The sequence below is a fragment of the Strix uralensis genome, chromosome 2 (assembly GCF_047716275.1).
Source record: "Strix uralensis isolate ZFMK-TIS-50842 chromosome 2, bStrUra1, whole genome shotgun sequence".
In the NCBI taxonomy this organism is placed as follows: domain Eukaryota; kingdom Metazoa; phylum Chordata; class Aves; order Strigiformes; family Strigidae; genus Strix; species Strix uralensis.
In genome coordinates this window covers 138,293,069-138,541,402 of record NC_133973.1, presented here as the reverse complement: position 1 = coordinate 138,541,402, position 248,334 = coordinate 138,293,069, and the positions used below count along the sequence as shown (strand labels likewise).

The 248,334-nt window shown below is 53.7% G+C and overlaps 6 protein-coding genes, 1 long non-coding RNA gene and 1 pseudogene across 41 annotated transcripts; 4 read left to right on the top strand and 4 right to left on the bottom strand.

The window, feature by feature from the left end:
• Window positions 1-5,099: 5,099 nt before the first annotated feature.
• RRM1 (ribonucleotide reductase catalytic subunit M1) lies at window positions 5,100-24,790 on the bottom strand. Of its 2 annotated transcripts, none has more exons than XM_074860673.1 (19): window positions 24,427-24,790; window positions 23,337-23,425; window positions 21,444-21,621; window positions 20,850-20,950; window positions 20,125-20,184; window positions 18,801-18,840; window positions 17,747-17,909; window positions 17,018-17,159; window positions 16,310-16,393; window positions 15,587-15,748; window positions 14,921-15,000; window positions 13,873-14,074; window positions 12,009-12,158; window positions 10,921-11,142; window positions 10,435-10,511; window positions 9,492-9,627; window positions 7,623-7,718; window positions 6,637-6,825; window positions 5,100-6,326 (listed from the first exon to the last, which is right to left on the bottom strand). In XM_074860673.1, the coding sequence occupies exons 1-19, from the start codon at window positions 24,443-24,445 to the stop codon at window positions 6,138-6,140; spliced, it is 2,379 nt and encodes a 792-aa protein (XP_074716774.1). In that variant the 5' UTR covers window positions 24,446-24,790; the 3' UTR covers window positions 5,100-6,137. The 2 variants fall into 2 exon arrangements, with proteins under 2 accessions (XP_074716774.1, XP_074716775.1); XM_074860674.1 differs by lacking the exon at window positions 24,427-24,790 and adding an exon at window positions 22,284-22,404.
• Window positions 24,791-37,474: 12,684 nt separating this feature from the next.
• LOC141940305 (neuronal acetylcholine receptor subunit alpha-10-like) lies at window positions 37,475-38,555 on the top strand (annotated as a pseudogene).
• A 6,046-nt stretch (window positions 38,556-44,601) lies between these two features.
• On the bottom strand, window positions 44,602-151,646 carry STIM1 (stromal interaction molecule 1). 15 transcript variants are annotated; one of them, XM_074860660.1, is made up of 14 exons: window positions 151,591-151,646; window positions 150,865-151,130; window positions 110,189-110,322; window positions 99,035-99,149; window positions 93,799-93,910; window positions 90,792-90,907; window positions 74,265-74,442; window positions 67,789-67,966; window positions 62,707-62,874; window positions 61,543-61,643; window positions 60,851-61,086; window positions 58,167-58,247; window positions 54,754-55,153; window positions 44,602-47,382 (listed from the first exon to the last, which is right to left on the bottom strand). In XM_074860660.1, exons 2-14 carry the CDS (start codon window positions 150,971-150,973, stop codon window positions 46,833-46,835), a joined length of 2,478 nt encoding a protein of 825 aa, XP_074716761.1. In that variant the 5' UTR covers window positions 150,974-151,130; window positions 151,591-151,646; the 3' UTR covers window positions 44,602-46,832. The 15 variants fall into 15 exon arrangements, 12 of the variants coding, with proteins under 12 accessions (XP_074716761.1, XP_074716765.1, XP_074716763.1 ...); XM_074860664.1 differs by having other exon boundaries at window positions 55,087-55,153; XM_074860662.1 differs by having other exon boundaries at window positions 110,189-110,319.
• LOC141939935 (uncharacterized) lies at window positions 68,407-73,249 on the bottom strand. Its single transcript, XR_012627801.1, has 2 exons — window positions 71,688-73,249; window positions 68,407-71,550 (listed from the first exon to the last, which is right to left on the bottom strand). It is a non-coding gene; the product is annotated as an uncharacterized LOC141939935 (long non-coding RNA).
• Window positions 151,647-153,944: 2,298 nt separating the features above from the next.
• Window positions 153,945-162,604, top strand: RHOG (ras homolog family member G). The gene is made up of 2 exons (XM_074860657.1): window positions 153,945-153,993; window positions 161,275-162,604. The coding sequence occupies exon 2, from the start codon at window positions 161,340-161,342 to the stop codon at window positions 161,913-161,915; it is 576 nt and encodes a 191-aa protein (XP_074716758.1). The 5' UTR covers window positions 153,945-153,993; window positions 161,275-161,339; the 3' UTR covers window positions 161,916-162,604.
• Window positions 162,605-164,231: 1,627 nt separating this feature from the next.
• On the bottom strand, window positions 164,232-182,459 carry PGAP2 (post-GPI attachment to proteins 2). Of its 17 annotated transcripts, none has more exons than XM_074860651.1 (6): window positions 181,184-181,636; window positions 179,866-180,040; window positions 177,331-177,601; window positions 173,666-173,760; window positions 165,878-165,986; window positions 165,366-165,774 (listed from the first exon to the last, which is right to left on the bottom strand). In XM_074860651.1, the coding sequence occupies exons 1-6, from the start codon at window positions 181,504-181,506 to the stop codon at window positions 165,644-165,646; spliced, it is 1,104 nt and encodes a 367-aa protein (XP_074716752.1). In that variant the 5' UTR covers window positions 181,507-181,636; the 3' UTR covers window positions 165,366-165,643. The 17 variants fall into 17 exon arrangements, with proteins under 17 accessions (XP_074716750.1, XP_074716747.1, XP_074716754.1 ...); XM_074860644.1 differs by having other exon boundaries at window positions 173,654-173,760; window positions 181,184-181,632; XM_074860655.1 differs by having other exon boundaries at window positions 177,331-177,583; window positions 181,184-181,623.
• Window positions 182,460-182,743: 284 nt separating this feature from the next.
• Window positions 182,744-226,856, top strand: NUP98 (nucleoporin 98 and 96 precursor). 4 transcript variants are annotated; one of them, XM_074860636.1, is made up of 34 exons: window positions 182,753-182,904; window positions 183,779-183,904; window positions 186,416-186,519; window positions 187,269-187,370; window positions 187,577-187,756; window positions 188,503-188,642; window positions 189,733-189,840; window positions 190,480-190,663; window positions 192,010-192,170; window positions 192,961-193,098; window positions 193,680-193,767; window positions 196,387-196,479; window positions 196,892-197,032; window positions 199,102-199,235; window positions 201,538-201,725; window positions 202,934-203,050; window positions 204,535-204,839; window positions 205,989-206,102; window positions 206,837-206,975; window positions 207,248-207,425; window positions 207,764-207,928; window positions 212,168-212,344; window positions 213,739-213,892; window positions 215,209-215,626; window positions 216,993-217,222; window positions 217,528-217,797; window positions 218,391-218,548; window positions 218,736-218,879; window positions 221,031-221,173; window positions 221,716-221,937; window positions 222,848-223,089; window positions 223,862-224,016; window positions 224,500-224,611; window positions 225,560-226,856. In XM_074860636.1, exons 3-34 carry the CDS (start codon window positions 186,447-186,449, stop codon window positions 225,757-225,759), a joined length of 5,373 nt encoding a protein of 1,790 aa, XP_074716737.1. In that variant the 5' UTR covers window positions 182,753-182,904; window positions 183,779-183,904; window positions 186,416-186,446; the 3' UTR covers window positions 225,760-226,856. The 4 variants fall into 4 exon arrangements, with proteins under 4 accessions (XP_074716735.1, XP_074716739.1, XP_074716737.1 ...); XM_074860635.1 differs by having other exon boundaries at window positions 183,779-183,908; XM_074860634.1 differs by lacking the exon at window positions 183,779-183,904 and having other exon boundaries at window positions 182,744-182,904.
• Window positions 226,857-229,566: 2,710 nt separating this feature from the next.
• Window positions 229,567-231,349, top strand: LOC141940304 (neuronal acetylcholine receptor subunit alpha-10-like). Its single transcript, XM_074861094.1, has 3 exons — window positions 229,567-229,847; window positions 230,141-230,673; window positions 230,819-231,349. Exons 2-3 carry the CDS (start codon window positions 230,166-230,168, stop codon window positions 231,301-231,303), a joined length of 993 nt encoding a protein of 330 aa, XP_074717195.1. The 5' UTR covers window positions 229,567-229,847; window positions 230,141-230,165; the 3' UTR covers window positions 231,304-231,349.
• The last annotated feature ends 16,985 nt before the right edge of the window (window positions 231,350-248,334 follow it).

Sequence of the window (248,334 nt, the reverse complement as noted above, 5' to 3'; positions counted from 1 at the left end):
GCAGCTGGTGGTCATGCTTGCCCACCACCCTCCCCGGCTTTATTTTTTCCTCAGTTCCCACAGATTTTTGCTGCCTCCGTGCTTCTTGAACAACCATCCAGCTTCTGGGGCAGAACCCTCACCTCTTATCAGGCCTTTCACCCAAACATTTGGTTTCACTCAGCCCAGTTTTCCCTGCTTTGAGCTTATCTAAGGAGTTTGTCAATACAGCCCCAAGGGAGGCGGGGGGGGAGCACCCTTCAATACTCTCCCACTTCCTTGGGTGACATTCCTGAGACTAATCACAAAGGCCACACAGCTGGGCCTTGAGGTTTTTGTTTGAGGCATTACCAGCTCTACCCTCTGGGACTATTATCCGCAGACTATCGATTATTTCCTTGACACGGCAGCCAGCGTCTGCCGAGACAGCCACAAAGAGCCCCCAAAGAAAGGGTGCTGCGCCCGCGGGTGCTGCTCCTCCCCTTCCCCCAGGTATCTCTCACTGAAGTCTCACAAAAGCTGCTCCATCACTTTATTCCGGCGAAACCCAGGCGTTCGCTGTCCAACCACCGCACGGCATCGCTCCGCTGCGGGACGAGGGGGGAAGCAACAGAGAGCAGGAGCTGAGCAAATATTAAACAGAAATAGCTGCACTATTTGCAGGCATTATTTTATGCTTGTTACTGAGTTTGACTTCGATGCTGGTGGAAAAAAAAAGAATCCGAGGCAATGCAGGAACGCCAGGGAATCGGCATCCTCCCCAGCATAAATGCCTCATTTTTTTATGGAGCACAAATGAGTTCTGGGCAGAGACGGGGCGAGTCTCCGAGTACTCCCCTGTATTTGTCATCTGGTGTTTCTCAACAGCGTCTACAAAAAGTTCAGAGGACGCTTTCTACAGCAAGAAAGCGATACATTAAAAATTGTAACTTTTAAAATAGGGAAATAGATAGGAAAGAGCCTTGGGGGAAAAACAAGCTCCTTGTTTTCCTGCTGCATTGCGGCTGCAGAGTGAAGTTGCACTTTACTGCTGTAAATTAAGAAGCATTAGCTCAAATACATGCAGAGGCACAAAGAAAAGGAAAAAAAGTCAGAGTTTTCCAGCTGAGAGAGGCTCAGCATCAGGGCTTACAGCCTTCCCGAGCTGAGCCCAAAACAGCCCAAGTGATGGAGCAAAACCTGGGGCCAAAAACCAGCTGAGGAGGCTGTGCCTGGCCCAGGGGCAGGGCGGGATTCGAGGGACCCTGACAGTGGGACAGAGCCCAAAACCCCCAGCGTGAGGTTCAGCAAACCCCAGGGAAGCCCCAGGCTGCGGGGGGGAGCAGCAGAGTGTGGTGGCAAGGTGAGAAGCACCTGGGTACGGCGTGGAGGGGGGGGAGGAAAGGAAGGAGCTGGGCTTGGGGCAGACTGCAACCCCGATAGTGCCGGTACCGGAAAAGCCCGTCTAATTGCAAAGCTCAATTAACAGCAGCATCACGCATGGGACACGGGCATCACTGCTCAGCTCCGCTTGGTGCCGAGGAGTACCAGAGCCCCAGACCACAGGGTCTGGGCACTGCGGACCCCGACAGACAGAAACAGGAAGAATCCGTACGAACCCCATCAATAGGAAATAATGACACATGGAAAGAAGAGACTGGGTTTGTTTTCTGGAATAAACAGGGAGCTGGAAGGGGTGCACACCCCGCTGCGTCAGGAGGTAACAGGCTTTTCTAAAGAGTAGGGGTTTGTTTCTCTCCATGACTACCAAAGGATGAGGAGCTTAGTTAGCAGCATCGCTAATTCACCCGGAATTAGAATCACAGAATCATTCAGGTTGGAAAAGCCCCTCGGATCATCGAGTCCAACCCTCAGCCTGACTCTACAAAGTTCTCCCCTACCCCACATCCCCCCACAGCTCATCCAAACGGCCCTTAAACACACCCAGGGATGGGGACTCCACCCCCTCCCTGGGCAGCCTATTCCACTCTCTGACCACTCTTGCTGGGAAACATTTGTTCCTCATGCCCAGTCTGAACCTCCCCTGTTGCAGTTTAAAGCCGTTCCCTCTTGTTCTGTCACTAATTCCCTGGGAGAAGAGACCAGCACCAACCTCTCTACAACGTCCTTTCAGGGAGCTGTAGAGAGTGATGAGGTCTCCCCTCACCTTCTCCTCCTCACACTGAACAGTCCCAGCTCCTTCAATCTCTCCTCACAGGATTTATTCTCCAGGCCCTTCCCCAGCCTCGTTGCCCTCCTCTGCCCTCGCTCCAGCCCCTCGAGATCTCTCTCGGATTGAGGTGCCAAAACTGGACACAACCCTCCAGGTGTGGCCTCACCAGTGCAGAGCACAGGGGGACTATCACCTCCTGCTTCCGCTGGTCACACTATTTCTAATCCAAGCCAGGATGCCGTTGGCTTTCTTGGCCACCCGGGCACACTGGGCTCATGTTCAGAGGGAATTCTGTTCCAATTAGGGAACTCTGAGCGAGAGCAATGAAACCCCTGAAGCGAGGAAGCCAGGGAACATGCTGGACCGTGGGCTCTGAGGAGGGGGGTGAAACGAGCAGCTCAGAAACCACCCGGAACCTGGGTCCTGGCTCTGCACAGACATTCCTGCAGCCACACCGCTGCGGTTCAGCAGCGAGCACCTCCCCGGACACTCACAGCAAATACCGCGGAGGTGGCAGGTCTTGGCGTTAACGCTCACCCAGACGCGATGAAGTTCAAGCCTACACCTCCCCTGGATGGCGTCCCGCACATGGGGATGGGCTAACTCCCCACCGTGGCTACATGAAGATCGGGTTCACGCCAGCCCCAGGGAGAATGCGCCCAGCTTCGTGCTGCTGCTGGGGATGCAGCTGGGAGCTGGCAGAGCCAGGAGCCCAGCCCAGGCCGCCGCTGGCCTCACTCACGTGAATTTTAACCTTCTAACCCCTCAGCAGCCAGAGGCACACTCCTCTTCCAGGCTGCCTGCCCAGACATGGGCCAAAGCCAGCATCGATCCCTGCCTTGTGGCTTTCAGATTTGAGAGCAACAGGGCGGGGAGCATGGGCTGGCTGGAGAGGATCCTGGCGGGAAGGGTCTCGGCCTGTCTGCCTGCTCAGATCCCCCACGGGCAGCACGTTACCCCCATGAACCCACCAGCTTCCCTCCTCCTGCCCCTGCTCCAGGAACCACGCATTTCTATCCCCCTTTTTTTATTTTTTTTTTCTTCTCTGTAGCTCCGAGCTATTTCCTAGAGAGCAGCAGCACCTTGCTGCCAAGCAGGGAGATGTTCAAGAGGGAAAGAGCCGGCGTAGCCTTGCCTTAGCCCATCCACAACAGAGGTAACAGGACCCCATTTCAGAACAGGAACAGAGCCAAACTGACCCCACGATGCCAGCGGGGGACTAGGGACGCTGCAACAGGAGCGGCTGGTCGGCCTTGAAAGAAGTAACAGTTTGTCAGAAGAGCAGAGGCAGCAGGAGAGAGCCCAAAGGCTGAGCAAGCAGGAGCTGGGGAGGGGGCTAAGAAGGAATTGTGTATAGGGGAGAGATGGCGGCTCCCGGGGCCTCCCCCGCTCCAAAAGGAGCCTTGGCAGGAAGGAGCCAGGGAGAAGGACTTGGGGGGGTTGGGGGGTGGAAAACTGTCTGTGAGCCAGCAACATGCGCTGGCAGCCCAGAAAGCCACCCGTGTGCTGGGCTGCACCCAGAGCAGTGTGGGCAGCAGGGCGAGGGGGGGATTCTCCCCTCTGCTCCGCTCTCGGGAGACCCCCCTGCAGTGCTGGGTCCAGCTCTGGGGGCACCAACAGCAGAAGGACATGGACCTGCTCGAGCGGGGCCAGAGGAGGCCACAGAGATGCTCGGGGGGCTGGAGCACCCCCCTGTGAGGACAGGCTGAGAGAGTTGGGGGGTTCAGCTGGAGAAGAGAAGGCTCCGGGGAGACCTTAGAGTGGCCTCCCAGGACTGAAAGGGGCTACAGGAAAGGGGGGAGGGACTCGTCATCAGGGGGGAGAGATAGGATGAGGGGGAACGGGTTTAAACTAAAAAAGGGGAGATTTAGATCAGATCTAAGGAAGAAATTCTTCCCTGTGAGGGTGGTGAGGCCCTGGCACAGGTTGCCCAGAGAAGCTGTGGCTGCCCCCTCCCTGGAAGGGTTCAAGGCCAGGTTGGATGGGGGGCTTTGGGCAACCTGGGCTAGTGGAAGGTGGCCCTGCCCAGGGCAGGGGGGTGGCACTGGATGGGCTTTGAGGTCCCTCCCAACCCAAACCCTCCCGTGGTTTCATGATCTGTGCTCTGCAGTCCAGGCAGTGAAGGGTGAGCACCAGGTGGGTGGGAGCAGGGCAGAGGAAAGGGCCCGGCACTGAATTTCTGCAGCAAACAAGGGAGGACAGACACACACAAGCATCGTAACTTCACTAAACCCACCTGTGAGGGTCTAACAGCAGCTCCTCAGCATCTCTGCCCCGAGCCCACACCTTTCCATGCACCTGTCAACAGCCTAACACAGTCCTTTTCAGTCCTCATGAACTCTCTGCCCAATCCCACAGGAGAGGCGAGGACGTTCTGCAAGAGGGATTCTGCTTCCCCAGCAGCCCTGCTCCAGCCCTTGCAGCTTGCCAACTTTCCAAAACTCCCTCAGAAGAGGACTTTTGTAGCCCAAAGGCCCTGTCCCCTCAATCTTCTTGGTGAAAGCTGCCAGGAGCAGTGATTAGACACGGCAATCTTAACTTGGAAGACACCTCCCCAGGTAGCTGCAGCGGCACCTTGTAAGAGCAACCAGAAGCAGAAGAAACAGGGCAAGTGCTGGATGTAAAATCAAGACACAAGAGTTCCAGCCTTACCCAGATTTGCCCTGTGAACACAGCAAACCTTTGCACACTACTGAAACACAGCCTTGGCATTACTTCAGCCCCTTCCACGTGTTTTGCTTAACCCCAGACCTTCAAAACGACACAACAGCAGCCCCCCTGCTGAGTTAAGCATGGTTGCCCCAGCACACAGAGGTTTTCTGCTTATGTGCCTCATTTTACACGACACAAACCAGCAGATGGTTCTCTGGAAGGAACTGTGCACTGGGCTCGCAAACAAGGCCCCAGCCTCCAGCTGCTTCAATTCACTTTTAATCAAAAAAAAGTGTTCCCAAAGTACCACCACTCATTCCTTCAACATTCCACATTTTATTGAGTTTGGCTGGATTGAAGGGTTAGTTGTATGGTACATGAGTTCAATAAATATTTAAGAACTGGATGATGGAGCCCCATCACATTTGAGCAAGGAGTTAAGAACATAGAACAGTAAAAATGTATTTTTAAAAGATCAAATATCTAGCTGGGGTGGATAAATGCAACTCTTGGGGGAAAAAAAAAGATGGTGTGTGCACTTCAGGTGGCTTTCCGGCCAAGGACAGCATGGAAGCCCATTACCAGAAAACTGACTGATAAATTAGAGCAGGTTTTTAGTACAGAATAAAATGCACTGCAGCATTTCCTGGTCTGAACTGAGAAGGAATATTTACCAAGGCTCTGCCCTGCCAGGCTGGGTGGAGAAGATGAACTCTCCAGGTAACAATGCACCTGCCATCAGTCTGCTCCCTTAAAAAGCTTTTTGGAAAGGGAGGAGGAGGGGACACAGTAGCAGTGGTGGGAGAAGGGTCTCGCTGGCAGATGTGTGCAGACTCCAGCTTCCCAAGCTTAACAGAAATTGCTCCTTTGCTGTGACAGGCAGCCCAGCGAGTGCACCACACACTTAGCCGAGGGATGATTTCCTGATGTCTTATCACAGCAAAGGAAAAGATACTAGTCAGGTCTGCTTCTTTCTCTGAAGACACGAGTAACAGTCGTTATTAAATGAAAAGAATTCCCTGAAGTCCCCAGACAGAGCTCTAAGGTAAGTGGCATTAGCACTGACCCTCTCTGCTCAGAAGTCCTGCCTACAGGGTTCAACGTAAGACCATTCAAGAGCACTTAAGTTTTCCAGAAGCCCAGCTACTAAAGCGATATACAAACTTGTTATGCACCCTACCATACCTGTGCACCAGCCCCAGCCGGCCGGGGAAGCTACAACCCCCACTGTGCTCCCCCCTGCTGCCGCAGTCCCAGCAAACCTCTACGTCCCAGAGTTAGACCGGGTGCTTCTATCTTCGGAGGACTCCAGCCGGGGTGGGGGAGGCTTTGCCGGCGCTGCGGGGGGGATGCGTTAGGAGCCGCACATCATACACTCCTCCCGGTTCTCCAGGGAGCACACCATGGCTGCTTTGTTCCTCTCCTTCTCTTCCTCTTCCTTGGAGGCTTTCTCCCGCTCCCGGAGCTTCTCTTTGTTCAGGGTGAACTGGATGGGGTTGGCAGCTGGTTTTGTCCTTAGGTAGTACATGCCGGTCTTCAGACCCTGCAGAGCAGAAGCACGAGCGTTAAGAGCCACGGGCTGGGCAAGCGGCACAGCCAAAGCGAGCCACCAAGGCCACCCCCTCCACTGCACTGGCTGCACGCTCGTGTCTAGTAGCCAGGATTAACGGAGCAATGCTACCCACATCCGCAGCTTTAGCGCTCCAGAGAGGCGTTCCCCTAGTAACAGCAGGTTTTTGGAAGGAAACAGCCCTTTCCCCTTCCAAGAACGGGTGAGACCAACTTGTCAGGCCAGAAGGGAGCAGCCCCGTTGGCTCTGTGCTCTGAACGAGCCCCCGGCCCCGCGCACAGACCTGCTTCCAGCCGTAGAAGTGCATGCTGGTGAGTTTGCCGTAGTTGGGCTCAGCAATGTGGATGTTGAGAGACTGGCTCTGGTCGATGAAAGCGCCTCTGTCTGCTGCCATCCTGAGGATGGTTTTCTGGGAGATCTCCCACACTGTCTTGTAGAGCTGCTTCAGGTCATCGGGAATCTCGGGTATGTTCTGAAAGGCACAGGGAAAGTTTTGCTGTGCAGCGTAACCACTGACTGCCCAAATGTTGATATTTATAAAATCAAATGCTTCACCAACTGCTAAGACTTCAGCAATCCTGACAAGGACTAAGGCTTTTTGCAGCTGAACTCTGTCACTGAATCCAAGCATCTGAAAGCACCCAAGCACAAAGAAACCTGCTGAAACAGGACAGCTCCTTCAGGGGAATCTGAGAGAAAAAGCTGTTTGCAAACAGACCGTTACTGCTTCGCCCTAAAGAGTTGTGAGGTCTTACAAAAAGCAGTCCAGCAGCTAGTACCCCTTCGAGCTTCATGACGAGGGGGATGCGCTTTGCTAGTGTGCATGATGCCACGCGCAAGAGTTGCAGCAGCATTTCGAACTCCACAGTTTAAAGGATTCGTCCCACACTGACTCTTCCACATGTAACTGCTGGATCTGGATGTCATACACTCAGCCCGCCCCAGGCCGACTCCCCACTACAAAACTACCCCTTGATAATCTTCATGATAAATGAGAACCCAAGCAATTTGCAGAACCTGCCTGAAGTAAAGCAGCCTGACTCGGTATTTGTTCCCGCAATAATTAGCAGCACATTTCCACTGGGCTTCTCTGTCACATGGAAAGCTCCAGCAGGAGCAAATCACTGCCAAGATCAAACACGTGCCCCCACACTTCTAAGGGAAACGCCTCACGTCGCAGCTCTTCCTCCCCAGGCCAGCTGAGTCCCTCCCACACAGGGGAGCCCCCCAGGAACCCCTGTGCCGTTCTCCCGGCTTTCTCACGCGTACCTGGATAGAGCCGTTGTGGGCGATGATTTGGTTTTTCATCTCCTCGTTCCACAGGCTCCTCTCTGTGAGATCTTTCAGCAGGTGGGGATTCACAACCTGTAAGGGTCAAAGGCCAAAGAATGAAAGCACTGTCCATACTCTGCTGAGCCAGGCGCCCTGCTCAAGGCAGACACAGCATCCTAGAGGAGGCAAATCCACCCCAAGGGGCACAGGTTTTGAAATGGTTAAAGACGACCCTGCACAGCACTGACACGCTCTCACCCTTCAGTCAGAAATGACCAGGCTGGGCATGAGCTTAAACCAACCCAACGGGGCACGTGTGAGATGCTGCTGGCCCCTGCAGACAACAGAGGGCTGGGCTGACGCCAGCCTGGGCCCGAACGAGCAGGACAGGAACGGCCGAATTCCTGGGCGTTACAAGTGAGAACGGGGAGTGTGTGGAACTCCCCTGCGTGAGGAATGCCAGAAGATGTGAAAGGGAGAGAGCGTGGCTTACCAGGGCCACTCACCACCACCTGAATTACTAAACATGGGTGTAAACAATCATCGAGATTGGGGTCAAAAGGGAAAGAACAAAATAGGTGCAGGCTGTTTATTTGGGAAGAAAAAACCAGCGAAGTTTTGCTTGCTGGGACTGGGGGTACCTGTCCAGCAGCCCTACACAGAGGAGCAGGTAATAACCCTGTTGTTCTGACCCCACCACACATGCCTGATCTGACCCCGCGGTCGGGGGAAATGGAGTGCTTTCCCCATTTATTTATGAGTCACTACAGTATTACTAGGACAAAATTTATCTTCCCTTCTCACGCACTCCACAGAAACCAAATCTGGTCAAAGAAACAGCGATCACATCCATATGTCAGTGACTTACTAACACATCTCCTGAACACTGAGGGCTTGTATCCAAATAAACAGTTTCCATTTAATGACTATTTTCTCTAATGTAAAAGATGCTCTTCAGTTGTAAAACTTTTTTTAAAAATACATTGGTAACAACTTGCGTATCTACAAACCATTATGCAGCGTTAATGTTCTATGTCCAAGACAAAAAATAAAACCTGTCAAAAATAAGAACAATCATTTCAGTGGTTTAAGCTTTAGCTGTAAAGGAGTGGATCATCAAAATCACTTTGGATAATCTTAGAAAAAAGGAAGCTGAAAACAAATGACAGCTCATGGATGCAAAAAGTGTTTACGGTTCCATCAAAGATTTCAGAGAATTAATAAACTGACACTTTGGCCTTAACTCAAGAACCATAACTCTTGAAATTTCTTACGTTTCTCTTTTTTATGTGCTTTTCCCTAAGGCAGCTATTCCCCTCGCCTCAGAGGGCTCTGCTAACTCCAGCCTCCAGAACTCAAATTGTTTCATACTCTTTCCTAAACCCCTCTGCATCTGAGCAGCTTTTACATGACCTCCTCCCATCTCTTAGCACTTCACACACAGCTGTTTCCTCAGGACTGGGCGGAGCAGCACCATGCTCTTCATCTTCCCTCAGTAATTTCCCTATTCCTCACTCATTTAACAGTTATTCCTGCAGGTCAGCCTACCTTATTTTCTTTCCCCCTTTTTGCCCTGTTGAGAAAAAAGTGTGTGTGTGGGGGGAAGTGATAGAGCAACTTGGTGTGTAGCTGGCATTTAGCCAAGGTCAAACCACCACAAGGCCTCATGAAGGTTTTTTTCCAGACAAAAGCAGCACTTCTTCACAGTTTTGCATATTCCAGGGTAGGTGTTCCCCTCGGCACTTCCGGCCTCCGACATAAACACCTGAGCGAACCGAGTGTGGGGCCTCCACCTTCTTTCTTAGCAGTGAGAGTCATCAAAGAGGTGAAAACAGAAAAATTCTTTCCCACAGCTGCCTCGCTTACCTGAAACTCTCCCGAGAGGACTCTGCGTGTGTAGATGTTACTGGTGTAGGGCTCAATGGATTCGTTGTTGCCCAGGATCTGAGCTGTAGAAGCAGTTGGCATGGGAGAAAGGAGAAGGCTGTTTCTGACCCCGTATCTAGTGACAACAGTCATGAGTTAGAAAGCTTCAACCAAATGAGATGAGACAGAAGACCCAAGACTGCAGACGGTATAAACTGTGCTAAAGAGCCGAGAGGGCCCGTACAAGGAACGCTCAGCTCACGCGCTCAGAAATCCCACCTCCTCAGGGTCACCTGCAAACCCTCAGATTACCCGCAGTAAAAAAAGGGAAGCTCCGCTAAACTTGTAACGTGGGTCAACACGGAAGCATAAATCAAGTCTTTGCTGGTTTTATCTTTAATCAGAGGCTTTCCCAAATTCTCCAGCCATAAGAAAGGGTGCAAATCTGTCAGGCACTCCACAGCACTTGGGCAAAACCAGAACGAGCAGCCCGTGAAGAGCCTGAGGCCCCTCCATACACAGACAGCAGACAGATTTACTAAATTTAAAAATCAAACCCACACAAATTGAGCAAGTTCATTACTGGCACTTCACGTTTTAACGATTCCTGCCTTCAGGATGTTCAAGGCTCCGCTGCTCTTCCCTGTCAGTGCCCGGCTGACTCTGCCTCACTCATCACTACATTTGTGTAACAGGAACACAAACCGTTCTGCTGATGCATCCAAGGTGAAATAAGAGCTGGAGTCAGGGGGGTGGCTGCCCTCTGGCTTGTAAGAAGAAAAAGGAAAGCAAGCCATCCGCAAAACACTCTTAAAGAAAGATTTACTGGGGTGGGGGGGGAAACACATAGGGCCATTTTTCACACTCATGCCGTATCTTTTTAGTCACTCAGAACACACCGAGTGTATTTCGCATCTAATACAAACCGTGCAAGACTACTCACTTAGCAATCTTCTCCTTTAAAGCCTTCCAGTCCCAAAGCTCAGACGGGGTGACATTCCACATGTCGTACTGGAGAACCTGAAGAACACAGGCGTAGTCCAAATTAGACAGGGAGCTCTTTTCTCCGCATTTTATAGATCACATTGCAAATCGACCTGTTATTCCTGTTGACTGTTCTCTACAAATTCAGCCTCAGCAAAGCTCCCGCATCATGATCTCACAAATCTTTTAACTGCGCTAAAGGGGACAGCCAGCACAGGCCAGTCTTGCTTTTCTTCTGTTACTCCCTGCACCTCAGTTTAACTTATGCTTTTCTTACTGTGCTTAAGAAGCCAAATGATGGAGGAAAACTCCAGCACCATTTGTGCTGCAGCAACACCATCAGCCTGAGGTGTTCCAGTCACACCTCTCCTTCTGTAGCAAGGACCAGGCACAGTTGCACCGTCTGCTCCCCGCAGCGCTGGCACAGGACAGCTCCTGTACTTACTCCTTTGCTGACCGGAGACCCCTCATAGGTTTCGTACGGCCCCTGCTCCTTGGCGAGTTCACAGCTGGCTTCCAGAGCACCGTAATAAATGGTCTCAAAGATCTGCTGGTTCAAGCGCTGGGCCTCGGGACTTTCAAAGGGGTATCGCATCAGGATGAAAGCGTCCGCCAGGCCCTGCACGCCAATGCCGATGGGACGGTGGCGCCTGTTGGAGCGTTCAGCCTGCATTCAAGCAGAGAATAATCACCTTTAGCAGAACTACATCGAATCAAAATAAATAAGGTTGGAAAGGACCCCTGCGAGGAATTTCCATCCGTACCACTGGGCCAACCACTGTGCTGCAACTACCCCCCCTTCCAATTCTGCCACCTTCCCCACCGTTTGCTGCTCGGTGGGGCAGGGATTCTGTGATTTGAGGACCCAGATGAAGTTAGTTAGAAGCAATCACTGATTGTAATTGCTCAACCTGACACACAGAGGGAGCCATGATTTAGAAATGAACACTAAGCATCATCTTAAAAAGAAAAAAAAAAAAAAAAGACCAGGCCTGTGAAGACATTTAAAAACTCACGCATTCAAATTGTGCATGCTAGAAAAATCTGATCCTCATCAGCTTTGGGTTCACACTTTGGGCATGTGCTCATTTCCTCCTCCAGCACCCAGCTCCGCTGCTTCCCTTTCTGTGTTCTCGCAATGCAACAAACCCTGCTGCCATTCCTCCTCAGCAACCACCAACCCCCCTCCTGCTTTCCCTCCGGAAAGCAGTCCACGCACCCTCCCCAAAACGCCTAAAACCAACAAGCATGAGTGACTCTTCCCTGGAATGTCTCCAGGATCCTTCTCTCTGTCCCACTTGCCACTCTGTTCCTAGTGCTGTTCTGTGCTTTGTGGAAATCCTCACGCAGGAAAAAATTCCAGCTGCGGAGCCATCTCCAGGGGAGGCTTTTTCTACAACTGCTTCACCAAGGAACCGTTCTGGGTTGAGGTTCAAGAAGCCCCTAACAACGAGTCACATCTGCAAACAGGTAGTTAAGGGAACTCCCAACTCTCTCAGCGTGCCCACAGCCCCACACCAACGCGGCGCTCACCTCTGGCACGGGGTAGTAGTTGATATCAATGATTTTGTTCAGGTTTCGGACAATAACTTTGGTGACTTCGGCTAGCTTCTTGAAATCGTAGGTGTGCTCTGGAGTGACGTACATGTTCAGGGCTATAGAAGCCAAATTACAAACCGCAACCTGTGGGGGAAACACAGGGAAAGCAGGCACGCCAGGACAGCCCAGCCAAACCCCCCCAGCCTCAGCGCCACAGCACGCTCTCTGTCCAAACTATATGGAAACCAAGGATCAAGCAACCTGCAAGGCTGGAAAAACGCATTTGTCATTGCTATGCCATGAGCTAATTGACAAGCAGCTGAACAGGAGCCAGCAGTGTGCCCAGGTGGCCAAGAAAGCCAACGGCATCCTGGCTTGGATTAGAAATAGTGTGACCAGCAGAAGCAGGGAGGTGATAGTCCCCCTGTGCTCTGCACTGGTGAGGCCACACCTGGAGGGTTGTGTCCAGTTTTGGGCACCTCAATCCGAGAGAGATCTCGAGGGGCTGGAGCGAGTGCAGAGGAGGGCAACGAGGCTGGGGAAGGGCCTGGAGAATAAATCCTGTGAGGAGAGATTGAAGGAGCTGGGACTGTTCAGTGTGAGGAGGAGAAGGTGAGGGGAGACCTCATCACTCTCTACAGCTCCCTGAAAGGACGTTGTAGAGAGGTTGGTGCTGGTCTCTTCTCCCAGGGAATTAGTGACAGAACAAGAGGGAACGGCTTTAAACTGCAACAGGGGAGGTTCAGACTGGGCATGAGGAACAAATGTTTCCCAGCAAGAGTGGTCAGAGAGTGGAACAGGCTGCCCAGGGAGGGGGTGGAGTCCCCATCCCTGGGTGTGTTTAAGGGCCGTTTGGATGAGCTGTGGGGGGATGTGGGGTAGGGGAGAACTTTGTAGAGTCGGGCTGAGGGTTGGACTCGATGATCCCGAGGGGCTTTTCCAACCTGAATGATTCTGTGATTCTGACCTGTCAAAAGGGTAACAACAGTTCAAAAAGCTTCAGTAGAAATCAGTATTACCACAAAAAATTCAGTTCTCTGGCCCGGTCAATCCTATTGCCTGCAAGCCACCCTTACATAAACTAAGCCTAACTGTTTCTTGTGTTGCCAGAACCAGCAGCTGATCTCAAGGAGATCCAGGCTGTATTAGGGCATTTTCTTGGTCATTTTTTAACACTAGCATTATTTCCAACCCCAGGAGAATTGAAAGAAGTCAGCTAAGATTTCTTGTGTGGCGCAGGCAGGTAGGCTGGCTCTCCACCTCTTCGAGGCTACGCAGGATTTTACGAACATGCCAAAGCATGTGAGCTAAAGAACAACTGGCTCAGGCAGCACGAACAGATATGTTCAGTTACAACAGCCTCAGGAGCTTTCCCGCACTAGAAATCCCCCCTGCTCTGCTGGCACTAACTCATTTCTATGTCCTTCCTTCACCTTTGTTGGCAATGCTGCGTCCCAAACATCGCACAACCTTGGAGCAGCAAGATTAGGGTAGTACATGGGGAACTCAGAGGGAATTGTTACTGAGATGTAAGTCTGGGGGTAAGAGAGGTATGGTTTTACTAAATCATTTGCCGAAGAGACGCTTACGTCAGCTACCAGCCAGGCAAAGAGCTCGTTTCTCCCTCAGGCTCTCAGAGGTTCGCTTTGAGGGGTATCTTGTTTTATACCAAACCCTCCACAGGAGTTGGAAGGGTTGGGAAAACCCACATACAGAGTCAGTGGACTCGGGTCAAAACATCCCCAGAATTTTCTTGGCTCCCCATTCCCTTCCCCAGCCAGTCAGGCACATTCTAGAAGGCTGTCAGAGGAGCAGTCACAGCTTTCCTAAATGCTGCGGGTTCCTATTCTCCACCTACCTCATCTTTGCTGGTGTACTCCACTATTTCTGTGCACAGGTTGCTGCATTTGATGGTCCCCAAGTTCTGCTGGTTGCTCTTCCGGTTGCAAGAGTCCTTGTAGAGCATGTAGGGTGTGCCAGTCTCCGTCTGAGACTCAATGATAGCGTACCAGAGCTGCTGGGCCTTCACCACTCTGCGGACGCGGCCTTGCTTCTCGTAACTGCAACAGAGCACACGCTGCTTAGGAATTCCCAGGGAAAGACAAGCATTTTTAACACTTTTTTTAACCTTTTTTTACCTCATGGCCCTCTACAACTCCCTGAAAGGAGGGTGCAGAGAGGGGGGATGAGTCTCTTGAGCCAAGGAACCAGCGGCAGGCCAAGAGGGAATGGCCTCAAGCTGCGCCAGGGCAGGGTCAGACTGGCTCTTAGGAAGGATTTCTTTGCAGAAGGGGTTGTTGGGCGTTGGAATGGGCTGCCCAGGGCAGGGGGGGAGTCCCCATCCCTGGAGGGGTTGAAGAGTCGGGCTGACCCAGCGCTGAGGGATCTGGTGGAGTTGGGAACGGTCAGGGTGAGGTTCATGGTTGGACTGGAGGAGCTTCAAGGGCTTTTCCAACCAGATGATTCTGGGATTCTGTGAACACAACATCAGGTTCCCGGGCAGGCAAGACCCTGTTCACTTCTGACCTGTGTGAACTCTGAACTAGCCAGGAGAGGCTTAACAGCAGGGTATCAAGACTGTCCTTGTCCAAAGGAAATAGAAATCTTTCCCTACAAGATCCTACACAATCTGTTCAGAACAAACCCATTGACCACTTTAAGCAGGGGATCACTTCAGAATTTCCCCTCTAACAAGCTAAAACAATCATTCCTACATACTTCTGTCTTGAGCAGGTCCCAGCTTGAAGCAGACATCCCCATCTTTGCCCTCTTACCAGTCTGATAACAGAACTCACTGACCACTGACCAGCCAACACCACAAACCTGTGCTTTGGCACCGGGATATCACACAAGGGCAGTTCTGGGAGTGGGTGACCACTCCTTAAAAGCCTGTTCACTTTTCTTACCTCTCATACAGTTTCTCAAATTCCTCTCCCCAGACCTCATCTAGGCCAGGACACTCATTTGGACACATTAGGGACCAGTCCTGTAAGAAAGAAAAAATATTCACAGAAAATCTTCAGGCACCCTGTTAATTAAAGGCATTCAACTCCATCAGCAGATCCTGCTGTGAACAGGAACATGTCAACTACAATTTCCATCCCGAAAAACCAGGAACCAACTCTGCCAGCAGCCATGGGGAAGGTGTTTGTCAGACTAGCCAGATTTATTTAAAAATTAATTATATGAATATTTATGACCAAACTGCAGCCCTGAAATGACTGGCTCTCAAGATATAACCCATCTGAAAGCAAATACAAGCAGTCCTATGAAGATCAATTTACTGAGAAGATTTTGATGCTTTAAGGAAACTCCAGAGCAAAAGTTTAGCATTAACAGCACAAGCACAAAAGTCATGGGCTGCAATATTAAGCACTGAAGCAACATATCCCACTGGAGTGCTCCAACTCCACTCTCTGCCTGCACAGCCTGGCTCTCAAAGAAGGTGCAGCAGCTCCTTCAGGCAGTTCCTTCACTGACAGGACAGCTCTGCAGCCCTTCACCAACTCCTCCCAGCACTGGGCCCTGGTTCTCCACTCACACCCTTCTTCTGCACCAATCAAGCTTCCTACCTGGTTGGTTTCAACTCGCTTCATGAAGAGATCAGGAATCCAGAGGGCAAAGAAAAGGTCTCTGGCTCGCTGCTCTTCTTTCCCAGTGTTCTTCTTTAAGTCAAGAAACTCAAAGATGTCCAAATGCCACGGCTCCAGGTAGATGGCAAAAGCCCCGGGTCTCTGAAACATAAAACATAGCCAAGATCAGAACAAACCACCCTTGAAAACAAGATCTCCTGCACTGCTCCCGAGTGCACACAATTATCTCGTTACGGCTATTCAATATGCTTTTTTGCATTATTCTTGCTCTCGGTTACTGGAACCGGGCCATGTTACTAGTTCCGGATTGTCAATAAACATGATTTAGTACCAAAATTATATTTCCTCTGTGTAAACAGGAGCCTGACAAATCTCTGATTTACTTATTGTGTCACTGAGCTCTGGACTATGTGAAGATAAAGGATCCAGAAGCTTCCTACAGTCTTATACCTTAATTCACTATAGGGCATTCAAGGAGCGACTAATAACCAGGGCCAGAGGCTGCTCTAATGTGCATGTCCCGCAGCAGCCTGAAGACATGACCTGATGCACAGTGAAAGGGGAACACCAGGATATCAGCCAGACGGGGGGAAAATGCCTTATTTTAATCATGTGTCACTGGGTCAGTCTTTCAGAGATGTGGAACCTCTCCCTCTGACCCGGGGTCCCCTTCGTGACCCCCATTTAACAGAAAGCCAGTACCTTGTTTCCGCCTTGATCCACGTAACGGGCAGTGTTGTTGTAGACCCTCAGCATCGGAACAAGCCCATTGGAATTTCCGTTTGTCTGCAGAGGCACAGGAAAACCATCAATACTGAAAAGCAACCGCCTGGAGAGATGGGCCTACATTTGCCTTATGCCTGCAGAACTCCTGTGCTGAAGCAGGAGGAACCCACCACCCCAAACAGTTACTTGGTAGCCCCGTCCCCCTCTGGGTTTTTTTTAAATAGACAAAAATGTATCTATCAGCTACGGGTCCCCGAGTTACCTCCTAACTTTTCCTCTGTGTTATGTGACCCACAGGCTTGCAGAGGTTATAAACACTGTGACAAGAAAAGCAAACGCACCCCCACAGCGATCCTGAGCAGTCAGACACCCAAAGAGGGAAAGGGCTCCCGCAGGAGTCTCTGAGCACGTTCCCAGGCTGCTAACCTAACCAAGTTGGAATTGTCTCATCAAACAGTGGAGTAAGATCCTCTTTTTGGAAGAACGTCTATTAAGAAGCCAAAACACCACGGGAAACCAAGCTTTTTGCCTTAGAGGCTACTGAGAAGGGAAGGACTACTGAGCTAGGCTGACTGCTGTCTCGAACTGAGTCGGTAGAAGCCGCATTGATTTGGCAACTGAAATACAGACATTTCCTGAAGTCAGGAGGTTAACCTCTGCTGGGAACACCAGCTGCACTCTCACCCCAGCAATGTAGCTGCCCGTGGCTCGGATACAGCTCACAGCAAGGCCAATCCCACCAGCAGACTTGGAGATCAGCGCACACTGCTTGAGAGTGTCGTAGATGCCCTCAATGCTGTCATCCTTCATGCACAGCAGGAAACAGCTAAAGAAAGCAAATAGCTTTAGCATACAAAGAGTAAACCAAAAAAAAAGTCAAGAAGTATTTCACCAGGGCTGCAGAAAAACAAGGCTAAACACTGACTCTTTAACATGCTACACAAAGCAAATAAATGAAGCAAAACCAGAGCTTGCAAAGTGGAATAAAGGATACTTTTGGAAAACATCACCAGCAATAGTTGTATTACTGTTACCTGGGTTAGCAAAGCAAAACGTTTTTTACATCCTATCAGTTACGCTTGCTACTTGTAGCATGTTTTAGGAAACAATTACCAGGATTCATTTTGTAATCCACAGGAGACCACACACATAAGTAACTTCTAAATAAAATTCAGCCATGTAAACACTTCCATTAGCTTCAGAAGCTTACAGAAACCTGGGTATTCTTCCACCAAGACTACACTAGGTACCAGGTTAAATTTGACAGCAGTTTCTCAAAACTTCCTAAACCAATCACAGAAATACAGCTACTACTTTTAGAAGTTGTGAAAGCATCTCATTTGAACAGACCCGATCTCCAAAACTTTATCTTCATCCAGTTCTGCACTGAGTGAACTTGAAAGCCAAAGGTACCTGGAGAGCTGAGGCCGGTTGGTGCCTGCATTGAAGAGTGTGGGGGAGGCGTGGGTAAACCACCTCTCAGAGAGCAGATTGTAGGTTTCAATGGCAGCATCGATGTCGTCTTTGTGGATCCCCACCGACACTCTCATCAGCATGTGCTGAGGACGCTCAGCAACTAAACGTGAAAAGCAAAGGAGAGAAGAGAATGTCAGTATGACACGACTGGCACAGACGGACATAGGGGTCGGAGCAGCGAGCTACAAACAACGTGCAAACTGAGAGCCACAGAATAATTCAGGTTGGAAGGAACTTCAAGAGGTCTCCAGTCCAATCTCCCGCTCAAAGAAGAGTCAGCTAAGAGAATCACACCAGTTTGCTCAGGACTTTATCCAGTCAGGTTTTGAAAAAACTCCAGGACGGGGACTGCAAAACCCCTCTCAACAACCTGCTCCAGCACTCGACTGTCTCAGGGGGGGGGGGGAAAAAACCCAAACCCACCTGTATGGACCACTAAAATCCAGTTAAACATCCAATCCAGGTCTATTATTTTACAACGAAGCTCTCACCCTTCGGGTGTCCAAGGATTGTCATGCTAAGGGCCTGCAGTAACTGGCCCTGGCAGCAGAGCAGCTCTTTCAACTTAACTCTATTAAAAAGTGCTTAGCACTGGGGAACAAGTTATCAGCTGTACAGGAACTTCTTCATCTCCTAAATCCCAAAGAGGCAGCTTTCAAAGTACTGGGGCACTCGGGCAGGTGAAGCACAATTGTCAGGTCACACTGCTGTTACCCGGATGCCCACGTAAACTCGTTACAGCGCTGCTCTTCAACGAGCACACTGCTGCCACCAAAACAATGCCAGACCCTTAGCCTACAAAAAGAAGCTGTGCATGCCCAGAGAACACCTACTGCAAAGGTTTTGCTAGTTTTTTAAACCAGTACACAGTGCTTTCACTGGAGTGCTTCATGGAAAGCTAGGGGGTAGCCACTTTGCCCCCTCAACGCCTGCTCTGAGCTACGGTCTTGGCTTTTAAGTAATACCTTAGGTTGATACAGACAGTTCGTACCTTTTGAGTTGATTTTCAGCAAGTAGGAGCGTTCTAGAGTCTTTAAAAAAAAAGAGAATGCAGTTTAGTAGACATGCAGATTTCAGTTTTTTTAAAAAATCAGCTCTGAATTCAAGCATCTTCATGCTCCTCATCCCAGGCTTTGGTAGAAGCCCCAACCCTGCACTCCACTCCTCCTCTCAGTAATGGCCCCGGGTATTAGGTGACTAATGACTATAAAAACCAGAAATCCACTGTAAGATTCCCACACTGAGGACTCTACGCTTTGCACTACGGAGCGGTGGCGGAGCCAGCAGCCGCAAGGTTCAGCGCTGCCTCTCAGCCCCCGGTGAGTTACGGCTAGAAGCCAAGGGAGTGCTTGTTCCCCACAACCCCACCCCTCCTTAAAAAATTGCCAGTTTTACCAGGAAAACGCTTTCCAGACAACCTGCATCACAGGCTGCCGTGCTGGGTGTTGAACGCACAAATGACAGACGGGGCAAGATGCCTTTTAAGCTTGTGCCCGATGGTTTGCAGCAGTAATTACAGGAGGGGATGTCAGGAATTGCACATTTATACGCATATAGAAACACCCCCTCCCTTCATGGTCCCCTCTTTCCATCCTGGCCTATTTCTGCAGCTGCTCTGCTCTTTACACACTAGTTGTTTCCTCACTGCAGACTCCTTCCCCCAGACCAGAAGGCGCCGTATCAGGTGTGCCGATACTCCAGAGCCCCCCAGATCTCTCCGAGATTCACAAGAACCATCAGAAGCACCCAGTGCTGTGGAACAGTGAAATTCTCTCCAGCTCGCCCCTCCGGGGACCCCACTGCGTCACACCTGAAAACAACCCAGCAAAGAACAGCACGGGCAGCAGGACCAGATGGTGGGGGCTCAGGAGACGGGACTGGTTGTGGGGGAGATGTTCCAGCAGCACGGAAGACGGCAAACGCGTGGGATGACACACTGAGAACAACTGTTACACGAAACCAGGGGGAAAACCAAAACTGCCTTTTTTGGTTTATTAAGAATCAGATTTGTTTCCTTGAGGAATGGCACAAGCTGGGAAGCTTTCAGCAACATGCAGTGCTGTCCGCTGCAAAACAGTTAGAGCCCAACAGCTAAAATACTGTAGTAGCCACGGGTACACAACGAAGCCAAGAAGAAAGTACATAATTCAGCCAGCCAACAGCTTTATGCAGGTACCCTTAGTGCTTCACAAACCCTCTGATGTCCCACCTACTCCAGTGCCCTCCTTGCCTAAAGCTAGGTGACTCTGCAGGTATTCCCATCCTTCCCAAAAGAACAACATCAAAACAGCAGTCTTCATTATCATGCTTTTTACCTTAAAACCAAAATAGTTGTAGGAGAAGTCTCTGTCATAGATAATGGCAGAATTCAGGCGCTGAGAGGAAATAATAGAGAGAAAAATTTACATTTACAATCAGCTTTTTCTTGCCTCACCTTAAGGTATAACAGTGCCATCATTGTTTGCCATTTCTGGCCTCAAAGCTCCAGTGAAACAGATAGCAGGATCAGAGGACTAAAGTAGGGAGGAGCGCTTAGCTTGAAACAAGAAATGCACAGTTTTAACATTTTTTTTTTTTCCACGTACAATGCACAATTGCTGGCTACATTTTACTGAAGTCTAATCAGATGCTAAGAAACACAAGATAGAATCAAAATACAAATGTGACTTTCCCGTAAGAACACAGACCTGGAGCAACTTGAAATCAGAAACCAAACCTCACCTCTCCCTTCTGTGCACACAAAACAGATTGCTACATCAAAAGGTACTTTTTCGCCAATTAATTAGTGCTGCTGATCACGACTATGAGGACATCCAGGAAAATAGATTCTGTTACAGAAACAACCTTACATGAAGGAAATTCCTGCATCCTCTCTTTTAAACTCTCCAGAACAGAGCAGTTATCACCTGCACTGGTTTCTGCATTGGCTTTTTGTCCTAAAACTAATATGGCTTGCCTAAAAGTAAGAAAAACTAATTATCTGGACTAGTTTGCTGAATTTTTAAAACTTATAAGTGGAAAAAAAAAAAAAGTTACGTACATCTTTGTTGGCCAAAACTATGTCTAGAGTTTCTTTGGAGATCATTGGCGAGTGCTTCCCATTGTGAGGGTTTACGTAGTTGTAGAGATCATCCATCACATCTGCAACAGAAAGGTGTTCAGACAGGACATCCACAGACCCGCACACGCATCATCAGCCCTTTGTTTCCAAGGATTTCACAGGCAGGACTGCTCAGCCTCTGAAATAACCCCCTCCAGCTCTACAAACGTACAACTTCTCTTCTACCTGCTCAGTACTATTACTAGTCTGTTAACCTTAAAAATGCACTTCTCTTACAGCGTTTCTGAACAGAATTTATAAGACATAATAGATGGGAAAGAAACTGGGTGCAACCTAATTTCAGTCAGTTCCATTTTTCATCAGTCTATTTATACAGATACTTTTCACAAACCAGGCAATTCAATTTTTCTTGTGACATGCCTAAAACTCACGGTTTTCATCTCCATGGCATTTTTAGTTAGCCTGGGTACTTAGTAACTTCTGCTTAAGAAAGAGATTTCCATATTTATATCCTCTAAAACTCCTACTCCCTTTCTGACTAACTGCTACTCAGGTGCCCCCAGAGAGACTCACCACTGAACACTTTCTTCGTTTCTTTGTGCAGGTTGGACACGGCAATCCTCGCTGCCAGGATAGCGTAGTCAGGGTGCTTGGTGGTCAGGGTCGCGGCCGTCTCGGCTGCCAGCGTGTCCAGTTCCACCGTCGTGACACCACTGTACAGCCCCTGAATCACTTTCATGGTGATCTGGGCCTGAACAAGGAAAATTCTGGAGGTTAGCTACCTGTTGTCAGGGAAAAGAAAATCTGGTGTTTTGGCCATTTAAGACGTAAGATATGCTTCACTATAAACAGTACCATCCGCTCTGTTTGAATAGAAAAGCAAATTAAAATGCCAAACCCTCTTGGTGAAGTACTGACTCCTAAAATTTTAAATACTGGGGCAGAAGGGAGAGCGAAGAAAGCAGAAACCGTCAATCTGGAATCACTGGCAGTTTCTTCTCTGCAGACACTTTCCTAAAGTAGCAGCCAAGTTCATAGGGAGAAAAGGCAGATTAAAACAGCACTCGCTTGGAAGTTTTGAAACTCCAAAGGAAGCTTGTCTGTATAAATGCCCGATGGGACATGGAAGTGCTACACTTAAAATTATTTCATGACAAGAGAAAAAAATCCCCAACCCTGGAAGGGCTTTTGCTTCATGGTTTAACCTAATCTTCACCTGACGGCTGGGACCTTTCATGGGAGAAGACTTGCATCTACCATCTCTAAAGTATTTTCTGCTTTCCTCTCAAGCTGATCACTACAAGAAAGGGCATATTCTGCACTGGAGAGGTCCGATCTAATGTGGTAACTCCCAAATACACTGGAAGTGCCCACAGTCTCACAAAACCAGGACATGCAATTTTCAAACCTTACTCTCTGAAAGTAAGCATGTCAGGTTAAGGATTTTTAGTACTGGCTTGTGAAGCATCTGGCACAAGAAGGTCCAAGTCCAAAAGCAGAAACTCCATTCCAGGAAGAGAGATGTCACACGCTACTGCAGAATAAATAAGAATGCAGTGCTTCATGTAAGATTTGCTTCATTATTGAGACAGCGTTAAGAGACAGGAAGAGCAGGAATCTTGCTTTTGTCCTAATCATCATCACCCTGTGTGACTGAGATCAAGCCAGTACACTTTGTGTTTCAGTAACCAAGTCACCAATGCTCCTCCTGCTCTCTAGCTATGGCTGAAGAGCACTACTCTGGGATGGAATGAACGTCAAATAATTTACAGGTGCAATTTAAGACAGAAAATCAGATCATTAGATCTTTGAGACGGGAAGAGCCTAAGTTGGCAACACCAAATGAACAGACTGGGTCTGCACATCTGCACAGAAATCTCAGAGAGATCAACGGATCCACGAGGGAGTCATCCTCAGCACAGGCTGTGGACGGAGAAGCTTACAAGAGTGGGATCAACAGGCACTCAAAATCCTACGCAGCTCGAAAAAACAAAGTAGGGATAATATAACGACAGGGGGGTTCTGTCGGACAGAAAGGGCACCTTGCTTTATTAAGAGAGGTTCAAGAGCTCCTCTCCACATAGCATTGCTCAAGCTTTGCAGATTGAAATTGAGAGCGATCTGCCAAACCCAAAATATACAAATTGGAGCAACAAACGGCTCTTCTTTTAAGCACAAGAAGCTCAATCGCTTCAGCAGTGTTTTCAGGTAAAAGTAATTTACAATAGATTGATTTTTCCCCCACCGCAGTCTCCGACTCTGTATCTGTGAAGCACAAAACCTCAGGACCCCACTAGAAGCAGCTCGTTACGAATGCATTTGCAAGAGCTCCTGCACAGGCCGCCATGCTTGGCTTTGGCCAAGGCGAGTAACCGGGTACCACCGGCTCATCGTCGCTGGCTTTCAGCGGAGATCAAAACAAGGGGCAGGGACCAGGACAGCAGGAAAAAGGACAAAAAGACTCACGGGATCAACAAAGTCGGCGTTGAGCCCGTAGCAGAGCTTCTGGATGCGTGACGTGATCTTGTCAAACATGACACGCTCTTGGCGTCCATCTGGGGGGGAAGAGGTGACTGTCACAACAGCTCCCGTTACCATAAAGAAGCAGTTCAGCACAGTATCCTCCCACCCCCACCTCGCGCAAGGAGCCAGCCCTCTTTTGGGGCAACTTGGGGCGGGAATCACCAAAGACAACCTGTTCAGGCCCAAAAAGAGAGGCTATCCCTCCACCCCGGCACGTTCCTGCTGCAGACGATCTACTACACGTGGGATCCCTCCCTCTGAGGCGCAGGTCTTGGTACAGTGAAGAAAACTGGGGAGCCCACACCCCTTCAAGGGGGGCACGAGCACCCACTACAGGGCCAGGAAATTCCCACTCTGCTACACCTAAAACTTTGCATAAACCCAGTTCTCAGGACGACCACTGCAGAGATGGGGAACTCAGCTGAGGGCCACGCACCCCCCCCAGAAGGCTGGGGGTCCCTGCTCTGGCCAAGCACTCAAGGTGTGGGGACTAAGTCCAAAGCTCATTGCCATTGGGGGGGCAGGGGGGGTCTCATCCATCACTCTTGATGTCATGGGGGGAGCTCACTCACTCCAGGGACCCCCCCCACAGTGCAGACAGGGTGCGATCCCCTCACACTCGGTGCCATGTAAGCTGCCCCCAAAGCAGAGGGGATCCCATGCTTCCACATAAAGCAGAGGGGGTCCTGTCCACCCACACTCAGTGCCATGAGAGGGGTCCCCCCAAAGCAGAGGGGATCCCATCCTTCCACATAAAGCAGGGGGGGTCCCGTCCCACCACACTCAGTACCATGAGAGGGGACACTCCCCCAACCAAAGCAGAGGGGGTCCCGTCCCCTCACACCAGGTGCCATGAGAGGGCCCACACACACACACACAAAGCAGAGGGACTGACCCCATCCCCCCACACTCGGTACCATGAGAAGGGACGCCCCCCCCACCCCCCCCTTTCCCCCGAGGAGAGAGGCGGCCCCGTGCCCTCCCCCGCGGTGCCGAGGGAAGCCCCGTGCGGCGGCGGAGAGCCCTCCCTCACCCCGCTTGACGACGTGCATGGCGGCGGTCGGCGTCCCGGCGCGCGGGTCTCTCAACGGCTGCTCAGCGCCAAGCGCGGTCTAAGCGCTTCCCGCTCCCGCCAACTGCGCTGACCCCGCGGCGCCGCCGTAGCGCTCCACCCCTCCGGCGGAGGCTGCGGGCGACATCTTGCCTCCGGGCACTGCCGCCTTCTTTGCCCTCTTCCCCCACCGCCACAACTTCAGCGCTGCCTTTCACCGTTAGCGGAGACTCGCCCCTTCCTCCATCCCCACCCTTCCCTCCTTCTCCTCCCGGGAAACACCACCCCGCCAGGGAAGACCACGCCGCTTGCCCGCTTCCAAGATGGCGGCTGCCCGGGAAGGAGGCGGTGGGACGGAAAAGGGCGGGTCAGGCCGGCGCCAGGGCGCGCCGTACGGAGCCCGCGAAGGGACAAAACGCCCCCGTCCCGCGAGAAGCAGGAGAACAATGGCAATTCCAGTCGTACTAAAGCGAGACCCAGACATAAAACTTGATGCGATCCTCCAAACGAGAGGCGGCCCCACGGCTCCCTTTCTGCCCTTGCCCCACACAGAATGCCAGGCCCCTGGGGCAGAGGCCCGTACAGGCATGGCAGTCTGTGCACCAACATGGCGCCCAGCCCAGGCCCTGCTGTGAGGGGGCTGGGGCAGGGGATGGGAGGGGAGCTGGCACCCCGTGAAGTGAAAGGCCCCCAGGGGACACAGAACCCCTGGAGGGCTCTGAAGGCCAGGACCGGGGGACACTGAGGGTGCCCCAGCTGAGGGTGACATGATGGGCACACGTCCTGCCACAAAGACCTTCTGGGATCTCAAACGAGCCCATGATTGCCATTAAAACATCAGGACAGACGGGAGGGTGAGACCCATCCCTGCCCACGTAGGCAACCACCGTCTCCTTCTGCAGTGCTTGTTCCTCACAGAGGCAGGGAAAAGTCTGGGACTCCAGACAGGGCTCACAGGCAGCGGCACTCAAAGCACCGCTGGCATTTAGGCGCATAATCCAACCCTAAACATCAGTAGTTCCTCTGCTAACCTGCTCTGAATGTCTTGGAAACCAGCAGCCGACCAGCAGCTGTGGCACTTGTGAGTCTGAAATGGCGTGATAATATCTTGTGTTTATCATTTACAGCATCTTCCTTTTCTGCACAGAGCCTGTGAAGTGCCTCTCCCCGCCACCCAGGAGCACCCTACCCGCAGGGGACGATGCTGAGCAGCTTCATACCACGAGGCCTCACCTCTGCGAGTGGGAAACGGGAAGCTGAGGTGAATACAGCACCGCAACGGAAACTTCAGGTTTTGCACTGTGAGCCTATAATCATCCAACGTACCGTTCAGCTGAGGCTAATCCTGTGAGTCTCAGAAAGAGATCCCATGCGCTTTGGTGGCACGAAGTGGCCGGAAATTCAGTTATTTATTTCTTCTGAACAGACCGCTGTCACTTCCCACATGAGGGTGTTGATTCCCTTCAGACTCTAAGCAAAAATGGCAATTACTGATTCCTCAGCACTAAGGTTGGCTTTGAAGGTGCCCAGCACACCGACAGATCAGCCTGACCCCGCTCAGCTTGAGCGAGCCAAGCAGGAGCACAGCACGGAGCCTGGCAGCCCAAAGAGCCCTCGTCTCAAAGATGTGACACAGGGAATTTTTGGAACTCATCAGGAAATGGGAATAAATTCGGGGTTGTTTCTCTGTTTTATTGGAAAAAAACTTACAGGAGGAAAAAACATGGTGTTTTGATCCATTTGAAGCCTGAGCTGTGCTCGTGGATCTTTGCCCTCAAGTTCTACTTTGTGTTTTATTTACTCTTTTTTGAAAAAACAGTAGTAGGTGGGCAGTTGTTTCATTTCATGAGAATCTGCCTGTATGTCATGGATTAAACTGCTTCAGAGGAAAACCAGCCTCCTCCCCTCCAGCACGGCTGTGGTGAGATCAGACTGACCAAGATAAACCCAACTCCTGAGAGAGGTGAGTTTTGGAAGGAAATGTAGCAACAGAACCCAAACTTCTTGAGGCTGCACAATACTTTACCTCCACCCAGCTCTGAGACAGCTGTGGCTGGAGTGGACCCTCTGTGCTAACAGGTTCTTGTTGTTACTCCTGCGCTGATTTCCACAGTGAAATTTCCTCTGTCTGAACAGGCTGCTTCATTCACACTGTCAGAGCCACAGGCACGTGCAGCTGGCACCTCAGCTGGGTCTTTCTCAGCTAGGAAACAAGCGCTGAGACAGGACAGCACTCAAAACCCAACCAAGGTTGCTTCAGTACCTTATATTCACGCAATGTGAAGCCACAAAGCAGGTCTGATCCTGCCATGGATCAAGGGGACAGACACACCAAGGAAAGCGTGGCTCCCCGCTCTCACCCACACGCTTCTGTCTTACCTGGTAGGAAGGGAGCTGGGAGCCTGCGTGTGAGTCCACCGCCCTGGTGTGCTCTGCAGGGAACCCAGGACTGGACCAGAGATTTGCTGCAGAGATTTGCATCTTATCTCAATCCAGAGCTGACACGCTATGTGATGTCTGGGTGCTGACCCCTCTTCTGGACTAAAAGGTCCAACCTTCCTTTCAGCAGGCAACAGAGTTCAGGCCTCTCTTTCAAAGCAGCCATTGATGAAGCTGATGATTATGTATCTGACCACGTAGCTGGTAAAGCTGGGCAAGTCTTGAGTTCACATCTTCCCTTTGGAGGAGGGATTCACACTTGTGCTCCCCATCACCCAAGGAGCACTGTCCCTGGCAGGCTGCAAGTGTCCTCAGGAAGGAGGCTCTCTCCAGTTCTCCTGATGAAGATCTCCTGGTTTTCCCAGTCCTGCTGGTGTGTGCTGTGTGCTTTTGTACTGGTCTGGGCCCTGAGAGAAGACATCCTGAAGATCCTGACGGTGCTGTGGTGCCAGGCTGCCCAGCTGGCAGCACTCCTGCTGTGAGTGGAGAGCTGTCAGGCTTGAGGAACATTTCTGGCCAAAGCAGAGGAAACCATGAGGGTGAGGTGGAGGCCCTGAGCCATGGGCTGAGCTGCACAGAAGTATTTTAACCCTGCCAGGGACAAAGACCTGGGCTGCTCTGTGACTCTGGCTCTGAGGCCCCTAGGCTACAGGGAAAGTTGTGAGCATCTTAGGTATCTTGGGCATTTCTTACTGGATCCAGTCTGTGAGGAGAAAATACAGATGGAAGAGTCTAATCCTTGGCCTCCTGGTTGTTTTGTGCCTCGTAGCACACTGTGCTAATTCCCCAGCTCTGATTGCTGGTCTCTCAGTTGCCCTGGGGCAACTGTTCGCAAAGCTGTACCATAACTATTTGCATAGCTGTGCCAAAACAAGACCACCAAAATTACCCAAGTTAAAAAGACCTCTTCCATTTCCCTCCTTCGGGTGGAATTACAGTTAATTCCTTGACCCAGAAACATCTGTGGAAATGCTGTTCACTTGAAGAGGCTGTTTGATTTTGACTGTCTCTCTTGCAAGGTCCAGGGCTTTGCACTGCTCCAGGAGTACAGCCGGGCTCTGACAGATGGCGTGAGATGAAGACAACCGCAGTCACCAAGCAGAATGACTCTTTCTTCCTTTGGTTTCCTCCCATGATGAGCTTCCTTTTTGTTTCTGACTTAGATTCGATTGCAGTCACCCCACAAAGACTTCATGCGGTCTTTCAGAGGGGGTCACCAGCTTAGTGGGTCACTGGACAATTCACAACCCATTCCCACCCTGCAAAAGTGTTCTGGGTTGAACAGAGTTGACTCGGCTGAACCTGCATTTGAAATCTCTCCCTTTCTCCACTCTCCCTGCTGCGGTGGTGGGGGATAGTCCTGGTTCAAGGGGTATTTCCTTCCGAGGAACCTGTTCCGTTCAGAGGTTGGAAGCAGCTGGCTCCAGGTGCGGCGTGATGGCCATGGCCAAAGAGTGGCAAGGCCAGTGCCTCAGCCATGAAAAACACGCACGTTAATACTGAGAGCCAGGGAGGAGCTGGTGTGCCGCAGAGGACCGGGGATCTAGCCCAGCATCCCCTGGAAGACACAGAGGAAGGGAGGCGGAAGCGCTATCAAGAGCAGAAGATGACTCAGCGGCTGGATCGGGGGAACTGTGGGAGAAATACTGACTCTTTCACGGAGAGATCACAGCTTTAAGTCGAGCTCTTTCAGCAGCTGCTACTACTGCTGACGCTGAGCCTGTGCGAAGGCGGCAGCAGTCTGTCTCCCAGAAAACCCGCACCACTATTTCTGCTCCTTATTTGGCTGCCTGGTTTTCCCAGCAAACGGGCCAGGAGAGCACAGACACTAACTGGGAAAACAGGGTGACAGTAACGGGGGTTTTAGGGGATGCAGTCATCAAAGATAACCTGGAGAGGGAGATGGAGCCATTCCTGAAACTGCTCCCCCCTTCCACCTGGATGCTGTTCAGCCTGGGGGGGACAGAGGACCCCTCTGTGTCCCTTTGTACCATTCCCCCCCTCATGCCTTCATGCCCACTGGCCTTCAGCACCGGGTGGGAGCCTGACACCTTCTTCTGCCTCCTCGCAGTGAGTCCTAGTTGTAGTGGGAGCAGCACTGGGGATGTCTGGATTCTGTAGGGACCGGTGTCTCTTGGGCACCCACGTGCCAAGGCCTTTGGGGCTCAGCCTGGCTCGGTTCCTCTTGCAGCCCCTCTGCCACAGAGCAGTGCCCTCTCTCCATCTCCAAACTGGGGGACACCTCCTTCCAGTTTACCCCATGGCTGCAGATTGGTGGAGCTGCTGGGATTCTGCAGGGTGCACAAAGCAGCCGGAGCCCCGTGTCCGCTTGGGCGCGGGGCAGGTCTCCCACCCATCTGGAGGGCTCGGGGGAGGCTGTGCCCAGCGAGGCTGGCTCTCCCCTCGAGGGCACGTGGGGCTGATGCTGTTCAGAGGCCAGAGCATCTCTGTAAAGGGCCAAAAGGGACCCCGCTGCCCACCCAACAGCTCAGGCTGCAGGTTGCTGCTGGGGCAAATTTCCTCCTGGTGGACAGAGGGTGTGGGACAGTCAGGCCAAGGTGGGGGGTCACAGCTCCCGGGTAACCCCAGCCAGCATGGGGTACGTGAATGGGGGGATGATGGGGCTGCTTGGTCTGGCCTGGGGGGCTACGAGTTGCCCTCGGGGCTTCAGCCGACTGGTCCCGTTGCAGTGCAAGATGTGGGGACATGGGACAGGACAGGGCTGGTCACAGTGACAGCGCTGGGTGCTCTGGGCTGAGACTGGCCAGACTGGAGCCCTTGCGTCCCCCGTGGTGAGCAGGGAGCGAGCAGTGGAGCCGGGACGCTTGCACAGCCCCGCCGAAGGCTGCCCAGCACCCCTTGTCCTCGGCCCCATCCTCGTTCTCCTTCCTGAGACCCCCCTGGTCGCGTCTGTCAGCGTTTGGGGTGGGGAAGGTGGAGGGGAGCGGGGCCTGCACAGCTCCAATACCTATAAAACCTGACTGGAAGTGGGTGGGGGTGATTGATAACTGCAGTAATTGCCTGGCGGGCCCCGTGGCTGGGACATGGGTGCTGCGGGTGCATGTACAAGGCAGCCCCGTGGGAGAAGGGCAAGAGCAGCACCCTGGGCCAGGAGATTTGATCATCCTGTGGCAGGTTTACTGCGGTCCCTGGTAGCATTTTAACTCCCCATCCACCCTCGCTCACCTCCCCAGGGAAGTGCTGCACATTTATCACCTCCTGCGTTCAAAGCAGCGGGGAGGCAGGTGGCACGGCCCCGTTTTGTAAGCAGTTACAACCACCTTTCCATTGCTGTGGGTGATGGGGGATGAGGACACTGGTAGTGGGAAGCCCTGGGAGGTGTGGGGATGGCAGCCGCTGCCAGGGGCACAGGGCACTCCTGGCACAGCCTGGCAGGCTCAGCAGGACTCACTAGGTCTTGCACAAAAGCAGACATCCCGGTGTCCCAGGGCTGCATGTGGCCATGAAACTGCCCCTCAAAACATCTCGGGGACCCTGTGGCATTGCCCTGGGAGAGCCACCCTCAGCCAGGCCAGTGCTCCGGCTGCTCCGCAGCCCTGGGAGGAAGGGCTGGAGCTGGGAAACAGGCTGGATTTCAGGATTTCTGCAGCCCCTGGAGACCGTAGAGATGGAGGAGCATCTCTCCTGGTTTGGTGGGGGTTTGCAGGTCACTGTCCTGGTGGCCCTCCCTGTTGTTTAGGAAGGGCGGTGTGAGTTGAGGAAAAGGATGCCAGGCAGGACAAGGAAACACTGGTGCAGCCTCCTCGAGCCTGGGCAGGGCCACTGCACCCCAGAGGGTATTTTTGTTTAATTCAAAACTGGCTCCTTTTCTAAAACAAACCCTCACGCTCCAGTGAGAGCGAAGCCTGGGCAGTCCAGCCTTTGGCTTGTGCTGCGCGGGGGATCAGGTCTGATCTCCTCAGCTTTGTGGTGTGTGAATCATAATGCTGCTTCGTCACTGAGCGACGCTGCCCTGCTGTGACCCCCGGGCTGGGGGAAACTGAGTCACAGCAGCGCTGGGCTTGTCGGAGGCAGGGCTGGGGTGAGGCCCCGCAGGCTGCGCGCGCCTGGGCTGAGAACAACCGTTTGCCTCTGTTGTGACACTGATGCTAAAAGAAATTCCCCAGGTGACAACATCCCTACTAGACCCTCCAGCCAGGGGCACCCCTCTCTCTCTTGCTGATCCTCCTCTCTCCAGTCCGACCGTGCTGGGGAGGGTGGGATCTGTCCTGGGGGGCCCTGGGGAATGCTGCGGCCCTGGTGGCAGAGGGGACCCCAGGGAAGGACTGTGTGGCTGGGGCAGCCTCTGCGGGGGGGTTAGGGGGTCCCTCCATCCTCCCCAGGGCAACAGGGCCTGTGCCCCAGGAGGCTGGTGCTGGTGGGAAGGATTGCAGCCCCACACCCTGCCGGGAGCTGGCAGGTCCCTGTGGCAATGCCAGCCAGGCCCTGGCAGCAGAGCATCTCTCCCGCAGCCTCTCCGGGGCCCTGCCGAGCCGCTGGCCGCTGCGGCTGCTGTTTGATAACAAACGAGGCCCAAGATCCCCGTTCCCTCTCCCCATCACGCTCACCCCCCTTCAGCAGGCAGGGCCGGGGTGCAGGATCTGGGGCTGGCAAGAGGGGCAAGCCCCCATCGCACTGCTGGCCCTCCCCCCGACTGTGCCAAGCGATGGCCTGCATGGCCCTCACAGCACCATGTGTCCCCTCGCCATGAGCATCCCCCGGCCCTGAGCATCCTCCAGCCCTGAGGATCCCCCGGCCCTCATAACTGTGTCTGGCACCCATTGTGACTGTCCAGTTCGTGGGGTTTTAGGACCTGCTTTATAAGCCCATTGGTGCGTTCCACAATCCTATTCGCTTGGGGATAGGATGGAATATGGAAAATCCACTGGATTCCTTCATCCCGAGCCCACTCTTGAACCACCTTAAAGTGACGACCATTGTCTGATTGGATCGATCTGGGCTTAGGCAAGCAGCTAAAACAGCGTTTTAACCCCCTCACCGTATTTTCTGCAGTTGCTTGAGATACAGCTTCTGCTTGGGTTAGGCCCAACGCTATTTCCACCCCCACCAATACAGAGCGTTTTCCCTCAGAGAGCCAGAAAGGGCCAATATAATCCACCTGCCAGGCGTCCCATAGTCCCTGGTTGTCCCTTAGGTGTAGGGGTTGGTCCTTAAGAGGGTGGTGCTCTCCCAGCCGAGTACGACATAGACCACACACTGAAATAAGGGTATTGCACAATTCCGGACCATCCCCTGCTTATTGCCTCTTTTACATCCGTGGTTGTTAAGATCTGGTGGGCTTGTTCCTGTACGGTTGCATCAGTTCAGCTATGACCGGTGCTGCAGCTGTTAGAGGACCAGTATTGGCATTTCATCATCAAGAGTCAGTGGTTAGTTAGGGCAAATAAATAAAACCATTAGATTTACGGACTGGCCACACTGGGGAGTTATAGGGTGAGTGAGTTGGGATAATTATCCCTTGTTCCTGCAGCTCTGCTATGACCGGAGTGATCCCCCCCCAGCACCTAACGGTAAGGCGTAAGGTTTCACATGCACAATTTTAGAAGGAGGAAGCGCAGGCGCTTGCTGTAAAAGTCTTACAGAGGCAGTTGGGGACCCAAATTTCCATTCCCTTCCTTTTGAATCCACCCAGGCTTGTCCCTTCAATAGGTCAAGTCCCAGGACATTTGTGGGGAAATTTCCCAGGATCATAACAGCCTCTCTTGCACCAGGCAACCAGCATTTTACCCGAGCAGTTGCCTGTGGCTTAGAGTCCCCAAAACCATCTGTAACCCAGATCTACTTTTTGTCAGCAATTGTGCCATTGTGCTTGGCAACATCAGCTCGGAGTGCTGAGAACTGAGCCCCCCTATCTACTAGAAATGTAACTGGAGTTTTAAGGGGGCCAAGGGGAAAGGTGATCAACAAGTCTCCGTTACAATTTTCTGCAAGCCTCCTTAAGTGCACCCCCCCGCCACCCCCCCCGCCACCCCTGGCTCACTTACTGGGGACAGGGTGTCTGGTTTCCCGACCCTAAATCAATCAAGTCCTCTTCAGGGGCAGTTGGTGTTTGAGAAGCAATTACCACCATCCTGCCAGGTTTCAGTTCTGTCCCTCCCGTCTCCCGAAAGGTCTGCTCGGTTGAGGGGGGCACCTGCCTTTCGTCTTTCCGGGCTCGAATGAGCTTTTCTAAAACTGTAGTAGGCATATTGTCCATTAACTCTCGGGGAATCCCCAGTCCAATTCCCTCAACCCACAAGAGGTCTCTCTTTGCCCTTAATACTCGCGGAGAGGAAGGAGACGGATCTTCCTGCTGTTCCTCTCTGCCTACCGAGGGCTTAGGTTTACCCCTTCCCCCGCTAAGGCTCATTCTCTGGATGTAATTTATTAAGTCTTGAGCTTACTGGGTCCTCCCCCTGCCTGTCTCCCCCCTCGTGGGACTAATACATCCCGCAAACGATCTTGTAGTTCTAACGCATCTAATTTCAAAGAGGCCAGCAAGCCCCGAATCAGGGGAGTCATTTGATGAGGATTAGCAATTAACAGCACCCGGGAAGGCTGCTGCGGAACCAAACGCCTGGCATGCGTTAATTGGAGACAAGCAGCCTTCTGCAGACTTTCAGTCAAATGATTTATGGTTGGGGTCTCAATACATACTGGATCCCCCCCTTTCCAAGGGGTCCAGACCCCCAGCCCAATAAGCAGCCCGTTGAGTTAATGACCACGGCTCTGTCTGGTCATTAGTAATTAAAAAAACCCCTGACCCCCAGTACCCCCGGGCCTCATCTGCTGATAACAAGATTCGGTCGCCACCAGTCAGATACCCTCCACACGTACTCGGTCCTGGTTTCCTGAGCTCCTCGGGTGTATTTCTCCCGAATTTTTGGAAGCTCCGTCACTGAAAACGGTGTCTTCGAATGGTGACCTGCGGAGCTTCTCCACCCTGACCATCGGTGGTCTCTGTTTTAATTAATGGTTTTAAATTTGCCCCCTCGTTTTCAGGGTGAAAAATTTCTTGGCTTATCTCTAACTCCTTTGTTGGATATGAGGGTCTGGCTGCTGATTTTGCCAGACTCGTAACTCCCTGTTCACTCTCCAGAACAGAGCCGAGATCTGTCCGGTTGCGGATTTCTTGTTTTTTCTCCTCTAATTCAGACCGTAAGATTTTTTTTTGGTCCAAGACACCCGACAGAGCCGTGTGGAGTCACTGATTGGTGTTATGCTCAGCAGCTAACTGGCTTTGCAAAAATTCAATTTGCTTCTGCAAGTGTTTAGCTTTTTGTTCATGAACATTACGTTCCTTGGCCAAATGATCCTGGAGAAATTGTGCCTGATCTTGCAAGGATTTGATAAATTCCTCTTCTAATTCTCTGCGAAAATGTTCCTCTTTTTGGGCTGCAGTCAGTGCTGCCCCTAATACAGCGCACACCGTAGCTTTTCCTTTGCCTGGTTGTGACCCTTGCCCCTCCTCAAGCAGACAGATACAGCTTGCCACTGCTTCTGCATTATGCCAATTATCATGGGCCCAGACCATTACTGGAGGAGTAGGACAAGCCTCGTACTCCTGCAGTTTCTCAAAAATAGGGGAGCAGTCAAGCACCGACATTTCCCGGCCGCTCATGGCTGCCACTGCTTGAACCTCTCCTGGCTTAGAGCTGAGAGGTCACTTCCAGGTTCTCCCTGTCCGAGTTTGTTGGATGGAGAATTGGTATTTCTTAAGACAAGCCTCAAAGTCCAGCTATTTATGAACTTCCCACAATGTGCTAATTGGACACATGATAATTGGCTAAGTATATAATGAGATGTGGCAGGCAATACAGTGTGCCCTGCACTGCTTCATGGAAGCGAAGGAAAAGGGGGACAGGGGAAGGGGGGAGATGGAGAGAATAGAGGGAATGGGGTGGGGTTCACGGGTCTGGGCTTCTGCGCTGATCCCACCAGGGGTTCCAGGAGGCAGCCGTCTTCTTCGCTTGCAGCCGTCCTCTTTCCTTCACTGCACTCTCCAGCCCCCCCTTTCTTCCCCCCCCTTGATTTATACCCACTGCCCTTGGGTCCGTCCCCTAGGCCGACCCACATCCCTACGTATCCCATGTACGGGAGGGGTCAGGTGTTTCCTGGGGTGATGTAATTAGCATGATCATGTTAGCCCTCGTTAGCATATTGAGGGTGTTAACTTTAACATGCATGTGGGGGATAACGAAGCAAAGGGCATTCACCGGACAGATGCCCCTTGAAATCTGGCCAGGTGCCCCAGAGCAGAGCCGTCCTGTCTCCACAGGGCTCCCTCCTCCGGCTGCACCCTGTGTTACTGGGGCAGCCTCATCAGCTTCCACCTCCCACCATCCACCCTGGGCCCGTAGTTTTGTTACTTGCGAGTGTTTGAGGCACTCCTCAGCTCGAACGGCCTCCACCCCCCCTGCTCTCTTTCATCGCTTTCTCAGGCTGTTTTTCTCAGCTCGTGGTTCTCACAGAGCTGTTGTCACAAGTCATGAGCTTCAACAAGGCCAAGTGCCAGGTCCTGCACTTGGCACACAACAACCCCCTGCATGGCTACAGGCTTGGGGAGGGGTGGCTGGAGCTGTCTGGAAGAGAAGGGTCTGGGGGTTCTCACTGACAAGCAGCTGAACAGGAGCCAGCAGTGTGCCCAGGTGGCCAAGAAAGCCAACGGCATCCTGGCTTGGATTAGAAATAGTGTGACCAGCAGAAGCAGGGAGGTGACAGTCCCCCTGTGCTCTGCACTGGTGAGGCCACACCTGGAGGGTTGTGTCCAGTTTTGGGCACCTCAATCCGAGAGAGATCTCGAGGGGCTGGAGCGAGTGCAGAGGAGGGCAACAAGGCTGGGGAAGGGCCTGGAGAATAAATCCTGTGAGGAGAGATGGAAGGAGCTGGGACTGTTCAGTGTGAGGAGGAGAAGGCTGAGGGGAGACCTCATCACTCTCTACAGCTCCCTGAAAGGACGTTGTAGAGAGGTTGGTGCTGGTCTCTTCTCCCAGGGAATTAGTGACAGAACAAGAGGGAACGGCTTTAAACTGCAACAGGGGAGGTTCAGACTGGACATGAGGAACAAATGTTTCCCAGCAAGAGTGGTCAGAGAGTGGAATAGGCTGCCCAGGGAGGGGGTGGAGTCCCCATCCCTGGGTGTGTTTAAGGGCCGTTTGGATGAGCTGTGGGGGGATGTGGGGTAGGGGAGAACTTTGTAGAGTCGGGCTGAGGGTTGGACTCGATGATCCCGAGGGGCTTTTCCAACCTGAATGAATCTGGGGTTCTGTGATTCTATGAGCCAGCAGTGCAGACGTCTGCGCTGGGCACAGGGATGGGCACAGGGACGGGGCAGGAGAGGCAACGCTGTTCCTTCCCCAAGAGAGAGAAAAGGCTGGAGCCAGGGGGCCGGGATGAATGAGCGTGTCCAGAGAAGGGCAACGGAGCTGGTGCAGGGTCTGGAGCACAGGTGTGATGGGGAGCGGCTGAGGGAACTGGGGGGGTTTAGTCTGGAGAAGAGGAGGCTGAGGGGAGACCTCATGGCCCTCTCCAACTCCCTGAGAGGAGGGTGCAGAGAGGGGGGATGAGTCTCTTGAGCCAAGGAACCAGCGCCAGGCCAAGAGGGAATGGCCTCAAGCTGCGCCAGGGCAGGGTCAGACTGGCTCTTAGGAAGGATTTCTTTGCAGAAGGGGTTGTTGGGCGTTGGAATGGGCTGCCCAGGGCAGGGGGGGAGTCCCCATCCCTGGAGGGGTTGAAGAGTCGGGCTGACCCAGCGCTGAGGGATCTGGTGGAGTTGGGAACGGTCAGGGTGAGGTTCATGGTTGGACTGGAGGAGCTTCAAGGGCTGTTCCAACCTCGATGATTCTGGGATTCTGTGACTCAGATCTCTCCACCCCCCGCCCCCAAAAGCAGCACCCTTGAAGGCAGCTCAGCCCCTCCGGAACCCTCGCAGAGTGTTGGGGACTGACGGAGGGGCGCGGGTGGCACCAGGGTCTGTCCCCTGCACCCACCCGCTGCCCTCGGCAGGACGAGAGGAACCAGGTCCTCACCACCTACCTGTGGGTCCGCCAGGCCTGGCTGGACGCCCACCTCGCCTGGGACAAGGACACCTACGGCGGCATCGACAGCATCCGCATCCCCAGCAGCTACGTCTGGTGGCCGGACATCATCCTCTACAACAAGTGGGTTGTGCTGGACCCCCCACCCCCACCCCCCCCGCCCCCAACGGCTCCCGGAGCTGGGAGGGCTCAGGCTGGGACTGGGGAGGGGCTGCACGGGAGGTATTTCCAACCTTGGGGCTGCACAGGGCAGGTCCCAGTGTGGGTGATGAGGGTGGGGGGCGCCAGCACCACCGAGCCCACACTTTGGGGGGCAGGGTGATGCAGGGAGGGGACACAGCGTTGGGGGCAGGCGCTTGGCCCTGCAAAGCCCTGGCCCACGTGGGGCTCGGGGCCATCCCGGCCCTACGGCCGTCCCTCCCCCAGCGCCAACGACCGCTTCGGTGGCTCAATGGAGACCGACGTGGTGCTGCGCTCTGACGGGCTCATCATGTGGGACTCGCCTGCCATCACCAAGAGCTCCTGCAAGGTGGACGTCTCCTACTTCCCCTTCGACGGGCAGCGCTGCCGCCTCACCTTCGGCTCCTGGACCTACAACGGGAACCAGATTGACCTCCACAACCGCCTGGACACCGCGGACCTGACGGATTTCGTGGAGAACGTGGAGTGGGAGGTGCTGGGCATGCCGGCCACGAGGAACGTCATCACCTACGGCTGCTGCTCCGAGCCCTACCCCGATGTCACCTACACCCTGCTCCTCCGCCGCCGCGCCTCCTTCTACATCTTCAACCTGCTCCTGCCCTGCATCATGGTCTCCTTCCTGGCGCTGCTCAGCTTCTACCTGCCAGCCGACTAGGGGGAGAAGGTCTCACTGGGGGTGACGGTGTTGCTGGCCCTCACCGTCTTCCAGCTGTTGGTGGCAGAGAGCATGCCACCCTCGGAGAGCGTCCCGCTCATCGGTGAGCCTCGACAGCACCCAGAACCCTCCCATGGGACCCACGAGGGGATGGATGGGCAGCACCCATGCGAGGGTGGCTGCGGCGTGGGGAGGGGAGGGTGGGGGTCTCTACCCCTTCGCAGCATCCCTGTCCGTTGCCCACGCAGGGAAGTACTACATCGCCACCATGACCGTGATCACGGCCTCAACCGCGTTGACAATCTTCATCATGAGCGTCCACCACTGCGGCCCGGGGGCCCGGCCCGTGCCCCCCTGGGCCAGGCGGCTCATCCTGCACCACCTGGCCTGGCTCTGCTGTGTCTACGAGGTGGGCGAGAGCTGCAAGAGCCCCCGGCGGGCTCTGGGCGAGCGGGCAGACGGAGGGGACGCTGCAGGGCTGGGGGAGAGCCCTGGCGAGGGGGAAGTGGGTGCTGAGGCCAGAGGTTGTCCCCGGGACCGCTGCCTGTGCCACCACGATGGGCTGCTGAGGAACGTTGGCTACATCGCCGGCTGCTTCCGACGCCACCGAGCCGCCCAGCGCCGGACCGGCGAGTGGAAGAAGGTGGCCAAGGTGATGGACCGCTTCTTCATGTGGGTCTTCTTCCTCATGGTCTTCCTCATGAGCGTGCTGGTCCTGGGCCAAGCTGCCTGACGGCCCCCTGGACGCACCACCCTGATGCACCCACTGCCCACAACCCCCCCGCCCGCTCTGGGGACGATGGTGGCCATGGGTGTCCCACGAGAGTGGCTCGTCCCTGGCCCCCCCATAGCTGCAGGGTGGGAGCTCCACCAGCACCAGGCAAGAGGAACCTGACAGCGGGACCGCCACCCCAGCCAGGGCCACATCATCCCATTCCACGTCCCACCCAAGAAACCCAACAAAAACCAAATAAACACTGGACTGTGTCCTCCCTCTCCTGCCGGGGGGCTGGGGAGGTTGCGGGGTGTCACTGCCCTGAGGGCTGGCGGGATCCTTCCGTGAATGGGGCTGTGCCCGGCCCTTGTGGCGCCATCTGGAGCTCTGCAGCGGGGGGGGGTGAGTGGGCAGAGCATTTCCCGCGAGGATTGGTGCAGCTCAGGGGGGTTTCCCATCCCCCAAAACAAAGCCCTGTGGTGCCCCGAGTTCTAGCTGCTGCTCCCAGGGGTGCCGGTCCCTGTCTGGCCCCGCTCTGTGTCCCCCCAGCATCTGCTGCCCTACCCAGCCAGAGAGACGCTCCGCTGCATGGTACCTGGGGGCATATAGCTGGTGGGGGCATACCAGGGGGTCGGCCCCTGACCCGCAGCCCCCAGGCTCTGGAGGGGGTCAGGAGGCAGGGTGCAGGCAGGCACAGTCCCTGCCTGCTCTGGCAGGAGCAGCTCTGGGCCAAGAAAATGTCCCCATTGTGGTGCTTACGGACGCGGGGCCAGACAGAGGGGACGAAGCCCGGGGGAGCTCGGAGCCAGGACCTGGGGGAGACCCGGCAGAGGAGGGGGGGGTCAGCAAAGGGGAGGTTTGGCAGTGGGATGGGGGAGAAGGCGCATCAAGGGCTGGGTGGAAGAACCACGGCACCAGGGATGGAGAAAAGATCATTTAATTTTTTATGGTATAAGGTGGGGTCAGCCCAGGGAGGTTCCCAGCCCTACACCCCCGTCTGCTGTCTCCAGGGTGTCCATTGCTCCTCTGGGACCAGCGTTGTCACCTCGGGGGCTTGGGGAAGCAGCAGCAGCAGCAGGACTGTAAGCACCATTGCCAGCAGGCCTTGAGACACCTCCAGAGCCGGGCACTCCTGTCCGGTGCCACGTTGTTCCTCCTGATCTTGTCCCCATCCACAGCCTCGTCTGTGTCCAGGAGCCCCCGTGGCAGCTCCACTCTCTGCCCATTGAGCCACATTTTGGCTCCTGGCTGCAGCAGCTTCGCCTCCACCTCCCTGCAGGTGGGGGGCTGGGGGCGCTCCTTGGGGAGGGTCTCATCGCCGCCCGATGTTGCGACCAGCCGCTGATTGTCCTCGGGGCACTCCGGGATGCAGAAGCAGCTGTCCCCTGATGAAATGGAGCCACTCGTCGAGGAGTGTATCCAATGCGGCTGATACAAGCGCTGCCTGGGCGGGTCACAGAAGAAGCTGTCCAAGGAAACGGAGCTGGACATCAAGGCGGGGCTTGAGGAGTACATCCTCCTGGGTAGCCGCTGCCACAGGTCGCCCGTGCTTGGCGCCTTCGCGCTGGCACTGCAGAGGAGCAGAGGGGAGTGAACCTGCTGCACCGAGCCGGCCCCTCCGGCGGGCCGGGCCGGGCACGGGCTGAGGGGCTGGGGCAGGATCTGGGGGTCTACCCCGGCACTCACCATGTCTCCAGGGTCGGTGCGGGCTCCTTCATTCCTCTCTCTGTCGGTGGAGAAGCCGCCCAGGAAGGAGATGGAGTTTGCTCAGACCTGCCGTGGGGTGTCGGCCATTTGCAGGGTGCTCGGGACCGCGACCGCTCAGCACTTGGCTTCTGCATCTGGGCTTTCGCTCTCCTTCTGCAACGTTTCTCCTTTTTCCTCATCCCCTGCAGGACCCCAAGAGCTGGGTGAGACGGGAGCAGCTCTCAGGCCCACACCACAGCCCCCACCACCACCCAACAGCATCCCACCCCCCCGGCACAGCGCGGTGCAGCGTCACCTACCCAGAAGCTCTTGGCCCTCGACACAGCATTGCTCAGGACGAGCAGCACGTTGAGCATCAGTAGCGGGAGCCTCTGGGCCAGGGTGGGCCCGTTGCCACGCGCCATGACTGTGGGCCCAGTGCGGCTGCGGCCTTTTATACTGGGGCAGGCGGGCGGAGCCCCCTTTGTGACATCACAGGGTGGGCAGAGTGACACCCGGTGACACCCAGCAGCCCCCACTGCCACGCCCTCCCCCCTGCGAGGGGCTCAGGAGGGGCTGGAGTGTCCCCCTCGAAATCAGGGACCCCTGTGTCGGCACGGCGCGGCACAGCACGCTTGGAGGCTCAGAGCCAAACCGCTCGGGTCCCCGGGGCCAACGTAGCTGAGAGACCCCGTAGCTGAGGACAGGCCCCGGCACGTTGGGACGTGGCGCTTTCTGCCTGCCTGCGTGTAACGCCCGAGATCCACGTAGGAACCTTCACGGGACCATCTTTGTGTCCCGTCCCAATGGGGGGGTAGCGAGTAGCGGGGCGTTGCCCGCCGATCCCTCTGTGCTTCCATACTTGCCATTTACTGATCAGCACTGGCCAAAGGAACGACCGCATCCGCTCCAGCTGAGGGACCTCTGACTCTTGTGCCACAGCGACGGCGGCTCTTTTTCTGCCGCAAACTGAGGTTTGGGTGTTGAGTGCTGAGAGCTTGGATTTGTGAGCCCAAAGTCTCAAGAAAAGGGGGGAGCGCATGCCTGCTAGCCGATGGCTGCCAGCAGTTGGTGCTCATTGCTGTGAGGGGCCTCGGACAGGATTGTGCCCAAGGACGTCATTTTTGCAGCTCTGATGGGTCTTGATACTGGGACCGGTGTCCCGATACACGGAATGGGGTCCTGATACTGAGGCTGGGGTCTTGATACTGGGGCTGGGGGCCAGATACTGGGACTGGCATCCCAATACGTGTGTTGAAGCTCAATACTGGAGCTGGAGGGCTGATACTGGGAGCTGGGTCCTTAAACTGAGCTGGAGTTCCAATATTGGAATTGGGGTCTCAATACTGGGGCTGGAGCTGTGATACTGTGTCACGTCCCGCTCAGATGAGGGAGACAAGTGACTCAGATTCACAAATCCCCAACGGAGCGGACAACAATTCTCCAAGTCCAAACACTTATTAACTACCCACAATGTACTAATTGAACACATGATAATTGGCTAAGTATATAGCAAGTTGTGGCAAGCAATACAATATGCCTTGCACTGCTTAATGGGAAAGGGAAGAGAGGGAGATAGAGGGAGTGGGGTGGGGTTCATGGGTCTGGGCTTCTGCGCTGATCCCACCAGGGGTTCCAGGAGGCAGCCGTCTTCTTCGCTTGCAGCCGTCCTCTTTCCTTCACTGCACTCTCCAGCCCCCCCTTTCTTCCCCCCCCTTGATTTATACCCACTGCCCTTGGGTCCGTCCCCTAGGCCGACCCACATCCCTACGTATCCCATGTACGGGAGGGGTCAGGTGTTTCCTGGGGTGATGTAATTAGCATGATCATGTTAGCCCTCGTTAGCATATTGAGGGTGTTAACTTTAACATGCATGTGGGGGATAACGAAGCAAAGGGCATTCACCGGACAGATGCCCCTTGAAATCTGGCCAGGTGCCCCAGAGCAGAGCCGTCCTGTCTCCACAGGGCTCCCTCCTCCGGCTGCACCCTGTGTTACTGGGGCAGCCTCATCAGCTTCCACCTCCCACCATCCACCCTGGGCCCGTAGTTTTGTTACTTGCGAGTGTTTGAGGCACTCCTCAGCTCGAACGGCCTCCACCCCCCCTGCTCTCTTTCATCGCTTTCTCAGGCTGTTTTTCTCAGCTCGTGGTTCTCACAGAGCTGTTGTCACAAGTCATGAGCTTCAACAAGGCCAAGTGCCAGGTCCTGCACTTGGCACACAACAACCCCCTGCATGGCTACAGGCTTGGGGAGGGGTGGCTGGAGCTGTCTGGAAGAGAAGGGTCTGGGGGTTCTCATTGACAAGCAGCTGAACAGGAGCCAGCAGTGTGCCCAGGTGGCCAAGAAAGCCAACGGCATCCTGGCTTGGATTAGAAATAGTGTGACCAGCAGAAGCAGGGAGGTGACAGTCCCCCTGTGCTCTGCACTGGTGAGGCCACACCTGGAGGGTTGTGTCCAGTTTTGGGCACCTCAATCCGAGAGAGATCTCGAGGGGCTGGAGCGAGTGCAGAGGAGGGCAACAAGGCTGGGGAAGGGCCTGGAGAATAAATCCTGTGAGGAGAGATGGAAGGAGCTGGGACTGTTCAGTGTGAGGAGGAGAAGGCTGAGGGGAGACCTCATCACTCTCTACAGCTCCCTGAAAGGACGTTGTAGAGAGGTTGGTGCTGGTCTCTTCTCCCAGGGAATTAGTGACAGAACAAGAGGGAACGGCTTTAAACTGCAACAGGGGAGGTTCAGACTGGACATGAGGAACAAATGTTTCCCAGCAAGAGTGGTCAGAGAGTGGAATAGGCTGCCCAGGGAGGGGGTGGAGTCCCCATCCCTGGGTGTGTTTAAGGGCCGTTTGGATGAGCTGTGGGGGGATGTGGGGTAGGGGAGAACTTTGTAGAGTCGGGCTGAGGGTTGGACTCGATGATCCCGAGGGGCTTTTCCAACCTGAATGAATCTGGGGTTCTGTGATTCTATGAGCCAGCAGTGCAGACGTCTGCGCTGGGCACAGGGATGGGCACAGGGACGGGGCAGGAGAGGCAACGCTGTTCCTTCCCCAAGAGAGAGAAAAGGCTGGAGCCAGGGGGCCGGGATGAATGAGCGTGTCCAGAGAAGGGCAACGGAGCTGGTGCAGGGTCTGGAGCACAGGTGTGATGGGGAGCGGCTGAGGGAACTGGGGGGGTTTAGTCTGGAGAAGAGGAGGCTGAGGGGAGACCTCATGGCCCTCTCCAACTCCCTGAGAGGAGGGTGCAGAGAGGGGGGATGAGTCTCTTGAGCCAAGGAACCAGCGCCAGGCCAAGAGGGAATGGCCTCAAGCTGCGCCAGGGCAGGGTCAGACTGGCTCTTAGGAAGGATTTCTTTGCAGAAGGGGTTGTTGGGCGTTGGAATGGGCTGCCCAGGGCAGGGGGGGAGTCCCCATCCCTGGAGGGGTTGAAGAGTCGGGCTGACCCAGCGCTGAGGGATCTGGTGGAGTTGGGAACGGTCAGGGTGAGGTTCATGGTTGGACTGGAGGAGCTTCAAGGGCTTTTCCAACCGAGATCATCCTGGGATTCTGAGGTGGGGTCTGAGCTCCCCTGCATCCGTGCCCGTTGCTGTCCCATCCTGCAGTGATGCTGCCTCTGCCCCGGGGGACTTGGGGCTGCCTCTTCTGACCGTCACCCACCCCCAGCGCTTCCAGAAAACCACCCAGCCCCTGCGCTCCCGGAGAACAGCCACCGCCCGCAACACAGCCGGAGACGTCGTCAATGTGCCCTTCGCCATCACCCTGACTGGCAGCAACTTCCCCACAATGCCCCACGGCAGCGGCCAAGACTTGATGCCGGCCCGGGGGCACCCCACGGCCTCGCTCAGAGCCCCCCGGGACCCACTGGCAATGGGGTCACCCACCCCAGCAGGCACTCGCCACTGATCCCGGCGCGTAACTTAATTCTTTTTCCTGGAAACGTCTTGCACACCCCAAAGGTGTTTCTGGGTGACTCGATGAGCACCCTCCATGGGGCCTCATCCTGCTGCCTGCCTCGGGGCTCAGCGCCAGGCTGGCCCAGGCTGTGGGAGCAGAGGGGTGCGAGTGAGCGAGGTGAGGCTCTGCCCAGGGGCTGGGGTTGCCCCTGGCCAGGCCAGGAGCTGGTTCCTCGTGGGGAAGCTGCGGGGGGGCTCCAGGGAGGCGTTTTTAACCCTGGTGCGGCACAGGGTTAGTTTTGGTGCAGAGCAGAAGTGCCTGATCCAGACCCCACGGGAGAGGACTCTGCTCAGGGCCCAGGGGGCCAGGTGGGGGAAAACTGGGGTGCTCTTCTGTCCCCCCTTCTCCGCCAGCCAGGCTAGCTACTGGGGTCCCCATGGAATCCCCAGTGCCCCGATCCCCCCACCCCGGAGATGGGACCCCAGCTCTGCGGCTTGGGGAGGGGCTGGAAGAAGAGAGCAGCAGGCACCGGCTCGTAAAATAGACTACATGCTTTATTGGATTTAAAAGTTTTATGAAATGACCAAAAAAAAAAAAAAAAAAAAAAAAATCAAAGAGTTGGCAGATGCGTCAACAGTTGCCGTTTGGTGGATCCCCAACCCCTTCTCCAGAAGCATCCACAGGTCTCTCTGCCACCACCAGCAGCACCACCGGGCCCCCGGCTCCAGCCTGGGTGCTCGTGGGGCGCCCACAGCCGAACCCCCCACCCCCCCCCCCCCCCCCCCAGCCACCAGCCCCGTTCCTGGGGTGCCCGCGGCGGCGGGGTGCAGCCCCGACCGTGGGGGCCAAGCGACGCGGCGTGTCCCCCCCCCATCCCCGCGCCTCGGGGAAATGCAGGCACTTAGTCATTTAGAGGCATTTTTCACTTATCTCAAAGCAACAGTGGAATCGTCTAACTACCACCTACGGAACAAAAAAAACACCTTTTATAGCCCTTCCTGTATTGTCAGCGTACACCTGGATAGATTACTCTGGCATAAAGCAAGGCCCCGGGGGGCTTTCAGCGTCCTGCCCTGCCTCCTTGTCCTCCCCTGCCCTCCTGCCTCCTCCTCTGCCCTCGCAGGCAGCACCCACCCCCGGGGATGGGGGACGGGGCGGGCAGGGACCCCCGGCCTGGCCAGGAGCTCGGGGGGGTGGGGGGGGGGAAGTCGGGTCGTGCCGGCAGCAGCCTCGAGGGATGCGGGAGAGCGGCCGGGGGCTCCTCCGCCAGCCCCGGCGCTGGGTGCTGCGGGCAGGGGCTGCAGAGCTGAGCCTGGGGGAGCTGGGCTCGGCCCTACGACAGAGCAAAGCTCGGCCCTGGGATGGAGCAAAGCTCGGCCCTGGGACGGGCTTCAGCCTTTGGATAGAGCAGAGCTCAGCCCCGGGATGGAGCAAAGCTTGGCCCTAGGACAGGCTCAGCTCTGGGACAGAACAAAGCTTGGCCCTGGGATGGGCTCAGCTCTGGGACGGAACAAAGCTTGGCCCGGGGATGCTCAGCCCTGGGATGAAGCAAAGCTTAGCCCTGGGGATGGGCTTCAGCCTTGGGATAGAGCAGATCTCAGCCCTGGGATGCAGCAAAGCTTGGCCCTGGGATGGGCTCAGCCCTTGGACGGAGCAAAGCTCAGCTCTGGGACAGGCTCAACCCTGGGACGGAGCAACGCTGAGCCCCCAGTTCCTGCCCTGAACCGGGGAATCCCCGCAACGGCCAAGGCTGCGAGGTGGGGGGGAATCGTGCCGAGATGAGGGCTCTGAGCCGCAGGACGGGACCAGCAGCCTGCGAGGGAGGATGGGAGAGCGGCTGAGCCCCGGGCAGCGCCTTGGGCCAGACCCAGCCCCCTCCATCCCCGCGGTCCTCGGAGGGGGGGGGGGGCATAGAACCCCCACACCCAGCCTCAGGGGGATGGAGTCAGGGGAGGGCAAGGACACTCTGAGGCTCCTGCGCCCCCACCCGGGAGCCCCCCCCTTTGTGTGGACATGGCGGCTGGACCCGGCCCCTTCCATCACCCTGGGGCCCCCCTGCTCCGCGCTGAGCCCCCCGGGTTTGGAAGGGCTTCCGGGGGCAGATGTACCGGGCTGCAGGCAGAGCCGTCCCTGCCCAAGGGCGTTTGTCTTGCTCTTGCTTCTCAAGAGCGCACGAACCAGGGGTTCCCCCCCCCCCCCCCCCCAAACCGTCACAGCAATGGGGGCCCCCGGGGGCGTAGAAAAGTGACACAGAAACAAGGAGAGAACTCACCCCAACGAGTGCTCCCCCACGGGGCTCCCATCACCCCGCCCTTCCCTACAGCCTGGGCAAAAGTTGGAAGAGGCAGAAGAATCGGGGGGGGGGAAAATTTAAAATTAATAATAATAAAAAATAAAATAAAAAAAACCACATTGAAACCAAACCCAAATGCCGTGTGGCTGAGCAGAGGCAGGAGTAACCGGAAGCCATGCACAGCAAAGCCAGGGACTGCAGCAGGCGAAGGGGAGAAAGGGCGGCTGTTCTCTTTGGGGGGGGGAGCGGTCCTCGTCTTTTTTTTTTTTTCCTTTTTTTCTTTTTTTTTTTTTTTTCTTCTCAGAGATCAGGAAATAAATAAGTTTAAATAGCTCCTCCTGCTGCCGGTGTTGGGTGAGGTGACTCAGAAAGGGAGGGCGCGGGGGCCGGGCGGTTGCACGGCTGCCCCCCATCCCAGTGGGTCCCGCTCCTGAGGGGGGGGTTCCTCTTCCCCCCCTCCTCCCTCTCCTCTCTCTACTTCTTGGGCTTCTTGAAGATCTTTAGGGGGAACTTTTTCTTGCTCTGGCCGAGGTCAACCTCGTCGCCCGTCAAGCTGCTGTCCTCGTCCCCCGGGCTCTTCTTGGCCGCCAGCTGCGGGATGCGGGTGCTCTTGGCGCCGCCGGGCCGGCAGTCAGAGATGGGGGACGGGGTGTCGGGGTCGGTGGAGCTGGGGCTGTGGGAGCGGGAGGAATCCGAGTGGCTGTGCTTGCCGGCTGTCGGGTGGCTGATCTCCCCCAGGCTGGAGGATTTCTCCATGCCGTGGTTCACCATCATCATCTTCTTCATCACCACGGGGCTCTCGGACAGTCGCTCCGGCAAAACCCCCAGGGCGGAGGCTTCGGCCTGGCGGCTGCCGCCGTTGGAGGTGGGCGCGCCGATGGCGGGGTGGCCAGGGGCACCCTCCTCGATGGACCTGGTCAGCAGGTTGGGCCGGGCAGCCAGCAGCTTGGGCGCCGAGCTGGGGACGCGCTGGTGGTCGCTCAGGTGCGGGATGGAGGAATCGGAGTCGCAGCGAGTTAAATCTCTGCGGTGGAGAAGGCGGAGGGGGAGAAGAGGGGTTGTTAGCTCTGGCGGCCCGGGGACGCGCGCCCGAGCCCGCGCGCGCGCGCACACACGGATGCAGCAGCGGGCAGGGCAGGGCAGGGCAGGGCAGAAGCCCCCCCCCCAGGCAGCCCCATGCCTGGCAGCGAGCCCCCGGCGAGCAGGAGCCAGGCAGACACAACCTCACCCACTGATTCCACTCTTCCGTACGAGTGCCAGCACCACCCGGCCTGGGGCCAGCTGCTCCCCGCTGCAGGCAGGCAGGCAGGCAGGGCTGCCCGCTGCCCGCCCCTGCGAGCGCAGCCCCACAGCACGAGCAAAACGCTGCCGGGTTCGGGGAGGCAGCACCGTACGTGGGGGCAGAACTGGAGGCATCGAGGCCCCGACGCTCGAGCGCGGGGGTCCGAAGGCACCGGAGGCCATCGAGACCCTCGGCCAGGCCTGCCTGCCGCTGGGCTCCGCTCGGAGCCGGCAGCTCCCTCCCATTCCCTGAAAAACGACCCTGCTAGCCCCCCTCTTTTCCCCCGGATCCCAGCAGGAGCCAGGCAGGGAGCTCAGTGCATCGCCCTGGCCCTTGGAGAAGTGGTGCAGCTGTGAGAGCCGATGCCCTTCCCGCTGGAGGACGGGGGTAAGAACTTCATCGGCGGCTCCTCTGCGCCGGCTCAGCTGGCATCTGGGTGTGCGCGCGGGCGTTCGCCCCCCCTCCCCCTTCTCCCGGGTCAGCTGGAGCGACCCTCTCATCCCCGAGGGAGGAATTCAAGGTTGAGCTTCCCCCCGCGCGAAGCCATGCCCGAGCACCCGCGGCCCCTCTGCTGCACAGCGGTTTGTGCCCCCAGCCTGGCGCCTACTCCGGATCGCAAACGGCATCGGAGCTCCCGGATCCTTCTAAAAAGCGGAGAGTGGGAGGTAGGAGGAAGGGAGAAATGGGAAGTCACAGCTTCCTCCTTCCAGCCGGGATCCTGTGAGCCGGACCAAGAGCTGCTCTCGCTACCACCTACATCGACTCGGACGCCGCACGGGCATCGCTCCTGCCTGAGAGGGTGGGCAGGGTGGGGGGGGGGCCGGGCCCTGCCCCACGCAGGGAGGGGGGACAGGATGGGAAAGGTGAATGGAGAGAAAAGGAGCAAAGAGAAGCGAAAGGGTGTGAGAAGAGACAGGAGGTGCTCACCAGTTCCTCAGCCCCTGCCGCCACGTGCTCGTGGCTCCCGGCACAGACCCCCCCCACGCAGCTCAGCCCTGGGACAGGGTCCCTTGTACCCACCCAGCACGTGGAGGGCCCCTGGCTCCTCTTTTATGACACCAGCACAAATAAATCAGAGGTTGGAGTCAGCAAGAGAGGCAAGAGGAGAGAAGACGCCCTCGGCACAGCGCTGGTACGGGAGGTGGCTTCCAGGTGGTACCAGGGGGATGCAACTGGAACAGACCACAGAGTCACCCACACGCCTGTACTAGCACAAGGGGCTTGTAAGAGGCCGTAGAGATTCTCCGATTGTCACCCTTTGTAATGGTAACGAGGGTATTTTTTAACAAACCCCCCTGAATAAAAACGGGCCCTCGTTTAACAGCTCCACAGGAACACAGGGAGGAAAGGGGTATGAAAGACCCTGGTGTGCGCTTGGGGTACAGCCCAAAATCCACCGTGAGAGCCCAACTGTGGAGGCTGTTTCACCTCTTCTTTGAAGAGGAAAATAGCCCCGGGCATTGCTGCCGTAAGTCCTGGCCTCTCGCACAGAGCAGAGCCCACGGGACACATGAGCAGCAGGGCTGGTGTGAAACCCCCCGCTATTCTGAGCCTTGGAGACCATCCAAGGGAGACAACTGCGGCCAAAGGCACCGCACGCAGCCCCCGGAGCGCCCGATTCCCAGCGCCTCCAGCAGATCCCACGGCTCCGCAGAAGGTCAGTGTCACAGCTCGCGGCCCCCCAGGTCTCACTGGGGTAACTGGGGCTGTGTCAGGGGCAGCAGCATCAATAAAAGTGGATGGGGCTGAACACGGGAGTGTTTCAGAGCCATCTTAGAATCACAGAACCCCAGAATCATTCAGGTTGGAAAAGCCCCTCGGGATCATCGAGTCCAACCCTCAGCCCGACTCTACAAAGTTCTCCCCTACCCCACATCCCCCCACAGCTCATCCAAACGGCCCTTAAACACACCCAGGGATGGGGACTCCACCCCCTCCCTGGGCAGCCTATTCCACTCTCTGACCACTCTTGCTGGGAAACATTTTTTCCTCATGCCCAGTCTGAACATCCCCTGTTGCAGTTTAAAGCCGTTCCCTCTTGTTCTGTCACTAATTCCCTGGGAGAAGAGACCAGCACCAACCTCTCTACAACGTCCTTTCAGGGAGCTGTAGAGAGTGATGAGGTCTCCCCTCACCTTCTCCTCCTCACACTGAACAGTCCCAGCTCCTTCAATCTCTCCTCACAGGATTTATACTCCAGGCCCTTCCCCAGCTTCGTTGCCCTCCTCTGCACTCGCTCCAGCCCCTCGAGATCTTTCTCGGATTGAGGTGCCCAAAACTGGACACAACCCTCCAGGTGTGGCCTCACCAGTGCAGAGCACAGGGGGACTATCACCTCCCTGCTTCTGCTGGTCACACTATTTCTAATCCAAGCCAGGATGCCGTTGGCTTTCTTGGCCACCTGGGCACACTGCTGGCTCCTGTTCAGCTGCTTGTCAATTAGAACCCCCAGATCCTTTTCTTCTTCTTCTATCACAAAGGTATCTGGGCGAGAATCAGTAAAAAAAAATCCTTTAAAAAAAAAAAAAAGGGAAAGAGTAGCAAATACAGCAAAAAATAGATTTTCTTTAAACTGAGGCGACTTCAAAAATGCCTCATTCATGAAGAGGGCGAGTTTTCTCCCCGCTGAGATCTGTGAACCCCCATCAGCCCCCCCTCCCCCCTCCCCCCAAGGCCCTGTGCAGTTTTTAAATCCCAAAGAGACAAAAGCAAACCCATGGCTACGGCAGCACGGGGAGAAGATGGCGAGAGCAGATGCAGAAACATCCTGCGGTCCGGGAGGATCTTCCTCCCCCGAGCGCGGCCGTGGGGAACCCGATCCCCGGACAGCTGGTCCCGCACCCCGGGGAGCAGCTCGGCGCAGGTTCCCCAGTGCGTGCCGCCACCACCGCGTCTCCTCTCACCGCGACTGGGGGGGGTCCCTGGGCATCGGGGTGGTCGGTTTTGGGGGTCACATCCCCATTGCGGACGTCGTTGTCGCTGCCATTCCCTGGGGACGCCCCGTCCCGGGGCCAATGGCCGATGCCGCGATGGGTCCAAGGACCCTCATTTTTTCTCTCCAGGCTCGCCAGCTCACCGTCCGGAGCAGGACTGGAGGGGCTGACTGGGGGAGCAGCCAGCGAGCACACACTTTTCCACCATCCTGGCTGTGCTAAACCGACCCATTTTACTCACGATCTATCCAGCCAGGAGCCCAACCCGCCAGCCGACGGGCCGGGACACTTGGGCACCCACCGAGAGGCACCTCCCAGACTAGTTTTCAGAACCAGACACCAGCAGCCGGAAAGTTTTACTGGGACTTTCTACAGCCCCAAATGCTCCTTTCAAGTGGTTCCCGCAGGACAGTGGAGGCGTGTGTCCACGAGGACACGACTCCACGGGATGCATGTTGGCTTTGGCAGAGACAGCGAGGACAAGGGGACGCTCCCGAGCCCAGCGCCGGGGCAAGAGGGGAGGAAAGAACATTGCCAGGATATGGTCGGTCACCTGGGGCGAGGCTCAGCCCAAAAGGGCTGCTATATCCTGCTAATTTTCACGAGGCTCCTGCTCCTGAGTCGCTACGGCACATCCTCAAGAGGAAACTCTGGCCCGGGGCACAGCCGGCCTTGACAGCATCACGAGAAAGCGCTTCTGCGTGGCAGAGAGACCGACTGAGGGCTCAGCCCTCCCAGAAACCTCTGTGGAGATACCTGGGAGGTAGGGGAGGCCCTAAGCCACGTCCCTCAAGCGCTGCCGCAGCGTTCGCTGCCTTCTCCTCCACACAGCCAGGCACGCTCACGGGCTACGAAGGAGCGAAGGCGACGGTGTTCAGCCACGCGAAGGCGGGACACGCTGGTTTATCCACTTTCACCTGGGCTCCCCCCATGAATGAGAGAGGGCGAGAAAATGGGAATGGACTGAGTTGGCAAACGAGAGAAGCAGAGAGCAAAGCATGGAGTAAAGAAAGCAGTGGTGGAGAAAGAGGGGAGAGGGCAGGAGGATGATACAGGATAAATACTTATTTTTCCTCAACTCTGCAGCCTGCTGAAGGGTTTCTCCTGGTGGGCTCCTGCTGTCTGCACAGCCCAGGACACTGGGAACACTGAGGGGTGGCTTGGGGGTGTCTGATGCTGGAGCAGAGCTCAGTCTGCCAGGCTCAGGCCGAGCCTCCACCTTTGCCAGCCCTGCCCTTGGCCCAGTGCACCCGCGACTGTCCATTAAATCCCGAGCTGGCGCGTGGCACTGGGGCAAGGGCTTCCCCTCAGGCAGAACCAAATCTGCCACAGGGCTTCGTTATTCTGCTGCGCTTGGCGTGGCACAGGCAGAGGCTTCGAAACAGCTGCTATGATACGAATCCAACAGCAAGTCCTTCCCTTCCACTCTATGAGCTGTGAATCGCTCTTTTTGCTGGATTACTGACTCTCGGCTCTTGCTTCGGCTGCCACGTCCCTTCCCCGTTGGAAAAGGGTCACCAGGGCGGGGGTTTGGTCCTACGCTCCCATCTCCATTGGGTTTATCCACGGGTACCACCTGAAGCAGGCACTGGCAGCAGAAACCTCTGTGCACACAGCAGCCTCCAACCCCTCTCCCCGCCCAGGGCCAGCCCTTCGTTAACATCCACAAACACACAGCAGCCTTCATAAATCACAACAGCTCTGACCTTATTTGCACTGGATCCTCTGAAGCCAATTGCAAAAGAGAAGCAAACAGTGAGGAGTTCATGAAAGCGATTCACCGGCCACGCGCTGGCCTTGCCTGGAGAGAAGGTCCCTACCAGGTCAACCCCCAGCAGCCTTTACACCGCACGCAGCTCGCCGGGAGGGAAGCAATCCCCGAGCCCTTCTCGGGGCGAGGGGGAACAGCTTGTTTGAGACGATTTCTCTCGCGAGGTCTCGCCAGCATCAGCGTCTGCCGGATACGAGAGAGGCTACAGCGATCCGGCAGCCCAAAGCACTCAAGGTAGCGCTCGCCTCCCACCAAGGGAGCCAGGAATTTTTTGGGTTCCGTTTTCGTCCTTGGCAGTGACTCCCTGGAAGGCCTTTCTCAGCCTCAGCTTCCCCATCTGTTCCGTTTGCCTCTCTCAGAGGCTGTGGAGCACGAGGGATGTGTGTAAAGGCCTCCAAGGCTGGTTATATAAAAGAGAAAGAGCAATCCATTGGTGTGTGCTGCAGCCGTGCTTTTAGAGACGCATCGAAGCAGGATCTGCTCATGATGCAGTTTGACAAAAAAATTAAAAGCAACAGAATCAGAACACAGTTGGGCACCCGATTCTTCATTTCTGTTTTCTGAAATGAACAGAGAATGGATGAGCATGGATTTTGGAGTCGTCTGCTATTGTGTAGCTGAAGCAAATCTTAGGTGAAAAGTTCTTCCTCCACAAAACTCCGACGCTAAATCAATTTATCCTGCATCAACAGGCAGCCCGTGCTACGGGAACAGAGAGAAAATGGTACAAGCACCCGCGGGGAATAAGGGGAAGACCCTGGTTATTCTCTCCTAACGCAGCACCTTTGCCTTTCCTAACTGGGAGCCCCAAGTCACACCCCATTTCCCTCTGCCGCTTGTGGGGGTGTCTGCGGGAGACTTAAACCTGGTCAGCAATTAAGTGTATCACAGGCCTCAGCTGAAAAGAAAAAATCACGTTTATACAGCGGTTTTAGAAAGAGTGCTCCAGCCTTCGAGCTCCCAGGACAAGCCCCCCTTTCTGCAGAGACAGGAAGGTCGATGGTGAACAGGGACTGCGCGATGTTACCAGAAGCATTCCCAGCTTTTATCAGTCACAGTGGGACAGCTGCAGCTGAACTCAGACTGGCACTAATTAATCTTAATTTTAATTATGCTGCTTCTCGTAATCCCCAAACAAATATTACTAAATGAACCCAGACGTTGCTCTTTCATTGCCCATTGTGGAGCAGGAGCAGTAACGTCCCCCCGCCCCGATACTCCGGGAGCCCCGACCTGCCCAGGGCTGCTTCGGCTCTACACGCGCGGGCTCTTGCCGCCTGGGCACAGGGTGCTTGGGCCCAGCAAAGCCCGGCTTTGAGACACAGGACAGAGACTGTGTAAATGCTGTCAGGAGAGAACCTACGCCCAAGGGCAGAGGTACCTGTCAGTAAAGGAGTAACGGTACAACATGCCGGGACCGGTGAAGATGTGGTGACCTGGAATGCTGTCCTGCCTCGGTAAATAAATGTGAAAGGACATTGCCCCTACCGACCTCCTCACTGAGAGACTTCCAGCCTTTTCCCAGAAATCTGTTCCCTAATGCCGAGGATAAGGAAACTGGTTTTAATTTTACCAAGGAGAAAGCGCAGAACAGAGAGATGAAATGACTTGGCCATGCCAGGGGCAGCTCCCCGGCAGGGCAGGACGGGACTCCCCGACAGCCCGTCACCAGCGCCGACAGCTCTGCACCCAGAGCCTGCAACGCCCCTCAACTACAGCCCACGCGAACCACCACCCCCCCTCGCCCCTCAGCCGAGGGTTTTACTCGAGCATCATAAGAGGCTCGAGCCATAAGAAGCTCCAACTCCCTCCTCTTCTCATTCAGACGTTCCTTAGCCAAAACACAACCGTGCCTCAGCCCCTACCAAAACAGAGGCAGAGTCACTCTGAAACACAAAAGCCCTGAACGCTGCTTTTGCCACCTCTTAAAACTAGCACAAATCTCAAACCCTCCGGCAGCACCAACTGTCTCACAGCACCTCCTATCCCGTCGTGTTTCCTTTGCAATTCGCTTGTGAAGACCCCAACTAAGTCAAGGCTTCAAATAAGGTCAGTGTTTGTTTGATTAGTTGTTACCTTTGTTCTCACAGGTGCATCACCCAAGCGAAAGACTCTCATTTAGCGATAACCGAGGGCCCCGAACGCCCGTTTGCTTAGCTACAGTTAAACAGCAGCACCTCCATGGTTTACGCACCCTCTGAGTTCACAGATATGGGAATGGACCGTGGAGCACTCCTTAGAGGGCCCACTGGCACGGGAGAGCGTTGAAGAAACAAACGTGTGGATAAATCATGAAATAAAGACCCAAAAGGAAAGGGCCCAAGGAATCTAGGAGACAGAGCACCCCAGCAAGCATCAGCTCTGAGACACAGCAGGCAAGAGGGAGCTAGAAAAGAAACAGCGATATACCCAAAGCTCTCAGTGCGACAGCGAACTCCAGAGGTGACATCAGGAGGGGGTAGATCGGGGATGGAGTCCATCTGAAGGAAATAAGAGGAGGTGGTGTGATGGTAATAGATAGGGTGGACATGGCAAGCAGGAGCAGATGCAGTGGTGGAGGATGAGGAGCAAGAGGTGGAAGAGGCGGTGGTGGCAGCAGATGGTGGGTTGGTGCCGGGAAGGTCGGAACTGAAAGACTGTCCGGAGGAGAGGCTGAGCTTTCGACGGAGAGAGACTCTGCCTGCCCGGAAATGGGCAGCTTGGCCCGACTCATTCTGGCCTTGCACGTAACTCTCTACCAACCTCTGAGATCCGTGGCCGTGCTGGGGGTCCACCAGGCGCTGGCGAACTGTGCTGGGCAAGGCCGGAGCTGCAAGGAGAGAAAGGGGAGAAGGCTGAAGGCGGCACCACCGCACCACCGCCACTGCAGCCCCCCCGCCCGCTGCCAGAAGTTACGCTGGTTTAAATGCGGAAGAAGCGTTAAGCTGGCGCTACTGCTTAACATGCTGGATTAAAGCCCAGCCCATGAAAAACTCTGATATAGGTGCTTTCTGAACACCTTATCGGATCATCTTGCTCGAAGCAGAAACGGGCTGTGTGATTCATCTCACCCAACCCTACAGCAGAGCTCCCACCCAGGCTCCCTTCAGAGTAAACGTGAAGAAGTCGGTATTTTCAGGGCATGATTCATTTCATCCTAACGCAGACATCGAATGGTTCAGATGCCTCATGCTGTGGCAGTATTATTTCTAGCCTAAAAAAAGGAGCCTCTGGTGGTCAGCTCAGCTGCGGGCACCTAGAGCCAGCGAGGCGAGCTCCGTGCCGGCGCTCAGCTCTGCCGCCGCTCCCCGCGGCGCCGTGCCGGAACGTACCGCTGCGCTCCGTGTCCGGGCACCGGAGAGCTGCTGTGGAGATGCAGAAACCTCCCAGCCCTGTACCCTCTGCCAGGCAGAAGGGCTGGGATGTGTGGTAGATGTACTGTAACTACGGTATGAATTGGGGCAGCACAGGCTTTTGTCATCAGTTCACTCCTGAATTACATCTCTGGTCCAAAAGGGGTATCACCTGCCCCCAGTCTGTTTGATAATTACCTTACTGATCACAGAGACCCTCAGCTTGAAAAATATTTATCTCTAACTGCAAATTCTCTCTTCTCTCTCACAAAATCACGGGAGGGTTTGGGTTGGAAGGGACCTTAAAGCCCATCCAGTGCCACCCCCCTGCCCCAGGCAGGGCCACCTTCCACTAGCCCAGGTTGCCCAAAGCCCCGTCCAGCCTGGCCTTGAACCCTTCCAGGGAGGGGGCAGCCACAGCTTCTCTGGGCAACCTGTGCCAGGGCCTCACCACCCTCACAGGGAACAATTTCTGCCTTAGATCTGATCTAAATCTCCCCTCTGTCAGTTTAAACCTGTTACCCCTCAGTCCTGTTGCTACAATTCGTCTTGGTTTGGAGAAACAAACTCCTCCAGAGCACTGTCACCAGCTAATTAACAGCTTTTAAAGATCATAATGATCCTTCTGGCCACATAGTGGGGCAACAGAGGCCAGAGAGCTCAGCCAGTTCCCTCTGTCCCAAGCCTGCACTACCTCTGGGCCAAGCCTAGGCGCTGAGCCCAAGCCAGGGGGTCACCTTCGGAGAGGCAGAGGGAGGCCCCTCTGCCTCCACGGAGGTTTCTGCGCGCGGGCTTCCATCACACAAGGGAAAGGAAGGACCCCCCTGCATCGCCAGCCTGCAGACAACCAGACTGGTTGTGCTTAATCCACTAACTGGAATTTCTGTACAAGATGTTCCTCCTTCTGCAGGAGATAAGGTGTTCAGGATTGTTCAGGATTTCTTATGTGCATAAGAAATAAATGTAAAAATGGGTTAAAAAGGTGAACAGACAGGAAAGCTAAGAAATGGAGAAAGAGCTCCTTCGGGAATCGAAGAACCAGCAAATCACTGCTATAAAAACATACAGCGAGGAAACACGAGTCTTCTGCAGCTCATCTGACAGCAACAGCTCAGGTACCACCACTGGGACATATTTCAAGTGGAAGAAGGAACAAGCGAGAAACTCAGGCAACTTTGCTGTCTCCACATCCCCGAGGTCAATCACAGCTCCTCGCACAGGCTCCCACCGCTCAGGTTTGCTGTTTCTTGCTTCTCTACACTGCCCATCTACGAACCTTTCGCTGGAGCTCTTCGTACCATCCACTTCCTATTTCAAGACTTTTTTTTCTCTTAATAGCTGCAGAGTTGAAATTAAGTGAAATCGAGTCACGCGGAGTCAAGGTGGCAAAACCCAAATCCCTTGCTCCTGTGGGGACTGCAAAACCCTGACGGGAGGAGGTGAGGGGGAGCGTGCGAGCAGGCAGAGCCAGGGGCTGCTCACTGCATCCGCGCCGCTGGCGGGGCCACGGCTCCGGCCTCGCAGCTGGGAGGGCTCACGGGGCTCCACATGCTGCAGAACAAATAACTGGGGGAATTCTGCGTTTCTGCTACAGGTTTCTTTTCCTCCTGGGCCACGCTTTTTACCCTAAGGGGTTTGTTGTTTTTTTTTCCTGGTGTTCCACTCCCTGTTTACCCACTTGACGCCCTACACCCTTGCGCTCTCCTTTTCCACAATTCACCCTGCGATGAGCACAGGCCCAAAGGCTGAGACCTGGCTTTGCGCAGCCACAGCGGCCCCTCGCTCCCCCTAGACCCTGCCCACATTTTATCAACGTTTGCCAAATAACCTGCTCAGCATCTCGAGGAAGACCACCACCGCGCACAGCCTGGCCGGCGTCCCCCTCGGTCCCATGACGGCCGGCGCTGGGCAGCGCTCACGAAGGGAAGGCTTCCAGCCCAAACCAGGAGGCTCAGGGGCTGAGCATGCTGGCCCCCAGCCCCAGTAGCAGGGCACTGGGGATGGATCAGCATCACAGGTGGCATCGCTCAATTTATTTAGGGACGCCGAGGGAGGAAAGGCACAGCAATCGGCAGCAGCCCCCACCGGGAGGGATCGGGGTCGGCCGCGGCCGGCAGCGGAGGGGCTGCGAGCACCTGGGCGCAGGAGGGAGTGGGATGGGAATGTTACCACCTCCTCCTGGCCTAGCCTGAACCCTCCATTTCCACCTCAGGGGTAAAAGCGAGTAAAAACAACCCTCCAGATTTCATAACTGGATTTTTTTAAAAAGCAAAATCCAAAGCATGTGAGAACTACAGCAAACCGTGATTCTTCTTCATCCCACCAGACTCTTCCCGGGGGTTAGTAAAGATGCTGATGACTCAGTGAAGAGAGGTACATTCATTAGTTTTCCGTGCCAGAAAGTTGGAAAATTTGTGTATGTATTTTAGTCCAGAAAAAGGGCAGAGGGTAAAACAAAAAAAATTAAATTATAATTGAAGAGAACCAAACCAGGGTATTTCCAGAGGGACTGATCCTCCGAGGACAGAGACGAGCGGTCACTGAACCTGCGCCCAAAAAGCCAGGCTGCGTCTGGGATGGGCCCACCGGGTGTGAACGGGAGAGAGAAAAATGTGATTTACTGGGAGAATCATCATGGGCAGCAACATCCCCAGTGCATCTGGGGAGAAAAAACTCTGCGCTTCTCTCCTGAAGCAGTTTACACCAAGAAAGGAAAAATCCTCTTGGGCAAGGCAAACGCTCCCTTGTTTTGGGAACTTGGGTGCCCAGCGCTCGCTACGTGGAGTTAGCGCCCGCAGGGATGCTGCGGCACGCAGGCAGCAGGCAGGCAGGCAGGCAGCAGGCAGGCTCGCTGCCCATCACCCGACTGACGGGAACTGCAAGTGCTCACTGCGGAAAATCTCCCTCGAGGTGTCTCAAGCAAGGCACGAAGAAGCTGAGGCTTAAAATCTCGGCTGAAGGCTCAGCCTTACAGAGCTCATGTCCCCGGAGAGTGTGCTTCAGGTGTTACTTAGGACTCTCCTGAGACACCCCTCGCGTTCATCGCTAGCTCGCATCTTTGCATTTTTATTAGAGCTGCCTAGCTTGGTTTCTCATAGAATCACCAAATCACCGAACCATTCACATTGGAAAAGCCCCTCAGGATCATCGAGTCCAACCCTCAGCCCGACTCTACAAAGTTCTCCCCTACCCCACATCCCCCCACAGCTCATCCAAACGGCCCTTAAACACACCCAGGGATGGGGACTCCACCCCCTCCCTGGGCAGCCTATTCCACTCTCTGACCACTCTTGCTGGGAAACATTTGTTCCTCATGCCCAGTCTGAACCTCCCCTGTTGTTCTGTCACTAATTCCCTGGGAGAAGAGACCAGCACCAACCTCTCTACAACGTCCTTTCAGGGAGCTGTAGAGAGTGATGAGGTCTCCCCTCACCTTCTCCTCCTCACACTGAACAGTCCCAGCTCCTTCAATCTCTCCTCACAGGATTTATTCTCCAGGCCCTTCCCCAGCTCGTTGCCCTCCTCTGCACTCGCTCCAGCCCCTTGAGATCTCTCTCGTATTGAGGTGCCCAAAACTGGACACAACCCTCCAGGTGTGGCCTCACCAGTGGTGACATGGTAACTGCGAATCACAAAGTCTAGCAGGACACCACAATCTGCTTGAGGCTTTAAACTTTCCCTGGGCACATCCAACCCCACAAACCGCCAGCTCCTACCCCCATGTTCGCTGAGCCCCAGAATCCTGCAGCTCCCCTGTTCCTTAACATCCTGCCGGCCACCCAAATCCTCAGTGCCCTGCCACCCCCATCGCCCTGAGCTCTTGCCTCTGGACCTTCACAGGACCTAACCCCAGCCCGAAACCAGGAGGGGGGGATGGCGATGGCACGTACAGGCACCTCCTGCAGCACACACGGCCAGCACCAAGACTCTTCCGTTCCTCCCCCCACCTTCTACCCAGCTAAACAGATTTTTGGCGAAGTCACAGAATCCCAGAATCGTCTAGGTTGGAAAAGACCTTGAAGATCATCTAGTCCAACCATAAAAGTCCTCACTAGGTGACCCGAAGCAGATGTAACTGAAGACTGCTGCAGCTACCGCTGCCAGCATGGGCTCCCTCTCCCAGCTGGAGCTCCGAAAGCTGTGGCAGAGCGGCTGGAACTGCTCCTCAGTCCCCCCATTCTCTTGTGCAATAGCTAGAGATAGGAAACTGATTTGGAAAATGTGTTCTTGAGAGAAGCAGGGCTGAATCTGGGTCAGTTTAACATGGGAATAGTAAGGACTGATTCACAAACCTTTTGCAGAGAAGGAGACAGCTTTCCCTTAATGCAAGAGCTCAGCGATTGTGAGTAACAGGTACAGGGTGACCCAAGTTCAGTCCCTTCCTCCCCCCCACAAGACCTGTGCTCACGAGAGCGGGATCATCCACCCTCCCTCTGCAGCAGCCCCGCTCCTCCCTCCAGGAGCTGGTGCACAGGAACAGTTGCCGATAGCGAGGGCGAGAACACCCATCCTGGGAGCTACAACCCTGCACAGGAGATGGGGCAGGAGATGGTTTCAGTTTCTGCTCCAGGAAGTGATGAGTAGGTTGTTACAAGTCCCAGGAAATGCTGAGCAGGTAGTTACAGGTCCCAGGAAATGCTGAATAAGTCATTACAGGCCCCAGGAAATGCTGAGAAGGTCGTTACAGGTCGGCAGCAGCACAGCAGACTGACTGCTCCTCCCCACAGGGAATTGGCAAGAGGTGCAAGTCCAAAGCCCTGCCTGAGGATGGGGTGTCTTCGGGTCCTTTTCTATCCTGAACAAGTGCTTTAGCCAAGGGGAGATCAGGACAATGCACCACATTTTCCTTTCTCACTTTTGTGAGTCTAGCCTGTGCCTTTGTGGTTTTTGTAAATGCTTAAATTCAGTAAGTTGAGGAGAACAGCATATATATGGTTAACAGATGACAACTAACATCTACAAATTACTCGTTCTGCTGGAATTAACACGCTCCAAGCAGCCCCAGCAGCCGTGGTCTGGCACTTAGGGACATTCCCGACCCTTAATGACTAACAATTTGTCTTTGGTCATTTAAAAACCAGCTGAATTCCTGAATTCCTCCTGACACACCTGAACTACCATCCCAGGCCTGCCCCACGTCGCGGCACGCAGCGGCAAACGCGCGCTCTACCTACATTGTATGGACATGGGAGACACGATCTCTTCGTCCAAATCATCCACGTCATCAGTCATGATGAAGTGCGAGGGGTTGGGCCGCGGGGTGCCCATCCAGCTGGGGTCGATGTTGAGGGCTGACGCCAGGGTGTGGATGCCTGGGTTGTTGACGATCTGGAAGCCGCAGAGCAGCTCAATCTGCTGCCAGCGATGCAGGCGCTCCCGCAGCGCGGCCGTCACTTCGCTCAGCGCTTGCCTGCAAGCGAGGTTAAACGAGGGAAAATGGAGGGAATGAAGGAAAAACACACCATCAGTTGTGTAAATTTAAATGGTCAGGGAGGCTACTGGTTCAGCTTTGTATCCTAATACTTGAGACATCTTTCTTTCCATTTTCAGGAATACGGGAATTAAAAAAACCCGACTGAAATATCCAGGAATAATCTCTTAAGAACACTGCAGCCTCCTGAATCCTCATTTTGACAGGATATTCAACTGCTCTGCATAACTGCAATTTCTTCTTTCACACAGATAAAATTAAAGTTATTGATTAAAAGGAGCAAGTCCAATCCCAGCTAAGTGAAGCCAGCAGAACAAAAGTTCACCAAGGAGAGTCCAAGAGCACCTTCAGAGGCTACAGTACTCTTGTGTCCACAACACAAGAAGGGTGAAAGAGGCAGGCAGAAATAAGGGAAGGTATGAAGTAGATACTCACTTTGCAGTTAAGATTTTATGATCAACATCATCTAGAGATGAGCTGTGAGCAACATGAAATGTTCCAAACAGGGTGTTTCGCTTCTTTTTAATTTTTTCAGCCTGGAACATCAACAGAAAAAGGTCACAGGAAGAAGACGACCTTGTGTTTCCTCCAGGACAAGAACATCCTGGATGGGCCGAGACAGAAACAGTCCCTGCAGCTGTTTGCACACGTGTAAATAGTGCGAATGGGGGTTTTGCTGAAGGGTGTTATTTTTCCTAACGCAGCGGGTAAGGAGTTTGCCAGCAGCGAGTAAGCAGGTTGGGGGTTTCATGCTCCTCCTTGGCCCTTCTCCTGATTTCCCAAGAGTGAAAGGGAACTGAACCAGCTACTTCATACAGTGAATGGCTCTTGTAAAGCCTTGTTTTGTCTTTCCCGTGAGTAAACTATCAGAGAAACACTGTTAATGCCTTAGGGTCGGTGGTTTGGGGAGGTTTTTTGTTGCCTTCCCTTTGTGGCACAGCATAGATTCAAAAGTAAAGTCTCCACACACAGCACTCTGGTTCACAGATCTAGTGGCATTCAGGTGGGATGTGGACATGAGAACTGACACAGCAAAAAAAACCACTGAAATGTTAAAATGTTCACAATAAAAACATATTAAGGCAGACAAATTTTCCTGCGCTGCCAGCTCTGACTGCTGTGGATGTCCACAGAGACAAGCACATGTTACAACATCTTCCCTGCAGCTTTTTGGTTGGCACAGAAGATTTGAAACAACTGGGAATACAGAAATGATTCATCGCTACAGACCGCATGCACACGTTTGAAATTTTGTTGCCTGTGCACGTTCATCACCTAGAGCAGGGATGAGGCTTAGTAGGTGCAAAACCTTCTGCTCCCTGAGTGCCCACAGCGCTGTCACGCCGGCAGCAGTTCACACCCTGCACCTTCCCCGGGCTCCAGCCCAGACACATCCAGGAGGGGATCACTGATTATGATTTTCAGCCCCTACTCACACCTCTGTGAAGGTTTGTGCTGCGTTTTAAAAAAACGCAAATTTAAGGCACTCAAAAGGAAATAAAGAAGGTGCAGAGAAACCAACTCCGCAGGTTTCGCTCCCCAAACCTCTCCCCGCGGCTACGAGGGGAAGACCCGGGACAAGACGCTGAAAACTCTCACCCCTTCCTTGGCCACCAGCAGCTGCTTCTCTGCGTTCTGCTTCTTGATGTTGTAGTACTGGACCTCCACCTCGTGGGTCAGCTGGAGCCATTTCTGCAGGGCCTCGGGCGCAGCCCAGCTGCAGTGGGACTCCAGCTCCTTCTCGGCGTTCTTGAGTGCCATCCGCACCTGGGGGAGAACCGGACGGCGCTGCAGCGGCGCTGGGGACAACCTGCCCTCCCGCAAGGCCAGCCCAACTGCTGGCTGCCAACCCCCCCCCAAAATTAAAAAAAAAGGCTCCACGCAACTTAATCTTACTCGTGACAGAAACGAAAGGCACGAGGAGGAGAGGTGGCACCCTGGTACTGCAGGGAAGTGGGGCAGCCGCCCGCCAGACAAGGCGGCTGCTGGGGTGACCAGAACCCCCCCAGGGCCCCCCCCTTTGCCCTCACACATTGCCAGCCACCGCCACACCATCCTGCCTCAGCACCTCAGCCCTCGGGGAGGAGAGGCAGAGCGTGTGCTCATCGCTGACCCGCTCGACCCTTTCACGTCCGCCCCTCTGCCCCACAACGGCACAAACTGCAGGTAAACCCTCCTGAGCTGGCACGCACAGGTTAGTTAAGAGAGAATTAAACTTCAGGTGAGGATATTCAGGGTGCTTATCATAGCCTCTAGAAACCTCTGCAGAGCTTTCTGCCTGCCTGCAGGTCTGCAAAGCCCACAGATTCTCCTCCTGAGGCAGAATCGCTGACAGCTCTGAGCAGGCAAATCGCCTTTTCTCACTGCAGCTCCTGAGCCAAACAGAGGGAGCTTGTCAAGAGACAACTTTCACACTGGAGCAAGATGATAAAAATATTTAGACACAAAACATGTGCTGCTTGGTCAGGAAAAAAAATAACATGTCTGGAATCAGCAGTTTCTGTAGCTTTCTGGGGGACTCTCCTTCCATCCCAGCTCAGTCTCCTCCACACACCATCGGTCTGGTCTCCTCCACACACTTATCTTGCTGGAGAAGGGAGTGATTACAAAATTAGAAGAAAGTGGGTGACAAGCAAGTTGAAGATACCAAAACCTTACATAAAAGCACTTCTAGGGATCATCAAGAATTAACACTTCTCTTCCATTACACATGACGTGGAGAGACATGAATACCACCTGCAGCCTGCCACAAGCCCTGCCACAAACTGACGTGTCCCATAGCGGAGAAGCCGAAGGACGGTGACTGCAGCCGGGGGGACCCTTCAGCCACAGCACCTCGCCGCTCTGGAGGGGTACACGTGGCTGTAGGCCGTACTACAGGCTTCCTCGCTGGTAAAATAAAAGCCAGCCCTAAGCACCTTCAAGAGCTTTCTCTGCCCCAGCCAGCCTCGGCCCACCGACGCAGACCCTGTGCCAGCAGAGGCGGAGCTGGGAGTAAAGGTCCAGCTACAGCACAGCTGCATCTGGATGATGTCTGGCCCATTTTCTCTTTCTTTTTTCTCAAGGGCCCAGGTCTAAGGAAGGCAGAGGCAGTGGGAGCGTGTTCAGCGACCTGCCCGGGCCCTGCACAGACCCTTCCCAACGCCAGCGCACGCTTCCCACAACTGCGTTTACACCCGCCCTTGCCTGGTGCTGGTGCCTCTTCGTTTCCCACAGAGCAGAGCCGCAAGCGGACTCAAGATAAGCATTTTCTTTAAAAGATTGCTCAAACTTGGATCTTTTCCCTTAACGTGTTATTTAAGTCAGTCGTGTCTCACCAAGTCTGGCACAGGCGTTTTCTAGTGAGCCAAAAGCACCAGGTTACAGGCAGATGTTTTGAAATCCCATATTTTATCCTGCAGGACGTTTGCACAGTCCATCTAGAAGTAGCCAGGAGACACCGCACAGAAGAGGTCAACTACTTTTATCACGTACGTGTGATACAGTCTTGTTGAGCACAGCATTGCCTAAATCATTCAAAAAGTTACAGATTCAGAATCACAGACCCCAGGAAGGTCTATTTTTTCCCCTCTTTCACCAGCAGCACCAGGCGCTGCTCCCACCACAGGCAGAACTTTGAGCACAATCTGCAAGTGTCTGGGATTTAGGAATACGGAGAATAAGCGGGCAGGAAATCTGCCACTAGGTATTTGGGGTAGAGGAGCACTCAACATGTTTACAGGAACAATGTTTTTATGGAATGGTGGAAAAGGGAAGCGGTGCAGAACAACAGCCAAACACCAGTGGTTGAGATGAGCCATTATACAGCAGCGTCCAAAACACAAACTCTCTCAGGGGAATCAATAAAAACCAGAGTTACTTTGTGTGTCTCTACATTCTCCTGGGAAGATTTCTAAGATCCCATTTTGATCACTAAGAGCAACAATTCCTAAAGTGAGGAACGCCCTGTGGGTCTGCGGCCCCAGCGGGATCCGTGGGCTGGGGGAGGATGACGTAGTGAGGAGGGAGGATCTGTATGAACAGCCCAGTACGGGAGAGTCCCGTCCCCGAAATGTGCTGCTTCTCCATCTCAAAGGCCCAGTAGGAACTTCCAAACCCTCCAGTGTTGTTTTAGTGATTAGAATCGACTGGTGCAAAAGGTTTTGTTTTAGTATTCCCTGGGACCCAAGAATATCTTGAAATCGGATGAGTTTTACAGTCAGTGGGAGTGACTGGTTAATGTTATCTGTGCCCTACAGCTCGCTGGGATGGTGATCGTGTTATATCACACAGTGTGGGTCAGGTGGGTAAAACCAATACTCACCCTGCCAACGCGTCCCTCCCGAAGGCCTCTAAGAAACAACAGAGCGGTTAAGTCACCTCTTTCTGGGCTTCTTACCAAGTGTAAAGTGAAGGGAAGTGGAATGGATGAGACTCTGCCTCCTCCAAACGCCAGGAGCAGGTCGGGGACGAGGGCTCGGGGTTACCAGAGGAAGGCTACACATCCTTATTTAATGGCCCACAAGACAAAATGCCCCAATTTCCATCTGCGTGAGGACGGAGGCCCCAGCGTGTGTCCTGAAAGGCAGCTCAGTGACTCTGTGGAGAGGCTGCAGGACCCGTTGGGAGGGACGGGTCTGCATGAGGAGAGGGAAGCTCTACAGAGAGACTTGGATAGGTTGGATCGGTGGCCAACGTCAATGGGATGAGCTTCAACAAGGCCAAGTGCCAGGTCCTGCACTTGGGACACAACAACCCCCTGCATGGCTACAGGCTTGGGGAGGGGTGGCTGGAGCTGTCTGGAAGAGAAGGATCTGGGGGTTCTCATTGACAAGCAGCTGAACAGGAGCCAGCAGTGTGCCCAGGTGGCCAAGAAAGCCAACAGCATCCTGGCTTGGATGAGAAATAGTGTGACCAGCAGAAGCAGGGAGGTGATAGTCCCCCTGTGCTCTGCACTGGTGAGGCCACACCTGGAGGGTTGTGTCCAGTTTTGGGCACCTCAATCCGAGAGAGATCTCGAGGGGCTGGAGTGAGGGCAGAGGAGGGCAACGAGCTGGGGAAGGGCCTGGAGAATAAATCCTGTGAGGAGAGATGGAAGGAGCTGGGACTGTTCAGTGTGAGGAGGAGAAGGCTGAGGGGAGACCTCATCACTCTCTACAGCTCCCTGAAAGGACGTTGTAGAGAGGTTGGTGCTGGTCTCTTCTCCCAGGGAATTAGTGACAGAACAAGAGGGAACGGCTTTAAACTGCAACAGGGGAGGTTCAGACTGGGCATGAGGAACAAATGTTTCCCAGCAAGAGTGGTCAGAGAGTGGAATAGGCTGCCCAGGGAGGGGGTGGAGTCCCCATCCCTGGGTGTGTTTAAGGGCCGTTTGGATGAGCTGTGGGGGGATGTGGGGTAGGGGAGAACTTTGTAGAGTCGGGCTGAGGGTTGGACTCGATGATCCCGAGGGGCTTTTCCAACCCGAAGGATTCGGTGATTCTATGAACGACACTGGCTCACGAGAGCAGAGCCAGCGACGGGCACCTGCGGGTGCCGGGCTCTTGGTATTCCAAGCAGGAAGGAAATCTGCTCTTTGCTGACTATTTGCACACCAAGGCTGCACTGCACCGCGGCTCCCTGGTTACCCGATGGCCCAGGACACTTGTTTCTCCCTTGTCAGTGGAAACCCTACGTTCTTGTCTCGTTTTCTTCCCCACCCTCCACAGCGGCATAAAAGATTGGACATGGTCAAGTTGGGAGGAAACGCCAATAGCTTGGAACAGGCACGGTGCTCGCTTGGCTCATGCGATTCTGGCTCACGCAATTTCAGTTTAACCTGATCTATAAATTAAAGTCAGGTAAGAATTGTATCAGCTGAAATGGGAAGCAGCAACTGGAGTCGTGGGTTTGGATCTCTCTTGTAGGTTTGGGCTAAAGGGCAGTTTTGAGGTAAAATTCCCAGATGCTCACTCTCTGCCCTCTGTTACTGCAGGCAGGTGCTGTGAGCAACATCCCTGATTTCCATTATTTCCCCATAGCTTTTGTTATAGGCTCAGGGTTTTCAGACGTAGGATTGGCAGTGCTTTTTCTGACCTACAACAAATTATTTTACAAATGCTCTGTGTATCCTTCGGGACAAAGCACATCTCATTGTTGCCAGCAGCAGCGTTATACGCAATATTCTGTCTAGGCCTACGTTATGATATGTAACTTAGGGATGTATTTTAGACATATTAAGACATATTTAGACATATTAAGTCTAAAGTTAGAAGTAATGTTTTTGAGAATTGCATACGAAGTCTAACCTTGCTGTGAAGACTCTAATCTAGCGCTCAGTGTACTTGGAAGGCAGTTTCCTTCATACACCCCTCTGGTCCACAAGCAAACATGGCAAGTGCAACCAAACTCATTCCAAATCTCTCCAAAAACCATGAATAGACAGAAACGAGAAAAAAAAGAAAGAGCTTATGGTTTGGAATGGGAGTTAGAAGTCAACAGAGGGGTGCAGCTAGAGGTCAAGTTCATTGAAGGGCGAGCTGGGATGGCGCGTGACAGCAGCACAGTCCCACATAGAGCAGCGCGGAACGTGGAGTGCTGGGAGAAACCCTCGGATCTCTTCCACCAGGAAGAGCATCACAAGCAGAACATCGCTGGATTTCTCTGCCTCGCCCTTCCTGGCACGTCTCGTATGTGAGAGTACCCACCCGGCTGCCCCCTCACCTGCTCCAGCTCCTGCTCAGCGTATTTCTGCCGGCTCAGCTCGTTCTCCGTGCCCTCCCGCAGCTCCCGGAGCCGGTGGGCCTCCTGCTTGGCGATGCTGATCTCATCTTGCAGCTTCTTCTCCAGGTGCACCTTTTCCACCTCCACAGAGCGATGCTCCTCCTGAGCCTTCTGCAGCCTGTAACACAGAGAGAGCGAGCGGCCGGTGCGGTGCGTGCCAGGCCCTCCACACGCCACCGAGGGAGCCCGCGGGCCCCAGGCGGCACCAACCCCGCTCTTAGCGCCACCGCGTCGGTGGCAGCATCACAGATCTGCGTCGGGAAGGTCCAGGAGAGACTTCACCACGCCCGAGAAGGAATTAAATTGTCAACTCCACAGTTTCTTCTTGGGTGTTTATCAATATGGTGATAGGCGCTTTACAAATATAAATATAAATACAAATATAAATACAAATATAAATGCCAAGAAGAAATGAAATTGTCAGCTCCACAGTTTCTTCTCAGGCCTGTTTATCAATATGGTGATAGGTGCTTTACATATATAAACATAAACATAAATATAAATATAAATATAAATAATATAAATATAAATATAAACGCCCAAGAAGAAATTAAATCATCAACTTCACAGTCTCAACTATTTCATTTATTAAATACTCAGTACGTATTTTCTTAATTTTCCAAAGCGCATCAAGATTTCCTTTAATAAGCCTCAAATTAATTTGAATGTTCAGAATTTTTACAAAACTGAAGACCTTTGCCTTTAATTAAAAAAAAAAAAAGAAAGGAGGGGAAGATCTGCCTGAGCAGCAGGTATGACCCCCCAGATGGGATGTCTCCGTGTTCCCCTTGCAAAAGCCTCCAAATTTAGAGACGTCTCGATCTTGCCTGGAAGTTATTATGTTTCCTCAGGACAGAATTAAATCAGTGGGAATTCTGTATGACAACAAAAAGTAGTAACAGGTCCCAAACCCACGTGCTTCTGGAGATGCAGCGATCGCCAAGCAAAAGGGGAAAAAAAAAAAGATTTGGCAAATACTGAGTTGGAATGAAACGAAGAGGTTCACTTCATAATGAGAAATGGTGTTGAACAGCAACTACCAATGAAAGAAATGAGTATTAAAGTGCTTCTTGCAAGAACCAGCCTAATGATTCAAATGAAAAATACCTTTTTTGTTTGTTTTTTTTTGAAATGGTGGCAACAATTAAACCCTGGATGGAATTTCTGGGGGCTGTGGTCCATCCACCTTGGGATAACATCAAATCACGACGCAATGAGTTTCCAGAACATGGTGAAGCGTCGTGGCTTACGCTGTCAGAAACCAGGTGCATCAAACCATCCCACCTTTTACAGATGAGCTTCTCTTTCAAAAGTCTCAGTTATCGCAGTATGAGATAAAGCAATGAAGTTGGACAAACCCGTACTGCAGGAGCAGCAGAGGCAACGCTATTTTTCACCCAGACCAAACTGAGAAAACTCCTGTTGAGCTCGGCTCCCACCCAAACCAGCCCCTTCTCCCTCCAGGTCCCTCCTGCCCTGCCCCGCCAGCTCCTCTACGGATTGGTGGGATCTTAAAGAAGGTGTTAACCCACCCCGAAGCTACCAGCAATGTTTGTGGGGTTAGCAAGGCACCAGCTTAACCAGCAGCAGCTTACAGCAGACAGATTTTCACTGACCGAGTAGAACCATCCATAAAATGAAAACAAAAACCCTGCCCTAAACCCCCAAACGGGATCACCTTAGCCAGAGATAAGGATTTCAAGGTCATAAAACCTTCTCGCACTCAACATCCAACCTGGAGAGCAAACCCATACCTGGGCTGTGAATGGCAAAGAGCACGTCTCGGGGGGGCACCCCCGAGCTCCCCGAGCAGCTCCCGCACCGCCCGGGCACCAAGACAGGGAAAAACCGACCCGTGCCCAGGCGTTCCTCTCCCAGCCACACATCGAAAAATAAATTATGTTACAATATTATCTGCATTTTTCATTTATAATCCCAAAAATTAGGTCCACATCCTGCAGACTGTTGTTTATGGAGGGATTCTGTCTAATCATGCAGGTCCACAGATGGTATCTGAATTGCTGCCTTCTTACCTCTGTCTTCTGATACAACCAGCCACCTTCTAGCCACTTAAGGAGTCCCATTTTTCTGGCTTATCCTCCAGTTGCTAAAAGCTACCTGTATCCTTAGTCACCATCTATTTTTTTATAGATTGGTGGGGCCGGGGCAGAGCCCGCGCGTGGCACGGAGCCGGCGCTGCCCCGCGGGTCAGGAGCGAGGCCGCTCGCTGGCCCAGCCACAGGCTCCTCTCGGCGTGCGGATGGCAACGTGAAACGGGCTGGCTGGGCTGGGCTGGGCTCTCCTCTGCCCTGATGCTGGCTCTCTTCTTGGAAAAGGCTCATTTTCAATTTACAGCTCTGTTGAGAGCCTCAAGTGTTTTTCTTCCTAATTTAAAGAGACTCTTGCCAAGACATTCCAAGTTTTTAGATAAACTCACGCTCTCTGCCCTGTGCCTCAGTGCTAAAGCTCTTCCATACTAGGCCTGTAAGAATCCCAAACCACCAAAATATCTCTGTTTAAAGGAGAAATTTCCCTTTATTATGACACATAAGAGGGAAGGAATTTGATCCTTAAGATAATTCTCAAAGGCACTCCAACATTGTATTTTCCCTTACTACTGGTTTTTTTCCTGACAGCAGAGCCTGTATTTTTTTGATGTTTCAAACCCAGCTGATTCCCCGACACTGGTTTCACATGCACTGAGCTCCACGAGGTGACAAAGGGCCTTCAGAGCTACACTTGTAACGAGGGCAAGAAATCAAGGTCCACCAGGGGGCTTCACAGTGGAGGTGCAGATCTTCAAAACAATCAGCAGATCTTCAATACAGATCTTCAAACAATCTCCAGCCGTCCGTGGGATGTGCTATGAACTTTTTTATCTTGATGGGTCATTTAATTGACTGGAAAGTGCCGCTGTTGAAGGATGTTCTCCAAAGGTATTTTGAAGGCGAACAAAAACTGGCTTTTTGTAGCAATCTTCCTTTCTCAACTCCAGGCGTGTACCAGAGCTGTTCATCAGATCATGGTGCCAGCAGTTGGCAGGCAACTGGAGGGGCATCGCTCGCCTTCCGGAGGTGTGTTCAGCACTGAGGTTCAATGAGCTGGGACAGGAGGTTACTTCAAGCTCTAGAAAAGAAGTTTCCAAGCAGAACTTCAGCACAACTTCTACACAGGTCCACAGGAACTGGTGCCGTTGATAAGTTTTTGCAGTTTCTGCAGTGGCTGAGGACCACAGCTGAATCTCGCTGGGGCGCAAGGATGAAGACGTGAAGGCATGTTCCCCCTTCAGAGGAGAACTAGATCAATCCTCTGCCGAGAGGCCCCACAAGGTCCAGGAACTCACCTCCCCCTTCGGGAGCCACGGCTCAGTGCCCTCTGCAGAACACAAGCCCTCCCGGCTGCAAACCCTGCAGAAACATCACACGCTGCTCTGGCTTAAGACCCAAGCTATGCTTAGTATATGTGGTTTTGTGTTTCTTCCTCTCCGGCTTTCGAGCATTAGCTGAACTTCCCAGGCACATCATCTTTGTTTACATGGCTCTGCCCTCGGCAGCAGATCCCAAGGTCGTTCCCCACAGCCAGCGTTGGGACCTCAGGGGTGACCCCACTCCTCAGTGACACCCAGCAGACACCTCCCACCCCAGGCACAGCTCTGCTGCTCCAGGAGATGGACACCAAGAAGGAATTCCTGTGTCCTTCTGGCTGTAGAAAAAAAAACATTATCTTTTTCTTTGGGGTGTTTCTAACCTGTAACCTAAAATTACACAAAGCTCTGTGAAACCAGCTGTGGATTAGAGCCGGCTCCACGGTAGGCAGAGGGGAAATGCACTTTATCCTACCTCTACGCCAAAAAGAAAGCAGGTCAGGTATCTGCACCGCTGCCAGGGGACCGTGCCTGGTTTGGCACCAGCACCTGGGTACTCCCTCCAGTGTTTGCTCTCCCCGCAGCCACCAACTGATGCGATTGCGCTCGAAGAAGAAAACCTTCCGAGCAACACCCACGTGCAGGACAATTCCCTGAAGACTGTCATAAGCACATAGGCAAGAAATCAGGCTGCAGTCTTGTGGGTACGTCGTACAGTTTCCAACGACTGGGCCGTTTGCAAAACACGAGCGGCCGGGCTCCGCTTTCCACCGGGAATGCAGCTGTCAGCTTACATGGAGCCCAAATTAAGGTTTATCCTCCAAAATGACACTTTAAACTAATGAAAAGTACTTACAGCCCAAGACTATCATGCTATTTGCTAAATCTGCCCTTAAAAAAAAAAATCTCATTGCCAAAAAACCCCACTGGTTTGTCATCAACAGTCTTGAATGCTCTTTTCTTTCCTAGAGGACTCCTGCGCCTACAGACGGCCTCTGGTGCAGCTCGTTCTCCGGTCAGTCGTTTTACTGGAACCATTAGAAGCTTTTCTGTGAGTAGAGGTCACATTCCTGAGGCTACAGGATTTTGCCCAAGTGCGGAGAGTTCAGATATTCATATTTAACACTCCAAAATTATTACTTTTTCATTCTTCCCAGGCAACACTCCTGGATTTAGCTATCACCATGCAGGCAGGGAAGCACGGACTTTTACGTACAGCTCAAAGAACTCCAGAGGGGATGTGTCATTCCTCTGATGGCTTCCACCCATAGCATGCTTTCTCCCTGTCAAAAGCCACGGTGAAAAACTTGATCAGCCTGGATGACAAATTCTAAGTGAGCTGGATTACCTTACACTCCTTTAAAAGGCTCTTCTTCCCCTCCAGGTACAGATTTACACTGCCATTTCAGGGGGGTGGGGAGTCTGGTGTATTTTCAGGATGAGCCAAGCTGGGAGTAGAAACCACTGTACATTTCACTGCTCCTCCGTAATTCAATTTTAATTTAATTTTTCTATTCCCATAGAAAAACTGGCTGCTCATGGCCTGGATGAGCGTACGGTCTGCTGGGTCAAGCACTGGCTGGATGAACGGTCCCAGAGAGTGGTGGTCAGTGGAGCTAAATCCAGCTGGCGGCCGGTCACAAGTAGTGTTCCTCAGGGCTTGGTGCTGGGACCATTTCTGTTCAACATCTTTATTGATGATCTTGATAAGGACATAGAGTGTATCATCAGTAAATTCGCAGGTGACATCAAGTGAAGCGGGAGTGTCGATCTGCATGAGGATAGGGAGGCTCTACAGAGAGACTTGGATAGATTGGATCGGTGGCCAACGTCAATGGGATGAGCTTCAACAAGGCCAAGTGCCAGGTCCTGCACTTGGGCCACAACAACCCCCTGCATGGCTACAGGCTTGGGGAGGGGTGGCTGGAGCTGTCTGGAAGAGAAGGGTCTGGGGGTTCTCACTGACAAGCAGCTGAACAGGAGCCAGCAGTGTGCCCAGGTGGCCAAGAAAGCCAACGGCATCCTGGCTTGGATTAGAAATAGTGTGACCAGCAGAAGCAGGGAGGTGATAGTCCCCCTGTGCTCTGCACTGGTGAGGCCACACCTGGAGGGTTGTGTCCAGTTTTGGGCACCTCAATCCGAGAGAGATCTCGAGGGGCTGGAGCGAGTGCAGAGGAGGGCAACAAGGCTGGGGAAGGGCCTGGAGAATAAATCCTGTGAGGAGAGATTGAAGGAGCTGGGACTGTTCAGTGTGAGGAGGAGAAGGTGAGGGGAGACCTCATCACTCTCTACAGCTCCCTGAAAGGACGTTGTAGAGAGGTTGGTGCTGGTCTCTTCTCCCAGGGAATTAGTGACAGAACAAGAGGGAACGGCTTTAAACTGCAACAGGGGAGGTTCAGACTGGGCATGAGGAACAAATGTTTCCCAGCAAGAGTGGTCAGAGAGTGGAATAGGCTGCCCAGGGAGGGGGTGGAGTCCCCCTCCCTGGGTGTGTTTAAGGGCCGTTTGGATGAGCTGTGGGGGGATGTGGGGTAGGGGAGAACTTTGTAGAGTCGGGCTGAGGGTTGGACTCGATGATCCCGAGGGGCTTTTCCAACCTGAATGATTCTGGGATTCTGTAAATGTGGTAAATAAACAGGAAGTACCTATCTGAAATAAGACAACGCACTCAAAACAAAGAGTGACCACTGTCGAGTACAGGAGCGCTCAGATCCGTTGCGCTCAGCTGGATGTTTTGCTCCTTCAAGCAGCGAAGTTCTGAGGGTAGGGAGGAGAGCTCTCACATGTCAACAGCAGCAAAACTAAACAGCCAAATCTTCCCCAAAATCCAGAAACTATTTTGTTGAACCAGGAATGACAACTAGAGCAGAACAGGAACTAAACAAAGAGACAAAACATGACATAAAAACAACACGGAGAGGAAACAGAGCGGGAGGTCGTACGGCCGCGCTGGACTACACATCAGAGAAAATCTTTCCTGAGATCTAAACGAATAACAACCTCAGGAAAGCGACAGCTGAATGCCCCAACTGGGCGGACGCATAAAACCCACCTTTCTTGAAGGTCATGGAGAGACTGCTCAGCTCTGTGAAGTCCCTCGAGGTCTTTCATCATCTTCTTCATGTGCTCCTTTGAATAGCGATTCTGGATGTAGGCAAACCAGCAGCCGCCCACTCCGATGACGATGGACACCACCAGCATGAAGTCCTTCAGGTGGTTGTGACGTGTTACTGGAAGAGACCAGAGATGCTACTGAATTCAAAAGAACGTGACGATTAACTCCACAATGCTTCCCCCCGCACTGGAGCTGGACACGAGAGCTTGAGACAGCATTAGAAGGAATTGTGACCCAGGATTCCCAAAAGGAAAAGATGAGCTACATCAGTAGTTAAGGGGAAAAAAAGAAGCTTGACAATATTTATTCAATGTGAATGGGGAAGCAGGGAAAAAAAAAAAAAGGAAGATTAAATTCAAAATCTTATAATTTGCCTGTCAGTACATGATGCAGGAGAGCCTCCAGAGCTCCCCAGAACAGCTGTGCTCTTTTAGGACAATGCAGATACCGTTGAGTACGAAGATGTAAGAGCTAAGAAGAAAAGAACTTTGTTGAAAAAAATACAGCTGTGATCACAGAGACAGGCCAGATCAAGTATCGAATTGTCAAGCTGCAAAACTTCCCATCAGAATTAGAGCTCAATGTGGAAACCCCCCTTTTCAGCAGTTAGCAAAACAGCTACTTAAAAAAAAGTGTGGATACATGTGAGAGAGCGAAAGTAAATAAGTGGGGGTTTTAAGTGCTAAACAAAAACCGAAAACATGTGTCAAGCAGAATTTTTTACTGTTTACTATTTAGCAAAGCCCCCAACAAGTATGTACTGAGAAAGCTAAAAATGAGAAAGAGCAGCTTAGTCAAGCTAGCTGTGACTGCACGTTATCTACCGGTTTTCAACTAAAAGAAGGTAGATTTAGATTAGATCTAAGGAAGAAATTTTTTATGAGGGTGGTGAAACACTGGCACAGGTTGCTCAGAGAGGTGGTTGATGGCCCCTCCCTGGAAGGGTTCAAGGCCAGGTTGGACGGGGCTTTGGGCAACCTAGGCTAGTGGAAGGTGGCCCTGCCTGGGGCAGGGGGTGGAGCTGGATGGGCTTTATGGTCCCTCCCACCCCAAACCCTCCTGTGATTCCACCCCCAAGCACAACCTCCCACCTGCACTTCACACAGTACCGTTTCCTCTCACCACCAGTACCACGGTTTTACCCCAGACACGCCGATTTCCCGTCAAGGCCTACACCCAGCTGGGGGTAACCCGCCGTTCCCAGCAGCACGGGGCGTGCTCGGCCGCTCCGCACGGCCGCGACACCACCCCCAACCCAGCCCCGCGTCCCAGCGCGGCTCCTCTAAGACGCACTGAAATCCCAGATGTAAAATCAGTGCAGGAAGAGCAACGTGAGCATGCAAAGGGACGCTTCTCCGCGAGCAAGCGCTGTGCCAGCTCCAGCAGCCCCCGGCCATCCCCCAGGACTGGCTCCGCGTGATGGTGCTCGGGTGGACAAGACCGACGGGATAATTTAGGTTGGCAGCTGTGGGCGAAGCGAAAGAGCCGTTACAGCACAACCAGAAAACCCCTTTGCTTCCCCTGAAGCAGGAGCAGGGGGGGTTTAAACACAGAAATGTATGTCTGCAACCTGCCCCCTCCCCTTGCCGCCAGCCCTGAGAGCACAGAGCGGCTTTGGGGGGCTGGGGGCAGCCAGGTCACCTCTGGATTCTGAGAGCTGCCAACAGGCCCAGCCACGGGAGGGCCCTTTCTCAGAGGCATTGCCAACCACGTGCCAATCCCAGTTACTCTAAAAGGAGCCAGCAACGCTCTTTCCCCCAAATTGATGTGACATCCCTTCCTCTGCCCTACACCCGAGCTGGAGGACACCTCAACCCAGCATGCACGAGCTGGGCTGCACCCAAAGCAGCACCCATTTTCACAAGAAAAAACACTTCTGTGAGGCACGTCCTCGCTGCCAGCTCCTTGCAGCAATACCTGCCTGCCCGTGGGGCAAACGGGCTGTGGCGGCCTGGCAAGCAGGAGCAGGGCTCCCCAAAATGAGCTTCTTACATGTTAGGCTCAGGCCAAGCGCGGCACGGAGGGTCCTGGCACGGGGAAGTCACAGCGGTGAGGAGAGTTTGAAACGGATGGGAATCACTCCCTGTTGCTTTCCAGAACGAGCAGATGTGGAAAAGCCATTTTACAGATGAGCAAAGTGAATAGCCTTTTTCATCTAGGAATTTTAAAAAATACTGGATGTGTTTTGCAGTGGGGGTGAGCCGAAGCACAGAAGCAAGCGCTGCTGCGCAGGGTGAGCTGCGCTGGGCCCAGATCTCTCTGGGCTGACCCAGCGCTGAGGGATCTGGTGGAGCTGGGAACGGTCAGTGTGAGGTTCATGGTTGGACTGGAGGAGCTTCAAGGGCTTTTCCAACCGCGATCATTCTGGGATTCTCCGCTCTGCCGCAGGCACCCAGCAGCTTCGGTGCAGGGCTGGAAGCTCAATCACAGAATCGTTTATGTTGGAGAAGACTGTTAAGATCAAGTCCAAGCTGCAGGAGAAGCTGTTGCTGACACCACTGTGGCCGTGGTTTCCAGCTCTTTCACACGCTCCTTGATTCACACACACGTTTGGTGGTTGGAGGCGGCAAGACAGAGCCCGGCATGGCTGGGCAACCGCCAGTCCCCACCGCTGGCCCCGCGGGGCAGGACCAGCCCCGGGCCTGGCGGGGCCACGGCGCAGCCGAGCGAGTCCCCAGCTGGGAAGAGCCCCCCTGCCACCTCCGCTCGGGTCCTTCCTCCCTCTGCACTGCAGGGGAGTTTATACAAATGGACTCCACATAAAATCCCACCTGGGCCGCGAGTTTCCCAACACCTTTTGTTTGGGGACTGTCGGGGGGTTTGGGAACATTTACGCAGGGCGCCACTCTGCCACACTTGCTGGAGGATTTCCTTGCCCAGTGATTTCCTTGCTGGATGATTTCTTTGCCAGATTATTTCCTTGCTGGATGATTTGCATCACGTCCCTGAGAAACCAGCTCCTTCACCTTACACAAAATCCCTCAGCTCTTTGTTTCCAGCTACGACGACAACGCACTGACTGCTGTCTCATGAACCAAGGAGCAGCAAGGGGTCTGTGGTGCTCACACTGCAAAGAGTTTCTCCAGAAAGCCTTTCCATCTTATTTGATATTTTAGAGACTTTAAAACCTTGTTGATCACACCAAATTGGAAATGGATCTCTACCAAAAAAATTCTGACATAATTATATTAATTTTAATAAGCACTTCCTTCACAACATTATAATGTAGATAAAAGAGTCCCCCAGGGCTTTAAATCCATCTTACAATTAACAAACATGAGTCCCCCCTCCCTGCCCCCCAAAAACCTTTCCTCAAAACAACACAATCCAAGCAAATGTAGGGCTTTCACTTCCCTTTCCTTGAACTTTTGCAAGTGTTTAAAGGCCTTTCCAACACATAAGTTACACACTTTTTGTAATGCTCAGGTCTGAGCATCAGCTTTGCATGAGACGAGAGAGAATTGCTCAACTGGCCTTTTCAGTCTGAAATCTGCATTTATGGCATCGCAGTGACAAAAAGCTCTGGAAGAGCACGTGGGAGGTCTCTGCCTGGGTGTGCTGAGCGACGGTAAAATCCCCAACAGGCAGTAAAGAGAGAAAGAACTCCACAAAGGCACAGGGCTTCTTTCAAGAGGAAAGGATTAAGATATGATTGGATCGGTGGCCAACGTCAACAGGATGAGCTTCAACAAGGCCAAGTGCCAGGTCCTGCACTTGGCACACAACAACCCCCTGCACGGCTACAGGCTTGGGGAGGGGTGGCTGGAGCTGTCTGGAAGAGAAGGGTCTGGGGGTTCTCACTGACAAGCAGCTGAACAGGAGCCAGCAGTGTGCCCAGGTGGCCAAGAAAGCCAACGGCATCCTGGCTTGGATCAGCAATAGTGTGACCAGCGGAAGCAGGGAGGTGATAGTCCCCCTGTGCTCTGCACTGGTGAGGCCACACCTGGAGGGTTGTGTCCAGTTTTGGGCACCTCAATCCGAGAGAGATCTCGAGGGGCTGGAGCGAGGGCAGAGGAGGGCAACGAGGCTGGGGAAGGGCCTGGAGAATAAATCCTGTGAGGAGAGATGGAAGGAGCTGGGACTGTTCAGTGTGAGGAGGAGAAGGCTGAGGGGAGACCTCATCACTCTCTACAGCTCCCTGAAAGGACGTTGTAGAGAGGTTGGTGCTGGTCTCTTCTCCCAGGGAATTAGTGACAGAACAAGAGGGAACGGCTTTAAACTGCAACAGGGGAGGTTCAGACTGGGCATGAGGAAAAAATGTTTCCCAGCAAGAGTGGTCAGAGAGTGGAATAGGCTGCCCAGGGAGGGGGTGGAGTCCCCATCCCTGGGTGTGTTTAAGGGCCGTTTGGATGAGCTGTGGGGGGATGTGGGGTAGGGGAGAACTTTGTAGAGTCGGGCTGAGGGTTGGACTCGATGATCCCGAGGGGCTTTTCCAACCTGAACGATTCTGTGATTCTATGACCACTCTGTTCCCCAACAACAAATTAATACAGTCACTTCTAACATGGGTACGCACCCTGCTCCACTCAGCACTCATGTTCTCTCAGTTTTGTGAGAAACCCCCAGATGTAGAGCACAAGGGGTGCACAGAGCAGTGTGAGAATCCGATCTCTTTTCCCCAGGAAACTCAAGCACCAGGTAAATTTACAAGCGGAGCAGAGACTTCACCTTGTAAGAGGAGGTCTAAAGACATTTCTCAGGCTGTTGAGAAATAATTGGTGTCAGGTCTCTTGTCAAAACCTCTAATAAAAAGTAAAAAAAAAATTTACTTCCATCATTTAGAGGGATGAAGACTTTCACAGCTGAGGTAGGAACAACATTTATTGTACCCCAAATTTCTTGATGCCCTAATGAAATCAAGCACAGGACACAGGACATTTGCTTCAACTCATCCCCAAACCACCCACCAGGAATCTCTTTTTCAGGCAAGACATAAGACGCAGAAACTAAAGGTTATTGCCAGCATGCAAAATGTGATGAAGTGAAGATGAAAAAGTGGTAAAGGAAGATGCTGATGTGTTTTAAGTAGGAGAACAAGATTGCTGGATTTGGTACAATTCAGTATTCAGGGAAAGGTGAGCTGGAAATGTTTTTACATGCTCGTGCATCTCCAATAAATGATACACTTGGGATTTCCTAGCAAAGGGAGAATGACCGCAGGACTGTAAGAATATCTCCATCGAGCACAGACCATAGGGTAGATCAACATTTTCTTTTTCACACACTGAAGCTGCCATGGAAGCAATACAGGGACTTCTTAACACAAATACAAGCCCCAGACAGAATATTCTGGTACTATCAAGAATACAAATACACACACAAACATGGAGGATCTGGCCAAAATGAATCATTCCTAGTCAAAGGCTTTAGAGGAAGCATCATGTAAAGGCGTGTGCAGCCTCAGTCTAAGGAATATATTGCCTCACACAGAGGGACAGACGTGAACAGGAGCAGACATGAGCCTGCAAAGCGCGGCAGAGCAAAGCCAAGATCATGCTAAGCTAGACTCAAAATGTACCGATTTAAGAACAGACGTGTTACAACAGCAAGGGCATTAAACCTGTGAGAAGGAAACCGCCTTGTATTGGATCTTGGTTTGCTGATTTATTTCTTTTTAAGCAAAGAACAGCTGACATGTGCTGTAACTGGGAAAAAATGAGGCTTTTAAAGGTTGGTTCCCCCCGGCACAGATGACAGATGCACATGCTCTGACTCCTCTGCCTGCATCCCAAGGGATGCACTGCATGGAGCTCGTTACCAGCGACGCCCACAGCGATCTTGAGCTGTCAAAGTGCCCGAGTCTGACCCCGGTTATGGCACCAGACTCCGTCCTGTGACTCTTTCTGCTCACAGCCCATCTTTGGTTCCTCCCGTAGCTCTCACTCCGCTGGAGCACAGCCCGTCTGGAAGCGCGTTAGTCTAACGGGGCCACCCTCACTAGCAGAAAAATCATTTCTGGAGTGACTCAAGTGGGCTGCTGCCATCTGCGGCTGGCAAGAACTGCTCTGCTTGACTGCGAGCCAGAAACGAGGAATACACATAAGCCAGCCCAAGAAACAGATGTAAAGCAGCCCAGTATCCTGACTTTACGGAAACACTCTGACAACATGTGATGGATATTCTGCATTCAGGAATCTGCGATGTGGAGCAGACAGACTGCCCGGAGAACACAGGGAAAACCCCCAGACGTGGCACACACGTCGCCATGGGGTTGGCTTCCTCCCGTAGCTGTGCTTAGGCATGAGGAGGCCAGCACGGCACCCGGGGTGGTGGCCCCGCAGAGCTCTCGAGGGGCGCAGGCAGGCACCGGAGCTGCCTGGTGTGTTTGCATCAGTCGGGGCATAAACCGACTCCTCCACAATGTCTAAGAAATGTTTTCCGGTTGATAAAAGACAAATAAAGTATATTTGTGACAGAACGGGCTTCCCTCTAGGTTTGCCTGTATGATCACACACACGACTCAGAGCTGGGCCCCCACCTCAGCGAATGGCAACTTACACCAGTCCCTGCTCCTCCTTCTGTCGGGATTCTAAACCATCACATCATGCAAAGTCCACCACAGTTTCCCTTGGTGTTTCAATTCTCTATTCTTTCAGTGATCAAAAATGCCCATAGATTTCCATCAGTCAGCAAGTCCTTTCTTGTCTTTGGCTCTGCTCCTGATCACACGGTCCGTTGGGCCGTTTCAGGGCCATCAAGTCATCCAGCTTCAAACAACCCCCTTTTCTTCGTCTGTCTTCCGCAACCTTTTCTCAATGTTCCATTTAACATTTATAATTTCTTGAGAAATTAATCTTAGAACCTTTAAAAACATTAAAACTAGACGCTTTGATTATCACCCATTTCTTATCTTATATCAGTTAAACTATTATGATCAGCTTAAGCATGCCTAAATGAAAGGCTTCAACCCATCTGTCTTTACCCAGGGATTCCCTAGGCTGGGTTTTGGCCAGCCATGCTGTGGGCTGGACATGGGACGAATGAGCAGCACAGCGTGGTTGTATGACTTCAGACCAGCTGAACACCTGTAGCCTCACAACAGTTTACTAATTTCTAGTCTCTTATTCGGAATCACAATGCCCATTGACTTCTTATTTCTACTATTTCATTTATTTATGAGTAATCATTAAAAAAAGAGAGATTTTCATCTATTTCTTTCAGGGTGGGGCTGCTGACTGGAAGCACTCACGTTGCCACCCACAAACCAGCAGCCGTGCTGCTCGTGGCACATAAAAACCTCCTGAATTTCCCGTGGAGGCAATTTCTCACTACTCAATGCTGTCTCTGCAACGGGCTGGGGGGTGAACGCGGCCGGTCGCCCCAGCTCGCTTGGCCCCAGCAGCAATAACTCGGGTCGTCTCTCCCCAGCCTCACGCTGTCTTACTGCATTTTGTTCTTCCTGACCGATTTTTTAGGCTGCGTTAAACTTCAGACCGACGCCAGCAGCACATCAGCGTGAGGCCAGGCCACAGGCAACTGGGACAAACAGCAGCAGGTAACTGCTGGCCAGGCTACAGGGGCTGCTCCTGCTCTCCAGGCTGCCAGGAAACCCCCCTCAATTTAACCTGCAATTCCTGAAGCCAAGGAATAATCACCTCCCATTTGCCAGGAACAGATGAAGAGGGTTTCAGCAGAAATTTATTAAATAATAATCATAGCATAGCGATACTGCTATGGCAGGAAGTGTGTGATTTTTAGGACAATATTTTGTAAAGCCTGACATTTACCTCTGGAATTTTATAGAGTGAACATAATCTACCGCTGAAAAATAATCAATGCCATCTGTCACTTGAAGAGTTTAATCAATAAGCAGCGATGGATCTCAGCTCCCAGCCCACCAGCACTCGATTGCTGTATTAACAGCAGTTAAATAATAATTATTTAATGCAAACAAACACCGCAAAGGTAAAATCCCAGCTCAGGGAGGAAATCCTGCGCTTGCGCCAGGGGTGGAACGGCTCTTTGCACTGCTGAAACACAAGCACTGCAGCAATCTCTGAGATGTACAAACATAAAAGAAGAGGAGAAATAGCGTCCTTGTCCAAGACAAGCTCTCCTGCACGCTCAGACCCCTTGCAGCCGCTGGTGCCAGCGAGCTTCTGCAGGAGCTAATTTTTTTCAGAAGCAGATAGAATAGCTTGGCACCATCTCGAAACCTGACCCTGAGCGCTTCTCCGTGAGGCAAGCTGCTCTGGCTGAAATCCAGGCAGCAGCTCTCCCCTCCATCGGCTGACCGTTCCCATCTCAGCCCTTTCGGGGAACATTTTTGCTGCGATTTGGCCGCGTTTTCCCAGCAGAGACAGGTCCTGTCCCCAGCCCGGACGCACAGCGTCCCCCTCCTGCGGCACCCCGAGCCCAGGGGCGCAAGGGAAACCCAGCCTGAGCCAAACTGGCAAAGCCGGTACTGGGAGGCACCACTGGACAGACAGACAGTACATACAGGTGACTAAAGGGGTGACCTCCTGGTGGGAGGCTCACCAGTGGCACCGATCATGATAGGATGGGGGGCAACAGTTTTAAGCTGAAAGAAGGCAGATTTAGGTGAGATCTATGGCAGAAATTCTTCCCTGTGAGGGTGGGGAGGCCCTGGCACAGGTTGCCCAGAGAAGCTGTGGCTACGCCTCCCTGGAAGGGTTCAAGGCCAGGCTGGACAGGGCTTTGGGCAACCTGGGCTAGTGGAAGGTGGCCCTGCCCGAGGCAGGGGGTGGGACTTGATGGGCTTTAAGGTCCCTTCCAGCCCAAACCGTTCCATGATTCGATGATGACAGCCAAAGCATGAGCCGGGCCAAAGCAGGGGGGCCTGGGGCAGGCTGCTCGCCTGGGAGGTGGGAACCTACAGAGGAAAGGTAAAGCACAAAAGCACACTGTGGGATGGGGGGGCTCGGAGGGGCGCTGCCCACAGCCCTGCACCGGATCTGCACGGGGCAGGGACAGCGACGCTCTTCCCCTGACTGCAACGGAGGGGCTTCCCCTGGCGGGGGGGAGAGGGATAGGACCTTTCTCCAGAGGTCCAGCAGACATCCAAGCCCAGTCTCCCCTTACCCTCACTAACCGAGTGATCCCTCCTCTAATGGGCCACAGAAGAGTTCAAGCGTTCTTTGAAAACATTCACATGTAAATTCAACACGAAAGAAGTAAACAAGATTACTGGCCCCTTTCCATTCCGGATGGATTATCACAACATCCTCTTCTAAGGAGCAGATTCTGGCAAGTTGCTGCAGATACGTAATTTTGAATCCCTTTTATTTCACGGTTTGAGAAGGCTGCTCGGCTGACTTGTTCAGATGGTTTGTTTTCCACCCACCCACAGCTCTTACAGCCTTTCCATCCTCTCCCGTTTCCTCCACCGCTGCCACTGCCCGCTTTGCCCAGCTCGCTGCCAGCATCGCTGCCTCACGCCCTGAGCTAAGGCAAGTTGAGGTGTTGCACGGAAATACCTGCCAGCCCCACCTCGAGCTGAGTCACCTCCTGCCCCGCTCCCAGTGCCTCCCAGTGCCAACCATTCTCAGCTCCACCACACAAGCGCTTGACAAACACCCTTCCCTTTCAGCAGCATGCGCTCACGACAAGCAGGTAACTCATGAAAACTCAGCTTGGGTGCAAATGTTGCCTTTTTGCTCCCTAGAACTTTTCTTTGGAAGATACAGGTTGACCAGAATTATTCAAATCTCCCTTCCTGGGATGGAATGTATGGGTAGCAAAAACTAAATTCAGCCAAGGTGGTTTTTCTCTGCAGGGTTTCTCCAAAGAGAAGCGAAGGGCTCCCCAGAGCACAGCGGGGCTCCCACCTCTAACATACCCCTTGGTCACTACCTCTAAGTGATTCAAAGAAGGGTAAATAAAAATCCAGTTAATCTGAAAGCTGTTCTACCCGCTGTTTGCATCCTTTCCTATGCTGTGAGAGGTCTCTGGATATTTCAGATTCGGCATGCAGTGCCAAGCACGTCACCTCGCAGAGCTGACCGGCTGCAGGATATCTGCACTTTCCAAATAGACTTTGGGAAGATAAAGAGGAGGGGAAAAAAAAAGGACAAAAAAAAGCACAGCTGTTACATTTTACACTAAAATTCACAAAAAACAGTACTTGCCACAAACTACTGATTTGTTTTTCTAGAAATGTAGCTCTCGGTACTGTTAACCCACTCAAAAATAAAGAGCATAAAGCACGCTCGGCAGCAAGGAAGCGAAGTTTCCCTGAGAGGCATTTCACAAAGTGCCTTTCAAGAACATGCACTGCTTCACTGCCACCCCCACGCACGCCACGGCACCCCAACCCAACCCAACCCAACCCAACCCACCCTGAAATGGCTAACAGAAGGGCCTGGAATCTGGCAAACGAATGACTGCCGTTTCAAAACAGCTTAAATTGTGTTTTAGTGAAAACCTCGGGGGGGCCCTGTCAGAGTCTGCTGGGAGAGGCACCGGAACATGCCGAGGAGCGTGCAAGGCCAGCCGTTAGCTTTGCACCGGCTGTTTTACACGCTAACACTGCCCTGACACAAGCACTGGATGCAACGCGTCTCCTGGGTGCAACTAATATCTCTTATTTCCTTCCAAGTGCCACAACACAACCAAAAGGATTCACTCAGAGACCTGGCCAGGCTGGAGCGATGGGCTGAGGCCAACTGGGGGAGTTTCACTAAGGCCAAATGCCGGGTGCTGCCCTTGGGCCACAACAACCCCCAGCAGCGCTACAGGCTTGGGGAGGAGTGGCTGGAGAGCTGCCAGTCAGAGAGGGACCTGGGGGGGATTGATTGATAATGAGCCAGCAGTGTGCCCAGGTGGCCAAGAAGGCCAATGGCATCCTGGCTTGTATCAGCACTAGCGTGGCCAGCAGGGACAGGGAAGGGATCTGACCCCTGTGCTCGGCACTGGTGAGGCCGCCCCTCGATTCCTGGGTTCAGTTTTGGGCCCCTCACTCCAAAAAGGCCATTGAATGACTCGAGCGTGTCCAGAGAAGGGCAACGGAGCTGGTGCAGGGTCTGGAGCACAGGTGTGATGGGGAGCGGCTGAGGGAACTGGGGGGGTTTAGTGTGGAGAAGAGGAGGCTGAGGGGAGACCTCATGGCCCTCTCCAACTCCCTGAAAGGAGGGTGCAGAGAGGGGGGATGAGTCTCTTGAGCCAAGGAACCAGCGGCAGGCCAAGAGGGAATGGCCTCAAGCTGCGCCAGGGCAGGGTCAGACTGGCTCTTAGGAAGGATTTCTTTGCAGAAGGGGTTGTTGGGCGTTGGAATGGGCTGCCCAGGGCAGGGGGGGAGTCCCCATCCCTGGAGGGGTTGAAGAGTCGGGTTGACCCAGCGCTGAGGGATCTGGTGGAGTTGGGAACGGTCAGGGTGAGGTTCATGGTTGGACTGGAGGAGCTTCAAGGGCTTTTCCAACCTTGATGACTCTGGGATTCTGTGAAAATCCTGGTTACTCCGTCTACTGCTTGGACTGGGAAATGAGGCCGCAGCAGAGCGACGCAGCTACAGTCACAGGCATGAGCCTGCCCCACGCACTCCATGCCCCCAGCCCGATATATCCAAACGCCAAAATTATCTTTCTGATACTCTGCACACACCGCGTCGCACCGGTATGGCTCCACCAAACCCCCCGGGTGCAGGAGTCGCACTCGGCTTGATCCACACGGCGCAGAGCACCGCCAGGCACAGCTGTGACTGTCAGACAGGCCCCACCACCGTTCCAGTCTAGAAAAGACACGGAAACTCTGTAAATCCTGGTAAATCACTCCGGATTTGTCAGCGTGAAGAAGCGACTGATTCTGTGTTCAGCCTCTGTATCTAATGCCCCGGACAGAGGCCAACTGTGCAGCAAGGCACCGGAGCAGAGGTTTTACACGTGACGCTCGCATGGTTTGTGTCCAGTTTATGGTAACTTGAATCACACCACACTTCTCCCCGGCTGCAGAGGGCACAGCCTGTTCTCCCTGCTCGCGTGGGGCCTCTCCTGCTCTGCCGCTCCCGCGCCGCTTCACCCCTTCGCTCCCAGCACCAGCGACCGCGACCAGGCAAACCCACAAGCATGCAAAAGCTGCAGGAAAAAGCAACATACCCCGAGGAAACCTGACTCTATACTTTTTCTCTTTTCTTTTCTGGGGAAAGAAGGAAGAATGGACACAATTTTACCAAAGACTGTAGTTGTTAACACACCGACTGCAAGACTGTTCATGTCACGTCAGGTTTGCAGCACTGCCTTTGCTTCACGTTGGAAGGAAGGAAGGTAAAAAAAAAGCCCTGCAATAGTCAAAACTTAACAGTAACCTCAGGTGTCTTAAGTAAAAGAGTCCCACCGTGAAAGATACAAATTTGAAGCCTCAACTTTTAAACAAAATCTTTCACAAAGTTTTACTTTAGGAACAGGATGGATTATTAGAAAATCAGCAGTTTTACAGCAACTTATCAATAAGCACTGATAAAACAGAAAAATCTACATACTCGAATGACTAACTTTTTCATTTCCCTATGTGAATTAATCAGACCAGTTTAGCAGCAGACATTTTCAGATAGGAGAGGGAAAGAAGAACCCACCCGAGGATACAGACGGGCAGCGCTCCCTCTGAAGCCAGCCTGGTGGCAGCTGCTCTAAGTGTCACAGCATAAAACAAAGTACAAAAATGCCCCTGATTTAAAAAACCCAAACAAAGCCAACAGCTCAATAAATTCCCCTGATGGCACCTATAGTTCTTCTCTCTGTTGATAAAGCCCCGGTCCCTTCTCGAGTCTTTTTTACTTGCTAGTGGACCCACAAGATAATTATGGAACGATGCTTTTATAAATGCGCCGATTTTCAGTGGCAATAGGATGCCCTAAAACCAGCCAGATTTCCTGTTGCCCCACTCCTTGGCTGTTCAGGTTCAGAGCTTTAGAGTACCCCAGCCTAAAGTCCAGCCCATCGGCCGGGTGCTGCTGGCACACGGACTGAGAAAACAATACGGTGACGCTAACGGACCCTGTGAAGTCCATTAATGGGACAAAGCTGATTTTCTATCTAGGTGCAGGTAATCTAAACACAATCCAGTTAACTGTAAATATTTAAAGTGGATAGTAAATCTCACAGTGATAAATTAATCTGGTATTTGGTTAAGAAATTCTATTGCATTAAACAAATAATGATTCAACTGATCTAGAAATACTTGTCAAATACGCTTTTAATTACTATAAAGGGAAACAAATCGTTATATTGGCAGCTATACCCAAGGAAGTGTGGCTTCATCCACCCCGGGGAGAGGGCACCAAGGAACAAACGCTTCATGAAAAGCGAAAAAAGGTCAATTTGTTCAGAAACCTCCAACAAGTGCCACCTCCTGCCTGGGAAATGTCTCCTTTGCCAGGCACCCGGTCCTTGCGCTGCTCTTCACCCACAGAGCCCAGGGCAGGTCCTGCTCAGGCAGCAGCTTGGCAAACCACTGTGGCTTGTGTTCAGCTGTGAAAAATCAGGTCTGGTGGATGGCTGTCCTGGAAGTGGAGCTGCAGAAACCTCTCCTGAAAGCCCCCTGGCAACACACAGGTCCCACTCTGACACCCTTTGGGATGGATAACTCCGGGCACAGCTTTTTCTCTGTCTTTTAACCCCAAATGGTACCACAGTGGTGCCTTGAACCACCTGTGAGGAGACGTTATGTCTCAGTCTTCATCACTCAAGCGCTATAAAGAATAAAAATTTCAATTCACTTTTCACCAAAAATACCTATTGTTTTGAACTTGAATTGAGAACGGTCAGTGTGAGGTTAATGGTTGGACTAGATGATCTTCAAGGTCTTTTCCAACCAAGATGATTCTGTGAATTTTACTGCTTGTTTTCTTGAATTCCCCTCTCCCGTCTCACCTGAAGTTGTGGCATTTTGTGCTGGATAAATTCCTGAACCCCAGGAACAGGACACCAAAGGGACACAGCCACGGAAGAAGCAATCGCTTCATCTTGCTTAGATTATAATTTTACCACACTCCTTCGCACTTGGATTAATTACAGAGCTGCAACCCTGCAAGTGGGCAGACCTGTTTGAAGGAGGAAATGGCATGTCTGGAGCCTGGCATAGGAAATCAGACCTCATGGGATTACAGGAGCCTACTGATCAGCACGGAAACTGGCCGGGTGCCCCACTCAACTACCTGACGCTCACTGAAGCCTCCGCAAGGAATTACAGGAGACATCAGAGAACGAGCTCTCTAGCCCCAGGATGGGAAAAGGCTTCTCCCAGCTTCATGTGTCAGAGCGAGGACCCATGCCTCAGTACGTGTGCTGTAATCCCCTCTGACAAGGAGATGTCTGTGGCTTTATGAGGCTGCAGGAAGCAATCGCGGTGCTCCAGTCTAGGCTGACTTTATTTGAATGCTTTTATCCCTGCGCTGAACAGAAAGTAGCTTCAAGAGAGAAGAAAAACCCTCAACAAGAGAGAAGACAAACCCTGGAAATCCTGCACATCTCACCGCCAGCAGCTTCCCTCTCCAACAGCAAAGGCCACATCAGCCCCACTGAAAAGAACCGTCACAGGAACAGATCTGAAACCACTAAATCTATCGCTGTGCCAAAGCTGCTTCTGCGGCTTAAGAGGTCACCCAGTACTTCCCGAAACTGCTGATTGCTAATGGCTGCTGAAAACTGCTGTTTCACAGGCCGTTCCTTAAGGAATCAGTTTTTGATAAACAACTTCTCACCACACACTGCAGTATGAACGGGAGACAAATCCGTTCAGCTGACTGGAAAATAGAAAATATCACCTGAAAAGCGTTAAATCTCTACTTCAGCTAAAAACTTAAAGCGTGTTTCCTCTAGTCACGTACCCGATACGTACACAGATCGCAAAACTCTGTCACAAACCTGTAGGGATCTGACATCAACCCCATCGGGACGGCTGACCGCGCGCTTTTATCTGTGTGACCGGAGGAGGCTCATGTTGCAGTGCCACGACAGCCGCATGGCAAAACGGAGTGCCTCGACCATTAATCTCAAAGCATTACAAGTGATTTACTTTGCTGTTTACAGAGCACCCAAGAACTGCCTGGAAAATTCCCTCCCCCAAGCACAGGAGCTCCTGGGCTCGAGCCTTTGTCGGGTGAGCCACGACAGCAGGCTCTCACCCATGCCTGCGCCACCGCCGTGCAATGCCACCGACCCACCAAAGAGCTTCGCCTTGTAGCACAGGCCAAATATAAATAAAAAAAGCAAACTGTGCCTGAATGAATATAAGCTTTTTAGTAACTGGAAGCAGAAATGGCTGATTGTATAGCCTAGGCTTCTAGTTCACTCAGCTTAAATCTCTGCCAAGCCTCATAAATTTCACTTTGCTTAATCTGCACAGCCAGTTTTCCCAGGATTTGCCTCACTGCCCTTTCTCTCAGGAATGTGGACACAGACTGAAAACAAGAAAAGACTGCGCTAACAGTTGGACTTAAAAAAAAGAATGAATTGAAGAAATAATGGAAGCGCTTTATCACCTCCCACTGGCCAAGTGCTGGGCAGTCCGGAGAGGGCAGGCTGGGAGAAAAGCCAAAAACCCCAAACTTCTCTATTAGATTGTCAGCAGATCCGTGTCCCGCAGGGTAAGGGTACATCCTATCTGCTATTCCAGCAGCCGACAGTAGCAGATGCTTAAAAACCCCACATAGATTATAGAGGAAGCACAAAGTGGAATTTTTGAGAGTGTCACCCTCCAGCTGTCAGAGTTCCCGGGCCAGAATTTGCGCCCAGACTGTTGCATTTGCACCATGGTAAGAAAGTGCCACTTTGGATCCAGGCAAACCCCCCGCACAGGGGACACGCGACAACTGAAAGGGAAAAGGGGCGTAAAGGGGCTCAAACTGCATACAGGCAACACGGCCTGCCCTAAAAACCCATCTCGTGGGCACGATGCCAAGCAGAAACAGGCCCTGACCAAGCAAGGCTTCTGCTCACCTCCCAAAAGCACCTAACGCTCACGAGAAAGACGTTGAGTAAGAAGGAGAGAGACAAAAGCACCTTCAACAGAGAGCAGACGTGAGTGAGCCAGACGGAACGAATGCAAGAGGAGCACCCCGAGCAGTGCCAGAGAACACCCGGCGCCTGCAATCAGCATCAAAGGAACCCAGTTCCTCCTTCTCATCCATCCTAAACGCCCTCCCGCCCACCCTACAGCCCTTCCCTTCATCCTGAGGTGGGTTAATCTGCAGTCTGAGTCACCAAGGGAGCCCCAGGGCCCAGCAGCAGCTTCTGCCTGCAGAGCCCCTTCGGGCAGCCGCAGACCTCACCGCGGGCAGGTTTCACCCGACGGCAGCCCAGCAGGCAGGACACCTCTGGGCTAGAGACCTGCTCCAAAAAATCCAGAGGCAACCCACTCCTGTTTCAGAGGAGCTGTAGCAGGGATGATTTACCTAGGTGAGGCTGTGCAGGGCACAGTTTGGTTCACACAGATTTATCTTTGCTCTTCAATACTGAGCAGACGCAGATCCTCTTGATCAACAGCCAAAGGACTTTGAATTTTGGTACTTACAGAGAGGAGGCCCAAACAGCACCGTGTCCAGAGCTTTCAGCTGCAGCTTCTGCCTGTGGCTTCGATCTGTCATTTTCAGAACACTTCCCATCATGGTGGCGTTGTTCACTGCTAGCCTGGGAAAAAAAAAAAAAAAGATAAAAAAAGAAGTAGGCACGGTCATATCCATCTGGATTAATAACTGACCAAAAATTAGTAAAGTGGAGACTACAGGAGGAGAAATGCAATGAGCAGGACCTGGAAGATCCCTGCTTGGGCTATCAGGACAAGAGAAATCCCTCAGATATTGTCATTTCCCCCAAGCAGCGCTACAGGCTTGGGGAGGAGTGGCTGGAGAGCTGCCAGTCAGAGAGGGACCTGGGGGGGATTGATTGATAATGAGCCAGCAGTGTGCCCAGGTGGCCAAGAAGGCCAATGGCATCCTGGCTTGTATCAGCACTAGCGTGGCCAGCAGGGACAGGGAAGGGATCTTACCCCTGTGCTCGGCACTGGTGAGGCCGCCCCTCGATTCCTGGGTTCAGTTTTGGGCCCCTCACTCCAAAAAGGCCATTGAATGACTCGAGCGTGTCCAGAGAAGGGCAACGGAGCTGGTGCAGGGTCTGGAGCACAGGTGTGATGGGGAGCGGCTGAGGGAACTGGGGGGTTTAGTGTGGAGAAGAGGAGGCTGAGGGGAGACCTCCTGGCCCTCTCCAACTCCCTGAGAGGAGGGTGCAGAGAGGGGGGATGAGTCTCTTGAGCCAAGGAACCAGCGGCAGGCCAAGAGGGAATGGCCTCAAGCTGCGCCAGGGCAGGGTCAGACTGGCTCTTCGGAAGGATTTCTTTGCAGAAGGGGTTGTTGGGCGTTGGAATGGGCTGCCCAGGGCAGGGGGGGAGTCCCCATCCCTGGAGGGGTTGAAGAGTCGGGCTGACCCAGCGCTGAGGGATCTGGTGGAGTTGGGAACGGTCAGGGTGAGGTTCATGGTTGGACTGGAGGAGCTTCAAGGGCTTTTCCAACCTCGATGACTCTGGGATTCTGTGATCTCTGATACCGCCTATCTCTGGGAAAGAGTTACACAGCAGTGTCTGGCTTTACTTGGACAAAGAAGGAAAAACCACAGCCACACCTATTTCATTAATCTCAACAACCTAAATTACTGATTTCCCATCAAAACTGATCTTTTGGTGTCCTACCAGTCACTAATATTATTTTTTTTTTAATCAAGCCTATACTGCTAGCCTTTTGACATCTTATTTCACAGATCACAAGGAAGAAACATGGGCACACCATGTACTGCCTCGAAAACCTTAATTTGTTCCCAGTTAATCCCTCCTTCTCAGTTCACAAGCCCCTTTTCAGCAGCAATAACCTTTACCCAGAAAGCTGCGCTGAGTGTTTTCAAACCTGTTATGAGTTTAGGCCAACTCACAGCCAGCATTTCTCTTGAGGAACACGAGGCTTAGAAGCCTCCTTTGCTGGAGCACCGAGGGGAACAAATTAGCACCAGCACATACCAGTGCTGGGTGGTGCAGAGATACAGAACTAGTAGCCCTTGAACTGGGGACTTAAACACTACTTAGATGCAACCCAGAGAGCGGAGATGCTCCTTTGCTGAGGATGAACAAAGCCAGAGAAGCTCCACGACTGGGCTGGGGTTATGAAGACAGGCTGCGGCAGGGCCAGGACGTAGCCTAAGTCTGCTCTGCTCCAGGTCAGGGTTTTAGCTCTAAATATGTAGCTTCAGGCACACGCAGGTGAAGTCTCACACCCAGACCAGCAAGGACAGTGCTCACGACTACATGAGTCAGACTGCAGCCTCTCCTTGCACACACATCAGCTACACGCTCGCTTACAGCTAAATCCCTCCCTGCAGAGTGAAGCCGAAGCCTCTGGACAGAACCGAAGCGGAACAGGGATCAGTCTTGGCTCTGCGCATGCCAAGGGATGGCACATGATGTTATGAGCCGCCCCAGACCTGGTTTTCTTCCTGGCACACAGTCACAGAATCCCAGAATCCTTCAGGTGGGAAAAGCCCCTCGGGATCATCGAGTCCAACCCTCAGCCCAACTCTACAAAGTTCTCCCCTACCCCACATCCCCCCACAGCTCATCCAAACGGCCCTTAAACACACCCAGGGATGGGGACTCCACCCCCTCCCTGGGCAGCCTATTCCACTCTCTGACCACTCTTGCTGGGAAACATTTTTTCCTCATGCCCAGTCTGAACCTCCCCTGTTGCAGTTTAAAGCCGTTCCCTCTTGTTCTGTCACTAATTCCCTGGGAGAAGAGACCAGCACCAACCTCTCTACAACGTCCTTTCAGGGAGCTGTAGAGAGTGATGAGGTCTCCCCTCACCTTCTCCTCCTCACACTGAACAGTCCCAGCTCCTTCAATCTCTCCTCACAGGATTTATTCTCCAGGCCCTTCCCCAGCCTCATTGCCCTCCTCTGCACTCGCTCCAGCCTCTCGAGATCTCTCTCGGATTGAGGTGCCCAAAACTGGACACAACCCTCCAGGTGTGGCCTCACCAGTGCAGAGCACAGGGGGACTATCACCTCCCTGCTTCTGCTGGTCACACTATTTCTAATCCAAGCCAGGATGCCGTTGGCTTTCTTGGCCACCCGGGCACACTGCTGGCTCCTGTCCAGCTGCTTGTCAGTGAGAACCCCCAGATCCTTCTCTTCCAGACAGCTCCAGCCACCCCTCCCCAAGCCTGTAGCCATGCAGGGGGTTGTTGTGGCCCAAGTGCAGGACCTGGCACTTGGCCTTGTTGAAGCCCAGCCCGCTGACGTTGGCCACCGATCCAATCTATCCAAATCTCTCTGTAGAGCCTCCCTCTCCTCATGCAGATCGACACTCCTGCTTCACTGGGTGTCATCTGTGAATTTACTGATGATACACTCTATGTCCTTATCAAGATCATCAATAAAGATGTTGAACAGAAATGGTTCCAACATTGAGCCCAAGGAACACCACTTGTGATCGGCTGCCACGTCCCAGAGGAACCCAAGACAATGCAGTGAGCACTGACCTGGGCATGGCGTGTCCACTCAGCTGCAACTTTCTGAAGGTCTCTTCATATTGTGGCAGCTCTACGTAGGTGATGAGCCACTGAACCACCTCGTCTACTGTCCAGTTATACACTGTAGGAGAGGCAGAAAACAAGCAAGCAGCTTAATATTTTTACTAAGCAACTAAACTCACCAAGCCAGCAACAACAGCATAACTTCACCAGACACACCTCAGCCTACCACCTTCAGCAGAGAAAAGACACCTGCGGAGTTTAAACACATTCCTATTAAGTGAGCCGGGGCGGAGATATTAAATCCCGTGGACTATTAGACAAGACATAATCCCCCTGGGATACTCCAGGCGATCCTGCAGGTCCTCAGCCTCTACCTGGTGTGATTATTTTTGCTACACACGATGGGCTAACACAGCTTCAGCGCAGCCATGAGGGGCTGCTACACCTTTAGCTGTAACAGACACCACCACGTCGTGCGTAAGGGCTGGTGCTTTCCCAAGGGCAGCCTCTGACAACAAACGTTTCATGGTGGTTGATTTGACACTGGGCTTCTGAGCTCACGAAAGAAAAACATGCAATGAGGCCATCAGATAAAGGAGCCTCAGACAGTGCTGGCGCGGGCGATGTCACCAGAAGGGCCCAAGGCCGAGATCCTCGGAGAGGCAACACCCGAAGTGCCGGTAAATGATAAGTGAAATCTCTTTGTTTTCTATCAGCCAAGTGACTTTGCTGTCTCCAAACTCCCAACAAAGTACACTCATCCTCACCACAAGCCCACACCCCTGGAATACTGAATCCAGCCAACGTATCTGGCAACACGCTGGGGAAGCCTCGCCCGCTCCTCCAGACCCCTGGACCACGCGAGCATCAATTTTTAAAAAGTGCATATGGAGAAATGCTGTAAGAAAACGGCTGTAAACTGTGATTTGCAGGAGGAGGTGGAGCGGGTGCAGCAGCTGAACCAGGTGAACTTTTCCCCTAAACTGCCTCAACCTGTGGATTTGTGTGTTATTTTTGGAGCCGACACCCAGCCACAGATAAGGAAACTTGGAAATGAAGCTTCTGCCTTTGCCACTTCGTTTTGTTGCACTTCTAGCAATGGTTATGAAGGCAAAGAACATCACGCAACAGATTTTTTTTTTTCACAGGACAGGAGGGGTTTGCTCTGCTTTAATTTACCAACTTGTGTCTTTGCTTAGCACTGGCTGAGCTCTTGCAGCACTCACCCAGCAACCCAGAGTGCCGTGCTGGATGTGACCCACTGCCGACCGTCACCACCCTGCACGCTTCTGGCCCGGCATCCGCCAGTCCCTCTCTCACATGCCCTTTCCAACAGCCAAGTGGAGAAAAGGCCCATTTACTGCTGGCTCCGAGGGCTGCAGCGCTGCCGAGCTCTTAAATGTCAACAATGAGTTGTCGCACAAATATGAGAAACATCTGCCAGCTCACTCCGGGGAGCTGAACGCCTTCGACGGGACGATGACAGGGCAGAGCAAGAGCCAAGCACCGGGCGAAGGAGAGGAAGACTCGAGAAGAAGGTGTCACCTCAATGTACACAGGGTGGCAAACGCGAAGTCACAGAATCACAGAATCATTCAGGTTGGAAAAGCCCCTTGGACTCATCGAGTCCAACCCTCAGCCCGACTCTACAAAGTTCTCCCCTACCCCACATCCCCCCACAGCTCATCCAAACGGCCCTTAAACACACCCAGGGATGGGGACTCCACCCCCTCCCTGGGCAGCCTATTCCACTCTCTGACCACTCTTGCTGGGAAACATTTTATCCTAATTTAAGTCAGCAAACTGCCCTCACTTCAGGAAACTCCCCACAGCTAATTCTCCTCCCAGGCCTGGCAGAGCTCCCCCCTCCCCCCCAGCAATGCCAGGCTTGTCCCACGCAGCCCCTCCATGTCCCCACAGCAATGGCCACCTCTCGGCCTTGCACAGCAGCCCCCAGCTTCCTCTGAAACCCCCCCGGCCTCTCTCTGTTTGGCCTTCCATACTCAAAGGTCTTTATTTTGGGAGGAAAGTGCGCTCACACGCAGAGGTTTTGAGCAGCCTGGGCTAGTGGAAGGTGTCCCTGGCCATGGCAGGGGGCCAGCACTGGATGAGCTTTAGGGTCCCTCCCAACCCAAACCAGCCCACGACTCTGTGAAGGACGAGCAGCTCTCCCACCATGATCTGATCTGATCTGCTGCTTCAGCGGCTTTGGTAGAGCCCGGCTTACCAAGGGCTTTACCTGTCAAATCCAACACCTTGTAAGAGCAGCACAACCTTTGTATTTTGGGATAATGAGGGAGCAGAAACAACTTTTTAGTTTACATGGGTGACCAGGAACAGCAGCAACAGCAGGCAGGAAAAGCACTCAGCTTGAAATCAGATAGAATGGGTATAACTGCCCCGGCACCTGTCAGGAAGGGGTTTAACTGCCCCGACGCCTGTCAGGAAGGGGTTTAACTGCCCCAGCACCTGTCAGGAAGGGGTTTAACTGCCCCAGCACCCGTCAGGAAGGGGTTTAACTGCCCCAGCACCTGTCAGGAAGGGGTTTAACTGCCCCAGCACCCGTCAGGAAGGGGTTTAACTGCCCCAGCACCTGTCAGGAAGGGGTTTAACTGCCCCGGCACCCGTCAGGAAGGGGTTTAACTGCCCCAGCACCTGTCAGGAAGGGGTTTAACTGCCCCGACGCCTGTCAGGAAGGGGTTTAACTGCCCCAGCACCTGTCAGGAAGGGGTTTAACTGCCCCAGCACCTGTCAGGAAGGGGTTTAACTGCCCCGGCACCCGTCAGGAAGGGGTTTAACTGCCCCGGCACCTGTCAGGAAGGGGTTTAACTGCCCCAGCACCTGTCAGGAAGGGGTTTAAATGCCCCGGCACCCGTCAGGAAGGGGTTTAGCTGCCCCGGCACCTGTCAGGAAGGGGTTTAACTGCCCCGGCACCTGTCAGGAAGGGGTTTAACTGCCCCGGCACCCGTCAGGAAGGGGTTTAGCTGCCCCGGCACCTGTCAGGAAGGGGTTTAACTGCCCTGGCACCCGTCAGGAAGGGGTTTAACTGCCCCGGCACCCGTCAGGAAGGGGTTTAACTGCCCCGGCGCCCATCCCTGTCAGATCGGTGCCCTTCCAAAGCTGCTTTTCACAGTCACATGAAGGAGCAGACCTTTTCCACAAGCCTGATTCTACTAGTTTCACAACTTGAGTTCAAACACCAAGATTAGGCTCCATATGACACCATCCTTTAGAAACGAATTATTTTCTCAGCTAGCTATACAGAACGATGAGAAGGGAAAACAAGAGTGGCAGCTAAATCCAACCCAAGGAAAACCGTTATGCCACAGCAGCTCCACCCAAAGACATGGCAGGTCCCGTGTGTGTCAGAAGCAGCGAGCGAGCAAAAGCAGCTCAGCAATTAAGGGACCTGGGGAGTATCATGGGACGTTCTCCTCCATCTCTTAATGATTTCTACCCTTTCCCAGCCAACACTAAAATATCCTTCAGGCAAAGCCATCTGTAAACAGCCGTACAACAGAATAAATATTTCTTACATGAGGTTTTCCTTGAACACAGGAGACAAAGCGACTCCTCAGCATCATCCTGACTTGTAAGTGGTTTGGATGAGAATTTTCAACCCGTGGCTGCCCATCCCCACAGGACGGAGAGTCTGGTCCTGGATGAACAACTCCAGGATAGTGCACAGAACTGCTGTGTTTTCAACCCGCCTTTCAAACACTGTACCTGAGTATTCATTTAGTCCTCCTGGGAGTGTGAGGGACTGTAACACTCCTTACAGCTGTATCTACACAGCGCCTTGGAAACACCAAGCACATCCCACCCCCAGGTAATTTAAAGGCTAAGACAGAAAAATCAAATACAAAGAGAACAGGACACAAATGAGAAATTGAAATCTTTACAGTTGATGAATTGATCTGAAGACTGAAATCCAGTTTTTAAAGTGATGGGGGTTGATAAATTTACCTGATCTTGGGAGGACAGAGTGAAGGGAAAAAACTGTAAGTGAAGGGAAAAGCAGCAGTTAAAAGTATTGACAAAAAGATGTTCTGGGTCTTGAGAGCAACATGATGACCAGCGCACTGAGAGAAAAGGACAAGCGCCAGAGGAGCGAAGGGCAGCCTTTGGCAGAACCGGTCCGTGCCACAGATCACAAAAAGACCTGATACACCAACGTGATCTGCATCACCACCCCCCTCACAACACGGAAAGTGAATCCAAACGTGTGGTCCAGTCAACACGACACCTGTGCTTTGCAAAGTGGGATCTTCCTACCTCTACACCCTCCCGCACCTTTGCATTTTCAAGGCACCGAAGATTTTTGTTATTAGTACTGTTGGTCTTATAAAGCACCATTCTGTAGTGAAGCCCAAAATTTGAGAATAAAAAGTTTCTTAACTGGAAAGAAGAAAGAAAAATCAGTTTTAAGATCTCTCAAAAAAGAAATTCCAAAGTTCTGGTTGGGGAGAAAGTAGAAGTGAAACACGTGCCTTTTCCTGATAACCTCAGACACCCTCTGATGCCCAGAAACAGCCAGTGCTGCAAAAGCCCGGGGTGTGGGCAGCCCGCACACAGCAGCCAGGGAAGCACTAGTGAACTGTAAAGTTTCTTCCCAAATTCAGAGTTTCAGGAAGTTTCCCACCAGTGACTGAACTTCCACCACCCCCCTGGGCTAACTTGCTGGGATGAGTAATACCATTCCTTAACAGCTTGCAGCTTATTTCTACACCAAGTGTATTTATGTAGACTTCCAGTTTTAGGACTTTACCTTCTTTTCACTAGATTAAGGAGCTTTTCAGGTTCAGCAAATTTCTTCTACGGAAAACACACTATGTAGGAAAACTCCCACACAGCCCTGTTGAATATTTAGGATGCTGTTACCCCATAAAAATACCATCTGAAACCAGGTATTTGAAGGAGAACCTGGAATACGATGGTATTTGTCTCTATTTTAATACACATTTATAGGGGCAGAGAAACAAAATAACAATTTATAGTTTTAAGGCCATACTCAGATGCCAGCATTAACAGTTGGGAAGTACTGAGACCAACAAAATCTTGATCCCCCCCCTAAAAGGAAGCTGGAAGAGTACTTGTACAAGGCAGCCAAAGCAGCAGCAGCAGCTCTCTCCTGGGAGGTACACACACTGCTGCCACGGTTATATGAAATCCAAAGTGTTTATGACTTTTAAGGCAAGGGGGTGGAGCAGGCTGTTTCAGTTTGCTTGTTTGTCTTTTTTACCTTCAGATGTCTTCCAGGCCTTCCAGAGATCTTCCACGCTAATGAGCTTGTCTTCTCCATGGAAGGTGCTGTGCTTGACTGTTGGGTCATGATAATTCAAGTCCTCCCTCAAGAACTAGGAGAAGAATAAACAGGGGGATTATGCTTTGATTCATCTTTTAGAGAGATGGGGAGCATTTAAAAAAAAAAAAAAATCTTTCACCTGTCTTCCTTATTATCACATTCACAGGTTGTCACGTAATAATTTCTATGGCAAAGTTCTCAAGTTCTCCTAAGTCTGAGATGCAGCAGCTCAGGTCTTCTAACCTTTGATCAAAACTACATCATCTCCCCAGTTCATAGAATCACAGGAGGGTCTGGGTTAGGAAGGATGTTAAATATCAGCCAGTTCCACCCCCCTGCCCTGGGCAGGGCCACCTTCCACTAGCCCAGGTTGCCCAAAGCCCCGTCCAACCTGGCCTTGAACCCTTCCAGGGAGGGGGCAGCCACAGCTTCTGTGGGCAACCTGTGCCAGGGCCTCACCACCCTCACAGGGAACAATTTCTGCCTTAGATCTCATCTAAATCTCCCTTGTTTCAGCTTAAAACCGTTACCCCTCATCCTATCCCTCCCCCTCTGATGACGAGTCCCTCCCCCCTTTCCTGTAGCCCCTTTCAGTCCTGGGAGGCCGCTCTAAGGTCTCCCCGGAGCCTTCTCTTCTCCAGCTGAACCCCCCAACTCTCTCAGCCTGCCCTCATAGGGGGGTGCTCCAGCCCCCGGAGCATCTTGGTGGCCTCCTCTGGCCCCGCTCGAGCAGGTCCATGCACACTCTATGCTGGAGCGCCCAGAGCTGGACGAAGTGCTCTGGGGGCGGGTGGCTCAGGCGAGCGGTTGATAACACCATCAATTACAGACCTTGCACTTCCAACTCAACGCATTTTTCTCTTTCAGTTTCAGGATTTTATTCTGCCGCCTTTTTGCCAAGTAGCCCTCTGCCAGCAGATTTCTGCCTGGGGCCGTGCTGACAATAAGCAAGTCAGCTTAGGAGCTTCAGCCTCTCATTAAGAAAAGCAAACTTTCCAGACATCAAACCATTCCGCTTGTTCTTTTCCAATCAGCTGCTTTCCGAGTCCTCCACTGATGCATCAGCGTAAGACAAGGTCACAGCATTCACAGAAGGCACAGACGCATGGCAGCAGTAAGTAATCCTTCTCTCCTGCTGCTCCCTCTCTCTTGGCACAGAAACCCCAAATCTTCTTATGCTGCCTGTGCCTTCCCCGTGGAGAGACCCCACAAGCCCAAGAGCATCTATCGAAGGGACGAGGGAGCATTTCTGCAATCCAGCATTTCATTAGGAATTGCCCCGTCTCCGATTCATCTGATCGCTGTGGAATAACACAAGCTGTAACACCAGAAATAAGAGGACACAGCCCCTTATGAGAAACAGTAAATGCTCAAAGGTTTACCCCAAGATCGTGACAGATGCTGCCTGCAGGCAGGGTGGAGCAAGATGTGCAAAGCATTAACCCAAAACCGCTGGAAAGAGAGAAAAAAACCCAAGTGATGGGGTCCTTGCTGCCCCAGTGCTCGGGGGAGAGACGAGGCACAGGAGCAGCCACATGGAAATATGGAAAAAAGCTTTTTCTAAGGAGGAATCGAGCAAGACAGGTGATGCAAAGCAGCAAGGTCCTGGTATTTACAGAGGGGTCTTCAGGGAGGGCGGGGGGCTGGGCTGGGGAGGACAGGACAGCGCCCACCTTCCGCATGGGAATGTCACCCCGCAGTCCTAAGAATTAAAGATGAATCTGCACAATCAGATAAACAACACAAGCTACTCCTCACTCAAAGACGAGGCAAAGCTTAAAGCCAGGTTTTCTGGGCTTCAGCAAATCCTCAACTTCAAGGCTATCCTGGAAGCAGGGGGGAGTTTGCCAGCTGAAAAGCACTTTTTTTGGTTAAGACCTTGTATTTGATTGCATCCAAATGTAGGTCATCAAAATCACCCAACACTGCCAAGTAACAGGCTCCGTTATTTTGTAGGAGTTTCTGTGTCAATGAGAATTCTACCCGGGATTACTTCACACAGTCCACACACCACGCTGGGCGGTGGCAGCTTGGCTGCTGCAACATCTAGAATCAACTGAAAGCCCGGCCACAAAAGAAAGGATCTGCCCTGCCCACGCCACATTCTTCCAGCAACCCAGCAGGAATCTGAGAAATGAACTTTAGGGAACTGAGAATAACAATATATATAACTAGAGGTGACTATAGATATGTATTAGAAGATACATAGAATATATGTGCTTTTATTTTATATTTATATATAAAATTAGTGTACATGTAAAATACATTATTATTATATATTTAGGGTCGTTAAATATATATTTAGGGTTGTTTAGATGAGCTGTGGGGGGATGTGGGGTAGGGGAGAACTTTGTAGAGTCGGGCTGAGGGTTGGACTCGATGATCCCAAGGGGCTTTTCCAACCTGAATGATATCTGTAATAATATATAAATATATATATATATAAAATAAAATCATTAGTTAACTATTTTTGGTTGCTGCACAAAACTGACAGATCAAACTGAATATGAACATTCTCTGCAGTACATCTGAAGGTTCCTGGTAAGAGAAGCCAGAAAATATTCAGCAAGCGTATATGTTAAATTGATTTTAATACAGATAGACAGAGTATAATAAATTAATATAACTTAGGCTTTGGGGATTCCAGGATTTTGGGATTCCAGACTTTGAATTATAGTATCTCCAAAAATTCAACGAAGTGGCACAATGGAACCAACTTTATGTCAATGGAGTAAGAATCCAAGAAATTATTTTTAGATCTGACCTGTACCTCCAAAGCAAAGCTGAAACGTCGACAGGAGGGGAGGCATTTTCACCGTGGGCTGAGCCACTAACGAAACCCACACCTATTGTCAGTATGGTCTGCGGAGCTAAATCCACTCAGGGAACACTTGTGTCACAGTAACGAGCTCTGGTGTGTTCCCACCCCCCTCCCAGCTCAGAAGATGGGCCAGAAACAGGGACACCAACGAAAAGTGAAGAAAGTTGTATTAACAACAAACTATGAGAGTGTAAGAAAGACTGACAGGATTTGAGACCACCCTGCACGCAGGAGGGATTCATGAGATGCGAGGGAAGCAAAGTATGTGGCAATCAAACAAGGAAGAGGATCACGCACATTCCTGTATCTAGCAGATGCAACAAAACCGAAAAATAATTTCACATTTACATCCCTGCATGCACCACCCAGTGCATGACTGCCACGCAGCCTCCTTTATTACAGGTCTTCCAAGGGTGTAACAGAATTACCGAAGAAAAGAGTAATCACTAGAGACAGAGATAGTATTTTAATATCAGGGCATGAAAAATATCTGTGCAATTTTAACTTTCCAGGCCCTCTAGAGATGCCACTGAGGCTACCTGCAGCTCGTGCCTGGTGCCTCTCTGCTCTCTTGCTCTCCAGCCCGTGAAAGCTTCGGCTGCTCTGCCCGTCTTGCAGACAAACATGGAAAATGGGAGAATTCAGGCAGGCGGTTGCCGATCGGCTCCGCCGCAGGCCAACGCGCGGCCCGGAGAGGCGAAGCCGTCGGCCTCCTGGCTCGGTAACCCGTGACCAAGGGAAGGTGGCAATGTCACCTGGCGGGCTGCCAGCTCCCACCGGGCCCGAGGGATCAGCTGCCGCTCTGTATATTTAGCTCGGGGAGCAGAAAAAAGAAAAATGATCTCTTGCAGCTTTCCTCCAGCCCACCATCACCAAAACAAATCCCCAAGGACTCTACGGAGGGGACGAGCTGCTCAGAGTATCTCGATAAACAAGCAGGAGGAGGATGGAGGACGGGGCCGTGTCCTCGTGCATGGTGCAGTCCCAGAGGCTGCACGAGCTAGGCTGCATGCACCAAAGCCCAGGGAAGCCTTAAAAGCATATTTTTTTTTTCCCTTAGTCTCTTCTGGGGAACAGAAAAGAAGAATAGTGCAAATACAGCAAGTAAGCCAAACTGCCTGGCACGGTCATTGGGGGTGAGGGCTGCTGTGTCGTGCGGGGGTGTCAGCTCTGCTCTGAGCTGGGGAATGGAGATGTTTCACAGAATCCCAGAATCATCTGGTTGGAAAAGCCCTTGAAGCTCCTCCAGTCCAACCATGAACCTCACCCTGACCGTTCCCAACTCCACCAGATCCCTCAGCGCTGGGTCAGCCCGACTCTTCACCCCCTCCAGGGATGGGGACTCCCCCCCTGCCCTGGGCAGCCCATTCCAACGCCCAACAACCCCTTCTGCAAAGAAATCCTTCCGAAGAGCCAGTCTGACCCTGCCCTGGCGCAGCTTGAGGCCATTCCCTCTTGTCTTGGTGCTTGTTCCTTGGCTCAAGAGACTCATCCCCCCTCTCTGCACCCTCCTTTCAGGGAGTTGCAGAGGGCCAGGAGGTCTCCCCTCAGCCTCCTCTTCTCCACACTAAACCCCCCCAGTTCCCTCAGCCGCTCCCCATCACACCTGTGCTCCAGACCCTGCACCAGCTCCGTTGCCCTTCTCTGGACACGCTCGAGTCATTCAATGGCCTTTTTGGAGTGAGGGGCCCAAAACTGAACCCAGGAATCGAGGGGCGGCCTCACCAGTGCCGAGCACAGGGGTAAGATCCCTTCCCTGTCCCTGCTGGCCACGCTAGTGCTGATACAAGCCAGGATGCCATTGGCCTTCTTGGCCACCTGGGCACACTGCTGGCTCATTATCAATCAATCCCCCCCAGGTCCCTCTCTGACTGGCAGCTCTCCAGCCACTCCTCCCCAAGCCTGTAGCACTGCTGGGGGTTGTTGTGGCCCAAGGGCAGCACCCGGCATTTGGCCTTAGTGAAACTCCCCCAGTTGGCCTCAGCCCATCGCTCCAGCCTGGCCAGGTCTCTCTGCAGAGCCTCCCTACCCTCGAGCACATCAACACTCCCACCCAACTCAGTGTCATCTGCAAACTGACTGAGGGTGCACTCGATCCCCTCGTCTAGATCATCAATAAAGATGTTCAACAGGAGTGGCCCCAAAACCCAGCCCTGGGGGACACCACTCGTGACCGGCCGCCAAGCGGATTTAACTCCATTCACCACCACTCTTTGGGCCCGGCCATCCAGCCAGTTTTTTACCCAGTTTCCTGCTGATGCTGACCCATTAGCTCCTCAGCTGGGATTGTCAGACACCCACTACTGCTCCACACACCTTCCCCAACCGCCCCATGCTGCCAACCAGCACAAATCTGTGGGAATTCCCGTTGCACCAGGCTGGGACACACCAGCAGTACTTGGGGCGCTTCTCAGAGGCCACGTTTGTGCATCTACCGCAGGAACGGAGCTCGCAGTTTTTCCCCGTTGGAGGGGCTCCCCACAGATTTCAGGTGCACAGGTAACTACTGAGCACACACATTATCACAGAATCACAGGATGGTTTGGGTTGGAAGGGAACTTAAAGCCCATCCAGTCCCACCCCCCTGCCATGGGCAGGGACACCTTCCGCTAGCCCAGGTGGCTCAATATGTGTATATATATAAAGTAGCCACGGGGCTCCCAGATCTTCAACATACCAGGCGTAAGAACCACTGCACAAAACACTGACCTACTCACAAACCATCAAAAAGCAGCACTTTCAAAGTGCTACAGACCCTGCTGACCCCATCCCTGGAGATACCCTGAACTCAGAGTCCTGGGCAACTGGCTCTGGGTGGCCCTGCCTGGGCAGGGGCTGTGGCAGCTCCAGAGGTGCCACCCAGACCAGCTTGAGATGCCACCCAGACCAGCTCCAGAGGTGCCACAAGAACAGCTCCAGAGGTGTTACCCAGACCCCCTCCAGAGGTGTCACCAGACCAGTTCCAGAGGTGTCACCCGGACCAGCTCGAGATACCACACAGACCAGTTCCAGAGGTGCTACCCAGACTCCCTCCAGAGGTGCCACCTTGACCCCCTCCAGCTGCAGCCAGTCTGTGAATCCGCAAGAAGAACAGAAGGAAATGTAGTTAACCAAGAGTCTCAGCACCAAGTTCAGAGAAAGACAAACCACGATCACACCTTCCAAAAGCAACAGGAACGGAACCACCACTACAGGCAACAACCAACGTGAGCGGAGATCGCTGCGGGAAGAGACAGCCTGTACTGCAGTACTTTGGGGAGGGAACACATCTCATCCCTGCTGAAGGCACCCACAGTTCTGACCTCCACAGCAGCCTGTGGCAGAGAATTACCTGTTTTAGGAGGAAAACACTTTTCCTTGGTGCCCTCTGCTCACAGCTGCTCTGGCCCCAGGTTTCCAGCAAGTGCTGGAGGCACTGGCAGAGGTACGCACCCCCTCCAGAAAAACAATTACAGAACCGTTTCGCTTTCACCTTGTTAAACACAGGGACCTATATTTTAATTCTCCATCTGCCAGATCCCGTGACCCGTACGCTTTTCTCCACTCTGAGGGGTGAGGAGTTTGAGTTGCACGGGTTCCTTGGTTAAGGCAAACCTGTCGTCTCAGTGGCTGAAAGCACGCTCAGAAATGAGCAGTTCCACAAAGTGTGATTTTTGGAGGTTTTTTCCTTGTGTTTTTTAATCTGCAGAAACTCCAACTACTTGCACAATCTCTGCACTTCCCCTCAAACCTTTATCTCTGCTCCCCAAATGCCATCACCCGTCCCAAACACCAACTACCACCTCACCGCTGCGAGGCAAAAAAAAAAGACCAAGAGACTGCAGCGCTCACCACGCATCCCTTCCCTCAGTCAGCTCACCGTTTTGAACATCTTTTCGGAGCTACCAATTTTCAGAAGATGTTTGTCTTCAAGCCCTCTTTCCTGCTAATGTGCCTGACCCCAGGCAGCGGGGTCAGAGGTTGAGAGGAGCCAGGGACTGACCCAGCAGTAAGACAAACCTTGTTTCCTTGGGAAACCAGGCTAACAGCGTCTGTCGTGTGAACCTCCATCAGAGCTGCCCCCAAACAGCTGGAGCTGCCTTTGGAGTGAGCGTGAGGAGCAGAAATAGCTCCCTAATTAGACAGTTTCCCCATGAGGGACAGCTCTTTCATTTTAATCGAGGTCACTTGATGTCATCTTAAACTTCATTGAAAATTCACTTCCAGAAAAAAAAAAATAAATGCAATGATGATTTAAGGACAGCCTAAAGTTGTTGCACAAGATTTCACCTATAATTAGAATGTTTAAAAGACACAGTTATCTGTCTGTCCCTCTCTTTCTGCCCAGTCAGGTCTTTTAACCCAAACAAAATGGACCCATAACTCACCCCCGCAAGAGACAGGGCCAAAACAGTAACTGCAAATACAAAGTTCTCAACCAACAAGGGAAACGCAGCTACGGGAGGGCAGAGCTTGCTCTCCGCAGTCCCCGCGCAGGTGTCCCCACGGGCCTCCACAACCAACGTCTGCGAGACCCGCGGGCCGCCGAAGCTTGCACACGCTTCTGGAGAACAGGTGATTAAATCTCTTAGCTCAGCCTGATCCTCAGCAGAGGAACGTTTTGGGGTTTTTTTTAATTAAAGGAATTAATATAAGATGAACAGAAAGGCAAAAGCAGAGAACTGTGGTTTTCCAGGCAACTCATCCAACTCAGCTCAATATCTGTGCAAGGCTGACCAGTCACCAACATGTTCTGTTCTGAAACGACGTTAAGACGTCCGTCAGCTCGCTTTGTTCAGTGGCCAATCCACTTATTAAAAAAACAAAACCCAAGTATATAAACCTACACTTAAGGGAGACTCCTCAGAGCAACTGTTTGCAGCACGGCACTGCAGGTACCCAGGTACCCTCCCAACGGAGACCTCCCGAGGTCCCGTCCCCCCCGTCCTGTGACCCCGGAGAGGCTCCCCAGCACACGCCCCCCCGAGCCCCCCCACAGGGCTGCTGGTGGGTCCCAATTGGGTACCCAAGCACGTTGCCATCTCACACTCCTGCCTGGGTCCTTAGCTCCATCATTTTCTAAAAAGTCTGTGGAAATGGAGCCATGCCACCCTCCATGTCCACTCCCAGGGCAGGAGCCTCACACACTGAAAGAGTGTACGAAGATTAAACGTAAAAGGGTTAAATTTGAGCCTCCTGCATTATTTCAAATAATACCTCCGGCAGCTGTCCCACCATCACAGACAGGGAGTTAAAGCATGGTTACAGGGTACACAGGGGGGGTTAGAGCTGATAACCACGAAAGCAGAGAAACCGAGCACTTGGGCAGTGGCTGGCTCACCAAGGGCAATTCTTGAAATACCTTTTTCAGTGGCTTCAAAGCCTTTATTGAAAGTTTCATTTAATGCAACTTTAATAAAATTTTCAAGCCTAGAAAAGGTAAAGCTTGTGCCTGTATTTATAAAATCACAGAATCGTTTTGGTTGGAAAAAGACCTTTAAGATGCATCAAGTTCAACTGCAAACCAAGTCCTCTGACAATGCCAAGTCCACTGGATATAACTTGGGGTCACCACGATGCCTCATTTTGTCAATAAGTAAACAGATATAAATCCTAACTCACTGCCGGCTGCAGAGACCTGCATGTGCACCCAAGCCTTCTCCACAGAGCCCAATATCTGCACATAAAACGCACAGCGTGCTCGTTGAGTATAAAAGGGAAAGCAGGGAGAAACGATCTTCAATCCTCACAAAAGATGTATATTTAAAATATTGACTAAGTTATGCTGTGCACTGTCGTTTATATTTTATTTTGCTTATTTTCTTCCACCTTGAACCCAAAGACGGTTGTCAGGGGGGATGTTCTTGTTCTCATTCCCACGCCGTACATGCACCACCTTGCCGCGGTGCCCCCAGCGAGCCCCCACGAGCTCCTGCCCCGGGCCGGCGGCAGCCGCGGGGTGTCCGTGTGCCGTCTGGCTGATCACTCACTGGCACCGCCGCTCCTCGGGGTTTTGGCGTCCGCCAGGCTCGGTTTAACACCCGGCTGCCTTCGCCAGCCTCTGGGTTTCCTCCTCCCCCCAGCAAAAAATCCCAGCACGTGTTTCTCGTGGCACAGCCCGGCGCTGGGCAGCACTTGGGGTTGGGGGGAGAAGGGTGGCCTTGTCTCACCCTTAAGCAGCGTTTGAATGCACAGGTAAATAAATGAAATACAGGCTGTCTCAATGAGCCAAAACAAACTTTTACAAAACCCAGACTTTCTTATATGAAAAATTTCACCTTTATCTACTTCTTTAAACTACCCATATCTAACCATTAACAGCAGAAATAACAGAAAAAAAGCTTTTTCCATTAAACAACATCTATACTGTAAAGTGAACTGATGGTACGAAGGCTTTGACAGATAATACCGTTAGTGCTCGTACAACAAGCTCTCAACTAGTCCACCGAGACACAGGGCAAGATTTGCTCAGAAACACAAAAATTGCCACTTAATGCCCAACTAACAACATGAGCTTCTCCTCAATTTAATAACAGGCGAGCAGGACGCACCGATCAATTGATTTGCCGGAGGGACCCTGGGAGAGGCAGAGCACCTCCAAAGCACTGCAGAGCAGAGAACTGCCTCCAGGGAAAACAGCACATTTTAGCAAATGCAATTGAATGCTTTTCATCTGTTTTAATTACTCCGTGAAGTGGGATTTAGGCAGAGGGAACAGCACTGCAAGCCGGGAGCAGCCAACCAACACCACAGGCTCCTCATGAACAGGGTGCTCAGCTCCAGGCACCCTGGAGACGGTTCTTGGGAGGTGACAGAAGAGCCCTTGAGATGGCTGGATTTGCCCAATAAACTGAGCTGCTGCGTCAGCTGGGGTGGGAGATTTAAGCGCCCTGGACTGCGGCTTCTTTATCTGAGAAATGGGAGTAAAGCACCTGGGAGAAGGGCTCCTGAAGGACTGGTTGGTGTGTCCTTCTCCGAGGACAGCGCTGTGCAGGCTGCCACATCCCTTTAGTTTGTCACCGGCATCAGAATGGGGATAAAAAAATAAAAGAGATGCCTTTTTGTCCAGAAGCAGCGGGTCACAATTTTGTAAACTCCCAACCCTGCACAGAGATTATATCCAGTTCTCCCACAAACTGTCTGGACAGGCTGAGAAAGTTGGGGGGTTCAGCTGGAGAAGAGAAGGCCTCCCAGGACTGAAAGGGGCTACAGGAAAGGGGGGAGGGACTTGTCATCAGGAGGGGAGGGACAGGATGAGGGAGAACAATTATAAGCTGAAACAGGGGAGATTTAGATCAGATCTAAGGCAGAAATTGCTCCCTGTGAGGGTGGGGAGGCCCTGGCACAGGTTGCCCAGAGAAGCTGTGGCTGCCCCCTCCCTGGAAGGGTTCAAGGCTGGGTTGGACGGGGCTTTGGGCAACCTGGGCTAGTGGAAGGTGGCCCTGCCCAGGGCAGGGGGGTGGCACTGGATGGGCTTTAAGGTCCCTCCCAACCCAAACCCTCCTGTGATTCTATGAATTGGGACTGGAGAGCTGCCCATGACTGCAGCAGATTCCTTCACCAGTCTGTTTTCTTTTAGCTTCCAACACTTTCTTATCCAGATGCCAGTCTCCTTACAAGACAGAATTCCCCACCTTGAACAGAGCCTTGTAATGAGCATCCACTGCAACTGAGGCAACATTGTAAATGAACAGCTCTCCCTTTTCTAGTAGTCACTTATTTCTACAACAATTTTATTTCTCTTCAGTAAAGTTATCTGCTAAAATCTCCAACACCAAGACAACAAAAAATTGTTCATTTTTTCAGCAGTCTGCACACAGGTACTGTAACTGTTTCAGCAGGGTTGGTGGAAGAACGCAATAAACTGGAATGTGAAGGAGGCAGCAGCCAGTGGATTTGCTCAACAGTGACAGAGAGGCTCCATCAGAATTCAGAGGTGTTTCCCCACCCCACAGTTAAAAAAAGAATGAAATAATAACAGTCATGTAGACAAAACTCCTTGTCTTTCAGGGCTGGAATAAATTGGTAATACATTGTGTGTAGAAAAAAAGTGGCTGGGAACCACCAGAAGAGAGGAAAAGCTGTAAACACTAAAGATTACAGTACTGAAATACACTGGATCAGAAATTTGGCTCAAGGTGGCACTTTGCTTCCACTGCCAGACGAAGAGGCAGCCAGCAGCCTCAGAGTCTGCCCACCTGGATTTCAGGTGCCCGCCACATCAGCATCACCCGGACCAGAAGAGCCCCCCCCAGCGCAGGAGGAGGACAGCAAAGCAGCCAAGCACTGACCTCGTCGCTCTCCTCTACGTCCACGTTGCCATTGGCATCATCATCCATCTGCTTGTGGATGTTGCGGACGGCTTCAAAGCTGAGCTGCTCGTCTTCATCGTGGCACAAGGGCTTGTCGATGCGGCAGAATTCTGCTGAGGGAAGAGAACACCAGCATTAGGCAGCCCGTACCAAAAATCACAGAATCACCGAATCATTTAGGTTGGAAAAGCCCCTCGGGATCATCAAGTCCAACCCTCAGCCCAACTCTACAAAGTTCTCCCCTACCCCACATCCCCCCACAGCTCATCCAAACGGCCCTTAAACACACCCAGGGATGGGGACTCCACCCCCTCCCTGGGCAGCCTATTCCACTCTCTGACCACTCTTGCTGGGAAACATTTTTTCCTCATGCCCAGTCTGAACCTCCCCTGTTGCAGTTTAAAGCCGTTCCCTCTTGTTCTGTCACTAATTCCCTGGGAGAAGAGACCAGCACCAACCTCTCTACAATGTCCTTTCAGGGAGCTGTAGAGAGTGATGAGGTCTCCCCTCAGCCTTCTCCTCCTCACACTGAACAGTCCCAGCTCCTTCAATCTCTCCTCACAGGATTTATTCTCCAGGCCCTTCCCCAGCTAGTTGCCCTCCTCTGCCCTCGCTCCAGCCCCTCGAGATCTCTCTCGGATTGAGGTGCCCAAAACTGGACACAACCCTCCAGGTGTGGCCTCACCAGTGCAGAGCACAGGGGGACTATCACCTCCCTGCTTCTGCTGGTCACACTATTTCTAATCCAAGCCAGGATGCCGTTGGCTTTCTTGGCCACCTGGGCACACTGCTGGCTCCTGTTCAGCTGCTTGTCAATGAGAACCCCCAGATCCTTCTCTTCCAGACAGCTCCAGCCACCCCTCCCCAAGCCTGTAGCCATGCAGGGGGCTGTTGTGGCCCAAGTGCAGGACCTGGCACTTGGCCTTGTTGAAGCTCATCCCATTGACATTGGCCACCGATCCAATCTATCCAAGTCTCTAAATACCGCCATTGTGTTTTGTATCTAAGCTGCTTCTGTTTGAAAAGCCCTTGCTGAGCTCTAGAGAAAGCATCCCGGCGCCGTCGCTGACAGCAGGGCTACGGGCGACGGCCAGAGTCCAGCGAAACCCCTAAGAGCGAGGGCTGGGTCACGGCCTCAGCGAGGCTGCTCTTCTCCAGGTCACCTTCTACAGCATCTCCACCCCCCCAGGCCCGCCCTGGTCTCACTGCTGTGCTTTCTGCTGCCTACGTGGTGGCCACCGATGCCCCACGGGCAGGGGAAGGGGAGGACAGCAGCATATTTCACCTCCTATTTCATGAGCTTCATTTCTCACTTGGGGATTGTTAGTGTTGGCACGGCGTCTAGCTAGGACAGTAAGAGGTGTAGGTTTATATAACACGTCAATTAAACGAACTAGCCTTCTTCCTGATTATGAAATGGATTTTTCTGGCTTGTTTTCCACATATTTTTCTATGTTTCAAGACTAACGCTTTTAAATTCTGCTGCATGCCCGAGTCCATGTAAGCACCAAACGTGGCCCATCCATCCCTTCTACGGCACTGCGGCACGGCGACGCCTGACTCGCTGCAGCGCCGAGACAAAAACACAGATGCCAGGCACAAAACACATCCCCCAAAGGTGAGCTCTTTGCATGACACACATTAAAGCCCTTTTGTTTGACAGAGGCTGTATCAGATTCACCGTAAGCAGATAATGATTAAGAATTATCCAGGGGTGACTGCCCTGAGATCACTGGGAAACCAGCCCAATAGCTCCTGGCCCAGTTCCCATTAGAAATGAGAAAGGTCTCATGTTCAAAAAATCAAAGAGAGTTCAGACTGAACTCCAAGGAATTTAAGCAGAACAGTCCAAATTACGTATGAGCTCAAATCAAACTCTAAGATGATCTTCGCAAGATAAGACAAGTTTATTTACAGGAAAAGTAGACGGGTTTTCTCCTGCTGCTGTCACACATGCGCTCGCCTTGCTACCCAGAGATGATCGTCTGTCACATCTCCATACAACTAGCAAGTTCTTGGATTCGCTGTCAATGCAAAAGACTTTTTGAACTTCAAATCCACACAAGATTTAAAAAATTATTTTAGCACATACTACACAATCCCTGTGAGAAAAAAAATTCCTACAGGAAGCCCAAGAGCTTCTTAAACAGAGGTTCTGACAGAATATATGTTACCTGCGACATTTAAGAGTCCATTCAGTCAATTTGCTTGTGAAACTGAGGCTTGCACTACCAGACCTGCTGGCCAATAGCCCTGCTTTGGTCCTGTCCCTGAGGAGGAACAAGCCCACGCACCAGCACCCGCTGGGGGCCGATGGGCTGGAAAACAGCAGCCAGAGACGGGCCTGGGGGGCACCGAGGTGTCCACGAGCAAAGGTGGCCAAGGGCGTCCTGGGCTGCAGCAGGAGATGGCTCAGAGGGTCCCACCCGTGTACTGCAGGGAGCCAAGAGGACAGAGCCAGGCCCTTCCCAGTGGTGCCCAGTGCCAGCAGCAGAGGCTGTGGGCGCACGCTGGAACACGGGAGGGTCCCTCTGAACATCAGGAAACACTTTTCAGTGAGGCTGCCCCAGCCCTGGTGCAGGTGGCCCAGGGAGGTGGTGGAGGCCCCAACCTTGAAGATATTCAACAGCCATCTAGACACGGTCCTGGGCAACCGGCTCCAAGGGGCTCTGCTTGAGCTGGGGGTTGGGACCAGATGGACCCCAGAGATCCCTTCACACCTCAGCCAGCGATTCTGTTAACAGCACCAACCTCCTTATGCCTGTCACTGGTTAAGAGGCACTTGGACAACGCCCTTAATAAACTGCTTTAACTTCTGGTCAGCCCTGGAGTGGCCTGGCGGTTGGACTAGATGATCGCTGTAGGTCCCTTCCAAGTGGAATAGTCTCTTCTGTTCCGAGTGTCAGCACACAACCTTCCACCTGGAGGAAACCGGCCTGACGCCCGCAGATGCCATGCGCATTCCTAGATGTCACAGCGGAAGCCCAGCCCTCAGACCTTCGAGACTGGTTAAAAAAACCCTAAACCAAACAAACAACCCCACCCCAAAACCAACAACAAAACACAAAAAAACCAAACCAAAACACCCCACAAACCTAAGCTAAGCTGCTTACACAAACACCTGGCCACACTTTGGACAGCTGTTCAGGAGCAGGTTTTGCTCCTGCGAGTAGGTTCATGTTAGAGAACCCGCTGGCACTGTGGAATGGAAAAGAGCAGCAAAGGCAGTGAGTGTACACTGACAGAGACAGAAGAGTACAAATACGAGTATTGTTGTTTTGCCACTGACTTACTAGAACTCTAAAGCGTCCACGCGAGACCAGATGATCAAGCCGAGATACCTTGAATGGATGTTTGTGGTTTATGCTGAAGCCAGCTACCAGAGTCCCCGAACTCAGCTCAGCTTCAGCCGTAAGCCTGCTTATTCTTAAATATTGTGAGAACTCAGTAAAAAAACACACTAGAATGCCATGGAAATGTAAGGCTGGTTTCCTACCTTTAACTGTTGCTTTTCTCATGTCCCCACACTAAATACGTGGCTCAGAACCAGCTTTGTTACGTATGTATCCCTAATCAGGAGGCTGAAAAAAACAGCGGGGTTTTCATTTTGAGGAACATCAGCCAAGGATCAGGAGTTTAATTTTAACTGTACTTATCTGCAGCAGAACTTTAAATGTTCTTTAAAGTCATATTCTGCTTAAAACAAAGTCACTTCAAAAACCACTTAGATGGAAGTCAGAGCGTTATTCAAATCAGACCAAGCTCTTCTATTATGCTTGTAAGGGTTATTTTTGGTGTTTATACACACACATATACACAAATGCATTCAAGACCTGAAGCTATAGATTTTGCACTAGCATCTTTCAAACCCCAAATTAATTTTATATGCTAATGCATAACATCATATACTATAAATTGAAAGGGGGTTTTGTGGGATTTTGGTTTGTTTTTCAAGTAAAGCACCCTGCTCAGATTCCCGAGCTGGTGTGTTATGTTCAGGAGATCCTAACGGCCGATCAGCCTTCAGCGCTCCAGGAACCGTGGTGTCCTCGAGGTGCTGGATGAACCATCGCAAGAAAATTTATCTGTACCTTAGGAAACAACCACACTTCATGCATGCACGCTGAAAACTGCCATCATTAAATATCCAAATCCATTCACCTTTGCTAATAACAATAATTAACTATGGATAACTGTCACTGTCACATCCCCACGCACCCCCTGGGACCTGCCACCCCCCGAGGTTGGGAGTCTAGAGCCCTCATCCCCCTCCAGGAAAGAGCAAGAGCCCTCGAAACCACAAACCAAAAAAATCTTAAAAACTAGAATTGCCCTAAAATTCCAGGTCTGGTTTACCCTTTAGAGCTTTTTAAGAAGAACGTACTTCTAAATCTCCAACACTGGGGTCAAAATTGGTAGCCAAGCCCTTAAAACCTCTGCCATAGGCACAGCAGGCAGCTATACTGGCGCAGCCCTCAAGAGTTCCTGGCATGGCTTCAGTGCAAGCACCCTGATCGCGTGCAGAACGGCCCAGAGCAGGTTTTGTTTGTACCCAAAAGTCTCTCTTTTTCAAACCTGATGAGCAAACCGTCCCAATGGGTTCTTCAGCTCCGGCTGCGTGACTCCGTGCCCCAGGACGTGCAGCCTCAGCCCTGCCACTCATTGGTGAGAGCACCATGGCCCTTCAGACACACCTACAGACAAACCCCAATGATCAAGAGGAGGTACCCAAAAGCAGGTTTTTAAAAATGGGCTCTCTGACATGAAAACCCGATGATCCTTCAGAGACAGGTGGAGGCAAACGGACCGACCGCACGATGCGACACTGGGAGAAGACGTGCTGTACAAAACCTACTGCCACAAAACAGCGCCGGCGAGCCATCGGTGTGTACCTCGGGGAATGCGCATCGCGTAGGTAACGCCACCACAGCAGCTCTGGGCCCAGCACTGCCAACAACTATCGATGCTTTAACGCAGGTGCACCCCTCACAGCCCCCCCTCGCCGTGCTCTGCACCCTTGGGATGGATGTAACACCCCCCAGCACCCTGCTCTTCCACCCACCCCCAGAATCCAGCCACTCAGGGCCAGGTTTTCTTTGGTGACGTCTTTCTCAGATGTTGTGACCAACGACAAAACATTTTCATAGAGCACTTCTGCAAGTTGCAAGTATTGCCAGGCCTGGAACTGGCATAATTTGGACTGAATTTGTAAGTTTAGTTTCATTATCTAGAAAGATAATGATGACAATTATTAGGCACAATCTCCTCCTCCTACCTTGTTTAGTTGTGGGAAAAAAAAAAAAAAACAAAACAAAACCAGGAGAAAAACAGTTTATCTTTGAAAAAATAGACCCACTGTGCCTCTCTGCAGCAGGGCGCTCTACGAGGCCACGAGCTGCTTCATCTCCAAATGCAAAGATTCAACCATCTCTCCCAAATTACTTTACATTAACAGCCATATTCCCTCTCTCCAGTCCAAATTATCTCACACACCTACTGCTGTCCATTCATCCTTTACTGGCTTCAGTTGCAAAAAGTAAAATATCATCTAAAACTGAGTAAATCAGATTTTTCAATTTTGCCTATGAGAGCACCACACCTAAAATATTTGTAAGAAATGGAAAAATTCATAAAAGGTCATGAAAGGAGCAATTCCTCCCTCTGCTGACAAGTCACCAAGCCCCAGTTGTTGGACACGGAGCTGCATCCTCACAGCAACTCCCACAACTGAACCAGAGTCTAAACAAGACCCTTCCCCTTAGGTCCAGCTTGGGGCACTAGTGAGTAGGCCCCGTCTAAAATTCTGGTTTTCTGCATTCATTAGCTGGAAGAAGAAAATCAGGGGTGGAACATGCTGCTCCTCCCGATAGAGATAGCAAGATGACTCAGACAATGATGGAGGCTACTTGTGTGTTCCTGAAGAGGCAGGGCTGATGTCCCACTGCTTCACAAACCTCAGAAGTTTATTCTGCACTAACTCATGCTGTCTGTACGGCCAGGAGAGCCCAGCAGCCCTAGAAACCGGGTGTTCACTCACTGGTTTTGGTCCTGCTGTGAAAGCTCTCCCCTCCCTGGCACAGCGGGGCTGTCCTCTCCCCCTCCCGGTGCCCATGGCCAGCTGCCGTAGGAAGCCGGTGGAGATAAGAGTCACCGGACTCATGGAGCCTGCGGTTGGACCTGGGAAAAGATCTGGTACAGCACCACACAGCATCCGAAGCAGCAGCCAGGGACAACGCTGTGGCGGGCAGGGCGTGAGAATTGGCGGCAGGTCAGGAGGCCAGGGCAGCGTTTCCCCCCCCGCCGGCCGGGGGTGCCAGGAAGCCTCCACTCTTCCCTTACACCTTCAGGGGCAGCAGGAGGTGGAAGAGTGACAAACAGCACGGCACAGCACGGCCGCAATATTGTCCAAGCACTTCACAGGGTGCCCAAGCAACCAGGGTGAAGCAATTTTTCATCTGTGTAACTTTTTATTTTAATTGGCAAGGGAGAGGAACTTGGCAGAATTACTTTAAATATTACCAGATGCCCTACCATTGATTTGCACAGATTGGGCTTTCCTCTCCTACCCTGCAAGAGGTTTCTTCATAGTTATTGCAAAATTAGCTCAGGACTTTGGGCTGGGCCTTTTCTGCAATGATTTGTCATGCTCATCTCAATGACAGAGAGCAAGAACACGGGATGGTCATTGTATTTATACTGCCTTTGGACTTGACTTCAGAAGGAAAAATTAAATCAGGCTGAAAGATATCTCCCAAAATATTACGTGATCATCTTGTTCTGAGCCTGTGCTTATTATTATAGCAATGAACGTAGCAACACTCTGGCAAAGTTCAAATTATAGGAAGGAAAGGTCGTGTTTTTATAAAACAAGAGTGGTTTTACTCCTATTAACACTCTCACAGCCATGTAACTCTTGAGCCCCAAACCGTCTCTGTCCAAGTGGTCCGTCCAGCATTCAGGCAAGACACATAATTGAAGTGATCTTGCCCAGATTTCTTGCAACCACCAGGCCAACCCCTGGGTACTTTTAACACAAATGCTACCAGAGAAGCTCCACTGTGAAAGCAGCAGAAAGGGCAATAAAGCAAGAACTGGCATGTGCTGATAAGCAAGTACACAATCAACAGCAATCAAGCTAGTAAATAGCGAGGAATTTGCTGTTTGCATCAAGGCCAGAAAAAGCCTGAATAAGGGCAGAAGTGATTTAATCAGCAGAAGACCCTGCACTGACAACAGAATGGTCACCAGGTTTCGCCAGAGGGCATGGGGCGTCCCCCCACCCCCTCCTTATCTCAAGGGCAAGACAGGCTGCAGCTGTAAAAATGCCCACAACAAAGAAATAAAGATAAGGGCCAGCAACCTTGCCTAAGATTTATGCAAGATTCAGCAAAAAGATCATAGCATAACAACCCTTGTCTCCTAAAGGGAGACAAAATAAGACCAATCCAAAAGCCAGGTGCTCTCTTGGTCGATGAGGGAATGGGGGTTTAAGCACAGCACGTCTTGCCCTCGTGTCCCACACAGTGACACTGTGTCAGGCCAGTCCCACACAACGCCTGGCACCTTCTGTGAGGGAAAGCCTTGAAATCAGTGTGAAATGGGTTTCCTTTAAGTAACATCCTCCTCTTCCAGAGGGCCTAGCATGGATTTTTGCTACAGTAGTTTTTACAGAGACACTTGCTCTCTGGCCCTCAGCCCTGTCCCAGGCTGTTCTTAGGTGACAGACCAGGATTTAAGGGTGCGCCTCCTGGACCCTTAGGAGCTGACACCATCATCTTAACCCGACCCTCCCACCCCACCCCTCTGAGTCATCACGAGCCTTTTGTCTCTCCATCCTGCCGTTTTGTGCCTCCAGTCCTGTTCTTTATCTCCCCACCATCACCTCTTAAGAGCTACAGTCTGTCCTTCCTTTCAGAACAAAAAGCCCCTTTTCCCTGCCATGGGGTGTCCTGATGGCCCTTCTAAGCAGGGCACTATCAGCACATGCCATCTGTACATCCCCTCTCCTGCCATTGTTCGGCACTCACACCCACCCACCCTCACCCCTGGGGCTCTCTCTCCCCCACCAAAGGTATTTTGCAATCCCCTACGCAATCTCCTACAAGGGGGCCCTGCACCCACCCCACTGGGTGCCACCACCCAGGAGATCCCCAACAGACACTGTGGCCTAAGCGTAGACTAGGCTGAGCTGGAAAGCCCTTTGGGTTGGCTTTATCAGTCTTACAAAACGTTTTAGGAGAAATGAGAGTTCCCAGGCCTACCCCTTCTGCTGCGGCTGCCTCGTCAGCCCCAGCCCGCTCCGAGCAGACAAGAGGCAGCGACACAAACCACAATATGGGAAATCCAGCTTAAATATTTTCTGGCCCAGATGGGCACAGGTTGCCCAGAGAGGGTGTGAAGTCTCCACCCATGGAGACACTCAAATTCAACTGGCCCCGGCGCTGGACAAGCAGCTCTGGGTGACTCTGCTTGAGCAGGGTTGGAGAGGACGATCTCCAGAGGCCCCTGCCCACCTCAGTGCCTCTGTAGCATCAAAGTATTTTATTCCAGATCCTTCCTTTCTCATGGGTGATTCTCTCTAATGACAATTCTGTTTGTTTAATTTCAGGTTCTCTCAATTTTCTTCTACAAGGTCCCATTATCTTTAATAATGTTGAAGAGTTGTGTTAATGCCAGCGCAGCCGATTGCCCCCAGTAGCACTGAGCGTTAGAGCAAGAACAGCCATTGGGATAGGATTAGATAGCAGTTTAATTATAAGAACTGTCATTTACATAACTCGCTTTTATAAACACTGGAATGGCAGCCAAAAAAAAATAAGATCTTATATTTAGGGAAGAGGAATTGTTTACATATTTTACTAATGTAAACAAGGACTCAGTTTAACTTCCTTGCTCAGGGCTCCTCCCCTAAAACTCTGGTTTTCAATTTAAAAAAATGTCAAGAACAACTTCATAAATTTTAACAAAGGCACTAAACGGTTTTGTAAGGATTGTATCCAGAGATGACCATTCCCCTGGAGGGGTAGGGAAATCAAAGGGCACCTTGCAAGGCTACAGGGATACCTTGCAAGGCCACAGAGCAGCAGCACGGCGAGCAAGGCAAAAAAGGGCACAGTAATCACAGTTTTCCAGCTCCAAATACCAAATAACAGACCCCGACAAAGTTACGGGAGTATACAACCATTTGCACTGTCATAAAGTACTCAAAGTATTTCTATACTACAATTTTACACTGTGCAGCTGGATATTATTTACTATATAGAGACCTGTCAGCCACTACTCCATGTTTAAGGTGTGATACTTGTCCACAAATACATGTGAAAACTCACACATAAAACATTTTTTTTTTAAAGATGAATTTGTCAAACAGAATTGGGATTTTAACCCATGCCCATTTCCCTATTCCATTTGAACTATTTTCCCTGGCAATAAGAGAATTCCTTCCCTGGGAGGTGCAGAGGCAGGGGATGGCTTGCTCTGGAAGGCAGCAATGTGTGACTCGTCACACCAAGGAGTCACACACAACCCCCTGGCATTGCAAACAGGCACCTCATCCATCTTCCCACCTCCCTCACAGCCTAAAAATTTTCGTAGCGGTTTTTGTAGGTGGAAGATTTCAGCTGAAGGGAGTTTCCTCAGAAGCATTGGGTGAAGCATTCAAGCAAGCTCGACACCACTGAATTATTCACGTCCTCTTGCTGCTGTGTCAGATTATCATCACCTCTGAAAGTGGGGCCTGCAGCAGAGTTACATCGAAATTCACTGAAGCCGTCCAGTTTTCCCCTTCACGCAAAGCTCTGCAAACTGCTTCTGCAGCACAGACCCCGCTTCCTCACCTGAGCACAAGTAACCCAACCCACACTCTTACTGTAAAACCTTCAACTATTAAGTACGTGTTAGCAGGAGTTCAAAGATACACTTTTTCCTTTAATGAAACAGCTTGCATGATGCAAAAAAAACCCCTGTACCTAACTCAAATTAAGCAGTCTAGAAAAAATGCAAATACAGCCAGAGATCAGACCATCTGATCTCTGAAATACTCAAAGTAACAACGCCCTTGGGTGCCTCTGCTGGAAAGTCCAACTAAAAGTGTTCGCAAACCACCTAATAACAGCGTTCAGAGAAACAGGCCGTGCAGAATTCACGGGGCCAAATCAGTCTCCCCTACTCTGAGGGCAGCGATGGGTTCCTGGAAAATCCACGGATCTCTCAGGATCAACTCGACAAAGCTACGGAAGGTAAAACAGCTGCAGGAGGAAGCCCGCGGTGATCCATCGAGGCTCCTGGCACTACAGACACTCGCCACTTCATGCCACCGCCATCAGCTTTCGACAGCTACAGGAAGGAATTCAGCAGCAAAGTGACACTGTTGTACAGCTGCTAGCTCTTACTCAATTAAAAATTCAAAATTTCCTCCACAAATGGGCTGCTCTCCTTGGCACAAGCTCAGCATTTATTTACTACAATTAATTCCCTCAACGCTGATTGCAATTAGCTGCCTGCATCTTCTCCATGCAACAATTTACTGATTTAATATCAGCAAAGCTTCATTCCATTTCTTCCAAACATGCTGAAACCAGCAGCAAAGCCCTTTTTAACCCTTTCCTTCCACCCAATCCCCTCCACCACAACCCTTTGCTGTCCCACCCTTCCTCTTCAAATCTTTTGCTCTTTCCAGCCCATTAGAAAACACACACCACCACCCCCCAACCAAACTTCTTTCCCCCACCTCGCTGGGGTGGGAAGTACACGCCACCAGCCCCATCCCACAGTCCGGGCCTGTACCTGCCCACACCTCCTCCCGCCCATGCCCTCTCACACAGCCCACTCCATTTACAAAAAACCATTATAAACCATCCCATCTCCGGCCCTCACCACCCACGGAGAGTCTGGGTGTGACTCTGCCCTTCCCGTTGCTCTCAAACCTCTCCAGACCAGATCTCAGCATCCTCGGGTACTCTGGCCTCAAAGTGCCAATTGCACGTATTTCCTTCCTGAGAAATTTTTGTTTGCTTTCTTCAGGCCTGAGGATGGCATAATATTTCTGTTGGGCTGTCTAAATAAGATAGCAAAAGTTGTTTTAGTACCACCCTGCAAGGCAAAGTGGTTTTGCCTAGAGACAGCTAAAAAATACCACATCAAGTCCTTCAGCAAGACGAGCAGCACAAGCCAAAATATCCCATGGGCAGGAAAAAGTTCTAATGAGCTTGAATAACTAGAGATTGGGTTACTTCATAATAATAAACTAAGTAATCTAACTGCTTACACGTCCTTCTCTTTTGTGCTGAACAAAATGGAATAATTAAAACTGTACCAAACAGTGAAGGCCATCCAGATTTGACTTTAAGGACGTCCTTCACACAATACAACTGTCCCTTCACAGTTGATGTTCTTTAGAAGCAAGTTCACTGGAGACAGGTGAAGTTTCACTAATTAATTTAAATCTGCTAATATTGTGGGTTATTTGAAAACTGCAACAATTCACCTAACTGCAGACAGACGGATCTGATACCTACTGGCATTGCAAATCCCAACACCAGAAAACACCAGTCACTGGCTAAATCAAAACCTCTCCTTCCTCCACTTTTGTAAACCTCTCAGCTAAGCGGCCTCAGGGGGCTCCTGCAGTACCAGCGTCTGACGTTCATCCAGGTAAGAGCAGCAGCAATTTTTCTTATGCCCCGATTTTGTGATAATTTCCACAAGCAACCGCTATCCATATTCCTGAAGAGGTACCAAGTGCAAGCAATTATTCCCCTGAGAGTGAATCCTCGGAGGAAGGAAAGGATCTGGGGGTTCTCACTGACAAGCAGCTGGACAGGAGCCAGCAGTGTGCCCAGGTGGCCAAGAAAGCCAACGGCATCCTGGCTTGGATTAGAAATAGTGTGACCAGCAGAAGCAGGGAGGTGATAGTCCCCCTGTGCTCTGCACTGGTGAGGCCACACCTGGAGGGTTGTGTCCAGTTTTGGGCACCTCAATCCGAGAGAGATCTCGAGGGGCTGGAGCGAGTGCAGAGGAGGGCAACGAAGCTGGGGAAGGGCCTGGAGAATAAATCCTGTGAGGAGAGATTGAAAGAGCTGGGACTGTTCAGTGTGAGGAGGAGAAGGTGAGGGGAGACCTCATCACTCTCTACAGCTCCCTGAAAGGACGTTGTAGAGAGGTTGGTGCTGGTCTCTTCTCCCAGGGAATTAGTGACAGAACAAGAGGGAACGGCTTTAAACTGCAACAGGGGAGGTTCAGACTGGGCATGAGGAACAAATGTTTCCCAGCAAGAGTGGTCAGAGAGTGGAATAGGCTGCCCAGGGAGGGGGTGGAGTCCCCATCCCTGGGTGTGTTTAAGGGCCGTTTGGATGAGCTGTGGGGGGATGTGGGGTAGGGGAGAACTTTGTAGAGTCGGGCTGAGGGTTGGACTCGATGAGCCCAAGGGGCTTTTCCAACCCGAATGATTCGGTGACTCTGTGAAAGCTCACCTGGCTCCCCAGACTGGCTCCGAGTCGGGAACTGGGAATGGCGGGAGCCCAGCCCAGGCTCGGGCAGGAGCCCTCCCTGGGAAGCATTGCTGCCCATGTATTCACCGGGAATGTCCATCTCAAAGTTGACATCCCTTCAAGCTCTCCCCACTCCACACCCCTTGTGTGACCCAAACACTCCCTGTCCAGTTCCCGCCCCCAGCCAGTAGCAAACCTCTCCTCCTGGAAGGACCCGGTGTGTGGAATGAGCCAGCCCTTAACCTTCCAGCCCAGCATCACCTGGGGCCAGCCCGCTCCCAGCCCCGGCAGTCCTGCTCCCTGCGCTTCACCCTCCGGCCTCACAGAAACAGCTTCTGGGGTCCGCAGCTGGGCAGAGAGCGGGGCGGCCCATCGCCGCATGGAAAGCAGATTTCATTGAGGAAGCGATCAGAGGTTTTCTCTGAGAGCTGCAAATTATGAAAGAATTATACTAAAAAAATTATACTCTGAAAGAAAAATACTACCAGACACAATTCTGGTGGGTTTTTCTCTAGCCTCTGCTTTATGGCATGAATACAAGATGATGGTTTTTCAAAACTGCAAGCATTTTTCTTAATATCACTGGCATTCTCCCCAAGCCTTCATGTACAGAGGGCCTGAAGGCAGTTGCAACGGGGAAGGGTCCCCCCCAAACCCTCCATTTTCCAGCAGCCATAACCAGGAAATTCAGTTAACGCTTTCAGGTAAAAGTGACCTTCTTCACTTTACATTCGCTATAGGTTACGTATTTTCAGATATAACGCGTTTATTAATGCTGAAGTATAAATATTTCTCAGCATGAAAATATTTTAGAATTTCCTCAGATTTCTCAAGAGCAATTCTCCACTAATGCTTTGAAGCGGCCCCTTTTTTGAAGTCACTCCCCAGCCTCACAGCATCAGCCACGCACCCAGAGACCAAACCAAGCTCTTCCCCTGCCCATCGTGCCCCCACCCCCTTCCCTAGACCAGGGAGGCTCCAACCCTTTTCCACGCCAGATCCAACCACCTCCCCATCTCTGGCAGCGCAGATGGAGCCGCACCGGGACCTGGGACCACGACCCACCACATCGGATGCTCTTGGCCGCTGAGCACCAGCTCTCCCCTCCGAAATCACAGTGGGACAGGAACAATGGGGGACAAAGCCCATGGCCAGCTGCTGATGCATCCAAGCACCAGGGATTATTTTAGAAATATAGCCTGAAAGTCTAGAAATCCTTTTTTATTCCCAGCTGAAAACCCTCCGGCGGAGCAGTTCTGTGCTCGTGTCGAGCCGGGCACCGCTCCACACCCGCACACAACCTGCTGTGCCCAGTGCTGTTTAAGGTACACAGAGTATTTTAGTGGTAAATACTCCTTCTGAGATCTCTATCTCTCAAATGCCTTATCAGTGCGCCGTGAACAACAAAGCTTTAAGGGTTTAGGAAACTTGCTTCTTTCCACTGGGGTCAGAGGCAGTGGGACACTCCACACCTTCACCAGCAAAGCCAGGAATGGAGCTGGGTTCTACCAGCTGAAAAACCACCACTGGCTGCGGCAAAATCCAGGGGTTAACCCTTAACATGCACAGCGATTTGTAGCACCTTCCATTCACATGAGGTGATGTTTGGGGGAATGGACTTGGGGGGGTTGGGGGGTGCAAAACTGCCTGTGAGCCAGCAACGTGTGCTGGCAGCCCAGAAAGCCACCCGTGTGCTGGGCTGCACCCAGAGCAGTGTGGGCAGCAGGGCGAGGGGGGGATTCTCCCCCTCTGCTCCGCTCTGGTGAGACCCCCCTGCAGTACTGGGTCCAGCTCTGGGGGCACCAACAGCAGAAGGACACGGACCTGCTCGAGCGGGGCCAGAGGAGGCCACCAAGATGCTCGGGGGGCTGGAGCACTCCCCTGTGAGGACAGGCTGAGAGAGTTGGGGGGTTCAGCTGGAGAAGAAAAGGCTCCAGGGAGACCTTAGAGCGGCCTCCCAGGACTGAAAGGGGCTACAAGAAAGGGGGGAGGGACTCGTCATCAGGGGGGAGGGATAGGATGAGGGGAAATGGTGTTAAACTGACAGAGGGGAGATTTAGATGAGATCTAAGGTAGAAATTGTTCCCTGTGAGGGTGGGGAGGCCCTGGCACAGGTTGCCCAGAGAAGCTGTGGCTGCCCCCTCCCTGGAAGGGTTCAAGGCCAGGATGGACGGGGCTTTGGGCAACCTGGGCTAGTGGAAGGTGGCCCTGCCCGGGGCAGGGGAGTGGGACTGGATGGGCTTTAAGGTTCCTTCCAGCCCAAACCGTTCTGTTCTATTCTGTGCAGGAACCTACCGTGCCTGCCACCAAACCGCAGTGCCCAGGCACAGCTGGGGGGCTGTGCAGGACCGTGGTCCCAGCACCACAGGGAATCAAGGGGGCTGGCTAACCCTGCAGCACTTGCTCCCCATCTCCAGGACCCAGGATCAACACTCCTGCTCTGTAAAGAGACAAGGAGATCATTACATGGCCAAAACTAGCCTTACAGATATTCTGAAAGAGAAACCCAGTGAGGGGTGGGAAGAAATCAATGTCAATCTGAAACCCTGTCACAGACATGAGTCAGCCGCTCTAGTCAGCCACAGCCCACGGTACGCGGCTTTGAATGCTGGCTGCCGAGCACCGTGATGCAAAGCTAATAATTATTATTTTTTAAGTGAAGGAAAAATTGCTAAAAGTCAGGAAACCACATAATGGATGAGTGAGTCATTCCTGCCTGAAAAATTTTGAGACACCAAAGAAATCTAAGAAGAAATCAAGGAAAAAACCCACAATATTTCTGCCATTCCATCTCACCATCCTTGACCCACACGAGCCATTTTTGCAGCAGTGCTTGCCCAAAGCCAGGGATTTCCAGTCCCCAGCTCTTGGCACTCCAGTACGGGATACACGCTGCAAAAAGATAACGGGAGCAAGAAGAGCTCAAGGTACATAATTTCATGTTGCAATAGTAGCAAAAATTTTGGTAGCTTTCACAAGGTGACAGAGAAATATATAACTCCCCTCTTGTTCTCAGAGTATTTATTGATAAATGCCTAACAGCTAATACAAACATATTTCTAATTTTATTGTTCAGGCAAGATGGGAATAGAACATTATTTACCTCAAGGCTAGTCAAAGTTACCCCCAAAGCAATGCGTTATACGATAAAGATGTCAAGTAAAATTACAGAATCATAAAATCACAATCGTGGAGTAACGTAGGTCAGAAGGGAGCTCTGGAGCTGCCCCCGGTTCAGCTGCCCAAAGCAGCTCTAAATCAGGGCAGGTTGCTCAGGGTGGAGACCCCACAGCCTCTCTGGGCCCCTCTGGTATTTGACTGCTCTTACACCAGTTTTCCCCCTCCACTCGGCCGGGGTTCCCCAGGTCGCAGCTCGTGGGGGGCTGCAGGGAAGGGGCTGGCTCTAGCCCCGGGCACTGCCACGGGGAGGGGCTGCGAGGTCTCCCCGTGTCCCCCTCTGCCCCGGGCTCAACACCCTGGCCCCCCACCACCGCGGTGGCTCTGCTAAGCTCACCTGAGCACAGCTGCACCTCTTCTGTATCGGGGAGCTCCAAAGCACCCCAGGTGCAGCATCACAACTGCCTGACGAAGGGGAGGACCTGCTCCTCGGAGCAGATGGACCCCCCTCCTGCCTCCCTCTGCCCACGGGCAACTTCTTCACCGGCATCCCCAGAGCCTCTCTGCAAAGCTGCTTCCCAGCGTCAGCCCCCAGCCCGGATCGCTGAGCATGGTTATTCTGTCCCAGGTGCGAGACCTGGCATTTGCTTTTGTTAAACTTCAGGTTTAACAAAGGTTCCTGCCAGTCCCTCCAAGGGACACCTCTGCCCTCCAACGCTCCCCAGGATTCGATGGGACCCACACAGGATACAGCCACTTGCATTGGGCTGTTTCCCGAAAGCACGGGGTAACAGTGGGGGCACGGGGGGAAGGGGGGGGGGCAGCACCCTACACCCGTGAACCTCAACCAAAGCTGGGAGAGGCTCCGGCTCCATCCACCCTGACCGCCGGGCTCTGCTGGAGGCCAGCCCCAGGATCAAAGGAGATACAACACTTCAAAGGACCTACAAAATTACGGAGAGATTAAATAAGCCTGAAGCGTTCTGCGGGCTAGGGAGGAACACGTCAGTGCTGTGGTTGTCTCCAGAAGCAGAGAATATTCCAGACCAGCTCGAGGCTGAGTCGTTCTGCTTCTGAGGAGCACCGAGGTGGTTTACGCTCAGTTGGAACGAACTGGTACCACCGGTATCCACCCAGACACAAGTCAGCACTACTCCAGCTACCTCCAAAGAGGCACATAACAGCGTGACAGAACTTGCAGAATTACAGCGACCAAATAGGCTCTCGGCGGGGAGACCGTGGGGGTACCTGGAGAGGGTCTCCTGCAGGCGTCACCCAGCCCTTCCATCCTTTTAAAAGCTACAACCCAAGCGTGAAGCGGAGCATCACCTGACACAGGCGCTTCCGTAACCCCCTGCAGCACAGCGATCCTACAACACACACGGTCTCTTCTTCCTCACCATCACCCTTTTTCTTCCAGGGAAAGGCTCCGGGACACATGGTGAAGAGCATCGAAGGGGCTGAGACAGGCGGTAGCTCACATCACGCAGGACCCCACACGCTCCTGCAGCCAGCCCACTCCCAACACGGATTTCTTCCAAAGGAAACACCTTCCCCTATCACTCACGCTCCTAACTCATTTCCTTCTCCTTCAAACGGACTATTTCAGGGCTGATCGTTGTCTCCTGCATTATGTCACCCCCATGGTGATGCAATTGGACTGATTACATCAGCTGACGAAGTACAAAAATGTACACATAAGTAAATCAGGTCAAAAATGCATTTTACCCCATGATTTTTGGCTTTAGCTAGAGTAGTGGTGTTTTGGCTTTCTTGTTTGGTTGGTTGTTGGGGTTTAGTTTTGTTTTTTTTAAAAAATGTGATCCTCATTACTAACATTAAGACTGCTTCAAAAGTTACCAGCAAAATTTGGAGGCTCTTTATTCACAGAATGACAGAATCATCTTGGTTGGAAAAGCCCTTGAAGCTCCTCCAGTCCAACCATGAACCTCACCCTGACCGTTCCCAACTCCACCAGATCCCTCAGCGCTGGGTCAACCCGACTCTTCAACCCCTCCAGGGATGGGGACTCCCCCCCTGCCCTGGGCAGCCCATTCCAACGCCCAACAACCCCTTCTGCAAAGAAATACTTCCTAAGAGCCACTCTAATTGGGTTCACAGGAAAAAAATGTTCACTTCCACGTAGACGTAAATCAGTCTAAGCGGGAAAAACACTTGCAAGCAGCAGCAAGCTTAGGCACAAAAAGCAGCTTTTGTTACAGCTATTCATCTTTCTAATACCTGGATAACTTTACGATTTGAATGCTGAAGGGTATGTAACTCCCTTGTATCTTCATGCATGTAACTCCTACTGCTCTCGTCCTTTATACACAATTGAGAGGCATCAAGGGACACTGAGTCAAGACGGGAGTTCACCAGCTCCCACCTCCCCAGCAAAGCAGGGCCAACTCCTGACCGCCCCGTCCACTTGAGCTCTGGTATCTCCACGGCCGGAGGTTGCAGCACCTCTTTGAGTCCCAGTTTCGATGCCTGACTACCTTCGTTATGGAAATGCATCCCTAATATCTAATCAGACATTCCCCTGCCGTCATTAGTGTTTGCTGCCTCTCGGCCTATCCTTGCAAACCCGAGAAGAGTCACAGATTCATTCACGTTGGAAAAGCCCCTCGGGATCATCGAGTCCAACCCTCAGCCCGACTCTACAAAGTTCTCCCCTACCCCACATCCCCCCACAGCTCATCCAAACGGCCCTTAAACACACCCAGGGATGGGGACTCCACCCCCTCCCTGGGCAGCCTATTCCACTCTCTGACCACTCTTGCTGGGAAGCATTTTTTCCTCATGTCCAGTCTGAACCTCCCCTGCTGGAGTCTTGTCCCATCTTCTTTCTATTCTCCCATTGTATTAATTAGGGACCAGTTTTTTATGATTTAAAATATTTCATCCTAACTTGTCAAAATTAAAATCACTTCTCACAGGAAAAAGATCATCCTTTTGAGCACGAGCTTTCTATAAAGGAGTTGCATTTCAGGGCTGAACTGGTTTCTTGCTTATTGGTATTTAATTCAGCCTGGGCAGTCAGTGGGACCAGGCAGCTCCCAGGCCAGCGCAGAGGAGCCGTAACTCGTGTTCATAATGCGGGAAGGAAGTAGTTAAATCACCCACTCCATAGAAACTATCTATTCTTCCTGTCTTATCTCTTGCTTAATTTTTTACAGGATGTGACGAGAGATAAGAGAAACAGCATCTTAGGTTTGTGCACCTGCAAGCGGATGCCCACTTTCCCAGCTACCACCGGCAGCCTGTAAAGCTGAGGAGTTTTCCTGCGCAGCTGGACGCACATAAGCCATAAAACCAACAACTCTGGGAAAAGAAAACAGCCACAGATGGCCAGGCCCATGCAGGTACCACAAACCAAAGGTGCCAAGGAAGATTTAAAGCAACTTTAAGTAAAACGTGTTTGCTTCAGGGATGAACTAACCCCTCGCTGGATTAAACCTGATCGCGCGCAGCCCCCAGCGGGTGCGCACACACCGTACAGCGACAGAGTGCTGCCAGTCCTGAGCGCTGCTGCCTTCCCCTTCCCGCTGCAGAGAAGGGAGGGACAGGAAAAGGTGAGCCTGCTTATTGTAACTGGAGAACTAAACCCTTTACTCTGGGTCACTCTTAGTTAGGCTAGCCCGCAGAACTGCAGGCAGCAGCTCTAATGCTCCAACCAAGCCTTCCTTTCAAGGCTTGATTTCTGCACAGATTCAACATCTCGATGGCGAAGCATTTCAGGCCCAAACAGCTCCTCCGCGCTAATATATTTCCATTCCATTTTACTGAATTTTCAATTCATTACTTTGGGAAGTTTCTTTAAGAACGTAAAAAGAGATTTCCAAAAAGAGTAGTTTGGGGGTGGAGGGTTTCTGAAATTACTGTCATACACTGACGAGGTGGGTAGCACAGGACTGACCCAAAGGCCAGGCTTACGCCTCAAGTCTTGCGCTCAGCTACATCTCAACAATACTCAATATCTGGACCACAGCAAAGTTTCCAGAACCGTTGCTTTATTGGTTTTTTTTCAGTAGTGTCCTTTTCCCCTGCTCTTCCTTCCAGAACCCCCCGTCCCCGTGCCAAAATCCCACCTGTCTCGCCCTCCCGGCCACAGGGCACAGCTGACGGAGCCCCTGCCCCAGGAGCAAGCGCTGCACGCATGGACGAGCCAGAGGACCTCTTGCAAGCATTGCCTGTCCCCTCCTCTCGCAACAGCCCAGGAATCGGGGGCTCCCCACAGTCAAGTTTCTGCATAATTAATTCAAGCAAAGCGGCACCATTCCCATGCTGCCATACAAGGGCAGCTTCTCCCAGTTTTAACCTTATTTATCCCTTCTGTGTCTTACCAAGAACCGATGATTTAAATTTTCACAGAAGCTCTGGAGAGCAGAAAACACGGAGACACCAGCTCAGCGCCTTTTCAAGAGGTGGCACCCACCCTGCTCTGTGCCTTTCCTCCGGCCAGGAGGAATCAGCTGCCACTCGCAAATAAACCATCACGTGGGTAACTGCGCTGCTGCATCCAGCAAGCTCATTGGAAACACGTTCCTGTATTTTAAAACATTCTCATTTACAAGATTTTTTTTTTTTCCTGAAACCAGCAAAGTCCTTCTCTCCCATTTAAGAACACAAGTCTTTAACAGAGCAAGGCCACGCTAAGGCGAGATGCTGCCCGCCATCGCAGCGCAGCCCTAGCAGGAAAACACTGTTCTGCAAAAACACACATTAATTATTGGACCTCAGAAACAGTATGCAACTCTCGGCTTGACTTCTCCAGGAAAAAAAAAAAAACCTCTTCCTGGTCATCCTGTTACCCTCCTACTTCCCCAACCTCAACATCTTATTTATAGTTCCCTAACGCTTTCCACAAGGATCAGGACACCGGTGAAGGGGGGACCCGAGGCCAGTGGGCACACATGGGCCACCCACAGTTCCAAGCTGATGGTGGAGGAGAAAGGTGATGGCACAGGGTGGGAAGGGGAAGAGGGTGGGGGGAGGAAAGCAGGAGGAGGAGGAGGAGGAGACTGCCTGTGAACAAAGGACACAAATCTGCAGAAAACCCCAGTTTTGTTATTCTTTGTGCTCGCAGAGCTGTTTGGTTCTACACACCTGATGGTAACAGTTGGGAACCCCAGTACAAGAACAAGATCCTGGATGTGTCAGGGACTACAGAGAAGTCCTCTTAGCAACGGAGTTCTACTAGATTTCACATTTAACACACTAAATGGGAATGATAGGAAGAAGGGATGAGGGCAAATGAAGAAGGAAGTGACACCACTCTGCACAAAAAGCTGCAGGAGAGCATTCACAAAGCTCCCTTCCCACGCAAGGGAGGATCCCGACCTCCCCACGACAGCCCGGCAGGATCGAGGAAAGGCTCTTCCCAAACAACTCAGCACATCTTTTTTCCACTAGTTGTAACTATAAAAGATTAATCTAATCCCCATGTACTTTACTTGCCCTGTGACTAGTTACTACCGGGTGACAATGCTCTGTACACAGTGCAATGGAACATAAAAAAAGCAATTAGGAGGAGCAACGGTGGCAAAAGTTAAAATAAATCTCTTTATTAGGTGCAGATTATTCACATCAGGGACATAAGTTTGGTTTGGGTTTTTTTTTTTCTTTTCCCTCCTTGTCAACCAAACACGTTGCTCAAGCAAAGAAGGAGCACTTTGGGTTATGTCAGCTCCGAGGCCGGCTTCCCCGAAAACCCGACAGCGATCCACTGCTGGAAAACACCGCGCTGGCGACCAGCAGGAAACACGGATGGCTGGGGAGGGGGCAGAGCCGTGCCCCCCTGTCCCTGGGGGTACCCTCCCCCTTAAACCCAGTCACAGGTGGCAAAAATACACCCAGTGATGCCAACGTGCAAGCAGCCCCGACACGGCGCGCTGCAGGGAGATCCAGGAGAAAAGCATTTGTCGGACGGGACCTGCAAACAAGGCGTTCCTAAATTATAATTCTTCTGCCCCAAAGTAAGAGCTTTGAATACAAAGGCAAAATAAAAAAACAAGCCACCACTTTGAGCAGAACTGCAGCATAGGTGCGGGCTGGCACGTGGCCGCTGAGCGCGGCCACCACGCTGTCAGGAAATCTGGCCTGCCCGGCTGGAAGCAGAGCCAGTGCTGCCTCACTAATAAAGGTTGTTACTAAAAAAACAAACAAACAAACAAACAAAGAGGCCATCCCAGTTCAAGCCAAAACAAAACAAAAAGTCTTGAAATGAGTCATTGTGGAACGCGGCTGAATTGGGTGTTTTCCGCCCCGTTTTGCTACGTTGGAAAATGGAAATGCTCTTCTTGGAGGAGAGAGCGGGGAGATTCACACCAGCAAATCATTTGGACAAATAATACATTTAATAAAGTGACTTCTTCCTGCAGGTGACCAGTGAAAGAGGTCCTTTATAGAATAAGGTGCTGACTAAGCGTGGAGACCTCCCCTGGCCCCGGGGCCGTGCAGGACCGACCGTTTCTGCTGAGCACCAAACTGCCGGGGTGCAGGATGGGCGCTGCCGAAACGGAGAGGGAAGGAGGAAACGCTTTTCAGTGACGGCAAGCTGTTCTTCAGTCAGCTCAGCATCTTTTGAAACCTCGCCCTCAGCTCAAAAAAACGCCACTGAAGCTCCAAGGGGCAGAGCCGGGGACGGCTCAGCCATTAGTGCTTTCCGGAACAGCAGCAATTTCAGAGCGATCACAAACCACTTCTGCTCCTTCCCCCATGACGGTCTTTCAAAAAATCTTCAAGGCTACTTGCAGTAATAAAATGGCTTTAAAAGGCAAGCTGACAACTCATTGGACAACGTGGTCCTCATCTTCTACACACGGGGAAGAGTTTCAGCGGGAGGAGATCTGTGTTAATGTTCAGCATTTTAAAGCAACATTGTTGTGTAAGTAAAAAACACGGGGAAGAGACCAGAAAATGCCAAATTCTTCCTTAGCACCGCTCTGTTACTAACACAGCTGTTGTTCCACTGACTTACACCGTTTAATCCTCCCTACTACCCAAAGCCTGCCCTGCATGTGTTTTCCCTGTGTCCTGGCAGCGGAGAAGCTGCTGAAAATACGACCCATCCTTGTGCGTTTGGCCAGATATTCAGGTTCAGCGCGGCAGCTCACCTGTTTCCCCACCATTTTTAAGCCATCATTTAGCTGCTGCCTGCACTAAGCAGACTGGAGAGGCAACATATCAGGTTTTACAAACACGCTGTTGTCCAAAGCACGGCCACGCTCCTGCAGAGGCGTGAGGACAGGACGCAGTTTTAAGGTAAATTAAAGCAGGAGAGAGTAAGTTTTCTAACACCAGTCAGCTGGGGTGTCAGCAACAGCCCAGCAACCACAGGGCAGCACTTTAAGGCAGCACTTGGGGGTTTTTAATCCAGAGCAAGGCTCTGCTCTGCTTACCCAGCACAGCCCAAAAGCCACTTACTGCCACACTGGACCACGGATCACCACATCTGATCCACCAGCAGCAATCTGGGGAGGATGCGTGAATTAAGGAAATGCAAGAGGCGCCTTAAGCAAAGCCTGTAGCCAGGGCTTTCATGAAGTTGGCTCGAAACCCCCCCGGACAGAGAGTGTCCCACCCCCGCTCAGACCATCTCCATCCTTCCGGGGCCCGGCGACTCAAACCACACAAACCCACGCAGCAATCATCATTTATCTTTACCTTCTGGTTTCTCCACAAGCCGCAGGGCCCCCGGGTAACGCTGGCTGCCAGGACAAACGCTGCGTATTGCAGGGAAATCCTCTTTCCACCTTCCCAAGAGACTGAGCATCGCTAATAGGTTTTCTCCACGTTGCAGCTTTGCACTACAGGCGCGTACATGTTCTACTGCACCTTGGCAAAGTGAACTCACTACACATGTGCTGTATGGTACGTTAGATGTGCTATTCAAACCTGCACAATGGTGGAGTTAATTACTAGCTCCTGAACTCCCAGCTAGCTTTCCCAACAGAAACTACGTGATCAATCTCTCTTCGTTTTTCTAAGTGCCAAGGATGGAAAGCACCATTCAGAGCCACGCCAGGCACAAAGCCAGACGACTGGAGTTGAGTTTGACCCCATTCGTCATTATTTCAGCTGAACAAACAGTATCTTTTCCATAACTGTTTCTTCGGTAAGAAACTCACCCCACAGAGTTTCAGTGAGGAGGATAAATCACGTATGACTTGGGAAGGCAACAGGAGACTCTGATTTGAGAAAAGCCCGAGCTCTGGTCCCTGAAGCGAGCGGCCCGGGCGTGCTTCCACGGCACAGCGGGTGCTTGGGCATGCAGAGCAGCACAAGGAGGGCAAAACCATAAATTAAGCAGACTTGTTCTCTGGCACTCCCTAAATCCTCCACACAGACAGGTTTACAATCCAGGTACAAAGGGACGAGACCCTTGCATCGCTAAGCGCTAGCCAGCCTCTGGTTAAGGAACGATTCCCAGCAGGACTTTATATTTGGTTTGGGATTACAGAAATTATTTTCCCTCCCCCTCACATACCTTCCCACACGTGTGGGTGCCTGCAGCGCAGCTTACAGCTGGCAGGCCACTGCTGCAGAAATTAGAATTGGAAGGGATGTGTGCGGCCATCGAGGCCGGCTCACTGCCACGGCGAGATGCTCTCGGCAGCGTGACCCTGCTCCTCACCAGCGCCCGTGCGCCACGTCCTCCCGACCACGTCAGCAGCAGCTGCAACACGTACCCAGGGCTGGCTACGCTCTGACGGATATATCATGGATTAGAACAGTCTCCTCAGAATAACAATACTCTTACCAAGGAGATTTCTTTGAGCTTTAAAGCCCCTACAGCAAAGCACTTCAAGTGTTGAAAAGACAGACGTCAGAATATAAATTTCAAGTTGAATCAAACAGCAGCTTATAATAGTTTATGACCAACATGAGTAATCAACTTAAGTGTCCATTAACTGCGTTCAGAAACAGAACACTTAATTTATGTTTAAGTTAATTATAGACTACCATGGCTTCCAACAATAGAAGAGGCTATTTAAGCTATGCACTTCTAAATAAGAAAAAATAGTCTTGACTTACTTTAAAAAATTATTATTCCATATAGGAGGGACCATGACTTTCTGCACAACATAAACCACCAAACTCAAGAAAGATAGCAGCTTTCTGTATCCACATCAGTATTCAAATTAAAAATAAAAATACTGTGATTACTACACAAACATGAAGAGACCAAAAGAACAATATTATTGCCATAGACAGCTTAAAAAGTTAAATCCTAACAGAAACATGCATCTGGTCTCTTTTTGAAAGAGACATGAAGAAGGTAATTATAATGCCATGGCCCATAAAGCCAGTGACTGCCCTGCTCTTGTCCATAAAGAATGAAAATTTTATGGTTGTGGGGCTGGACGATTCAGTGGAAAATATACCCACTCTGTTTGAAGAGTTATGGGGGAGCTGCAGCAAAACTGGCTTCTGGTCCTATTAAAACAAAGATTTCAGCCTTTGCAGGGCCTGTGCTCCAGGCAGCACGTAAAAAGAAGAAACGCGTGGAATCTTAACCCCAGCTTTGGTGATGGCCCTGCCGCGGCAGCTGGCTTGGCTCAGCACGGCCACGGCTCTGGAAAACCTCTGCGCAAACTTCTTTAGTCTCCCCACGGCTCGAGCGGCCGGCAAACCCCACGGCCACGCCGACAGTGGGTGCCCACCGAGGGGAAGCTCACGACCCTCATTTGCCTTCCGAAGGTCACTGCAAGAATGAATAACCGAGAAGGGCACCTGAGCAGACACCCATCTGCATCTCCTTTCGGGAAAACTGCCAGGATTTGTGCTTGAACGAGAGCAGAGTCCCTCTGACCCATCCCGGCCGCTCCCGCTCCCCAGCTCACCCGGCCATGGGGCTGTCCGGGCTGGTGCTGTAAGCAGGAAACTCAGTTTACCAAGTTTTTGGCAACTTCACTTGGGGAAAAAAACCCCACATTTGTGCTGCAAAGGCTTGTCTTATTTTTTCAGGCTACATCAGCTGATCTGCAAAAAAATAAAAATAAAATATTGTGTTTCTCCCTATAAACTCTGTCCTGCCAAAGCCTTTCGACCAGTACGAGCGCAGGACCATTGCCACTGGACGTGCTGGTAATATTTATTTCCCAAGAGCAGAACAACTATCACCTCTACAGCATTTCCGCACACCCCGAGCCAGGAAACAAGTGACTAAGTTTAGCAACCGTTAGGCTACTGATAAATCTCTTTAAGTCCCTTTCATCTTCTAGGGCCATACCTCAAAGGCAGCAGATCATTAAGCATCTGAGTTAGGAGCACCAGCAAAGCCAAACCATCACAGTTTTAGCAGCTTTTACCCTCTAGGCTTTTTACCAGCTCTTATGGCATCCACAGAAGCGGAAAAGACTGCTCACATTCAGGCCACTGCCTCGCACACACAACTCGTTTGCCTCGTTACACCAACGCGCTGAGGGAGGGGGAGTGTCATCGGCTTGGCCGCACTCCAGCCTGAAACAGTCTCTGGCGGGGCGACGTCCTGCTCACAGCCCACCGAGCCTGCGGTTCCCTTTGGCTGATGAAAAGAGAGTTTCTTTATTTATTAAGTGGTTGTATTTGATGATAGGAGCTCTGGGAAAAGTCTGCTTGCTTTAAGATGACCTACAAAGAACTATACATTTATCCCATATCTGATTTTTTTCACGTCACCATCAGCGAGCGGTAACTCCTTGCAGCGCTCCCGGGCAGACACCATCTCTGCGGGGACCGGAGGAGCAGCAGCACCAGGATCTGAGCAGCAACACTTGGGTACGTTAAGAATGAAAAAAAAAACCTCTCGGTGCTTAAAACTCTGGGTTATTTCTATTCTGCTGTACTGGATCGGGGTTATGTTGATTCATTATTCAGCATCAGCTACATTCAAGTTAAAGGATTGTGTTTACTAAAGGTGTAATTTTGGCTACCAGTAACATCCTCTGCCAAATCCTAACACAAATATATAGGTGTTTCAGGAATACAAGCCTGGACTCCTCTGAATCTTTTTTAGCTCCTCATTAAATAGGAAAAGAGATACTCTAGTCCCTAACTCTTCAGGCAGAAAACATTACTTCCAGCATCAGCATAAAGGTGAAAAGGTGCTGCGAGCTTTCCTCCTCCGCTTCAAACTGGGCGACTTTCCTGCAGTTCCCTGATCCTGTATCAACACTCCCCTCCACTAAAAAGTCTCCTTCCTCACCCTGAAGCCTTCACGTGCACTTCTACCAATACTTATATGAAGACTGTTGAACAATAAAACCTTTTTCTTCTTTCTTTCTGATGCAGTTTTTCTCTTTTTATTCAGACAGCTGTCTTCCGGCGCAACGTCCGAGAAACCACGTAACTGTATTTGCAGTCTACGCCTGGTTTGCCAGAAGTCAGCAAACCTTCACTGGGAGCTTGGGAATTTCAGAAGAATTTAGCCAATATCCAAAAAAGGAGACCTCACGTCAACCCCACACACCGTTCCCGTGCAAACGCTACGCGGAGACAAGGCGGCTGGAAAATGAGTTTATAACGGCAGCAACTGTTGTTCATTTACATTCTGAATAAATAATGGCAAGCTACTGGAAAACAACTGCAATTAAAAGTAACACAATGGAAGAGAATGCACTCTCTGGCATTCAATTCTTTGGAATTTCTTTGTTTTTTAATCTTTATTGGGACTGGTATTATCACCAGCCAGCTCTCAAGCCTTCCCAGAGGGATTTGCTGGACTATCACAGACAAGAACGGGATGAGCTTCAACAAGGCCAAGTGCCAGGTCCTGCACTTGGCACACAACAACCCCCTGCATGGCTACAGGCTTGGGGAGGGGTGGCTGGAGCTGTCTGGAAGAGAAGGGTCTGGGGGTTCTCACTGACAAGCAGCTGGACAGGAGCCAGCAGTGTGCCCAGGTGGCCAAGAAAGCCAACGGCATCCTGGCTTGGATCAGCAATAGTGTGACCAGCAGAAGCAGGGAGGTGATAGTCCCCCTGTGCTCTGCACTGGTGAGGCCACACCTGGAGGGTTGTGTCCAGTTTTGGGCACCTCAATCCGAGAGAGATCTCGAGGGGCTGGAGCGAGGGCAGAGGAGGGCAACGAGCTGGGGAAGGGCCTGGAGAATAAATCCTGTGAGGAGAGATTGAAGGAGCTGGGACTGTTCAGTGTGAGGAGGAGAAGGTGAGGGGAGACCTCATCACTCTCTACAGCTCCCTGAAAGGACATTGTAGAGAGGTTGGTGCTGGTCTCTTCTCCCAGGGAATTAGTGACAGAACAAGAGGGAACGGCTTTAAACTGCACCAGGGGAGGTTCAGACTGGGCATGAGGGAAAAATGTTTCCCAGCAAGAGTGGTCAGAGAGTGGAATAGGCTGCCCAGGGAGGGGGTGGAGTCCCCATCCCTGGGTGTGTTTAAGGGCCGTTTGGATGAGCTGTGGGGGGATGTGGGGTAGGGGAGAACTTTGTAGAGTCGGGCTGAGGGTTGGACTCGATGATCCCAAGGGGCTTTTCCAACCTAAATGATTCCATGATCCTGTGATTCCATGAAGAAGCCTACTTTTGGCTGTTAAGGTTCAAATACTGGATTTCTATTCTGTTGCTGGATTAACATAACTACAGCGGGTCTGTGATGCCCAGTGCCACTAGCGACAGCTTCCAGAAAGAGACGCAGCGTGTCGCCGGGTCCCACCGTGAAATTGGAGTGCAGGGTGATGAGCAGAGCACTGCGTGTCGCTCCCCGCCACCAGCACAGCCTGGGAAAAGCGGTTTATTCCCAAGCACTTGCTGCTTCTCCATCTGGAGGTGTGGGAGACTCTGTGAAGGTAGCGGGCCCAGCAGATGAACTGATTCACATCAAGGTGCTAAATTTACTTTACAAGCCAAGCCAGGTTTCAGCAAACTCCCCCATTACGTATCACTCCGTAGCTGTGCCCGGGAAATGATGGATGTCCACAGGCCGGGCCACCAAGCTGACATTTGTGAGAGGGTTCAAGGCCCTGCTCTGCCAGATGACTTCCTGCATGACAATGATATCTCTGCACTTTAATCCTTCATTTGAAATAGGAAGACGAGAGCTTCCACATCCTACAGTATGATGAGGTTAAATATCCCAGAGCCCGTGAGGAACTCTGAGGAGTTGGAAGTGACGTTCCCAGGGCCGTTGCTTGGCAGATACTGGAGAGAAACCACCTTTGCTCACAGGTCCTCTCTGGACTTTAACCAAGGAGCAAATGAATTTAAAAATTAATCTTAACTTGAGTGAACAGCAGTTTGAGAGTTTCTCCCAACCCCAAAGGAATACAAGTGCAATTGCAAGAGTGAACAAATTACACATGGACAACTGGAATAAGGAGGAGGTGGGGTGAAACGTCCCCCTCCTCTCGCATCTCGGGCACCCTCCACCCCAGTGCAGGTGCTCTCAGCACCACCCAACAGCCCACATCCCCACAGTCACAGCTGCCAGCTTTCCGGCTGCTTCTCTTATGCAGAGCCCAGCTAAGTCGGGTCTAGGTGAGGTGTTGGATCCTGCCCAGGCTCCCAGCCTCAGCCACTCAGGAGGCAACAGGGTGACCATAACGCTAAGATTTGGGGTGCTCTGTGCTCAGGATATCTGTGCACAGACTAACTGTTGTTCTTATAAAAGACCTGACTTTCGTCAGGCCAGACTTTTTGGCCAAAAAATAGCCAAAGGCTACCAAAAGGAGGGAAGGCTGGGGTGAGGCACTCCCCACCGGGGAGGCTGCCGGGGTAAGCAGCACACCTCCTTATAGCACAGTCACAGGGAACAGAAAAGCATCTCAGACATTTCACCTTGTTAGGCTGAGTGGCTGAAAATAGCCACCAGATGAAAAACAAACCAGTTGGACAACTTATCCAAACCCTAACGCTAAAGCAAACAGCGAGCAGCAAGCTGGAGGCAGGGTGCGGGGCGAAGACTGAGCTGTGGAGCTCTGGCGGCGTCAGAAGACGATGCCACTTGTCACTGCAAAAGGGACACTGCATCTAGCACCGGCTGCTTGAGCTCCTCTACAGCCCGCGGAGGGACACAGATACCTCTGGAGAGCAATTCCTCCGCCTAACACAGGTAGATGAAACAACCACTTGCAGTTACCCATCTCTGCAGCGATGGCACAGGAATACTGGACATTTAGATTAAGATACAGCTTCTAAGTGACACTCAAAGGGTTGAGCATAAGTCACATAAGCATGAAACATCTTTTCTCCTTTCCCAAGAGGAAAAAGGAAAAAAAATAGGGGTGAGAGGAAAAAAATAACAAGAGATCCCACCTCCTGCTTTTCATACCACCAGCTGTAAGCAAAACTTCTGCAGAATTCACCCTGCTATCTGCAGCACGGGAGAGGTGCACTGAGTGCTCCCAAATATCCTTTTCTATCTCTTTTTTTTTTTTTTTTTCAATGATACAACAAATTAAAACAAATGAGAAACAGGAAAACCTGTTTATCTGCAAAACACAGAGAGCAAATCTTCAGGAAACGGCGTGGCCCACCAGAAACAACCAAGAGCAGCACCATCCTGGGCATGTCGTGCCAGGGGATGCTTGGCAGTCACAGTGCTGCCTGCGCCCGAGCCGGCCCTGCCCCGAGCCCAGGGCTCCGGTCAGGGCACCCACTGCCCTCTCAGCAGCTGCTGAGAGCTTTTTGGATGGCTGAGCGATTTCCAAAGGTTTGCATGATGCTAATGAACGAATCGATCCACTCCAGCATGGAGACAAGCCTCCCGGTGCTCCCATGGCTCTGAAAGCATTCCTCTGGCTTCCAGCGCTCATGGCCACGGCCAGGTGACCTGGCACCTCTGTGCTCTGCCGGGGCCAGGAGGACAGCACCCATCACTGCCCCACTGAGAGGTCCCTCTGCTCTCACCATTCCCAAAAATGCGTCAGCATCTCCTAAGTTAGTTTTCACACCTCCCTGAGCATCTCCTCCTTGATTCAGAGGGCCTCCAGGACACAGCTTAATGAAACCACCGCTCCTAAAGCAAGCCAAGCTGCAGGAGTGCCATTTCAAGCTGCCACTCCTGATGAAGGCTGAGGAACCTCTTCATCTTCCCAGCACAGTGGCAGAGGGTTGCAGCTCACACCTCTTGGGACACCCGCAACCAAAGCCAGCCCGGGGGCTCTGCTGCCAGAAACGGTTTCCAACGCCTTTTGCCATCAGGCTGGCGATTGCTGCCGGGGGCATCCTGCTGGGGGTCACCTTCAGGGGGGAGCCGGGAACCTAAAAAGCCATGCTCGCCCCCCGAGAGCCAGAGCAGAGATGGGGGCTGCCCTGGCAGAGCCCAGCACCATCCTACAGCACCAAATCCCCCCGGAGTTCCACCAAGCTGCAATATTTTTATGCCTCAGCCGCAGTCTAAGCTGGTGGGGCTTGTCCCGGGGAGGAACCAGCCCATGCCCTCCTGTGCAGAGAGGCATTCCCAAATCACGCAGCCAAAGGCACAGGCATAGACAAGTCGCTCTTTTCTGATCCTTTCCACAGCTTTTAAAAGAAAAAAAAAAAAAAAAAGATTTCTACTCCTCATTTTGTAGTTTGAAGAACAGATACACTGTGAAATAACAGGGAACACCAAATCACTAACTCCCTTCTGAAATGCTCAGCGATGATCTTTAATCAACCATTGCCACGCTTTATTCCCGATTTATATATTTTTATTTCCTACAAGCTTAATGCCACTGGTGACGGGTCAGATTCTGATCCGGCTGTAGAAATATCAAAAAAGAGGAGAATGCTTAAAGGCTCCGCGAGGACCTGCCCAGCCCGGTAACCCCATTGCTTTTTTCCTTCAGCAATAAGCTGTAAGAACCACCACCACTCCTCAGTGCTCGCCGACCTCCTCGGCAGGTGGGAAGAGCTATCGCGTGCAGGATTAAGAAGGAATAACACTTGGAACAGGCCGACTGTTCCGGAGGCTGTCCTCACTGTACTTGAAACCCAGGAGCTTTTTAATAATAAGCACAAGTCCTCCAGGCCAGCACAAGATGACACACTTTGATTTTTGCCTTAAAACTGCAAAGCAGCTAGAACAAAAAACACTCGGGCAGTATCAATAATAGCAGCTACTTGGAAAATAGTATTTTCAGAAATTATTTCTCCCCCCTCCCCCAGTCAGGTTTTATCCTGCATCTGTCTATCTATATCAGGGAAAAAAACCAACTTTTTTTCTTTGGCTTACACATTAATTACGTACTGGCACTCTTACAAATCTAAACATACGCATTGCTTAGCAGCTTTAATCCTGAATTATTTCTCCCTTTCCCGCAACACAAAGCTTAACTTGACTAGCAAAGGGGCAGACTGTTCAAACAAGCAAGCTGTTCATTTGTAACCCAGACGAGGAACATTCTTAAAGTTCTCGTGTTTATTATGTTTCTATCCTCCGAGAATCGCAGAATTTCAGGCATCAGAGCTCAAAACCTGAAGGAAGGAATTAAACAGATCTTAAAACTCAGCCCTTCAGGGAAAAATGGTGTTCTCAGCTAGAAAAATAGCCTCTTTTCCTGCAAAACGTGCGGTGTGAGTGTGTGGTTGTTAACAAACATCACCTTTTCCTATCAGATCGCTGCTGCTTCCACTTCCTGAGGCTGGCTGGGATGGGCAGAGCCGCCCGCGATTTCCAAGCCCTGGAGGTGGTGAAGGGACAGCGCAATTAGGGCGAGGTAGAGCTCCTGGGGAGGACGAAGGCGCTGTGCTTGCCTCTGCGGGTGCCGCAGGCGTCTCTTACAGCAAAGGTGGGCGACAGACACACTGCAGAGGCAACAACTCGCACCAGGGAGCAGCTTGGCGGTTCCCAAAGTCAGCCTGCACAGATGTCCGCAGTCCACAGCGGGCTAATGCATTTTCCAAAGTGGAAAAAACGGGTTACTTAAAAATAGGTCCCTAATCCAAACAAACAAGCATCCTGATACTATTTCATAAAGATAAAACAAACAAGCACAGACAATTCACGTACAAAAACACACGCGGTTATCTTAATGACTTCCTTATGTTCCTCTGACGATTTTCATATCGATTGTTGAGGTAGGTACTTCGTCCTGTAACTGCCAGTACAAATAAATATTTCAGCTGGGCACAGTGCTGCCGTCGCTCATCATCACCCAGCCCTGCAGCAGGGACGGCACAGAAAAGCTCACCTCAACACCCAACTGCACCCACCCCACTCTGGCAGCTAAAGGGTTGATGTTTATTTAGTTTTAGTAAGTTAAAAGAATAATTCACTGCTGACACTTTCAGCCTGGCACCCAGGTGAGCCACGCTGGCACAATGTTGGTTTTTAACACACGGGCTCACAGTTTGAGGCAGAAGCTTCTCAGGGCTCAGTGTGCTGCAGGAGTAACCGGGCAATGGCTTAATTAAAAGAGTCCATTGTCTACAGCTGCCTGAGGACCAGCATCAACTGCTGAAAAACAAACTGGAGTCATGGAGGTGCCAGAAAATTAATCACGCAGGGCTGCCGGGGCTGATTAAAATGAAGGAAAAATTAAAGTCTGCCAGAGAGACCCACTTGGATCAGATCAGACGGGTCAGCACGAGGGCCGTTGCTTGCACGCGCATCAAACACCTCAAATGCCAGAGACAAAGTCCTCGGGGCAGGAGGTGGGGAAACAGAAGGTCCCGAAGGCTGTACTCTGAAACAGGGAGTTAAGAAGAGGCCAAAAAGCCACATTATTAATAGCTCTTGACTATGATATAACGAAGAGTGACCAAATCTCCTCCTCCAGCCGCGGAGCGGAGGGATTCCCGGCTCGCGCTGCAGACCTTCACCCGAACAGCAGCTAAACAAAAGAGTTTCCCATCCCCAGCACGCAGTCCTGCCGCAGGTACCCGCAGCGCGGCTCCACACAGCCGCACCGCCCCGGGAAAACGCACCCCACCAGGTAGAGAAGGGCTCAGGCCAACGGGAACCCCAGCAAGAACCACGAGGCCCCAGCCTCCAGCTTGTTCTGCCTGCTTAGGAGTTTATCTTTGTTTTTAAAGTAAGGCTGATTAAGGAAGCAAACAGTTTTTTCAACACTAATAGGTTGTGCAATTAGGACTTTCAAAAACAAAATACAAGGCCAGTTACGTTCAAGCAGCTGAAGACAGCAAAAGGGTAGCGAAGCTCAGCACTGAAGCTGGGCTTGGAGAACCGCAGGGGGACCAGGGCCACCGCCGGTGCCTTTTTTTAATCAGCGCAGCCTCCAAGTTGAATAAGCAGAATTTTTAGAAGCAGAGGGATAACCTCATGGAAAACTGTTGCTTTTTCATCACCTGCTCATATACCCTCCTTTTAACAAACAGATCCACCTGGAATTACACCACGATGCCCTTTTATTTCCTTTCCCTCACCAAAAACCAGACAGGTCTTGAAATAAAACTCACGGCACGGTAACACAGTTCCCCTGCAGTGTTGGTGTAAAGCACAGCATGCACCGGACAGACATCTGTCCCCTGCCCGGAGGAGGAGGAGGTGAGAGCACTCAGCCAGGAGAGAATTATGATGTACCAATATACACCAAGTAGCCCACGAGCCAAACACAAACCAAGCAGGCAATAGAAAAACAGGTTTTTTTCCTTTCTTACTCCTTTTCAGATGAGGCACACTCCGTTTCACCCCAACCATCAATCAAAGCATCACAGACCCTGCCGGCTGCACCAGAAGGGCTCTCAGGAGGCTTCATCACACATTTTATTGCTTCGTTCCCTCCTGAGAGGAAAGGACGGAGAGGAGGATGGCTGCTTTGGACTTCCTGCTGTGTGCACCTATCCCTGCCTCACCTCAGGAGAGGTCAAACCAAAAAGTACAGTGCAAAGCAGGATATAAAGAAAGTCTGCCACGGTAATTTTTTTTTTTTTTTTCCTGTGGGAGTTCATTCCAGGACTGCACATTTAGGGAGGAACCTGAGTTACACCTTGCTCCAGGCTGCCACGGACCGCAGGGGACAGAGACGGGGGCAGTTTGTAACATGCAGTCGTGAGAAAAGAGAATTTGGTGATGAAGACATTGAGCCACATTCAGCCTCTGTCTCCAGTCACTTGCCAGGTCTGTTTTCCCCCCCACAGGTATCTCGGGTGCCCAGGGTTACCCAGGCCCCTGCTCTGAGCTCAGGTCCCTGCTCCAGCCTCCCCCGCCTACGCTTTCCAGGCAGTCAAAGTTAAAGTCAGGCTTTTCTCTCCCACTGGGATGCAGTGAGGGCAAAGGCCATAAGTAGCCTGGAAAGTCTGAACACGAGTTTTACGTGTCCTTGCGCCAGCAGAACTCTGGAGAAAACAAATACCCCCCCAGAGGGCTCATTTCTGCTGCTTCTTCACCCCCACCCCATGACAGCACGCAGCGTCCCCGCGAGCAACGTTGCCTGTTTGAAAGTACTACCTGGGAGGCACGTGAGGTGTGAAGAAAGTTGCTTTTCAAAGTAATAAATAAATATACTTTTAAAGAAATACATCTCTGATCCAGCTGAGTGTCGCTCCAAGTTCCTGGGCCAACACAGGGCACAGAAGGAGCAGGCAGAAGCCAGGAGCTGCCGGCAGCGCTGCCAGCCCCAACACACACCCGTCCAGCCCCGCTCCGCTTCTACACGAGGCTGCACTGTGGTGCCAAAAGGCGACGGTGCCTCCAGCTCTCAGAGCAGCCATTCCTCGAGATGAGTTTCGTTCCTAAACGAAGCAAAGGCTGTGCAATCCACTGAGGTTCCCCATCAAGCTGGTAAAGAATGCTGACCGTTTCCTGGCAGAGTTTTCCAAGTGTTCTCCAAAACTACTTCTTCTCCCTTGCCCAGCCCGAAGCTGCTACTCAGTGTGCAACTTCTACTCACTGAAAGCGTATACCTAGAAAGAATTAGCTGCAGGTACAGCAAAAGGTACAGTAGCAAAATCCTTCTAGTCCTGGAGAGAAAGACTCCTTTAAAAAGCATTTCCCTGTAAAGCAAGAAGAGCACAGCAGGTCATGGCATTTCACAAACTCCTCCACGCCCGGGGAAAGACGGAGATTACTGCAGGGAAGGGGGTTGGGACAAGCCGTGTCAGGCCAGGCCACAGGAGGATTTGGAGGTTTCCAGCACACTAGTACAGGGGCTGCAATCCTGCAGTGGTTCTGTTTACACAGCACCAGGAGGTTAATTAATATCAGAAAGCAGCCAGATCAATGGTATCTCAATCAGCTGTCTGTACTTTAACACCACCAATTTGATGCTGACCTCCTGACTTCAACTGATAAGACTTTTTTCTAAAGGCAACTCCTAAAAGCATCCTACTTGCTGCAGTGGATGAAATCAGAGGCTCTGGCAAAGGAATAAAGGACAAATGTAGATTTTGGCATCACGGTGGGTGACGTAAACTTCAGCACCATGAAATAAATGCACTAACATAATGTTTCGTTAACGAAGCAACTAGCAGTGATAATATTTAAATTGGAAGATACAGAAGGAACCATCCATTTGCATTCCCACCTTGCAAGATTACTGCATCAGGCTTTTGAAAGACATCAAGTCCACATTCTGTTCATATGTCAAAAGATTTCACTGCAAGTTCAAAGTCCAAAAACGATCACTGTCCAAGATAAGAGATTTAGAAAGAAGATTAACTTGTGGTAAACCCCTGCATCTTCGAATGACAAGCACAGAGGCTCTCAACTGCAGTGCTTGGACACACCATCCTCATCCAGAAACTAATTTCTTCTCCCCTATCAAATTAATCCCTAGTTAAAAGCTTGCGGTTGCAGCCCCCCTTCACCACACTTACTTTGTTAAACACTGGTGTCGCTTGGGTTTATGTGCAGCTTAGGCTTAAAGTGCTACAGGCAAACATAACTCTGAGGATACGCAGATTTCGTTTTGATACCATCTTACTATTTTTATAACTCATGTTCTGGTAACACACTAAACCTCCCCCCCAGCTGGGGTAAGAGTCCCGCGTGTTAAACACCACTTGAACAAGAGCAAAGACGACTGCAGAAATCTTGTGATGGAGGAATCAAGAGAGGGAAGCAGGAGACAGGCGCAGGGAGAGTGAGGAAGGAAGGGAAAGGAGCTGTTGTGCCCCGGCATAAGTAAATGCTGAACACTGCCCTGTGCCACCACCACACTAGAGGGTCCTCAGCGGCCCCCCGGGCTCAGCACTGCAGGGGCACACGAGGTTCACGTCGCCCAGAAAATGGGTCAACCCCACCACACTGCCCAGAGCCCATCTTTTGACTCCTGCAGGAAAGAGAGACAGGGAAAATCCACACCAGGATCCCTCGTCTGTCTCAACGATGCCGGAACGGGGACCCAAACGAGACCCCAGACCTCCTCCAGCCCAGGCAGAGGGTGGCAGATACGGTCCCACATCCCTGCAGCTGTAGGATCACGGAAAGCAATCTCAGTGTAAAATGAAATAAGGCTGAGGGGAATGCAGGCTTCACTATTCCTGCGTTATCGTGGGGAGATGGAGCAGGTATGAATCTAGCAAAGCAGGCAGGTGGAGGTGAGAGATCACCACTAAGGGAACCTGGGATGAATCCCAGTCACCCAAAGCCCAGCCCCTTCATAGACCATTTTCCTTGGATCTCCTACAAACACACCTGGAGCCCAACCTGAAGGTCCCCAGCAGTAACATTTCCCTGTCCACCCGCACCACCCTGCGCAGAAGGCACTCAAGTGAAAAATTAAGAAGAGCAACCTCATTGCTACCAGTTAATGGGATTTAATGAAAAACAGGATATCAAGCAAGCTTGCTATTTTTAATTTGACCAAAACAGCCAGTGGTACACAGAACACTTTTGTAAAACATTTGACATAACGCCAGACGATGCTCTGAGTTTTGCCAACAGAAAAATGAACAAAACCTGAATTTAATAGGTTCAACTCGGGCAACTGACAGATTACAAGTAACTAGAAAGAGAAGAACACCTACCACCTGAAAGTGCTAGTTGTAATAACATCCAGGAGGAGCGTCTCTTGCCCCTTTTAGAGGGGGGGTGTACGAAAGCTCCCAGGGCTGGAAGCTGCATGGAGACAAATTCATGCTAAAAATAACCACCAGCGGGTGAAAACAATAACGGCAGGGTGACTGTCAGCACATCCTGCACGGCAGTGGGGGGACCGGCCGCCTTCTCCATGACACAGTGTTTGTCTGAAACATGTGCTCCAGCGTAAAAAGAAGCTGCCGGGAGATTCGGGAGGTTGATTTTGGGGTCTGCGCTTGGCCAGGGCTCGGACTGTGGACTGGCTGTCCTTCCTGGCTCTAAAATACACAGCACCTCCGTCTCTACGCCTTGCGAAATGGCTCCTGTGCTTTTGAGTGTAACCAAAGTTAAATCTGATATAGGCAGGAAAAGATTAAAGATTAAAGCACTCCCTAGAAGCGCTTGCCTTTGAACGAGTCAAAGCCAGGAGAAAACCTGATTTTCCCTGGAGCTCAGTCACCAACTCTTATTTTCCTCCGTGGATAAAACTACCCATTTCAAACTCTTACTTAAAAAAAAAAAATCATCTTAGGAATCAGAAACATATACTGGATAAAGCATGCCAATGCATCTCTTGAGCGTGCACAGGAATCTCAGCAACGGAGCCAAATGAGCAAACACTGCTGAAAACTCACACTTCTGCTCTCTAGAAACAACACTTCCCTGCACCTCCTGAAAAATGTCACTGCTCCAGGGAAAAGTGACCAGTGCTGTCAATTTTATCATTAAAATCATGCCATGTTAAAAAAAAAAAAAGGACCCTTTCTCTTCCAAAAATCCATCAAAAATGAACCCTTTCACTTTCAAAAATCCATCAAACACCTACCTCTGCTCCACAGTGAGAGCCTGTGCTACCGCAGACGCGCGTGCAGCCGACACAACCCTCATTTTCTGCTCCCAGGGAAGACATAAGGAAAGTGTCACGTGCTATCTGAGGATATTCACCACACCGAACTGCGAGCAACAGCTCTAGAAGCTAAAAAGGCCAAGTGATCTCAGAGGACACATTAACTTTAAGCAGCATCAGCAGAGTGCAACGAGCACCCCCAAACTTCCCAGACACCCCAGCAAGGTCCGAGGTGCAGTTATGCTGTGAGTTACCCACGTTCAGAGTGAACAAACTCCTTCTTGACTGCCTTCATCTGCACGTTTTGGGTAGCAGCCTGCAACCAGCTATTCCCCTGCAAGGTGCCACGTGCTGCTCTGCAGGTTTTTAAACCCAGAAGTAACATACCAGTTGTGAAAAACCAAGAGTAATGAAAAGTACCTCTTCTGCAGGAAAAGCCCACCTGGAGGTGATTTTATTAAAGAGACCAGGTCTCTGGACTGCTCCCTGCCTGCCCTGCCCTGCTCTGCCTCTGCTCAGAGAGAAGAGCAAGTCAGCAGCTGAATCACCAGGGCTGCCACACTTCTGCAGGGCCTCCAAAAATAACTCATCTGGAAATTCCTTGGAGGCACAAACCTTGCTTCATCAGAAGGACTGCAGAGATCCAGTTTCCTTAATGGAGCAGACTGGATGTGAACTGGCCTAAGGATTTAGGATCACATAAAAAGAATTATAAAAAGAAACTTCTTACAGAACAGCTCGCATGGGGTCAGTATTAAGGGAAAAAATAAAAGTCACATAAATCATCACGTCGCCGAGATGAAACAATCTGCCTGCCCAGGAACCAGACGCCGAGTTCCCGATCCTTCGCCTGATACTGCGGCTCCAGGGACTTGCCCTGTTCTCACCAACTGGCTCCGTACACAAAGCAAAATGCCTTCTTGGCAACGCCGCTGCGGCAACTTTCATCTCTATTAACACAAACGCCCACACCTGCACCTTCCACTGTAACCAAAAACCCTCCATAAGCTCCAGTCCCCCGGCCCTTGCTAAGGCATCAGCCCAAAAGGCTCGGTGGGAGAGCAGCCTCGCGCCCACACAGCACCAAAGGCAGCACCTCCTGGTCACAGTCAGGGTCCGGAGGTGCTCACGGCCTTTTTTACCACCCTGAACCGACGAGTTATCCCTCGGGGAAGCCTGCGCCAGGAGGGACCCTCCGGAGCGGATCCAGGTGATGGCGGTGGACGTGCGGAGCCACCCAGATGCCGAGAGATCCGCGCACTGCCGAGCAGAACGTCGTGCTCGGACGGGCTGGCCCGCGCCCAGCTTCGGGGCGAGTTTTCCCCTTCAGAAACAAATTTATTTCTCCACCTGCTCACAGGACACAACTCACCGGGGTTGGGTTTTTTTGTTAGTGTGCAAGAACACGGCGCTGCTGCAACGAAAAGGCGCAGAGCTGAGGATTTCTGTTTCACCACCGACAATTAAAAGCATGTTTTATCGAGCAGGCTCCCAGCTCTGACCTCAGGGACTGTCACAAGGACACACAGCAGACACCAGTGCCCACGGGGGTGACACCAACCCCCAGCCCTCCGCCGAGGCTGGCTCCGGCAGCAGCGTGCCACTAAAGCCTGGCTCCCGGGGGGAAAATCCACCCAAGTCCAGAAGGGCTTGGGCTTCTCTTTTCATTTTTTTGTTGGGCTGCTGGCTTTTGGGGCAGGGGGGTGGGAAATGAGGAGGAAAGCGAAAGAGCTGGCTTTTAGGTCTTTGCTACCTCTCCTCTTATCAGGGGGGAGAGGTGGGAGAGGCTCAGCCCCAGAGCAGGCGAGGGCAGGAGGCAAGCCATGCTTACACAACCCTGGGGACCCCTCGTCCCTGGCCTGCTGCCTCCCCAGCCACTGGCATTTTCTGAACACACCGAGCCACGATCCAAAACTCACTGCGAAAACACTCTCATTAGCAAATAGCTGGAGTCCATTGCAAAAATAAACACGGATTATTTTTGGTCCTTCAACCCTTGCCCTGAGCGCCGCGGGTTTCCGAACCAGGGCCGGGACACGGTTAGCAGCAGCTTTTATCCAAGAAACCGAGCAATAAGCCTCAAAACGGAGCTGGGGCCGGCTCGCAGCCCCTTCGCCGAGGAACCGGCCTGAAGCCACCGGGGCTGGAGGCTCCAACGCCGGGAACCGCCGCTGGCCCGGATCCACCGGGGGGGATCGAGTGATCCCCGCAGCTCGGGGCGGTGTGGGAAGCCGGCGGGAAGGCGGGCTGTGGGGAAGGGGGAGAGGGCTTGGGGCGAGGGGGGGGGGGTCTCACCTGCGATGGCCGTCTCGTCCAGGTGGGAGCCGGGGGGCCGCTCCCCCCGGCCCTGCTGCAGGAGGAAGCCGCACAGGACCCACACGGCCACTCCCGACCGTAAATCCATTTCCGCGTCTGCCTCGCCGCTTCCCCCGCCGCTGTCAGCTCCTCCTCGGCATCGACCCCCGGCGCTGGGCCCGGCCGCTCACCTCAGCTCGGCACCGCCGGACCCCACAGGCGGGCGGGAACGGGCTGCGCGCTGCGGGGCTGCGGCCGTCACCCACCTGAGGGACCGACGGTTATTTTCCGGGATTCCCGCCCAGGCCGGGCCGGGCAACTACCACCAGCCCTCTGCTCGCCCCCGGAACCAGCCCCGGGGTCTGCCCCCACTAGCCCCCCACCCCGCGCAGTGGTCTCTCCCGGGACAGCCTCCCCCCCCTCGCAGCAGTGGTCTCTCCCGGGAGCGCCCTGCCCGCCCCCCCCTTTCCTCAGCAGTGGGCTCTTCCCGGGACAACCCTGCCCCCCCCCGCCGCCCCCCAGCAATGGGCTCTGCTGGGACAACCCGGTCCGCCTCGACCCCCTCCAGCCTCAAACCTCTCCCCGGTCCGCTCCTTCCCCCCTCCCCGCCTCAGCAGAGCTCAATCCCGGGAAGCGCCCCCCCAACCCCACCGCGGTCTCTCCGGGACAACCCCGCACCCCCCCCCACCCCGGGTGGTCTCTCCCAGCACGCGCCCCGCTGCGCACCGGGCCCTGGCGCCGCCGCCGCACGCTCAGTGACAGGGGGCGGAGCCAATCGCCGCCGTGCGAGACCCTCCGTGGGGCGGGGCCGCCCCGCGCCGCCGCCCGGCCAATCAGAGGCGGGCATCTGGCCCCGCCCCGCCCCCCGCTTGCTGACCCCGCCCCTCCCGCCTCCGCCGGGCTCCGCGCGCGCGCCGCTGAGCCGCAGCGGCCCCTGGCGGGCGAGGCAGGGAGTGCCCGGGCTCGGCGCGGGCCGCTGGCGCGGTGCGGAAGCTAATCAGGGGTGGCTGCGTGTGGTGCTTGGATGGGTGACCTCAGCGGCGGGAGCCCGCCTCCAGTCCCGGGGAGGGCTTGTCAGAGAACAGAACGGTTTGGGTGGGAAGGGAACTTAAAGGTCATATAGCCCCATCCCCCTGCCCCGGGAAGGGCCACCTTCCACTAGCCCAGGTTGCCCAAAGCCCCGTCCAGCCTGGCCTTGAACCCTTCCAGGGAGGGGGCAGCCACAGCTTCTCTGGGCAACCTGTGCCAGGGCCTCACCACCCTCACAGGGAACAATTTCTGCCTTAGATCTCATCTAAATCTCCCCTCTGTCAGTTTAAACCCATTCCCCCTCATCCTATCCCTCCCCCCTGATGACGAGTCCCTCCCCCCCTTCCTGTAGCCCCTTTCAGTCCTGGGAGGCCGCTCTAAGGTCTCCCCGGAGCCTTCTCTTCTCCAGCTGAACCCCCCAACTCTCTCAGCCTGTCCTCACAGGGGGGTGCTCCAGCCCCCCGAGCATCTCTGTGGCCTCCTCTGGCCCCGCTCGAGCAGGTCCGTGTCCTTCTGCTGTTGGTGCCCCCAGAGCTGGACCCAGCACTGCAGGGGGGTCTCCCAGAGCGGAGCAGAGGGGGAGAATCCCCCCCTCGCCCTGCTGCCCACACTGCTCTGGGTGCAGCCCAGCACACGGGTGGCTTTCTGGGCTGCCAGCGCACGTTGCTGGCTCACAGGCAGTTTTGCACCCCCCAACCCCCCCAAGTCCTTCTCCTTGGGGCTGCTCTCCAGCCACTCCTCGCCCAGCCTGGATTTGTGCCTGGGATTGCCCCGACCCATGGGCAGGACCTTGCCCTTGGCCTTGTTGACCTCCATGAGGTTCAGAGGGTTCTCCCCTCTCCAGCCTGCCCAGGTCCCTCGGGATGGATCCCTTCCCTCCAGCGTGTCACCACACACCTCGGTGTCGGCGCTTCGACAGCCCCTGGGAGCTGCAACACCCTGACGGAGCCACGTGCTCCCGGCGGCATCGCCGCTCGCCAGCGCTGGACCGGTGCCATCAGCACCATTGGGACCCACGGCCACCAGCGCCCGGAGCCCGCCAGCCCGCAGCGGGGGACACAAGCTCAGGGATTGAGGTTTCACGTGTCCTTTTCCCTGGGTACCGGAGCTGAGAGCGAAGCTCCCTGCAGAGATCGGATCTGGCCCCAGAACAGCTCCACGGCCGACGGCCTGGAAGCAAAATCCCGACCCGCCCCGGCCCCGCTGCCACTGGAACAGGCGCCTGTCAGCTGGGCAGTGTCCCAGTGTCCCGGTGTCCCAGTGTCCTGGTTTCCCAATGTCCCAGTGCCCCTGTGTCCCGGTGTCCCAGTGTCCTGGTGTCCCCGTGTCCTGGTGTCCCGCTGTCCCGTGCCACCTCCCCGGGATGCAGATGGGGGGCACCAGGCTCCAGGGCCAGCACCCCGTGGGGACCCCCAGCTGCAGCGGGTGCCCGGGATGGCCACGGGGGTGCGCGGGCAGCGCCCCGAGGTGCCGGCAGCTGCCAGACCGACTTCCAGGCAGAAGGTTCCCGGTCACATCCCAGCCCCGATCCTCCGTGGTGACTGGGGGGAGGGGGGGGAGGTAGCGATCCGGGGTCCCGTGCCCGCAGACCCCCCGCGGCTCCGAGATGCCCCGGGGCCGGCAACCGGGGACCCCCCCGGGCTGTGGGTGCTGCTGGGAGGCACCCGGCCCTTGCGAGGACCCCCCCAGCTTGGGGGCCGCGGCCCTCGGGGGGCACCGGGGGCTCCTCCGGCCCTAAGCCAGCAGGACAAGGCCGAGCTGGGGGGCGCTGCCCCGGGGGGGGGGGACTGGGCGGCTCCGGTGCCCCCCAGCCGGTCCCCGCTCCCCCCCGGGAGCCCCCCCCGGCGCCGGCCCGACGGAAGGCCGCGGCCCCCCGGCGCGGACGAGGAAGGAAGCGGCGGGGCGGGGGCCGGGGCGGCGGAGGGAAGTTTCTCCGCGGGACCGCCCGGGGCGGCGAGAGGAGGCGGCCGCAGACTTCCTCCTCCTCCTCCTCCTCCTCCTCCTCCTCCTCCTCCTCCTCCTCCTCCTCCTCCTCCTCCTCCTCCTGCTGCCGCTCCGGCCCCGCTCCCACCGCCCGGAGCCGCCGCGCCATGTCCCGGGGTGAGTGCGGGACGCGGGGGGGGGTCGGGGGCACCGGGGAGGGTCCCGCTGTCGGGGGGTCCCGGCCGGTACCGGGGCCGGGTGGGGGCGGTGGGAGCGGGACCCGCCCGGGGCGGGGCGGGGGATAACGGGGGGGGGGGGGTAACGGGGAGCCGGGGCGCTGCCCCAGCCCCGGAGCGGAGCCCGGGAACGGGACCGGCAGCTGCCGGGACAGCGGGGACAGAACCGGGCCGGGGGGCCGCTGCACCCCCCGGCACTGCACCCCCCGGCACTGCACCCCCCCCCCTGCACCCCCCCTGCACCCCCCAGCCTGGCAGCGCCCACCCTGACCCTGCCCCGCGCACTGCACGGCCGGGCGGGCACTGCACCCCCGGCACTGCACCCCCGGCACTGCACCCCCCGGCACTGCACCCCCGGCACTGCACCCCCCAGCACTGCACCCCCCAGCACTGCACCCCCGGCACTGCACCCCCGGCACTGCACCCCCCCGCACTGCACCCCCCCGCACTGCATCCCCCGCACTGCACCCCCCGACCCGCCACGCCTGGCGCTGCACGGGCTGCACTGCATGAACTGCACTGCACGGGCTGCACTGCAGGCCAGAGGGCACCACACTGCCCACTGCACCCACTGGACTGCACCCACTGCCCCCGCTGCATCCAGTGCCCCTACGACACTGCCCGTTGCAGTGCACCCTGTGCGCACTGCACCTGTGGCACGTCCCACTGCAACACCCAGCACGTGCGCTGCAGGGCTCTGCACCACACACTGCACCCACTGACGCTGCACACACACTGCACGCACACACTGCACACACACACTGCACACACACACTGCACACATACACTGCACACTCACTGCACGCGCACTGCACACTCACTGCACACACACACTGCGCACACACTGCAGACTCACTACACTCACTGCACACACACACACTGCACACTCACTGCACACTCACTGCACGCGCACTGCACACTCACTGCACACACACACTGCGCACACACTGCAGACTCACTACACTCACTGCACACACACACACTGCACACACTCACTGCACACACTACACACACCACACACACAGGCACACTGCACCCACCGCACCCCCCCGTGCCCGGCACCGCACACACCCCGCTACGTGCCCATTACGAGGCGCCCCGCACCCCTCTCACCCCCTGCAACCCCCGCACCCCCGGCGACCCACACCCAGCACCACCCATCACCACCCCACGCGTGTTGCTGCCACACGCCGCAACACGTGTCGGGCCCCGCGGTGTGCGCACACGCAGCCCCGTCACACGCCGCAGCGCTGGGAGGTGCGGGGGGACGGGGGGGGGGGACAGGGTGCAGCGCTGCTGTGGGACGGGGCCGGTCTCTGGCTGCGACGGGCGCGTGCTGCTGGGCGGCCCCCCCGGGCCCCCCCCGGTGGGCGGAAGGTGAGTCTGTGCCGCAAACCCCGACTCTGCTTTTGGGAAACCCGCCTGGGCTTGGGGTCACCTCTGGAGAGGCTGTGGGGAGCCCCCCCCCAACCCCATCTTGGCGTGGGGCCCTGGGGGGTGCTGGGGGGCCGCGGGGGGATGTGCTGTGCCGTCGGTCAAACGCCAGCTCCTGACTCGGCTTGTGCCACCTCTTGGTGCAGAGCGGGGACCCCCGGGGGTCCCCGAGTGCCTGGGTGGGGGGAGACATCCCCCCGCGGGAGGGACACGGCGTGGCCGTGGCTCCGGGGGTGGGTGCGTGGGCTGGGGTCCCTCTGGGCGGCCCCTCTTTCCTTGGTGGAAGGAGAAGCTGCCGAAGCGCCGGCAGTGGCACATGGGGACATCGGGCGGCCACACCCGGGACTTTGGTTTGACCGTAGCATCGAGAGGTGCCAAACTGGCCCAAACTGGGCCGGTGCTGGTGTGCTTGACACTGTGCCTCGTCCGCCGTGAGCTGTGCCGGGCTGTGTGGTCACCCGAGGCCCTGGAGCGCGACCTGGCCCCGTCCGTCCGTCTGTCCATCCACCATCCCTCTGTCCGGCCCAGGACCCCCCCGCTGCGGGCAGCTGGGCCTGACCAGGAGTAGCCTTGGCCAGTGCTGGCCCCGGCCCACCACAGCGGGACCCGGCGGCGGAGCTCACCGGCCCGGGGGGGAAATAAAATGAGGAAATTAGTCATGACGAGGAGCCTGCAGCTGGAAAATGAGGAAAATCGAAATCCTGCGACTCAGCGTGGAAGTTATTTTAGCTGCAGCAGCAGGGTCCCAGGGCAGAGCTGGGGGTCCCGGTGGCAGCACACCCCGGGACTCGTCCCGCCGAGCAGGGACCCCGGTTCGGCCGTGCCAGGGCAGAAACCGCCCCCACGCCGCTCCCACGGGGTCCCTGCTCGGTATTTATAGATTTTATTAGTTTCCTCTTTCTGCTGAGCCGGCGGCAGCGCCGGGGGGGCCGCACTGGGCCGCCCTCCCCCCAAAGCAGGAGCGACCCCAGCGATGATGGCGGCTGAACCCAGCCCCCGCACCCCACAGCCCCACGTCGGTCTGGGCTCATCCGTCTGTCCAGGACAGACACACTGCCCGGCCCACGAGTGTGGGGTTCAGGGTGTTGGGGTGCAGGATGTGGGGTTCAGGGTGCCACGCTGGGGTGTCGCACGCCCCACGCCGTGCACAGTTTGGGGTGCAGGATGTGCCGCACACAGCTCACACCCCCACGCTTGGGTTTGCTTTGGTCAGGTTTGGGGGGCGGGCAGGCCGGCAGTGCGGGGGGGGGACACCCCGTGGTGGTGAGGGGGTGCTGCTCCGCTCCCCCCCACCCCCCCGATGGAAAAACCCGGCGGGGGGATGCCCCGGCTGTGAGATGGCGAGCGGGTTTTGCTTCCCTTTTCTGCTGAAGAAGAGATGAGTTGCTTTTCCCGTCCCGGGGGGTGGCAATGGCGGGCGGGGGGGGGGGGGAGGTCACGGTGCGTCACCCACAGCCCCGCTCGCCCTCCCGCGCCCGCTCCCCAGCACCCCAAATCCCGGCTGAGCGCGGGGTCCCGCTGGCGTGGGGGTGCTGAGCCCCAGGGCCAGGCTCTGTGGGGTCCCCCCCCTGTGCCCCGACTCTTCCTCTTCCTCCTCCAGTTCCCCTCCTGGGGGGCTGGGGGGGCACCAGAGGCCCGCGCCCAAGGGTGCCCGCGCCCCAACATCTCTGGAGGGCCCAGGAGGGGTTAAGGGTGCTGCCGGTCACTGACTTCCTGGGAGAACAGAGCCGGCCTTGTGCAGGCAGCGGTGCAGGCAGCAGGCAGGCAGCAGGCGCTGCGGGGATGCCACCGTGCAACCCCCATCCCCGTCGTGGCTGGGGGGCCCTGGCCCCCACTCACCCGGCTCCCACCTCCCCGGCGTGCAGGGAGGGCACAGGGGAGCTGGAGCCCCCCCGGCTGCGGGTCAGGGCTGCGGGTGGCCCCCGCAGCACCCCCCACCCTCCTCCTTTCCTCAGTTTCCCCGTAGCAGCGACGCTCCCGTGGGCACCCCAGGCCCGTCCCTGCTGACTCAGCCCAGGGGTGTGGGGGGGTGCCCGCTGGGTGCCAGCTCACCCCGGGGTGCTCGTGGCCCCACGGCCGGTTTGGGGGTTGCGGGATTTGAGCTCGGTGTGACTGCTGCCCATCGTGTCCCACGGCGGGATGGTCGCAGGGCCGCGGCTCAGGGGCCACCCCGCTCCCCGAGGGATGGGGAGCGTCATCCCTGCACCCCATTTCTGCTCACGGTGGCTTCCCTGTGTCCCCCCTTGGGGCTGACTCCTCCCCACCCTGTGGCCGACAGTGTCCTGGGGCTCCTCCTGCCCGTGTCCTTCCCCCCGCCCCCCCCCCCCCCCGATATTTGCAGACAGCGATGGGCTCTGCCCACGGGGTGTCCCCGGCACCCCCTGGGGTGTCCCCGTCAGCCTCTCGGGGCAGCAGAGTGCCCCCACACCTCTCTGACCTGGAGCCCAGGGATGCGGTGGGACCCCTCTCACCCCCACCTCAGCCGGGTGACCCTGGCTGGCACCCGGGACCCCCTGCCTGGGGGGATCCCCCAGTGTCACATCACCAGCCAGCCTGGGGGACCCCAGCCTGGGGGGCAGCGGGGACCCTCCGCTGAGCCCCACTGTGTGCTGCAGGGTGACTGCCCAGCATGCAAATAGCTACGGGGACCTTGGGGTGTCCGTGGGGGCACCAGTGACCTTGGGGTGCCTGTGGGGACAGCGGGGACCTTGGGGTGCCCGTGGGGACACTAGTGACCTTGGGGTGCCCATGGGGACAGCGGGGACCTTGGGGTGCCTGTGGGGACACCAGTGACCTTGGGGTGCCTGTGGGGACAGCGGGGACCTTGGGGTGCCTGTGGGCCATGAGGATAGCAGGAGCCTGGGGGTGCCAGGGGGGGCTGCGTGCCTTGTTGGGGGCCCCTCCATCTCCCTGCCCTCACCATCTGTCACATCCTGCACCCCCTTGCACCCCCCAGCCGGGTCCCCCCCCCCCAGTGCTGCTCAGTGCCCATCCTGCCTGGCCCTACGGGGTCCCCCGGGGACACGGCCACTCCCCAGGGATTTAGAAATAACCTTTAGAAAAAGCCAAGGGCTGGGATTTAGAAATAACTTTCTGGGTTTTTTTTCTCACAAAGCAAAGCCCAGTTGGGGTTTATTTCGGCCAGGGAGCAGCTGGCTCCGGCGACCCAGCGCCTGCTGGCCGTTGGCTTGGGAGGAGAAGAGAATTTAAAACAGGAACCAAAATGGCTTTCCAGGAAAATTCTTATTTTTGCCATCTCTTCTTCAACCTGATCTCATCAGAAGAGGAGAAAAAAAATCTTCAGCAGAGCTGCCAACTGCCCCGGAGAGGCTGAGGGAGAGCGGGGTGAGCGGGGTGCCCGTCCCCCCCCCAAGCCTCACTGACAGCGGCGGGGTGGAAACGGGTTGAAATCAGGTCAGATCGGGCCAAACGGGGTCAGCCGGCCCCAGCCAGGTCCCTGCCGCGGCGCGATGGGGGCAGCTGGTCCTGCGCCGGGGGCTGCCATGGGGTACAACCCCCCCCCCACCCCCCACCCCCAAGGTCCTGGGCGAAGAGACACCCCGGCTGCGGGACAGAGGGGACACGGGGACTGTGGGGTGCCACCTCCCGTGGCCACACTCCGTCTGTGTGGTCCTGGTGGCTGGGGGCGAGCAGGGTGGCCAGGGCTGGCCCCAGGTTTTAGGCACGATGCAGCTGGGCTGGTGGGACCCCTGGGTGGGGACTGAGGCGCTGGGGTCTACCCGGGGGTTCCCTCCCTGGTGCTGCTGGGTCCCTGTGGCCCCTCCCCAGCGCTGTACGGTGGGCACGGGGCAGCGGGGTGGCAGTTGCCCATCCCCTGGAGATGGCCCCGCTCAGCCACGGAGGGAGCTCGATCCATCGCCCTGATCCTGCTCCTTCTCCCCCCGATCCTGCTCCCCCCATCTTGATCCTGTTCCTGCACCCATCACCCCGCTCCATCTCCCCCCACCCCAGCCTCGTGCCGCTGCTCTGAGCCCCCCAGACCCCAGCGGGGATCCCGCTGCCTGCTGCTGCCTGCTGCTGCCTGCCCCATCGCTGACCCCCCCCAGGCACCCCGGACCCGCCTGGTGCGATGAAACCCTCCGGGCTGCGTTTGCGACCAAAACTGGGAGAAAATCGAGGCCGAAGCCGGGTGTTTATTTGTGACCCCGCGCTGTGCGAGCAGCCCCGGTGGCTTCCTGCCGCGGGCAGGCGCTGCCTGTGGGGGGGGGGCTGCCTGTGATGGCCCCGCTGCGACACGGGGATTCCCCCCCCCCGCCCCGCGTCCCTGAAACACTTTTGCGATGGGGAAACTGAGGCACCGCGGGGCGGCTTCAGCAGAGTTCAGGCCAGGGCCCCCCGCCCCACCCCGGCTTGTCCTGCCTGTACCCGGGGGTGCAGGCAGGGAGCCAGGCAGGGCGGGGGTCACGGCGCAGCCGGCCCCGCCATGGGCAGGAAGCCGGGTGTCAGGGCGGGAAGAGGAAGAGCGACTTCCCCATCCGAGGGGGCAGGGGCCCGCAGGGGGGGGGCTCAGGGTGGGGGCCGTGGCCCCTTCGCCCTCCCCCCAACTGTGAGGGGCTCTGGGAAGGGTGTCCCCCCCCCAAACCCGGGCTGATGTGGCACCCCCGGGCTCCCCACTGTCTCCCCATCGCTGCGGCACGTGAGCTGCTGCCCCGCCGTGATAAATCTCAGCCGACGGCCGGGTCAAGGGGTGCCGGCCCCAATCCAGCCCCAATCCGGCCCCACGGGTGGGCACCCTCCCGCCCTGGCACCGTGGGGTGCCCCCGTGCCTCGGCGGGGCTCGGCCCCGGCCTGCGGCAGGAAGGGGAGCAGGATGCGGCCCTTAATGGCAATCGCAGAGGGACCTGCGGAAGGCAAACAGGGAAACGCGCGCCGGCTGCGGGGTTAAACACGGCTGCCGGAGCGACGTCAGCCCTGAGCAGCTGCGGCACCAGCCCTGCTTGGTGTGTGCGGCACCGGGCACCAGGGATGGGGTGTAGGGGGGCAACCCCCACGCTCCCACAGCCCAAATCTGCCCCTGGCTGCGTGCCCGGCTGCCCTCGATCCTGTACCAGGCTGGTGGTATGGAATGGCACGGCATGGTGCAGCATGACATGGTACAACATGGCATGGCACAGCACAACATTGCATGGCACGGCATGACATGGTACAACATGACATGACATGGCATGGCGTGGCACAGCATGACATGGTGCGGCATGGCACGGCACGGCACGGCATGACAGGGAATGACATGGCACAACATGGCATGGCAGAGCATGGCATGGCACGACATGGCACAACGTGGCATGGCACAGCATGACATAGCATGGCATGACAGGACATGCCACAGCATGGCACAGCATGGCATGGCATGGCATGACATGGCACAGCATAGCACGACATGGCATGACAGAGCATGACACGACACGACATGACATGACATGACATGGCACAGCACGACATGGCCTGGCACAGGGCGCTGCAGCAGCCTGGCTGTCCTGGGGACGACGCGGTCCCCGTGCATGCGAGCCGCGGTGGCACAGCTGGGTCAGGGGATGTGTTTCCCCTCGGGGGGGGTCTGTGTGCTGGTGGGGGGTGGGGGCTGCACCTGGCCGGGAAGCCCCCCCTGGGCCATGGGGTGGAGGGTGAACCGAGAGTGACCTGCCCCTCTGCACCCCCCGGCCTTGGGGTGTCCGAGCGTTGCGGCGGGGAGGGGGGGGGAACAACGGTGACCCCAGCCCCGATGCATTGTCCCCCTGCGCTGAGCCTGTCCCCTTCCTCCCCGCAGGCTGCTGAAGGGACCCGCACGGGGCCGCCGAGCCGATCCGAGCCGAGCCGAGCTGAGCTGCGGGGATGCAGAGCATCAAGTGTGTGGTGGTGGGCGACGGGGCGGTGGGGAAGACCTGCCTGCTCATCTGCTACACCACCAACGCCTTCCCCAAGGAGTACATCCCCACCGTCTTCGACAACTACAGCGCCCAGAACACGGTGGACGGCAGGACTATTAACTTAAACCTGTGGGACACGGCCGGCCAGGAGGAGTACGACCGCCTGCGGACGCTTTCCTACCCCCAGACCAACGTCTTCATCATCTGCTTCTCCATCGCCAGCCCGCCCTCCTACGAGAACGTCAAGCACAAGTGGTACCCGGAGGTCTGCCACCACTGCCCCAGCGTGCCCATCCTCCTCGTCGGCACCAAGAAGGATCTGAGAAACAACCCCGAGACCATGAAGCGGCTCAAGGAGCAGAACCAGGCGCCCATCACCACCCAGCAAGGCGTCAGCCTCTCCAAGCAGATCCGCGCCGTCAAGTACCTGGAGTGCTCAGCGCTCAACCAGGAGGGCATCAAGGATGTCTTCACCGAGGCCGTCAGGGCCGTGCTCAACCCCGTCCCGGCCAAGCCCAAGAAGCCCTGCGTCCTCTTGTGACGGGGCTGCCGGCCACCGGTCAGAGACAATCCTGCCCGCGCCCCCCGGTGCCGCCAGAACCCCCCCAACCTGCCTTGGCGCTCCCCAAACCTCGCTGCCCCCCGCCCCGGGCCGGGCCGCCAGCCCGAAGCCGCCAGCTTTAATAATACAGACCTCGTTTGCACTAACTGGCCGTCCACCCCGGGTGTAGCGGGGCTCCCCCGGCCCCACGGGGACCCCCCCCCTCCCCGAGCCCTGCAGGACCCCCACCCCGGTCCTGGCTGTCAGCGTTTTGCTTTTGGGGTGATGCCCCTCCGGTCCTGGCGCAGGGCGACGCTTCCTGAGAAGGGGATCCTGGGGGGGGCCGAACCCCCGCTCCTGCCCCGAGCCCCCCATGGGGACCTGGCACCCTCACCCCGAGCCCCCCCATGGGTCCCCCTGCACGGGGGGGGTCCCTCAGCCCCTCTGTGCCAGCCCCGGCACTCGGCCACCTCCGAGCATCCCTCTGGCACGGCCCCGACCTGCCGTGGGGCGCCGGCGGCTGCGCCGGTGGGTGTCCTGGGGGGGTGTTTGGGGTGACCCCAGCCCCGCGCAGCAGCTCCCCGAGGCCAGTGAGCGGAGCCGGGGCTGCGCAGGGCGGTGGGAGTCGCCTGTAACCACCCGCCCCCCCCCCCGAGTTGCTTCTTAAATAAATAAAGAGACTAGCCCAGGCTCCCGTCTCCTGTGCTCTGCCGCGCCCACCCCGCTTCCGCGGGCACGGGGACACCCCGCAGCCACCCTGGGGGGGACACAGGTGCCCCTTGCCCCTCCAGGGCTGAGCTGAGGGTGCTCGTGGCAGCGCCGCTGCCTGTGGGGGGGACCCAGGGTGCCCCTGCTATGTCCAGCCCCAACCCCTGGCCACCCCGGGGCCAGCGCTGGGGCCTTGGGGCCATCTCCAGAGGTGGCCGTGGGGACATGGGGATGTGGCAGGGGTGGGCACAGGGGGCTGCCAGAGTGAGGGACCCTCCCTGGGAGCCCCCTGGCCACCCCGGATCTGGCTCTGCCCTGCTCCCGAGCTGCAGGAAGCGACCAGAGCCCCGGTGTCCCCACGCCCAGGGGCTGCGGTGGCCCAGGGGGCTGCGGTGGCCCAGGGGTGGTGGTGGCCAGGGGGCTGTGGTGGCCCAGGGGCTGCGGTGGCCAGGGGGCTGCCGTGGCCCAGCGGCTTCAGTGGCCCAGGGGACGCTGGGCCCTGTGGCCGAGTGCCGAGGCAGGCGATGGCAACAGCAGCAGCCCCGACTGCTCGGCCACCCCCTCACCAGCCCCCGTGGCTACTGGCCTGTACTGCCCGGCGGCCGGATCCGGTGAGGCCTGGCAGGGTCCCCGCTGCCACCGCGGACACGGGCCCCTTGTCCGGCCCCGGGGCCCTTCCTGCGGGAGGGGCACAGACCCGGCGCCTGCCACAAGCCGCCTTTGTTCGCTGGTGCCATTCCGGGGGGGCTGCGGGGGGCCAGCGTGGGCGAGGGGGCCGCCAGGCAGGGTAGCCACGGCCACGGCCCGTCCCTGTCCACCCTCCCACAGCCGTGGTGCCCTGTGAAGTGGGGGGGCCCCCCCTTGGACCCAGGGGACCCCCGTGACGCGTCCCGGGGGGGGCTGCACCAAACCCTGTGCCACGGCCACGTCCTGACTTCTGCTCCCCGGGGGCTGCATTGGCCACCAGCCCCTGTTGGCCACAAGCCCCTGTAGCATCCGTGGCCCCCCCCGCGTCGAGGGGGGGCTGGGCTGGGGTGCAGGATGTGGCCCCCGGGGCTGGGTGGGGAGCGCAGCGGGTGGACACACACCCCAGCGCTGGGGCTTGTGTCCCACAGCCCAGACCCAGCCCCCAGGAGCCGCATCCTGCACCCCCCAGCCCCGGGGGGGGCCACATCCTGCACCCCAGCACTCAGGATCTGCACCCCGCACCCCAGTGATCTGCATCCTGCACCCCAGCACCCGGGATCTGCACCCCATACCCCAGCCCTCCACTCCCCAGCACCCAGGGGCCAAATCCTGCACCCCAGTTCCCCAGGATCTGCACCCTGCATCCCAGCGATCCACATCCTGCACCCCAGCACCCAGGATCTGCACCCCAGTCCCTGGGATCCACACCCCACACCCCAGCCCTCCACTCCCCAGCCCCCAGGGGCCAAATCCTGCACCTCAGCACCCACACCCTGCACCACAGTGATCCACATCCTGCACCCCACTTCCCCGGGATCCGCACCTCACACCCCAGCCCCCAGGGGCCACATCCTGTACCCAGCCCACCCCCACGCTGACCCGGGGTGCCGGGGTGGAAGCACCATAGAGTTTGCCGAGAGCTCACAAAAATACTCAGCGCTTTATTTCAACCTCCAACACCACACGCACGCGGGGAGGCGGGGGGGGACACAGCCGGAGCCCGGCACAGCGCCGTGGGGACACGCGTGACGGGGACACATGTGATGGGGACACACGTGGCCAGGGCCACCACGAGGCCAGGAGGCTCCGTTGAGCCCCGGGAGCGCAGGGACGAGTGTGGAGACATCCCGGGGGGGACGGGTGGTGGCATCTGCCTGCGCTGAAGGGCCGTTGCAGGGCCCTGTGTTGGTCCTGGGTGGCCCAGCGTGGCGTGGGGTGAGTCCTGGCACGCCCAGAGCCCCCCAGATTCCAGACAGTGCCAACAGGCTCAGCCCTCCTGCCCGTTCTGCTGGGAGTGAGCCCTGGGCCACCTCTCCCAGCAAGTCCCCTGTAAGTCCCCTCCCATCCAAGCCCCCCGCCCCGGCAGCCACAGCCCGCGGATGGGGGGGGTCCCTGCCAGCACCCGGGGCAGCAGCAGCACGGCTGAACCCCAAAAGTCACCAGCTCGAGCCCAGCGGCACGGGGGAAGCCGTGCGGGCCTCATGGCGAGGACCTCCAGCACCAGCCCACTCCCCTTCCTGCCCAAACTGGGGCACCCTTTACTTGCCGGGGGGGCTCCCGGGAAAGGCAGAGCAGGAGAGGGGGGATGCTCCGGGCGTCCGCTGCGCCCCTGCGCTCCCCTGCCTCCCACGCAGCCTGTGCACAGGCCCACGCCTTCCAAGACGCTCCCGTTCCCGGCACCGCGGGCACGGATGGGCCAGGATGCTGCCCCAGCCCCGTCCTGGCCCCCCCAGGGCCAGCCCCCCACCACGGCTCCCGGGCTCACCCCGGGCTCGGGAGGAGCCTGGACCCAGCCCCGTTGCAGCGGCTCCAAGTGCTCCGCTTTGGGGGTGCAACCAGAGGGATGGGGGGGCAGCAAGTGCTCCTTCTCCCGAGGCTGCTTTAAGCTTCGAGGCCTCAAAAGGCACCAGCCCTTTTTTGAGGCCCTTGGCCAAGGACCCCCAGCCCCGAGGAGGAGCCGTGAGAGCACCCGGGCAAAGCAGGGGCAGGGTAAGGCCCCCCCCATGCCCCAACACTGGGGGCAGAATCCTGCTCTGCCCGGAGCACCCCCCCAAGACACAGGCAGCGGGTACCTGCCCCCCTCCTCTGTCCTCCTGCCCATCCCAGTAGCTGGCAGGGAGCCAGGGCAGGGGGTACCAGCCTCGGGGGTCCCCAACAAGAGCCCCCAGCTCCCCCATAAGAGAGCTCCGGGCGCAAGCAGGGACCACGCACAGATTTGCGGGGCGCAGGACTCTGGGACGATCCTTGCGGCAGCTCCACGGCAAACACCCCGGTCCCAGGGGCAGCAGGAGAGGGAAGGGGGGGTCTCTGCCTCCCCCAGGGGAAGAGCAGCCCTAGAAGTGCTTGTCCTCCAGCAGCGAGCTCACCACCAGCTCCTTGTTGCCGAAGTCCCAGAAGGCCGTCATGTGGAAGGCCATGTTGGAGAGCACAACCAGGTACTCCAGGAAGGCGAAGACGGTATAAACTGGTGGAGAAAATGCCGCGGGTGAGGGCGAACCCACGGCCAGATCGGCCCCAGGAGCCGGGGAGGGGAATCTCCTGGGGCACCCCCCAGCCCCCTGCCTTACCTCCGGGGCCGCAGTACCAGTTGTGGTGGAAGTAGACGCACACGGCAAATGCAAACGTGATGAAGGTGAAGAAGAAGAGCAGCTGCTTCCACTTGTACGACTTGCGCTCCTGGAACAGACCAAGAGCTGGGTCACAGCCCCCACTGGCCCCGGTGTCCCCCCCAGCCCTCTCCCTCCTGGCCCCTGTGGACCCCTGAGACACCGGAGCAACCCCCCCCGCCCCATCCCCAGGGAAGCTCTGCCCCCGCCCTGCCGCAGCCCTGGGGGCCCACAGGCACTGGGAGCCCCCCTGCACCCCGATTCCTTGGGCGCAGCCGCCTGGGGAAGGACCGTGGCTGCTTTGGGATTGGGCGGCACGCGGGGAGGGGGGGTCACGCCCAGATCAACTGAGTGGCTGCTGGGGTTCCTGGTGGCGGGGGGCTGCGGCGTTGCCAAGCAAGAGGTAATGGGAGCCACGGGGGCCTCCGGGTGATCCCGGCCGCCCGTCGCGGTGCTGGGACGCGCTCGGGGCCGCCGCAGTGCCCCGAAGACGGGCCGAGGGCTCTACCAGACAGTAAATCCTCCCAGCTGCGGACGGGGTGGCTGCAGGTTACCCCGGCTGCCCCCCGGGGTGCTGCCCAACCGCCCCGGCACGGGGAATTCACCGGCGGCGTGCGCAGGCAGTGAGAGCACCCCACTGCTCGCAACTGCGCCGGGGAAGGAGGAAACCACATGAAGGGGCAGCAGCCCGGGCGGGCGCCGTGCTGGAGCCATCGCACAAGCCACCCTGGCGCCTTGGGGGGGGCCCCCATCCTGCCCCCCAGCACCACCTCCGACAGTGCAACGGGCGGGAGCAGAGCACGGGGGTGCCCCCCCCGTTTGCTGCTTCTGCGCTGGACCCCCCAGAAAAGGGGGCAGCTCTCTCCCCCCTCGGGGGGCTCCCCCCAGGCCAACACCTCAACCGCAGGCTGCCCCCCAAAGCTGGGGGGCTGCGGTGGGGTGAGCAGGGGCCCCCCCAAACCACGGGAGGACGCCCCCAGCATCTCCAGCCCAGCTCAGGGTGGCCGACACGCTGGGGCAGGGGGTCTGGAAAAGAGGGGGTCACCCCCAAAACCAGGGGGCTGAGGATGCCGTGGACGGCCCAGACACGGGCTGTTATTTCTGTTTCAGGGTGGGAGGGGAATTTCCCCCTCGTCTGATGTTTCACGTGAGACAAAAACCTCCATTTTCAGGGACTGCTGAGAATAAGGAAAATTTAAATTGCCCCGTCACACTTTCCATCGCCCTGTGGAAAGCGCCGGGGCAGGCCCAGCCAGCACCCCGCAAGCGCAAACAGGTCACGGCAGGGAGGAAAACCCAGAGAGGATGGACGGGCTCGTGGTGGCCATCTGGGGCCACTGGGCCACCCCCACCTCCACCCCGCGGGGCCCGGGGAAGGCCCCTTCCCTCTCCCCAGCAGCTCGGGGACCCTCTGGAGTGCGGTTTCCCGCAGGCAGGAGCAGGCAGCCCTGCCTGCCAGGAAGGAGGAGGCAGCAGGGCTCAGCCGTGAGGGTGCGGGGCCAGTGGCGCGGGGTGGGGGCCAGTGGCAGGGGGTGGGGCGAGCAGCGGTGCCAACCCGGGAGTTAAATAACAGCGGGCGGCCGGGGCCAGGGCGTTATGTAAAGTTTCACAGCGGAAAAGCGGGTCACAAACAGCCCTGTTTTCACCCCGGTCCCACGGCGGCGGAAACGCCTGTGTGGTGCAGCGGCAAGAGTCCCGCTGTGCTCCCCTGCACTGCACAGCACTGCACGGTGTGATACAGCACTGCACTGCATCGCTCTGTGCTGCACTGCACAGCACTGCACTGTGTCATACAGCACCATGCTGTGCTGCACTGCATCACTGTGTCATACAGCATCACATCGTGCTGCACTGCACTGCGCTGCACTGCATGGTGCGGTACAGCACCATGCTCCCCTGCACTGCATCTCTCCATGCTGCACTGCACAGCACTGCACCGCACCATGTGATATAGCACCATGCTGTGCTGCACTGCACTGCTCTGTGCTGCACAGCACTGCACGGTGTGATAAAGCACTGCACCATGCTGCACTGCACAGCACCACACCGTGTCATATGGCACCATGCTGTGCTGCACAGCACCACACCATGTCATACAGCATCACGCTGTGCTGCACTGCATGGCACTGCATTGCGCCGTGCTGCACCACGCAGCACTGCACCGCGCTGCACCGTACGGCGCTGCAGTGAGCTGCATCGTGCAGCACTGAACCGCATGGCGCTGCCCCATGCCACTGCACGGCGCTGCCCAGTCCCCGAATCCACGCCCTGCAGGTGGATTTAAGACACCCCCAGATTCCTTGCGAGGGGCTCCCCGTGAGCTGGCGGCTGAAGGCTGGGGGGTCCCAGGCAGCTGAAACTCCCTGGGTGTCCCCGGGCCCCCCGGCAAAACCTGGCATTAGGGATTAACACAATTATGCGCTTGCCCCTATAATCCTCGGTCAGGGTGGGCCCAGCCCAGGGGATCGCAGAGGGCACCTCTCCAGCCACGAGACCCCAGAGATGCAGGGTCAGGGTGGCCATTCCTGCAGGGACACCCCTGGGGGTTCCACAGCAGGACGAGGGGCAGGAGACCCCCAGGTTAGTGCCCTAGGTGGTGGGGGGGGAGCTGGCGGCTCTAAGCAGCCTGGCAGGAGGCTGAAGCTCCCCCCCCCCCCCCCCCGCCTCCAGCTCCCTGTGAGGAAGAAAAGAGGGATAAGAAAATCCCAAGGACGTGGGATGAGTGGCTGTGAAATGCTCCAGACAGGTGCTGAGGCGGGGAGGGTGGTTTTACAGCCTGGCAAACCCCAAGGGAGAGCGGTGCACCCCTCCTTCCCCAGGAAGGGAGAACCTTGACCCTAAGCCTGACACTATCCCTAAGCCTGACCCAGCGCAGTGCAGTACAGAACCTGCTCCCCGTGGAGCTGGGGCAGAGGTACACACTGGGGCTGCTGGGCTGGCACAGCTGCAGCTGGCACTGCTCAGCTGCCAACCCTGGCTCTGCAATTTCCTCCTGACAGGACAGACTGGGGCACCCGGTGTCCCCTGCAAGCCCCTCCACTTTCACACAGCACCCCCCCGAGCCAGCCCTGTGTAGCTGGATGCGTGTCTGGCCCAGAAGACCGCAGGCAAATTATATTTAGTCCGGCAGCTCGCAGGCTTTGAGCTGAGGCACGTTCCCTGTGCACACGGAGGTGAGTCAGGAGCAGGAGGCCAAATGATGAGGGAGAGGAGGAGACGCTGCCCCGAGCCTGCGGAAGGCTCCTGGTGTCTCCTTCCCCTGTCCCAGGGGAGCCCTCAGCCCCACAAACCCGGCTCCAAGGGCTGGAGGATGGCTGCTATGAGCGGGTAGGTAGGAAACACAGAGCCTCCTGCTTCTTCCACCGCCTCCGGAGAGGAAGAGGAGGGACCCTGTGGAGTTCACCCCCCAGGAATGGAATGGCAAAGCGATATTAATTCAAACTGCAACAGCGATGCTCGCCAGGGACCTCCCGACCACCTCCCGGGGGGCACGTGGCACCCTCGAAGCTATGTGTTGCACACGGGTCCCAGCTCCCCCTTGAGCTTTTCTGGCTCCTTTGTGGTGAACCCCAAGACAAACTGCCCCAGCACTGAGAGCGCGGCGCTGGGATATTTATAGAGGACTTGTGCGAGCTACCGCAACCGCCCCCATGGGCGAGTGTCACCAGTGCTGGCTAGGCAACGGTGCTGCCGAGGAGGGGGGCTGAAACCACACGTGCTCACCGACTGCACTCGTGGTACCCTCTGCACGGCTCCAGCAGCAGCTGGAAACGCAGCTTGGTTGTCCCGCTGCGGCAGCGCGAGCAGGAACGGCTTAACGGCACTGAGGGCGACGAGCGGCCGCAGAGCGAGCAGGGTGCTGGCCCGGCGACGGCCGTGCGTGTGTGTCTGTGTGTGTGTGTGTGTGTCCCCATCCACCGGCTGGGGCAGGGGGCAAAGATGTTTGCAAACAAGAAGCGAAAGCGCTTCGCTCTGCTGCCCCGCTCGTCACCCTTGCGGGGGCAGCGCTGGCTGCGGAAGGAGGGTTTGGGAGGGCGCGCAGCCGGCGCTGAGGAGGTGCCAGCCGGGGCAGCACCACGCCAGCCCCAAGGCCTGGGGGTGCTCTGATTGAGCCACAGCTGGAGGCTCTCCGTTTCCCTTTTTCCCCTGAGCTCTCTTCTCCGCTTTGCCCCTTCCCCTCCTCCTTGCCTGCTTTCTCTTTTCTTCCCTCCTGTGGCGCTTTATTTTCCTTTCTCTCACTCTGTACCACCTTGCAACTGGAAACCGTCTGTACTTCCCCATTACAAACAAGTTCCTCAGCACCTTCCTGCCCTTGCCGAAAGGCAGTTGCAACACAAGCTCCGATGAACGCGAGGCTTTTGCAAGACCAATTCCTGTCACTCACATGCAGAAACTCCAACAAACCTGGGGAGCTTTGCCCCCTCCAGCAGCACTACAAAGTGGGGCCTGAGCGCAGACCCCCTGCTCTCTCTCCGGAGCAAGCGGGAGGAAGGCTGGGTCCAGCCTTCCAGCTCCTCGCACGGCGTTTGTCCTGGAGACAGTCCCAGGTTTGGTCGTGGAGAACCTGAACCCCCCAGGGGACCCTCGGTGGCTTCCTCTGCTCCAGTGCGGAGGGAAGGATGGGACACTGCAGCGCCAGAGTCATCCCCCTCTCCTGTCCCCTCTTGCCACCGCCGGCTCCAGGGCTGGGGGTAGCAAAGGTGAACCAAAAAACCCCCCAAAACCCGACAGGAACAGAGCCAGAACCTGGCCCCGAGACACCGTGACCCGCAAGAAGAGATCACTTGTGCCCTGACCTAAAACAGCCCCACGAGCCTCCGCCTTGGCCACTTCTCCCTGCTCCTGCTGAGGCCGGCAGTTCCTGCTGGCCACTGGGCTCGGGGCAAGGAGGATGTGGCGGCGGCAGAGCCAAGCAAGCCACAGTGCTGCAGGAGCTGGGCCAAGCCCGCCAGCGGCCCCGTGGAGCCCCATGTGCAGCCCAAGGAACCCAAATCGTGGGATAAGCCCCAGGAGAGCCTGTCCGGCCCGGAGGAGCTGTGGCCCTGCGGGATTCGTGGCCCTGCGGGTGTGATTCACAGCAGGAGCCCAACTCGCCCACCACGGGACACTGATGGAGCGACAAGGTGGATCAGCAGCACAGAGATAAGGGCGAGCGGCCACTTATCAGAGGATGCCAGTCGCGGCCGCGTGCCCAGCAGCGTGTCAAGCCCTGGGCCTGCTTCATCCAGATACATTCAACCCGACGGCTGTGCCGCCACCCCACTTTCCTTTTCGGAGGAACTCACCCGTCGCCCTCGCTGCCCGGGCGACAGCTCCATCTGCCGACACAGCTGGCCCTGGGGTGACAGCCAGCTTTGGGGGGGCCCCGTGCACCGCTGCAGGCAGCTCCCCTCCATCAGCAGGAGGAGGAAGCTGTGCTGAGTGATGGCACCAGGCATCACCGTGCCCCCCCTCCCCGCCCTTCCACCCCAGGACACATCCTCCAAGGGGACAAACGCTGCTTTGCTGGGCCTGGGCACGTGCGGCCACTGGGCGGCATCAGGGAGCGGGCAATGAGGGCGAGCTGCCGCCCTGCCCGCTGCAGCACATGGCTGGAGATGCTGTGGCTTGGCAGCAGCCCCCAACCCAAGCAGGATGGCGGGGGGGGGAACGACGACACAGGTTCGCTGTGCCCCTCATCCCATGCTCAAACAAGCCGCCCAGCAGCACCAGGGCAGGAGATGCACAGGCTGCTCTAGTGCCAATGGGCACATGAGGGCCCTGGTGACAGCACCAGTGACACCGTAGGCTTTGGGGGTGCAGGCTGCTCCTCCAGGGCAGCCCCGGCAAGGCCACCACCCCCCAGCAGCTTCACGGAGTGGCCCTGGACCTGCAGACAGACGGGACGGGCTCCGGACAACCACGCCAGCACCTCCTGCCTTGGGAGCGGGTGATGAACCGGCCCGGGCAGGTGACACAGAGGAGGAGGGCAACCTGAAGTGCTGCCAGATGGCCCAGGGCACACAGGGTCAAAACACTGCCACGGGACTTGGCTCCTGGTGCTCCAAAGCATGAACTTGGGAGAAACCCACCCAAATGACTCCCTGACGTGATCCTCCGGCTCTGATAGGTCAGGGTTAGGCTGGAGCTCTCTGCCTGCAGCCCCTGTGACAGGCAGCGACACATAGCCACTGCCAGCAGGCTCAGAGCCCAGCCCAGGGAATGGCCACCCTGCCCAGCTCACAGCCAGAACATGGTTTTTTAGCTCCTGTGAGCTGACAGCGGGACTAAGGCTGCCGCTAACACGCTGCAACCCCAGCTCAGGGGCTTGCTGCAGCACTGCAGCCTGCAGAGGTGCAAGAGGGCTGCTCAGGGAGCCGGCGTCTGAGGTGCAGCACTGCGGGAGGAGATGCAGGGGCTTGGAGTTCTGGGGGAAAAAAACAAACAAACAAACAAAAAAACCCCCCCAAAAACCCAACAACAAGGTAAAGAAGATGAAATAAAGGAAGCTGCAGGAAAACTGCCAAGGAGCAGCTGCTGAGCTCCCATTATCCCTGTATCACCAGAGATGCTTCCCAGCAAGAGAGGGGAACCCCACGATCTCCAAAAGCCCCTTTCCTAGGGAATCTTGCATCCAAACTGCTGGAAAGAGGCTTTTCCAGGTCTGAAACGAGCCAGCGAGGGGACGGGCTCGGTGAATTGCCGGAAGTGGATGATAAACAGCCAGGATGGAGCAGGAACCTCAGCTCTGTAACTGTCCAAGCAGACCCCACGCCCAGCACTCATCCTGCTGGGACACACATGGCATGTCTAGGCAGACCTCGAGCACGGCACCCACCCTGCCCTGTACCCCAGTATCCCTTTATCCCTGTATCCTGTCCCTTTGGAGAGACTTGCTCCCAGCCCACACCAGCTTCCTGGCCCCAGCTAAGGGCACACACCTCCGACAGTTCCCCCTGAGCATCTCTGCTTTGCAAAGTGATCACCTTCGGGGGGTGTCACGGCCCAGGGAGCCCCACGGACCCTTCCCCATTTGGGAACAGGGACTGCGGGACTCAGACTGGGAATTAGCTGGGTGAGATGCTTCCCCGAGGGGAAAAGGGCAGAGCAGTGCAGGGAGCCCGGAGACCCAGCAGCGCCGAGCATGCCAGGGGCACACAGGCGCAGAAACAGCTTTCACACAGGGAGTTTCAAAGCTGCGTGTCCTGCCCTGCCCAGTGGTGGCTGCGCTCATGGCACAGACCAGCATCCAGGTGACGGAGCCAGAATTCCCAGCTGGATCCTGACCAGCAAGTCCCCGAGCCCACCAGGCCCCTCACAGAGACAAAACCCCCAGCCCCGCTTGGTGCAGCAAGTCCTGGAGGTATCACAACATCTGCTGCTGCCAGCCGTTCCCCATTTGTGAGACCGGCAGATTCCCCAGCACAAAAAAAGGTGATTTCAGCTCAGAAACGGGCCTCCGCGGGCAAGGAGAAGGGGCAGCAAACCTGACCCACGGGGACACTAATGGGGCAGTTTTCAAATGTCAGCTTCAAGCGAAAACCAGAAAATAGGAAAAGAAAAGATTCCTCTCCACTTTGTTTTGGCAAATCGTGAATTCTGGTGGCCAGGTTTCCCAGTTTCACCTGGTGGCGTTCACTTTCCTCCAGGTTGTGTCACAAGCCAGTGACAACCAAAACCGTCCCCTGCCCCGCCAGCCGGGAGCCGCCTCCCCAGCACCCAGCACTGCACAGAGAGAAGAAAGAAAAGTTTCTGTACCTCGGGACTTACTGTGTGTTTCTTAGTCATTCTCCAGAGGATGCACGTCAGGAGCATGTGGCCCAGAGCCGACGTGATAAAGACGATGAAGGCATTTTCGTGGATTGCTGAATCAACGAGACAACAGGTTTCCTGTTACACCCGAGCCAAGAGCACGAGGGGAACGCGGGGCTTTGGGGATCGCTTTCTGCAGGACGCGGTCCCGCTGCGAGTCCCAGCACGCGGGAGATGCTGGGTCCCCAGTGCGAGCAGCCAGCCGGGGCCCCGGGGACTTTGTGGGAGCCAGAGCCTGCTCCCCCCGCAGAGGAGGGGAAGGGGGATTTAAACAAAGCTGCTGGTGCATGTCTCGGGGCTCCCTGTAAGCCCGGGGCTGGAGGGGGGATGCGGGCTGCTGGAAGATTTATCCTAAATATGTCAGGAGGGTGATTATGTGCTCCAGCACCCGGTCTGAGCGTCTCCACTGCCCCACACGGCTCTGAACCTCGGGCACCCCTGAGAGCAGCTCAGCATCACCGCTGTTCTCCTAGGGACGGGGAAACTGAGGCACGGAGTGGGGGGGTTGCGGAGTGAGCCAGTCCGAGATGCAGGAAGGGCCATTTTCTGGCCTCCTGCATTATCTACCTGCCAATTAACAGCTGCCATCAGCCTCCTCACCAGCACCGAGGCCGCCTCTGCATCACTGAACCAGCACAGATGGAGGGTCAGGCTGGAAATGCAGCACAAGCAACACAGCTCACGGAACCCCAGAGCCACACACCAAGCCCACGCGACTTCCGGCGAGTTATTTTCAGAGGAGTGCTTTGACTGAAGAGACTTTCCCAGCCTCTTCTCCAAGAACTGAACCACAGGCTGAATCCCCAACCACCTGAATGTAAGAAACGATCTTCCCTGCTTCCCCTCTCGGTACCAGGGGACGGGAAACCACGCGAGGAGCGATGGTAAAGGCAGCAGCTCTCAGAGGTGAAGGTGTGAGCCATGTCCTGCCGAGGTGATTAACCTGAGCCCGGTTCTCATCTCAGCACGGCAGCTGAGGATTGAAACTTTCCCCACAAGCCTGAGATTAGCCTGTAACAAGGATCCGAGAAAACTGGGTTAGCCTCAGCTCTCAGTGCAGCTTTTGCCCAGCCGCTCTGCCGCAGCTCGGCCTCCTCCTCGCAAAGCTCTGCCAGGCAGCGCCGTTGGCCACAAAACGAGGTGCAGGCAGAGCCATTCGGGTGACAGTGGGGTTTGAGGTACCCAAACCTCAAAAGAGCATCTGAATTTCTAAGGCCACACTCCCTGAGGGGTCGGAGAAGCCCCATGGGCAGGTCTGTCTGCAGTTCTGGGCCACGGTGGGGCAGGTGGGGACACTGGCCTCGCCGTGGGGGACAGGGAGGGCTGGCAGGAGATGAGGAAGGTGAGCTGGGACAGGAAGGTCCCCTAGACCATCAGCTGGAGGTTCATGTCCAGCCATCCCAGGTCATTGGGCTCCACTACGGATGTCCAAACGCACCCTAAAGATTAGGGGAGGTCCCTGGGCTCTGCTCGCGACACTGCAGCCTTGAAACCAGTGGGTATACTGGTGAAGGCTTACTGGTGAAGAGCCAGTGGAAGCCAGTGAGCACCCGATCGGTGGGAAGCATTGTCAGACCGACAGCCGGTGTGCCAGTGACACAGACTGCTCTGGGTACGGCTCCTGAGCGACGAGCAGGGGAGCAGGGAGACAATAACCACCCCACGGCAAAAGACAGAAGCATTTGGGCACGGGAGAGCTGTCAGCTGCCTCGCCAGCCCCAGAGGTGCCGGGGCTCACGCTCTCATCGGCTGTTTTTCCTGGACAGACTGTCACGTTGGTGGGCAAGACACAACGTCTCCAGACACCCACTTTGGCAGGGAATCGGGACAGCGCCGGCGCTGCTCCACACTCTGGATGTGGAACCCTGCTCCGACGGCAGCTGGGGGGAGCCTCAGAAATCATTCGCTTGGTTGTCCGTGCTGGGGCTGGCCCCTCAGCCCCATGGGCACATCCCCAGCCTTCCTGGAGGGCTCCGGTGGCCGCAGCCCGTTCCAGTCCGTTGCTCAAAGCAGTCGCAAGGTGCCCTGACCTCCTCCGCATCTGCCTTTTGAGAGCTTGTTTCACAGAATCCCAGAATCACCAAGGCTGGAAAAGCCCTTGAAGCTCCTCCAGTCCAACCATGAACCTCACCCTGACCATTCCCAACTCCACCAGATCCCTCAGCGCTGGGTCAGCCCGACTCTTCAACCCCTCCAGGGATGGGGACTCCCCCCCTGCCCTGGGCAGCCCATTCCAACGCCCAACAGCCCCTTCTGCAAAGAAATCCTTCCTAAGAGCCAGTCTGACCCTGCCCTGGCGCAGCTTGAGGCCATTCCCTCTTGGCCTGCCGCTGGTTCCTTGGCTCAAGAGACTCATCCCCCCTCTCTGCACCCTCCTTTCAGGGAGTTGGAGAGGGCCATGAGGTCTCCCCTCAGCCTCCTCTTCTCCACACTAAACCCCGCCAGTTCCCTCAGCCGCTCCCCATCACACCTGTGCTCCAGACCCTGCACCAGCTCCGTTGCCCTTCTCTGGACACGCTCGAGTCATTCAACGGCCTTTTTGGAGTGAGGGCCCCACCTGTTGCGAGTTTCCCTCACCCACTGCGAGTAGGAAGATACTCACGGCACAAAACCAGCTGCACCCCTGCCCCCCCTCAGCTCCCTTGCTGCGAGGGGACAACCCCTCAGCTGTCAACCTCCCCTCACCAGCACCGCTCCAAACCTTCTCAGAGCTCTGGCCTGGCCTCTCTTTGCAAGACTTTGTGACTACATCCTCCAGTGTGGTCCCACGGCCAGACACAATGTCCATCATCATCATCAAACTGCGCACAGGGACAACACAATGTCCATCACCATCGTCAAGCTGCGCGTGGGGACAGCCAACACAGGGCTCTCCTGCTGACAAGTCCCAGAACTGGGTTTGTTTCTGCTGCAGCAGCACCACTGTGGTGGCTCAGGGCTTCGAGTCCTCTCAAGTCAAGCCCCGGTGCCTCCTCCAGATCTTGGGATTAAGCAGTGGCTGGCTATCATCACCAGCGCTTCAATTCATTTCAGATGAGACCATGTGGGAGAAGAGCATTGCCCAGCCTATCGTGACTGTATTTCACACACGCTGACTTAACCTGAAACATTCTGATTTTGTTTTCAGGTCAACAGAAGAAATTTTACCCAGCCAGTTTTGCGGGAGGGTATTTAAACCGCAGCTGGAACAGAGCGCGGGCTGGAAGCCAGCTCAGAGCCGAAGCCAAAGCTCAGCAGCGGAGACAGAGCGGACAGCAGGGGTGAGCGCTAACCTGCCTGCGCTCAGCTGCGGTGAGACGCGTTAAGCTGAACCAAGCACTAAAGTTTGACCTAGGCTTGATACAAAATTTCAGCCTACGGTTTTGGCCAATGATCAGCAACCAAGAATTCCGGGAAGAGCACGGCTATTTGCACATTATGGATGTAACTTCGCTCAATAAATACTAGTTTTAGAGCTATTAATACTAATTAATAGCACTTTTTTTTTCTTTTACTGTTTTTTTTCCCTCCAAACTGACTACTTCCACAAGACTGGCATGAAGCAGAGCTCTGCTAAGCCTCGCCAGCCACGAGCAAGCCCACCAGCACGACGGTCAGCGCAGAGCGAGGGAGGAGACACCTACCATAGTTCTCCGAAGAGGACACGTATGTCAGGAGAAGGAGGGCGAAGTTCTCGAGCAGGTTGAGCAGCAGGTTGAAGTGGCACAAGCACAGGTAGCGGGGGTGCGAGCAGTGGCAGCTCTGGTAGTGGTTCCAGTAGGCGAGGGCCACCAGGAAGCGGGGAGCCGAGTGGAGGCCGATGCAGAGGCGCCAGACGTAACGCTGGGGGGTCTCGCCCCCGATAGCGGCGCTGATGGAGGGGAGGTAGTTGGGCACCTGGAGGAGAGACAGCACCTCGTGGGGAGAGGCACAGGGAGCGTGTCATATTGTCAGATTTACAGCTCTCCAAGACGCTAAATTTTTTTTTTTTTTCCTAAATAAGTTTATTCCTATTTCAAAAGCCAGGACACGTACCGTGGCAGCAACGCTGGTTCACGCCCCAGGACCCTGCAGCCCCCGGCCCTGCCAGGACAATCTGGTGACAGAATCCCAGAATCATCGTGGTTGGAAAAGACCTTGAAGATCATCGAGTCCAACCATTAAGGTCACACTGACTGTTCACAGTGACAGCTTTACACTTTTAACCCTTATTCTTTCCCTTTACTCACTCGCGGCCCCCCGCGCGTTCTCTGCCCCCGTGTTTGGGGAGAGAGGAGAGAAGGGTGAATGGTTCTGTCAGCCCAGCACTGACGGGGAGAACCAATAGCAAGAGCCTGTAGAAGAATTTTAAATACAACCTCTGGTATATTTGAAATAGATTTTAAGGCCCAGTGAAACGCGTTCAAGACTGAGGGATCTTGTAAGGCAGCCAGAACGCTGCTCCACAGGCCTGAGAACTGTTCTTAGCCTGCTGCTTGGATAGTCCCAGCCCAAGGCTGGCTTAAAACCCAGTCAAGCTGATCCTATAGAGACAGTTTTAACAAAGGAGGATTAATTGACTAAACACAGGTGCTTTGCTAGATTAAGAGAATTTAGTATATAGAAACTGCTCCCTCTACCCCAGCATTTCACAGAACATCCTGAAGTCTCTCAGAATTGCACGAGATGAAAACTAGTGGAAGAAAGATGAAGAAGATGATGACCCAAAAGATGACCCTGAAACTGAAGTAAGAATTGGAACAGAACGATGAGAATCAGCTGGAGCTGGGGAATAAAACGGACTTTGGAAACTGAGGAAGAATTCTGAGAGTTCGGGGGAAAACACCAAAGACTTTTGTATTGCAGAATGTTATGTAGAATCATATACAGAGGGTGGTTTTTGTCAGGCACGGCCACTCCCTGAGGTGCTGGCCCAACTCTGAGATAGAGATACCCACAGGCTGGCGAAATTCTTTAACAAGCCAGCAGAGACAGTGTTCAAGGACAAACATAAAAGCAGGAAAACCATCAATGCAGCCCCGGAATAAACTCCCGACCTCGAGTTTCACAGCTCAGGGAGCTCCTGAGGCAGCCACAGTTCCTATGCACCGGGTAATTCACTCTTCCACCATCCTGCTGGGTCTCCCCTGGAGCCCCCGCAGCACTGTGCCCCACTCCGTGTCCTGCGGAGGGACATTCCCCACAACGGCTGCTCTCATGGCATCCAAGGAGCCGGTTCCTCCAGCAGAACCTGCCGCCTCCACATGACATCCTCTGCTCCTCACCCTGGCAGAGGGGCACAGCGGATCCCTGCTTGCCCTCTCCAGCCCAGCCAGGACCTCAGAGGTCTCTGTCCCACCTCTCAGCCCACCGCCCCTTCCCGTGGGCAGTTGAAAATACCCCACCCACCACCCCAGGAGCTGCCTGACACCTTGGAGCGTCCCTGTGGCCCTGGCCCAGGCACCCACATCACGAGGCGGAGACGGAACCGCGCGCTGGGCATGCACATTACTTATTTATCCAAATCAAACCACCCTGACGTTTCATCGCTCCATCCCCCGCCACCGCCTCCCCCTCCCTGTGCCAGGAGCTGGGCATCGTCATCAGCCTGCATCACCTCACTGTGTACGGGCCCCGGGAACAGCACAGACCCCAGAAAGCCCCAGGGTCAGCTCCTGCTGGTGCGAGGATGACTCCTGCCCTCTCTTCCCAGCTTGTAACCACGCTTGTGCCGTGGCTGCTTGAAAGCCCTGGGCAGGGGGGACCCCAATCACATCCCTTTTGGAAGTCCAGGCCGTCCCTCTGAACCTGAGCCCACCAGGCACGTGCTTGTGACTCCTCTAAAGAACTCCAGTAGATCTGAGGGCAGCAATTCCTTTTATAAAAGCTGGGCTAACTCTTCCACAAGACATTTACCTGTAGCTTCACTAGTTTTATTCCTTATCACAATCACCACCAATGTCAGTGCAGACATCGGCCTGACCAGTCTGCATTTCCCCAGGTCCCTTTTAAAAAGCCAAAAACCTCAGTTGCCCGTCCCAAGGCATCACAAACGCAATAAAATAAAGCAGCTCGTTCAAGACTCTGTAACACTTCTGGTGGGAAAGCCCAGAAGAAGAGAGGAGCCCTGCCACCCCACCTGCTGCCCCAGCCGAGCAGCCGCCACCTCGGAGGACATTTTGCTGATGAGAGTCACTTACCCCGCAATGGGTTGCTGTCGTCGCCTGGAAATGGAACAGCAGAGACCAGATCACACAGAAAAGGAAACCAAAGAGCGGGCAAAACACAGTCCCAACGGCCAGCGTGGTAAAACGGAGCCGGAAGAGGATCCCGTCTCGATCCAGGGGCAGCGGTACCTGTAACATCTTGATGGACCTGAACACAAACAAACAAGTAAAGGTTTGATGGGGATTCTCTGTCCTCCTGCAAGGTCCAGCCCCAAGCGGCCCTGGGCAGGGATGCACACACAGGGCTGGCAGAGACAGCCTCTCACCCCCGAGTTTAACCACCGCGCAGCCCTAGGACGGGCATCAAGGACAGGCAGCACCTTTGAGGAGACGCAGCGAGCCCGAGACTCACGTACAACAGCGAGCAGGGTCAGAGCAGCGGCCCGCACGCAGCGGGGAGGAGTAGGCACGGTGCTGCGGACCGCGACACCGATCTGGCTGGAAAGGCACGTGAGTGCTTCTCGGCGGGTCACGTCTATCCAGACGGTTCCCGGGCTGCGCCCAGAGCTGCCCGTGCTGACGTAGCGAGGGTGCTGCCTGCTGCCGCTCCTCCACCGCATCCACAACCGCCCACCGCACCGTCCTCGCTCGCTGCCACCACACGCACGGCCAGCACCGTCCCAGCCGAGCGCTCAGCACCTTTACAGGCAAGACTCCGGCTGCAGGATCAGCACCTCGCAAGCCCCACACCTTGCACAACCGTAAAGCCGTTGCTCATCAGGTCGGGCAAGCCGGGACAGGCGGTTTATGAAGCCCAGCAGCTCAGGGCTCTCCATCAGCTCAGTCCCAACACTCGCTGGCTGCGATCGTGCCCTCAGCCACGACTGTTCATTCTTGAACCGTCCCACCACCCTCGGCCGCAGCCCAGCTGCCCTCAGACCACCGGGGTCAAAGCCACGTTAAATCAGGTCCGATCATCACACGCGTCTTCCTTTGAGCTCTCCTCCTGCCACGCCTGGCCCCGACATCTCCTGTCCCCTGTCCTGGCAGGCTCCCCCCTGTCCGGGGACAAGGGCCACCCTGCAGCCCCAACGCAGGACTGCGACGTTCCGCTCTGGTTCTGGCTCCCTGCCCTCACCTCACACACCGCTCAGGCTCCAGGACAAATCCGATTTATAGACAATCCCACAGAAGCCAGTTACCAGTCTGGGCAGCTGCCCCCAGGCAGCGCAGCCACCCCCCTTCTCCAGCACCACAAGCCCCCCTCCCTCGGCGCAGGGACGGTCCCCACCAGCACTGTGCCCCCCCCCAGCAGTGACAGGCTATGGAAAACACAGCTCAGCCCCCTCGCCCGGGGTTTTGTGTCGCTGCTTCACAGGCTGCTGCGGCGGCAGGTGGGGGGGATTTATTTGCAGGATGAAAGCAAAGCACAAGGGCAGCTCTACCGTGGCTCTGTCGGAGCCCTTTGGGGCCGGGATGGCAGCAAGCTGGCCCGAGGAGATGGGGAGGGGGATCCCCCAGCCCCCCAGGAGCGACCCCAGCCCCGAGGGTGTCGGACCGGGACCCCCAGCACCCTGTACCTCCCTCGAGGGGGGGGCTCAGCTGGGGGGACACACTGCACACCGTGTCATGGGGATGGCCCTGTGGGGGGGGCACACACGGTGTCCCCACCATCCCCAAAAAGGGAGCCCCCGATTAGTCCCCATCTTCCTTTCACAAGCGTCTTGCCCAAAGGGGGCAAATAAAAAAAGCAAATCTTGTGTCACGTGCTGAATGGCCCCCAGGCTGCCCCGCACCAGAGGCCCCAGCACCCCATACCCCTTAGAGACCCCCCCGGGCCAGGCTCCAGCACCCCTGGGACCAGACTCCTCCCGAGACCCCCCCCGGGCACCCCACATCTCCCCCAGAGACACCCCGAGGGGACCTCACAGTGCTGTGACCCCTCTGGGCACCCCATATCCCCCCCCCCCGCGGCTGCCCCACACCCCCACCAGAGACATCACCCCCCACCGTGCAGCCCGCATTCCCCCGAGCCACCCCCCCCTCCAGAGCCCTCACAGTGCTGTGACCGCTCTCAGACACCCCACATCCCCCAGAGACACCCCCCGGGGCATCCCCCCACCCCCGAGACTTCACAGTGCTGCGAGTGACCCCCCCCCTGGGCACCCCTCTGCTTCCTCAGACCCCCAGAACTGCACCGCCCCCCCCCCCCCCCCCCAACCCCGGTTCCCCCCCAGCCCCGCACCGCTCAGCCCCCGCCGCACCGCTCCATGACCCGGCCCGGCACCGCCACCACGCCCCCTCCGCCTTCTTCTTCTCTCTCCTTCCTCCTCCTCCTCCTCCTCCTCCTCCTCCCTCCGCCCGCCCCTTCCTGCGGTTGCAGTCAGGCCCCCACCCACCCCGCACCCCCACTCAGGGCCTTGCCCCTCCACAGCGGGGCCGGGGCCGGGGCCGGGGCCGGGGCCGGGGCCGGGGCCGGGGCCGGGGCCGGGGCCGGGGCCTCACCCCGCCTCGGGGCCGCCCCCTACCGACCACGCTACCTCAGCGCCTCCTCACGGTCCCTTTAAGGCTCTTGGCCCCGCCCCCTGCGCCGCGCTACGTAAGCGCTCGCGCGCTGTCGGATTGGACCGGTTGGGAAAAGTCCCGCCTCCAACGCCCCGGATGTCGGGGCGGGGCTTCGTCGCGGCGTTCCGGACCCTTCCGCAGAATCAGCCCCACCCACTCCGTCGCGTCAGACCAATCGACGCTCAGGGCGCGGCGGACATACAGCGCTCTTCACCCAATCAGCGAGAAGCACTCTCCGTGCCCCGAGGGGCGGGAGCTGCCTCGCTTTCAAAGGGCGGCAGCCAATCAGCGCCGGGCGCGCGGGGGCGGGGTCAGCCTGTGGGGCGGGCGGCGGCGGGCGCGCGCGGGGGCGGTTGGGAGGCGCGCGGGGCCGAGTGACGCAGCTTCCCTCCCCCTGCGAGGCGGCGGCGGCGGCACCACGGGAGCGGCGCGGTGAGGTCCGGCCCGGCCCGGCCAGGCCCGCGCTGCCGTCACCTCCTCTCCTCTCCCCTCCCCTGGGCGCCGGCGGTGAGCAGCGAGGGTGGGGAGGGGGCGCAACGGTCGGGGGGGGCGCCTCGCGGCCTTTGTTTTCGTAGCGCTGCTCCGGGAAACCGGGCCGGCCTGGGGCCGCCGGAGGTTGGAGGGGCGCGGGGTGGCCCCGGTTTGAGAGGCCCGGAGCGGGAGGGAGGGCTGAGGGTGAGCGTTCAGCAAGGGGGGAGCCGGGGGAAAGGGGCGGGTGGGAGCCCGCGGGCCCCGCTCCGCCTGCTCCTTTTTTGGGGGGGGTGTCCCCGCGGGTGCGTGGGGAGCTGGCTCCTGCCGCCCCCTCCCCCTTGTTTGGGGGCTTTCGGTGGTTTCGGTTTCTGGTATCGGGTTGTGGAAGAGGTGCCGCGGTGTTCATGAGAAGGGGAGCGAGAGGGGGCCCGGGCTGGGGGTGATGGCGGCAGGAGAGCCGGTAACGCTGGGGGGGGCTTTGTTGGGGGGAGGGCGCGGGAAGCGGCGTGGTGTGTTTGGTGAAACGCCGGGGTAACGGCGGGCCTGTCTCCAGCGTGTTAACTGCCGTGGGTCTCCGGGGATGTAAAGGCTAGCTATCGGGAGAGTTATTTAAAGTTATGTTAATGAATTAATTGCATTCTTTGGATGTGGGTGGAGGTTTATGTAATATTACTGTAAAACTGTAATTAGAGCCCATCAGGAGTGAGGGGATGTCTCCTCTTTGCTGGGGATGGTGTTCAGCAAGTGGGAGAGGACCGCTGGATAAAAAATCCCCAACTTCTATTAATCCTGCGCCAGTAGTTCTTCAGTTCTCAGCTGCTGCTGGTGTTCCTGCAGTCAGGGGCTCTGAGTGGGTTTTCATGGCACAGCTCGGAGCCCGTTTGATTAACACAGCGTTTTATGTGTGCAGTTGTGAGCCCGGTGTCTGCCAGCAGTGTCCGCCCGTTACTGGCCTGGGTTAAAGGGGCTCCGGTGTGTCAGTGGCATCAGTGACCGCCTCAGGCCCACGTTGTGTTTTGGCTGAACCTGAGGGTCGGTAGGTAAGGACGGGTGGGTGTCAAAGGAAAGCAAAGTTTCAAACCCCCCGGGAGGGTGAAATCTGTTAATAACTTGTTTGCGTATTAGAAAATTACGCTTCGGGTTTTTTCTGAAATAGAAGTTGGTATTTAACAACCCTCGGTGTGCTGACTTGGGAAAAGCAGTGGCATAAATCAGGGGAGCAGCGAAAGGAGAGGGGTTTTATGAATTGCAGGTAAGGTTGAGAGTAACAGGATTGAACAAGAACTGAAAACTGTGTGGATCCTTTGTGGCTGGCCTTCAGGGAGACTTGCTTTGGGGCAAGGTGACTGAAAATAGCTTATGGAAATGGAGAAGAACATAGCTGAGGTGGGTGTGAGGAGTTCAAGCAGTGCACTTGCATCAGGCACTGGGATAAAATTTATCTTACAAGTGTAAAAGAGTAGGTAGAGTTTTGAAGGCACCCTCGTAGGTGAGGTGTAGTGTAAGGGAGAGCAAGTCGTGAAGTTTGGGGTATTGGGAGGTGGGTGGGGGTGATGGATGTTCTCGGAAGCCACATACAGTCCTGCTGGAGCAGAAAGGTTGGATTTTGAGGGAGCGAACGGGAGGTGGCTCAGCGATTTGTCCTGTGATCCAAAGCCAGGTCCTGCTGGAAAATAAAAAGCAGCCATGGCACCGCCAAGGCGAGGTGCTTAAGGGAGAGTTGGAGGCGCAGCTGGGGGTGTGCGTGGCACGGGGGGGGATGCAGCATTGCCCTGCGTCCCGCAGAAGGAGCCTGTTGTGTGGCAGGCAGTGCGCTCTTCCAGGAGGTAGCTCTGGGCTTGGGGTGCTCTGGCAGTGTGTCAGATCAGCTTTTTCTTTCTTATATACCAGAATCTTTTTATTTAAAATACTCTTAATGTGTGTAAGAAAGTCCGTAACGACTCGTGTGTATGAGTGGGCAGACTCTTAACACCACAAAATCGTGACATACCTGCTGTTCTGAGTAGCTGAATATTACCCAAAACATCTTTTGAGTTACTCTCTAATATAAGTGTCAGGTAGTGCTTTGCTCTTGCCTGTTTTAGTCTCCGGTAGTGCTGGGATGGCTGCAGAGGTGTGGGTAGCTACGACTGCTCAAAATCCAGATTTGACTGTTCCCAGAAGAGGTGGGATGGGGTTTTGGGAAAATAAATACTTGGGTATTTCATGGATGGGCAGACAGATTTAGTGATTTTGCTCTGGAGGGGCTGTGCTGGGCTGCACGCTGAGTACACGCATGCTTCCTTTGGGTTAGGAGGATCTAAAAGGGGTTGGAATTGGGGAGCTCTGGAGAAGCTGTCAAACCTGGGCAGGGGTAAAGGTTTTGAGTTTGACTCAAACTGTTGGCAGCCAAACAGAGAATGCCTGATAGGAGTTTATTGCTCTCCTGGAAAATCTAAACAGAGTTTAAAAAAAATGCCAAAATGCTAAAAGTTAGTGTGTCGTTACATAAAACAGTGTTATTCTAACATGATAGTTTTGTAAATCTCCTCGGTATGGGCCTGTCTTACAGTTTTCTAAACTTATTAGTTCTGCACGGCTGTGGATTAGCTAATGCTGCCAACAATGGATTTTTTTTTTCTGGATAATATTGGCATTTTCAGTGGTGGAGCTAACAGGTGTTAGCCCCAGTACAGAAAAAGACTACAGATTTCTCTGGAGTATGGCTAAGGATCTGTCATGATTTTATTTCAGCTTGTTTGCTTTTGTTGTAAAAAGCTGTAACATTGTGTTTGTCCTTGGAGAAGAGATTGGAGTGAGGTTGCATTACTAAATGTGTCTGTAACTGAAAGGACAGGTGTTGTAAAGATAAACGGGGCCCCTGCCTAAATGGGTAAAACTCTGATGAACAAGTATTTAAAAACAACTTTTAGAAAGTTAAAATCCCGGTGCAGCCCCGTGAGCAGTCGATGGGAAGCAGATGGAAGGTGTATTCCTGTAATTCTTGCGCAGTGCATTTGCACTTCTCTTGTTTGAGGGAGTTGGCAAGTGGGGTTTAACTGCAGATCAGCCCTGGGAGCGTCGTGGAAACAGCTGTAGCCCCGTGCAGAGCCCTGTGTGTGTTCTCGGAAGCGTTCCGGTGTTGGAGCATCTTCCAGGCCTTGGGATGGCTGAGCACAAATGAGTCTGCGTTACCCAGCATGCATCAAACGTGGTAGAAAGAGATGTGGGAAGCGCTGTTAGTGTTAGATGTTCTAGAGGGTTTTGTTGAACACACGGATCAGGGGAGTAGTTGAATTTATTAGTGTTTTCAGTCTGTAAGGCGTACAGAAAATCTAGCCATCATTAAGGGTGGAAGGCAGCTTACTTGTGGTGTCACGAAAGTATTTGTGTTCTTGCCCTGTTTAGGGTTCTGACAGTGTTTTAAATTGCTTAATGTGACTTAAACATGCTGTCATGCGTTTTATGGCTTAATTACTCAAATTAGATTGCTTACATCAACAACGAGGAGGATGAGGAATGAGTTTGCAAGATAAACTTTAACTAAAAGCTGAATTCCTCTTTCTAGGTTTAGGGGAATATCCTGATACATCTTGAAAATGTTTAACAAATCCTTCGGAACTCCATTTGGAGGCAGCACTGGCTTTGGGACAACCTCAACTTTTGGTCAAAGTAAGTAATACATCTACGCTGAGCTTTCCATGAGTCGGGTATTTTTTCCTGGAGGTGCAGCCAGAGGGTCAGACAGAGGCGGTGGTTCTTGGTGTGGGCTGGAATTGGATGCAGCTGGGCTGTCCAGCTCGCTCGCTTTGCGATGAATCAGGTTCAGGAGCCCTGGGCTTCTCCACTAACCAGGCTTTTAATTTGGGTAGATACCAGGATGCCATGTACAGTCCTTGAAACTTCCGTTTATAAAAGGAGTGGAAACTCAGATGGTTAGTTCAAGGCTGTCTTGAGATTCTTTCAGTCAGGACTGGAGTACACTGGGAAAACTTGGAAGGGAAAAGCATGTAATCTGAGGAGTGTCTTCTGGAGATGCACATTGTGAATACCCCAATGAGTGAGGTTTTGGCCATTAAAGCAGACTATAAACTGGTCTGTGTGCTCTGTTCGTTAGGAGGGAAAGGCAATAATTCTGTTTATATTGCTCCTAAACCAAGGTATGAGAAGACCCGCTTCCAGGTGCCATAAAAAGTGTCAGAGCAGTGTCTTTACCTTCTGTAGAAGTGGCTGCCTCAAATATTGTAGTCTTTTGCTTCGAGAGCTCTGTATGAATTGTAGCACTTCACGTACCCCAGCCTCTGGTGTAGCGGCAGTGATGCACAAGCTTCTTTGGGGAAGCTAAAGAGGCGGTGACAGTGTTTAGTTTCTAGTACCTGTTTGGTTTAGATGGAACCACGTTCTAAATGCTGATTTTTCAGATGCTGGCTTTGGCACTACGAGCGGAGGAGCGTTTGGAACATCAGCCTTCGGGTCGAACAGTAATACTGGAGGCCTCTTTGGGAGCACACAAACAAAACCAGGTATTGCTGGGTTAGGGTTGTAGGGGAACGCAGTCCTGAAAGAAGGATGTTATAAAAAAAAGGTGGAGGAGAAGGAAAAGGGGGGAAAAAACAAATGCAAGCAACTGTCAACAAAAGTAACAGAAAAACCCAACCAAACAGAAAAAAAAAAAAACAACCAAGGAACTGATGATTGCAAATGATGATTGGTCTGTTTCTGTCTTCAGGAGGGTTATTTGGCTCAACTACCTTTAATCAACCAGCCACCTCCTCCACAAGCACCGGCTTTGGCTTTGGAACATCAACGGGGACATCGAACAGCCTCTTTGGAACGACCAGCACTGGTGGAGGCCTTTTCTCATCTCAAAATAATGCTTTTGCCCAGAATAAGCCGGCCGGGTTTGGAAGTGAGTAAAAGTGCTGCATCTCTCTTGAACGTTGCTTATTTCCTCGGGTTGAAAAGCACCGAACGCTGGGTGTACGTGTGGACCTGGCCCCAGCGTTAACGTGGGGCTTTGGTGGGTTTGTCTCCTGAAGGATATAGGGACGTTATTGTGGGCCACGGTAGCCAGGAGTGAGCCAGGTGTGCTGCAAAACCTGGAGCTGCCGTTCTAGCCGTGGGTGTTAAGTTGAAAAAGGTGGTCGGCTGGCATTTTCTATTCTTAAATATCTTTTGGCGCTGCTTGGTTTTAGCTTTTTATTCTACTGTTGTAGAGCAGTTACTGGTTTTGCTTCTGGCACTAGAATGCTTGAAATGCCTCTTAAACTCTGCTGTAATTCCCCGAAGCAGAAGCAACTGCTTGCAGACCCCTCTGAGAAGAAAAACGAAACCTCCCTGATTCCCTTTATACACATCGTTTTCTTAGCATTGTCAGGAGTAGAACGAAGTGGCTGCCGTGGTTATTCTGGTGTTCCCTGGGGTGATGAGTTAGGGGCAGACTTCTACAGCAGAATATTGCATGAGCAGATTATTGGTTTCCAGCACTGCTATAAACTTTTTTTTCCTAGCCGTTTCTTCCACTTCTAAACTATTTTGTAATTTGAACAAAATATTAGGGTTTAAGTTTTAAAATTCAGGTTTCTTATAGTACTGATGCTTTTATTTTATTTTATTTTATTTATTTTATTTATTTTATTTTTATTTTATTTTCAGATTTCGGAACCAGTACCAGCAGTGGGGGTCTCTTTGGAACCACGAACACTACTTCCAATCCTTTTGGGAGTACGTCTGGCTCTCTTTTTGGCCCAACTAGTTTTACAGCTGCTCCAACTGGCACGACCATTAAGTTCAACGTAAGTTCTAGCTTTCCTTTCTTAATCAAGCCTGTTTGCTGTAGGAAGCATTATGTTTTGGAGTTATTTGTGTAGTGTCTTGGTCACTGAGCTGAAAAAAATGAGCAGTTCACATGCAGGTGTGCAGTGTTCTGAAATGATTTGAAAACATCCCCTTTAGTGGAACTGTTGCAGTGGAAATAGGGTGTATAATTAACTCTGAAGAACTAGACTTTCTTTTAATTCTGAATTTGACAAACTTCTCAAACGCTGGGGGGTGATGCCCTCTCCAGACTTGGTAGGTTCACAGCTGTCTTAAAGCTGAAGAGGTAAAGCAGCTTTTAAAATGGAGCCCTCTCAGGAAGGTAGGAAGTGCCACCGAATTCAGGGTGAGCAGCACTGACAGCAGTGAGGGTTAAAGACGTCTTGGATTGGGTCAGAATAAATTTAGTGCTCTTATAAGTCAGCATGACTTTGGAAATGTAAAGTGAAACGTGAGGACTGATCCCCTGTGTTTGCTGGGTGAGTTCCCTTTAAGAAAGGGTTGAATAACGGAAGTCCTGTGGCAGTTGAAACCAGAGGATGGCCAGGAAAAGCCATCGTGGAAAAGGCGTAACTGGTATCTGCTGGGAAGAGGCTGCCTCTTTCCCAAATACTGGCTCCTGCCAGTCTCAGCCCTCTTCATGTCTAGATTGAGCTGATTTAACAGACCGAGACTATTGTGGGTTGTAGACAGAACTGTGACGATAACTTGGGCAGCTGGAGTGCCGTTGAGGCCTACTTTCATAGTGCGATTTAAAAAATGGGGGATAACGAAATCCACGCATCGCCGGAGAATCTGGATCACAGATTTACGTAAACTACTTTTAAAGTGAAACTGAAAAATAACTGCACTGTGTTTTGAGTGTCACTGGGGTAAATTCCACTGCTGATTGCTACCGAACGTGCCTCGTCACTGGGTGAGGCCAGTGCTGCCCAGATGACAGTAACACCCCACTTCAGGTCCTGTGCTAAATTTAGGTTTTAACAGCATCTGCCCAGAGAGTACTAATTGTATTAACGAAAGTCTGTCTGGATTTTAAATTTGATATTGTAACCTCTTCTCTTGCAGCCACCAACCGGTACAGATACTATGGTAAAATCTGGAGTTAGCACCAACATCAATACCAAGCACCAGTGTATCACAGCTATGAAGGAATACGAAAGCAAATCTCTCGAGGTCAGTCGATGAGTGTTCGGACATGCTTCCCCTTAGCGGGGGTTTAGTAGAAGTTTTTTTGACTGTAATAAGTACCTTCTGTGCTCATTAATACCAGTACAACCTTCGACATCTGCATCACTCGCAGAAGAGACATATCAAGTAAATCACTTAATGCATCGCCGTATTAATGACATTTGTTTTTAAATGCTTAACACCGCAGTTTTGGAAGAGCTGAAATTCCATCTCGCTGTATACCAGAAGGGCTAGAGCTCCTGTTGGGAGTGATCCTACACTGCTGAGATAATGGCAGAATCTCATACAAAACTCAGATGTTTAATAAAAACTGGTGTTCCCAAACATTTAGCCCTGAAGCCTTTCCATTCAGGTTGACTGACTTGAGACTTCAAAACAGGTCTTCTACTCAAAAGATCTGAAAAAGCTCTGAGAAGTAAAATTGAAGCCCAGGCATGAACTGCAGAGCTGTGTCTAAGTTTAGGTCCTGTTTCTGGTGTCCATTTTAAAAATTGAGGCGTTACAGCTTTCCTTGATATCCTCATCCTGGAGCTGGCTCGAGTGCTGTGTGCACGTGCTAATGACGCTGTTCTGACCTTACCCTGTGTAAAAGAATGTGTAAAGAACTGGATTTCCCTTTACTAGGAGCTGCGTTTGGAAGACTACCAGGCAAATAGGAAAGGGCCCTCCAATCCCGTCGGAGCAGGAGCGGCTGCAGGCTTGTTTGGGTCTTCCACTGCTACATCAAGTACAGCTACAGGACTTTTTGGCTCTTCTACTACTAATACAGGCTTTTCGTACGGACAGAATAAAACTGCTTTTGGAACCAGTAAGTACTGCCTCTCCCCTGTCATTACTATGACCAGATATGCAAATAGTCTGTGAAGCTATTTAAAATTCTGTCATTAAAAAAGACGAGGAAACACTGGTGTGAGCTCCAACTTTTACTAGTTGCATTATCAACGTGCAATAATCGGGTTCTTTGCTGTAGAAATTTCTGTTTACTCTGCAGGGGTTGCAGACTTCCTCCACATCCCCCAGGTTTTGCGGAAGCCAGTTCATTAGGGCAGCTGGCTTTACGAGGAAGTCAGCTAGTTCCCACGGGTGGGTAAAACAATTTGGAGTAAAACCACCAGAGTGTTGCTAATGATCAGTAGGGTGATGGCATCAGGTGGTTAATGGTGGAGTCAAGATTCTGCTTCCGCTAATGAGCGAACATAAATTCCCTGGAACTGGACAAGTTAATTTATAGTGGCTTAACTAGACTTTGCGGAGCTTTTCTCCGCAGTGGATCAGGGTTGGGATGTGGACTTGTTATATGTTGTGTCGTCCTGGTTCCATGTTGTCTGTTTTGACATCGTTGCTCAAAAAGTAGAAGGTATGAAGTAATTAATTTACATAAATGTGTAGTTGCAGGTCAGTTGTGCCAACCAGTTAGTGCACCTTTTTGAACTTAGTGTAAAATAGTGCTGAAAAGCTCAAACGCAACTGATAATCTAAAAGTAAGTGAGTATTTGTCTTTGTGGAGTTACTGTGAACAGAAGATCAAAATCCTGCAGTCTGCAGGAACAGAAGCGACTATCTGCTGTAAGAAAGGCTCTGCTCTCTTGGGTTAGGATTGTGTCTGTTCTTAACCATGGGCACTGCTGGGCTTGCTTGAGACTTGTGTGAGTTGAGCTGAGCTGCTGTCCTCGAGAAAGACCAGCGTGAGGAGGAGCAGAAGCTCTGGTCTACGTTTATACCTTTTTTACCACACGTAAACAGCCCTCCTCCTTTGGGGAGGAAAAGGGAGGCGGTGTTGAAGTTGAGGTAGAAGTTTCTGTAGCGGGAGTTGTGCAGGTTTTAGAGCAGAGCCACTGCCTCCCCAGCGAGCTCTTTCCAGGCGCTCGTGGCACGATTTGCTTTGCACAGTGGAGACCAAATGGGCCATATTAGAGCTGGAGCCTTTCTGGTCAGCTCTGTTTGTGAGGGAAACTTGCTGGTCATGCTCGGGTGTTGTGCTCACGCTGGCTGTGGGACAGGGAGGACCCGATGCGATACCTGTAACGACGACGCTGAGTGTTTTGCTGTTCTGTTGAATTGAAACATCTTTTCTCCTGTTTGAATCGAGGGTGGAAATGCAGTGGGTTTGGATAAACACTCGAGGGTTTTCTAACCAATGTGTTTGTGTTGTAGGTACGACTGGCTTTGGAACAGGAACAACAGGGGGGCTTTTTGGTCAGCAGTCTCAAACTACAAGTCTGTTTAACAAACCATTTGGTCAAGCCACAACAACACAGAACACTGGCTTTTCTTTTGGGAATACCACTCTAGGGCAGCCAAACACGAACACAATGGTAAGATAAATTGTTTGAACCCTTAAAGGTGTGAGTTGTGGGTAGGTACTCCAGCCAGGCACCGGGGGCTGCGATACAGTGATTTAGATCTTCCTCAAATTGTAGTACAGCTTCATAAAACAGGGATGCAGAGCTTTGAACGCCACTGGCTGAGCTAGCAGCTTCTTGCCAGTCAAAGTTTTTCATTCATAAGTGGACAGCATTACAGCTTTTAACAAGGAACTTTTCCTGTTCCCTTCTTTAAGCAGTCTGCTCTCTATCAATTCAAGTATTTCCGATCACGTTCACACAGATAATATAATTCCATTATTAACATTCTGTGGGAACTCGTTAACAATTCTGTACTTTCTGGTGACTACTGAGCAGCATTCATGGGCTCTTTGGATGGAGACGTGCTACATAGCTGTAACCTGTTGCATAGCTCGGGGCTTTGGCTCCAAATATTCTATATTCTCTCTGAATATATTGTGACTTCTCCCAGAAAACCCTGTGAAATGTTTCTTTCCCATCTCCCTCACTCAAAGTGATGAGGAAATTCCAATATCTTTTTAAGCTTGGAGCATAAACTCTCTGATTTTTATTATTTTTTTTTAAATTTCCTTTTTGTTACTGATTTCTCAGAGAGTGACTAAAGCTTCTGAAATGCTTTTCACCCACCTTCTTCCCCCAGCAAGAGGGATGATGTTGTAGCATCATTTTATTAACTGACTCTCTGTGTGTGTTCTGTTATCATCAGCGCTCGGCTTCGAAAAGCTCTGCGGCGTTATCTTAACCTAGTTCCTGTTTGTAGGGTCTCTTTGGGGTAACCCAGCCCTCGCAGCCTGGAGGCCTTTTTGGGACAGCTGCCAATACAAATGCTGGTACTGGATTTGGAACCGGAACTGGTCTTTTTGGACAAGCCAACACAGGATTTGGTGTTGGCGGTTCGGTATGTCTGTACCTTAATAATAAAAAAAGGTGAATAAAATGAGAAAGGAAAATAAAACCAAATAGCTCAGAGTCCTCTTGCTGGGTTTTGGCCTCCATGAAAGTCACTCTGTCTTAAGAGTTAAGATACCCAAGATGCAAAAATAGTGTGGTTTTGTGTAAACTGAAGGGTACAATAGAAGCATGTGTAATAAAACTAATGTTGCAGGAATAATTTTTTTAGCAAGTCATGTGTTGAGTGATAAAAGACAGCAAGAGGGACGGAACATCTCACTGCCTGTGGATTGCTGGGGATGCTTCAGCGCGGTGTTGAAAATACAGGCGTTTAAATTGTGATGATGACTTAACCAAGAATGAACTCCATTCTTGGTATTTAGTCTTTTTGGTTTTAATAAAGTGAAAATACTTATTTCCAGAAGGTGCTTGCCATGTACTAGTGCATGCGGCTTGTGAATAACACACCCCTCTTGGGAGTCTGGGTTGTGTGCTCCGAGTTGTGCTTGGTGTTAGTTCTGCTTTCACACTACTGCAGGTTTAATGTCAGTCTGTCAGGTTTAGAAATCCGTGTTTTCTTCCTTTCAGACCCTGTTTGGTAACAAACCTGCTGGATTTGGAACCACCACGACCAGCGCTCCCTCGTTTGGAACAACCACTGGTGGCGGGCTCTTTGGTAACAAACCAACCCTGACTTTAGGAACCAATACAAATACTTCTCATTTTGGTACATATTTAAAAAAGTGGGATTTCGGTCACTTAAAGCTATACTGCATATACCACACACCTGGCTGCTGAATATCGCGTGCTAAATGATTGTGAATGTTAAGATTCTCAGGTAAGCCGTGCTTCTGATGCATGTTGCTGCAGGGAAACATCTTGGTTGCTGTTCTACACCTTTCCTCTTGGTGTACTCGCTGCCTTGAGAAGGGAGATAGCTAAGTAAAAGTACTGCTCTTCCAGTGAGTGCGTAAGGGAGACTGTAAGCTGTAGTTGACAACTCTTCAACTCAAAGAATTCATACAACATAGGGGTTTGTTAAGAGGCTGCACGTGCACTCTGGTCGCAAATCACAGGATCACCGAATCGTTCAGGTTGGAAAAGACCTTTGGGATCATTGAGTCCAACCCTCAGCCCAACTCTACAAAGTTCTCCCCTACCCCACATCCCCCCACAGCTCATCCAAACGGCCCTTAAACACACCCAGGGATGGGGACTCCACCCCTCCCTGGGCAGCCTATTCCACTCACTGACCACTCTTGCTGGGAAACGTTTTTTCCTCATGCCCAGTCTGAACCTCCCCTGTTGCAGTTTAAAGCCATTCCCTCTTGTTCTGTCACTAATTCCCTGGGAGAAGAGACCAGCACCAACCTCTCTACAACGTCCTTTCAGGGAGCTGTAGAGAGTGATGAGGTCTCCCCTCACCTTCTCCTCACACTGAATAGTCCCAGCTCCTTCCATCTCTCCTCACAGGATTTATTCTCCAGGCCCTTCCCCAGCTTCGTTGCCCTCCTCTGTACTCGCTCCAGCCCCTCGAGATCTCTCTGGTATTGAGGTGCCCAAAACTGGACACAACCCTCCAGGTGTGGCCTCACCAGTGCAGAGCAGAGCACAGGGGGACTATCACCTCCCTGCTTCTGCTGGTCACACTATTTCTCATCCAAGCCAGGATGCCGTTGGCTTTCTTGGCCACCTGGGCACACTGCTGGCTCCTGTTCAGCTGCTTGTCAATGAGAACCCCCAGATCCTTCTCTTCCAGACAGCTCCAGCCACCCCTCCCCAAGCCTGTAGCCATGCAGGGGGTTGTTGTGTCCCAAGTGCAGGACCTGGCACTTGGTCTTGTTGAAGCTCATCCCGTTGACATTGGCCACCGATCCAATCTATCCAAGTCTCCCTATCTTCATGCAGATTGACACTCCCGCTTCACTTGTTGTCATCTGCCAATTTACTAATGATACATTTTAAGGAGGCAAAGGAGGGCTGAAGGAAATGGGGTAAAACCAGTGATACCTGTAGCTTTATGGCAGGGACAAGGAGATCCTGCACTGGAGTGAGGGTAAAATGAAACAGTTCTGGTTTCACTGGTAGCTGGTGTTGTCCTTCATGGTGTGAAGGATCAAAGTCCTGAAGAACTGGGTCTGGTGCTAATGTTGGCCTCTGATGCTGCTGTTAGAGAGCTGGTGTGGACTGGGCGTGTGGTTGAGCAGGAGAAAGGGGCAGTGACAGCTCAAGTAAATGACAGGCTTCCTTCACTGGACTTCTGTTGAAATCTGCTTTGTTTTGTTTTTTTTTCCTTGACTCAGAGCAACAAAACTGTATTCCTGAAAGCAAGCAGGAGTGGGGTTAGGACATCTGTCCTTTGGTGGTTTTTGTTTTTTATATTTTAATATCAACAATAAAGTAAAAAATGCAACTAGCCTGCCAGAATAGAGGAAAGAAATGGTAAATTCTGGCTGCCAGGGCAGCAGCTCTGCGAGTGCAGTGTCATTGTGGTGACCAGCCTTGGGCAAACTGTTATCACTGTATTTGTGACAGTCGCTTCCAGGTCCCTTGGGCTAGTGTTGTCCGAGATCTTCACAGCCACCTCAGTGTGCTGACATGGTTTGGTAGGGAACCAGTCTGCTGCAGTGTGCTTTTGTTTGCCTGCGTTACTCGCAGTGGTACAGTTTATAGGAAAAACGGAGTTTGGTCCTGAGGTGATTCTGCTGTTGGTCCACAACTGCAGTTTTCTAGTTTAATTCTGTCTTTGCATACTAAGCAGCCATAGGATGGCTTCAGAGTTTCCGTTTAAGAGCTGGTCTGGCTCATATTAGATTTGGATTGTATTTGGTTACATTAGAGGTGTGCCTTTGAACTGTGTGCTTGTACAAATCCGAGTTGTTAGCTGCTTTGTGGGCGCGGATCAGAGACGTCCGTGTGTGGTATAAACAGTATAAAATGGGATTTGTTCCTTCCAGGCAGCTGAGGAAACTTAATACATTTTGTTGCCAGATATGGCATCACATTCGTTCTGTCTTTCAGTAAAACCCTGAAGTTTGTAACAAATCGAAAAGCTTAAGAAGGCAAAGCAGTATTTTCCTGTACTGATGTTTTCAATATTATGTTCATGACTCAAATACATTTTTTTACCATTGCAGTCCCCCCTTGCCACTTTACCTTGCACTGTTGTGTCAGATTTGACCTTAGCTGTGGCAGGGCTGTCTTTGAGCCGGTGATGCTTATTTATTTGAATACTTGTTTTTAATTTCATCTCTAGTAGTGTTAGATTAACGAGCTACTGCTTCTGTTCTTGAAGGTTTTGGTGCCAACACTGCTGGAAATAGTTTGTTTGGAAATAAGCCTGCAACTGGGACTCTGGGAACCGGACTTGGAACAGGGTTTGGAACAGGTAAACGGTTTATCAGCTTATTTCACGTCAGCCTAAGCACAGTCCTCAAACTTCAGGGAAAATACAGCCTTGGATTACTTGCTAACTAATGTGTAAAGGCTGTAGATGTTTTAGCCTGAAGCCTTGAATCTCAGCCTCAAATCGGAGCCAGGCAGAGCTTGCTAACACAATGCTAAGTAACTGTTCAGAAATGGCAGGCAGCGCTGCTTATGGGGTGGGCAGTGGCTCAGAAAACTGGTGGTGTCCTCTGTGCTCGAGGCTTCTCATCACACGAGTCTTGAGTGTCTGCAGCGTTCATGAACGTGTTGAATGTTTCTTGCAATTTAATCAATAATTGATTCTTTGTCACAGGATAAATTAGCTTGTAAGTTTGTCACGGTCTTGTAAATGTTGGTCATCTCTCCTGCTGCAGCTCTTGGGGCAGGACAGACTTCTTTATTTGGGAACACCCAGCCTAAACTCGGGGGAACACTGGGAACGGGAGCGTTTGGAGCACCAGGGTTCAATACATCAACAGCTACTCTGGGCTTTGGAGCCCCTCAGCCTGCTGTGGGTAAGTACATTCACCCGCGTCCGATTGCTGCTTCCTCCATGTTTCAGATGTGCCCGATCCCAGGAGCACATCCCACCCCAATGCTTTGCTTCGGAGGGGAAAAAATGTTTGAGTGTCTGTTTGAGGCCATTTCTGTTCTCAGTAGCAGTGCAGACCACATTAATAACATCTTTTTGTGCTAATTGTATGTATATATTTTTAATTCAGAGTTGCTTACCATTACTAATAGTTGCAGCTATTTTAGAGCTTTGTCTTCAAGATTACTGACATATTTCCCATCACTGAATTTGGGGCAGCAACAGTAGGTGCTTACAGGAAAAAAAAAAGGGGCAGTGAAGGGTTAGCTTCTCCAGTGTTTCCTGATAGGATAGCTAGAGGGACTTAATTATCAGGTATGCTGTGCTATTGGGGAAATTAACAGTCTTTAGCTTCGGGCGCTTGCGCTAACATTTTGTAAGTGAAAATGTCTGCCACGTCCAGCAGCGTTCCCCTCGTTTGGCAGATGTGAGCACTTTGAATGGCCCCTGAGGCTGCCATTTCAGGAAAGTGATTTTAAACATGGGGCAGGGGAACAGTGACGCACATGTGGCACGCAACACTGTGTGGGAAGACAGGCCCAAGAAAACTGGGGGATGTTCAGGGATCCCCTCCTCTGAGCTCAAGAGTGTTCCATCCCAGTGAGTGTGAAGTCAGGTAAAGTGGCAGGTCCCAGCAAAGCTCCAACACAAAAAGGAGGCTTAAAGGAGGCGCAGACGGGAGCAGGTAGTCTGGGAGGAGTACAGAAACGTTGTCTGAGCATGCAGGGGTGGGTTTAGGAAAGCCAAAGCCCAACTGGAACTGAATGTGGCCAGGGATCTCAAAGGCAACAAGGAGAGGGCTTCTCTAAGTGACAAAAGAGGTGTGGGGGTGGCTGATGGGCCTGAGGGTCATGTTGCCATGCAGAGAGACCTGGGTGGGCTGGAGAAATGGGCTGGCGGGAGCCTTGTGAAGTTCAGCAAGTGCTGAGTCCTGCCCCTGGGGAGGAACAAGCCCAGGCACCAGCACCCGCTGGGGGCCGATGGGCTGGAAAACAGCAGCCAGAGACGGGCCTGGAGGGTGCCAAGAGGACAGAGCCAGGCCCTTCCCAGTGGTGCCCAGTGCCAGCAGCAGAGGCCGTGGGCGCACGCTGGAACACGGGAGGGTCCCTCTGAACATCAGGAAACACTTTTCAGTGAGGCTGCCCCAGCCCTGGCGCAGGTGGCCCTGCTTGAGCATGGGGCTAGGAGAAAGGTGAACTTCAGAGGTGCCTCCAGCCTCCCTGCTCCTGGAAACACCCCTGAAAGTAACTTCTATACCAGTTATGACAGGCAGAATGTGATTGAGGGGAGGTACATTCTCATTGTGATGAAATACTCGGTGTGTTGCAGTCAGATTTTATATACTTCTGTCTTGCTTCCATCATACATCTGTATTTCTCATGCTTGGATCTCCCTTGATGTACATCATTGTTTCTCAGATTGGTTGTGGTGTTCTTTGGGAATGCACAGATTCAATCTGGTTTTCTTAGAATTAAGCTGCTTTAGGTTACTCGAGGCACTTCATAGCGTGAACACTTAAAAGTATTTTAATGGGAGTTAAAAACAGTTGCTAGAAGACAGACAAAATTAAGAGGCTGTTGTTGTAGAGGGGGCTCTAGATCTGTAAGTTTGATTGCGATAGCAAGAACATCAAAACTTAGCATCACAGGTTTTTCTTTTTTCCTTAAAAGATGTTTCAGAAGTCAGATGTATTAGTGAAAGGTTTTGGCAGGCCAGGCTCGTTCTGCCGATCTGTAGCTCTCCATGTCCTCAGCTTTTCACAGATAAAAACTTACTGAATGCGGTTGCAGATTCTAATGAAGGAATAATGGGATTTCTTCCTTCAGACTGCTGCAGAAATGGCGACTGAAGAGCAGGGGAAAGGAATGCTGGAGGTTGTGTAGAAATTTGAGTTCCTGTGAGGAGATCCTCTGATTGGAGGCGTGTCTGTTCTACCTACCTTGGTTCTATTAGTAAAACAGTTAAACCTCAAAAAATATGTTCTTTTTATAGCTCTGACAGACCCAAATGCATCAGCTGCCCAGCAAGCCGTCCTTCAGCAGCACCTCAATAGCTTGACTTACTCACCCTTTGGAGATTCTCCGCTCTTCAGAAACCCCATGTCAGACCCAAAGAAGAAAGAAGAGGTAAGCGCACGTAAACATTAAACTCACTTTCGGAGTGAGATTTGAAACAAATTCATGTTCTGTGCTCACTGTCTTCACTTAAGTACGCAGTGAGCAGCAAAACAAGTTGCCATCTGTACGCTCGTACTGGTGCAGTGGCCTTTTGTGCTCTCTAGGATGCAAACTGCTTATCCTGTGGCTTTTTTACTGCTTTTGACTACATCAGAGCCTTGGCTTTGGGGTTTTATGCTCACTGCTGCTGGTTGAGAATAGAGATGGGTAATTGTGCTTGGAATATTTTTAGTGCTTAGCTTGAGCTTTGCTTATGACATCTCTTATGATAGTCCTGTTGGTTTGTTTTAAAAGACAACAAAACAAATCCTTTTCAGACTTTTTTTAAGTGTTAAGGGAGGTTCTAAATGGTGCATTCCAGGGACTAGAGATTACTCCTGCCCAGCACAGAGCCCACCAGCACAGCTGGCTGCCTTCAGCAGCACCCACACGTAACGCTACCAGGGCTCCTGTAAAACATAACTGTGTACAGCCACCTCCTCTCCCTCCTCTTTGACTGATAAGAGTTGAAGTTCCCTGGTGAAAACACACGTGGTCATGCTCTCTAGACTCACATTTGTGGACCCCTCCAGCACTAGTGTGGCCCCTCTGTTCATCCCATAGCCCTGCCCAGGTCATGAGCCCTCTTACCCGCTCCCCAGCACAGGCTGGTCCAGCCTGATGCTGCAAAAAGATGCATGTGCTCACTCATTTCACGAGCACCCTGTACTCACAGATCCCTCAACGCCAGCACGAGCCTTCTGCCTCTCCAGTAGCCCTGCTGGGACCCAGGACCTCCTCCTCGTGGGCTAGTTCAGCTTGAAGCCTGCCAGTGAATTCCACACGCACACCCCGCCCCCCACGCTTGAGGTCTAGGGACGATGGAGGTTCTGTGGATGTTGCAGACAGCTTCACTCACCCCAGTCCACCACCAGTAGCTACACCTGTGGCACACATTGGTCCCATCCCAGGGCCTGGAGCACAGACCTTCACCTGCTCCAGGCACCGAGGCTTCCCCTCAGGGTGCCCACACCCCCCTGTGGGACCCCAGTAGCTGTCCCCAGATTCACTCAGCCCGGACAGGAGGTCACAGAATCATTCAGGTTGGAAAAGCCCCTTGGGCTCATCGAGTCCAACCCTCAGCCCCACTCTACAAAGTTCTCCCCTACCCCACATCCCCCCACAGCTCATCCAAACGGCCCTTAAACACACCCAGGGATGGGGACTCCACCCCCTCCCTGGGCAGCCTATTCCACTCTCTGACCACTCTTGCTGGGAAACACTTTTTCCTCATGCCCAGTCTGAACCTCCCCTGTTGCAGTTTAAAGCCTTCCCTCTTGTTCTGTCACTAATTCCCTGGGAGAAGAGACCAGCACCAACCTCTCTACAATGTCCTTTCAGGGAGCTGTAGAGTGATGAGGTCTCCCCTCAGCCTTCTCCTCCTCACACTGAACAGTCCCGGCTCCTTCCATCTCTCCTCACAGGATTTATTCTCCAGGCCCTTCCCCAGCTCGTTGCCCTCCTCTGCACTCGCTCCAGCCCCTCGAGATCTCTCTCGGATTGAGGTGCCCAAAACTGGACACAACACTCCAGGTGTGGCCTCACCAGTGCAGAGCAGAGCACAGGGGGACTATCACCTCCCTGCTTCTGCTGGTCACACTATTTCTAATCCAAGCCAGGATGCCGTTGGCTTTCTTGGCCACCTGGGCACACTGCTGGCTCCTGTTCAGCTGCTTGTCAATGAGAACCCCCAGACCCTTCTCTTCCAGACAGCTCCAGCCACCCCTCCCCAAGCCTGTAGCCATGCAGGGGGTTGTTGTGTCCCAAGTGCAGGACCTGGCACTTGGTCTTGTTGAAGCTCATCCCATTGACGTTGGCCACCGATCCAATCTATCCAAGTCTCTCTGTAGAGCCTCCCTTGTAGTCCAGGGTGGCCCTCTCCAAAGCTCTGTCTGTAGCTGCTTAACGGCCTATCAGTGAGTTGATTGGAGACTTTTGGTCTTCGGTGGTGTTTCCGCTACCTGTTGTCAACCAGCTTTGCGTCTCTGGTTGGTTTGTTGCTTCCCCTTTATCCCTTTTGCATTTTTGTGTAGTTGAGAACGGTTGGTGTGAGGTTAATGGTTGGACTAGATGATCTTCAAGGGCTTTTCCAACCTCGATGATTCTGTGAAAAGGTCCTTGACTGGAGAGCCTTGAAGTGGGTGCTCTCACCCTCCTCAAACCCTTACAGTAACTGGAATGAAAACTCCAATTCTTCATCTTTTTGTTTCAGAGGCTGAAACCAACTAACCCAGCAGCTCAGAAGGCCTTAACGACACCCACCCACTACAAACTGACTCCGCGTCCGGCGACCAGAGTGCGACCGAAAGCCTTGCAGTCAGCTGGCTCTGCTAAATCTCATCTCTTTGATGGTCTTGATGATGACGAGCCATCCCTGTCCAATGGTGCATTCATGCCAAAGTTAGTTTTTCTTTTGTGTATGTTGGAGGGAGGAGGCGGTGCGAGAATCTTCTGATCGGATTAAGTAAACTGCATAGTGTCCTAAATTTCATGACTGTTTTGTGACCTGGTTCAAATATGAATAGGGATAACAGTTTTTGTGTAACATTTGAATAGAAATATTTTCTGTAGGGGAGGTGGAAATGGTCAGCTTAAACTGTTCAGGCCAAATAAGCTGTAAAATGAGGTCAGCCCGTGATTGGAGCGAAGCTTCTATGAAGTCATGGAGGAATATTACAAGGAGAGCCCGTAGGGTGTCATACTTCCTGCTTCTGAAGGAGAAGTGTCACTGGGTTTGCTAATGCACCTCGTATGAAGAAGGCAGATTTCTGACGTTTTCATAGCCCGGCACTGGTTCTGGTTCAGATACACAGATGTTTGTGAGAAGGGAATGGTGCTGCTGTGGGTCTGCCCTGCTGAAGCTTTTGGTTTCAGTCTTCAAGAGCACCGGTGGCAATCGAATTGAAAAGGGGTTTGGAAGGCTTTGGGGTTTAGTTAAAAGCAACAACAAAACACCTTTGGAGAAAAGATGCATCAGTCCTTGAAAGTACTTCTAAGCATAGGCTTTTTTAAAAACATTTAGTGACTTGGGTGAACTTGGTTTGTCTTTAATTTAGCCTGAACCATCTGTTCACTTCCCTAGGAGAGAGCGGGGTATGGAATTACTCGGGTGTTTTATTGAAAAACACCAAATGAACAAAAGATCAGAGCAGAGGGGTACTTGGATGACTCTGAGTGTAAGTGGTGATGTTCGGTGGTCTCCAGCCTGCGGGCAGCGAGCCCTAGCCTAGCCCTTGACTTGCTCCTGAAGGGACCCTGGAGTGAGGAACCCCCGGCATCCGTGGGCCAGACTTCCTCTGCAGGGTTCTGTGCTTCTGGGGAGAAGCTGTTTTGTAAAACAGTTAATACTGTGCTTTACTGAACTTGGGTTTTGAAGCTTTCAATGACTTGTGGTTTTCATTCTTACTGATAAACCAAAGCCTTGAATTGAATTCTTAGAAGAGTTTTTATACCTCAGCTACTGCAGCGCTCTTACAGAACGCTTGATACGTTCTGAGTGCGGGAACAGGTCACACAGCTGGTTCCTGGTCCCTGGAGCATGTGAATTAACACAAAATACAGATTTATGCAGTGGATATATCCAAATTTCTCTCTGGTGTTTTATTTAGGAAGAGCATCAAAAAGTTGGTTTTGAAGAATCTCAACAGTAGCAATCTCTTCTCACCTGTTAATCGGGAAAATGAAGACCTGGCTTCTCCTTCAGAGTATCCAGAGAATGGAGATCGGTATGTTGAGTCATCATGCAGGTGTTTATACTTAGGAGAATGCAAACTGGTTATGCCTGTCTCTAAATTATTTTTAATAGAATAGGTAGTTATTTTCAGGGATGTCGTCTCAGCTGTTCTTTGGAAGCAGCTTGACCTATTGTGAGATTCATTTCCTCTTAAGCTGTATATTCTTCCTGTGTGGTCACATACCAGTGGTATCTATCCAAAATGAGGAGTTCAGAGAGGAATGAACTCTTTTCTGGATATTTTCTCTTCATTCCCTGTAGCAAGAAACTAGGCCATTTCTTGAGGAAGCGATAAACCTGACCCTGAGGTGAGAAGAACCTCTCCTGCTTAGTCCTCAGTAATGTGGGAACTGCAGGGAAGCTCCACTGATCCAAATGTCTCATAATAGTGTTTCCTACATATTAAAAGGAGGAATATCTAAGGCCGTATGTGTTCTCTGCATGCTAAAATGAGGACTCTCTAAGGCCATCTCTTCCCCCCAGATGCCTGAATACTGACTTCCTCTAAAAACCTGTGGCCATATTTCAGATGAACTCCTTTTTTTTTATTATTTTTTTAAATCAGAGGCTGGAAAAATTCCTGACCAGCTCACCATTTTGATTTTATTTAAAGCAACTAGAAGAAGTGATTATGGGAGGGGGAACCTTGTTTCTGATCACCTTAGTCCTGACCTGGGCGGTTCATGACAGGGCAGAGGTGTTTGACTGCGGTGCCAGCAACCGGGCACAGCAGGCAGCTCTCTGAAGCTGGAGTTTTGGACCGACTGTCACTAGAGTGTCCTCAAGTTTGATTTGATCACAGTGCCTGCAAGACTTAATGATCCCATTCTTCTAAAGCTGTGTGTATTTTGGGCACAAAAGTCAGTGACAGTCTGGTTCACAAGTTGTTGAGGTGACCTGGGGAGGTCTCTGTGCCTCATGCAGTCTCGGTGCTGAATTCAGACCTGTTGTTGGGGACTTTGTCCAGTTGGGGGGGTCTCAAACCTCTGTGGATAGAGATTCTGCAGCCTCTCTGGGTCCCTGTTCCAGTTCTTGACTGTCCTCATTGATTTCCCTGTTTTAATTTGACTTGGTTTTTTTCTCATCCTTCTGCCACACCTATCTGTGGAGAGCCTGAATTTTGTCTGGGCTGTTGGAAGGCTGCTATTACACCCCGCTGCAAGCCTTTTCTCCAGGCTGAGCAACCCAGTTCCCTCAAGCTCTCCTCATGGGGCGTGTGCTTTAGTCCCCCAGCCATCATGGTACCCCTTTCTCAGTCTTACCACTATCTTGTAGTGGGAGCCCAGATTAGATGCAGAATGGCAGAGGGTGTCTAACAAGGGCAGAGGGAAGAGAGCAATTGCTTCCCTCAGTCTGCTGACTCTGCAGTTCGTGTGGTGATCCTGTTTGCTTTCTCTGTGAAAAGCCAGCAGAATTGTAATGTTGACATAAGTCCCTTAGAACTAAATAATTCAACTTTATTCTTCATTTCTTCAGGTTCTTTTTGTCGGTACCTCCCGATGAAAACCACAGACAAGATGGTGAGCGAGAGGAGGAGGAGGACCATCATGAAGTGACGAGGTTTTACACTAACCCCATTGCCAAGCCCATCCCACAGAGCCCAGAGAACACGGTGCAGAGGCACCAGAACAACGTGGATGATAGCATTGTGGCTCTGAACATGCGGGCGGCCTTGCGAAATGGCATGGAAGGCAGCAGTGAAGATGCCTCGTTTCATGACGATTCCCTCCAGGATGAGCGTGAAGAGGAGCCTGAGACCGTGCATCATCTGCATCCTGCAGGTTAGACTCTGCCTGGGCAGCAGGCGTGTAGTTCCTGACAGCTCTTCGTGCACGCCTCAGTAAAGTTCTCTTTTGCTGTTTTAGACCCTGAGCTTTTCCTCTTTTCCCTTCCCTCCTCTTCAGAATACAGATCTTGCTTTTCAGTCTCTTACCTAGTGCAGAAATTTTCTCTGCTGAATCAATGAGCAGTTAAATTTCATCACCCAATTTTATCTTAGATTGAGGTAGTGAGATGCATGAGAGGGAGGAGGAGGAGGACCCAATCTGTAAGTGTTCTGCGGTAGTAGACTGAGTTGACTGTCATTCCGAAGCAAGATCTATCTTAGAGTTAGAAGTCTCATACCTGGTAGTTACCAACGTGCAAACTGCCCTGTAGGGTTTGCCGGGAAAGGAACGTGGTTGTGTCTCTAGACCTATCGTGCATGTGTTTTCAGTCCTCTCAATTCAGTCTCAGGGTTTAGTAAAACTGGAAGCGATGGAGAAGTGTGAAAATGTGATGAGGGGTCTTGAGTACCTTTCCCTTAACTAAGACTTAACAGCTGTTGAAGAGGTGGGGACATATGTTAGAGGGTTGTTTGTTTTTTTTTTTTTTTTTAAACTCGTGAGTGATCTGGAGAAGGTGAAGAGGAAAAGCTTTGTTCATCCTTTTAGGTAATATGTGGCATCTGATGAAACCAGCAGGTGACGTGTTCAAAAGAAAGGTCTTCAGGCATTTTGTAGATGCAAAAAGCTTTTTGTGAATTTTAAAGATCATTAGGCAGGTTAATAGATAAAAAAAATCATTGGAGGCTGTTAAATGTAAAAGATGCCGCATCTTGGTCAGCAGGTGCTTGAGCCCCCAAATTATTAAAGCTGGGAGAGTGTTTCTGACAAGTGTTGATGTATGTGTTTGCATTTTTCCCTTTCCCTGCACACCTACTGATCCCTGACAGGTTGCTAGGCTGGAGGAACCTGGCATAGCAACTGTCTGAACTTTCTCTGAAGGCTGTGGAAATAAGGCAGTTTGATTTCTCTGGGTTTGTTGTGCTCATTCTCAGTTCATTCGGGACCTTCAGTTCAGGCTTGCAAAAAGAAATGGGATGAAACTCTGGAAATGTTAAAGTTGACAGCTTGCTGTCAGCCCGGTTCTCAATGGATTTTCTGGTGTAGGAATTGTACTGACGAGAGCTGGCTATTACACCATCCCGTCCATGGAGGAGCTGGCCAGATTTACCAACGACAGAAACGAATGTATTGTGACAGATTTCACCATCGGCCGCAGAGGTAAGTGCTGGCAGCCCTTCTAGGGGCTTGAAGGGTGATTTTACAGCCACGGAACCCAAATCTGAGTGCTGTGCCCTCAGTAGGATTGTAAACGGTGCAACGGTGCCCTTGCACTGTGAACAACTCACATCAAAGGTTTGTAAAGTCTCAGTGTGTGGCACTAACAACCAGTGTTATGGGGCGGCTTGAGAAACCTGACTATGAACAGAACAAAAGCACCTGCAGCTTTTGAGGTGCTGCTTGTTCTTAGACACGAGAGTTGTAAAATCCAAACTTGCTGGAGCACCGAAGCAAACCTGAGTTTTCAAATCTTAGTTGCTATCTACGCTGAAGCTGACTGAGCTGTAGTGAAGAGCCTTCAGCCCAAACTCCATTCTTTACTGCTTTTACTTAAAAAAAAAAAATAAAAAAATCACGTGGTGTATACTATTTTTTAAAACACTTTTTGTAAATATGCTACAAAGCTGAGGGTACACTTAATATTTGTGTTGGCAATACGAATAGCTAAGTGATAACAAAAAGCTTTCTGTGCAAAAGAAATGACTATAAAGTGGATAATGCATCTTCAGTATTTTCACACTGGGAAGGAGGAGTCGCTTGTACGTTGTTCTGGAGACATGACAGAGCCAGGAGTGAGGTGGGGAAAGGAGGAGTACAGGAGTACAACAGGAACGGGGATTCTCTGCCATGAGATCCTCCGTGGACAAATTGGGATGGTTTGTTTTGTTTTGCAGGTTATGGATCAATTTACTTCGAAGGAGACATAAATCTGACTAACTTAAATCTGGATGACATTGTACATATCCGTAGAAAAGAAGTTATTGTTTACCCTGACGATGAAAGGAAACCACCTATTGGTGAAGGTTTAAATAGGTAATTTTTAAATGTGTGTGGGGCCAGTGGCTAGGGTGTTTTTTATAGTACTGACAATCTACTGTGTTTGCAGGCGGCCACCAAGAAATCTAAATCAGAGATGTGCACTCAGATTGCAGCATTACACAGTTATTAGATACTTGCAAGTTTCTGAACCAGAAACAGGGTTTAAAAGCTGGTTTGAGCCCACGTTTTCTTTTTTTTTTGTTGTATACTCCAGTAGCTTTGTGCTGAACCTTCTTGTCTCTTACACTTTTGCCTGTCTTTAACAGACGAGCAGAAGTTACCTTAGATGGAGTCTGGCCTACAGATAAAACGTCTCGTTGCCTGATCAAAAGCCCTGAACGACTGGCAGAGATGAATTACGAAGGCAGACTGGAGTCTGTGTCTCGGAAGCAGGGCGCTCGATTCAAGGAATACCGCCCAGAGACCGGATCCTGGGTCTTCAAGGTAATGCCTTGCTCTAGCTAGAGTGACTTACAGGAATACTGGAAGTACTCTGAAGTTAGAATCTCCTGAGAACTTGTAATTCAAAAACTTTGCTCAGCTTCTGTAAAGTATCTCACATCCTTCAGCTGGGTGCAAACTGTCCTCACCGAGGTGATCACAACTTCTTTGGGTGGCCAAAGACCTGCTTATGGCGGATGTTCTTGGTCTGTCCGAAAGCTGAATTTGTTCCGGCTGTGTCGGGTGGACAGTTACCCCAGCTCCTTGTTCAGACCTTTCCGAAACGGCTGCCTGAAATCTCTTCTCCAAGCTGTGACCTGTTTGCCCTTCTCGTTGCGCAGGTGGCACACTTTTCCAAGTATGGCTTGCAGGATTCAGATGAGGAAGAGGAAGAGCATCCTTCCAAAGTGGACACAAAGAAGCTAAAAACTGCACCTGCGCCGCCCCCAGGGCATCTGCCACCCCAGCAAATGACCCTAAACGGCAAGCCAACGCCTCCGTCTCAGGTAGAAGGAGGACAGTGACTAAAAGGGAATTCATAAAATGAAATTTGAAGAATAGCTGGTGCCGAGGGAGGGGTTGTTGAAGTAAGGAGTAGCCTGGAAACCGAAGAGCAAAACCTTACCCAAAGTTGCACTAGTAGTAGCTCTTCTGACCTCTTGATGAGTGTTTGCATGTTCTTTTTCATTAAGATACTTGACATCTCATACTGGGGATATGTGGGGGATGGGAAGGCTTTAAACCCTTGTTTCTTGTTTAACTTCTGGTCTAGATTGAGTTTGGCATATTTGCACCACTTACAGAAGAAAAGTTGGTTTTTGTGAATATTGAGTATATGCTATAGAATTATAACGCCTTGTGCTGCCTGCCTTGAGAATGACATTGTGCGCTAATTTGACTCGACCATCATTTAGTATGCAAGACTGTACGCTTTATATTTTAAGAATGTGCTCTATTTTTATTAAAAATTACTTTTTTAAGGCTGGTTATATGCTGGATTTTTAAGTGTATTTGGGTTGGATGTGACTGCTTCTAAAGCTCTGTAAAACATCCCCAGCAGTACGCCTCTGTCTGACCCAGGGAAGGTAGCGCTTTAGCCAGTTCATTGGTAACCCCTTTAAACCTCTCAAATCTTCACATTCCGTTTCATGCAGTCTCTCAAATCTTTACATTGTTTTGTGCAGTCTCTCAAATCTCTACATTTCGTTCCGTGCAGTCTCTCAAATCTCTACATTTCGTTCCGTGCAGTCTCTCAAATCTCTACATTTTGTTTAATTTAAAATCAAAACTTCATTTTTAAAAAAATCCCTTTTACATGAGTTTAAAGGTTAGTCTAGCTGCAGCTGATACGCTTTTCCAAATGTGACAATATCCAAATGGCAATATCCAAACTAATTACATTTTCCAAACGTAAGTAGTTTGGGGATTGTCAAGGTAAATTAGGAGCTGCTTCATTGTGGGTGAAAAAACAGCCTATTTGGAAAGCATCCTGGCATTGAGGGGATGGAATATCCTCTTTATACCAGGTGTTAATGGTAAATGTTTGTGAACTACCTGTAGCTTTTTGAAGTAACTTGTAAGAAAACACAAAGCAAGTGCAGAAAGCAGAATATTTTTTTTCTTTTTTTTCCAAAACTGGATTCTCGATTGCCTAGGTGTGAAAGTTAAACCTTCAGCAGGTTAGGCGTGCCGGAGGGCTGAGCAGCTGGCCAGGACGTGCTGAGGGGGTTTTGTTGCGGTGTGTGAGCAGGCTTTCTGCTTTACCCTTCGGTACTCTGGGAGCGCGGTGCAAGGCGATCTCCGAGCTGGCGGCTCGCCGAGGCGTGGACCATGTGCCACCGTGCCGCTTGGCGGGTGCCCAGTGTTCGTGATGTCTCATAGCACGGGGAAGCAGAGGAGGAGGGTTTTATTTCTGCATCTCCAGAGTCAACAGCTTAAGAGGCAGTACTGTCACATAGGTCAAACACTTTATTGTTTTCCTTTTTGTTGTTTGTACGGGGTCTCGTTCTTTCGAAACCAGGAGGTGTTACAGCAGCGTTTCCCTTCGTTGACTGATGGTTTTGTGTAACTTAGAGCCCTCTGGACAAGGGTCTGTTCCTAGTGTCGGGAGACAGAACAAACCACACTTCATCACTGCTTGTGCAAAACAACAGTTTCATGACTGTTGTGGTAGGAAGATACTAAATAACTGAGAATTGGTTTTAATCTTACATAGTCTGCGAGCTAGTTATAACCACTGCAGAAGTGGCTCTGTGTGAGCCATTCCAGCCCCGCCGCTTTGGGTCGGAGGGCCCGAAGCGAAGGTCTGGCGGCAGCAGTTCACTGAAACACCTTTCGGTAGAGCCAGCGGCGCGAGTCCTGACCCCCACTGACAGCACAGTCCACTGTCGGTACAGAAGGTTCTCCTGTAGCCACAGCTGAGGTGAGCTGCCGCCTCTTCTACGGATTCTGCTTCGGCAGGACCCCGCGTAGCGCACCGCTGCTGCTTTATTGCTCCTCCTGCCTCAACCCGCTAATTAAAACTTGCCAGTTTATCCCACTCTCATAAGGTAGATGGCTGAAGTATTTGCATTTTGAGCTGAACGTGTGGCTGTCGAACAGCCTCACCTGTCTGTACTGCTTCCCAGTTTCCCTTCTTGTTCAGATTACTGGGGATCAGAGCTGATGTTTTAAGCAGTCAAAAATATTGGGAATATGTGTCACTTATTCAGACCTGTCTTACAGATTCAAAAGTAGTTGGCAAAACCTTGCCCGGGTTAATTAACCTCTTTGACTTGCATACCATTAACTAAGGTTTTTGTTTCTGAAAATAGGAAAAACATCAGCTTCATTGCCCAAACCCCTGAGAAACAACATAGCATGGCTTAAAAGCTTGCCAAACTCTTGGCATGTAAAGCATCTGAAAATAACATTATTTAGTCTGTAGGAAGCATTTAGGATCTAGAGTTGAGGTGTTTTTCTTCCCTCACTAGCTTGAATATTAATGAATTTATTAATGTTGCAAGGTCCCCAGGAAATAGTTACACCAGGGACCTGGCTGCATTAAAGCACAATGAAGGGAGTAGTGAAACTTTTGTGTTTCTAACCATATTTTGACTTGTAAATCTGTTCCACATACTGCTGGCATGCTCAGATACCGCCAGCTAATGCTCCTGCCGTGTCTGCCGTTAAGTTCTATCTTTACAGAACCCCCAGTCTAATTTTATCTGCCTCATCGGATAACCTTCATCGCGTTTCTTGGCAGATTCTAATGAGCTAAGAAGCAGCCATTTGAATATGCTCTTAAATTCCTCAGCATGATTTCCAGTGCCCTGTCTGCCGCGGTTTCCTTGCTCATATATTTGCATCGCTCCAGAGTGTTGCTTCAGCAGTCTGTTCGTGGTTGCTTCTGGAAGCCGCGTGAGCTCTAAGCGTGAATTTTTCACAGGATGCTCATACCTAAGCAACAGGCACTGGTTAGTCTGGTGCACGACCAGCGTGTGCTGGTTTGGGATTTGACCCCCTCGGGAACCACCCCAAGGCCATTCCGCTAACGTGGCCTGGGCCAGTTCCTCTCGGGCCAAGTGCCTTTTTTCACCTGGCCTGTGAGCTGCACAATACCAGCAAGGACTGGCCCCCTCCAGGGTTTTTTGTCCTGTCAGACAGTTCCTGACACCCGGTTGAGTGGCTCACGGCGTGCTTGGTGCCACTGAGGGGGCTCCCCACTGTCCCTGCGGTTGGCGAGCTGGGCGGAGGGGGCATGAGGACAGCAGCCAGAGTTCGTTTCTGATGTCTGCTCCTTGGTTGTGCCAGCTGAAGGTTTTCTGGCCCTGCCTGGAGTGTGACTCCAAGTTGTCCAGAGCGATGAAAGGTGCGCAGAGGTCACCTCCAGCTCATCGCAGAGGTGATGCCCTGTGATTGCCTTCAGAAAACTCATCAAGCTGATTCTTCCTCCTGCCTTGGACTAGCAGTAGAGTTGTGAAATTGAGCTGCAGATTGGGAGAGAACTACTGTATTTAACTTTTGAACTGCTCACGTGCTAGCAATAAGTAGAATATCATTGGAAAATCCCTACAATTTTCCAGTCCAATGTCAGTTATGTCCTGGTTTAAAATATAAAAAAAAATTGTTTGACACATGCGTGTGCGCGCACACACCCTCTGTGACACAGTCTTATGTGATCTTGCAGGGACTCAAGTCTTAAAAACTTCTACTAAGTTCTCTGTGAAATATAGACTCGATGTTTTTAACTTGTGCTACCTCACAGTTGGGGAGACAAAGCAGGTATTACAGTGACTCATCTGCTCACCAGCACCAGTGGTACCACAGTTAATGCTGGAGAATTGCTGCTTTTAAACTGGTTTCTCAGTCGTCTAGAACATCCGAGGCACAGGAAACTTTGTGTGATAGCATCTTGAGTGAGAAGGGGAGGAAGGCAGAATGCACAAAACTCTTCCTTTTTGTTGGTCGTATGCGAAGTGGAAAGCTGAAGAATAGTTTCTTAAACTGAATGGCAGAACTCTGTAAACTTCAGGAGGGCGTCCCTAAACCGTGACTTCTCCTTCGCTTTAACTTGCACTGTTACAACTCTGAAGAAAGCGGGAGTAGGTTATAGATACTCATCCCTAAACTTAATGTGGAGTCTTGACACAAGCAAGGGAGTACTCCGCTTCGTTTGCAGGTGATTGTTGAAACTTCCAATAGTCCTTCTCGGGGAACTGTTGCAATGTGGTGTTGTCTGACGTGGCCTCTGCCTGTGTCCGCAGAGCCCGGAAGTGGAGCAGCTGGGCAGGGTGGTGGAACTGGACAGCGACATGGCGGACATCACCCAGGAGCCTCCCCAGGACTTTGCCGTGGAGGAGAGCGCGGTAGAAGAGCAGGAGGCAGTGCCTGCCTCCACTCACATCGCGTCGACCCTGGGGATTAACCCCCACGTCTTACAGGTGAGGCTCCTGCAGTTTCCCCTCCCTTTCGGAGAGGAACATGAGCCAGCAGTGTGCCTGGGTGGCTAAGAAAGCCAACGGCATCCTGGCTTGCATCAGCACTAGTGTGACCAGCAGAAGCAGGGAGGTGATAGTCCCCCTGTGCTCTGCACTGGTGAGGCCACACCTGGAGGGTTGTGTCCAGTTTTGGGCACCTCAATCCGAGAGAGATCTCGAGGGGCTGGAGCGAGTGCAGAGGAGGGCAACGAAGCTGGGGAAGGGCCTGGAGAATAAATCCTGTGAGGAGAGATTGAAGGAGCTGGGACTGTTCAGTGTGAGGAGGAGAAGGTGAGGGGAGACCTCATCACTCTCTGCAGCTCCCTGAAAGGACGTTGTAGAGAGGTTGGTGCTGGTCTCTTCTCCCAGGGAATTAGTGACAGAACAAGAGGGAACGGCTTTAAACTGCAACAGGGGAGGTTCAGACTGGGCATGAGGAGAAAATGTTTCCCAGCAAGAGTGGTCAGAGAGTGGAATAGGCTGCCCAGGGAGGGGGTGGAGTCCCCATCCCTGGGTGTGTTTAAGGGCCGTTTGGATGAGCTGTTGGGGGATGTGGGGTAGGGGAGAACTTTGTAGAGTTGGGCTGAGGGTTGGACTTGATGATCCCGAGGGGCTTTTCCAACCTGAATGATTCTGTGATTCTGTGACTCAGTAACGTTTATCACTAACTTCTCAGTTTACCTCCCCAAATGTATTTGTATCCAACTTGTACTAAACTATACATTGCACCTGTAGTGTGATTCAGACTTACTTCAGACTCCTGTGTGTCTGTGGTAAACAGCCAAGAAAAGCTTCATGCAGAAATGAAAGTCATCTTAAGGCTAGACTTCAGTTCTCCAGATTCTGAAGGGTGGGCAACATGATAAGCTAAACTACTACCCAGCCAGGACCAGCTAAAGTACTGCCCTGCCTCAGGACCAGCTTGTGGCAACCAGGGTCATGACTGGGGGTTTGGTGATTTTATTTGTCGACAGGATGGTACCTGCAACACTTGCGGGCTTCTGCCTGTGTTTTTGATTTGTAAGGAAAAAATAGTGGAGTTATTACTTAAGCTGAAAAACAAGTAGATAGAGCTAAGATGTAAGAAAACATGATTATTTTAGGACTTCACACCCATCCTAACAAGTACTGTGACACTGATTTAACGAGTAATGTGTAGAAGGCTTATCAGCTGACGAGCTTGCCTTCGGTTCCCGACTGCGTGCCTTCGCTGTTACTTGAAATATTGGTGGCTTCGTTTGGTCACGTGCAGCACGTAGAAGTTCTCTTGGTTGGGAAAGGAGCTGATGAGATCAGCTACCTGCTGCTGTGAGTGATCGATTGCTAACGAGCAGGCTTGGCTTCCCACTTTTGTTTAGATTATGAAAGCTTCCTTGCTTGCTGATGAAGATGATCTGGATTTGATCCTGGATTGTTATGGTGGGAAGCAACCTGTGAAGATGGATACTTCTCAAGAGATCTGTTCGCCGAGGCTCCCTATTTCAAAATCACAAGGACAGAAAAGATACTCAGGTATTGTGAGAAACCACATTTTGCTTGAAGAAAGAGTTTAATGCTGATATTAACAGGCAAAATGCCATCACTGGCTGAACATATGGCAGAACAGTTGGGTACTGGGGTGGGTTAGCTTTGGCCAGCAGCCAGGTGCCCACCCAGCCACTCTCTCACCCTCCTCAACAGGATGGGGGGAGAAAATTGGATGAGAAATGGGTTGAGATTAAAACAGGGAGATTGGTTTGCTTGTGACAGTAACTGGTAAGCAGTCTTGACCTGACTAAAATGAATTTATTGCCAGTTAAAATAGTTCTGGGTAGTGAGAAACAAAGACAAAACAACACTTCCCTACCCTGCCCCCCTGCCCTTTCCCAGGCTCAACTTCCCTGTTCCCAACTCTTCAATCTCCTCCTGCCCATTCCAGGGGGGTGGCAGGGATGGGGAAGGGGGGCTGTGGCCAGCCCATAGCAGCTCCTCTCTGCCACTTCTCCTTCCCCACACTTTTCTTTCCTCTGTTCCAGCAGGCACCCTGTCCCGAGGGCTGTGGGGGCAATACCTGCTCTGATGCCTGGAGCACCTCCTTCCCTCCTTCTCTGACCTTGGTGCTTCCACTCCTGTTTTCTTTTGTTTTTTTCCCTGCCTGTGTGGCATTTTCTGCCCTTCAAGATCTCACAGAGGCACCATCAGCTTTGCAGATTGGTTCAGGGCTACCACAAGTTCCCCTGATGGGCTCAGCTGTGGCCTGTGTTGGGTCTGGTGTGGACACCAGCTGTGTCCAGCACAAGGCAGCCTCTGGCCTGTTCTCACACCTGTGGCCCCCCCACTACCAAAACCTCGCCACTTACACCCAATACATCTACTAACTGGTGATGTCAGTAGGGATAATACCTCTTACAGCAAGTATGGAGTTGCTTCCTGAATTAAATGGGCAGACCTGAGATGTCTCTGTGGGGACAGTTTCAGGCCTGTTTGTGTTAGTAGCAAACAGCATCTGCTTTCCCCATGAGATGCTTCTGTTCCACTGGTTTAACTATGCCAATATCTGTTAAATTAGTCCCTTCTTTGGAAACTGCAGGTTTTGGGGTGAGGCTGTACTGTTCTTGGTGTAATACCACATGCTTATGTTTGGATAATGCAAAGCAGGCTGTGCACGGTGGGCTTTTCAGTTCTCGGTACTGCAAATAATCCCACTTAGCTATGCCTTACCATCACAAACCGGCAAATGTTTTCCCTGGCTGCTCAAGAAGTACTGAAATACCTTAGAAATACCAGAAACATACTGAAAAGTGACTACCCCCGTCACTTAAAACGTTCTTCCTGCTTCTTCCCTCTAGTTGGTGGGCTGCTGCAATCCAAATTTGCTAACATCATTTTCCAGTCACCAAGTGCTACTCTGCAAGATTTGAAGGGACCGAGGACTTTGAGCAGCCCCCCCGCTGCCCCTTGGTCGGCGATTTCTCCGTTAGCGCCTGCGTTCCCCGTGCCACCGGCGGTGCCTGAGGTACAGATGAAAACTGTTGGCGTCCGCAGGCAGCAGGGGCTGGTACCCCTGGAGAAGTCCATCACCTACAGAAAGGGGAAGCTGCTGATGGACATGGCGCTCTTCATGGGGCGCTCGTTTCGTGTCGGTTGGGGACCCAACTGGACTCTTGTCAATTGTGGAGATCGGCTGAGTAGATCAAGTGAAATGGAAGATCTTCAGTGTGAGTCGGTGGAATATGGATTCCTGCCAGCGCCTGTTGTTCCAAAATCGTGAGTAGTGGTTTCCTTTGGGATGGTTCTGACATACTCTCTCCATTTCTGACAGAATTGTAGGTCGATAATCCTTCTGATTTGCACAAGTGGTGCAAGATGTGTGACCAGCAGAAGCAGGGAGGTGATAGTCCCCCTGTGCTCTGCACTGGTGAGGCCACACCTGGAGGGTTGTGTCCAGTTTTGGGCACCTCAATCCGAGAGAGATCTCGAGGGGCTGGAGCGAGTGCAGAGGAGGGCAATGAGGCTGGGGAAGCGCCTGGAGAATAAATCCTGTGAGGAGAGATTGAAGGAGCTGGGACTGTTCAGTGTGAGGAGGAGAAGGTGAGGGGAGACCTCATCACTCTCTACAGCTCCCTGAAAGGACGTTGTAGAGAGGTTGGTGCTGGTCTCTTCTCCCAGGGAATTAGTGACAGAACAAGAGGGGGAACGGCTTTAAACTGCAACGGGGGAGGTTCAGACTGGGCATGAGGAAAAAATGTTTCCCAGCAAGAGTGGTCGGAGAGTGGAATAGGCTGCCCAGGGAGGGGGTGGAGTCCCCATCCCTGGGTGTGTTTAAGGGCCGTTTGGATGAGCTGTGGGGGGATGTGGGGTAGGGGAGAACTTTGTAGAGTCAGGCTGAGGGTCGGACTGGATGATCCCAAGGGGCTTTTCCAACCTGAATGATTCTGTGATTCTAAGATCATGTTAGTCGTGAAGATTTCCTTCAGGTTGCTACTTTACAAAAAATCTGTATCTCAAAGACCTGGAATACCGGAGTAGTCATTTTCTTAACAAGGCAATAGCACCATCGTCCAGCAAAAGGTTAAAGAGAAAGTTCAAAATTGTCCAGGAAACGTCTAATCTGCCACTGATTCTCCCTGAGGATATCTGCCTTAGCTAAGAAATTGCTTGTTTAACATCTGAATTCTCAGATACCTTCAGTTCTGCTTGTCTGTAAAGCAGCACACAGGCCTTCTCTGGGCTGTGGAGCTCCTACCTGAACTGGGCTGGAGTGTAACTACAGATGTTCTCCCCTTTCAGTCTTCCAAAAGGCTTGTTGGGTCGATGTTCTCCAGCATACCTGGTTTGCTGGCAGATTGAGGCACTCTCACAAACGCGCTGGGCTGTGGTAAGGTGTGCTAGTTGCCTTTTGAGAGCTTGAAGCACTGGGTGGAATGAGGTTTATGTGCCAAAGTCTGATTTTTTTCAGTCCCAGACTGCATAGGCAGGTTTTTCGTATGTCACTGTTGACCTTGGATCACACTGTCATGGTGTTAATTAGGACAGGCTGCACAATGCAGCCGCTCTGTGATGGCTGCAGCTCACTTGCGTGGAGAACAGTTCAGAACATGACTACCTGTTTTGATGATCTTTTTTTCTCCAGGCTCTCGGAATCCTCTTTCAAGGTTCATGTGGAGAAGCTGAGCTTAGAACAACGGAAGATGGACAGACGCAAAGAGCTGTACCTCATCCCTCTGGAGATAAAGCTGAAACACAGCACTGTCCATATGGATGAGCACTGTCCTCTCCTGGCGCCCAACCCGGGAGTTTCTGCCATCCACAACTACGCTGACTGGGTTAGGAAGGCAGCCGAGGATCCCGCTGGGACTGAGAGTGAGTATGGAATAACTCGTTTCACAATGGGGATAATCTGGAAAACTGCCGAGTTCAGATGAATTCCAAGTTGCATCTGAGCGGTGAAGTGGGAATAAAACAGAAAAACTGACTGTACCTCAGCGTTCTTTCTGAAAGCATAAACATGGTTGGTGGCATCTGGGGGGCTTGCTGACTTCCCACATCGACTGGTGACTGTGGGATATCCTTTAAGATACCCTACAAGGTTGCGCTCGTAATCTTCCATGAGTCCTCTCTAAATATTCTTCTGTACATTTTCCCTCCTGATGACTCTGTCCTGACAGCTGTTGTGAAACACTGGTGCTTGGCATGGACTTTATGTGAAGCGATTTGGGGGAACTTGAAGGAGTTAGAAGCCAGCTTGGAGGAGCCCAGCGAATACATCCTGGCCCTGGAGCGCAGGAAAGCCTTCTCTCGCTGGCTGTCGGAGACGGCGGCGGCACGGATTGAGGAGGAGGTCTCTCTGTCCCGCCACGGCAATCACGTGGAGGCTGTGTTCAGCTGCCTTACTGGGAAGAGAATCGGTGAAGCTTGCAGGCTGGCGCAGCAGTCGGGTAAGATGCTTAAATCTCTCGGCTTTTTGGGAGAGGGAGACACATGAAGAGAATTTAAACTTTGAGAGCCGATAGTAACCGACCACTCTGTGGAGTTTTCCCTCGTCAGACAGGGGTTAAGGTGGGGGCTCTCTGCTCCCTGCCTGAGTCACGCTTGCCTGTCAGCTCTCCTCGAGTTAGGAAGCGATGCTGTGTTGCATTTGGAACTGTTTTTTTTGTGTCTCCTTTGGATGGTTTTTAATTGGCTGTTATTCTTAATTGAGCTCCTGTTAAGCTACTTCATGTTTGTTTTAAAACTGTACGTTTCCAGAGCCTAATGGCTACTTGCATCTTGGTCTTTTATGTCACCTCAAATCTTAAAACTTCTCTGTTCATTTGTGTCCTTTGGGGAGTCTGTCCTTCCCATTCCTTTGCTTTCCCCCCCCATCCCCATTCTAGTAGGTGCATGAGTGCTTTATTTGATAAGAAATTGTGCACAAAACCCCGTGGTGCAGCTGTAGGCTGATGGGAGGGTGCCCCACGACTCAGGAGGAGGTAGCTGTGGCCCTGCTCGGTGGGAGGATTTGCCTGACGCTCTGCTGTCTCCTGTGCAGGCGACCACAGGCTCGCTCTGCTCCTGGCCCAGCTGGCTGGTAGCCAGCCCCTCCGGGACCTCCTCACCATGCAGCTGGTGGACTGGCACAGGCTGCAGGCGGACTGCTTCATCCAGGAGGAGAGGCTGCGCATCTTCGCTCTGCTTGCTGGGAAGCCGGTGAGTTCTGTCACTCAGCTGTTCTGTCTTCCCCTTCCTGACAGCAGCACGCTCGAGCTCTAACACTCCACCACAGCACGTGCTACGCAGCAGGAAAGGTGTACAGGACCTGTTTGTTTTATTAAATAACCTTGCGCTGTTGTATCGTGTGATAAATTTAACTAAACTTGGTGATTTGTTTCTTCAGGTGTGGCATTTATCAGAGAGAGTAAGTGTCAACGTGTGCTCGCTGCTGGACTGGAAGCGTTGCATGGCTGTCCACCTCTGGTACCTGCTTCCTCCCACAGCTTCCATTTCCAAAGCACTTGCCATGTACGAGTCAGCGTTTCAGGTAGGTCGGTCATGCCTGGGTGAAGGGAGATCTTACTTGGTGCCACCGACTGTCCCATGCTGCCCCGAGACCTCTGTGAGCAGCCAGGGATCGCTGCGGAGGTGCCGAGCGTGGAATTGCATACGGGTTTGTTATTTCAGTTGTCGTAGCATGAGATTCCGTCCCTGGCTTTAAGGATGAGCTTTTCAGCAGCGCAGTTTGATAGGAATGCTCCTTCCCCTGCTGGAATTGGGAGTAAAGCACTGGGGTTGAACTTGCTGGTAATTCTGGTCACTTGAGCAGCTTGGGCCCTGCTCTTCAGGGGCGCTTCAGGGTGTTCCAGTAGCGACTTACTTGAAGCGACTTACATGAGCCAGCAGTGTGCCCAGGTGGCCAAGAAGGCCAATGGCATCCTGGCTTGTATCAGCACTAGCGTGGCCAGCAGGGACAGGGAAGGGATCTTACCCCTGTGCTCGGCACTGGTGAGGCCGCCCCTCGATTCCTGGGTTCAGTTTTGGGCCCCTCACTCCAAAAAGGCCATTGAATGACTCGAGCGTGTCCAGAGAAGGGCAACGGAGCTGGTGCAGGGTCTGGAGCACAGGTGTGATGGGGAGCGGCTGAGGGAACTGGGGGGGTTTAGTGTGGAGAAGAGGAGGCTGAGGGGAGACCTCCTGGCCCTCTGCAACTCCCTGAAAGGAGGGTGCAGAGAGGGGGGATGAGTCTCTTGAGCCAAGGAACCAGCGCCAGGCCAAGAGGGAATGGCCTCAAGCTGCGCCAGGGCAGGGTCAGACTGGCTCTTAGGAAGGATTTCTTTGCAGAAGGGGTTGTTGGGCGTTGGAATGGGCTGCCCAGGGCAGGGGGGGAGTCCCCATCCCTGGAGGTGTTGAAGAGTCGGGCTGACCCAGCGCTGAGGGATCTGGTGCAGTTGGGAACGGTCAGGGTGAGGTTCATGGTTGGACTGGAGGAGCTTCAGGGGCTTTTCCAACCCCGATGATTCTGGGATTCTGTGAAGCACATCTCCCACTGATGGAGCGTTGCTGGGTGTTTGGCAGTGAGACAAAACTAGGAAGGTGGGCAGCGACCAGCAGCAGGGAGGCCGCTGGGGCTGGGTAGCCAGTCAGTTTTCCCAGTGTGATGATTAATACTCGGCTACCTGAGTTCTAAACCGGCCTTTGCCCTGTTTGTTGCCCTTGCTGTTTCTGCAGCACACGTGGAAGCTGTCCCCCAGGCTGCATGCATTATGCAAAGCCTTGTTTGTTGCTGTAGAGCTGTCAGCCTCTCTGTACAGAAAGACAAAGGGTTCTGTTGAAAAAAGTGTTTAATCATTTAACTAAAGATAGTTCAGCCCTTGATCTGTAATGCCTAAAGATAGGCCAAGCACAGCATCGAGTCTCGTGACTTCTCATTGATGCGTGCTGAGTGCTGCAGGGATATTTAGGGTTCTCTTTGTAGGTAGTGTGTCAGCAATAACGTGTTCGTCGCTTCGAAATACCAAGCTTTAGTTTTGTCATGACTTGACCTGAAGATAATTCTGTTAGGGTAGAACGTGGGGGTGGCCTCACTGCAGCCCGATGATGTGGAGGAAAAGCAGCTCCGGCTCGTTTCCAGAACCTTCCGTAGGAGGGCTGAGAAGGAAACCAGCAGGATGCGGAATGCTCTTCCAAACCCAGATCTGTGAAAATCCCAAGAGGATTTTGGTGACCCCCGAGTGGTTAGGTGGTGTGAAAGACAATAGTTCTGCAGTTCAGCGCCCTGGAAAACGGTTCTTGTCGACTCGGTGCGTTCCGTGCCGCTCGCTTGGGCTGTCCAGGCTCTGCTTAGCCCCAGAGGGAGCGAGAGCTTGCAGGGCTGCGCTGTGCTTCCATCCCTCGGCTCACGTATGGTTTTCCAGCTGTAAAATCATTCAGGAAACACGCTGTGTGTATGGGAGAGCTGACTATACCTCCACGTGGCAGCTTTCAAGAGCTCAGTGGGGGATGAAACGAAGCCTGCTGAAGCATTCTGGGTTTAGTTTTTTTCTTTTTAGGGTTCATGTTAGTAAGTTTTAACTGCAGTGCAGTAGGATGCACCACGTTGGAGCAGAAAGCGTGCTGCTGAGCCTGCCGAGCTGGGTGGGATTCAGATCTGTCCAGAGCACTGGCTTTAAACTTGCTCTTCAAATTATTTCTTTAGAACACACCGGAGTGTGAAAAATACGCCTGCTGTCCTCTGCCTCCTTACCTAGAAGATTCTGGTTGTGTAACTGAAGACGAAGATAACGCAGGAAGACCTTTGAGAGACGTCTGTTTCCATTTGTTAAAACTCTACAGTGACAGGTAAATGGGTAAATAGTTCAAAGACGACTTAGAAAAGCCCTGATCAGTCAGTGACTTGTTGAATTCACAATCCAGGGGCATGAAATCAGCTTCAGTGTTTACCAAACCACTTGCAGTAGCCAAAAATCTGCCTTGTGTGGACACCCGTGGTGACGCTGTCACTGCTGGCAATGGTACAGATGATGAAACTTAAGCTTTGGAGCGTGTTTGTGGTTTTATTTCCTTACGTGTTTTCTGTGTCTGAAGAGCGCTGTAATCTTGCTTCACCGTAGTTGCCTTTGAGGCACTGAGGAATCTGCAAGAAGAACACATGCAAAAGAAAAGATTGTGACAGTCTGGCTGCAGACCTAAGAGCAAAAGGATTTTAGCAGTTACTCCTATCTTTTTAAAACAACCAAGCAAACAAAAAAACCCAAAACCCCACATAAATCACATACATGGAATAACTGGAGGTGGGTGAAGGGCAAGAGCTAAGCAGCACCGATTTCTGATTTTATGTGGACACGATTAGCTCTTTCTGTTACAAATCTCTTTCCCTACAGGCACTATGATCTTGACCAGCTGCTCGATCCCAGGAGCATAACGTCTGACCCTCTGGACTATCGCCTCAGCTGGCACCTGTGGGAGGTGCTCAGGGCCCTGAATTACACCCATCTCTTCAAGCAGAGTCAGGGCGTGCTCAACGCCAGCTACGCCGCCCAGCTGGAGAGCGAAGGCCTTTGGGAATGGGCTGTCTTTATACTGCTGCACGAGCCTCACACGCAGTGAGTAAAAGATTGTATTTTCCTTGAAAATAATGCGATTGCTGCTTTATGGACCTGCTGCGTAGACCGTAACTGTCACGGCTTCTCTCATCTTGAATTGGAACTGCATGGCTGGAGAACTTCATGCCACGAGTGAAAATTGTGTGCTAGGATTACAAAGGGGCATGAATAATTCTGCTTAGTTAAATGTCTTGGTAGATGTTAAATCGGGTTATATTGTAATGACTGTAACTCCTGAACTGTGCCACAGAAGCAGATCTCCTCGTCGTTTTGATACCCGGTGGCCGCGTGGCTCGTCTCCGGCTCGGCGAGCTCGCCACGTTCAGGAACGTGTCCTGAAAACATCATTAAAGCAAAATATCGTCAGTGTTCCCACTGGAGCTGAACAGACGGAAGCGTGTTTGAGAGGAAAGCTTGGGAATCGCCAAAACGCGCATTCGGCTTCTGTTGTGAAATACAGACTTCACAAAGAGTTGTTTTAAACTTGTGAATCGTACATCTTCTGTGCAGAGGTGTCTCCTGCTGTTAATGTTGACAGCCACCATTAACACATGGAAATAGAATTTTTTCCAACAGATAACTTCAAGTAGAGCCTGTATATTGCTTCTAGGGGCCTGGCTTATACTTAGATGTTTTTAAGCTTAGAATATTTAAGATCTTACAAAACACTGGTGATGGCTTTTCTTAGTGGTTAACCTGTACTGAAGGAATTCAGCTGATTTTAGAGCTTTCCTTAACGTCCTACAGTAGGGCTGTTGGCGGCATGGCGAGGCTGGCGCTTGCTACGCCCGTGCCTCCCCCGTGGCCAAAAAATACAGTGCAGCCCTCGGCTGCTGGTATCGAAGTGTCTTCTGATGGAGGGGTGTGAAGGATTGCTTGCTGGGGTAACGCCTCGTCCTCTCTTCCCCAGCACACGGGAGAAAGCAGTGCGGGAGCTCCTAAACCGGCACTGCGCGCTCGCCGAGACCCCCGAGTCCTGGGCCAAGGAGACGTTCCTGACGCAAAGGCTCTGCGTCCCCCCGGAGTGGATTCATGAAGCAAAGGCGGTTCGAGCGAGGATGGAGGGTGACAAGCATAAAGAAGCCCTCTTCTTGTTCAAGGCTGGGCACTGGAACCAGTGTCACAAGCTGGTTGTCAGGCACTTAGCCTCAGGTGAGTCTGCTCTCCTGATTTGTTTTATTCTCCTCCGAACGGCGCACACAGCCGCAGCCAGAGCAGATGTCGCTGGGTGTTTGGTGACAGGAAGGGGTAGGGCTGTGCTGCTAGCAAGGGGGTTAGAGTGGCTGGCTGTTCCACAACAGCTCTTGCTTGCTGCCTGGCGTGATAACTCCCTGAAAGGAGGGTGCAGAGAGGGGGGATGAGTCTCTTGAGCCAAGGAACCAGCAGCAGGCCAAGAGGGAATGGCCTCAAGCTGCGCCAGGGCAGGGTCAGACTGGCTCTTAGGAAGTATTTCTTTGCAGAAGGGGTTGTTGGGCGTTGGAATGGGCTGCCCAGGGCAGGGGGGGAGTCCCCATCCCTGGAGGGGTTGAAGAGTCGGGCTGACCCAGCGCTGAGGGATCTGGTGGAGTTGGGAACGGTCAGGGTGAGGTTCATGGTTGGACTGGAGGAGCTTCAAGGGCTTTTCCAACCCCGATGATTCTGGGATTCTGTGATGGTTCTTCACTGCAGCCGCGTGAGAAGGGCTCAGCCTCTGCACATCCCCCTTCCTGGGCCAGAGGTGCCTCAGGGAGCGAGGGCAGCGGTGGCGTTCTCACAGCCCCCATCCTGTGGGTGCCCCTGCTCCAGGGAGTGGGGTGCCCTTACACTGGTGGGGTCAGGGAGTTACAAAACTACCCGAGAGTGCAGTCCCTCGGTTGCTTTTTTCTTTAACAATGACTTGTAAGAAACTTTTCTGCTCTGTTACTGATGTGCTTGTTCTCTCTAGATGCTATTATTAATGAAAACTACAAGTACCTGAAAGGATTCCTGGAAGATCTTGCTCTTCCAGAGCGTAGTGCACTCATCCAGGACTGGGAGGTGGCAGGGCTGGTCTACCTGGATTACATCCGTGTTATTGAGATGCTCGATAGGATTCAGCAGGTAACAAACTAAAACAGTTGTGGGTTGTTTTTTTTCCCTACAGTTTGGAAGCTCACAGGGAGTCTCGCTTTTGGAACAACGTTTTACTCGCTGCTCAGTGCCAACGTTAGCGTTTCCCTTTGGCAGACGCTGGCAAACAGAATATGGTGCATCTCTGAAAAGACAGAGGTTTGGTAGATGCTGTCCAAATCAGGTGTGGGCTCTGTCCTGCAGACGTGCTCTCTGGAGCATGACGGGTTAGTGAAGGAGAAGAAACACGATCAGCGGTTAACTAGCTAGTTAGCGGGGAGTCTGCCTGTCAGTCCCCTCTAGTTGAGTTCCAGAATTCCCATTTCCCCCACTCCAGGTGGTAACTTTAAGCAGGTTTTAGTGTAGACCGCCTTCTCTTGGATGGATTTGGTTTAGAGCACGCTCGGCCGTCCGCCGGCGGTTCTGCTGAACCTTTGGGTTACGCGGAGGCTGATTTTTCTTCTTTGCTTCCAGCTGGATTGTTCCACCTACGAGCTGGAGCGGTTACATACCAAAGTGACGTCGCTGTGCAACAGGATAGAGCAGATCCAGTGCCGCAGCGCCAAGGACCGCCTGGCTCAGTCGGGTACGGTGACACGGGGACACTGATAGCCAGCAGCCCCCTGGGGACGCTGGTTTTACAGCCTCACCCTGCCCCTGCGGGCTGTCGGTGTGGCTGTTCCTCAGCCTGTGGGATGGGGAGGCTGTGGGTGGGGAGGTGAGCCGGGGGCTGCTCCAGTACTTACCCTGCCTGCAGCTCTGCCAGGCAAGCTCCTGTCCTTGCTCCCGAGGAATTTCCCCTTGAATCGCTGATAAACTCACTCCAATTTCTGTGAAAAACAAAAATCCTGCCACACTCACTCCTGTGCTTGCTCCCAAGAAATTTCCCTTTGAATTGCTCCTAAATTCACCCCAAATTCTGTGAAAAGTGAAAAAAGAATCCTGCCAGGCGAGCTGCCATCCTTGCTCCTGCGCTCGCTCCTGTGGAATTTCCCCTTGAATTGCTGCTAAATTCACCCCAAATTCTGCAGTAAACAAAAAAAAATTCTGCCAGGTGAGCTCCTGTGCTGGCTCCGGTGGAATTTCCCCTTGAATCGCTGCTGAATGAACCCCAAATACTGCAAAAAAATAAATCCTGCCACGCTCGCTCCTGCGCTTGCTCCCAAGAAACTTCCCCTTGAATTGCTGATAAATTCACCCCAAATTTTGTGAAAAATGAAAAAGAATTCTGCCAGGTGAGCTCCTGTCCTCGCTCTTGCGGAATTTCCCCTTGAATCGCTGCTAAATTCACCCCAAATTCTGCAAAAAAAAAAAATCCTGCCACACTCACTCCTGCGGAATTTCCTCTTGAATTGCTGCCAAATTCACCCCAAATTCTGTGATAAATGAAAAAAAGTCCTGCCACGCTCACTCCTGTGCTCGATTTTCCCCTTGAATCACTGCTGAATTCACCCCCGATCCTGCCGTACCCGAAACCGAGCTGTGCCGCCGCCGACGCTCCCTTTTCTCCCTTTTCTCCCTTCTCTCCCCGCAGACATGGCCAAGCGCGTGGCCAACCTGCTGCGCGTGGTGCTGAGCCTGCAGCCCCTGGCCGAGGCCACCCCGGACCCCCAGCGCGTGCCCCTGCGCCTGCTGGCCCCCCACATCGGGCGCTTGCCCATGCCCGAGGACTACGCCTTGGAGGAGCTGCGCGGCCTCACCCAGTCCTACCTGCGCGAGCTGACCACGCACTGAGCGCCCATCCTTCCACCCATCCTTCCACCGAGGGACAGGTTTTGGTTTTTTTTCACCCTTCGTTAACCCTTTCCCTTGTCTGGAGGATGAACCACCTCTCTGGCCGCACAGGTTTTTCTGTTGAAGTTTTTTAAAAAAAAAAATCTATTCCGTGGGCTGACGCAGGATTTTTTTTTTTGTGTAACCTGGGGGAGCGGTGAGACACGTTGGACCTTCCTGCCTGGCGCCGTGCCCCACCCAGCGCTTTCTAGAACCGAGAAAGCCCGTCCTGCCCATCCTGCCTGCCCAGAGCTGCTACCTGGGGAGGGGGCAGGTCCTTCCCCTCCCGCGGTGGCGGCGCCGAGGACATTTCAATGAATTCTGGGATGGTTCCATGGGCAGATCCCCCCTCGCCGCGCACCCTACCTGACCACGGGTGGGCTTTGAGCAGGGCTTTGTGGTGAAAATGTGCTGGGGGGGGCGGGGGGAGGGAGGGAAAAAACCCCCTTTCGGAAGCGTCTTTTCCTCTTGGTAAGTGGGGAGCCCGCTGCGGCGTTTTGCTTCTCTGTCTCCTGAAGCGAAGCTCCTCGGGGCGGGTGACACCCTCCCCGCTGGCCCTGCTGCGCTCTGGGGCTCTGGGTTTCTGCTGGGAGGGGGCAAATTCTGCGCCGAAAGTGGGGGGAAAAAAAAACCCACCAAAAGTGATCACACACCCCCCCAACTCCGTTGACATCAAGCGGAGCCGCCGTCCCCCCCAGGACCATCCTGCCCGTGACCCCCCAGCTGCCTCCCTGTGCTCCGCTGTGTCCAGCCTCTACTCTTGCTCTGTTTAGAAACCGACTATTTTTGGAAGAAGGAGAAGAAGAAAAAAAAAAAGACACAAAACCAAACCTGTCTGTCGGTCTGCTCTGATTTCAGGGTTACTGCAGCGGCCCCTCCTGCCACGGCTCGCAGTAGCCAGCGGCTTCCAGCCCGCCTGGTGCTGCTTTGCGTTGGCTCACCGAAGGTCTTGATGCATGAGGGTTATATAAAGGTTTTTATTAAAAAAAAAAATATAAATAAATGATCTAGATTATTTTCCTGTCTTTTTGAAAACAATAAATAAAATGTTTATAGTATTCTCACTGTTTCCTTTGCTTTTTACGCAGGATTTGTGGTTGGGAGCCCCGTGGCTGCGTCTCGTGGCTCTTACTGGTTAGACTGGGCTTAAGCAGACTTAAGGGATGGGCTGAGCCAGGAAGACCCTTTGGGAAGGCTGCGGCACCCAGGGAAGCGTCCTTTGGAGCTGTGGAAGAAAGTGGGAACAGCAGGAAGAAAAGCGGAGAAGGAGGGGGGGAGCTTGTGGGGAGCCCCAGCCTGGTGCTGGGCACCTCCTGTGGTGTGAGGGAGAGGAGGGGGTGGAGGCCGGGGGGGTGCTGAGAGGGGATGGTCGTGGCTTGGAACAGGGATTTCTGGAAAGGGGAGGGGTGAGCTGGGGTCCAGCTTCATGGCAAAGGGTGAGAAGCACTTTTCTGTGCAACACAGAACAGCTTCAGGCTGAAAACTGGTGGGGGGGTGTCCAGAAATGGGTTAAATAAACCACAGACGATTATCCTGGGCTGGGCACAAATCCACACCCCAAGGTGGGGCGACAGCGGGTGCCTGGCCCTCGCTTCTGGAGAGGGGGCTGGGGGGGTCCTGCCCCCCAGTGAGGGGCACGAAGCAGCAGCAGTAGGTGGCCCCGGGCGCATGGCGCGGTGCGGGGAGCCAGGGCAGCCTGGCTGCGCCTCTTCCATTACCCTAATTGCGTCTCTGCAAACCCAGCTGCTGCCCTGGGCTGAGGCCGGGACACGGGGCCAGGGATCAATAATTCACCGCCTGGAAACAAAACCACCAGCCTTAAAACCGATCGGCGCCCTGCTTGGCATCTGCTGCCGGGGATCGGTGTGGGAAAGGTGCCAGGGAGGGGCCGGGGGGGAGTGGGAGTCAGTGGCCTCCCCCACGGCCGGAGCTGGGGAGACGCTCCTGCACCCCTGTGGCAGGGACCTCTGCCACTTGCTGCTTCGTCTCCTGGGTCATGTCCCTTAACCTCCCAGGGTTTGTTCACAATGGGAATAATCTTCCCTTTCCTTGCTCTTTAACTGAGACCGGACACCGGGATGTCCGGCACCACGGTCCCTCCGCCCTGGGCCCCACAGCATCCACCCTCAGCTCTTCCCACCACCCCCTGCCACGGCCTTAGTGGGCTTCAGCGCCCCCCACGTCTCCCTGATTTCCACCCTGAGGTTTCCTTTTCCAGCTTGCTCTGAGCCAGGATCGTGGGGAGCAACCCCCAAACCCTGCAGCCCCCCAAGCCCTGAGGCACCTGGAGACGGTGGTTTCCAGAGCACGAAGCCGCTGGCGGCTCCAGGCAGGCAGAAGCTCCAACAACGCGGCGAGGAGCGACCTTGTCCCTGCCTGCTCCAGCCCACGGCACGGTCCTTGTCACCACCCAAACCGCGTCCCCGCCCCCTGCCAGGTCCCAGCTGGAGACCCTCCATCCTCCCCCCCCCCAACACCTCCACCACCACAGGGCTCGCTGCACCGAGACCGTCGGTCCCTGGGGGGGGCCCTGTCCCCCCCCGCCGCGTCCCAGCCCTGACGTCACCCTGGCGCTCGCAGGCAGCACGGCCCCCCCTCCGTGTCCCCCGAGATCTGCACGGGGCGGGAGCGCGGCGGGATGAAGCCCGGAGCTGGCCCTCTGCTCATCCTCTGCCTCGTCGGCTGCCTCCTGGCCCCGGGTAAGCGGCGGAGGGGGCAGCGAGGGGTGCTGACCGCCCCCCCCCACCCTGGGCCCGGGGAGAGGGTCCCCCGAGCCCTGCGAGCAGCGGCAGCCCCGCACATCAGGCAGCCCTGAGTGGGGGACGGGGTCGGAGGGGTTGGGGAGCTCGGGCTGGTGGCGAGGAGGGACGGGGGTCCCCGCATGCTCCCCTAACTCCACTCAGCTGGTTCCTGGGGGTCTCTAGGGAGGGGTCTGACTGCACCCTCAGCTGTAGCCCCTCCAGCCCCGCTCTGGGTCCCTGCAGGCTGCCAGGGGGCTCAGGGCAGATTCGCCTACAAGCTGCTCCACGACCTCTTTGCCAACTACTCCAGCGCCCTGCGGCCCGTGGAGGACACAGAGCGGGCACTCAACGTCACCCTCCAGGTCACCCTCTCCCAGATCATTGACATGGTGAGTGGCACCGGCACTGGCGGCCCAGCTCGGCCAAACCGGGACCCTCCCCGACACATTCCTGGCCGTGGCTTAGCGGGGCTCTGCTCTCCCCCAGCGGGTCCTGCTCATCCCTCGAAACTAGCCAGGACCCCTCAAAACCAGCCCAGCTCCCCTCGGGTCAGCTCAGACCACTTGAAGACAGCTCAGGCCCCCCCAAAACCAGCAGAGCCCCCCGCAGCATGGGCTTGCATGAGGGAACTGGGGGGTTTAGTCTGGAGGAGGCTGAGGGGAGACCTCATGGCCCTCTCCAGCTCCCTGAGAGGAGGGTGCAGAGAGGGGGGATGAGTCTCTTGAGCCAAGGAACCAGCGGCAGGCCAAGAGGGAATGGCCTCAAGCTGCGCCAGGGCAGGGTCAGACTGGCTCTTAGGAAGGATTTCTTTGCAGAAGGGGCTGTTGGGCGTTGGAATGGGCTGCCCAGGGCAGGGGGGGAGTCCCCATCCCTGGAGGGGTTGAAGAGTCGGGCTGACCCAGCGCTGAGGGATCTGGTGGAGTTGGGAACGGTCAGGGTGAGGTTCATGGTTGGACTGGAGGAGCTTCAAGGGCTTTTCCAGCCTTGGTGATTCTGGGATTCTGTGACTCAGATCTCTCCACCCCCACCCCAAAAGCAGCACCCTCGAAGGCAGCTCAGCCCCTCCAGAACCCTCGCAGAGTGTTGGGGACTGACGGGAGGGTGTGGGTGGCACCAGGGTCTGTCCCCTGCACCCACCCGCTGCCCTCGGCAGGACGAGAGGAACCAGGTCCTCACCACCTACCTGTGGGTCCGCCAGGCCTGGCTGGACGCCCACCTCGCCTGGGACAAGGACACCTACGGCGGCATCGACAGCATCCGCATCCCCAGCAGCTACGTCTGGCGGCCGGACATCATCCTCTACAACAAGTGGGTTGTGCTGGACCGCCCCCCCCGCCCCCAATGGCTCCCGGAGCTGGGAGGGCTCAGGCTGGGACTGGGGAGGGGCTGCATGGGAGGTATTTCCAACCTTGGGGCTGCACGGGGAGGGTCCCGGTGTGGGTGATGAGGGCGGGGGGGGGCAGCACCACCGAGCCCACACTTTGGGGGGCAGGGTGATGCAGGGAGGGGACACAGCGTTGGGGGCAGGCGCTTGGCCCTGCAAAGCCCTGGCCCACGTGGGGCTCGGGGCCATCCCGGCCCTACGGCCGTCCCTCCCCCAGCGCCAACGACCGCTTCGGTGGCTCAATGGAGACCAACGTGGTGCTGCGCTCTGACGGGCTCATCATGTGGGACTCGCCTGCCATCACCAAGAGCTCCTGCAAGGTGGACGTCTCCTACTTCCCCTTCGACGGGCAGCGCTGCCGCCTCACCTTCGGCTCCTGGACCTACAACGGGAACCAGATTGACCTCCACAACCGCCTGGACACCGCGGACCTGACGGATTTCGTGGAGAACGTGGAGTGGGAGGTGCTGGGCATGCCGGCCACGAGGAACGTCATCACCTACGGCTGCTGCTCCGAGCCCTACCCCGATGTCACCTACACCCTGCTCCTCCGCCGCCGCGCCTCCTTCTACATCTTCAACCTGCTCCTGCCCTGCATCATGGTCTCTTTCCTGGCGCCGCTCGGCTTCTACCTGCCAGCCGACTCGGGGGAGAAGGTCTCACTGGGGGTGACGGTGTTGCTGGCCCTCACTGTCTTCCAGCTGTTGGTGGCAGAGAGCATGCCGCCCTCGGAGAGCGTCCCGCTCATCGGTGAGCCTCGACAGCACCCAGAACCCTCCCATGGGACCCACGAGGGGATGGATGGGCAGCACCCATGCGAGGGTGGCTGCGGCGTGGGGAGGGGAGGGTGGGGGTCTCTACCCCTTCGCAGCATCCCTGTCCGTTGCCCACGCAGGGAAGTACTACATCGCCACCATGACCATGATCACGGCCTCAACCGCGTTGACAATCTTCATCATGAACGTCCACCACTGCGGCCCGGGGGCCCGGCCCGTGCCCCCCTGGGCCAGGCGGCTCATCCTGCACCACATGGCCCGGCTCTGCTGTGTCTACGAGGTGGGCGAGAGCTGCAAGAGCCCCCGGCGGGCTCTGGGCGAGCAGGCAGACGGAGGGGACGCTGCGGGGCTGGAGGAGACCCCTGGCGAGGGGGAAGTGGGTGCTGAGGCCAGAGGTTGTCCCCGGGACCGCTGCCTGTGCCACCACGATGGGCTGCTGAGGAACGTTGGCTACATCGCCGGCTGCTTCCGACGCCACCGAGCCGCCCAGCGCCGGACCGGCGAGTGGAAGAAGGTGGCCAAGGTGATGGACCGCTTCTTCATGTGGGTCTTCTTCCTCATGGTCTTCCTCATGAGCGTGCTGGTCCTGGGCCAAGCTGCCTGACGGCCCCCTGGACGCACCACCCTGATGCACCCACTGCCCACAACCCCCCCGCCCGCTCTGGGGACGATGGTGGCCATGGGTGTCCCACGAGAGTGGCTCGTCCCTGGCCCCCCCATAGCTGCAGGGTGGGAGCTCCACCAGCACCAGGCAAGAGGAACCTGACAGCGGGACCGCCACCCCAGCCAGGGCCACATCATCCCATTCCACGTCCCACCCAAGAAACCCAACAAAAACCAAATAAACACTGGACTGTGTCCTCCCTCTCCTGCCGGGGGGCTGGGGAGGTTGCGGGGTGTCACTGCCCTGAGGGCTGGCGGGATCCTTCCGTGAATGGGGCTGTGCCCGGCCCTTGTGGCGCCATCTGGAGCTCTGCAGCGGGGGGGGGTGAGTGGGCAGAGCATTTCCCGCGAGGATTGGTGCAGCTCAGGGGGGTTTCCCATCCCCCAAAACAAAGCCCTGTGGTGCCCCGAGTTCTAGCTGCTGCTCCCGGGGGTGCCGGTCCCTGTCTGGCCCCGCTCTGTGTCCCCCCAGCATCTGCTGCCCTACCCAGCCAGAGAGACGCTCCGCTGCATGGTACCTGGGGGCATATAGCTGGTGGGGGCATACCAGGGGGTCGGCCCCTGACCCGCAGCCCCCAGGCTATGGAGGGGATCAGGAGGCAGGGTGCAGGCAAGCACAGCCCCTGCCTGGTCTGGCAGGAGCAGCTCTGGGCCAAGCAAACGTCCCCCTCGTGGTGCTTACGGACGCAGGGCCGGACCGAGGGGACGAAGCCCGGGGGAGCTCGGATCCAGGACCTGGGGGAGACCCGGCAGAGGAGGGGGGGGTCAGCAAGGGACCCAAAGGGGAGGTTTGGCAAAGGGACGGGGAGAAGACGCGTCAAGGTCTGGGTGGAAGAACCACGGCACCAGGGATGGAGAAAAGATCATTTTAATTTTTTCGTGTTTTGAGATGGTGTCACCCCTGTGTGGTTCCCAGCCCTACACCTCCGTCTGCTGTCTCCGGGGTGCCCGTTGCTCCTGTGGGACCAGCGTTGTCACCTTGAGGGCTTGGGGAAGCAGCAGCAGCAGCAGGACTGTAAGCACCATTCCAGCAGGCCTTGAGACACCTCCAGAGCCGGGCACTTCTGTCCGGTGCCATGTTGTTCCTGCTGATCTTGTCCCAATCCACAGCCTCGTCTGTGTCCAGGAGCCCCCGTGGCAGCTCCACTCTCTGCCCATTGAGCCACATTTTGGCTCCTGGCCACAGCAGCTTCGCCTCCACCTCCCTGCAGGTGGGGGGCTGGAGGCCCTCCTTGGGGAGCATCTCATCGCCGCCCGCTGTTGCGACCAGCCCCTGATCATCCTCGGGGTACTGGGTGTGTTCCAACCACTCTTGTGTCACCAGCTCCGCCATGGCAGCAAGCCCGCAATCCGGGATGTAGAAGCAGCTGTCCCCTGATGAAATGGAGCCACACGTCGAGGAGTGAATCCGATGCGGCAGATACAAGCGCTGCCTGGGTGGGACACAGAATAAGCTGTCCAAGGAAACGGAGCTGGACATCGAGGGAGGGCTCAAGGAGTACATCCTCCTGGGTAGCCGCTGCCACAGGTCCTCCAGACTTGGTGCCTTCGCGCTGGCACTGCAGAGGAGCAGAGGGAAGTGAACCTGCTGCACCCCGCCGGCCCCTCTGGCGGGACAGGCCGGCCACGGGCTGAGGGGCTGGGACAGGATCTGGGGTCTCCCCCGGCACTCACCATGTCTCCAGGGTTGGTGCGGGCTCCTTCATTCCTCTCTTTGTTGGTGGAGAAGCTGCCCAGGAAGGAGATGGAGTTTGCTCAGACCTGCCGTGGGGTGTCGGCTGTTTGCAGAGTGCTTGGGGCTGCGATTGCTCAGCACTTGGCTTCTGCATCTGGGCTTTCGCTCTCCTTCTGCAATGTTTCTCCTTTTTCCTCATCCCCTGCAGGACCCCAAGAGCTGGGTGAGACGGGAGCAGCTCTCAGGCCCACACCACAGCCCCCACCACCACCCCACAGAATCCCACCCCCCGGCACAGCGCGGTGCAGCCTCACCTACCCAGAAGCTCTTGGCCCTCGACACAGCATTGCTCAGGACGAGCAAGCAGGTTGAGCATCAGTAGCGGGAGCCTCTGGGCCAGGGTGGGCCCGTTGCCACGCTCCATGACTGTGGGCCCAGTGCGGCTGCGGCCTTTTATACTGGGGCAGGCGGGCGGAGCCCCCTTTGTGACATCACAGGGTGGGCAGAGCCCCCTTTGTGACACCCGGCAGCCCCCCCTGCCACGCCCTTCCCCCTGTGAGGGGCTCAGGAGGGGCTGGGGTGTCCCCCTCAAAATCAGGGACCCCTGTGTCGGCACAGCGCGGCATGGCACGCTTGGAGGCTCAGAGCCAAACCGCTCGGGTCCCCGGGGCCAACGTAGCTGAGAGACCCCGTAGCTGAGGACAGGCCCCGGCGCGTTGGGACGTGGCGCTTTCTGCCTGCCTGCGTGTAACGCCCGAGATCCACGTAGGAACCTTCATGGGACCATCTTTGTGTCCCGTCCCAATGGGGGGGTAGCGAGTAGCGGGGCGTTGCCCGCCGATCCCTCTGTGCTTCCATACTTGCCATTTACTGATCAGCACTGGCCAAAGGAACGACCGCATCCGCTCCGGCTGAGGGACCTCTGACTCTTGTGCCACAGCGATGGCGGCTCTTTTTCTGCCGCAAACTGAGGTTTGGGTGTTGAGTGCTGAGAGCTTGGATTTGTGAGCCCAAAGTCTCAAGAAAAGGGGGGAGCGCATGCCTGCTAGCCGATGGCTGCCAGCAGTTGGTGCTCATTGCTGTGAGGGGCCTCGGACAGGATTGTGCCCAAGGACGTCATTTTTGCAGCTCTGATGGGTCTTGATACTGGGCCTGGGGTCTCCATACTGGGCCTGGGGTTCTGTCACTGGGGCTGGAGTCCGGATAGTGGGGCTGGGGTCTTGCTCCTTGGGTGGGGCCCGATCCTGGTGCTGGGGAGCACCCACCAGAGCCAGGAGGTGGCAGCTGGATTGTGGGGCTGGATTTTGGGGTGGGGGTGCAGATGTTAGGCGGGGCTAGATGCTGGACTTGGGGGGGGGGATCCTGGACTGGGGGTTGGGTGCTGTGCTGCAGGGTGGGTGTTGGGCTCAGGGAGCCCCTCCCCCTTCCTCCCCAGCCTGCCATGAGCTCTGGGCTGGGGTATCCCTGCAGCCCCCTCCAGCACAGCGGGGACCAGCCCCTCTGCCTGCCGCCCTGTATTAAATTTAATAAGTTGCTTTAAATTGTACTAAGTTGGAGTAAGTTGTATTAACTTGTAGCGGCCAAAATAATTCACACGTCACAATGTTCTTCTTTCTTTCTGCAGGGCAGGGGCTGTTTATGTTCTTTAATATCTCTTCTTCTCTCTTCTTACATTAATTAAGCACCATTAAGCACCACCAGCAAGAACGTGGTGACCCAGACAGAGCAACCACGCAAACATGCAGCAGTCCAGGTCCCAGGCTGCAGGGAGTGCCTGAGCCTGTCAGTGCTGTTGGAGGGCCGCAGTGACAGCGCCTGTGTGCGCTGCGACCAGCTGGATGACCTGCTCAGCCTGGTGGCAGAACTCAAAGAAGAGGTCGAGAGATTAAGAAGTATTAGGGAATGTGAAAGGGAGATTGATTGGTGGAGTTCCACCTTGGCACCCATGAATCAACAGGAGCAAATAGAGGCTCCAGGCAAGGCAGGTGATTCCTCACCCTCATGCTACCCGGCAGAAGGAGGGGACCTAAGAGATGAGGGAGACTGGAAACAGGTCCCTGCTCAGGGAGGCAAGAAAATTCTCTCCCAACCTCCCTCACGCTCCATGGTGTCCCTTCACAATAGATTCGGGGCCCTGGAACTTTTGAATGAAGACATGGAGGAAGAGAATGAGACAAACAATGAGGAAGACCAAGGACCACCAAGGCCAGGTCACTCTAGAAAAGGTATTAAAACCAGCTCTGAAAGGAACCCCAGAAGAGTCATTGTAGTGGGGGACTCCATTCTGAGGGGTGTCGAAGGCCCCATGTGCAGACCAGACCCGTATCATAGGGAAGTCTGCTGCCTCCCTGGGGCCCGTGTCAAGGACCTCACAAGAAGACCCCTCTCTAGTCAAACCCAAGGACTATTACCCTCTTCTGGTTTTTCAGGTAGGTAGCGACGACATTAGCAGGAGAAGTATTAAATCAATGAAGAGAGATTTATTTCAGGGCCTTGGGGAAACTGATCAAGGGGTCGGGGGCACAGGTTGTGTTCTCCTCCATCCCTCCAGCTGGGGGGATGGATGAGGATGAACACCGAAGAACACAGCAGATGAATTCGTGGCTTCAAGACTGGTGTCACCGTCAGGGCTTTGGTTTTTTCGATCATGGGTTGGTATACAGGGCACCAGACCTCTGGGCGTTAGATGGGATGCACTTGTCCCAGAAGGGGAAGAGGATCTTGGGGCAGGAGTTAGCTGGGCTCATTGACAGAGCTTTAAACTAAATTTGAAGGGGGAAGGGGGCAAAACACCAGCCCATCTGAAGTGCATGTATACCAATGCACACAGCATGGGTAACAAACAGGAGGAGCTTGAAGCCGTGATGAAGCAGGAAAATTATGATGTTGTGGCTATCACAGAAACATGGTGGGATGCCTCCCATGACTGGAACACGCCAGTTGATGGCTACAAGCTCTTTAGAAGGGATAGACAAGGTAGGAGAGGCGGTGGGGTAGCACTGTATGTGAGGGACTGTTATGATTGCCTTGAATACAAGTGCAGTGAAGACAGGGTGGAGTGTCTTTGTGTTAGAATCAGGGGGAAGGCCAACAGGGCAGATGTTGTAGTAGGAGTCTACTATAGGCCACCCACCCAGGACAGAGAGGTGGATGAAACATTCTATAGGCACTTGGGTGAAATCTCACGATCGCTTGCCCTTGTTCTTGTGGGGGACTTCAACTTCCCAGACATCTGCTGGAAATACAACACAGCAGAGCGTGACCAGTCCCGAAGATTCCTGGAATGTGTGGGGGACAACTTCCTAACACAGCTGGTGAGAGAACCAACCAGAGAAGGTGCCCTGCTAGATCTCCTCCTTGTGAACAGAGAAGGACTGGTGGATGATGTGGCGGTTGGAGGACGACTAGGGCACAGCGATCATGAAATAATAGAGTTCTCTTATCTTAGAGAGGCCAGGAAAGGGCTAAGCAGGACTGACATCCTGGACTTCCAAAGGGCTGACTTTGTCTTGTTTAGGCACCAGCTTGACAGGATCCCTTGGGAGATGGTCCTGAAGGGTATAGGGGTCCAGGAAGGCTGGGCGCTCTTTAAGAAGGAAGTGTTTATGGCTCAGGAGCAGGCAGTCCCCAGGTGCTCTAAGAGGAGCGGGAGGCAGAGAAGACCACCCTGGCTGAACAGGGAGCTTTGGCTGCAACTCAAGGAGAAAAGGAGAGTTTACAGCCTTTGGAGGAAGGGGCTAGCCACTCACAGTGAGTACAAAGAGGCTGTGAGGCTATGCAGGGCAGAAATCAGGAGGTCCAAAGTCCAGCTGGAAATTAATCTGTCTTCAGCAATCAAAGGTAACAAGAAATGTTTCTATAAGTATGTCAATAGCAAAAGAAAGACCAGGGAGAGTCTCCATCCCCTGCTAGATGCTGAAGGAAACTTGGTAGCAAGTGATGAGGGGAAGGCTGAGGTCCTTAATGCCTTCTTTGCCTCAGTCTTTAATAACAAGACTAGTTGTGTTGAGGGAATCCAGCCCCCTCAGCCAGATGATAGAGACTGGGAGAGCGACCCCCCCGCAATCCAGGAGAGAGTCAGTGACCTGCTACATCACATAGACACACACAAGTCTATGGGACCGGATGGGATACACCCGAGGGTGCTGAAGGAGCTGGCTGGGTGCTCGCCAAGCCGCTTTCCATCATTTACCAGCAGTCCTGGCTGAGCGGGGAGGTCCCGACAGATTGGAAATTGGCCAATGTGACGCCCATCTATAAGAAGGGTCAGAAGGATGATCCAGGAAATTACAGGCCTGTCAGCTTGACTTTGGTACCCGGGAAGCTGATGGAGCAGCTCATCCAGAGTACCATCTTACAACACATGCGGGACAACCAGGGGATCAGGCCCAGTCAGCATGGGTTTATGAAAGGCAGGTCCTGCTTGACAAACCTGATCTCCTTCTACGACAGAGTGACCTGCTTATTGGATGAGGGAAAGGCTGTGGATGTTGTCTACCTTGACTTCAGTAAGGCCTTTGACACCGTTTCCCACAGCATTCTCCTGGCAAAACTGGCTGCTCGAGGCTTGGATGGGCACACGCTTTGCTGGGTGAAAAACTGGCTGGATGGCCGGGCCCAGAGAGTTGTGGTGAACGGAGTTAAATCCGGTTGGCGGCCGGTCATGAGTGGTGTCCCACAGGGCTCGGTTTTGGGGCCACTCCTGTTTAACATCTTTATTGATGATCTAGACGAGGGGATCGAGTGCACCCTCAGTCAGTTTGCAGACGACACCAAGCTGGGTGGGAGTGTTGATCTGCTCGAGGGTAGGGAGGCTCTGCAGAGAGATCTGGACAGGCTGGAGCGATGGGCTGAGGCCAACTGGGGGAGTTTCACTAAGGCCAAATGCCGGGTGCTGCACTTGGGCCACAACAACCCCCAACAGCGCTACAGGCTTGGGGAGGAGTGGCTGGAGAGCTGCCAGTCAGAGAGGGACCTGGGGGTGTTGATTGACAGCCGGCTGAACATGAGCCAGCAGTGTGCCCAGGTGGCCAAGAAGGCCAATGGCATCCTAGCTTGTATCAGCACTAGCGTGGCCAGCAGGGACAGGGAAGTGATCCTGCCCCTGTACTCGGCACTGGTGAGGCCACACCTCGATTACCGTGTTCAGTTTTGGGCCCCTCACTCCAAAAAGGCCATTGAATGACTCGAGCGTGTCCAGAGAAGGGCAACGAAGCTGGTGCAGGGTCTGGAGCACAGGTGTGATGGGGAGCGGCTGAGGGAACTGGGGGGGTTTAGTCTGGAGAAGGCTGAGGGTAGACCTCATCGCCCTCTACAACTCCCTGAAAGGAGGTTGCAGAGCGCTGGGGATGAGCCTCTTTAACCAAGTAACAAGCGATAGGACAAGAGGGAATGGCCTCAAGTTGCGCCAGGGAAGGTTTAGACTAGATGTCAGGAAGTATTTCTTTACAGAACGGGTTATTAGGCAGGGGAATGGATTGCCCAGGGAGGTGGTAGAGTCCCCATCCCTGGAGGTGTTTAAGAGTAGGGTTGACATAGCGCTGAGAGATATGGTGTAGATGGGAACTGGCAGTGTTAGGTTAATGGTTGGATTAGATGTTCTTCAATGTCCTTTCCAACCTAGTTGATTCTGTGATTCTGTGATTCTGTAATACATACTCATACAATAATACATACTTTTGCTCTCATCCAAGCTCTTACTTCATAATACGCAAATCAGCACCTAGACAGTCATCAATACTCTTACCCCACAAACAGTTCCATACCACGCAGGCAGTCTCGGTGCTGCCATCTTCTTCACACTAGCACGGCTTTGTATCTCTCTTCCAAGGCCTGCTTCTCCTCCAAGCCTTGCTGCTTCTCCAGGCCTCTGCGGGCCTACGCAGATCCACCTTCACCGAGCTCTCTCACCGAGCTCTCTGACTGAGCTCCCCAAAAGCTGACCTCTCTCACCGAGGAACTGGGAACAAACCCTGGGAGGTGCATTTAGCAAAAGCCCCCTGGTGAGTCAATGGCAGAGGATCTGCCAAGCAGGGTGGCCCCGCTCCACCAACCCCCCGACGTACTGTAGATGGGGATAAAGTCCCCGCAGTGGGCATTAAAACTGTGCTGGGGCAGACAGTCTGGGTTATTCCTGCATCGGGAAAGGTAAAGCCATGCGTGGGATTGCTTTTGTCCCAGGGCCCGGGTGCCCTTGGTGGGTAATGCAGGAGGATGGAGAAGTCAGCTGTGCGCCTTCAGGGGATTGGATTTTCGGTGAAAAGAGCCAATGAGCTGACCTGTCCAATCACCCTGTTACTGCAGTTGGTGCCCCGCAGCCCCGGGCTCTGGAGGGGGTCAGGAGGCAGGGTGAAGGCAGGCACAGTCCCTGCCTGCTCTGGCAGGAGCAGCTCTGGGCCAAGTCCCCGTCGTGGTGCTTACGGACGTGGGGCCGGACAGAGGGGACAAAGCCCGGGGGAGCTCGGAGCCAGGACCTGGGGGAGACCCGGCAGAGGAGGGGGGGGTCAGCAAGGGACCCAAAGGGGAGGTTTGGCAAAGGGACGGGGGAGAAGGCGCATCAAGGGCTGGGTGGAAGAACCACGGCACCAGGGGTGGAGAAAAGATCATTTTAATTTTTTACGATATCAGGGAGGTTCCCAGCCCTACACCCCCGTCTGCTGTCTCTGGGGTGCCCGTTGCTCCTCTGGGACGAGCGTTGTCACCTCGGGGGCTTGGGGAAGCAGCAGCAGCAGCAGGACTGTAAGCACCATTGCCACCACTCCTTGAGACACTGCCAGAGCCGGGCACTCCTGTCCAGTGCCACGTTGTTCCTGCTGATCTGGTCCCCATCCGCAGCCTTGTCTGTGTCCAGGAGCGGCAGCTCCACTCTCTGCCCATTGAGCCACATTTTGTCTCCCGGCTGCCGCAGCTTCGCCTCCACCTCCCTGCAGGTGGGGGGCTGGGGGCGCTCCTTGGGGAGGGTCTCATCGCCACCCGCTCTTGCGACCAGCCCCTGATCATCCTCGGGGGACTGGGCGGGTCCCGATCGCTCTTGTGCCACCAGCTCCAACATGGCAGCAAGCCCGTGCTCCAGGAGGGTGTCTGTGGATCTGGGGCTGCTTGACATGGCGGGGCCCAGAGAGCATATCTTCGGCATCTGTATGCGGCCCTCCGGGGTGTCAATATAATAAGAACTTCCCGAGGAAACAGAGACACTTGACGAGAGGGTTCCCATGCATTCTATCTCAGGCAGCTGCCACAGGTCCTTCATGCTTGGTGCCTTCGCGCTGGCACTGCAGAGGAGCAGAGGGAAGTAAACCTGCTGCACTGTGACCCCTCTGGCGGGACGGGCAGGGGACGGGCTGAGGGCCTGGGGCAGGATCTGGGGGTCTCCCCCAGCACTCACCGTGTCTCCAGGGTCGGTGTGGGCTCCTTCATTCCTCTCTCTGCCGGTGGAGAAGCCGCCCAGGAAGGAGATGGAGTTTGCTCAGGGCTGCCGTGGGGTGTCGGCCGTTTGCAGGGTGCTCTGGGCTGGGACTGCTCAGCACTCGGCTTCTCCGTCTGGCCCTTGGCTCTCCTTCGGGAACGTTTCGCCTTCTTCCTCATCCCCTGCAGGACCCCAAGAGCTGGGTGAGACGCGAGACCTTCACCGATGTGCAGGTTTAGCCAGGATAGGGTTAAGTTTCCCCAGCAGTGGGGGGGAGCTCTAGCCGGGTTATTCAGATACCATACGGACGTCACATCCTGGCGCGGGAGCGCAGAGCGCGTGGTTTTATACATCTGCTCCTCTCACTGCTGTATTGGTAGATATACTTTGCTCTGTTCATTGTTATCACTGTTATTGTTGCTGTTTGTTGTGTTGCTGTTGCACTGTTGTATTAAACCTCTCCTTTTCTCAACCTTGGGGCTTTGTATTTCACTCGCTTTGTGGGCGAGGGGCAGCAGCCGCGTGGTCTCAGACCCCGGCAGGGGCTAAACCATCACAACTTTGGTGCTCCAACGTGGGGCTGGAGAAGACAGGGAAAATGGCTGTGTTTGACATGGTCTATGGTGATCTGAATGATGAGCAGTCACCAATGGATCCAGATCAGGCCCCTTGCACACAGTTGATGTGGCGGAAGTTCCTGCAAAGTGGACCAGAGGGACATTCCAAAGCATTAGCAGTAGCGTCCTGGTGGCGAGACACCCAGACTCAGACAGTAGATGAAGTGATTATCCAGCTCCGGCAATATGAGGGAAGTCTCCCTTCCTCCCAACATGCTTTGGTTTCAGCTGTAGAGGAACTGTCTCAGAGGCTCTAGAAAGTGGAACAGGACATGTCCTATGTTCCACCTGCACGGGCCAATGTCTCAGCTATTAGAAGCAGGCGCTTCCCCACCCAAGAGAAGGGCAGTGCAAGACACACACCACGGGGCACCCTGTGGTTTTTCCTCCACGACCATGGGGAAAACATGAGAAGGTGGCATGGACAGCCCACTTCCGCCCTAGCTGCACGAGTACAGCAACTGAAGGGAAGACCACCATGAAAGGGGAGTCTTCCAAGAGAGATGCAGCTCCAGTGTCTAGTCAGAAATCCCCCAGACAGAATAGAATGGCCAACAGTATGCTTGACCCTCTTGAGGGGACCAGGAAGTCATTCTTGCAGGAGTCACTCTTAGATCAAGTGAGTGATGGTGAGCAGGATTAGAGGGGCCCTGCCTCCAGCCAGGTGGAGGAAAGGGATAATCGGATTTACTGGAAGGTGTGGATCCGATGGCCTGGCACATCAGAACCACAAGAATATAAGGCCTTGGTAGACACTGGCGCACAGTGCACCCTGATGCCATCAAGCCACAGTGGGGTTGAATCCATCTGCATCTCCAGAGTGACAGTGGGGTCCCAACAGCTGACCCTATTAGAAGCTGAAGTAAGCTTAACTGGGAAGGACTGGCATAAGCACCCCATTGTGACTGGCCCAGATGCCTCGTGCATCCTAGGTATAGACTACCTCAGGAGAGGGTACTTTAAAGACCCAAAAGGGTACCGGTGGGCCTTTGGTATAGCTGCCCTGGAGGAGGTTGAGCAATTGTCCACCTTACCCGGCCTCTCAGAGGACCCCTTGGTGGTGGGGTTGCTTGAGGTTGAAGAGCAGCGAGTGCCAATTGCCACCAAGACGGTGCACCGGCGGCAGTACCGTACTAACCGAGATTCCCTGGTCCCCATCCATCAGCTGATCCGTCGACTAGAAAGCCAGAAGGTGATCAGCAAGACTCACTCACCTTTCAACAGCCCTATATGGCCAGTGAGAAAACCTAATGGCGAACGGAGACTGACCGTGGACTACCGTGGCCTGAATGAAGTTACGCCAGCGATGAGTGCTGCAGTGCCGGACCTGCTAGAGCTCGAGTATGAGCTGGAGTCGAAGGCAGCCAAGTGGTACGCCACGATTGACATCGCTAACGCGTTTTTCTCCATTCCAATAGCACCAGAGTGCAGGCCACAGTTTGCGTTCACTTGGAGGGGTATCCAGTACACCTGGAATCGATTGCCCCAGGGGTGGAAACACAGCTCCACCATTTGCCATAGACTGGTCCATACTGCACTGGAGAAAGGTGGGGCTCCGGAACACCTGCAGTTTATTGATGATATCATTGTATGGGGGGACACAGCTGAGGAAGTCTTTGAGAAAGGAAAGAAGATAATTGAAATCCTTCTGAAGGCTAGTTTTGCCATCAAGCGACAGAAAGTTAAGGGGCCTGGAAGGGAGATTCAGTTCCTAGGAAGAAAATGGCAAGATGGGCGTGGCCACATCCCCATGGAGGTGATAAACAAGATAACAGCCATGGCCCCACCAACCACTAAAAAGGAGACTCAGTCTTTCCTGGGCGCTGTGGGGTTCTGGAGGATGCACATCCCAAACTACAGCCTGATTGTGAGCCCTCTCTACCACGTAACCCGCAAGAAGAATGGTTTTAAATGGGGCCCAGAGCAACAACAAGCCTTTGAACAAATTAAGCAGGAGATTACCCAGGCAGTGGCTCTCGGGTCAGTCCGGACAGGGTAGGACATTAAGAATGTGCTCTACACCGCAGCCGGGGAGAATGGCCCTTCCTGGAGCCTTTGACAGAGAGCAGATGGGGAATCCCGAGGCCGACCTCTAGGCTTTTGGAGCCAGGGATACAAAGGCTCTGAAGCTAACTATACCCTGACTGAGAAGGAGATACTGGCAGCGTACGAAGGAATTCGAGCTGCCTCAGAAGTGGTCGGCACTGAGACACAGCTCCTCCTGGCACCCCGACTGCCGGTGCTGGGATGGATGTTCAAAGGAAAGGCTCCCTCCACACATCATGCAACAGATGCCACGTGGAGTAAATGCGTTGCGTTGATAACACAACGGGCTCAAATAGGGAACCGCAACCCCCCAGGATTAGTGGAAATGACCATGAACTGGCCAGAGAGCAAAGATGCTGGGATGTCACTAGAACAAGAGGTGAAACGTGCTGAGGAGGCCCCACCATATAACGAGCTGCCAGAGGAAGAAAAACAATATGCCCTGTTCACTGATGGGTCTTGCCGCACTGTGGGAAAACATTGACAATGGAAGGCTGCAGTGTGGCATCCCACACGAGAAACCACTGAAGCTGTTGAGGGACAAGGTGAATCGAGCCAGTTCGCAGAGGTGAAAGCCATCCAATTGGCTTTGGAGATTGCTGAGTGAGAAAAGTGGCCAAGGCTCTATAGCTACACTGACTCGTGGGTGATGGCAAGTGCCCTGTGGATGTGGTTGCAGCAATGGAAACAGAACAACTGGCAAGGCAAGGGCAGACCCATCTGGGCCGCTAAAGTATGGCAGGACATTGCAGCCCGGGTGGAGAACCTCGTTGTGAAGGTGCGCCATGTGGACACCCATATACCCAAGAGTCGGGCCACTGATGAACATCAACATAACCAGCAGGCAGACCAGGCTGCTAAGATCGAGGTGGCTCAGGTGGACTTGGACTGGCAGTGTAAAGGTGAACTGTTCATAGCCCGGTGGGCCCATGAGACCTCGGGCCACCAAGGCAGAGATGCAACATATAGGTGGGCTCGAGATCAAGGGGTGGACCTCATCATTGACACCATCGCAGAGATCATCCATGGATGTGAGACATGTGCTGCAATCAAACAAGCCAAATGGGTGAAGCCCCAGCAGAATGAAGATCAATGGATGAAATATAAATATGGAGAGGCCTGGCAGATCGACTACATCACACTGCCACAGACCCGCCGAGGCAAGCGCCACGTGCTCACAATGGTGGAAGCAACCGCTGGGTGGCTCAAAACTTATCCAGTGTCCCACGCCACCGCCCGAAATACCATCCTGGGCCTTGAAGAGCGAGTCCTGTGGCGACACGGCACCCCAGAGAGGATTGAGTCGGACAACGGGACTCACTTCCGAAATAACCTCATAGATGCCTGGGCAGAAGAACACGGCATCGAGTGGGTCTACCACATCCCCTGCCACGCACCAGCCTCTGGGAAGATCGAGCGCTACAAAGGACTGTTAAAAACTACATTGAGAGCAATGGGGGGTGGAACCTTCAAACACTGGGACACACATCTGACAAAGGCCACTTGGTTAGTGAACACAAAAGGATCTGCCAATCGAGCTGGCCCGGCTCAGTCAAAACTTCCACGTGTTGTGGACGGGGATAGAGTCCCTGTGGTGTGCATGAGGGACCTGCTGGGAAAAATGGTCTGGGTTAGTCCTGCGCCGGGCAAAGGCAAACCCATCCATGGGATTGCTTTTGCTCAAGGACCTGGGTGCACCTGGGGGGCGATGCAGAAGGATGGAGAGGTCCGATGCGTGCCACAAGGGGACTTGATTGTGTGTGAAAACACACCGTGAGTTATACTGTGCTTTTGTCAATTTTTTTTCTTTGTCAGTGCTAATTGCTAAGTGGCAGCTGGATGTGACGCACATGGTATAGAATAAAGGGGTGGATTATGTCCTGGTTTAGCCAGGATAGGGTTAAGTTTCCCCAGCAGTGGGGGGGAGCTCTAGCCGGGTTATTCAGATACCATGCGGACGTCACATCCTGGCAGGTCACATTTTCCTGGCGCGAGAGCGTGGTGCACTCGTGGTTTTGTACATCGTGCTTCCCACTGCTGTATTTCGTAGCTATTTTGCTCTGTTCATTGCTATCACTATTACTGTTATTGTTATTGTTGTTGTTGGTTGTGTTGCTATTGCATTGTTGTATTTAACCTTTCCTTATTTCAGTCCTGGGGCTTTGTATTTCACTCCCTTTGAGGGGGAGGGGCAGCGGCCACGTGGTCTCAGACCCCGGCAGGGGCTAAACCACCACAGCACAGCACGGTACGCTTGGAGGCTCAGAGCCAAACCGCTCAGGTCCCCGGGGCCAACGTAGCTGAGAGACCCCGTAGCTGAGGACAGGCCCCGGCGCGTTGGGACGTGGCGCTTTCTGCCTGCCTGCGTGTAACGCCCGAGATCCACGTAGGAACCTTCACGGGACCATCTTTGTGTCCCGTCCCAATGGGGGGGTAGCGAGTAGCGGGGCGTTGCCCGCCGATCCCTCTGTGCTTCCATACTTGCCATTTACTGATCAGCACTGGCCAAAGGAACGACCGCATCCGCTCCAGCTGAGGGACCTCTGACTCTTGTGCCACAGCGACGGTGGCTCTTTTTCTGCCGCAAACTGAGGTTTGGGTGTTGAGTGCTGAGAGCTTGGATTTGTGAGCCCAAAGTCTCAAGAAAAGCGGGGAGCGCATGCCTGCTAGCCGATGGCTGCCAGCAGTTGGTGCTCATTGCTGTGAGGGGCCTCGGACAGGATTGTGCCCAAGGACGTCATTTTTGCAGCTCTGATGGGTCCATCCCGGCGAGGGCAGAGAAACCAGCAGACACCTGTGGAAGCCCCTCAGGGACTCTCCCCCAAACAATGTACTGACATAGGCAGTAGATTCTCTGGAAATAGGTGTGTACTGCTGGGAAATGACAGGAATAGATGTTTCTTTTGTTGTCTATAAGAATCACAGAATCACAGAATCAACTAGGTTGGAAAGGACCTTGAAGATCATCTAGTCCAACCATTAACCTAACACTGCCAGTTCCCATCTACACCATATCTCTCAGCGCTATGTCGACCCTACTCTTAAACACCTCCAGGGATGGGGACTCTACCACCTCCCTGGGCAATCCATTCCCCTGCCTAATAACCCGTTCTGTAAAGAAATACTTCCTGACATCTAGTCTAAACCTTCCCTGGCACAACTTGAGGCCATTCCCTCTTGTTCTATCGCTTGTTACTTGGTTAAAGAGGCTCATCCCCAGCTCTCTGTAACCTCCTTTCAGGGAGTTGGAGAGGGCCAGGAGGTCTCCCCTCAGCCTCCTCTTCTCCAGACTAAAACCCCCCGGTTCCCTCAGCCGCTCCCCATCAGACCTGTGCTCCAGACCCTGCACCAGCTTCGTTGCCCTTCTCTGGACACGCTCGAGTCATTCAATGGCCTTTTTGTAGCGAGGGGCCCAAAACTGAACACGGTAATCGAGGTGTGGCCTCACCAGTGCCGAGTACAGGGGCAGGATCACTTCCCTGTCCCTGCTGGCCACGCTAGTGCTGATACAAGCTAGGATGCCATTGGCCTTCTTGGCCACCTGGGCACACTGCTGGCTCATGTTCAGCCGGCTGTCAATCAACACCCCCAGGTCCCGCTCTGACTGGCAGCTCTCCAGCCACTCCTCCCCAAGCCTGTAGCGCTGTTGGGGGTTGTTGTGACCCAAGTGCAGCACCCGGCATTTGGCCTTAGTGAAACTCCCCCAGTTGGCCTCAGCCCATCGCTCCAGCCTGTCCAGATCTCTCTGCAGAGCCTCCCTACCCTCGAGCACATCAACACTCCCACCCAGCTTGGTGTCGTCTGCAAACTGACTGAGGGTGCATTCGATGCCTTCGTCTAGATCATCAATAAAGATGTTCAACAAGAGTGGCCCTCAAACCGAGCCCTGTGGGACACCACTCATGACCGGCCGCCAACCGGATTTAACTCCGTTCACCACAACTCTCTGGGCCCGGCCATCCAGCCAGTTTTTCACCCAGCAAAGCGTGTGCCCATCCAAGCCTCGAGCAGCCAGTTTTGCCAGGAGAATGCTGTGGGAAACGGTGTCAAAGGCCTTACTGAAGTCAAGGTAGACAACATCCACAGCCTTTCCCTCATCCAATAAGCAGGTCACTCTGTCGTAGAAGGAGATCAGGTTTGTCAAGCAGGACCTGCCTTTCATAAACCCATGCTGACTGGGCCTGATCCCCTGGTTGTCCCGCATGTGTTGTAAGATGGTACTCTGGATGAGCTGCTCCATCAGCTTCCCGGGTACCAAAGTCAAGCTGACAGGCCTGTAATTTCCTGGATCATCCTTCTGACCCTTCTTATAGATGGGCGTCACATTGGCCAATTTCCAATCTGTCGGGACCTCCCCGCTCAGCCAGGACTGCTGGTAAATGATGGAAAGCGGCTTGGCGAGCACCCAGCCAGCTCCTTCAGCACCCTCGGGTGTATCCCATCCGGTCCCATAGACTTGTGTGTGTCTATGTGATGTAGCAGGTCACTGACTCTCTCCTGGATTGCGGGGGGGTCGCTCTCCCAGTCTCTATCATCTGGCTGAGGGGGCTGGATTCCCTCAACACAACTAGTCTTGTTATTAAAGACTGAGGCAAAGAAGGCATTAAGGACCTCAGCCTTCCCCTCATCACTTGCTACCAAGTTTCCTTCAGCATCTAGCAGGGGATGGAGACTCTCCCTGGTCTTTCTTTTGCTATTGACATACTTATAGAAACATTTCTTGTTACCTTTGATTGCTGAAGACAGATTAATTTCCAGCTGGACTTTGGACCTCCTGATTTCTGCCCTGCATAGCCTCACAGCCTCTTTGTACTCACTGTGAGTGGCTAGCCCCTTCCTCCAAAGGCTGTAAACTCTCCTTTTCTCCTTGAGTTGCAGCCAAAGCTCCCTGTTCAGCCAGGGTGGTCTTCTCTGCCTCCCGCTCCTCTTAGAGCACCTGGGGACTGCCTGCTCCTGAGCCATAAACACTTCCTTCTTAAAGAGCGCCCAGCCTTCCTGGACCCCTATACCCTTCAGGACCATCTCCCAAGGGATCCTGTCAAGCTGGTGCCTAAACAAGACAAAGTCAGCCCTTTGGAAGTCCAGGATGTCAGTCCTGCTTAGCCCTTTCCTGGCCTCTCTAAGATAAGAGAACTCTATTATTTCATGATCGCTGTGCCCTAGTCGTCCTCCAACCGCCACATCATCCACCAGTCCTTCTCTGTTCACAAGGAGGAGATCTAGCAGGGC

What these genes read in the sequence shown, in the direction of transcription:
- RRM1 (XM_074860673.1), bottom strand. An exon ending in ACAACTATTTTGGTTTTAAG is followed by an intron (nt 18,841 to 20,124) that starts GTAAAAAGCATG and finishes TTTTTTTTAAAG; the next exon opens with ACTCTAGAACGCTCCTACTT. An exon ending in AACCGGCCTCAGCTCTCCAG is followed by an intron (nt 17,160 to 17,746) that starts GTACCTTTGGCT and finishes TGCTTTCTTTAG; the next exon opens with CTGTTTCCTGCTGTGCATGA.
- STIM1 (XM_074860660.1), bottom strand. Translation starts at nt 150,973, where the DNA reads ATGGATTTACGGTCGGGAGTGGCCGTGTGGGTCCTGTGCGGCTTCCTC. An exon ending in GGCCTGGAAGACATCTGAAG is followed by an intron (nt 93,911 to 99,034) that starts GTAAAAAAGACA and finishes CCTCTCCTACAG; the next exon opens with TGTATAACTGGACAGTAGAC. An exon ending in GTCTCCCATGTCCATACAAT is followed by an intron (nt 58,248 to 60,850) that starts GTAGGTAGAGCG and finishes GGCCCATCCCAG; the next exon opens with ACGCAGCCTGGCTTTTTGGG.
- RHOG (XM_074860657.1), top strand. Translation starts at nt 161,340, where the DNA reads ATGCAGAGCATCAAGTGTGTGGTGGTGGGCGACGGGGCGGTGGGGAAG.
- PGAP2 (XM_074860639.1), bottom strand. Translation starts at nt 181,506, where the DNA reads ATGGTGGGGACACCGTGTGTGCCCCCCCCACAGGGCCATCCCCATGAC. An exon ending in CGACAGCAACCCATTGCGGG is followed by an intron (nt 177,602 to 179,865) that starts GTAAGTGACTCT and finishes TCTCCCCACGAG; the next exon opens with GTGCTGTCTCTCCTCCAGGT. An exon ending in GTCCTCTTCGGAGAACTATG is followed by an intron (nt 165,987 to 177,330) that starts GTAGGTGTCTCC and finishes GGTCTGTTCCAG; the next exon opens with GAGCGCAAGTCGTACAAGTG.
- NUP98 (XM_074860634.1), top strand. Translation starts at nt 186,447, where the DNA reads ATGTTTAACAAATCCTTCGGAACTCCATTTGGAGGCAGCACTGGCTTT. An exon ending in CACTGGTGGCGGGCTCTTTG is followed by an intron (nt 193,768 to 196,386) that starts GTAACAAACCAA and finishes CTGTTCTTGAAG; the next exon opens with GTTTTGGTGCCAACACTGCT. An exon ending in TATCCAGAGAATGGAGATCG is followed by an intron (nt 203,051 to 204,534) that starts GTATGTTGAGTC and finishes TCATTTCTTCAG; the next exon opens with GTTCTTTTTGTCGGTACCTC.
- LOC141940304 (XM_074861094.1), top strand. Translation starts at nt 230,166, where the DNA reads ATGGAGACCAACGTGGTGCTGCGCTCTGACGGGCTCATCATGTGGGAC. An exon ending in GGAGAGCGTCCCGCTCATCG is followed by an intron (nt 230,674 to 230,818) that starts GTGAGCCTCGAC and finishes TTGCCCACGCAG; the next exon opens with GGAAGTACTACATCGCCACC.